The sequence below is a fragment of the Emys orbicularis genome, chromosome 3 (assembly GCF_028017835.1).
Source record: "Emys orbicularis isolate rEmyOrb1 chromosome 3, rEmyOrb1.hap1, whole genome shotgun sequence".
Taxonomy (NCBI): Eukaryota; Metazoa; Chordata; order Testudines; family Emydidae; genus Emys; species Emys orbicularis.
Genome location: NC_088685.1, coordinates 85216011 through 85471854, shown reverse-complemented (window position 1 = coordinate 85471854; position 255844 = coordinate 85216011). Strand labels below are relative to the sequence as shown.

At 42.3% G+C, this 255844-nt stretch overlaps 4 protein-coding genes across 5 annotated transcripts; 1 reads left to right on the top strand and 3 right to left on the bottom strand.

The window, feature by feature from the left end:
- Positions 1-15574: 15574 nt before the first annotated feature.
- On the bottom strand, positions 15575-147437 carry AFG1L (AFG1 like ATPase). The gene is made up of 13 exons (XM_065401410.1): positions 147353-147437; positions 132253-132476; positions 108146-108197; positions 106925-107026; positions 99581-99711; positions 87966-88065; positions 82461-82519; positions 55861-55943; positions 48539-48609; positions 48182-48282; positions 21110-21250; positions 18082-18195; positions 15575-15773 (listed from the first exon to the last, which is right to left on the bottom strand). Exons 1-13 carry the CDS (start codon positions 147435-147437, stop codon positions 15645-15647), a joined length of 1392 nt encoding a protein of 463 aa, XP_065257482.1. The 3' UTR covers positions 15575-15644.
- A 21022-nt stretch (positions 147438-168459) lies between these two features.
- SNX3 (sorting nexin 3) lies at positions 168460-196746 on the top strand. 2 transcript variants are annotated; one of them, XM_065400552.1, is made up of 5 exons: positions 168460-168795; positions 190459-190554; positions 190906-191030; positions 192999-193023; positions 196034-196116. In XM_065400552.1, exons 1-4 carry the CDS (start codon positions 168634-168636, stop codon positions 193012-193014), a joined length of 399 nt encoding a protein of 132 aa, XP_065256624.1. In that variant the 5' UTR covers positions 168460-168633; the 3' UTR covers positions 193015-193023; positions 196034-196116. The 2 variants fall into 2 exon arrangements, with proteins under 2 accessions (XP_065256624.1, XP_065256623.1); XM_065400551.1 differs by lacking the exon at positions 192999-193023 and having other exon boundaries at positions 196034-196746.
- Positions 196747-202941: 6195 nt separating this feature from the next.
- On the bottom strand, positions 202942-228221 carry NR2E1 (nuclear receptor subfamily 2 group E member 1). Its single transcript, XM_065401727.1, has 9 exons — positions 228197-228221; positions 223146-223291; positions 219051-219138; positions 216492-216727; positions 214113-214259; positions 208783-208879; positions 208247-208396; positions 207913-208018; positions 202942-203104 (listed from the first exon to the last, which is right to left on the bottom strand). Exons 1-9 carry the CDS (start codon positions 228219-228221, stop codon positions 202942-202944), a joined length of 1158 nt encoding a protein of 385 aa, XP_065257799.1.
- A 12661-nt stretch (positions 228222-240882) lies between these two features.
- On the bottom strand, positions 240883-241194 carry LOC135875531 (histone H4-like). The gene has a single exon (XM_065400401.1). The coding sequence runs from the start codon at positions 241192-241194 to the stop codon at positions 240883-240885; it is 312 nt and encodes a 103-aa protein (XP_065256473.1).
- Positions 241195-255844: the final 14650 nt, after the last annotated feature.

Sequence of the window (255844 nt, the reverse complement as noted above, 5' to 3'; positions counted from 1 at the left end):
CTTTGGTTATGGGGTTACAGCCATAATTTCAGTGTTACTTCTATGAGGCTCAGGTTGCTATCTGGCCTTGGTACTGTAGGATGTGAGCGCCTTACAGTCTATAACACACTTATCCTCAAACACCCAAGGGAGGTAGGGGAGTGCTGTTCTCCCCATTTTGTTCACGGGGAACTGAGGCATCGGGTAAATTGCCCAAGGTCACATGGGAAGGCTGAGGCACAGCAGAGAATTGAACCCAGGTCTCCCAAGTCCCAGGTTTTGCCACCTTACCACTAGCTCACCCTTCCTCTTCACTTGGACAGTTTGCAGTGTAATCTTGAGGGAATATTACAGTGCAGTTACATCCGATTGTTGGAACCACAGACGTGTTTGACCATGCCTAGTACAAAGCAGTGACAATCCTGACTGGGGTCTCTAGCTGTTACTGTAACAAAAAATTACTAACTTACAGTACAATTCTTAGTCTTCTGGTCTTGCAGTGATTACTATCAGCAGAGGGTGTGCTTGAGTGCAGATTTCAAAAGTTGCCCTATAAAGGGAACTGTACAAACAGAGTGCTGACTGAGCCCTTTACGCAGCATAAGGCAAAAAGCAGCAGCCTGTGTGTGTACTGGTTTGGTTTCATAGCAGAATGGAGGAAAACCCTTGCAACACATTCTAGTCATGCTTATCCTTCAGTCAAGTTCTGCAGCTCCAGCTGGCAACAGAGTAAGGCAGCATTAGAGTGCTGAGCGGTAGACTTTGGTGGTGCCCATTGGTGGTGAGAGTTAATAAATATAAAACATCCCAAAGTGTAAGAACAGCAGTGACCATGGAAGGCCTTGGGATAAGCAGTGTTTTGAACTCGCAGAAATGGAACTCCCCTTCCTCCCTCCCTCCCCCCCCAAGAGAAGACATCTTGAAATAAAAAAAAATGTTGCTGTAAAAATGGCTACTGAAAGATCTAAAGAAGTCTAACATAGAACATGTGCAGTATTCCTATGAAATGAAAGCTGGCTTCCACTCTAGATGCGCTTGAATAGCAGATGTCATACCAGAGTTTCTATTTGACTTATTTTCCTTTAATCTAACAGGAATAATCACTAGGAGCGACAAGGTAGGTTTTGACCCTAGATAGTAGGGAGAGGTTGAGAATGAAAGGCAATGGGGAGCAGGTGGCACCAAGGAACACTAGTACCCTTATACAGAGCAGAAGGGAATTGGAGACATTTCACTTTGATACCTAATTATATTCTGCAATAAACATAAAGGACAATCACATTTTCTAACATGACACTTGAGCTTGCTTAGAAAATATCAGTTTCTGTATTGTTGGTTCAGTGCTCGTACACAGCATCCTGTTTTATTATTGTTTTATCAATAATTCACTAGTTATGATGGATAGTTCTCAGAAAACATCTGCTCAATGTTCAGTGGCAGTCAAAAAAGCTAACAATATTAGGAAACATTGGGAAAGGGATAGCTAATAAAATAGAAAATACTTTAATGCCACTATATAAATCCATGGTATGCCCACATCTTGAATACTGCATGCAGATCTGGTCACCCTATCTCAAAAAATATATCAGAATTGGAAAAGGTGCAAAGAAGGGCAACAAAAATGGTTAGGGGTACAGAACAGCTTCCATATGAGGAAAGATTAAAAAGACTGGGATTGTTCATCTTAGAAAAGAGACACCTAAGAGGGGATATGATAGATATAAAATCATCAATGGTGTGGAGAAAGTGAATAGGGAAGTATTATTTACCCGTTCACGTGACACAAGAAGCAAAGGTAGCAGGTTTAAAATAAACAAAAGTACTTCTTCACACAAGAGACAGTCAACCTGTAGAATTCATTGTCAAGGGAGGTGGTGAAGGTCAAAAGTACAACTGGGTTCAAAAAAGAACTAGATAAGTTAATGTAGGATAGATTCATCAATGCTATTAGCCCAGATGGTCAGAGATGCAATCCCATGCACCAGGTATCCCTAAGCCTCTAACTGCCAGAAGCTGGGACTCAATGAAAGGGGATGGATCACTCAAAGTTGCCCATTTCTGTTCCTTCCCTCTGGACCATGTGGCACTGGCACTGTCAGACAAGATATTGGGCTAGATGGACCATTGGTCTGACCCAGTATTGCCATTCTTATGCTCTTATATTAAAAATCACTATTTATTTAGGAAATGTAGGTAAACCATGAATTTTTCGTATGATTGCACTTACATTTAATATTAACCACCACTAAAAGGAATGTGTCACTCTTTTGTGGACAAATATTATATACAGTCTTAAAGCTTTTCTGTTAAAGTATGAACCTCTTCAGGACATCCAGGATGTGTTTGTGTGGATTTTTTTTTCTTACACTGAAAGACAATTATCTTTACTCAGATTAACAATGTGCAACAAGTTGATTACACTTATTTGTATTCAAAACATTTGCCAAATGCAATTTTCTTTTTGCAGACCAGTGTACTTAGATATCTAGTTACCATTTATTCAATACTCCAAGGATCTATTGATGCTGTTAATTTGCGCACTGTTTTTATGCTTTGTCTTGATCTCAAACATTGCAAAAGGCAGCTTTCCTAAGATATATTAATGCAAAGAGGAGGAACACTTTTAATGCTTCATTGCCTGTGTCTGTGTACTCTTTGGATGCATGAAACCAAAACTGGCCAGGAGTCTGTGACTGAAATGTCATTTGTGTTGTGCATTCAGTGGACAATTCAATCAGCATTTTCCAACAATTTTCTTGGCAAACAGGCACAACTGGCAGCTGTCTCATTAAATGGGCTTCACACTCAGTCCAACTTTACAATGCTAGAAAATCTCTGTCTTTGCTAGGATATTCTATAGTGATCGCCACCATAGTATCCAAGCGTTTAACCTCAAGTTTCTCCCAAATACAACAACTTTGTCAGTCATTTGCAGAATGTTTAAAATCCTATCTCTACGGGGAAACACTGAACGTATTCAACACATCAGCCAGATCAAGAAGATTTGAGAGCCAGTAATGGTCAGAACATAGTTGGTGGAGAAAATGAAAGAAAGAAAACAACCAAAACCCAATCCTCCTTCTAAGTGGAGCTAGCAAATGAAAGACATTTCAATCTGTTCATAGATTCTCAACGTCATTAGAGATTATAAACAGAATTAACTTTGTGCTGACTGTGTGAAGATTTTTTTTTGGCTTTAGCAATTCTTAAGATACAGCGGAGGACACATTTAAGAGGCAGAGGTAATCCTTTGCTTTTCCCAGCTTGGTTAGCTTCAGCTTAAAACAATATATACATAGTTATTTGCTTTATTTTTAGTAGTTCCTAACGGCCCCAATTAAGACAAAGGCCCTGTTGTGCTAGGCACCCTACATACATAGACATCTAGTTTCTGAAAGGCTAAAGTAACCCATGGAGGCTTTGGGAATTCAGTGTTACAAGTAGAAGTTAAGCCTGAAGCAAGGAAGCTATAATTATTCCTGTGTTTTATAACCTTCTGCCACTTTGTTTCTGCTTCCTTGTCTCTTGCTTTTAGATACCAGAACATGGTGTCTTTTGAAACCGACCAACAAAATGGGTGGGGGCGGGGGAAGGTGGGATAGGGTTTGTACCCAGCAGAGTTGCTGTCACTAAGGAGATGGAGTACTCCACAAGCTACATGCACTGCAACTCAAGCAGGATAGAAAGGTGACCCAACTTCATGGCAAGGAACATCGTTCCTTACATTTCCTAGCCATTACTGTTACAGTGCTGCTTCCGCTACAGCTCCTGCCATCTGCAAAAGCCTTCCTGTATCTGACCATCTTATTTCAAATCACAGTCAAACCATATCTCTTCACCCTTTAAGTGTCTTAATAGCAGACAGTTGGAGAAATGATGAGACTCTGTAGTTCTGTTATGCACAGTAACCCTAATGAGTTTTTTGCACTACAGTTCACATAGAATAAACGTGTATCATATAAATCATGGAGCTCAACTGTGTGGAATAATCTTTTTGAAGTAGAACAACATGACAGAGCAATGTTATCATTATCAGTTCCCTCAACAAACAGATAACTGTTGTCATCACTCGAGATCTCCTAATTATTCTTTCCTATGCTTTTATGGATGAATTTGCTGACTGGAAGCTGAACAGAGGGCATTCCAGACAGCTGTTTGTGAACTTGTTTTGGACAGGTCGAGACCCTGATTGCATTCAGAGAATTTGGAATCTTTGTATTAGAAGTGGGAATGGAATTTTGGAATACAGGATCCTCCTTGGAAAGCACTTGGTTTTATGATGATTTAAATGAACAATTTCAGCTAGTAAGTGAAGTATCAGAGCCAAGCAAACCCTTCACCCTGACAAAAAACTGGATGGTAAAATATTAGAAACTCAGCCAAAATTTTACCAGCATGAATGCAGAGTGATAGGTCAGAAAGAAACATTTCTGTATTGTGATGGCACTCAAAGAGAATTAGATTCATTTTTAAAACAAAAGTAGTCTTACAAATATGTGGAGAATGCAGAAAGCTGGAAAGGAGAGGAAATAAATCGCTTGCATGCTCTATCTGGTGTCCCTTTCCTGTTCTCTTACACAGTGGATTGCAGCTATGAATGCTTCTTCTCAGCAGGAGGAAATGGGAATGCATCCATTGACCTAACCAAAAGGTAGGAAAAATATTCCATCTCAGAGGCATCATGAATGTTCCAGCTTTATCATGCTATTTCATTCCAACTGTTAAGGGAAGTGGTGCATTTCCAGAAGAATGAGGGTACATTCCAGAGAGAGAAAATTCTCTACACAGTTATATTCCTGAGAGTTATGCTGTAGAGCTCTGCAAACCTTTCGTAATGAAAATGAATCCCTACCGGTTCCTTATTAATATGGAATACTCTGGGGTGTCTCTCTAAGCCAGGGCAAAGGAAAGTGGCATTTGAAGGCACGCCTTTCCTGGTCCTCTGCCAGCTCGTAGTGAGGTGGACAAAGCACCTTGTCTTTGAAGACGCTTCTCCGATGGATTTGTGTTAGTGAGGCCTGGCTACATTGCTGGCTGCCTTAGAGAGCCTGGGAAAGGTCTTGCCAGCCAGCCATTAAAGACATGGGGTGAACATGGGGCTAATAGGATGGTGAGCTAACCTTACCCCAGAAAATGACAGAAGATAAGGGGAGCCTAGTATCTGTTGGCAGAGAATACTTTAACCCAAGTAGCCTTCCTCACCCCTCGGTGGGAAGAAGTCAGCAACAGGGATTTTTCTCTTCTAGCCTGGCTGAGTATAAGGCAACATGATTGCAAATTAAGTTCAGTGTTGATTAAATACTACAAAATGCACATTTGGAGGGAAAAATTTAAAACTACTCTTTCAGCTCACAGGGTTCCACATTAATAGTATCAGCTCAAAAATTGAACCTGGTCATCATCGTGGGCAGCTACAATAAAAAAGCAAAAACAATAAAACACAAACAAGATGCAAAAGGAATAAAATTAGGAACAATACAGAAAATACGACCTGGTATAATCAATGGTATGGCCTCATCTGGGATACGGTGTGGACTACTGCTCATGTTCACCCTATCTCAAAAAAGGATACTGCATAATTAGAGAGGGTTCAAAGAAGGGCAGTGAGATCAAGGGCAAGGGCAAGCTCTCATATGAAGAGAGATTGAAAAGACTGGGATTATTTATTTTAGAAAGGAGACAGTTAAGAGGAAACAAGTGTATAAAATACTGAATGGCACAGAGAAGGTAAATTGGGAACTTCTGTTCACCCTGTCTCATAACACAGGAACCAGGGGACACTGAATGAAATGGAAAGGTGGCTAATTCAAAATGATGCAAGGAAATACTTTTTCACACAATCACATAATGGAAACCATTGCTACAGGATGCCACTGAAGCAAAAAATTTAGCAAGGTTTACAAAAGGACCAGACATTTATGTGAATATTAATTTCTAGAGTTAGAATAGTTAAGGCTAATGTTAATTTTGGAGGAGATATTAAACTTCATGCTTCAGAGTTTAAGCCCATTTTAAATACCTTATTTAAACAAACCTCAGCCATACCTGACAGAGTATTAAAGGATCTTATGATGAACACATCTGGTGTGTATAAACAAGCTCTGTGACCAGTCCATATCTGGTACAGAGGAACATGACATGGTGGTAAGAATGGGATTAAGAACAGAAACAGAAGGAACGAAGCAACAGAGGTTGCAGGATCTCATCAATGTGCCACTCTTCAATGCCCCAGAGAACTTCAGCTTTGACAAATCTTCAGCATGGACTAGAAGCAAGTTTTTTGCATTGCTACCAAGCTCTGCAAGGAAACTGATATAGCATAAATTAAAGAATATACAGGTATGGGGAAGCAAGCAGAGTATATCTTTAATCCTTTGACTTTACAGAAGACAGTCACAAAGATGACTATGAAAGGGTTCTGGCTATGTTTGATGCATACTTTATACCCCAGAGAAATGTGGTTTATGAAAGACCATGTTTTCACCAGCAAATTCAAGAACGAGGGGAAAATAGAATGTTTTCTAAGAGCTCTGCATACACTGGCTGAAAACTCTGGTTTTTGAGAATGCAAAATATGAAAATATCAGAGACAGGCTGTTTATTGGGTTAACAGATAAAAATCTTTCACAACAGGTACAATTGAAGAGATTTAATCCGAGCCACAGCTATAAAAAGAGCAAAGCAGTCTGAATAAAGCAAACAGAACAAATGTCGGGAACAACTTGAAAAACTTGAAAATAGTTTAGAAACTGTAAACAGACACTTGAGTGTTAAAAGTCATTATCATAAAACCCATAGACAAGGAGAGAGAACACCCAGGCTATGAGTGACAAATTCCAGAATTCCAAATTCTACATACATAAGGTGTGGAAAAAGTCATATCCCAAGAGAGGATGCATGTCCAGCCAGAGGCATATGGTATAATAAATGCATGAAATATGGACCTTTTGCAGCTGTTTGCTGCATCAAAGTGGTCAGGGAATTGACTGATATGACAAACAATCAAAAGCCATTGTTTCTGGGATCTATCACTTGTGACGACACAGAACCTGCCTGGAGAGTGAAACTGAATATTCATAGCAGACTATTGACTTTAAAATTGACTCAGGAACTGATGTCACAGTCATTTCAGAAGGCACTTACAATCACCTTTTAACTTCTCCCAGAGCTGAAGTCACCTGACACAGCTCTGCCTAGCCCTGGAGGAATTTTGAACTGCATGGGCCAGTTCACCACAGAAACAACTTACAAACACAAAAGCTTTGCATTCAGAGTCCATGTCCAAGACCATGTCAATATCAATTGACCCACAAACTTCTCAGCTGCAGCATGGCAGCCATGATGGACCAAGTGAGAAAGGTGGAAGAACTTGGCAGAGAATTTGATGATGCTGGACTTTTGATAGGAGATCCAGTACAAATCAACTTAAGAGATAATGCTGAATAATAGTGTACAAACACTTCTACCAGAGAGACCTTGTAAGAAACTAGCTGCAGATGTATGCGAATTCAGGGGACATCATTGCATGGTCATAGTAGACTGTTGTTTTTTTTCCCAGATATATAGAAATAATGTACTTGTAAGACATAACATGTCACAGTGTTATTGAGAAACTGAAGTGCACTTTTTCTCACTTCGGTATTCTAGAACAACCAGTGATGGACAATGGACTACAGTTCACTGTAGCAAAATTTAAGTCATTTTGAACAAAATATGATTTTGACCATATTACTAGCAGCCCACATTGCCCATGAGAGAGATTGGAGAGGCTGACAGCTGTACAGACAACCCAGAAAATCCTACAGCAGGAAGATCCATTCCTTTTCTGAGTTACAGATCAACACCAACAGCAGCTACTGGCTATAGTTCAGCACAACTCCTAAATGGGAAGACAACTCAGAACTACTGTTCCAACTTTAAAAAAGATCCCTTTCCAAAGAGGCCAGACATGAAGAGAGTAGCAGGCTAAAAGAGTTTATGAACCCTTTTTTTTACAACAGACGTCATTCAGTTAGAGAACTGCTAGGTCTAGAACCTGGTGATTGTGTTCATGTCAAATTGGATGGAGAAAAAGGATGGACAACTCCTGCTGTTATAAAAAAAATAATTCAGTGCCCAGATCAGATAAGATCAAGACCAACAGTGGAGAGTTTGACAGAAAACATCAATATCTACAGTTTGTTCCTCAGAAAGAACAATCAACAGAGAAAAACTCTACAAATAGCAGATCATAGAATATCAGGGTTGGAAGGGACCTCAGGAGGTCATCTAGTCCAACCCCCTGCTCAAAGCAGGACCAATCCCCAGACAGATTTTTACCCCAGTTCCCTAAATGGCCCCCTCAAGGATTGAACTCACAACCCTGGGTTTAGCAGGCCAATGCTCAAACCAGATGCAGAACAAGAAGATGACTCAGGGATTCCAAACCAACCACAGCCAGTCATTGCAACTAATGGACAGCCAGATGACCAAGTTGTTATGCATTTGGGTTGCATAATTAGAAAACCTGTAAGATTCAAAGACACTTAACATTCTGACCTTCAAGGATAGCATGATAGATATTGTAAATGGTAGTTATGGAGAACTTAAAGGGGGAGATGTAATGGAATGTTAAACCAGTGATTCTCAAACTTTTTTACTGGTGATCCCTTTCACATAGCAAGCCTCTGAGTACGACCACCTCATCAATTAAAAATGATTTTAAATATATTTAACACCATTATAAATGCTGGAGACAAAGCGGGGTTTGAGGTGGAGGTTGACAGCTCACAACCGCCCATCTAAGAACTTTGCGACCCCTTGAGGGGTCCTGACCCCTAGTTTGAGAACCCCTGTGCTAAACTGTATTATACATGGTAGAGCATTAAAGGATCTTATGATGAACACATTTGGTGTCTAAGTAAGCTCTGTGAACAGTCCATATCTGGTACAGAGGACCATGACAAACATATACGCAGCACATCAATTAAAACACTTCTACAAATCTGGACTGTGCTATTAGTTTCAGACTTCGTTACTACAGCATAAATTGTTTTCATGTAATTGAAGGACTTAAAATTGTTTAACCCTTTATACATTAGACTGAAATTAGAATTTATAAAACTCTCAACATACAGTATAATGACAATCCAAACAAAGATAGTGCAGATACTAGCTGACAACGGGTCACATCCAGCGAAGGTAAAGAGTTAAAGTTACTCAGTCATTACAGGAAGAAGAAGAAAAACTGTAAAAATTGGTTAGAATTGATCATGAAAATAAGAAGTTTCTTTTTACAGATATATAAATTGTGCAGAGGAAAGGCACTGCTACAATGAGGGATGTGGTTGGCACAGCTCAGCAACTACCTAGAATTTAATTGATGGCATTTATTCTTTAACCCTCTTCCTTGTTTAAATTAAAAAAGACCTAAGATTTACTTTAAAAGGCTGTCTTAATTTTGCACTATTTATAGTAATTTCTTGTAATAAAAAGTGCATTAGAACATCTGTCCCCAAAACATTAATAAATGAAGTCTGATAACAGCTTTTTGAGTGTTAGTAAACTGGAAGTAATATTATCCCCATTTCATAGATGGGGAAAACTGAGGTACAGACAGGTAATTCTGTGGCAAATCCAGGAATAAAACTCCCAGAGCTCCAGCCTCTCAGTTCTATGTCTTGCTCACAAGATCATCCTGCCTTATCAGTAGATACTTGGCCACTGTTCTTATCTCTTTTGAAAAGGTAGCCGTTTTATATAGTTAGTTACTGAAAATGACATTTGCAGGTGATGAGCACACCCAGTCAATTGTTGCTTTTCACTATGGTCAAACGCATTCAAAAGGCCACTTCTGGCTTTAACAAGCGATTCTCCTTTTTATACAAAGGAATTTTTTAAAATGCCGCCTTCATTCTCTGCACAGCGCTTTAGAAGCCCATCTCATTATACCAAAAATACCTAACTGATCCCTTTATTTGTATGAAACTAGAAATGAAAACTACTATTAGTACAGAAAGAGGAAAAAAAGGCTTAAAAGTTCTGGTGCACATAAAGGATAAGAACATAAGAACGGCTATACTGGGTCAGACCAAAGGTCCATCTAGCCCAGTATCCTTTCTTCCAACAATGGCCAATGCCAGGTGCCCCAGAGGGAATGAACAGAACAGGTATCATCAAGTAATCCATCCCCTGTCGTCTATTCCCAGCTTCTGGCAAACAGAGGCGAGGGACACCATCCCTGCCCATCTTGGCTAATAGCCACTGATGGATCTACATAGTCATTAATGGACCTAAATGAAGTGATTACACATTTATAACTAAAGTTTCTATGAGTATTTGGAACCTAATTGAAGAAAGTTCTACGTTAATGTTTGGGCATTAGAAATACTCGTTTCAATTAAGTGCTTGAAACAATTAAATTATCTGACAGCTATTTCACTAGGATTATTATAGATTTATAATGGAATATAGGAAAAAACTGTACATATCAATCTCCATTGTAAAGATTTTACTTAAGCCTGTTATGTTAACAAAAACACAAGAGCTTTCAGATTATTCCTAGAAGACATCTTAAAATAACTTCATAGCAATGTTTTTACTTACTAGTCAATGTTTGCTTAATGTGCACATCTATCTCATGTCTGGACTGCATGGAAAAAAACACCATTTGTATTTCATTTAGTGACCTGAGAAATATGCAGTATATGCATGCAGTTTTAAGGCCACGGAAGAGTGTGCACAATTTAACTACAGGTATTTTGCTGCTTGTCATTACATGGCTGGCATTTTCCTATCTTTTGCAAGTAAAATATTTAAATGTAGAAATAAAAAAAGGAAATCAGCACTGATTGGCTGGACCTGTAATCTAGTCGCAGTGCACCACAGGGACTGGAGTTCAAGTGCCTTAGGAATGTCATAGGCTGGATGCACTGTGGAGATAATATGTTCTGTTATTAGAGGGTGGGGGACACGTGGAATAATTTAATCATTCTCAAGTAACGCTCTCTGGCCAATGCCAGTGTTAGAAAGTAACTCTTTGGCTTTAGAGACACCCCAGGCAGTCCTCAGCTGGAAGGAAGGTTAGTGCAGTGTGAACCCTTTGAGGGGAAGAGGAGTATTGTAAATAAATGTGTTGGGCCTCAGTTTTAAAGAGATCAGATAATTTGTGTGTGTAATCACTGCAATTACCACTGCCAGGCATCCCACAGTCTGTGGCTGTTGTCCAGATCCAGAAGTGGCAGTCCACCATGTGTTATTTGTCCACAAGTACAACACAAAGCTGTGAGCTGCTCCTCTTTGTCTCAGGGTCTCCACAAGTGACGCTGATGGGTTGGTTTTTTTGTGGTTTGCCTGTTGCTGCAGAGCGTGGGTGTGGGTTACTTGCTGGGATTATCTGGGTATATTTCTCTTAATCAATTCCCTGCTGTTGTGCAGCCTCATGGAATCATAGAATATCAAAGGTACCTCAGGAGGTCATCTAGTCCAACCCCCTGCTCAAAGCAGGACCAATCCCCAGACAGATTTTTGCCACAGATCCCTAAATGGCCCCCTCAAGAATTGAACTCACAACCCTGGGTTTAGCAGGCCAATGCTCAAACCACTTAGCTATCCCTCCCCCCCAAGCTATGGTGCACCTCCATCCCTCCTGTTCTGTGCCAGTGGCACATAATTTCTTGTGGGTTATAATACATGGGTCTAATTTTGGTTGTTGGGTTTAGTGTGTGGGTGCTGGATGGTGTTGGTGGCTTATGATATACAGGAGGTCAGACTAGATGACCCGGCAGTCCCATCTGGCCTTAGACACTACTATGACTCTAAGTACTTCTGGAACGCCCTCCACTGCTTTTCCATGACAACTGCAGATGCCTTCCAAAAGCTCCAACAGAACATTTTCTTGCTGAGCATGGAATGCAAGCTGAACACTGATCCTGACCACTATTTTGTGAAAATGTCTTGGAAGTGACACTGGCTCCAGAGGATTTATGGGAATTGGATCTCTTCTCCCATAATTCTCCAGGGCTCACCAACATATCCCAGAAGCCTTTTCAAAATTTCCCAGAGCCAACTTCTTCTAGGGGCAATGCCAGGGATTTTGGGATAGGTACCCAGAATGCAATGCATTGGGGAAAAGTGTAGAACAGCACTAGTGAGGTGCAGAGCAAAACTGTGGCAGCTAACATGAATAAAAATGACTCTGGGGGGAAACTGAACTGAGTGTGATTAAACCAGTTCGGTCTCCAATCACACCAGATCACTGAGACACAGTTTGATTTTTTAGCTCGGATACAAGCTATTTCGTAGCAGGGGAAACCAGCAGAGCAGCATTCTCTCTCCATGTGAGTCCCCCAACCCTTTTCTCTAAGATTTTGGCCCTTCTACTCCCCGCCACTCAAAGTAAGAGAGCACATGGGCTGCATCTATAACAAGTCTTAAAAATAACGCAGATGCATCACCCAAGTGCAAAAATGCATCTGAAAAACGACATGAAATGAAAAATGCTTTTGCAGTCCTGTTTAAAGCATCTCTACTGTTATTCAGATTATACTACTGCTTTTCTTTGGGAGTTCCCATTCAAATTCAAACATCTCATTTACTATGAACGGTTTTTTTCATAAATACTTTACAATTCTCTCTTATCACTCCTTTGGATGAATGAAAAATCTTGTATTTATAAAAGTATATCTGTATAGACTTTGAAAGTTATTTGAAGTACAGGTGTAGCAAACATGGGTGCCTTCCAGTGCACAGAGATGATTAGAGTGGCTAACCTTGTAGGATTAATACACCCAGCATCAGGGCGGGTGCAAGGATGTTTCGCGCCCTAGGCAAAACTTCCGCCTTGCGACCCCCCGCCCTCCCCGAGCCCTGTGGCAGCTCTCCGTCCCCCCCTCCGCCCTCCCCACAGCAGCTCGCCCCCCCTCTGCCCTGAGGCGCCCCCCCTCCCCCGCGGCAGCCCGGGAAGCCGTGCAGCAGCTCCCCGCCCCAGCTCACCTCTGCTCCACCTCCTCCGCTGAGCACGCCGCCCCGCTCCATTTCTCCCGCCTCCCAGGTTTGCGGCGCCAATCAGCTGTTTGGCACCACAAGCCTGGGAGGGAGAGAAGCAGAGCGGGGCGGCGTGCTCAGGGGAGGAGGCGGAGCAGAGGTGAGCTGGGGCGGGGAGTTCCCCTGAGTGCCGCCCCCCCACCCCACTTGCTGCAGGCGGCTCTCCCCGCGCCCCCCTGCCCCAGCTCCCTCCGCCTAAATGCCGCCGCCGCCCGGGACGGCCCAAGATCCAGCCGCCACGGTCGCCGCCGAAGGACCCGAAATGCTGCCCCCCCAAATGCTAGTGCCCTAGGCAACCGCCTAGGTCGCCTAATGGGTTGCACTGGCCCTGCCCAGCCAGGTCATGATGGAGTAATACATCAAGTATATGGCTCCACCACCTAAAAAAGTATAAGGCCATGAAGCCCAAAGGACTAGTTCACTTTAGACAGTGTCATGGTAGTGGCTGTTATAGCAGCAGTTTGATCAGGTTGCTAATCGATGGAGAGAGAAAAACAATAATACTGAGACATACGAGGTACATGGATTCTTCTCAGAAGAACCAACGGTGAGATGAAAATTCAAACAAAATGTGCAGATTTGGGGATGATCCTTTTATGCCCCGTCTGCAACCTTTTTCCCTATCCAAGGAAACTGTTTTGAAACATGCTTTTAAAGATGGTTTCTAATAGAAATAATGTACTCGTCAGAAAGGACAGTACATAGCTTTATTAAATCTAGGCTTAAAAAATATCCAAGGCAATTTTAACGAAAGGCAAGTTCATGCTACAACTAGAGGGGACATGGTTACACACCACAGTTAAGGTTTCATCTCCACTGTAAAATGTAACCATGTTGTAATTACAGCCCTGCGCAGATACACAAATGTGTATCTGCATCCGATCTGCTATCTGCAAAAATTATCTGCGGATTTGCAGGGCTTTACACTGGGGGCCGGGCTGAGGCTCCGAGGCATCCCACCCACCGGAGCCCAGTCGGGGAGAGCCGCAGGCAGCCGTAGGGAGCCTGCACAAAGTCGCAGACCCTTCCCCATCTGCCCTCGGCCGGGCAGGGAGCTTGGCAGGCAGGGCCACGGCTGGGGGCTGCTTTCAGCCTCTGCTCCGCACTGTGGGCAGATGGAGGGTCCACTGTGGCTCCCCGGCTGGGCTCCACACTGGCCTGGCCGGGGGGAGAGGGGAGACCTGTGGAGCTGCCCGGGAGCTGCTTGGGCCCCTCGCCCAGGGCAGGTATAGGATCTGCCACCGCTGCCCCCGCCCGGCGCTTATCATGGCCGGGCTGCGGCTCCGAGCCGCTCCCCTCCCCAGCCGGAGCTGGGTTGGGGAGAGCTGCGCGGGCAGCTGTGGGGAGCTGCGGCAGACCCTCAATCTGCCCTGGGCAGGGGGCCTGAGAAGCTCCCTGCCCAGTGTCCCTGCCCCCCAGGCTCCCCGCCCAGGGCAGGTGGAGGATCTGTGCTGCGGCTCCTCACAGCTGCCCACCTGGCTCTTACCGTCAGAGCCCTGCGTGGATATAAAATTTGTATCCGCATCTGCACTGCTATCTGCAGAAATGGTCCACGGATATAAAGCGGATACCCACAGATTTGCAGGGCTCTAGTAATCTTGTCTCTTGACTCAATTGTATTATAGAGTGTGATCAAGTCATGCCCAAGTCGACACTGGCCAGTACACGGGTGTTAATACAAACAGAGGAGAAAGTGTAGTGTGGCCTAGGCCTTAGAACTTTTAGGCTGGAAAGTACCAAAGGTCCATGAAGTCCCATCCCCCCCACCCCCTTCTGGCAGGAACACCCAGCTGGCAGTAGAGATGGACTCTTCAAAAAGTATTAGTTTCCACTTTTCTATTACATTTTACTCTCTCCCTTGCATAGTTTCTTTTTTTTTTTAATCACACTTCTTTACGTGGACCTCGCCCCTCTAAGGTGACAAGCACCCTCACCTCCTGCTAAGGCTCATCCTGTCCCCAGGATCAGGCCGTTGGCTTTCAGGCTGTAAGATAGAGCAGCAGCCTCATTAGAATGACAGCAGACAATATGTACCTCAGGAAACTATCCGAGAGTGATGCGTAGCCTTTCAGTGGAAGAGAGGAAATTTGAAGTTCAGCAGATGGCTACAAGTAAGAGTTAGGACACAGGAGTTCTAGAATCTTACAGACTGACTCTAGAGGAAGCAGAGTATAAAATACAAGTAAATTTGATTTGTGTGGCTTTGATCTTTCTTTTGTGCAAGCTATCATAAATATGACAAAAATACTGCATAAACAACTAAGATGTGCATCCCCGATTTACTGTGACCCCTGCCTATATGGTTGACTTGTGCTGCAGCCTAAGAGGGATCTTGACCCAGTTAACCATGTTGAATACTGAAGTCATGCTGTACTGGAGAAAAAAACTGAAATATAAAAGGCATAATAACAGATCCACAAGCTGGGGGTGTCAAAGAAACCTAAACCAAACCAAAACCAACAACTTACTAAGCTCTTAAATTTTAAACGTAAACATTGCAGATGAAAAGTTATGGTCCAGAGGATAAGTGCAATAATAATCAATTCATTTATATTAGAAATGCTTCCAATTCTATTAGAATCTTTTTTCTTTATATACTATTTTTGTGTCCTGAGAGGTTTTGTTCATCTTTGAACAAATAACTATTTCTTGCTTCTGTCCCCATCTTTCCAATACTGTTCAGTCTGCATTTCTGTAAGTCGTGAGATAGTTCGTTGAAATGCAAAGATTTCCTCCTCTCCTGTAAACATGGAAAGTCCTCCAGCTGAATCCTAGATTGATATTTAAAAAAACAACACAGAACTGTGAGGCACAGATCTATTTTGATCAGCATCCCATCCAAACTATACCTCTGAATGCTTTAGAGAGCTTAATAATACAAGACAGTGGACAGTATAGGGTACCAAAAGGAAAATAAAATGTAAAAACTCTCAAAGTAATGTTAAAGGAAATCCCACTCAATTCTCTGTAGAAATATGACAAAGCAATATATGTGGGCTAAAAGGAAAATGATGATGTTGGCACCTACTTCTACTTTTTTGTTGACTGACTCAAGACAGAGCTACATTTTCTTGATTGTTTTAACATACAATTGTTACAGTTTAATGGCTGATTACCATCACTGGTAAAATATGGTTTTATTCTTTCCTTAAAATTAAATAATAAATTATAACAAATGTTAAGTAATCCCAAACCTTAGATGAATTTAAGCAATCAGAAGACAGGCAATACTTTTGGGGGCCAGTATTGCTTGCTTTGTGTACACAGTAATTAATGCACATGACCAAAAGCTTAATTCATTTGAGTCACTCCCAAAATGCAAAAATCGCAGAAAAATGCCCTATATGGAGCGATCTAGTTAAAAATTATTTTAAAAGCTATTAGCAGTTGTAATAAAACAACTAGGTAGATTCGCTTGTAACAAACACAAACTTATTAGGAGCCACTCGGACCAGTATCCAGTGGACAGATTTGTAAGGTAACCCTGCATCTCTACAAAGAGTAGGGTGACCAGACGTCCTGATATTATCGGGACAGTCCCGATTTTAGGGGACTTGTCCCGCGTCCTGACCTTACATTGGTCGGGACGCCCTTTGTCCTGATATCAGGGACCGTCCGATCCGCTTCCTGGGGCAGCTCCCAGTGCCCGCCCACTGGCAGGAGCGCCGCGTGCTGCAGGGGCGGGGCTTGCAGGCGCCGGGAGCAGGCAGAGAGCCCTCTACCCCTCCCCCCCCCGACCCGACCCGCAACCCTAGGAGCCAGAGGGACCAGCCTGCCAGATGCTTCCCGGGACAGGAACCGCCCCAGGTGAGCACCGCCGGGACTCCCCACCTCGCCCCCTGGCAGGTCCCTCTGGCTCTTAGGGTGGGGTGGGGGGGCTCTGCGTGCTGCCGGCGCCTGCAAGCCCTGCTCCGCGGCTCCGGCAGCTCCCATTGGCACTTTCCCCAGCCAATGGGAGCCACGGAGCTCGTGCTTGTGGCGGGCGCAGCACGTGGAGAGTCTAGAGACCCCCCTCGCCGCTCTCACCCTAGAAGCCAGAGACCTCCGAGCAGGGCTGGTGAGTGCGGCCAGGGAAGGGGGCAGGGTGTGATGGAGGGAGTGTCTGGGAGGTGTGTGTGGGGCGCTGGGCAGTGGATGAGGTTTGTGTGTTTTGGGGTGCTAGACAGTGGGGGCCTGTTGGGGGGTGCTGGGCAGTTGGGGAGATCTGTGTGTGTCAGGGCACTGGGCAGTGCAGGTCTGTGTGGGGCATTGTGTAGTTGTGGTGGTGGGGCTGTGGGGAAGAGCATTGGGAGGGAGGGGAAATCTGTGTGTATTGGGAAACTAGCAAGTGGGGGGTTCTGTGTGGGGTGCTGGGCAGCTGTGGTGGGGCTGTGGGCAGGAAGGTGCTGGGCAGGGTGTGTGTGCACAGCACTGTGCATTTGTGGTGGAAGGGTTGTAGGGGGGCTCTGGGCATAGTGGATCCAGCGGGCGCTGGGCAGGGGAGTTGTGTGGCGCAGCATGGTCCCACCCTCAACAGGAAGGGGCACGCTGGTAGCACAGGGCCAGGCGGACCAGTGTGCCTCTGGCTCTGGTCGGGGCTGTGCATCTGTGTCTGTCTGTCTCTCCCCCCCCCCCACCCCCCTGCTTGCCCAATGTGTCCTGATATGTCACTCTTGTGATCTGGTCACCCTAACAAAGAGATACAACTGACAATTTATTTGTCATTTCCATTTGTTAAACATACTGAGCTAAACTGATGCCTGGAGCAACTCCACTGAACTCACTGAAATTACATCAGGGTGAAGCTTGGGTCAGTATTTTCATAAATTGTTGAGTAAATACATAGAATATTAAGATATAAAATGATTCATAGATTTATGCAAAATGGATCCATATCTATTGATCTATTCCTTGACCATACAGATACAGTAAAATATGTAATTATTAAAGTGACAACTGTGCTGCATGGATTCTACTACACAGCAGCAAGCCATCTGTTAAATGTTTACTTCATTCTTTCTCCTGCAATGGTGCCATGATATCAGACCAAAGCCAATTATGCTTTTTGTAACAAAAGGAGATGATGTTGATATCACTCACCTGGCTCAACCCCAAATCATCCATCAGTATTCTGCTTTCCTCCAGGCCACTGTCATGATGTTCTAGCGGAAACAAGCTTTGGAGAGGTGTCAATGCAGAACAAATAATACGTACCTGAAATAGGGGGAAATGTGTATTGGCACCATTGCTTGTGTTTTACACACATCTTTTATGGAAAAAGCTTAAAAGTACTTCATTTTGTTTTTCCAAGTATCTTTCTGAAGTTTCACCCACCCACTAGTACTGCAGCTATGTGAATTTATGGTGTAGTCTCTTGTGAGAGGCCAGTAAATAAATAATGATATTAACTTTAACCAGGTATTTTTCTGAATAACAACTTGCAGACTTTTTATTCATATGCCAGGGTAGTAACTGCTTTCTCCCCTCAGTGATCCATTCAGTAGGAATGGATCCACCTAACTGTGTCACCACACCCTCAGAATATTTGTCATATGACATAATCTTTACCACTGTAATTTCTAAAAAAAGCAATATGAAAATCACTAGGAAATTATGGATTTTCACTAGTTAGGGTTGCACTGAGAGGATAAATGAACTGCACAGACATTCTCATCAAATGAATGTTTAAGGAATATGAAGTCTTTCTAAAAGTTCAGTTTGGCCACTACATTTTGGACCCATAAGATTCAAGTGAGTTAAAAATTTAGCTTGAATTTTATCATTACTACTTTTTAATAATACTATTAAGGCTGGAATAACTATTTTCAGATCTGATTTGAAGAGATACTGTATACAGTGAAGCACCGGTATCCCTATGAGGTTTATGATATAAACATACTGTAATATTATTGTGGACAGCATACAGTATATTGATAGATCCCAGACAAAAGATTTCCATTGCAGATCAGTCTCCACAAATATTTAGTTTCACAATGATGGAAAAAATATAGATCAGTATGTATTAAGTTTTAGCTCTGTGACCTTTTTAGATGATTTTTCCACAGGATTAGTTATAGGGTAAATAGGGATAATGTTGTTTAATGCTCATATGTTCTTTGGAGGAGGTCATATTTCATGATCACCTGATGTGTTTCTTCAAGATGATACTAAGAGGTAACAGATTGCAAAAATAAGTACCTCTGATTTTGTTACTCCATGCCTACTGCATACATATTTTCTAAGACACTGTATTTAGTCCCAGTTCAGCATGGTATTTAAGCAGGTTCCGAACTTTAAGCACAAGAGTAGTCCAACTGACTTCAATAAGACTATTCACGTACTTAAAGTTAGGCAGGTACTTAAGTTTCTTGGTGAATCAGGGCCTTTATGATCATCTTGAAAAAGACTGATATCTCAATTGATATTTCCTGATTGCATACATATTTAAGTGTGTGCATATATAATCACACACAGGATGGAACTTAATATTTTCATTACTCTTTTAAAATGATCAGCTTAAATATGAAATGCCCTTTTTGTTGTTTTAATAGTGCTGATTTTGCTTCCCCATGATTGAAACCTTTGTAAATCCAAGTTAAGTGGTGCATTTATCATTACTATTCCATTAGCAGTTCTGCAACCTGATTTAAAATCTACAATCAATGTTTCTTCTAAAATTAATATCACATTTTAACAAATATATTAACACTTTAATATTCTCTTCATTATTAGTCCTGACTGGCTGTGCTAACATGCCAATGGTCCCTTCCAAATTAAAATCATCTAGCATGAGTTTAGCTCCAGAATACTCAGTGGCACATTCTTTAGTTACTAGAATGACAACACCCATTTAATTGTTTATTTCCTGATTCAGTAAAACATCCCTATTCAGGAAGGACAAATAAGGACATACCTAAATTTATGCACATGCTTAAGTCCCATTGAAATCAGTAGGACTTAAAACAAGTGCTTATTTGCTTTCCTGAATTGAGGACTTTATAGGAAAGCATTCTGAAATGACGTTTGTTTTAAAACATGGTCATATTTCGTTAAGCTCACAATTTTCAAATCGTTAACAATAATTTTTCACTTTTTTAAAAAACACTTGATAGACTACAAATGTCTAGAAATGGCCAGATATTACTCTTAAGTGAAGGTACCTTTAATAAGGAAAAATATGTACATTTCAGATGTGGAACGAAGCCAAAGTAAGTTATGTTTTTGAAAAATGAAAATAAAGGAAAATTAATTCCCTGAAATTCTGCTTCTTTGAAGACATCGCATAGGATTCTCAATCCTGGAATTAAGCTGGCAGTTTTGTGGCATTGTGCTAAGGAGCACAAACCCAAGAGTGAGAGTCTTATAGGAATAGGTCTTCAAAGAAGAATATTTAACATTATTAAATAGTCATAGACAATTTTCTGGACGTGGCCATTACTTTCTATTTAAGTATGAAAAATGTAAGTGTCCTCTTTCCTCTCTCAGTACCCAAGCCACTCTTACCAGGGGTAAAGGAAGAAATTAAAATATAGCAGGACCTTGCTAGTTCATGCTAATGCCTGGAAGACCCCTGGCCAATTACTGACCCTTGTGGAAAAATAAGGCTCTGATCCTGCACTGAGCTGCCTGTGAGCAGACCCCTCCACCAGCATGGAGCCCCAATGGCTTCATTGGAGTTCTGTGTGGGCTCTGGGGTCAGCCCCCACGGAGCTCTGTCCTGGATTGGTGAGCAAACAATTGTGCACTACAAGTGATAACAGAGGTGAGAGCAGTCTATTTGACTTGATTTTTTAAAATAATTGTTGCAACATGTATTGTGTATTTGAATTATTGTAAAGACACCCAGTGAGTCTTGACTGGACATGATCATAGCAAATTTTGTAGAAGTAGTCGTCTCAGTAATATATTACCTCTGTTGTTAAGTCTTTGCCAAAAAATGCAGAGAAACTGCCATTTTTGAGTGTGCAAATTATGCATGTGACTGAACTAAATGTGAGATTCTACTATAGCTGACAATGTTATCTAAAATAAGATGGTCTTACTTGTTACCTGATGGAAGACAGGATTAATTTATAAAATGGCCAAATAACATTATAATACATGCATACCTGAAACACTTAGTTCTCACCTTATGATCATAAAATGTATCAATAAGAGTAATGAAGCGGCGAGCTTGGGTCCTTTTTGCTATGGTAAGTAGTGGTATGTTACGAACAAAGACTGTGTCAAAATTCTTACATATTTCCAAATAGTCACTAGCTCCAATTGGCTGAAATAAAAAAAAAAGTGATCATTGGAATGCCCACTACAGAGAGAATGATGCATTAACCCTACATTTCAAAATACTACAATTACAGCATGGTGGATGAAAACTACTCCAAAATATTTCTTATTTTCCTCCTTTATATCGTTTGTCTCAGAGAAGCTTCGGCTTCAGTGTCTCCATTTCTGATTGCCGATTCCTGTTGTTGATGTCTCAACCTAATAGTGCTTGATTGTTTAGAATTTGGCTCATTTGAAAACTTCTCATCTGCTTCTTGACAACACATTATGACCTCTATGACAATCTTAAACACAAGAATAGCAGTAACCCAAAATCTGCAGGGGAATAGACTGAACATATTGTCTAGCTACAAAGTCAATGCAAATTATGAATAATTTGGACTGCTATTAGGAATATCCATTATTGATGCTTTTCAGTAGCAAAATCTGTAGTCAAAACACAAATCCATAGTTTAGATACTAAATTTTAATTAGAATTGTATTTGACACAACTAAGAGCAATTGTCTAACTTTCCAGATTCTGAAAGTCAGGGGAAGCAGACAAAAACCTTTAGTTATAGCAAAATTTCTCTCAAAACTATATTTAAAAGAGATGTCAAGATATTACATACAGTTCAAAACTTGATCTACCATTAATACTGAATTAAAAGCTTTAATGAAAAGTTTAGATGTTCATTTAAAGATCTGAGATAAATATCACATGCAAGAACACAAAAGTAAATTTGTTTAAAATGATTTTCTGCATTATTTATACATCAAGACCTCAGCTGTTTGCAGTGTTTTTGCAGCCACGTTGGTCCCAGGATATGAGAGACACAAGGTGAGTGAGGTAATATCTTTCATTGGACCACCTTCTGTTGGTGGAAGGGAAAAACTTTCAAGCTTCACAGAGCTCTTCCTTAGGTCTAGGGAGGAGCTCTGTGAAGGTTGAAAGATTGTCCCTTCCACCCACACAAGGTGATTCAATAAACGATAATTACCTCATCCATCTTGTCTCTCTCAAGACCTAAGTTCACAGTTCTAATTTTTTCCTGCAGTAGTCAATGATGTCCCCAATACAGTTAACCCCTATTTTACTGCAGGGAATATTTTATATTGAGCTATTCGTATGTAACTGTGCTTAGAAGAAAAAGTCTCGCACACTGATTTACAACTTATGGGCCAAATCCTATTTGTTTTACTCATAAAGAGGTAGTTCGGTGCTTTGACTGGAACATGCAGGATTTTTCTCTATTAACCCAGAAATCCCTTCATCCGTTAATGAAATGCAACTACCTCTACAATTAAATATGGTGACAGTGCATAGCAACACCTCTAAACAACATCTTAGAACAGGAAGTAAAAAAAATTTATCCAACTGAGACTATCAGGGGAAGTTTTTTGTAGGCCAAATGCAATTACCAAACTGGAATTTCACCTGGACCTCAGGGCACACACCTCTCCTCTTGCAAGAAATTGTAGGAGATCTTTAATTACTAGAAGTGACCAGGACTTGGTTTCAAGTCTCTCTCCCTACATCCAAAGCATCAGTCAAATGGAAGAAAGCCACAAGAATTACGATCTTGTAGAGAAGAGGTTGTCTACATAAGATACACAAACACGGGAAAGTGAAGTTCTGAAAGACATTCCAGAAAAATCTTCTCAAGAAATAGTGAAACTGAGGCAACCAGTTTCCAGCTCCTTCAGAGCAGAGGAGGGCATGGATGCTCCTAAAACTTCTCTAATATCTCAAGGGTTGCAATAGATCCCTTCCCCTCCCATGAATCCCTTCCCCTCCCATTCATAATCATGCAACATTCCTATGGCAACTACAGCAATTACCTACATCATGGAAAAGTAATATGAATGTATATATGTATTTTAGCTGTCTTTAGCGTGTTATATATTAGGTAATCACTCAAAAATTAAGCATAGAGGTTTTTTCACTTCATTTCACCTCCCCCTTCCATGAGTGATGTATTTCTCAGCTGGAATGTGGACAAAGAACAGCTGCATCATCTGGATCAGATAAAGCAGGAAAAGTTTAAGGAAGTTGTGGAAGAATTTGTGGATGGAAATTCTGCAGAAGATATCAAGCTGAAACAATCCAATTTAACACCAGATCAATCTGACTGAAATACCAGCAAACTGGACAGCAGTCATATTGTATACCAGAGCAGATGATGGACAGTGCGTACCATGATGCATCCAAGGATTAGTGAGTTGGCCATAACCAAATGATTCAGCTAGTGATAACTCCTATTCCAGGTCTAGGACTGAAGAGCTCCTGGAATACGCAGAGAAGACTAAATACTTCTGCATTACAGAATGCATATAAGGGACACTGGGAAGTATCCTGATGGTACTTGAGAAGAATAATAAGCACATATCTATAATTCTGAAGAAACATATAAGTGAATAACCACTCAGATCCATTCTAGCACATGACCAGACTAAGCATTCTTCTACTGCAGCTCCAAGTTCTAAGGCATTAGTAACCCATATAGGGTGGTTTTGCACTCGACTTCTCGAGTAGTGATTTGGGCTGCCCTGACTCATTCCATGGACAGTCCTTTCAAGGATGGAGGCAAATCTCCCAAACTAAAATCCTATTAATAAAAGAAAATAAAAAAGTACAAAATATTACAGAACTCCAAACCAAACACCCATCCACCAAGGTGGATTGATTTAAATCAAAGTGATTTAAATGAGCAAGCAGAAACCCTTGATTTAAATCATCTATTTTAATCTTGTTTTGCATTTGTATTTCTTATTTTCCTAAAGAAAGGTTGGGTCTCACTGTTTGGTAAAAATTGGTACATCTTTTTGTTAATGAGGAGGACACACTATATCCATACACTTTTATTTAAGAAATTATAAAGCTTAACATACAATTATTCAGATTCTGATTTTTTTAAAATTATGTTAGAAAATAGTGAATGACTTTTTTTTAATAGATGATAATTTATTACTTTTGATTTGTGTCATCTTGCATTTGGATGGAAATTGGAATTCAATTAAAAATGCACGAAGCAGCATTTAAAAATTGCTTTTTTACTTGTTAAATAAAACTACTTTAAACATGAGGGATACTTTTTTTCTTATGTAAGTTTATCAAAACATGTTTTGCATTTAAAATTAACTGATTTTAGGTTGGACATTAGGAAAAACTTCCTAACTGTCAGAGTGGTTAAGCACTGGAATAAATTGCCTAGGGAGGTTGGGGATTTTTAAGAGCAGGTTGGACAAACACCTGTCAGAGATGGTCTAGATCGGGGTGGGCAAACTTTTTGGCCCGAGAGCCACATTGGGGTTGCAAAACTGTATGGAGGGCTGGGTAGGGAAGACTGTGCCTCCCAAAACAGCCTGGCCCCCACCTTTTATCCACTCCCTCCCACTTCCTGCCCCCTGGCTGCCCCCCTCAGAATTCCCAGGCCATCCAACCTCCCCCTGCTCCTTGTCCCCTAACAGTCCCCTCCTGGGACCCCCCACCCCCTATCCAACCCCCCTGCTCCCAGTCCCCTGACTACCCCAACCCCTATCCACACCCCTGCCCCCTGACAGGTCCCCCAGGACCTCACGCCTATCCAACCCCCCCGTTCCCCGTCCCGACTGCCCCCCCCAGAACCTCCGCCCCATACAACCGCCCCCTGCTCCCTGCTCCTTATCCAACCCCGCCCCAGTCCCTGTCCCCCGGGACCCCCCGGTCCCCTTACCATGCTGCTCAGAGCAGCATGTCTGGCAGCTGCGCCGCCTGGCTGGAGCTAGACACGCTGCCACTCTGCTCGGCAGGAGCATGCCGCCACGCCGCCCAGAGCGCTGCCCGCACGGCGGCGTAGCTGCAGGGGCGGGGGGACAGCAGGGGAGGGGCTGGGGGCTAGCCTCCTTGGCTGGGAGCTCAAGGGCTGGGCAGGCCGGTCCCGTGGGCCAGATGTGGCCCGCGGGCTGTAGTTTGCCCACCTCTGGTGTAGATAATACTTAGTCCTGCCTTGAGTGCAGGGTACTGGACTAGATGACATCTCGAGGTCCCTTCCAGTTCTCTGATTCTATGATTTATTAAATAAAGGAAATGGTTAGTGAATTGAACTAATTGTTTCTGGTCATCATGTCCTTCAAGATTGTAGAACTGGTAGGTCTCATCCTCACACACCTCATTTTTATTCATATATTAGAAGAGGAAAACAAGCTTTCCTGCTTTTCAACACCCAGTTGGTTTCTTAACTTTGAATGAACTAGTAATTGAATTGAACTAGTTGAATAAACTGAAATTAAGAAAATATTCTCTCTGAACCTGCTACTGCTGTCAAAAGTTACTTTAGCACATCAACAAATTTTGCTTCCAGGTGCTTAGTGAACAACTTCCACCATGTTTGACTTTCTTTAGCAATTTGGCAGAAAATGTTCTGCTTGTATATTTTTAATGTAAATTATTTTTATCGATTATACTAAGTTTGTGCTTTAACATAGGTTGTCATAATCTCACAATTAATTTTAAATAGGTTTATTTTTTAAAATCAGATTTTTTTATTTAAATTTTTTTAAAATCATAAATTTTCATCCATCCTGCCACCATCCACTGAGATGTATATCTTCTGACAATAAAAATTAAAATTAATTATCAATGGACTCCCACCCTTGGAGACTAAAAAGCATGATAATGCAAATTAAACTTTAACAGAAGACTGAAATAGTTGTAGAACAGACAAAAATAAGGCTAATGTGTTTCAAATCTGTAAAGAGCAACAAGGTTTTTTATAAACTAGGGTTAGTTTTTAAGTATATCAAGATCTAATATATACACACACACAGAGTTTATAGAGAGCTAAAATATACCTCCTAACAATTGTAAAAGACCTTGAGGTACTTCAGCAATGCAAAAGGTGGGCAATTTAAACAAAGAAATAGCCCAAACCAAATAAAGCTAAGGCTAGATGAGCTTGGGCACTCCTCAAGCTTGGAAATAGGTTCTATACTATTGATAAGCCAAACCCATATTCTTGTTTAGAAGCCAAATCTAAGCAATAATGCTTGGTAAATATGTGCAGAGAGCACCATGGGAACTGCTATGCAAATCTCCTGAACAGAGAGACCTGGCAGCCATATCTGTTCTATCCTGACTGGAATGAGCTTTGACATCACTGCCAAGCTGCACGGCTGCCTAGCTGTAACTGAGATGTAGACAGTAATGTCACTTGGCAACAGGAAAAACTAATCACATTAGTGTCATATGAAAGACAGACCTGGGCAGGCTTTCTAAGAGCGATAGTTCTCTCCACATAAGAACTCTATGACCTTTTCTTTTCCAAATTTGTGTAGAAGGGCATGGGCCTTCCAAACAAGCAAAATGGATTTTAATCCTAGTTCCAACAGTGGCTTGTTTTGTTATCTTGGATGAATCACTTAATGACTTTGAGCCTTACTTTCCCCATCTGTAAGCCAGGCATAAGAATAATTACCCAATTTATAAATGCTTTTATGGTACTTTAAAGCTTATCTTTGCACTCCCCAATGTACTGCTGTTCTGGGTAGGCAGCTCCCTCTCTGCTGTGTTTAAACAGTTTGAATTTACATTAGGTAATATCAGAAGAGGCCAAAAATACAGCTGTGGGTTAATGTGACATAGAGCATCCTGATGACACCCCTTCCCCATTCTCATGCCCCTGCTACATGGGCAGCATAGAGGGTGCATGGCGTAAGCACCCCTACATTGGTGCCATCCCACTGAAGGATCTCTGGGCCAGTTAAACAAGCTTTATGGCCAGATTACACCTGCACTGCAGCAAAAAGCAGTTGCATTGCACTGGAGGTTCTGGCTTTTCTACTGTAGTAATATTCAGAGGCTCCAGTCAGGACTGGGGACCCATTGCGTTAGTCATTGTACAAACACAAGAAAACATGGTTCCAACCCTTCAGAGCACCTCAAAAGCTTCTTCCCCTCCCATATTGCCAGCTGGTCCTCATCCAGCTGCTGCTCTCTGGCAGGCACTGTGATAGTGTTGGACATACCTGTTGAAGAAATATAAATCTGGATGTGGCCAGCATATCATTGGCAATGGAGCCCATGCATTATCACAGACAATTACACTTCCTTCTGTCATGATTCATGATGGAAGACTAGGTCTGGCAAAAACAACTTATTTTCTTCTTTCAAAATATGACATGAACCTGTACAAGTATAAACTAGTAAATGTTACAGAAACCCAAGTATTACTTGCTACTAATGAGGCAGCGTTGCCTAATAGAAGGAGACCTGGGTTCTATTCCTGACTCTGCTACTGGCCTGCTACATGACCTGGGGCAAATCACTTCACCTCTCTGTGCCTCAGGTTCCCACCTGTTAACTTTGTAATGCACTTTGGGCCATATTTTGAAAGGTATTTAGGTGCCTAAAGATGCAGGTAGGTGGCTAGTGGGATTTCCAAAAGTGCATATTCAAATCCCACTAGTGCCTACCTGTATCTTTAGGCACCTAAACGCCTTTCAAAATTTGAGATCTATGGATGAAAAGTTTTGTAAAAGAGCTGGGTATTATTATTTTTATAAAGCAAAAATACATTCAACTTAAAAAGTCTGGTTCAACCTGAGACCCTACTGGCATTATATTGAGCCCTTCTGCAATACATCTTCTTTGAAGTTTTGCACATTCTGAAAGGCTCCTGATCACTCAACACTGATTAGGTTCTGAGTACCATTAATCTACACCTGAAAGACTCCAAGATTGGTGGCAACTGATAGAGAAATGGTGGCTTTCTAAACTTTATAATTCTGACAGGTTGTATTTTATTTTATTTCATAAGCCTTAATATAAGGGACTTTTCAAGCCATAATTAGTATTCTGAATTCACATAGCCTGTTCCATGAATAACAGAAGTTGACTGATTTATTGAGTACTGAATGGCACCTTAGTTAGTAACATCTTTGAGTATATTACTCCATCTTTTAAGTTTCAGACAGGATTACCTCATACCAATCCTTCACAAGGTAATGATGATATTCCTCATCCCCCTACCTGAGCAATTAAAAAGTTCAACACTCTTGGATGTATCTGAATAATCTGGTTATCTGAATAATTTTCCAAATGGGAACAATTAAAATCTACTTTTTGATTGGTTGTGCATTCTTTGGTATTGTCTGAATACCTTTTGTTTTTGTAAAATGCTGATCAAGACTCAAAGAACTTTAAAACGATCAGGAGTGTGCAGGAAACATTTGTCATTTTAAATTAGCAGTCAGCCATCTCATATGCTAAGCAGACCTTCTGTAATAAACTTTCACAGATAAGGGTCTTATTTGCTGTGGATCTCATTGCTCCTGTGTAAAACATGCAGGTGAGGTAGAAGCACTGTAGATTTCTGTAATTAACTCTGATGCCAGGCCTCAAGATTTTATCAACAACACACTAATGCAAAATGCATTAGCACTAACACGGGCTACCTCCTGACCAAGAGGCTAGTCCACTTCAGTTTTCCTGACTGAGCTGTTAACTTTATACTTTTTTGTTTCTCTGTCTAGTTAATGCATGTTCTGCTATCATCATGTATGTTCAAGTAGGAGGTTTATTATTTAGTGTTCTCTGTAGACTGTACTGTTCTCAGGGTTACTCTTCTATTTCCATTATATATTCCTGGTAGTGATACATGCATAGCTAGCTCTTCATTTAACAAGAGTATAAAACATCCCGCTCAGCAATGACAACACAGTATGTCCTATAGAAAACTTGTTTTTTGCAGATAAAAGATGCCTTACATAAGTTAGGATGAAATGTCCTTTTCTAAACAAAGGGAAAATATTATATTGATTGATGCGGAAATAGATTACAGGTCCAGCCTTAATGAAATACATAAGACTAGTGGTTGATAATTAAGAATACTGAGTGCTGAAAATCATGTACACAACAATACAATTTAGAATAGATACATTTACTAAAAGTCAAAAACTGTTCAAAACCTAGATGCTTGTGAATTTACATATTGAACAACATAAATATATAAAGCCCTTTCTACAGATTCCAGGGAAATCATTCTTCTGTAAGCAATTAGGCTGATGATGCACAGAATCAAGACAATACCCTTACGATTATGATTCAAGAGAGAAATAATTGAACTTGGGGCATGACCTGTGATTCAGTTACATGTCTGAGGTTGAAGATGAAGAACATAGATAGCTAAACACTCTGATACCATGGTGAGGAGTATGGTATACAAAATTTAAAACTCAAGGCATGGTTGACAGCTTAAGTGTACTGGACAGCTTTGTGAATTTTTAAAGGTAAAAGACAGCGATTACATTTTACCTATGGTTACATTCTGAAGATTTACTCTAAGACATTTTCGTACTGACCTACTGACATGGGCTATATGGGCTGACTGCTCTTTAAAAAGGTCCACAGTGGGGTTTCTTGCACCTTCCACTGAAGTCTCTGATATTGGCTACTTCCAGAGACAAGATACTGAACTAGACAGACCAATGATCTGATCTGGTATGGTGGTTTAAAGATATGGCCCAGGTTATACACATGGTTTGTAGGCAATTGGTTTGCAGTGAAAGAGGAGTTGTGCTTCCAGGAGCAGAAACCATTATAACAGCTACATGCTGTGGTAGTTTTCCAGCAAGGGAAAAGATGGGGAGTAGCTGAAACCTGTTTTGAGACTTGGGGAGCAGGTAGGGGGGGAAGAGTCTCTAGGCAGAATCTGAGCTGCTAAAGCTCTTGTGGATCTGAAACAAGAACTGATCCATTTGTTTACTTAATGTTTGACAAGTGAAGCAGCAAACTGAAAAAGGGAACCATGGTTGCAAAGTGTGAACCAGTAGATCTGGTAAATGCTGGTACAAAGTAAAAGTACAAGGGAGAAAAGGGTGAAGGTGAGCTCTCAAAAGTTTCTATTGGACCTGTTTCAGCGCAGTGTTATACACTTAAATGAGGAACAACAGGGAGTCTAAAAGACTTTCTGGTTAGGATTCAGCTGTTCTCTGAATCCAGCAAAGAAATATGTTGTACTGTACTGGTCCAGCACATGGTTGGTACTGGGAGGAAACCAACCCATTAAAACACCCCCTCCCTGTTTAATAGTAGCAAAGAGGGACTAGGCCATTGCGGAAATGTCTGGGGAAGGCATAAATAATCAACCTGCAACCAGTCCTTGGGCCCTTGTGTTGGTTAGGAAAAAGGATAGCAGCACCAGATTTTGTGTCGACTACAGAAAATGAAATGAAGTCACTTTAAAGGATTCTTATCCATTAGCACAAATAGATGATATCCTAGCAGGTTCAATTTGGTTTTCCATAATGGATCATCAAAGTGGGTATTGGCAAGTGGTATTGAATCCAAAAGCTAAGGAAAAAACTGCTTTTCATAGCAGGTCAAGGCTTATGGGAGTTTATAGTGATGGCTTTTGGCTTGTGCAGTGCATCAAGTATATTTGAGAGGCTAATGGAGAGGGTATCACATGGCATCCCCTCTCAGCCTGTCTGCTATACTTAGATGGTATCCAGGTGCGCACTAAAACATTCACAAGTGGTCTGTGATAAGCTGAAGGTGGCCAATTTGAAACTGAACCCAAAGAAATTGTGAGTTGTTTCTGGGTACAGAATGAGTGAGTAGGGAATTTCCAGTGTCAAAAGCCAGACACTCAAACAAGTGCCGAGTTTTTAGAGCTCTGCTCTTATGTTTATTTGTGGGTTTGACAATATTGCAAAACCACTGCATACGGTGGGTGAGGAAAGGAAACCATTTTAGTGGTCAGCAGAGTGTGATTTAGCATTTTTAGAGTCAAAGAAAAGGCTCCTGTGACTGCTCCTGTCTTGGCCTATTAGTCGTTCAAAACCCCTTTCGTACTGGACACACATGCTAGTGCTTACAGTTTGGGGGAAGTACTGACATAAGAACACAAGGGACTTGAGAGGAGGTGGGTTATAACAGCACAAGTCTTAATTCTCCTGAGAGAAAAGCCCCAAAAATTAACAAAACCACTTAACTTAGAAAAATCAAGGGGACTTATGCTCCTAAGTCACTTATGTGCTTTTGAAAATTCCACCAGTGAGCTTCTTAACTTAGTGCTCAGTCCCTACCCTTCCTCCCTCTCTGTCTCTCTATTTTAACACTTGCTTGTTGCATCTGCTTTCATATTAGAGTATAATCTATTCAAGCTAGGGACTGGGTCTTCCTATAAATATGCACAGCCCCTAGCACAGTGGGGCCCCAATCCTGACTGGAGCCTTTGAGCACTGCTGCGCTACAAATAATAATATAATGTAAATTACAGTTTGCAGGTTACAAGGAGGCAAAACAACTTTCAAACTAAAAACATGGTGGAAACGCTTTAAAAGATTTGGATCACTTTTTTTTTTTTTTTACTTTGCTATAGAATAGTATGTGATCTAGTGGTGAGAGGCCAGGACTGGTAGGAATCCTTGGTTCTCCGCCAGTATGAGTTATGTTGGTCAAATCACTTAATCTTTGTTCTTCAGTTTACCCATCAACAAAATGGGTATTATAAAAATACTTTACTCTGATGTTGATAGGACAAGCTAATTAACATTTGAGATTCTTGGATGGAAGGAGCTATTTAACTACTTAGGATAATAATGAAAATGCAGTATATATATAGCACATCAGAGCATAAAGTTAGATTATCAATGTAAAAATAGGGTAAGGGCATGTCTACACTGAAAATTTAAGTCGAACTATATTAGGTTGACTTACAGCCATGGCAGTAATTACTGTGATGGTTCATGTCCACACTCCCCTTCTTCGGTCGGTGTTGTGCGTCCTGACCAGGAGCACTTCCATCGAGCTAAGAGGAGCAGTGTAGGGAGCTGAGAGCCCGGGCTCTCTCAGTTCCACTCACAGCTCCCTACCAGGAGCCCGGCTGCCCCATGGGCTCCTGGCTCCCTGCTCCCCACCCCCGCTCTCTGTTCCCTGCTCCCCGCTGGGAGCCCGGCTGCCCGCTCCCCTGCTCTCAGTTCCCTGCTCCCCACTGGGGGTGGAGCAGCCCCCAGGACTCTCAAGTCCGTGCTCCCCATCAGGAGCGGGGCAGCCACTCAGAATCTTGTCTCCTCACTTCCCTCCGGGAGTGAGGCAGTCACCTGGGCTCCCAGCGGGGAGCCGGGAGCTTTGGTGTAGCCAGGCTCCCAGTGGGGAGTAGGGAGCCGGGACCCCAGTCAGCACCTGGGCTCCCGGCATGGAACGGGGAGCCGGGACCCCAGGAGCAGGCAGGCTCCAAGCGAGGAGCTTGGGCAGCAGACCAGCTGGGAGTGGGGAATCGGAAGCATGGGGGCAGGCCAGCTCAGAGTGGGGAGCCTGGGCAACTGGCAACAGCCCAGCTGAGAGCAGGGAGGATTTTCTTGTCTATTTCATGACTCTAGCAAGGAGGCTTGAAATGGACAAAAGAAACAACCAACAGCGGATGTAAGTAACGCAGTGCCCTAACTACATCGACATCACCTCCACGACAGGCATAGGGCTTGAGTTATTATGTCGGTGTAGTAGGGCACTTACATCAGCGGGAGCAAGGCTGTAATGTGTACACTGACATAAGTAGGCCTCGTCTACACTACAGAGTTTTGTTGACAAAAGTTATGTCGACGCTCAATAACAATAAAATCGGTATGGCATGTTCACACTCCCTCCCTCTGTCAGAAGAGCGCGTCCACACTTGGGGCACTAGCATCGACAGTGTGAGCAGTGCACTGTGAGTACCTATCCCACAGTCCAGCTCGACACCTTCTGCTGCTAGGTCTTGTGGGAAGGCGGAGCGGATCGCGGCGCATCTTGGGACTGGGCTCAATGTCCCATGATGCATTGCTTTCTGTCCAAGCATTCCATGGGCTTCCAGCTTTCTTTCGTGCCATATTTCAACGGCCCTTGTTTGTTATGCATCCCAGCATCTTTGTGAGAAGGGATGGATCTTGCACAGCTCTCCTATGCACTGATAACTGTCATGAAGATGTCACAGATGGCAGTGCAGTTAATCACAGGAGAGCTGCCCTATTGGTGGAGAAGCGTGTGGCAATCGCTGTGTGGAAGCTGGTGACTCCAGACTGCTACCAGTCAGTTGCAAATCAATTTGGAGTCAGGAAGTCAACCGTTGGGGCTGCGTTAATGCAAGTGTGCAGGGCAATTAATCACATCCTGCTATGAAGGACCGTGACTCTGGGAAACGTGCTTGAAATAGTGGACGGCTTTGCAGAAATGGGTTTCCCTAACTGTGGAGGGGCGATAGATGGCACACACATTCCAATTTTGACATCAGACCACCTTGTGACAGAGTACATCAATCGGAAGGTATATTTCTCCATGGTGTGGCAGGTGCTTGTGGATCACCGTGGGCGTTTCACTGACATCAACGCGGGGTGGTCCGGGAAGGTGCATGATGCATGCATCTTCAGGAACACTGGCCTGTATAGAAAGCTACAAGCGGGAACTTTCTTTCCAGACCAGAAGATTACAGTGGGGGATATTGAAATGCCCATATTGATCTTGGGAGACCCAGCGTACCCCTTACAGCCATGGCTCATGAAACCTTATATGGGAAACCTGGACAGCAGTAGGAAGCAGTTCAACAACAGGCTGAGTAGGTGCTGGATGACAGTAGAATGTGCCTTTGGCAGATTAAAGGCGCTCTGGCGATTATCCTCAATGAGGATAATATTCCCATGGTCATAGCCGCATGTTGTATGTTGCATAATCTTTGTGAAACTAAGGGGGAAAGGTTTGCTCAGGGGTGGAGTGTTGACACTTTGTAGTGTAGACAAGGTCTTAGGTCGACATAAACTGCCTTACGTCCACATAACTATAGTGTAGACCAAGGCTAAAATGTGCTTTGGATGCATTATATAAGTGAATAGTGCCAGCAGAGGGCAGCATTTGCTATGCATAGGTGAGAGCATCTTTAAAAGGTGCATCAGGCAATATTGAGAGCAGCGAGAATATGTTCTAATCCTTAAGAATAAGGAGAACTTTCCTATATCTAGAATGTATACTTCTATCTATTTAATTTATACTAGACTAAGACTGAAGAGTCACAGTTGTCGCAGTTATTAATTTTAAAACAAGGTCAAATGTAACTAAAATAGAATGGAAGAAAGAGCAGAGGAAAAGAGAGACTTGCCATACAGTCATGAAAAACTTCATGTGTCTTCAGTCTCAGGAGATATTTTATTTGCACTTTTATAATTTTCAGTTGGCAAATTTGAGAATTTTACATCTAATTAGTATCTGTTCTTTTTAAAATAAATGAGGGAGAAATGTTTATTTGACCTCTCTAGATATTTACATTATCATAGCTCTTTGACTGACCAAATGTGTAAGGAAGGAAAGATATTGTTTATTAAACATTTTGTTAATTTCAAGGCATCTGGTCTAATCCATCTGAAAGTCTTCTAAAATCTGGTAATTAATGATAATTATAGGTGCTATTTAATTGACAGGATCCTGTTCCTTAGACTCCATTTTAATTGCAACCTTTCTCTTTACATACTAGCTATGTGGTCTATAGCACTTTGCAAACATTTTGTGAATAATATAGCACTTTGTGTGGTATATAGCAGTGGTTCTCAAATTTGGGCCGCCACTTGTTCAGGGAAAGCCCCCGGCGGGCCGGGCTGGTTTGTTTACCTGCCACGTCCGCAGGTTCAGCCGATCGCGGCTCCCACTGGCCACGATTTGCCGCTCCAGGCCAATGGGGGCTGCGGGAAGCAGCGTGGGCTGAGGGACGTGCTGGCTGCAGCTTCCTGCCGCCCCCATTGGCCTGGAGCGGCGAACCGCGGCCAGTGGGAGCCATAATCGGCCGAACCTGCGGATGCGGCAGGTAAACAAACCCAGCCCAGCCCACCAGGGGCTTTCCCTGAACAAGTGGCGGCCCAAGTTTGAGAACCACTGGTATATAGTACCTGATATAACTAAACTTTGTAATACTCTTGTCATGTAGCTAAATTTATTCTTCACATAGAGGTGTAGTGGCTGAGAGAGAGAGAGAGAGAGAGAGAGATTAAGTGACCTATCCAAGGGCACAGAGCGTGGAAGGGGGTCAATGTTACCATTAGAACTCAGGATTTGCATCTCAGTCCTATGCTCACCACCTCTCTCAGGTACCTCGAACTAATTAAGTCTGTTTGTTTATCTGGAGCTTGGAACAGAAGAGGATGTCGAAGCCAAGAATAGATGTTTGATAAAAACAGACAGCTATATTCTGTAACATCAGAGGACGTTGAGAAATGTCTTGGAACAAAGAAAAACAAAATTATGGTATCCGTTCCAAATGGTAGAAGATTATGTGCAAGTCATGGCCAGTTCTGAACTACCAGCATGAATCTTTGGTGGGTCTGAAGTACAGAAAGGTTGCTACACATCATGATTTTTTTAAAGCATCCAAAATAGGTTAAACCTCTTTCATCCTGCTTTGTTATAAATTATGTTCTTAAACGCTGTCACATGAACCAATAAACCAAATAATTAATTGTATATGTTTGTCTTATCTTTCTACTTTCATGATCCTATGTTAGTTGATCATAACTGAGAATTCTACTTATTTCAGGACTTGTATCATTACAGATTGAATTGCCCCTGAGTTTACCTAAGACCCAAATTTATGACATACTGCCATGGAGAACAAGTCTGACTTTGCGCTCAGACGGTAAATAATAACTTGTTTCTACAACTTATGCAAGAGAGTTTGTCCTCTCACACATCCTCTTCAGCATAAACCCATCAAAGAGTTCTGGCATTCTGGAACATGCAAGGGCTCTAGTAGGTTTGAGAAAAATCTGTAATGTATTAAGTTCATTGCTGTGCTTTTGTGCCAAGGAGATGATCACGTATCAGACCATATCAGCTGGCATAAGCTTGTATGGGAAAACTCCACCTGATATCTTCTGAGCAGCAACCTTACAGTGCAATCAATAAGAATTTCCAATGACAACTGACACGCTCTGCTACTCTCACTTATTTTTCCTGTCCTAAATTATGTAATGTTGTTGGACATGATAAACCAAGAATAAATGAGAAAAAGACTTAATTGATTAATGTTCTGTATAATGCTTTGAGGACCTCAGGGGGAAGGTGCTATAGCTGCAAAGATGTCTACCCACACTATTTTATTTTAGGTAAGACAACATCAGAGATAGATTAGATAGAAAATTATCGGTGGCAATGGTAGCTACTTTCTGTTATAAAACCGTGTTTTCACTTGCTTATAACTATACTATAAGCAAAGTTTGGCCTGAAATTTTCCATACCGGATGGCTGTCCCAGGCTGAATTTTTTTGGAAAGTTTCAGCCTAAAACCATTCTGCTGTTTGAGAATGAAGCTAAGAAAAAGAAAAAATATTGTTCTGCCCATGTTAAATGTTTATAAGTGTTTCATTGAGATGTTCTAGTGCCGCCATGCTTTGGAACAGTGACATGACATGTGTCAAGGAACTGCCCTAATGTCAGCAATATGTCTTGCGCTGTTCCTGTGAAAATCTGACCAAATTTGATTAAATTATAAGCCTCTGAAAATAACAGTTCATACATGCTCAGCAGAGCCATATACACTGAGCATACTTCCATCCCCACACAGCTTGCGTGTGTGACTGAACTGAGCACACGCTGTCAGAGTGACTGAGCATGCTCCACCCTAGGACTGCAGGAACGGAACAAGACTTTTCTTGCATTTGCTCCTCCTGACTGCAGAGCACTGCTGTGGTGAGAGGCACCAGAACAGAGAGTAGGGAGACTCTCTCTGGCCATGTCTACACTACAGGGACTCTAGCGGCATACCTACAGTGCTACGTTATGCTGGCATAACCCCATAGTGAATATGCAGCCTACAGTGACGGAAGGTTTTTTCCCATCGCTGTAGGGACTCTGCCTCCTTGAGAGACAATAGCTGGGTTGACAGAAGCATTCTTCCATGGACCAAGCTGCACTGACACAGGGGTTAGGTTGGCATAACTACGCTCTGGGATGTGGATTTGTCACTCTCCTGAGCACCGTGGCTATGTTGACCTAAGTTTTAGGCTTGGTCTACACTACAGAGTTAGGTCGACGTAAGGAGCGCGCAGCTGGGAGCTTGGCTTTGGCAGGAAGCTGAGAGCTTGGGAGGGGGCAGCCGGGCTCCCGGCAGCAGGTAGCCAAGAGCTTGAGGGGACAGCTGGTCTTCTGGCCCTGCGGAGCTGAGAGTCCAGGGGCAGCTGGGCTCTCAGCAGGGAGCTGCATGTGGAGCTGAGAGCCCAGGCTCACAGCCCCCCCACACTGCCCCTCTTAAACTGGTCGAAGCACTCCTGGTGAGGACACACACCACAACAGAGGGAGGGTAGTGTGGACATCAGCCACCAGTGGTTGTAAGTCGACCTAACATAGGTCGACTTACGTTTCTAGGGTAGACATGCCCATAAATGTAGACCAGTCCTCAATATAGTTAGATCCATAGAATTTAAGGCCAGAAGGAACCATTAGATCATCTAGTCTGACCTCGTGCATATCAAGCCATTACATTTCACACAGTTGCCAATAACCTGTAATTGGCTAAAGCAGATCTGCCAGAAAGGCAGCCTGTCTTGATATGAAGACACCAAGAGATGGAGAATCCACCACCTTCTTTGGTAGTTTGTTCCAGCAGTTAAAAAGTTGTGTCTAATTTCTAATCTGAATTTGTCTCGCTTCAGCTTCCAGCCACTGGTTTTTGTTAGGTCTTTCTCTGCTGGATTGAAGAGCCCATTAGTATCTGGTCTTTTCTCCCTGTGAATGTACTTGTACACAGTAATCAAATCACTGCTCAATCTTCTTTTTGATAAACTAAACAGATTAAGCTTTAGATTGATTTTTAAGTCTCTCACTGTAAGGCATTTTCTCCAGTCCTCAAATCATTTGTGTGTCTCTTTTCTGCACCCTCTCCAGTTTTTCAACATCCTTTTAAAAATATGGACACCAGAACTGGATGCAGTATTCTCATGTCTGTCTCACCAGTGCCATATGCAGAGATAAAATAACTTCCCTATTCCTACGTACTACTTCCCGGTTTATACAGCCCAGGATCACATTAGTCCTTTTTGCCACAGCATGACACTGGGCTCTCTTGTTGAGTTGCTTGTCCACTATGACCCCCAGATCCTTTTCAGAGTCACTGCTTTCCAGGATACAGTCCCCCAGTCTATAGATATGTTCTGCATTCCTCGTTCTTACATGTATAACTTTGCATTTGGATGTATTTAAACAGTTTATTTGAATGTATTTGAGTACAGTCAAATGCAAAGTTGTATTTCTAAGAAAGAGGAATGCAGTGACACAGATCACTCTATGGATATGTCTACATTGCAGTAAAAGACCCGCAGCTGGCCCAGGTCAGCTGACTCAGTCTCACCAGCCTTGGACTGCAGGGCTATCAAACTGCAGTGTAGTCGTTAGAGCTTGGACTGGAGCCCAGGCTCAGGGACCATGCAAGGGAGGAGGGCCTCCAACCCCAACCCCCACCCCCATCCTGAGCTCTAGCATCGAGACTGTAATTCTATAGCTTCACAGCTCGAGCCTGGCAAGCCTGATTCAGGTGACCTGGGCCAGCCACGATTGTGCTGTGGGTCTTTCATCGCAGTTTAGATATACCCTTTCTGACTGCCCTGTCTCCACTCTGCCAATCTTTGTGTCACCTGCACATTTTATCATGATTGATTTTATATTTACTTCCAGATCATTGATGAAAACGTTGAATAGCATCAGGCCTGGTACCAATCCCTGTGGAATCTCACTGAAAACACCCACATTTGATTTTGATTCCTCATTGACAAGTACTTTTGAGATATGTCATTTAGACAGTTCTTAACCCACTTAGCATGTGCTTTACTGATATTATATAGTGCTAATTTTTTATTCAGAATGTCATGCAGTACTAAGTCAAACCGCCTTACAAAAGTCAATTACATCCACCGTTACCCTTATCAACCACATTTATAATCTCATCGAAGAATGAAATCACATTTGTTTGACAAGATCTAGTTTCCATGATCCCATGTTGACTGGAATTAATTATACTCATTCTTTATTGCACCATTTCATTCTTTAAACACCAAGTATACATATGATTAGTTGGGACTGTCCCCTGTTTGCCCATATTGAATGTATTAAGTCATAATCTTTGGTCCCTAGGCAACCACCAATATTCAGGCCAGTCATTAATTTATCTTTTTCTAAAAGATATGATCCAGGAATTATTTTGGGAAAGTTCCATGGCCTAGTGTTATACAGGAGGTCAGAGCAAAATGATCACAGTAGTCCCTTCTAGTCTTGGAATCTACGATTCCATCATACTGAGGCTCAAAATAGTTACTGTGTGATGCAGGTTGTCTTCTTTGTACAGCCCCTTCTCCAGCAGGAATGTGGCCTGATGTTCCACAAAACCAAAACTTTCAGCTTCACTCCAGTCACACAGCCAATGGTTTACCCCCCAATATTTTCTGCTTTCTGCCTTCTCTCAGCAGAAGGAAGGATGTCTGCGAAGTTCATTTGGACTTTCAGCTTGTTCAGCTCTCTTCCAAGGTCCTTGAAGGCTTCTATAATCTGTATCAGGGGGTAGCCGTGTTAGTCTGTATCTACAAAAACAACAAGGAGTCTGGTGGCACCTTAAAGACTAACAGATTTATTTGGGCATAAGCTTTCGTGGGTAAAAACCTCACTTCTTCAGATGCCCAGACTCCTTGTTGTTTCTATAATCTGTGTAGTTCCACACAGTTCAAGCTAAATATGAGTCAACGGTGTAACACGGTTGCAAAAAAAGCGAACAGCATTCTGGGATGTATCAGCAGGAGCGTTGTAAGCAAGATACAAGAAATAATTCTTCCGCTCTACTCTGCACTGCGTTGTAAGCAAGATACAAGAAATAATTCTTCCGCTCTACTCTGCACTGATTAGGCCGCAACTGGAGTATTACATCCAGTTTTGGGCACCACATTTCAGGAAATATGTGGACAAATTGGAGAAAGTCTAGAGGAGAGCAACAAAAATGATTAAAGGTCTAGAAAACTTGACCTATGAGGAAAGAGTGAAAAAACTTGGGTTTGCTTAGTCTGGAGAAGAGAAGACTGAGGAGTGACATGAGTTTTCAAGTACATAAAAGGTTGTTACAAGGAGGAGGGTGAAAAATTGTTCTCCTTAACCTCTGAGGTTAAATTGCAGCAAGGGAGCTTTAGGTTGAGCATTAGGAAAAACTTCTTAACTGCCATGGTAGTTAAGCACTGGAACAAATTGCCTAGGGAGGTTGTGAAATCTCCATTATTGGAGGTTTTTAAGAACATGTTAGACAAACACCTGCCAGGGATGGTCTAGTTATTACTTCTCCTGCCTTGAGTGTAAGGGACTGGACTAGATGACCTATTGAGGTCCGTTCCAGTCCTACACTTCTATGATTTTATGATTTCATGTCATTGGTCCCAATGTGCATCACCACCAGTGGACACTTGCCAGACAACTTCATAATCCTGTCTCATCCTTCAATTAATCTTGTATTTTTGCTCTAGGAAAACAGTGTATTGTCCTGCTGTCCTAGTGTCCCTTGCTGAATTTTCTGTTCATTCTTGTTAATATGGAGTTGCTGGTAATGATCACTTGCCTTCTTAGGATGGCTGAAGAACCTCTCTCAGTAGTTTGTTTCATACAGCACATATGTCCCCTGTAACTTTCTATTCTGTTCCTCGGTAGTTGACTCCCTGAGTATTTCACAATGATTCAATGCTTCCAGTTGGGATGATTGCCTCCTGGTTCTCTTTTCCCTCTTGGTCACAAATTGCCAGTCCGGTTTGGTTTCTGCTTTCTTCAGTTCCTTTATCACTGAGCCTTCTCCTTGTGGTGTCTATGGTAACAATTTCTAGATCTGGTTGTCTAATAAATCTTCATTTTCTCACTCCAAATACATACCTTCTCCTCCAGTATGGCTATCAATTTGCACTTCATAGACCAGAAATTTCTTCCATCTACCAGCAAAAGGAAAAGAGCACATCCAAGTCAAGTAACAACAGGTATTTCCTCACTGTCCATATCCACTACCTGGTGTAGAGCCATACCTAAACAGAAGGAACCACATTCTGTCCTGTGAACTCTCTCTGAAACTCCTCTGTTCGCCTAGCAACTGACTTTTTGTCTCGCTGCTTATCTCCATCCCCTCACTGACAGGGAGGGATTAACCACACAGACTTCCAATACTGAGTAGGATTCGAAGACCCAAGATCCCAGCCACACAGTCCTCACAGGGTCAAAACAAACATCTCTCTGGCCAATTCAGGGGCTCCAAACCCCAGCCTCACGGTCCTTACTAAGACAAACAGACCACACCCACAACTCACTACATCCATTTTCCTCCAAGCACAGGATCTACAGATCCTCCCTCAAAAACTCCCCTGTTTGCCACTCTTATTCACCTGCATGTTTTTAGTGCTCATTGTCCTGGTGCGCAGGCCGGAGGAGAAAGCAGCCTAACTTGAATGTGAAGGGTGAAGAGCAGCGTGAGGGAGGAGGTGAGAGAGATGTGATACGAGAAACAGGAGCAAGAAGTGGTGCAGAAGTGGTAATAGGGACAGCGGTGATCAGAGGAGAGGAGCCCAGGATTCCTGAGTTTCAGCATGCTCCTGCAGTCTAGCAAACAGCTGTAAAACTGAATGGCAGAATGTCTCTCTTACCCTTCTAGTGGCACAGGGAGGACAACAGCCATTAGGTCAAGTGGTAGAGGTTTGTGCTGCGGATCTAAAGGTCCCAACCCACTGGTGACCGAGGTGGGGATCAATATGGTTCCACATAATGGAACTTCTGTGTTTTTAGTTTGTTTTTTAAAAAAACCTAGGAAATTACATATGAAAATAACTTGGTCAAAAGAAGATTATTAAGGTTGCAATATCAAGCACTCAGAAATCAGGAAATGCCAAAAGTAATGGTCATCCCAGTCTTCCGCCACCTCCTCTTCCCAGTTCCTTACCCATAAGCTCCACTTCCCAGACCCCATCCCCACCTGCTCTGTTGTACCCTTCTGTTGTAATTCATAATGGCAATGGGGTGAAGTGGATTCTCCGAGCGGTTTCACTCATTGTTAAGAGGAGGATAAGTAAGAACAAAAGGCAAAATTTAAAGTTGAAATTGGAACTTTCCCTGAGCATTGTCAGTATCAGATGTTCAGGGTCTTTTTTAAACTACAACCTCATTAATTGATTTTCACATATTTATTGTAAAAATTAACTCTCAATCCTCTGAATTTTAAATGTATGACTTCCTTGTTACTGTTGTTTTAAATTACTACACAAGGACTTATGACTATAAGATCATTTTTATATGGAAAGTTTCCTAAGTTCACTTTTGCTTTTATTAAACAAATGTCTACCACTAGGCCTGCTTTTGTCCATCCACTGTAAAAAAAATCACAGAAGAAAGGCCCTAGGGAAGAGACCTGGTGGCATTTCCCCTAAATCACTCTATGGGAAGACAGAAGTTTGAACCTTGGTGAAACAAAAAAGAGGTTCCACACCAGAACTTTTAGGCCCCCCTGAGATCCACATGGATCTTAGGGAGATGGGCAGGAGGCCAGTACCTTTGGCATAAACTCAGGGTTTCCCTATCCACTACCCTATGGTTTTCTAGGCTGCATAACTCATCCTGCTCTTTCCCAACTCAGCCCCCAATAATGGAGGTCCCACAGTACACGGGGAACCACAAAAAACTCAATGGAGCCTTGGTTAACTCAAAAATCAACCATCAAACTTTCCACAGAAAACTCAAAGGCACTAGCCTTGATTGGGGATCAGTAAATAAAAAAAATCTGGAGTTTATAAACCAAATAGTTTTTGAGATATGACATTAAAAATGTTAGACCTTTTCTGAAAATTAAAACCCCTCTCTTTTTAATTCCTATGTCTGAAGCACTTTGTGCAATTAATCACATACCTCCTCAGAATATTATCCTCTCTCAGGAAACTGAACATTATTTTTATGTTTTGTTCGTCAGGAGAGTGTATGTAAAAAAAAAAAAAGTATATGGAGTTTGCTACCATGGCTCTCTAATAAATAACAGAGTTCAAAGATATTATTTTACTGAAATGTATTTCTTATTAGATGTATTTTCATGTAATCCCTACTTCATTGCTCTAGGAGTAAGAAAGCTGTTTGGTATGTTGCTCAGATTCTTATCTCAAAAGAAAATAAGTTTTTTTTTATTTCACACAAAAAGGAAAAGTTTATGTCTTTCTGGAGGTATGTAAAACACGTTGAAAATTGTCAAGAGTTGAGGTCCGGAAAACTTGCCTTACAATAAGAGACTAAAGGAGATCAATCTAACTAGCTTATTGAAGAGAAGGTCAAGAGGTGGCTTGATCAGTCTTTAGGCATCAGCACACTAGAGGACTCTTTAATCTAGCAGATGGATGTGTAACAAAAGCCAGTGGATGGAGCTGAAGTCAGCAAAGTTCAAATTAGAAACAAGGCACAACATTTTAACAGGATAAACCACCACTGGCACAGATTTCCAAAGGATGTAGTAAAATTCTCCATCACCTGGAGTTTTTAAATCAGAATTGGCTGACTTTCTAAAAAGAAAAAGTGGGTGAGGTAATATCTTTTATTGGACCAACTTCTGTTGGTGAGAGACAACCTTAAAGACTTTAAGGTGCCACCAGACTCCTTGTTGTTTTTGTAGATACAGACTAACACGGCTACCCCCTGATACTTGACAGTCACTCTACTTCAACCACAAATTGTTGGACTAGATTCAGGAGTTCTGAGTGAAATGTATGGGTTGTGTAATACAGGAGGCCAGCCTAGATGATCATAACAGACCCTTCTGGGATTGAAACCAATGGATTTAAGGTAAAGTTGCCTGGCTTTACATTTTGATTCTGGTTTTGTCACAAAGGAGTGAATCACGGTCTCTGAAACCTGCTTTTGGTTTGCTGAGACAGATCAAACCACAGCTGGCAGGTTTTGCAAATCTTATTACTATGTTTCATACAATAATTCGTGTCATAACACAAACAACCTGAATAATTAAACAGTAGTATGCTGACATGTTACTTTTCATATATTTGAGTAAGCTGTGTCATCCTGACACAGAAGAAAGATAGAGAAGTTTGGTTATATAAAAATATCAAGAGGCCAATTTGATTTTTTAAAAATATAATTACTTCATACTACAAAATTAGAGAAGAAACAGGGTTGGGTCCAGCACAGTATATTGTGACACAAGGACCCATTGGTACCAGCTGGCAAAGGGTTCAATGTTCTATAACAGCAACTCCTATCAGCTTGACAAACTGACTATACCTAACACACTGCTTCCATAGTATTTAGGTCATGTGAGGTGTGTAATAAAAAGGCCATGTGAGGTGTCTATTACAACTGTATGTCATGTAGATCCTCAATCATTGCAAGATGATTGTAAGGATATTTAAGGAGCTGTGTATATGTACTGAAAATATGTTTTAGAGTCTGTGTCCCAGGCATGGTTGACAAACAGGTTTTGCCAGACAAAGGGATGTACATTTACCTGTTGCCTAGGTTCACATGTAGATTAAGCATCGTAAACCACCACGATGGAAGTCTGTTTTGCATGTGGAGTCAACACCAGTATGTAAAAACAACTTGGAGCTAGTACACCAAGAAAGGAACCACAGGACTCATCCTGACTCTGGGGAAAAAACAATGAGTTCTGGGTAATGTAAGGAGAAGCAAGGACATTTTGTTATCCTGCACTGAGGAAGTAAATGGACAGTGTGTTTACACTCATCAAAACAGGATCTCAATAAAGATTTGGTTGAATGCACTGAAAAAGGCTTAAGGGTGCAATAAACTTATTTAGACAAAAGGTTAGACTACTAAGCTAAGTTTAGTTTTGAAGAAGTGTGTTTTACTTTTGCTTTATATGGAACCATATCTCTTTCCAATATCCTTGTTCACTATCTCTTAAATCTTAGCCTTTGATAATAACCTTGTGATTGTTTTCACTATAACTATATCTCAGTGCTGTGATGTTATAAAGGACTTGATCCGGAGTTGTACCAGTCAAATTATATGTAAACTGTTCCCTTGGGGACAAGAAACCTGGTAATTCCTGTGAGTATCGAGTGACAGGGGCTGGATACTAGAAGGAAATGCTTTCAGAGGGGGCCAGGGGCTGGGGTGCACCTGTTGCTAACCTGCAAGGCAAAGTAAGGGCTGGCAGGACTCTGAGGAGATTGTTTGGGTGGTTAATGGGCTGGTGGGGTCAGGGAGCTGACATCCAGTTAAGCACATGCAAATCTTCCTCTCACCAGAGGCAGGGAGATAACAAGGTGACTCTCAGTCCTGGGTACCCTGAGAACATGTCACATCTATCTGCAACTTCTGGAATGTAGAAATCCCAGAAGACCATGAATGCTGGCTCTGGGCAGGCCAATCTTTTTAGGCTGAAGGTCAATTTGTTGCACAAGTCTTTTTCCTTCAGCCCCCAAAATGTTTCACACTGGGAAAGACTGCACAGTGTAAGTGAGGAGTTATGTAAGTCTAGGCCAGGCGTTATTTCTCCCTTGGTTGGGAGGGCCGAAAGCATCAGGCCAGTGTGTGAAAGTCTTTTGAGTAAAGCACAAGACTTCCAGAAATTCTTCTGCACCTCCTCTATCCCAATAGCAGATGGTTACATAACACATCACCCATTTTTATTTGTAATGATGGTTCTCTAACAACTATCATCACTGCCTTGAGGGACCTCTCCTACCCATACTATTAGAAGAGTTCATGGGTTGCCACCCTCCCTGCTCCCCAGCTCCTCCTTTAGCCTTTTTTTTTTTAATGTGAGAGGGTTTGGTTTTGGATACTTGGTCCCTTTGTTTTTCCTGGTTCAGTTCCTGTATGGAGCAGTCACCCAGAAAGAGCCACAACCCCTTTAAATTTCTTTTCCCAGTCAGCCCCATTTAGGACTTAAAAATAGTTTAGAAGCAGGCTCATTAAGACTCAGGTTGTCATATGGTGATTGGGGGAAGGGAGACAGATTCCGTCTCTGAGCAAGGATGCTTGTGGGATATCCAATTCTGTATTCTGCAATTCCTTGCCCAGCCATTCAAATCTCCTCCTTCGCGCTCACTGTCTGAGTCCCAATTTCTCTCCCCAACTCCAAGTCCCTCCCTCTTCCCAGTCCCAATCTCCTTACCCAACCAGTTCCCACCTCCATCCCATTCCTCATCTGATCTGTCTTGCTCCTTTCCCAATCTCCTTGTCCAGCCAGTCCCGGTTTTCCCATCACACCCCAGCTCCTTGCCAAATCTGTCTCTCCTCCCCCACTGCCCAGTTCCTGGAACTAGTTCCTAGTTCCAGTCTCCTTGCCCAGCCAATCTCAGTCTCCTTGTTGCTCCTCCCCTAGTTCCTTGTCCAATCTTTGTGTTCTGCACCCCAGCCAACTTCTCCCAGTCTCTCCTCCTCTCATTTCCCTCACTGGCTTCTAGTCCCTGCCTCCCTTCCCCTGGGTCTGAGCCTTCTTGTTCAGCCAGTTCCAGCCTTCCCAATTCCAACTCCCAGTCACAGTTTCTCTCCTCTTCTCCAAGCCCAGACTCCTTGTCCCAATCTACTCCTTTCCCTCCCACGCTGGTCTGGCTTTTTCCTCGTGTATTCAAATCAGATGGCTTCCTCCACCCTGCTGCCTGGGTGCCAGCAGGGGAGCGATCGAGAGCCCAGGAGGGACAGGTTCCCTGCTCTCACTTCCAATGCCTGATCCCACTCAGGCCTGGAGCAGCTGGGAGCAACCCTTACAGGGAAGGTCCTTCTGAGCCCCTGTCCCTCTCTGGGCAGGAGTGTGCTCAGTTGCTCTGTGGGGATGGCTCACGTACAGTCTAGTCAGCACTATGAGGGGATGGAGCATGCTCAGTAAGGAAGTTCAGAGATTTTAGTTGTTAAGCTCTAGCAAGTCTCTACTGAGCATGTGTGAACTGTGATTTTTCAAAGGCTTATAACTTTGTCAAATTCAGGTGGATTTTCACAGGGTTGGCAAAAAGTACATCCCTGACATAAAGACAACCCTCTGCCAAATTTCAAGTTCCTGCTCCACAGCCTGGGGGCACAACAGCATTTAACAGAAAAGGTCTCCATTTTTCCCTGGCCTCGTTCTCAGAAATGACTGAACCATTTTGTCTGAAATGTTCTAGTTCAGCTTGAAGCAAACACCCAGCATGGGAAATTCCAGCCCAAATGGTTAAAGTTTGCCATAGTTATAAACACCTGAAAACAGCGTCTTATAACAACAAGTGTTTGGTATCACTAATAATAGGCAGTGCTACCACAGTTATGTAACTGGCTAATGTTATAATTTTAGAGGCCAGCTGACAAATTATCACTGCACTAGACTTTTACCTCTGGACACCTATTGTCAAACCTGTGTTAGGTCATGTCTAAACAAGGGCTTCATGGAACATATTTAACTTAGGACTACATCACATAACTAGCAGAAAACTTGACACTATTCATCATCACTGGCAATCTTTGCTCAGAAGAGGTGCAGAACTGAATAGCAGGCAATGACAGAGATGTGCAATGATAGTTGTGTGGAGAAGCTTGCACAGCACCTGTCTCATGCTTTGACGTGCCATCAAACCCTCACTTGAATGAGCATCAAGTTTACCCAAAATTTTAAAAACAACATTATAATTTTGTTTACATGTGGATGTATTTTGAGTTTTAATATTCAAGCAATAAAACTAATTATCCCAGCCACATAATTCTATTTAGATTTTTAATTATATTCTAGATTGCCTTCAAGAGATTATTATTGCACCATTATCCATAAGGAAACATTTACTGCTCTTCATAGGAGTTCACCCTTTTTTTTCTTTTGAATTCACATTTTTTTTGTAAGTTTTAAAAACCGTCTTTGGGCTACCTGGGGTTGGGAAAATACCAACTTTAAAAAAAACCCCAACAACTGTGAAAAGACTCAGTGTTAAACTGATCTAGATTTGACTGGGTACTCACTCTGTCACATAGCTCTTCAAATGTGAAGTCTGCAATGGTTCCACAAGCTTTATTCAGCTTCAGCTCTCTGCCTTGCACTTTTAGAATCCTTGGTCTAGTTACTATGGGAACATGAACAAAGACTCAATCTTGTCTGGATAATTACTATAAAATTCATCTCTTACAGATAGGAAACGCATAGCTTGATGAATAATAGCACATGATTCAACACATAAATTAGACAAAATGCTGATACAATGACTGCCACTTGAGTGTGGCATCAACCCATATACAGCAATGGAACTTATTAATTGGTCAGTGGAGATTGGGCATTGTGTTCTAAATGTATTCTCTTTCAAGAGAAATTAACTTACGTACAATCATTTTGTTTCTGAGCCAGCTCATCAAACAACTTATCCACGACAGCCTCCACATCAGCTTCACTTGTGCTACAGTGAAAAGAATAATAGAATATGAAATTAATAACACTTGAAGCCAACATCAAACAGCTGCCTGAGCCTGCTTAGCTTTTTGCCCATAAAAAACAGAGAACAGGATGTTATGCTCTAAATACAAACATTAGATTTAGAATACACTTAAAAGCAGAGAATATTAACTCTCAGGTAGATGATTCTACCTTATTTGCATACACTGAAAGACTTCTGTGTTTTGAGCTGTTTCCAGTAATGAGGCAATACAGGCAAAGCAAATCCATTAACACTATGTGTACACAATGAGAAAGAAAGGCTTCTGGCTCTATCCTGCATGCAAAATAAGAGCAAATAGACAAGGCAAGGCAAAGCAGTCAGGCATCTGAAGATGTATCCTTTGAAATCTCTGAGACATTCTGAAATTAAATATTGAAATGACTTTTTAAAAAACTGACTGTGCTGATTAAACATTTTCGAGTTAAAGTATCAGCTCTGAAATACCAATCTGATCAATCAACACATCAATAAATGTATCAGATTTCTTCCATTATTTGGGAAAGATCAGCTATAAACAGCAAAACCTCACACAAAATCTCCTTGTGGAGCACACAAATAAACTTTTTGCTTATCTGGTGGCCACCATGAGTATTAAGAAATCTGTACAATCACAGAATATTTTCTATTCTAATTAGAAGACACTATATGGTTTACAGAGTCCAAATTTATAAGTGTCATAGTTTCTGTGGCCTTTTTTCTGACTTGACTGAGCATATTATTGACACTTCTCCTTGAAAAACAGAGTATGAAAACTGATAACAGTAACAAAAAACTATTGTATATCATCAGGCAAAAACTTAAGTATACAATACTTCATCCAAATTCATACACATTGATCTGTCAGTGAATTTACAGTTGGTGTGGAAGTCCACCTTTAAGAAGTTTCATTGGTAGCATAGTTGTAGGTAGCATAGTCACTTCTTAATTGACAAATGATGATCTATCATGTCATACCATTATTCTCTCGTTTACTATGCCTTAAGCACTTTAACTACAATTAACATTGAAACTAATTAAAATCAACTGAGTTAATTTCCAAGAGGAAATTTAACTACAAATAATGTTGTAGGTTTACAACACAAAGCTGCCCAGCATTTCTGGGGTAGAGGTGGGTGGCTGGGGGGGAAACAAAACCTCACATTGTTTTCAACTGCATCATGAAGTATAAAGTCAGTCTGAAGTGCTAGGAATGTTATATTTTTCAGTGACACCTTCTGCAAGTGCCATTTCAAAGAGTAACGCTTTTAAAAACCAAATCTTCTAAATGGAAAGTTGTGTCGGCGTAACAGTATAACTTTCTTTAATTCATATTAGAATCTCTCATTAATAGTATTATTTCTGTGGGACATTATTGCAATGAAATGACTTTAGGAAGGAAGTAGTTCAATCAGAAACAAACCAGGAAATGTTTGACTTGAGTGCTACAATGAGCAGGAAGTGCATGACTACAGTTTTTTTAGGTGGATATTTCATTCCTAAAATTCCATACAATTCCTGAGAAGATTTGTTTTGGAAGCTGAGAGTGAGACTAAGCAAGTTTACTTCGATCATCACTTTCATAACTTTGATTATTATATGCAGAGTCTGTTTGAAGAGGAGTGGAAAACAGTTTTAGCCACATTTATTTACATATTTAAAATAATAGACTATATAGATTATGAAGGAAGAAGAGGATTGTATTTTATAAAATAATTCTAAGTGATAACACTATGTGCATATTATGTAGGTGTCCTAATGATTGCCTTTACTAGAAAATTGAGTAGTGTCAGAGCACACCTAGAGGAGTCATGTTTGATGTTAAACACAATTTTGCAGCCACTGTAGACAGGGACAAGCTGCGTTTAACATTGCAGTAGTTGGTCATGGGTAAACCCTGCTTGAACCAATAGAAATTTAATTGTAGTAGGCCTGTCAAGCGATTAAAAAAATTAATCACGATTAGTCGTGTGATTAAAAAAAATAATTGTGATTAATCGTGCGATTAATCGCACTGTTAAAAATAGAATACCATTTATTTAAATATTTTTGGATGTTTTCTACATTTTCAAATATATTGATTTCAATTACAACACAGAATACAAAGTGTACAGTGCTCACTTTATATTTATTTTTTATTACAAGTATTTGCACTGTAAAAAAAAGAAAGAAATAGTATTTTTCAATTCACCTAATACAAGTACTGTAGTGCAATCTCTGTATCATGAAAGTTGAACTTAAAAATGTAGAATTATGTTAAAAAAAACCCTGCATTCAAATATTAAACAATGTAAAATTTTAGATCCTGCAAGTCCACTCAGTCCTACTTCTTGTTCAGCCAATCACATAGGCAAACAAATTTGTTTACATTTGCAGGAGATAATGCTGCCCGCTTCTGGTTTACAATGTCACCTGAAAGTGAGAACAGGTGTTCTCATGGTACTGTTGTAGCCAGCGTCCCAAGATATTTACATGCCAGATGCGCTAAAGATTCATATGTCCCTTGATGCTTCAACCACCATTCCAGAGGACATGCGTCCATGCTGATGATGGGTTCTGCTCGATAACAATCCAAAGCAGTGCGGACCCACATATGTTCATTTTCATTATCTGAGTCAGATGCCACCAGCAAAAGGTTGATTTTCTTTTTTGGTGGTTCGGGTTCTGTAGTTTCCGCATTAGAGTATTGCTTTTTTAAGACTTCTGAAAGCATGCGCCACACCTCGTCCCTCTCAAATTTTGGAAGGCACTTCAGATTCTTAAACCTTGGGTAGAGTGCTGTAGCTATCTATAGAAATCTCACATTGGTACCTTCTTTGCATTCTGTCAGATCAGTGACAGTGTTCTTAAAATGAACAACATGTGCTGGGTCATCATCCAAGACTGCTATAACATGAAATATATGTCAGAAAGCGGGTAAAACAGAGTAGGGGACATACAATTCTCCCCCAAGGAGTTCAATCATAAATGTAATTAATGCATTTTTTTTAATGAGCTTCATCAGCATGGAAGCATGTCCTCTGGAATGGTGGCTGAAGCATGAAGGGGCATACAAATGTTTAGCATATCTGACATGTAAATACCTTCCAATGCCAGCTACAAAAGTGCCATGCAAATGCTTGTTCTCACTTTCTGGTGACACTGTAAATAAGAAGAGGGCAGCATTATCTCCTGTAAGTGTAAACAAACTTATTTGTCTTAGCGATTGGCTGATCAAGAAGTAGGACTGAGTGGACTTGTAGGCTCTGAAGTTTTACATTGGTTTTTTTTTTAGTGCAGTTATGTAACAAAAAGAAATCTACATTTGTAAGTTGCACTTTCATGATAAAGAGATTGCACTACAGTATTTGTATGAGGTGAGCTGAAAAATACTATTTCTTTAGTTTATAATTTTTACAGTGCAAATATTTGTAATAAAAAATAATATACACGTTGATTTCAATTACAACAAAGAATACAATATATATGAAAATGTAGAAAAATATCCAAAATATTTAATACATTTCAATTGGTATTCTATTGTTTAACAGTGCGATTAAAACTGCGATTAATCGTGATTCATTTTTTTGAGTTAATTGTGTGAGTTAACTGCGATTAATCAACAGCCCTAAATTGTAGTAAATATTTTAATACTAAATTGTTTCTATGGTTGATATAAAATTAATAAACCAATTCATCATCTATTAGATGTATGAAGCTTTCAGTGGCATGCTAGTCACTATTTAACTTTTAAAACTTTTTCAGGTAGCACTTAAAAGTCACATTTTTCTATATGAAGCCTTGAAAAGGAATTGCAGCTCTGTAAATTTTGTAAATTACAGAATGGTAAACCTGATCTTTCTTTATAGTATCCCTCTTCTTGCAAAAGAAGGTCCCTCAACTCCAAACGTCTGTAGCATTAGAAGACACAGCCACTCCCCATCAATAATTAGAAGACACAACCACTCCCCCAAAAATGTAAAAGGGAATCTTAATCTTCATTAAAAAAAAAAAAGGAAGCTTCTAGTATTCAGTAGGATGATACTACTACTGAGGGTGGTGTCTTATTCTGGTATTTCAAATGAGTGGTACTTATTTTGCAGGAAGAGCTTGGAAGTTTACTACTACGTTCCCCTCCGGTGCCCCCCAAAAATCTGACCTCCATTCAAAGCACAGAGACATTTCCATTTTTCAGGACACACACATACCCAGTTTATTTATCAAAATTAAAGTTGTGCTAATCATACTTATTAATAGACAGCAGGGTGCGAGCATGGTGGACAAGAATCAGTCAATTGAGGGGGGGCGGGTGGTGAGCAGAAGGAGGGACATGGGAGAGTTGGTAGCAAAATATTTCAGAGATCTGACAAAAAATGTCAATGCTGGCTCTACACAGACTGACGGTCCTCGTGCATGTAAAATAAATGTGTATTCCTATGGAGATGGTGGGAAAGGGAGGCAAAATGTATCCATCCCTCTGTTGGAGTTGCAAGGATTCGACTATTTTTTCTTTGCTTCACATTACACTATCTCAGTGGTTTTCAAACTTTTTTTCTGGCAACCCAGTTGAAGAAAATTGTTGATGCCTGCGACCCAATGTAGCTGGGGATGAGGGGCTTGGGGTGTAGGATGGGCTCAGTGCCGGGGCAGAGGGTTGGAGTGCAGGGGTGAGGGCTGCAGAGTGGGGCCAGGAATGAGGGGTTCAGGGTGTGAGAGGGGCTCTGAGCTGGGGCAGGGGTTTGGGGTGCGGGAGGGAGTCAGGGCTCTGGGCTGGGGGTGCAGGATCTGGGCTGGGGCAGAGGGGTTTGAGGTGCAGGAAGGGGCTCTGGGTTTGGGGGGGGCACAGGGCTGGGGCAGAGGATTGGGGCATGGGGTTAGGGCACAGGCTTATCTCGGGTGGCTCCCAGTCAGTGGCGCAGCCGGGGTGCAGAGGCAGGCTTCCTGCCTATCCTGGCACCGTGGACTGAGCTGTGCCGAAGAACCGGCCAGCAGCAGGTCCAGCTCCTAGGTGGAGGTGCGCAAGCAGCTCCATGCGGCTCTTGCCTGCAGGCACTGCCCCACCCAGCTCCTATTGGCTGTTTCCCGGCCAATGGGAGTGTGAAGCCAGTGCTCAGGGCGGGAGCAGCACGCGGAGCCCAGTAGCCCTCCCGCCTAGGAGCCGGACCTGCTGCTGGCTGCTTCCGGGGCGCAGCGCGGTGTCGGAACAGGTAGGGACTAGCCTGCCTTAGCCGGGCAGCACCGTCGACGGGACTTTTAACGGCCTGGTCGATGGTGCTGACGAGAGCCACCGCGACCCAGTGCCTTACATTCCGCGACCCAGTACTGGGTCACAACCCCCAGTTTTAAAACCACTGCACTATCTTGTGTGCTTAGGAGGCAACCAGCATCGTTTTAGTGACAGAAAGCTGGATGGGACTACCTTCAGTCTCTATCACTATCACTTCATTGGTCATAAGTTTTGCAACTAGTATCATGAAGCACTATGTATGGGGCACTAAGCTTTGGGGCAGATGTGTATGTCCCAGTTATGGTCCTTTAAACTGGGAGCTGTAATTGCAGGTCACATGCTTGCTCTTAATCATTTGGCTTACAGCAAACCACATAAACCTTTCTGCCTCTTAGGTGCGGAAGCAAACAAGACAGATCCAGGGTCAGGGCCTGGTTTTGCCTCTTGGACAAAAGACTTGAGAGGGAAATAGGTGCAGGAAGCAAGGATCAGATGGGGATGGGGTGGAGAGAGGCTGTGAAGACCTGGGGACAAGGGTTAGAACAAAACTCTGCTGGGTGATTATGACTGTTTACAGTCTGTATTTCTAAGTGAATATAGAAAAGCCCTGAGTAAAAGAACTGGAACTGGAAAAGTTGCGTGAAGCATGATTTCACTTTCTCCAGGTGGTATCTGGCCACTTCCTTCCATACTCCTTTCCACAGAGGCTAAGTATGCCAGATCCACAGTCACAGTCTTTGAATAAAAGCTGGATTTTGACTTCTGGGCTCCCATAGGGTACAGTACAGCACCGTTACGGATTCACCAAATGTTTGTTCATTAAGTATAAGGCCCAGATCCTGCAAAGATTTACACACGCTCAATGAAGTGAGTAGGACTACTCATAGGGATAAAGTTAAAAGGTGCCTAAATCTTTGAAGGATTGAGGCTTAAATAAGTAACAATTTTGATTTAATAATCCCAGTAATAAAGAAAAGCAGTCCAACTCCATATATTTAGAAAAAAGGAAAAACTTTCTAGTATTTAAATTCTCTTCCACTACAATGTTTTTTAATAAAATGCATACTCAAGAGTAATTTCACTGTTGTAATTTTACTAACTAGTTCTTTCTATGTCTAGAGAAACAACTGTAACTCTTTAATTTTATTATGTGGTACAGGGACATTTAATTTCAAGACGTCTGTCTCCCAGGCTGAAGCCCCTGAAGGTTCTCATAAACCTTTGTTACTGGAAACATACTTTGCTGCTACATTGTAATTACACCACAGGCAAGCAGATATTACAGCTATAAATCTCATTTAAAATAAATTTGTCTGTACCACTCTGGTTGCCATTGACCTAATGATAGACTTGCCTTAAAAGCAAGTTGGCAAAGACAAAAGTCTGTGATGCAAAGGTGTTCCAACATTTTAACTCAAAGAGAAGATGTTTCTATCAGGCAGATGCATCCACTTGTACTTATGGCTGTATTGTGTATCATTTAAATATTTTTATCATGTTCAAATACAGAGTAAATGCTAAAGTAAATTCATCATGGTAAATACAAACAGATCATCTGTCAAAATAAGACATTTTTTTATACCCACAAAAAGGAACACCCAACATTAAATGAATCCTTGTCAGAAGATTTCTATAAATACTTAATTACTTTAATACAATACGGATGTTCTTCTATTATAAGTGAATTGTACACTCTCCTACAAGAGGATATTCATTACTTTCTAACCATCTGTCACTTCAGTTCTCCAAACACCACACCTCCCTAAAAATCTAATTAGTTTTGATTCAGTTGCACATTGTAAATGAAGCTAGTGTGGATATTGAAAATGTAGTTTAATGAAGTTAACATTATGGCATAATGGAAGGCAGTCCGCTGTACAAAATGGATCAGAAGGCAAAGAAAGAAAAAAAAAGTCACACTCTGCTAATCGTATTATACATTTTCCCTCTCCTACTGAGTGAGAAGTTATTGGCTATTAAGGAAAAAAAAAACGGGGGAAAGGCAAAAATCCCACAATAGATCAACTTACAGGTAGTAAAGTTTCCCTGCTGCAGGAAGAACCCGTTTCCTATAATCTATTCCAGAATCAAGTTGCATTGTGCTGCAGTATTTCTACAGAAACAAAAGATAGCATGATTACTTTCCTCAGTTCTGGCATTAGAGAATGCAGGTTATAAAAATAAACCTAAAATACTAAAACCAAACAAACACAACACAGTCAATCATACTCTGGAAACAAAGAAGTACCCTACAACTACTTCTAATTTGTAGCAATCTTTATATTTTTTTAGTGCAACCAAGATTATAATTCTTGGTTGCACTAAAAAAAACTATAAAAATTATTTAACTTGACTATAAAAGAAATACAGTTTTAAAAATCATCAACTAATTTAAGTATCAGAGGGCTAGCCGTGTTAGTCTGGATCTGTAAAAGGAGCAAAGAGTCCTGTGGCACCTTATAGACTAACAGACGTATTGGAGCATGAACTTTCGTGGGTGAATACCCACTTAGTCGGATGCATCACGATGTATTCACCCACGAAAGCTCATGCTCCAATACGTCTGTTAGTCCATAAGGTGCCACAGGACTCTGCAACTAATTTAAGTTTTGTTGGGAAAAGGACTGAAGCACAGAACACAAAGATTAAAATGCTCTCCCTAGACCAATTATTTTCTTCATGCCCAACTGATGTAACTCATAACAAGGAACATATATTTTTATTTTTTAATAAACTATTATAACCTTTCCATTTCCATACTTGAACCATAATGTATTCATGATGGCTCACTGAATCTATTATCATAATAACTATTCAAGCAGAAAGCATAGAACCAACAGTACCAGGTTGCATCCTCTTTGGGTGAAATCCTGGCCCCACAGAGTTCAATAGCAACCCCCCACCCCCACCCCATTCACTTCAGTGAGGCCAGCATTTCACCCTTTGGCAGGGACCAGGTCTCTGGGGATGAGGGGATTGGGTTTTTTGAGTTTTTTTGTTAAGTGCCTAAAACACATTTGGGCACTGTACAACCAGCAACCACAACAACAGGAGCCTCAAGAGAAGAAAGGTCTTTAAGGGAAAGGTCTGGATAGATAAACCTGAATCAACAAGATAACAAACAATAAAGCAGAATTTTTTTTCAGGCAGCTGAACACTATTAAGATTACCCTGAATTCCACGAATCCATACAGAACCAAACTCCATGAAATTGTTGTGGATCTCAGCTTTCCTCTGTATTAATAGATTATCTTTAACACTCTTGTTTAAGATTTCATACTTTGTTTTTGAGAATCTTTTCATCAAAGTTTGTCTATGACTGTTCAACTAGGTCAGACCATTGATCAAAATTACTTTACTTTAAGCAGATAACTAATACAATTCACAAGTGTCAAATCTAGTCTATAATGACTAGATTGCAGAAAGAATAGGAAACCTTAGAACTACCTTCACTATTAATCTAGGAACACGGTCTCTTTTTGTGCTGCTTTCCTAGGAGTTACTGATTTTAAAAAAAAGTTCACAGGAGGGGACTGTGATGATAGGGAGTCTTGATATCACTTAAAATTTTCCTTGGACATTGCTGAAGATTCTGTAGATCTAAAAGGATCAGCTGTATATTTTGATTTAGCCTTCTTCCTCCTTTTAGAAGGCATTAGAGTAAAGGAAAAAAGTGAAAAGGCCACCTTAAAAGCACAAAATCCTAGGAAAGAGAATTATTAAAAATGCCTGGGAAGGAAAACATAAAACAACCCCACCCCCCAAAACCAAAACAACAACAAACCTAACAGATTAAATGGCCACAAAAATAAAAAACAGTAACATTGTAATTGGAAAAAATATGCTTCGGAGACAGGCAGCAGCATGAACAAGCAAGTGAGGGATGTTTGAACTTCCCCTTAGCATCATCTGTATCTACTAGTAGGCAAGGCAAAGTAGCAGAGCCTCAGAATTTAACAGCAAGGCTGGTGTATTCTGCTTTTCTTTGTCAGGAAGCCCTACTCAGCATTTCACTCACTAGAGCTTTCTAGTTCAACAGAAATGGATCAACCAAAATGTAATTTTCTTTGTCAGCCAGAGAAACAAATTTTGGCAAGAGTTATCAGTGCTCTGAGGTCATTTAGATCAGCTTTGGGTCTCTGATAATGCTTTTCACTCGTTTCTTTTCTCTGGAAATAGTGTGGGTTTCTTGGAATTTTGCAGGAGATTATGGGAGTTTGACCTCATTTCCCACAATCACTTTGGGCTTTTAGGAGGCTTTTCAAAATCCTCCACTACTTCAGGGAGTTGTGGGATAGGTACCCAGAGGGTAGCGCAACTGCAATGGTACAGAATACTTGCAGTATGGCTAAGGGGCAAAGTGCACCTGAAAACACCACAGCTAGTTTGGTCACACAGCACTGTAGGTACTTACAATGGTGTATCTCACTAGTTCAACTACCAATGGTTCTATTTGCTAGGGAAGATGCTCTGCATACTTTCACTTTGCTGGTGAGGAATGGGGACCGATTATGGAGACTACTGTTATGAGCAGGGTGAAACCTTACGGGTTGCCTTTAAACCTCCTTCAAACCGATGTGTGAATGAATTCCCCATTGAAGGCAGATAAGGGCCCACATCTAAAACAAAGCCTAACAGTCTCTGCCCAGAAACTAGCATTAGGTTTGGCTGGGTATTATGATCAGACGTGTGCTGGTGGGTGGCAGAAGTGGGGAGAGAACACCCAGAAAACTAAAAGACAGCCTGAAGGAGCAGCTGAAAACACGATGGCTGACTTTGGAAGCGGTTTTTGTGTCAGGGGTGCAGGCTGAAAAGACTGCTCTTGAGCAAAAGGAGCTGCTTCCTGCTATTAAATTCCTTCTGCATTCAGAGACACAGGACTTTGTACATTCTTTGTAAATAAAAAAAACCCTGCATTATAAAAATACCTATCACCAATTTCTATTCGCATCTGGAGCACCCACAGGGCCCCAAATTTGAATACTGCACGGGTCAAAAAGGGGCAACACTACTGAGGTTGGCAGAAGTATGTTGGCATTTGTTGCTACTATAATTCATAGCTTGTTTGGCTGATGGGGAGTTTACCATTGTGAAGAAGGCATGAGTTTGTTTTAATCATCCCAATGATTTAATCTGTATAGTGAAGGAGTTTATGGAGTTGAGAATTGTGAATATAAATATTACCTTTGTTGTGCTCTATTTGTGGTTGGTTCACTCTTTTGCTGTATGTTTGCCTCGTCTCCTTTTGTTCATAGGTTAGAAATCTTTTTTAGAAGTGAAAAAGTTGGAGAAGTGAATTGCTATATTGATATTAAATATAAAATGATTGGTATAGGATCACACAAAATCTATTCTGAAAAATTTCTGTATTAGAAACACAAACATGCAGACCAGCTGCAATATCAAACCAGGGTAACTTTAGCCAGAAGGGCAACAGAATATGTACATTTCAGGGACATGAAATATACATCTTGTGGGTTTCCATTTTCTTTGCTCTGCTGGTGTGCAGGGGTGGAGAACCACAGAATGGATTTAGGGGGATTGGAGCACAGGAGCAGTCCGATATGGAGCATTGTATTATACTGAGCAATTGGTACAAGCACAGGTCTAGGGATCAGTTATTGGAACAGACACAATGTCTACCTCTTTAGAAGCTTTTTGGTATTTATTAAATATTTCTCTTTGGAATGGCTGGTGCTCACATCTTGTTCCCCTGTCATGGCAGATATAGTTCATCATAAGTTCTTTGTTGTCCTGCTTAAATCTGCTCTGCCTTTCTAACAGTCCTGTTTTTTTCATCTTCAAAGCAGAGTAACTAGAATATTCAATCATAGTCCTGTTTCATAGTGCTCTTTGTATCCCTGGCCCAGGCATGCTTATTATTGTCCCAAAATTAATTGAATTGGACCTTAAAGTCAGTCTCGCACTGCCACTGCTTGCCAGAGTGATGCTATACTCAGCAAGGTGCTTCAACAGCGGGTCGTAGATGATCGTGTTCCCTAAAGAGTTTAGCTGCAACAAAATCTCCTTATCTTTCTCTGTGGTCCCCAGTGTCTGCATGTCTGCCACTGACTTATCCTTTTCTTTTTAAAACTGAGGTAGCTCAAAGAGGCCCCAAGGCCCATTTTGCTAGGCATTGTATACAAATAACAAAAAGATGGCCCCTGCACCAAAGAGTTTATAATCTAGCTGGCAACATGCTCATAGGAAAGCTTTCGCTGAAACAGGATTGCTGTTGTAAGATCTTTAGGGCAGAAACCATTTTTTCCTTATGTGTGTGTGTATAGTACCTACCTAGCACAGTGGGGCATCTAGGTGCTACCACCAAACAAGTTAATAATACAAATAATAAATAATAATAAAGGAGTGGATCATTGGATAGTAAATATGGAAGAAACTGATGTTGGCAAAAGTAGCACACAAATGAGCTCTGGTAGGTTCTGTATTTTTGCACAAACTTGCCCCCTGTGCAGTAGAGTGCAGAATACAGATGAGACAGAACACTTAAAGCAGTGACTGATTTACTGTGTGTTGGTAGCAGTAAGACTGTTCACACCACTGGGCTATTATACCAGTGCTTCCCATCCACACTAGCACTGTACTGGTGGAGATGGTATAGTGGGGGACCACAAGGTGGTTAGCTTACCTCAAAGCAAGACGAATTCCAATGGTGGTGGAATGCCATGCACTGATGACGGGGGGGGGGGGGGGGGAGGGGGATGGGAGGAGAGAGCTATTTCCCCCCTCTCCCTCAAGATATGGAAAGGAAACTAAAGAGATTTTCATTCCAGGTTTCTCTAATGTAGACACGACCACTGTTGGAGAAGTTTAACAAATCCCAAGTTTTGTTTCCATATTTGTAAATTAGGAATAACATTAACTTACCTACCTCACAGGAGTGTTGTGAGGTTACAGTTAATGTTTGCAAAGAGCTGTTAGGGGAAAATGCTTTAAGTGTTAAGTATTAGGAAATGTAACTGGTATGTATTATAAAAAGAATGAAAATATGCACTATAAATATTGTATAAATTCAGAATTGAGGGTTTTCAACATTTGAGATTTATAAAAGACGAAGATTGACATATATAAAAAAGGTAAACATTATGGAAGGGCTATAAGTATGTGGTTGTATGAAAATGAAAAGATGTGTACTGTTCACAAGTACAAATAGTGAACATTATAGAATATATATAAATGTATTGTGGCAGATCTAGAAAAATGTCCTTTTCTCCCCCTTATAGATGCCTGTAAAGCTTTATTTATAAATTTGGGAACTGGAAAAAATGATAGTAAAATTTTACAAACTCTACATGTTCTTTGATGCATTGTCACAGACTTCCCAGCCTTTTAAACTTAATCTTTTATTAACATTTAAAAAAAGACTAATATGAACTATAGGTTTTAATTTCTCTCTCTTTGGATAACTAACTTCTCCATCTTCGGACTGATTAAACCCTACAAATGTGATTGCATTCTCATACTCACTAATCACCACCAAGAAATCCTAATCAGCAGCAAAAGAACTTTAACTGGAGTCCTCAGATTGTTAGTCCTTAATTGTTAAAGCCACAATCCTAACTATTGGTTTACATTTTTAAAATGGAGCTTTAAACTTTCAGATTTCATGTGCTTGTGCTAGACTTCTTTTATCTTTGTCCCTAAATAAAAACTTAGGGTCAAACCTAGAGTTAGCCTACTCAGGCCTTGTGCTACTACCTAGGGTTTTCAGCAATTTCTCTGTACAATGAAGGTATATAAGGACTGTGACTTCTTACCCCATTCAATTCAAATGCATAAAATTAATCAGCCTTACAATTTATTTTGAACTGGTTTATGTATTTATGTATACAAAGGACAAATACAATTACAGTCTGAAAATGCAATTAGTAAGTTAAAAATAGAGAGTTATCATGTACTCATTACCATATAAGTGGGAGAAAAAGCTTCTGATTCTGGAAGGAAAAAATGCAAAGCCTCAAAGCTCAAGTGGGGGTAGACAGCACTAAAGAAGAGGCCATAAAATTTAGAACTGCCAATGGGGTGGATTTTACACTTTGAATAGCTCTAATGCTACTGTTAAAAGTTATTAGATGCACAGTGGCTGTATAAGTCATCACAGAAATGTAGGACTGGAAGGGACCTTGGTAAGTCATCAAGTCCAGTCCCCTGCAATGAGGAAGGACTAATTATAGTCTAGAGCTTGTCTGACAGGTGTTTGTCTAACCTGTTCTATGATGGAGATTCCACAACCTCTCTAGGCAATCTGTTCCAGTGCTTAACTACCCTTACAGTTAGGAAATTTTTCCTAATGTCTAACCTTAATGTTCCTTGCTGTAATTTAAGCCCATTACGTCTTATCCTGTCCTCAGTGGTTAAGGAGAACAATTTGTCACCCTCCTCTTTATAACAGCCTTTTATGTACTTGCAGACATTATGTACCCCTCAGTCTGCTCTTCTCCATGCAAAACAATCCAATTCCCCTCCCCCCGCCCAAATCTTTCCTCATAGGTCATATTTTCTAGACTTTTAATATTTTTTGTTGCTCTCCCCTGGACTTTCTCCAGGTTGTCCACATCTTTCCTGAAGTGGTGTGCCCAGAACTGGACATAGTACTCCAGTTAAGACCTTATAAGTGCTGAGTAGAATGGAAGAATTACTTCTCATTTCTTGCTTACAACACTCCTGCAAATACATCCCAGAATGATGTTCGCTTTTTTTGCAACAGCATTACATTTTTGACTCATATTTAGTTTCTGATCCACTATAACCCCCAAATCTTTTTCTGCAGTACTCCTTCCGATGCAGTCATTTCCCATTTTGTATTCATGCCATTGATTATTCCTTCCTAAGTGGAGTACTTTGTATTTATCCTTATTGAATTTCATCCTATTTATTTCAGACCATTTCTCCAGTTCGTCCAGAATTTTGAATTCTAATCATGTCCTCCAAAGCCCTGGCAACCCCTTCCAGCTTGGTATTGTCTGCAAACTTTATAAATGTACTCTCGACGCCATTATCCAAATCATTTATGAAGACACTGAATAGAAATGGACCCAGGACAGATTCCTCTGGGACCCCATTTGATATGCCCTTCAAGCTTGACTGTGAACCACTGATAACTACTCTCTGAATACACTTTTCCAACCAGTTGTGAACTCTCCTTATATTAGGCTCGTCAAGGCTATATTTCCCCAGTTTGATTCTGTCATGTCAGATAGTATCAAAAACCTTACTAAGTCGAGATATATCACATCTACTTCTTCCCTCCTATCCACAAGGCTTATTATCCTGTCAAAGAACGATATTAGGTTGGTTTGACATGATTTGTTCTTGACAAATCGATCTTGACTGTTACTTATCATGTTATTTTCTTTTAGGTGCTTACAAACTGATTGATTAATTGCTCCATTAGTTAAGAGGCCTGATCTATAATTCCCTGTGTTATCCTTATTCTCCCTTTCATAAATAGGTACTATACTTGCCCTTTTCCAGTCATCTGGGATTAATCCTGTCCTCCACAAGTTCTCAGCAATAATCACTAATGGCTCAAAGATCTTTTCAACCAGTTCCTTAAGTATTCTAGGATGTATTTCATCAGGCCCTGCCAATTTAAAGACATCTAACTTGTCTAAGGGTATGTCTTCACTACCCGCCGGATCGGCGGGTAGCGATCGATCCAGTGGGGATCGATTTATCGCGTCTAGTCTAGACGCAATAAATTGACCACCAAGTGCTCTCCCGTCAACTCCTGTACTCCAGCGCCGTGAGAGGCACAAGCAGAGTCGACGGGGGAGTGGCAGCAGTCGACTCACCATGGTGAAGACACCATGGTAAGTCGATCTAAGTACGTCGACTTCAGCTACATTATTCACGTAGCTGACGTTGTGTAACTTAGATCGATTCCTCCCCCCCCCGCAGTGTAGACCACGGCTTAGTAATTCTTAACTTGTTCTTTCTTTATTTTAGCTTCAGATCCTACCCCCTTTACATTTATGTTCACTATATTAATCCTCCAATCACTGCTAACATTTTTGGTGAAAACAAACAAAAAAGCCTTAACACTTTGGCCACAGCTGCGTTTTCTGTTATTGTCTTTCCCTGCCTCATTGAGTAATGGGCCTACCCTGTCCTTAGTCTTCCTCTTGCTTCTCATTTGTGAAATGTTTACTTGTTAAATAAATCTTGTAAAATAAATATTCCTTCCTTTAAACACTTGTATTATTTATTTGCTATTGCATTCATGTTTGGTACAAGACGGTTTTTAAATGTTGTCATGATACTAATATATAGTACAAGAGCCTGGTAAATAGAGAGACAAAGATTTGTAAGAAGCTCACATGAAGGTCAAATAAAGTTAATGTATTAACCTGGCAGTCTCCCAAGTACAATTCCCCTAAGTCGCAGTAACATATATGAAACCAAAACAGGTATATTATTAGTAGTAAATATTTATATTATGCTTGTACCTGAAGACCCTATTTGGGATTGGGGCTCAATTGTACTGGGCACTATACAAACAGAAGAGAAAATTCTGTCATGGATGATGTATCCTCTAAAGATACAAACAGATAAAGAGTAGAGGATGGGTACAGAATATACAAACAAATGAGTTTGAAGAACTGGCGCAGCATCGTTAGTTACATGTATTGCTACTTTTATTTATTTGGGGGTGCAGTAGGGAGTAAAGCACCAGGGAAAAGAAAGAGGAACCGAGGGGCAATTGTAGTTCATTGTCTGCCTAGCCATTGTCAGCAGGTAAGGTTTTGCAGGCTCCACAGCAGAGGATAGTCTTAAGCTTGGACTTGAAGGAGGAGGATGTAGTAGTAGTTGTATGGATTTTATTAGGGAGTTTTCCCTAGTACAAGGGTCACCATGAGAGAAAGCATGGAGGTGTTTGAGCAGCTGATTGATGGGTAGTAAAGCCAAGAGTCAAAATCATGAGAAGTTACTAAATCAGATAGCAGCTGAGATGATGTGGTCAGAGTGACAAGCCAGGAAGTTTATTTTAACAGACACATTTGACTACATTTGAGGAGAATGAGGCTGCCTTAGTCAAGATCAGAAAGGAGGAGGTGGTAGCATCACAACATGAAATGAGGACTCATGAGAACAAGACTTTAGACTGAGCAGATAGACGGGAAAGGCCAGATTGATCAGGATACGCAGGCAAATGAACGACAGACACAGGGATGGATTTAAGCAGCAGGCTGCAACTTTATTAAATTAACACTGGGGAGAGGTGCTACACGTCCTCCTCTGTTCTCATGTATCAGACATTTAACTAGTCCAGTGCATGGTTACAGGGCTCCCATCATGCAACCAATAACTTGGGATAGCCCCTGCTTGGCCTAGCCCTAAGACTCAGATCACTTCTCAATCCTCTCACCCTCCATCCACCAAGGTGGGGGTGGGGGTGGGGGGGGTGTTACTAAGGAGGGACCTCAATCCATGAAGACTTCAGGTCTTCCCTTCTCCTGTAGGTCCACCAGTGAAATCCTTAGTCTCATTTGCTTCTGGGAGTTAGTTTTTTTTAGCTTTTATCCACATTGGACGCCAACCACAAGTTGCGACAAGCTAAACAGTTTTACCATTCCTAATATTAAACATTCAAGATCTATTCCATTCAACCCAATCATGCCTCCACAACACTGTGAGATAGGCGAAAAACTCCACCAGATCTCGGACAGTCTGATCCAATGGGAAAACCTACTTCCTGATCCTAAAACAGGCCAGCCAAATCCTGAAAAACACAACTTTTACACAACAACTAAAAGGAGGATAGGGGCAACTAAATGGGATTAGAGGCTCTTCAAAAGCCCAGGCAGAGTTTAAATATGCTGGGGAGGTTGGAGGAGAGGATAAGGGCCAATCAGCACACTCAGTCCCCAAAGCCTGGCTAATGGGAGGTGCAGGACCTGAGAATAAGTGGCCAGTTCCTGCATCCCCACTCGTCTTCAGGCACTGTGCCTCAGTCCTACTGGTCTGATCAACAGACCCTCTGTTGATGGTGAGGGGGAGGGCATGGCAAGATTTAGTCATAGTAAGACCATGCAGAAAACTAGTCAAACTGGGGACTTATCCCTCCTTTATCTACTTATTGAAGGGGTCCAGATTAAATTTTGCACAAGTATTAAGAACATAAGAATGGCCATACTGGGTCAGATCAAAGGTCCATCCAGCCCAGTATCCTGGCTTCTGACAATGGCCAATGCCAGGTGCCCCAGAGGGATTGAACAGAACAGGTAATCATCAAGTGATCCATCACCTGTTGCCCATTCCCAGCTTCTGGCAAACAGAGGCTAGGGACACCATCCCTGCCCATCCTGGCTAATAGGCATTGATGGACCTATCTTCCATTAATCTATCTAGCTCCCTTTTGAACCCTCCATGAACTTATCTTGTTATTTTTTTAACCCTGTTATAGTCTTGGCCTTCACAACATCCTCTGGCAAGGAGTTCCACAGGTTGACGGTGCGTTGTGTGAAAAAATACTCCCTTTTGTTCGTTTTAAACCTATTAAATTCATTTGGTGATTCCTAGTTCTTGTGTTATGAGAAGGAGTAAATAACACTTCCTTATTTACTTTCTCCACACCAGTCATGATTTTATAGACCTCTATCATATCCCCCCTTAGTTGTCTCTTTTCCAAGCTGAAAAGTCCCAGTCTTATTAATCGCTCCTCATACGGAAGCCATTCCATACCCCTAATCATTTTTGTTGCCCTTTTCTGAAACATTTCCAATTTCAATATATCTTTTTTGAGATGAGTTACAAGCCCACCCTGGTTACAAGCCCCCACCAGCTAGCTGCAACGGGCTGCTCTTCCTGCAAGCAGTGAACAAAGCAGGCAGCTGCCAAATGATGTTAGAAGGGAGCATTGCACAACTTTAAATGAGCATGTTCCCTAATTGATCAGCAACGTAACAACAAACAACGTTAACTGGGACGACTTTAAGTGAGGAGTTACTGTATCCACTGGATCCCCCATGCCTGTTGACCCCTCAAAGAATTCTAGTAGATTGGTGAGGCAAGATTTCCCTTTACAATAACCATGTTGACTCTTCCCCAACAAATTTTGTTCATCTATGTGTCTGACAATTTTTTTCTTCATTATAGTTTCAACCAGTTTGCGTGTTACTGAAATCAGGCTTACTGGCCTGTAATTGCCGGGATCACTTCTGGAGCCCTTTTTAAAAATTGGCATCACATTAGCTATCCTCCAGTAATTTGGTACAGAAGCTGATTTAAATGATAGGTTACAAACTAGTTAGTAGTTCTGCAATTTCACATTTGAGTTCCTTCAGAACTCTTAGGTGAATATCATCTGGTCCTGGTGACTTATTACTATTTAGTTTACCAATTTGTTCCAATACTCCTCTAATGTCACCTCAATCTGGGACAGTTCCTCAGATTTGTCACCTAAAAAGAATGGCTCAGGTTCGGGAATCTCCCTCACATCCTCAGCCGTGAAGACCGATGCAAAAATTCATTTAGTTTCTCCGCAATGGCCTTATCGTCCTTGAGTGCTCCTTTAGCATCTTGATCTTCCAGTGGCCCCACTGGTTGTTTAGTAGGTTTCCTGCTTCTGATGTGCTTAAAATTTTTTTTCTATTACTTTTTGAGTCTTTGGCAAGCTGTTCTTCATATTCTTTTTTGGCCTTCCTAATTATATTTTTAAACTTCATTTGCCAGGGTTTATGCTCCGTTCTAGTTTCCTCATTAGGATTTAACTTCCACTTTTTAAAGGATGCCTTTTTGTCTCTCACTGCTTCTTTTACTTTGTTGTTTAGCCATGGTGGCACTTTTTTGGTTCTCTTACTATGTTTTTTAATTTGGGGTACACATTTAAGTTGAGCCTCTATTATGGTGTCTTTAAAAAGTTTCCAATACAGCTTGCAGGGATTTCACTTTTGGCGCTGTACCTTTTAATTTCTGTTTAACTAACTTCCTCATTTTTGTGTGGTCGCCCTTTCTGAAATTAAATGCTACAGTGTTGGGCTGCTGTGGTGTTTTCCCCGCCACAGGGATGTTAAATTTAATTATATTATGTATCAGAGGGGTAGCCGTGTTAGTCTGAATCTGTAAAAAGCAACAGAGGGTCCTGTGGCACCTTTAAGACTAACAATTATATTATGGTCACTACTACCAAGCGGTCCAGCTATATTCACCGCTTGAACGAGATTCTGTGCTCCACTAAGGACTAAATCAAGAATTGCCTCTCCTCTTGTGGGTTCTAGGACTAGCTGCTCCAAGAAGCAGTCATTTAAGGTGTCAAGAAACTTTATCTCTGCATCCTGTCCTGAGGTGACATGTACATAGTCAATATGGGGATAGTGGAAATCCCCCATTATTATTGAGTTTTTTATTTTTATAGCCTCTCTAATCTCCCTGAGTATTTCACAGTCACTATCACCATCCTGGTCAGGGGGTCGGTATTATATCCCTACTGTATATTCTTCTTCTTAAGTACATTCCATTGAACAAGCCAAAATCTAGAAGCATTTAAAAGTTACTTTTTTGAAAATTTTCTCTAGATTTTAACATTTATTCTACTTTAGAATTGTTAAAACTTAAACCACTCAACTATGCATACTTATACATCTTAATGTCTACAATATGAAGTAGGATGAACTGCAAGAGACTTCATACACAATAAAGGAATTATTTAAATGCTGGGTTTATATCAGCTATCCTATATTACCACAATGCCCAAAATATACATGTGCACCAGGTTTCAGATCAACTCTCCCCTTACTGTAATATCTAGTCTACACATGTGCAGCAGGTTTCAGGTTCACTCTCCCTTTACCATAACATATGGGCTATGTCCACAGAACTGGTTTTATATCAACTCTCTCCTTATTAAAATGCCAAGACTATACAATTGTAGCTGGCTGCACATGGAATGCGTGGACTATATATATACAGCTGGTTTCACAAACTCTCCCATTACTGATCTACACACAACTGGTTTCAGATCTTGTCTCTTTTACCAGTATAACAGCACCATACACATACTGACAGTTTTACATCAGCCACTCACACTAAAACACCTCACAATAAAGTGTTAAAATTTTTAAAAAATATTATGCACATTTCAAGCAAAATTAACAAAATCATTTTTTTCCAAAACAGAGGGAAAGCCAAACAAATAACGGCATTAACGTGTTGTTAAGGTTCCTGGACTCCATTAATACAAACACAACCATTAAAAATAAGGAACTCCTGAGTTTAGGTTCTCTTTCAAAATTTAAGAGTAACTTCAGTAAAGACTCACAATTTAAAAAACAAAGCATAGCAACTTTTAACTCTGACCATGTTCACGAAAGTGTTGTATGTTGCACTTATTATCAAAACAGATTCATATGGGCAAGTTATTGTATAGCATACATATGCCTGTAGGGTAGAAAATGAGTTTTAAAATGCAACTTTTATAACAATGCAAGATGGAAGCGGGAAGCGGGAAGCGGCGCAGGCTGTGGGACGTACTGGCCGCCGCTTCCTGCTGCCCCCATTGGCCTGGAGTGGCAAACCGCGGCCACTGGGAGCTGCGATTGGCCGAACCTGCGGACGCGGCAGGTAAACAAACCGGCCCGGCCCACCAGGGGCTTTCCCTGAACAAGCGGCGGCCCTAGTTTGAGAACCACTGTTGTAGACCAATCCTATCTCCAATTACTACAGTAATCCAATCAACATTCTCTCTCATAGCCACTTGATAACTTTTTAAGAGCAAAAATGTGTACATATATAAATTGACAGTGTATTCAGGATCTTGTGGTACACAATCTATCTGTTCTACATAATTCTTGTTAGAATCATAGAATCAGCGGGTTAGAAGGGACCGCAAAGGTCATCTAGTGTAACCCCCTGCCAAGATGCAGGATTTGTTGTGTCTAAACCATCCAAGACAGATGGCTATTTTATTTTTTAAAAACTCAAATAAAAGCACCTGTGAAATATAGATAGAGAAGAAATTACATTGCTATCTTGTATAAATTGTGGAGAATTAATTGTGTAGATGTAGATTAAATATTTTGTATAGAATATTTAGTGAACTGTAATCTGTGGTTTAATATTTTATTAAATAATGTGTGTGTATGGCAATATGAGATTGCCAGAGTTGAAGATGCCTTTTTGTTTTTATTTTTATCTTTCACATATTTCACTACATGTAGGTAAAGTGATTTTTAAATATTGAGACGATATATACATATGCATATGTGCACACAACTATTAGCTTTATAGAAAAACACACTTTGATGAACCTATGCAAAAAAATAAAACTGTAAGAGTGGTTTTAAACAAGAGATTACAGGGATAATAACACCACCTTTGTAAAGCGTTTTGAGATCTACTGATGAAAAGTCCTGTACAGGAGATAGTTATTTTTTATTATTACTATTCACCAGCAAGGATGGTAAAGTACATACGTTAAGGTTCCAATCCTGCAAAATTTATGCACATGCTTAAGTTTAAGCTTCAACTGGACTATTTACATGTATCAAGTGAAGCACATGTATATGTAAAAATAACAGGAGTACTTGTGGCACCTTAGAGACTAACAAATTTATTAGAGCATAAGCCCACGAAAGCTTATGATCTAATAAATTTGTTAGTCTCTAAGGTGCCACAAGTACTCCTGTTATTTTTGCGGATACAGACTAACATGGCTGCTACTCTGAAACCACATGTATATGTGTTTGCAGCACAAGGGCTAAAGAGTATAAGTTACCATCACTGTTCTGAACTATTGCAATATGTCCTAAATTGTGAGTATCTTAGGGATGGGGAATCATAAGAAATGGGAAATAAAAAAGAGAAATGTTTTAAATAACCTGGTACTGTTCCTACTATTGTGTAAAATAACCAGAGTTATATTCTAAATTTCAAGTCAACTAAGATGAAGCCATGGTATTTTGTTTCATGGCAATCACTTTTTCTGTACCACTACAAGCTACTATTCCACTAGGATGCAGTTGTATGGATAGAGTGCACTCTCTTTTACAGCACCATTAGAGGACAAAATTCCATATAATCAGTTGCTTCTGTCAACTAACTTTGCAGAAACCTGCTTTGACAAATAAATCTGATGGCAAGAACTGCTTCATACTACTGAAGTGAGCGAAGCTTAAGATCTTACTCCTATTCTCAGATTCATAATGCTATATAATCAGCTAGTACACATACATACACCACTAATGAATTTTAAAAAGAAATATATATGAACACCTACTGTTTATGACCAAGGGCAAGGCTGAGCCTGAGAAGTGCAACTCCAACAGAACTTTCTGAATGAAAGGATCAGCAACTACTGTTTTAGACTTCAATCTTCCCTTTTCAAGTACATCCTCTCTAACTAACTCCTTTACATTACATGACATCCAAACAAGTATCCAACAATAACAAGACTGCACAACTGATTTAGACTTCCCTGGCTATTATTCATGAGGACTGAAAATCCTTCCTCCTGTCAAATTATGCAACAACAAGAATTTTCATTAGTAATCATTCTCTTCCCCACCCACCCCCACCAAGGGATAAAGAACACTCTCCCTTATGATGGAATGCATAAACATATTGTGGGTGTCTTCCATCACTATTACAGAAAACGGAAGCTTTACTTTTCTTGGCCAAAGTCTGTTATCTTTTCTGGTTTCCTTGGTATTTTCATTAATTGACCCATATCCAGTGTCTAATTTGGGGGTTTTAAAATTCTTAACTGAGTGATATCAGGAGAAGGCTAATAGACACTTCTCCTTCTGAAGAACACCACTGTAATGGAAATCATTCCAAATGCTTCATAACTATAGTAAAACAATAATTCTTTCTTAAGTAGGCATATAGTATGTTTAATGAACAAATCTGTTTTCTGAGCCACCATATATGATTAACATTAGACTAGTTACAATGGATGGTCTTGAAATTTTCAGCTAATGCCAATCACCATCTTATTTCAGGATTTAAAGTTAGTAAAGCAGGCCTTATGATTTATAAGATCCCCCCCCTCCCAGCTGTTTGAAGTTAGGTGGGGAAAATTGGACCATAAGTTAACTCCATCCCTTGTCCTGTTAAAAGAGAGAGAGAGAGAAAAGGTATATTGGCAGTATATTGGTTTCTTTCTGGGCCAGCTTCTGAAGAAGGAGATAGAACCAGGCCATGAGTTACACAACATGTATGGGATGCAGGACCCCGAGAAGCAACGGTTGCTTGCTTTGCTTATGCTTAAGGTTAGCCCTGCTAAATGAATATATCACATTTGCAGCATTCCTAATACTCTGCTGTCTAGACTCCTAAGAACTTAAATTTACAACAACAAAAGCAGGAAAGCGGAATAGTCAGGTATTTTGTGTCATAAAAAACTTGGTCAAAGTCTTGTTCGATATGCACTCAGTTTTCGTCTTCATGTTCAGATGTTGTTGAAACAGTAGACTTAAAAGAAATAATGTCAATGAATCCTCCCAAGCACTATACATGACCTCTGGGGTAATTAGCAATCATTCAAAAGCAACAAGACTGAAATGTTCTATTCTTTATTACTGTCAGCTCTTATCTTGATCAGCATTTTAATAAAGATGGTTAGTTTCTAAGACAGTTTCATGAATCAGTCATAATTACATTCTGACATGCAGTGAATAGTAAAGCAAAACTAAATATCACTTCATCAACCTTTCTAACCTTTATGCAAGTATTAACTGTAAATAATTTTTACACAATCCTACAACAGAAAATCTGCATATTTCTTAGCTTTGTACATATTCTACCCTAAGTGAATTTCCTGTGACCTATACCTGAAAAACACAATCAGCCATAATTATTTAGTTTTGTGAGATATTCAGGTGTTGCCTTTCACAGCTCAAATCAACTTCAAGTACAAAAGACTACTTGTTCTGTATAATGGCACAATGCTTCAAAAGGGTTAAATGAAATGCTACTTTCTTCACAGGTTTTTTCCTATTATTTTTCAATAATTGTGGAATGATAAAACATTGCAGATTACTACAGTGCTAGAAGCATCATTCCTAATACAACTTTAAAAAACACTAGAAAAAATAAACTTTGTGGACAATTTTCAAAATGTTACCGTGGTCAGATTTTGCATTTTAAATAATACAAAAACAATTGGATTTTGTTGTTTTAGTTAAGACTGATCATGTATGATAAATGCAATTCTTATTTATGATATTTTTAACTTGTTATTCTAAACAGACAACAAAAATCTAGGCAGTTAAGTGTTGAGAAACAGAATTTGTAATATGGGTCTTCTTACACTTGTGATAGAAACATTTTCAGCTTTAACCCAAGTGGTTTAACAGGAAAATCATTGAGATGCAGAATTAAGTCTATGGAATTACACAGATTTACATCAGTTTAGGATCTGGCCCTATAATTTTAGCGATTAAAAATAAACACTTCTATCTACTGCAGGAGAACACAATTCATTTTAGAATCTTGCTACAACTTATTTTAAACCCTGTCTATAAATTTCTATAAATACAGTATCCAGTAAATAATTAAATTTAAAACAATGGGTAATGGGTGTAACATAAAAGATTCTAAAGTTCACTAGGATGTATAATAATTTCAGCTCTTGAAACTAAAGAAAATGTTTTTTATTTGTTGGGGGGGAGAATGGGACATGTGGCTGGGCACAAAATATCTTACTTTTTCCAGCCTTTTGAAAGAGGGGGAAGAAGGATAAAGAACAAGCAGTGTGCAACAGAAACAACACTAAATTAAACAGCTCTATTTCACCTCACTCTTTTGAAGGTCACCTTGTCTCCAAGTATACATAATAAATTTTACATGTTGCTTTAAACCTATATATATATTTTGTGTATGTGCATACATACACCACCCCAACTATTGTTATTACTAATGGTTCTTAACAGTCTTTAAATAATAAGCAGTGATTTACTGAAAGACAGAACCCTGGCAATATCTCATACTGGATTAGAAGTGTAATAATTTACAAATTAATCCCTGGTATAATTCTGTATACTTTAATGGAGTTACACCAAAGATAAAGTTGGCTCACCATGTTATGATTTTTTTTCTTTTTTTAAATTCTGATTTTATTTCTTTCCCTAGTATTAGCCTTTGCTCTTGCAAGAGCTGCTAGCACGGAGGGGGGGAAAGGAGTGTTGATTTAAGAAACTAGATTTCCCAGAATAAAAAAAATGCGATTAAGATCTAAACAAAGGCTAAAGATGGCTTACGCTTAGCTCTGATGAGGTCCACTACCTCATTACCCACAACTGAAAACTTCTGATGCATTTTGTTTCAAGAGAATCCAAAAGTCTTTGCTGTAAAGCAGACTGGGGGGTGCAGAGTCCATTCACTCTTTCTGTATCACAACCATTATGTAAGAAGTATAAAACACTGCCTTTATGCTGCCAAACCACAATGACTCTTCTTACATCAAAGCATTTTCACCACTAGGGTTTTTTCTTCTAAATTTATTCAAGCCAAGGGCAGGGAGACAACAATTCATACACACTAATTACACCTAATTATCTATTCCTTTTTTTCCCCACCAACTTCGGCCAGTGTTATTTGCTATCTGGATTTCTCACAACCTCCCCTTGCCCTGTCCATCCAGCTCAACAGTGAAGTCTTTGAAGAAAACAGTTGTGGCTTTTTACAATTTTCACACTATAAGGTTCAACTCAAATTAAATTATTCTATTATTAGTTTTGACACGTTTATGTGTTAAATATGAAGGTCTCTTGGTTAATTTGGCAAATTCCTCACATCTCTTCATGGTTAGAATCACTGGTAACACCCTCTCTTGTAGGAGCTTCTCCTCAAGCTTTCTTTTCATGATCTAAATGAAATGTTTATTGGATTAAAGTTCTTCTCTGCAGACCTCCACGGTGGCCTGTGACAAAGAGCTTAAAAGCTTTATTAATTGGCTCGGGCTTTTTTGGGGAGAGGGAGGACCTTATTTCACATTACATCACAAGCAAAGAAAACTGCCACGTGTAATTAAACTAATTTATCCTGTTACATCAAGAACTAACTATAACATATCTGTAATATACATTTTAATCAAAGAATTCATTCGCTGAAACAGAACTGAGGAAAACCATTATGGTTTAAGGGGAAAAAAGAAAAAGAACACAAGACTCAGCTACAGTAGCAATTATATTTACCCTTGGGTGATAAAACCTAGGAGTCTGTACTTGAACAAACTGCCAGGGGAGGGGTGGAATGTCAGATATGACTTGAAAAAAGACTTGTAATATTATGTAGTTAATAGTATCTACAACACAATGAATAGATCACAAGAATATTATAATCCCTAAAAAGTCTTTGAAGTACATAAATACAATTAAACAATCCTTGCCTGTAAATATTTTTATATTTATTTATATCACATCTCTCTCACACGCACACATACACTTATTGAAAGTATTTAGAACAAAACTGTAAACCTCTAATCAGGCACACAGTAATCTAGATGCAATATGTTTTACTTGTTAAACTGTTCTTTGAAAACTAATCTGTGTCATAAACAAAAACTATCCTCAAACAATGCTGATATTAAGCACAGTAATTCATAACTGCATTGTAGATGAAGAAGTTATTTTTATCCATTTGATTACTAGATATACTTCACAAAAATAAAATAAGCACTTCCACAGCTTGCAAAAAAAAGTGCCTTCTACTTAAGAGTTTGCTTGGTTACATAATAAGAAGGGAAACAAAAGGCCTAACATCTTCAGTAATGAAGAAGTCAATTGATAAGCGAAGCCATCACAATATCAAAGGATTAATCCCACCAATTCTGACTCAGGTGACAGTTCAGCGGAGGTCAGAGTGGCTGACACTGACCTCAAAAGCAGGTTTTAACTATTCAATATACTGAAAGCTCCTGGGCTATCACAGCATTAGAATGGAACAAACTGACAAATCAATTTAATCAGCTAAATGACTTTTTTTTTAAACAAATTGGCAGATCAGCCAATCAACAAATGTGTGTGTTCCTATCACAGGTGGTTGGACAAAGCACAGCACACAATAAAAGAAACGTTATATCTACCAATTCCTTTATATGAAATTTAAAACCTACAAATCTCTCTAAGAGTTCTAAATTGGTCAAGTTTTAAACATCTACATTTCTCTGATCCAAAACCAAAAAAATACAGTAAGCTGATAAATATTTTAAAATTGCTCTGAAGATGGTTTTGTAAGAACAGATGTACATTTTAATACGAAAACCCTACAGAATAACTGAAGCAATCTAAGTATCACTATATCACCACCAACCAATGATGCAAAAAGTGATACTGAACACTACCGCTCCAGTCATTATGAAAGCAGGTTATTGTGGTTAGCATTGAATTATTTAAACAAAAATAATTTTAAAAAAATGAAATATTGATTTATTTTGACCCCAAACAAGGAAATAAAAAAATGATTTAATTGAAAGAAAACTTATAGTGGTTTAATCTCTTATAAATCCCACCAATTATGGATTTCTGGTTTATATTTTGTTTATTTCAGTTTAAAAGATATGCTCAGCCAGAGTTTAAGATATTATTTTAAAACTGTACCTGTCAATGATATACCAATGCTTCAGAATTGCTTATTTTTAGTATTAATGGTAGCTTTATTGTGTGTAATAATAAACTTGACAGAGAAAATATTTTTGATATATGATGTGATTGTAATTTACATAGCATTTTATAAGAAATCTTTGGATGTTTGAGAATCACTATTTATTGATAGTATTTTTGCACATCAAAGTACGGTTCGTAGAACACCAATGGTCTGAGGAGCCCTTCCTGCTGGTCCAAAGAATTAAATGTTGAACCAAACAGTGGGGGATTAGGTTGTTGGAAAGGGCAATAGTCCATGAGAGGATCTCTCTTTTACTAAGTGGCCTGCAGAATGAAAAAAGTTGGTTTGGCAGTAGTTCACCATGTATTAAAGAATCCCTTCACCTCTCCCACTAATAAAACAAGAATTCACTTTAGATCTTATGTCATCAAGTTTTTAAAGTATTGGTTACAACTCTACATGTAAATTATCTCTGTAAAAATGTCTGGAAATTTTTCAGAATAAATCATTGGGTACTTAGGCTCCTTAACAATTTGTGGAGTACTTCCATTCTCAAAGCATTTGGCAAACTGAAGCTGAGCACTTGTTTGTGAGAACCAAGTAAGCTGTGCCTGTTGAGAAATTTTTGTGAATGCAAAAAAACTTTGTTCCATACCTGCTTACTTTAAAAGGCCCCAAAACTAACAGCACCTCAGAAAAGTATGTATGCAATTATGGAATTAAGGGATTTTCACCAAAATATTTCATATCTGTGGTATATTATATTTAAAAAATGGTATGGACTGAAGAAGCAATCTGATTGGTGGAAGATTACAAATCTATATGAATATTTAGCAACAGTTTTTTTTCTCTGAAATCCATACACCTACAAGAGGGGCAGGATCATGGAGGAGGCAACACTGGGCAAAAATGTCCCCTCCCCCACTTTATATTTGTTTCATTTTAGGACTGTAAAAATCTGTCATGAAAATAGATACTTCAATTTAAGCAACGCTGACTTCCATTTCTAAAGCTTTCATTTCTAACCACCACAGGCCAGACACATAATTCAGACAAGGAATTCTGTCCCAACAGATGATACTCCCCACTCCTTCCTTGTTTACATCACATTTTAAAGTAAGACTCTCGTTTCTTGTTGCTGAGTTTTTCTGAAGCTATCTTTCGGTTTGCTTAGAGAATTTGGTTTTACATTAAACTCTAAAAGCATCAAGATTTGGTTTGAACCTGATCTCCAGTGGTAGAAAACCAAGTCCTTTTATAATGAATACTCTACCCAGCAGAGTTTCAGCCACGGCATCCTTGCACAACGCAGCTACAGCTGACAGTTGCCATTCACTCTGTATTCTCTGAAATAGCTAAGTCTTAACCTACTGACAGCTTTAAAGAATTGAACCCGGACTTCAGAATGGATTTAGAATTGGATAGGGAGCCAAGCGCACTCCATGAAGAACTGCCACAGTGTGATCTCATTGGTCAATCCCACTTGGGAAGCAGGCTCCCATAAATTGAACTAACTGGAGCTTATATATGGTCTTTGTAATCAAGCCCAGATATTATTTATTATTTTTATTGCAGTAGCTCCCGAAGACCCTAATCAGGATTAGGGCCCTATTGTGCTAGGTGCTGTACAAACAAATGGAAAATGCAATCCGTGCCCTGATGAGTTTACAATATAAAAAGGCAAGATAGATAAGCATATAAACAAAATGCCAAAGGTATAAATCTTGTGAATTACTTAAAAAAAATTTTTTCCCCTGACCCACCTCTTCCTCCCTTGTCCCCTGACTTTGGGGCCCAACCAATCTGCATCACTAGTGTTGAATTGATATGCCTTCTTGCTCACCCCACAAAAACTGATTCAGGAATGAAAAAACATAGGCATTGCAATAATACAACTTGGAGACAATGAAAGAAAGGATGAATGTGGGTGAAGTCTGTATCTGAAAATAAAGGGTAATTTGCCGATGAGCCAAAGATGGGAAAAGAGGTTTCTGGCCACTACTACTATCAGTGTGTCTAGGAGCAGCAGTGTCTAATGCATTACAACTCCTAAATTGTGCACCACATTGACAACATGGAGGCAGATACTCTCAAAGGGTGAGAAGCTAGTTCCTTCCAATTATTCAAAGTGCTTTCTCCGTCCCACCAATCTCAGGTCCCTCTTGAACATATTGAGGTTTAAAGCAGGCAGTTTGAAATTGACACTGTTTGGAGAGAAGCAGCTCTTTTCAGAAATATGCCATGGTACTTTTCCTCCCACTAAAGAGCACTCCCTAAGACCTGGTATAGGAAATTAAAGCCTCTTCTGCTGAGTCACTCTGGATTCGGGTGCTAAAACCTACATTATGATTTAGGGTAATTACTGCTGAGTTATGGCGGAAGGTGTGTCCAATTAGCTCCAAGCAGGATATATGAGACTGGGAGACAATCTATGTGTGTAAAGGGAATTGAGAACAGAAGAGACCCCAGAGAGAAATCCTAGATGCAGTTAGGGCAGATGATTTATGTTTTATTGTTTTTTAATTGTCCATAAAGCCAAACCCTAGGGAGAGGTTGAGGATGAACTAACTCATGGTCTGTGGACTCTACTGAGGATAGGGTCAGGATGAAGACCATTCATAAGCAACCAATTTAATATTTTCTCCTCAAGTTAGATTGTCATGGAAAATTTCAAGGAAGACCTTCAGTTTAATTTGTGTGTGTGTGTGTGTGTGTTTAAAAGCTTAGATAGCATAATTGTGAACATGAACAGGAAATGGTGGTTATAATGAGACAAGGCAGGTGAATGCAATGATATAGTTCACATACAAGCGTCTTGCTTTTGGGAGGAATAAATTGTCATGGTAAATGCCTATGGCAGCCAAAAAATTAGTTCATCTTCACACCTTCTGAACTGCATTCCACCACTTAAGACAATTTTTAATGTCTTATTTTTAAATTTATTCAATTTAAAAAAACAACTGCCCTGCTCCCACAAGTGCCATATTAAAAATATGAGTTTTGAAGGTTGTTCTTTACTTTATATACATTGCCACCGTTGTTCAGTGTTTGTTATTGAGGACAGAATCACGTTGCCTGCCTCCTATGATTTGCTTTGAAAATTTTAAGGGGGATCCAAATTATTTACAAGTACAGTAACATTTACTAAACTAATGTTAAAGATGGATTTAATTACAGAAGTATTTAAAAACAAAGTAACATGAAACATACAAAGAACACAGAATAGAGAAAACACAAAGATTACCCTAATAACTAATCTCAGGAGCGAGAAGGTATCTCTTAATATTCCATATGTAAGGTCCTGCCTAAAATCTTAAAATACCTTTAACAGTCAGGGTAGCAATCTGGTTTAAAAGCATGTAGTCATTAATTTTTTTGCTAGCAAAAAGAAAGAAGATAAACCTTAAATAAGTATGCAAGATAAAGATTCCATAAACCCAGCAATTACAGCAATATATATATATATATATACACACACACACACACACACACACACGCCCAGTAAGGAATGAAGAAGGCCAAGGAGAAACGACTGATTAATGGCAAGATGAAGGGAAGGTTCCAGTGATGCAAGCTGAACACAGTGTTGCAGCTCAGGAAATTAATTAAGTTACAATTACTACTAAGAATTAGGGCCCTGCATGTTCTAGGAGCAAAGAATTTGCTGCAGAATATACCCCTGGCTGCAGAATTGCGTTAGAGAATCTCAGGCCTGGTCCACACTTAAAAATTAGATTGACCTAGATCTATCGCTCAGGGCTGTAAAAAATTTCACACCCTGAGCACTGTAGTTAGGTCAACCTAACCCCCAGTATAGGTGTGGCTAGGTCGACAGAAGAATTCTTCCATCGACCTAGCTACCACCTCTCAGAGAGGTGGATTAACTATACTGATGGAAAAACCCCTTCTGTAGATGTAAGAAGCCTCTACACCAGTGGTTCTCAAACTAGGGCCGCCGATTGTTCCGGGAAAGCCCCTGGCGGGACGGGACGGTTTGTTTACCTGCCGCGTCCGCAGGTTTGGCCGATCGTGGTTCCCGCTGACTGCGGTTCTCCGTTCCAGGCCAATGGGGGCTGCGGGAAGCGGCGCGTGCCGAGGGATGTGCTGGCCGCCCTTCCTGCAGCCCCCATTGGCCTGGAGCGGTGAACCCCGGCCAGTGGGAGCCGCGATCGGCCAAACCTGTGGACGCAGCAGGTAAGCAAACCGTCCCGTCCCGCCAGGGGCTTTCCCGGAACAAATGGCGGCCCTAGTTTGAGAACCACTGCTCTACACTATGGTGCTATAGTGGCATAAGTTGCAGCGCTGTAGCTATGCTGCTGCAGCAGCTGTAGTGTAGATGTGGCCTATGTTTTAATTTTTAATTAAGTTTATAACTTTTATGGTTATGAAGAAAACCTTTCAACATTGCCTTCCTGACAGCATGAAACAGGAATTCTGAGACATGTGAACTGCCACATTCATCTCAATGAGATGTTAATTTTGAAGCCTGATAAGTTTAAATGTCAACACTGAATGGGATTTTCAAAGGGGCCTAAAGTAATTATGGGTCCTATTACCATTAAACTTCAATGGGAATTGAGTGTCTAACTCCCTTAGGCCTCATTGAAAAATCCCAGGCACTGTTAACTATTTCACTGCTGATCACTTTAGCAGAAATATCCAATTAATATATTTATCCCACAATCCCAAACTGCTTCTCACTGATCTGTAGATACCAAAATCTCCAGCTTCCCTTCCCTCAACTTCTACAATACAGTTACCTTTTCTGAATTAAAAAATCTGTGTCATACCAAAACCTGAAAGTGTCGATACTGCATACATTCATTTTATTTATTATCAAAACAAACCAACCCCAGTGGTTACTCAACTGACTGCATTATTCATATTTACCTCAATGAAAACTTCCATTTTGAATTTCAATGAAGCTGTTGCAGAATTTCCAGTTTGTCACACCAGAGTATGCAGATGTCAGGGAGCTTCCTACAGAATTTAAATTCCCCTTGCCATGTAGTACTGGAGTCTTGGCCATCCTCACTCAGAAAACCACTTACATAGGAGAAAATGTATTTACACGTAAGATGGACTTGAATTTTGAAAAAGTGTGGGACAGTCGAATTCCAGAGAAACAATTCTTTTTCTGAGTGCGAAACAATGAGACCCAGCAATTAAAGTGGTGGTGTAGTAGAATGGTTCCCAAACTGTGCTCCATGGAACATTTGCTAGTTGCCTGCAGAGAGCTGGATGACCACATGGTGCTAATTCTTATATTGCTTGTACAGGTGTCCATGGACACCACAGTAAAGGAAAGCTTGGAAATAAGGGGTTGAATCCAGCCATATGCTAGCCACAAGCAGAATAAAAATGTCCACAAGCAGGGAGGAAAGAATGAAGCAGATTGGTAGTAGGTTTCTCTTCTCCCCTGATCAGCTGGATTAAGTCACAAGGAAAGCATGGGGGGGAGAGGGAGGAAAGGGTGAGACAAGGCAAGAAAGAAGCATGTGCATGGGAGCAGAAATGAGAGATTAAATAAAAAGCAAAAGTAGACAATGTGATAACTTGAAAAAATTACTTATTGTATAATTGAAAATATAGGAGTAACTATTCCTTTACTTTGTGTAGTTTTTCAGTTGCAAAACCTACATTGATGGAGTGATTACATTTTAAGATAACATCTTTAAAGAAAATGCCACTGGCTTGGGAAAAGTATGCTAGCATGATAAATCTAAAAAGTCAACAAATATTGCAGCAACATTTGTATAATAATTACAGAAATATTACTATCTCAACTTGCACATACACAGCTGTAATAAAATTCTGTCCAAACAAATATTTTCTCTGTGTTACTTATAGAAGTTAACATTTTGCCCTGTTACATGTTCAGCTTTTCTATTAAATACAGATATTAATATTACAGATGAAAAGTTGTTCCTCCCTCTATTACAATTTGCTTCAACCCCATAAATTAAACATTTTTTCTGAAAGTAAGATTGAAGCAATCCTGTACAAACCCTTGATTATCAATATGACAGGCAAAGAAAGAAAGCATTCAACAAGTGACTTTCCTTACCTTCAGCACAGCGATGAATGGTACAAAGTTAACTCTCTGAAGCCCATTTTTATAGAGGTCTGAAAGAGAAAACTGGTACTAGTTTTGCTACTTAGCTTTGCCCCTTAATAATAATGCCAGCTTGTCTTTTAATCTGGCAAATAAAGCTCTATGCCGTTAGAGGGATAAAGGAATGAAAGGGAATTGAAATTGATTTCTATTCTTTTGCTGCATGAAATTCATTACATTCTTAATGGGGGGGGGGAAAGGGCAGAACAGCCCAAGAGAATCTCAAAAGGGATTCAGTGAAATTAGATTTAAATCTCTAATGAGAACGAAGTGATTTTAGCAGAAGAGATACAAAACCTTTGTATTAAAATAAGCTCATAAAAGAATTGGAAACGTTATGTATCAATCAGTACAACTATAAGGCCAAAATATGCAAAGGCTTAATCTTAAGGATTTTTTTTTTTTGTAAAAAGATTTGAACTATGAAGAAATAATGTCAATTGCCAGAGTTGGTAATGTCTTTATTCTGTTGATTAAGGTTACTCCCTTGGTCTTCTAATAATTCCCATCACATATACCATTTTTTTCAAGGCAAGAAAATACAATTTGATTTGTAGGCAAACAATAAAATATTACAAATAAATACATAACCTTTGAAAAAAGGTTTAATTTATTAAAATATTTTATAATTAAATGCATATTTGACATTTATGAAATAAAATGTACATTAATAAATATAACTGGTAAAACAGAATTTTATATCTATAGTAAAAAGTTCTCTTTTCTGGAAACTATGTAACTGTAGGGACAGGATGAACAGTTCCATTACAGCTTTATCATCATACCATAGTTATGATGTGCTACTTCACTTCATTAATACAAGTCTCCATCTGACTGCAAGGTCGTAACACTTGATTACAGGGCAGGTCAACAGAAGAATGTAGACACTCTGCCCACCTAAATTCCCCTGCCTCTGACACAGACCATATCAGATTATTATTATATAAGGATTAGATTTTTATCACTAAATGTTGGTATATGTTGATTTCACCATACACACAGGCAAACCACTAAAAAATTAAATCTATAAACATTTAACTGTATAGATCGGCAAAGTAAGAAAAATGCTGCTTGAGAACGTATTAGGGTTTCATTTAAGGATATTTACATTGTATATTTTTACATGCGACGTCGACAATTTGTGTTTTAATGGTTATAAAGCCTTAACATTTATGCATTACTACTGTCATTAAATAATTATTGTCTGATCCCCTCCCCATTGTCAAACTATCCCATAATTTCCTGCAACTGTGAAAATTTAATTTAATAAAAATTGAAAAAAATGCTTAAACATAAACACCAATATTATCACTTGAAATGATTAAAAAACCAACAAAACACAAAAATTGAATTCTGCCACGCCTATATAAAACATTTTGAGTGCAGTAATGCCTGAAAGCCATAATTAGGCTAGGTCTCATTGTACTAGGTGCAGTATGAACATAATGGTGGAGGGAGGATGCACTATGCGTGACAAATCAGGAGAGTACTGACAAAGTGATTCACAGGAACCAGAATAGTAAGACAATGCTTATAGGAAATCTGGATACTAGTGAATCAGATTCTGAAACCTAATTACTCACAAAGTTGTACACAGTCGTGTACCATTTTTCACACAGTTCTCTAACATTTATGGCAAAACACAATTTTTTAAAGTAAGCAATACATTTAAATGAATGCAAGTTTACAGGTAGAAACAGTGATCATTAAAAATTATTTTTTTGCCTGGAAATATTTTTAACATGCTGTAATATAAATAATGAAGTTGGCGGAGGAGTGAAGCTGGGATTCCAGAAATCACACCTTGACATTTCACTCTCATGTTCCAGTGGGAAAGCAGTAAACGTAACATTACTAAGTGTGGCACTAGTGTCTTGGCCAGTGTTTTCTCTAACCAGACTGCTATCTTGCCTCTTTGTATCCAGAAAGAGAGGGGAAAAAATCCAGTTTGGATACTAGGGTTGCCAACTTTCTAATTGCAGAAAACCGAACACCCTTGCCGTGCCCCTTCCCTGAGGCCCCACTCCTTCTCTGAGGCCCCGCCCCCTGCTCACTCCACCCCACCCCCTGCTCACTCCACACCCGCCCCCCCATCGCGCGTCTCTCTTGCTCACTTGCTCATTTTCACCGGGCTGGGGAAGGGAGTTGGAGTGTGGGAGGGGGTGAGAGCTCAAGCTCTGGGGTGGGGCCAGGGATGAGGGGTTTAGGATGCAGGGGGGGAGCTCCGGGCTTGGGGGTGGGGCCGAGGGATTCGGAGTGTGGGAGGGGGCTCCAGGCTGGAGGAGAGGGTTGCTGTGTGGGAAGGGGTGAGCGCTCTGGCTGGGGGTCTGGGGTTGGGCCGGGGATGAGGGGTTTGGAGTGTGGGTGGGAGCTCTGGGCAGGGGCAAGGGATCAGAGTGTGGGAGGGGTTGAGGGCTCCGGCTGGAAGGTTGAGGGCTCCCAGGAAGTGGCCGGCACATCCCTCTGGCTCCTAGGCAGAAGGGCAGCCAGGGTGCTCCGCATGCTGCCCCTGCCTATAAGCGCTGCTCCCGCAGCTCCCATTGGCCATGGCTCCCAGCCAATGGGAGCTGCAAAGCCGGCACTCAGGGGTGGCACTTGTGGGTGGGGGCAGCACATAGAGCCCCCCCGACTGCCCCTCCACCTAGGAGCTGGAGGGACATGCCAGCTGCTTCCCAGGAGCTGCACGGAGCTGGGCATGGAGCCTGCCAGCCCCACTTTGACCAACCGGACTTTTAGCGGCCCGGTCAGGTGTGCTGACCGAGGCTGCCAGGTCCCTTTTCGACTGGGTGTTCTGGTTGAAAACCAGACACCTGGCACCCCTTTTGGATACCTTAATAAGAACAAATGTAGTGTATTAACCCAATGCCCTTTACTGGGGAGAATTTCATTTCAGACACTCCTCTTTAGATACTGAAATATATTCTGTGTGCACAGACGGAGGAGGGTGGAGTGGCTGCCCTAACCCATGGCACCACAATGCTATGGACGTTCCCCCTGACGTCCCCTCTGGGCCAGCCCTACGCAGCTCCTGCACTAGGGGCAGAGGTGCCATGTGGTGGGGACACAGGGTCACATGCCCCCCACCCTTCCCGATTTCTCAGACGCCTCTCGCCAGGCTGCCCAGCAGCACGGGGGGGGGGGGGGGCAGGAAACAGCAGGGTGGCTGACTGAGCTTCCCACACACACACACTACATGGAGCTGCTTCTCCTTCCCTGCTGCTGGAGTCCCAGTGTTTCTCACTGCCTCTTTGCAGACCGCCCGCTGAGGTGAGTCGGGGGCATCTTTGAGATCGGGAAGAGGAGCTGCGATGTGGTGCTCAGCGCCAGACAGCTCAGGTGGAGCCCAATCCAGTCCGAAAGCCCCAGAGGTGAGGGGAGCAGGCTAGGGGGAAGGGGACCCTGTTGCTGCTGCTTCAATGCACCCCCAGCAGCAGGGGGCATTGAAACTGCAGCAGCATCCAATGTGCCTCTCAAGGAGAAGGTGATTTGGGGGTGTCATATTTCCCCCTCCAACAAAAAGTGATTGGTAAGTCTCCAACTTCTTGTTAATTGCCCCAAGCACCATCCCACCCTGGCGCCACCCATCCTGATGGCGCATGGGGGACCGCGCATCCCGACAGTGTTGCCACTTTTGTTGGTCTTGTTTTGAACACCTGCTAAATTGATTGAGGCTAACTCAGGCAGGGAGGGATGCCTGCAAGCTCTGCAAGGGTCTGGGCAGCCACAGGGACAGACAGCAGGAGGAGGAAGAGGTAGTTGCCAGTGTATGTTGTCTACATACATATCAAGTTTCAGGGGACGGAGGCAGAGGCAATATGTGGGGCAGTCACGTGCCCCCACAGAACCTTTCAACTGTGCCCCCCCACTATCCACAGTTACATGTTGCCTCTGGCTAGGTGAATTCTCCCTCGGGCTATTGCAGTCCCTTTATGGTCCCTATAAAGCAACATACACTATCGGGGCAGGCACCAGAATCTAGCCAATTGTTCACAGACTAATATTTTGAAGTAAACAGGTAGGTCCAAGCCCAAACTCATGATCTACAAGCAGAACTTTGGGGTGTTTGAAGCTATCCTTTTTACAGATCGCTCCCAACCACACTATGCACCCATCCAATTTGCCTTTTTCTCTTTCACTTAGTTGTGTTAATTATATCTTGACTTAATTACAAAGAAGGATAAAAGTACAATAATAACTGAAGGTTGAAAGACATAACATTTCCTCCTCACTATGACTATTAAAATGGAGAAAAAAATCTGTATTTTAAAGCTTAAGTGATTCTGTTCTAAACAAAGAAAATCAGTGTAATTTGAAAGCCTTTGGTTCTTGCATGTACCTTAATATAAATAAAAAAACCCCAATATTATGCTAATTAATACCATTGCACTAATTGTCTCTTAGAAGTGTTATTTGGCTACCAAAAAATTATAAGATTAGTTTATTGAGCCCTCTTTGGCTAAAGCCTTGCATAGTTAAGGGCTCCATGAAATGTTCATATCAAGCCTTCCTTTTATTTATTAAATAGTATTGTGAAGAATTTTTAAAAAAGTTCTCTAAACCAATATATCGCAAGAGCTTGTGTGTGATGTCAAAGCAGTTGGGGACAGAGCCTCTTGATGGATCGCATCGAGCTAGCACAAGTGTAGCCACGGTAGCAGCACCGGAGGCGTGGCTGAGCCGTATCAAGTATTTACACACCAGTTTCAGGCAGGTTTGTATTTGGCACAGTTCAGCCATGCTTCCGCTGCGGGTGGCTACCCGTGCTACCACAGCTTCCTTATTTATACATGTGCTAGTACAATGAGAGCTAGTGTGAGAATGTGTTCACAAGAAGGGGAAATCACATAGGGCTTGTCTATACCACTGATTAAGTCGATGTAACTTACGTCACTTACTCAAGGGTGTGGAAAAGTCATCTCTGTGAGCGACGTAAGTTACACTGACTTAAAGCGGTGTCTACACCATGTTATGTCAGCAGGAGATGCTCTCCTGTTGACGTAGCTGCAGCGGCACTGATGTAGCACGGTAGTGAAGACAAGCCCGTAGCCTAAGAATGGGGACGGAAGAAACAGTTACTCATTCCCTCTCCCTTCTGCTGGCCAGGCTCTGCCTGTGTCCTTGAGCCCACCCAATCCTGAGACAGTTTATCAGTTTTTCTCTCCACTATAGAGATAGGAAGGGTTAGAAACATCACTTAAAGAAGCTGTAGAAGTAGAGAGAAAAATTATTTTGGGAGTGGGGGCGGGGAGAAGAAGAGAGGGTAGGACCCAGGATGGACCCTTTCTTCCATACATAAGAGAAAACTAGGAAGGATCTGCATGGCATAGAAAGAATACCACAGATTTTTAAAACTAGAGATTTTATCACCATTAAATTTGAATCAATGTAATGTGCTTTTATAAGAAATGTGTTAGTTTCACTGTACTTGTATCATACTGGTAGCATGTTTGTTTTTACCTTCAGGTGGCCTATTAGATGTTGCCACAACGACAACCCCGTTTTGGAACAGATTTTCAAAAAGCTGTTTCAGAATCATGGCATCAGCAATGTCAGTGACCTGTGAAAGACAACACAATTGTTTTTCTTGCTTTCAACTTCTGCCATAATAGATCTGCAAATGGTTTCATAGTCAGAAAAAAAAAAAAGGCTTGTTAGTAAAATCCTGGAGAAAGATTCTAATTATTGCTTGGGGGGGAGGGGGAAATAAAGGAGATAATTAATAAGCAGGGAACGCATGGCAATCTTTTAAAACTTGCCTGCTCTTTATTACAGAACCCCATCATTTCTTTACCAATTGCTAAATGATTCCATGTTAACTTCTATTATAAAACTACAGGTGGGAGACACAGAAAACAGACCTACACATTTCAAAGAGGCCTAATTAATTAGAACCAACATGAAAAACAGAAGATAAAGAAAGAAAATACACACCAGCTGTTTTACATTTCTATTACCTTTCTAGTAAAGGTTGGTAGAGGTGACTTTAAATGGTCATGGGACTTCAGAAATAAGGACAAGTAGCCAACTATACATAATCAGCTGCTGTAGAAAATAGAATGATATGACATAGATACTATTGTGTGATTGTTGTACAAAACAATTCAACAGATGGCCCATCACAAAAATAAGCAATTTCATTGTTCTTTTTAAGTGCCTTCTATTACTGTCCATGAATAATCAAAAGGCACTGCAGTCACTTCCAGCATAGTCAGCCTCTTCTAACCTTCAGACAAAACATTCACTTAAAAAACATGAAAAAAATTGGGCGCTACAATTAATACTGAAAAAAATTAACAACAAGCAACAAAGTGAAAATTCTTAGACAAACTATTTACTAAGGCTAGTTTTAACTAACTTTATGGTATCTAGAAACTGATACTATAGACTTGCAGCATACATAATATTGCGTCAGAATGGAGAAAAATATAAAACTTTTCTGAACAGAAGAAAAATTAGATATGACAGTATACTATAGGGGTTACAGAATCTCACGGGCTAATAAAAAAAATCAATGTACCCAATAACGAAACCATCTTAACTATTGTTATCTATGTTTCCCTCGCACTTTCCCTCCTATTGTTCATTACATCAACTTTGTCTTAATTTAGGCCCTGATCCCACAAGGGGGTCTCTGCCTATCTGGATTGTAGGTCTGGAGCTGCGGGCTGCAATCCTGCAATAGATAACACGCAGGTGGATTGCTATACCCACATAAAGCCATGCTTTTCACAGGCCAAACAGTCCAGCTATGTGTTATCAGTTAAAGGATTGGAGCCTTAGGCCTAGGGTATGTCTACACTTAAAATGCTCCTGTTGGCACAAGTAATCCACCTCCCTGAGAGGCGGTAGCTAGAGACATGGCTTCACGTAAAATGCAGAGCTGTACCACTGCAGCGGTGCTGGTGTAGCGCTTCAGTGAAGACGCTACCTACATTGACAGGAGGGTTTCCCCTGTTGGCATAGGTAATCCACCTCCCTGAGAGGCGGTAGCTAGGTCGACAGGAGAATTCTCCCATTGACCTAGTGCTCTCTATACCAGGGCTTAGGTCAGTATAGCCACATCTCTCAGAGGTGTTGATTTTTAAATTCCTAGTGCAGACCAGGCCTTAGTCTACATTAGAAAATGTTTGCCAGTATAGCCTCCTAGTGTAGACGTACCTTATACCGGCAAGAGTGCTTTTGCTGATATAGCTCATGCCGTTCCCCAGACAAAAGCACTTCTTTGCCAATATAACTGTGCCTACAATAGGGATTTTGCTGATATAAAACATCATACAAAAAAAATCACACCCTTAACCAACATTACTATACTGGCAAAAGTTTTATGTGTATATCTGGCCTTAAACTTTTGGGGGTTTGTGGGTTAAGTAGTTGAAGCCACTGCGGCCTCCACTTAATCCACCAATTTGTGGTGAACCAAGGCAAAAAGGGGGAAAGGAGGAAAGAATCAGGCTTTGTCTACACTAGCACTTTTGTCAGCAAAACTTTTGTTGGTCAGGGGTGTGAAAAAAAACACACCGCGACCAACATAAGTTTCACTGACAAAAGTGCCGGTGTGGACAGCGCTATGTCAGTGGGAGATGCTCTCCCACTGACATAGCTACTGCCATTCGTTGGGGGTGATTTAACTATACTGGCAAGAGAGCGCTCTCCCACCAGCATAGAGCGGCTACACAGAAGACCTTACAGCGGCGCAGCTGCAGCGGTACAGCTGTGCCACTGTAAGGTCCATAGTGTAGACATAGCTTAGACTCTGCTCCTGACAGCTAGTTTGGAGACAATGGGGGGAAAGCTTTAATAGAAGCCGTTTTCTCCTTCCCTGTGATCCATCCTTCCACAAGAACTAGGTGAATGGTTGTCGGAGGACTAATATTTAGGGTTTTTTTTATTACATTTTCTTTTCTTCCTCAACAATAAGTTCAGTAACACACTCCATGGAGTGCATGTATCATCCAGCAACCCTCTGGTATGTTCAGGACAGTTATTATACTTCTATCAAGGTTTGCATGTATTGGCTGAGGAACATACAACCTGTTGAGTGTAGCTGCTTACATGTCAGCTACTGATGTTTTCCTGAAGGCTCGTCTGAATTATTAAAACTTCAGAAACTTCTAAAGTTGTCTTCAAAACTCAAGACATGTAAAGGAAAGTGGTGCGTACATTATTTAATTTGAAAGTTAAGATCACTGTTAAATTTAGTTTCTGCACACTCAAAGGGTACGTCTTCACTTACATCCGGGTCCGGATGTAAGCAATCGATTTTCTGAGTTCGATTTATCGCGTCTGGTTAAGACGCGATAAATCGATCCCGGATCGATCCCGGAAGTGCCCCGGATCGATCCCGGAAGTGCTCGCCTTCGACGCTGGTACTCCAGCTCGGCGAGCGGAGTACGCAGCATCGACGGGGGAGCCTTCCTGCCGCGTCTGGACCGCGGTAACTTCGGACTAAGGTACTTCGAATTCAGCTACGTTATTAACGTAGCTGAATTTGCGTACCTTAGTCCGAAGTGGGGGGGTTAGTGTAGACCAGCCCAAACAGAAGCTTCTTTTCAACTGCTCGAATGCCAGTGTTATTTCTGATAAGAAATCAGAACATAATTTCAAATCTAAAAAGAATTTGGACTTTTTTATTGTGTCAGAAAAAAATCTCAGGAATTGGATTTTTAAAATGATGATATACATTATTTTACTACAAACTTTGTATTTTTTTTAACTACACACTTATGTGGCAGAATATACTTTTCCAGGAACAGAGGACATAATGGAGGATTGAAGAGAATTGTAACATTTATGTACACTCCAGTGCAAATGTTTACAATGAAGTAAAAGAAAGCAATGAATAAAGGCCTGTTACTGAGTTATTATTTGATGTTACAGCATTTGAGTGTTTTTACCTTACCAGAATAAATTAACTTTTGAAAGCTACATAATTAATAAAGCAAGAGTCATTTTGTGTACTGGGGTGCCAATTTATTTTCTTTTGATCTTGTACAGCTTTGGAAGGGAAAGATAATTTTACAGTGTAAGCAAGCAGAAAACAATAACTGAAGCGTTCTCATAGCTCAGGTTTTTTCTGTACCCAGCATTCATTACAACCAGGAACAAAAGAGAAGGCTACAAATTACCAATAAGGGGAGTCTGCTAACGGAGAGAATGGAGAAATTTCATTAGCATTTAAGAGAAAAGATTTTTATGACCTAGTGCTGCTTTCCATTATGACTCACTTAAGTAAAAAAGAAAAAAAATCGAATAGTTAATTTACATGTGTAAGTGCTTGAGACTCAGTCATCCACTGATTGGTACTGCTCCATATAATGAATGACAAACATAAGCATGTATTATCAGTAATTAGTATTAGCACAAAAATAAGAGCCTAGTTTTTTATTAGAGGCTTTTAATAGCTTTGCTGGCTTGTAAAAACTGTCTAAACTGTAGTTCTTTTTTAAACCCAAGTGATACTGAATAGTATTTAAATACTATCTCTGTGTGATCATTCTGCTTACCAAAAAGTAGGGATTTTATTTTCATTACCATTGCTACCTACCACAGGTATTACAAAATTAGAAGCCTAATTACTTTTATGTAGAGTTATTTCAGCACTCAACAAAATAAAATAAAATCCAGATTTTATAAACCACTCATTAGGATACTGAAAAGCACCAAAATTGTAATTACAAATGGCCTGACTCTCAGGATTTTATATTTAGGGCCATCTATTAAAGGAGTATACTATTTATGTGGATGCAAAAAAGATGGGTTGTTTTATTTATCATACGCACTAATGACAAAAGATTGGGAAGAAAAAATACTATTTATTAATCTGTGCACAAGCAGCTCATATTAAGACTGATCAAGCTTTCAGAAACATCTAGTTCATAAGGCATGCTCAGAGGCTTAACATAAGCATTCGTATAGTGGCAGCCATACAGAACTTGCAACATGATACCTATTACATCTCCACTTTAAGATATCTGAATTCTTTCAGTAAGAACTTTAAGAAATAATAAGTAGAATAAGTCACTAGATTCTGAAATACTTTTCACTTAGTCACTTAGTCAATACGTTATTTTAATTCTGTATTTGTCTGTGGCTGTTTCTCACCCTAACTCCTACAGGCTCTAATATGATTTACTCCAGGGTGACTATGATGTGGCTTCAGCCAGGTGTTAAATGGAACTCAGCAACTTCAGCAATGCTGTTGTCTTTAACAATTCTGCATTTGGTGGTCTCTGAAAAGTGGGCATCTTCATAGTTTTCTGCTGTCAGTGTCACAGAACCTCGTCTCCTCTATACTACAAAGAACAACATCTTCACCTTTTCTCCTATATGCAAAAGGTATCTAAAGGAAACCTTCAATATTTCAAGTAAATCTCGACAACTTCTCTGGTACTTCTGTCTATTTCCACAATGCATGATCATGGTTCTGCAGTAGGAGTAACGACTTGCTTCCACTGTCATTCTCTGTTCTCAAGTAAAAGGATTTTTCAGCTGTCATTGTGGACAGCAATTTTGTCTGTATGTCACAGTTAATATTTGTTCTGCCTCTTTTGTTTTTCTTCCAGTTGTATTTGTAAATCTAGTGTTTGCTTAAATTTAAGTAAATCAAGTCTTGTGTGAAGACTGCCAATTAGCATCTCTGCTGGGGAAACCAACTAGGGAAATGAAGGATAATGTGTCTCTTTCTTTACGAGTTTGTTCCTCCCATCTGAACAGCTCTCCCAGACATCACATCACTTTGTGACTATTTAGGTATTGGCCTTCACAACACCCTCTGGCAAGGAGTTGCAGAGGTTGACAGTGCGTTGCGTGAAAAAATACTTTCTTGTGTTTGTCTGAAACCTGCTACCTATTAATTTCATTTGGTGGCCCCTTGTTCTTGTATTAATCAACTTAAAAAAAAAATTCCAGAAGGATCTGAGCCTACCTTTGAAATGTGGAACAAAAACAGAAAACTCCTCAGTACTGGAGTAACCAAGCAGTGGGTACGCATACAGGAAAAGAGTTATTTATATCAACATATCCTATACTGAAATTAGCAAAGAGGTTCCTTTATCGAGTGTTTAAAATGTACATCTCTGGCATATCATGTTTACTCAAAAACGTCACATTGCTTAGTAGTATAAATACAACATGGTGTGTAGTTGGATTATGTATCAGTTTCTGCAGAGCTCTGTTTTGCAATACTGTTCATACTCACTGAATGAAGCAAATATAAAATTACCAGCAAACAATTAGGTTAAGAATCAGAAATAGTACTTCATTCAAAGCCAAGAGTTAAAAAACATGGAAGAGGAAAAACATGAGTAAGCTTGGTACAAGTGGTTTCTTTTACAAAAGGAACACAGGGAAAAGCAAGCAAGCATGCAGTACAAAAACTAAAGCAAACTGTGAGGAAGCGTAATGTGGTGGTGTAATCCTTATGCCTGACAAGGAGTGTAGAAATGCACTTGCAGTGTTTTCTAGGTGGAAGGAGGAGATTGGGAATAACGTATAATGAATGAGACAAATGAACTCTTCTCCCATCTGGCAACATGATTTGCAGCCTCTCTTCTGCCTGTGAAATAACTTTAAAACATAACCAGTCTTTTGCAAGAGAGGAAAAATGGCACATTTTCACTAAACTAAAATGTTACTTGTCTATTACAGAGTGTACTTGTATTTGCACAAGCTGACTAATCAGCCGTCAAGTATTTTTTGACACTTTTGCATCAATGGTGATACACACGCACACCTCCGCCTCCCCCCAAGTCTTTGTATTTACAATACCTACACACATAAAAAGATTGTGACATGAGATATCTTCCTTAAAACTTTACAAAAGCCAGGCCATTCATAGCTAAAGCTGAAACTTTTTCTTGACTTCACCTTGTTGTCCTTAAGTATTGCCCAGGTTGCCACCTCCATTCATAAATGAGCAACCAAAGTTAGAAGCAAAACAAAATCCCAAACCAAAGGCTGAATATCTCAGGCTTGCAGAAGCTATAGGATTTTATACGACTGTGTAGGCAACAAAGTCATTATTTGAGAGTCTTCTGAGAAAGTTCGATCAGATTCAGGAAACATTATTCTACCCAATTTGCATTATTATACTTGAGTATTTTTTAAAAAACACCATCATAACAAACACACAAAGGCCTGCCACCTTGTCAGTTCATAAATTTGCAAAATTGACCACACCACATCTTTAAGTGTGTGTGTATGTGTGTGTGGGGGAGGCTATTGTCCGACTTGCTGGGGAAGAGGAAATAGCTCTTTACGGCCAGGAGAAGGAACAAAGCTCAAAAGCTGCTGCAAAAGGGGGAGTGGGTCAGTGTGCTGACGTTGACTCATCCCCAGGGACCGGAAGGGCTGGGAAGTTCAAAAGGGGTAAATCTGGCGGGAGAAGACACTTTTCCCCGGACCAGGTGGGGCAGCACCCACCCTGCCTCCCCTTGAGGGGGCAAAATACCAGGTTTGGTCAGGACCTGCTGTGGGCTTCATGCTAGCTGCTTCTTTCTAGGGAAGGAATTTTTCCCTTACCACCAGATTGGAATAGGTGGAGTGGGGGTGTTTTCACCTTCCCCACAGTGGGTTTGGGAAGGGGTTTGTTATCGTGAGTAGGGAAAGGAGTTAGGCTATGATGTCACAACTCATTATGCAAGGATGGGGCAGATGTCCAGTGCAGGGCTCTACAGGGAAGGGATAGAGTGACCAAATAAATAGCTTGGTAAAGGACTTAAAAACAGAGACGACCTGTGCCTGCCCATGGGCAGCAGTGTTACTGAGCATGCTAAGTACAAGCCAAGCAGCAAATCTGGGGGTGCACATGACCTCACATGCTCCCCCATGTCCCCACTGCTTAAAAAGGAGCAGAATGGGGGGGGCTCCTATGACTGGTACAGCAGGGAGCCAACCCCCTTACTTATAATAGCCCACCTTAACCCTCGTTCAAGGGGGGGATTGTAAGGTCCCAGCAAAGGGTTGGCTGTGGGACCAGGATGGAAAAAGAGAGGGGTTGGTGGAAGCCCCTCAGGTAGATATTGAATAAACATGGAATTACCTGCACTGTACATTTTTATCTGCTGAGTAGTCCCTGATATCTAATAATAAAGTTGCGACCTGATTAACACCATATCAAGTGTCTCCTGTCCTTCTTTCAGTATAGCCAGACAAGAAGTTTTGACACAAAAGCCAAAACAAAACACAGTAGTCTCACTCAAAGACATATCATAATATCCAGTTATTTGTAAAAATTCAACTACAGTATATAACTAGCATACTAAGTAATATAATTAAAACAATATTTGACAAAATATCGAACAAAGGATATTCTGTGATACAGAATCCTTTATCACAGTTGTCTACTTACTCATTAATTTGCATAATTCAATAATGTGCATTTCATCCTCAGTCACTAGTACAAAAAACAAGTGCTACTCTAATAAGAGACCAGCACTGGCTTTTACCTATCAAAAGATATGCAAGAAATTTTCTTAAATAGAATTTTCTTTATTATTACAAACCTTCCCATGAATGACACTGCACCACAGCAATGTCCTTGTGCATTCTGCAGACATACAGTTTACTAAAGAATTCATTGTTGCTGCAGAATTATACTCTAGAACAGAAGATTTTTTTTTTAAATTAACTTTATAGCATTCATGGCTGTATAAAAGCATTCCAATGTGAACTGAGTATAAACTGATGGAAATAAACAATTGTTCTCAGCATCCACTGAAGGTAGGACAAGAAGCAATGGGATTAATCTGCAGGAAGGGAGATTTAGGTTAGATATTCAGAAACATTTTCTAACTGTAGTTATGCTCTGGAATAGGCTTCCAAGGAAGGTTGTGGAACCCGCATCACTGGAGGTTTTTTAGAACATGCTGGAGAAACACCTGTCAGGCATGATCTAGGTCTACTTGGTCCTGCCTCAGCATGGGGGGTTGGATTTGATGACCTCTTGAAGTCCCTTCCAGCCCTACATCACTACAACTGTATGATGCAGTGTTGTCTTCTCAGGTCGGCAGACTGCCTGAAACAATGGCTGAAAGGTGTAAGCTTCTCCATTCACCTCAACAGGATATTAACTTTAAAACTTAACAATGACAATTTAAGTGTCAACATGGATAACTACTTAATTGCTGATCATTTTAGCAGTAATACCCAGGAAACATCTTTATCCCAGTCTGTCTCCTACAATTTCTCAGACGCCAACAAGCCCCAATCATCTCAAGCTACCACAACCTCCAGCTTCCCTGTGGACAATTTCTATAATGCAGTTGGTATGTTTTCAACATAAATTTGTAAGGCACAATGAAAATTAAGAATTCAGGGGTAGTACAGAATAAACTGAATTAATCAAGGTAAGTTAATTTAGGTTTAATTTGATATATTGTTCCCATGTCCTTGATCTCAATGAGTCAAATTATTATTTTGTTATTTCAACTGCAGGAATGCTGGCGGGGGGGGGATACCAAACATGGACCGGTGTACCACTGTGCTAGACACTGTACAAACTCATCATAAAAAGAAAGTCTCTGCCCCAAAGTGTTCATAAGAATCTCATCAAATTCTATTTGTCCTCTACAGTGAGCTTTAATGACGTTGATTAGAGGAGATAACGGAAAGTGACTCAAAGTAGACTGAAGCAGTCAACTTCCACCTCTTTGAAAAATATTTTCTTCACAGTCTTGGAAACAATTTCTATTTCTGAACTTTTATCTTCTACAGTTCATAGATTCATAGATTCTAGGACTGGAAGGGACCTCGAGAGGTCATCGAGTCCAGTCCCCTGCCCGCATGGCAGGACCAAATACTGTCTAGACCATCCCTGATAGACATTTATCTAACCTACTCTTAAATATCTCCAGAGATGGAGATTCCACAACCTCCCTAGGCAATTTATTCCAGTGTTTAACCACCCTGACAGTTAGGAACTTTTTCCTAATGTCCAACCTAGACCTCCCTCGCTGCAGTTTAAGCCCATTGCTTCTTGTTCTATCCTTAGAGGCTAAGGTGAACAAGTTTTCTCCCTCCTCCTTATGACACCCTTTTAGATACCTGAAAACTGCTATCATGTCCCCTCTCAGTCTTCTCTTTTCCAAACTAAACAAACCCAATTCTTTCAGTCTTCCTTCATAGGTCATGTTCTCAAGACCTTTAATCATTCTTGTTGCTCTTCTCTGGACCCTTTCCAATTTCTCCACATCTTTCTTGAAATGCGGTGCCCAAAACTGGACACAATACTCCAGCTGAGGCCTAACCAGAGCAGAGTAGAGCGGAAGAATGACTTCTCGTGTCTTGCTCACAACACACCTGTTAATACATCCCAGAATCATGTTTGCTTTTTTTGCAACAGCATCACACTGTTGACTCATATTTAGCTTGTGGTCCACTATAACCCCTAGATCCCTTTCTGCCGTACTCCTTCCTAGACAGTCTCTTCCCATTCTGTATGTGTGAAACTGATTTTTTCTTCCTAAGTGGAGCACTTTGCATTTGTCTTTGTTAAACTTCATCCTGTTTAACTCAGACCATTTCTCCAATTTGTCCAGATCATTTTGAATTATGACCCTGTCCTCCAAAGCAGTTGCAATCCCTCCCAGTTTGGTATCATCCGCAAACTTAATAAGCGTACTTTCTATGCCAATATCTAAGTCGTTAATGAAGATATTGAACAGAGCCGGTCCCAAAACAGACCCCTGCGGAACCCCACTCGTTATGCCTTTCCAGCAGGATTGGGAACCATTAATAACAACTCTCTGAGTACGGTTATCCAGCCAGTTATGCACCCACCTTATAGTAGCCCCATCTAAATTGTATTTGCCTAGTTTATCGATAAGAATATCATGCGAGACCGTATCAAATGCCTTACTAAAGTCTAGGTATACCACATCCACAGCTTCTCCCTTATCCACAAGACTCGTTATCCTATCGAAGAAAGCTATCAGATTGGTTTGACATGATTTGTTCTTTACAAATCCATGCTGGCTGTTCCCTATCACCTTACCACCTTCCAAGTGTTTGCAGATGATTTCCTTAATTACTTGCTCCATTATCTTCCCTGGCACAGAAGTTAAACTAACTGGTCTGTAGTTTCCTGGGTTGTTTTTATTTCCCTTTTTATAGATGGGCACTATATTTGCCCTTTTCCAGTCTTCTGGAATCTCTCCCGTCTCCCATGATTTTCCAAAGATAATAGCTAGAGGCTCAGATACCTCCTCTATTAGCTCCTTGAGTATTCTAGGATGCATTTCATCAGGCCCTGGTGACTTGCAGGCATCTAACGTTTCTAAGTGATTTTTAACTTGTTCTTTTTTTATTTTATCTGCTAAACCTACCCCCTTCCCATTAGCATTCACTATGTTAGGCATTCCTTCAGACTTCTCGGTGAAGACCGAAACAAAGAAGTCATTAAGCATCTCTGCCATTTCCAAGTTTCCTGTTACTGTTTCTCCCTCTTCACTAAGCAGTGGGCCTACCCTGTCTTTGGTCTTCCTCTTGCTTCTAATGTATTGATAAAAAGTCTTCTTGTTTCCCTTTATTCCCGTAGCTAGTTTGAGCTCATTTTGTGCCTTTGCCTTTCTAATCTTGCCCCTGCATTCCTGTGTTGTTTGCCTATATTCATCCTTTGTAATCTGTCCTAGTTTCCATTTTTTATATGACTCCTTTTTATTTTTTAGATCATGCAAGATCTCGTGGTTAAGCCAAGGTGGTCTTTTGCCACATTTTCTATCTTTCCTAACCAGCGGAATAGCTTGCTTTTGGGCCCTTAATAGTGTCCCTTTGAAAAACTGCCAACTCTCCTCAGTTGTTTTTCCCCTCAGTCTTGATTCCCATGGGACCTTACCTATCAGCTCTCTGAGCTTACCAAAATCCGCCTTCCTGAAATCCATTGTCTCTATTTTGCTGTTCTCCCTTCTACCCTTCCTTAGAATTGCAAACTCTATGATTTCATGATCACTTTCACCATGGGCTAGTAACTTGAACGCTATACTAACAACAAAGGGCATTATATTTAAGGTAAAAGATCAAACAATACTTTAAATGTTTTATTGAAGCCAGGAAACTCTCTCTAATTAATTACTTACCTGAAATTCATCAAAACACAAGAGACAGGCCCCCTCACTTATTTCCTCGGCTATAGGGGCTATTGGATCATATGACTTGGCCATTAGTCCTGGCTTCCTTTTAGGCAAGCTCAGTTTAAGACGATGTATTCCTGAAGTGAATAAAATAGAAAAATAAACAGTGGAAGTGCTGCATTTAACTCTGTGGAACATATAAAGCAATAATACACACATATGTAGTTTAGATACAGAAATACAAAAACCACATGCATTATGATTTAAAAAGGCATGCTGGGTAATTTTTCAACCTTTTAAAGCAAATTGCTAAAGCCTCACAGATTCAGTAACCTGTATTTTCTTATTTACAAATAAAGTAAAGTATTGCCCTGTAGTCCCCCACGGATGCCTGCTGTTATATACTTTTTTTAAATGGTGTGTTTATCCTATCATTGTTTCAAAAAACTTTGATATTGTAATTGGTACTCTATCATTTTGTCTTGCTTCAAATTTATTACCTTGATTCAGTTGCATTTCTTTGAGATTGTACCTACTCTCTTCTAGTCTATACTCTAATAATCAGAACCCTTAAAACATTTAGAAGTCAACTGCAAAACACTGCACGTTCCATTTCCCTAAAGTATGTTTACAACCTGTAGTGAAGCTCGGAAACAGTAGGGGGAAAATCAACTCAGAGAAACCAATCCCTGTGGTTTAAAAAAAAGGAAAACTGACTAAGATGGCAACGATTGTACAAAACAAGTATTACAGTAAAAAAGTGTACTATAAGGTGTTAGAGATTGTGCTCTATGTATGTATTTAAGATAAAGTGAACATTTGGAAAAGAAAGGCCCTGTGATGGGAGGTTAGCTTTATTAAAAGTAGACATAAAGGAACACACAGATAACAAGAAATATTGTCACTCAGGCCCGCCGACAGGGGGGCAAATGGGGCAATTGCCCAGGGGCCCGGGTCCTTTTAAATCATGTGGGCGGGCCACACAGCTCCGAGGCACACATGACTGCTCCGGGCCCCATGCTTTGTGCGATTGGCCAGCGCGTCAGTCCTGGAAGTGACGGGCGGTCCCTGAAGTGACGTATTTGTCACTTCTGCCCCGGGCCCCGCCCCCTCCTAGGGATGGCCCTGGGGCCCGGAATTGCTGTCGATGGGCCTGTTGTCATTGCAGAATGAATTTATTAAATTTCCAGAATATGGATCTCCACTAAGTGCAAAATTGGTCATGTATCACAGAAAGTTATTGCTGTCTTGGAGTAGGTGCAGCATAGGGTCCCAAAGATGGCAGATCTTAATATTTGAGATCTGAAGATGTTAAGTTTTGAGAAACAGTTTAGGGAAATTCTAATTGGAAAAGAGGAGACTAAATAAACATAACTGGGTTAAAAAAACTTTTACTAACCTTGTGTAATTATTGTTCTTCGAGATGCGTTGCTCATGTCCATTCCATTATAGGTGTGTGTGCTCGCCACATGCACCGGTGCCAGAAGATTTTTCCTTAGTGATATCCATAGGGGACTGGCTCTGGTGCCCTCTGGAGTAGCACGCGTATGCACGGGTAAAAGGGGCGCTGCTGGCCCTCTCCCTCCCTCAGTTCATTCTTGCCAGAACTCCGACAGAGGGGAAGGAGGGTGGGTCATGGAATGGACATGAGCAACACATCTTGAAGAACAACAGTTACAAAAGGTTAGTAACCATTTTTTCTTATTCGAGTGCTTGCTCGTGTCCGTTCCATTGTAGGTGACTCCCAAGCAATACCTCTGGAGGCAGGCAGGAGTTCATGGATGTGTCAATTACAACACAGCTCTGCCAAATCTAGCGTCATCTCTGGCCTGCTGGGTAATGGCATAATGCGTGGTGAACGTGTGTACCGAAGACCACGTCACAGCCCTGCAGATGTCCTGGATAGGGACATGCACCACGAAGGCAGCCAAAGACGCCTGAGCCCTAGTAGAGTGAGCCTTCACTTCGGTGGAGGCACAGCCTGCGCCAACTCGTAACAAGTGTGGATGCAGTTTGAAATCCTCTGAGAGGACACCAGAAGGCCCTTTATCCTGTCACCAATTGCAGTAAAGAGCTGAGTCGATCTGCAAAAGGGTTTGGTGCACTCCAAGAAGAAAGCGAGGGCACGCCTGACATCTAGAGTGTGCGGGCGTCTCTCCTCGTTGGTTGCGTGTGTCTTTGGATAGAACACTGGGAGGAAGATATCCTGGTTGACATGGAAGTGCAACACCATCTTCGGCAGGAAGGCTGGATGGGGCTGCAGCTGACCCTTGTCCTTGTAGAACACCATATACGGGGGCTCCGAAGTGAGAGCTTTAAACTCGGAGACTCGCCTTGCCGAAGTAATGGCTACAAGGAATGCGACCTTCCACAACAGGTGCAAGAGACAGCAAGAGATAAGGTGGTGTTAGTACCGTTATACAAGGTACTGGTGAGACCTCATCTGGAATACTGTGTGCAGTTCTGGTCTCCCATGTTTAAGAAGGGTGAATTCAAACTGGAACAGGTATAGAGAAGGGCTACTAGGATGATCCGAGGAATGGAAAGCCTGTTTTATGAAAGGAGACTCAAAGCCTTTAGCCTAACCAAAAGAAGGCTGAGGGGAGATATGATTGCTCTCTATAAATATATCAGAGGGATAAATACCAGGGAGGGAGAGGAATTATTTAAGCTCAGTACCAATGTGGACACAAGAACAAATGGATATAAACTGACCATCAGGAAGTTTAGACTTGAAATTAGACGATGGTTTCTAACCATCAGAGGAGTGAAGTTCTGGAACAGCCTTCCAAGGGGAGCAGTGAGGGCAAAAGACATATCTGGTTTCAAGACTAAGCTTGATAAGTTTATGGAGGGGATGGTATGATGGGATAGCCTAATTTTGGCAATTAATTGATCTTTGACTATTAGCGGTAAACATGCCCAATGGCCTGTGATGGGATGTTAGATGGGGTGGGATCCGAGTTACTACAGAGAATTCTTTCCTGGGTATCTGGCTGGTGAGTCTTGCCCACATGCTCAGGGTTTAGCTGATCGCCATATTTGGGGTCAGGAAGGAATTTTCCTGCAGGGCAGATTGGCAGAGGCCCTGGGGGGGTTTTTTGCCTTCCTCTGCAGCGTGGGGCATGGGTCACTTGCTGGAGGATTCTCTGCACCTTGAAGTCTTTAAACCATGATTTGAGGACTTCAATGGCTCAGACATAGGTTAGGGCAGGGGTCGGCAACCTTTCAGAAGTGGTGTGCCGAGTCTTCATTGATTCACTCTGATTTAAGATTTCACGTGCCAGTAATACATTTTAACGTTTTTAGAAGGTCTCTTTCTATAAGTCTATAATATATAACTAAACTATTGTTGTATGTAAAGTAAATAAGGTTTTTAAAATGTTTAAGAAGCTTCATTTAAAATTAAATTAAAATGCAGAGCCCCCCCAAACCAATGGCCAGGACCCGGGCAGTGTGAGTGCCACTGAAAATCAGCTCGCGTGCCGCCTTCGGCACGTGTGCCATAGGTTGCCTACCCCTGGGTTAGGGGTTTGTTGCGGGAGTGGGTGGGTGAGATTCTGTGGCCTGCATTGTGCAGGAGGTCAGACTAGACGATCATATTGGTCCCTTCTCACCTTAAAGTCTATGATTCTATGACTCTAAGGGTACGTCTTCACTTACATCCGGGTCCGGATGTAAGCAATCGGTTTTCTGAGTTCGATTTATCGCGTCTGGTTAAGACGCGATAAATCGATCCCGGATCGATCCCGGAAGTGCCCCGGATCGATCCCGGAAGTGCTCGCCTTCGACGCTGGTACTCCAGCTCGGCGAGCGGAGTACGCAGCATCGACGGGGGAGCCTTCCTGCCGCGTCTGGACCGCGGTAACTTCGGACTAAGGTACTTCGAATTCAGCTACGTTATTAACGTAGCTGAATTTGCGTACCTTAGTCCGAAGTGGGGGGGTTAGTGTAGACCTGGCCAAAGAGGCTAGAGACTCGAAAGGAGGACGGTTAAGCCTGGAAAGGATTAGATTGAAATCCCATTGGGAAACCAGATCCCATACCGGAGGAAACAGCCTCTAGAGGCCCTTGAGGAACCTGACCATCATCTTATGTGAGAATACTGAGAATATGTGCAGATGAAAGGCTGATATGGCCGCCAAGTGCACCTTGATTGATGAAACTGCAACTGTAACCTTTTTCGTATTTGTTCCTACTTATATCTATCTCTATTCTTTTACTGTAATCACTCATTTCTAAATAAATATTATTTTGTTTTCAAAGATTTACTGCTTACCTGTCTATTCTTGATCGGAGGGCTGTATCCGTGTCCTTTCAAGGGAAAGCAAGCTTTCCCTGGCAATTCCTTTAGGGTGGGCTACAACCTTGGTTACCAGTTTAAATAGTTAATAAAAAAAGGTTTTAAATTAAAGGCATCATTTTAGAGCACATCATTGGTTTAATATAATTGAATTCAAATCTTTCAGCAACAACAACCAGGCTCCCCCTTGTCTGTTGATGTAGAACATTGAGGCCATGTTGTCTGTCAGTACCTGCACCACTTGACCAGATAGATGGGGAAGGAACACCTTGCACGCCAGGCAAACGGCCCTGAGCTCTCTGATGTTTACGTGAAGTGACAGCTCCTCCCGTGACCATAGTCCTTGAGTTTTGAGGGAACGGAGGTGCTCTCCCCAGCTGAGGTCAGACGCATCCGACACCAGGCACACTGTGGGCCGTGGAGCCGCAAACAGAACCCCTTCCATCGCTGGATTTGGATTGCACCACCATTAGAGGGAGGTGAGTACCTGAGGCGGTGTCGTGAGGAGCCTAGCCAAGCAATGTCTGGCTGGGGAATAAACCGACAACAACCACATTTGAAGAGGCCTCAGCTGCAGTCTTGCGTGCCAGACTATGTAGATGCACGCAGCCATGTGCCCTAGGAATCTGAGACAGACCTGAGATGTGGTGAGCGGATGTGCAGTGACTTGGGCAATCAGATCTGCCATTGCTCTGAACCTGGCTTGTGGTAAGAATGCTCTGGCTTGGGTAGAGTCGAGGACTGCTCCAGTGAACTCTATCTTCTGAACAGGGACCAATGTTGATTTTTGTTCATTTATCAACGCCCAGGGCATGACAAGTGGCTCATAGCACCTCGATACTGCGCTGCACCTGCCCTTCGGAGGGGCCCTTAATGAGCCAGTCATCCAGATAGGGATAGATTTGGATCCCCCCGACGCCTGAGGTAAGCTGCAACTACCACCATGCACTTTGTAAACACTCTTGACGCTGTCGTTAGGCTGAACAGGAGCACTGTGAACTGGTAATGTGTCTGACCGACAACAAACCGTAGAAATCTCTTGTGTCCAGGAAATATTGAGATGCGAAAGAAAGCATCTTTTAGGTTGAGGGTGGTATACCAGTCTCCAGGATCCAGTGAGGGGATGATGGAAGCCAGGGAGACCAGGTCTCACAAGTCCAGGATGGGGCATAGGCCCCCTGTGGCCTTTGGAATGAGAAAATACCAGGAGTAAAAATCTTTCCCTCTTCATTCTGTGGGAACTTCCTCCAGGCCCCCAGCCGCAGGAGGGCTTGCGCCTCCTGGGCGAGCAATTGCTTGTAAGAAGGGTCCCTAAAGAGGGACAGAGAAGGGAGGGTGGGAAGTGGGGGATAGAACAAAATTGGAGGGTATACCCTGCTGCCACTGTATTGAGGACCCAGCAGTCCGTAGTTATAGCAGTCCAAGCGGGGAGGAAAGGTAACAAACGGTGGGAAAATAAAGTGTGAGACAGATCCTGGTTGCAGGCTGGGAGGTCGCCCTCAAGCGTCCCCTCAAAATGATTGCCTGGTTTGGGGATGGGCACGGCTCGAGCCTGAATGAGCCCCTGCTGCAGGCGGTTGGCCTTGGCGACATCTATGTCTGATGTCTCTCTCCTTTCTGGTCCAGGGCTTGAATCCCTTGCTGATATGGCACTTTTCACAAATGTGGGACTCACCCAGACACTTCAAACAACTAAGGGCATGTCTTCACTGGCAACGTTAAAGTGCTGCCGCGGCAGCGCTTTAACGTGGCTTGTGTAGTCGCGGCACCTGCGCTGGGAGAGAGCTCTCCCAGCACTATAAAAAAACCACCTCCACGAGGGGAATAGCTCCCAGCACTTGTGCACTGACTACAGTGGCACTTTACAGCACTAAAACTTGCAGCGCTCAAGGGGGTGTTTTTTACACCCCTGAATGAGAAAGTTGCAGTGCTGTAAAGTGCCAGTGTAGACAAGCCCTAAGATGTGGATCGCTGGGCTTGAAGCCCTGGGGAGCGGGGCATGCCCTGTCCCTGGGCTAAGTCCCTGGGGGGACTATGAATAACTAAGTACACTAACACTATTAGGAATTGATAACTATCTACAAGTGTTTACACAATAAAAGTTCAAAGAACCAGTGAAAGAGAAACCATTTGCTAGAGCAAGGGGAGCGTCCCAGCACTGTCACTGGCAGTAAGAAGGAACTGAGGGAGGAAGGGGGCCAGCAGTGCCCCTTATACTGGTGCATACGCGCACCAGTCCAGAAGACTCCAGAGCTGGTCCCCTACGGATACCACTGAGGAAAAAACTTCCGTCACTGGTGCATGTGGCAAGCACACACACCTACAATGGAATGGACATAAGCAATCACTCGAAGAAGAATTAGATACGTTAGTGGCAGATAGGTCCATCAATGACTATTAGCCAAGCTGGTCAGGGACACAACCCCATGCTTTGGGTGTCCCTAAACCTCATTGAGAATAACTGATTCCTGTCCTCTCCTAACATTCCTTTTCATATGTGTAAAGTTATGTTTCCTGGTGATGGAAGATGTCCCAACTCCTAACCCTTCCTCATAGATCTTATTTTCCAAACTTAATTTTGTTTGCTGTCTTTCTTAAATTGTTGTACCCTCAACTGAACACAGTATGCCAAATAAGTATCAAATAATTTAACTGCTGATTTTACACAAACTATATTTTTGGGACACCATCACATTATTTATGTCATTCAATGTAAACTTCACTATTAGCATCTATCTTCTTCCAAATGGAGTGTAAGTTAATTGATAAATTACAGGTGTTTAGTTAAGGGGTAAATTAATCCTGAATATACATCTCATTTCACATACACCTCACACTACATTATCTTTTGAGTGGATATTCCTATAGTTATTAATAGCTATACTGGAATAACAGAAGATTCTAACAATGCTTTAATAAATGTATTTTTGATTACTTATGTAAAAGAAAGTTACATTGGCTCATATGCTTGGAAGAATAAATCAGGGTTGCTTTATAGATTATACACTCAATGCGACTCATGTAAATGTCAGAATATTTTCACTTACTTTTGTGTACATCTAGCATGAAACCATGAAAATGGACTCTCTTTTTCCTCTCTACTTCTATATAAGAATAAAACATGTCCATCACCATTGTCTTTCCTGTGCCTTCAAATAAAAAACAAATAGACCCAACAGGTAGTTAATTTAAAAACAGTATGTACTGATTACAGTAATGATTGTTCATTAGCTTTGAACTAATGAAACTACTCTCTTCTACTGAACAGTAAAAGGCTTGCTTGTTTGGGAAGAGAGATTATATTTTATGTTAAAAGAGCTAGGAGGAAAGTTGCATTTCACTTTATAAAGGACAAATTCTGAAAAAATAAAGTATGACATTTTGAGCCAACAAGTGGCCCTATTGTCTCCATCTGAAATATTCCAAATATTATCAAGACGTTTTCATGGTATATTGACATGACTAGAATAAAATCTTCATCTCTCGGCCTCCCCCTCCTCTTACTTAACCAATATTTAACAATATGGGTAATTTAGGAAATAACATGTCACAAACAGAAATACATTAATACAGATAGAAATCTGAGAGCAATTGGATCTATACTTAATACCATTTCATATTCTAAAAGAAACAAGTCTGAAAAGTTCATTAAAATAAGTAACTTGTTATACAAAATAAAATAAAAAACCTTTGACATAAAAGGATACATTAGAACTTGAGTAAGCCCTCTGTGGAAGGGCATGCCTGTCCTGTAGCATCCTCTGCTGGCTGAGTGTGGCCCTGCCTCAGTTTCCCCCCCTCTCAGCATCCCTTAAGAATTCCACACAGACCAAAAGGTATAAGACAGAATACCTATCCTGGGGTTCTACTTTATTAAGTCCAAATAAACTTGAAATAAAGTCTCTTTTTCCCAGACTCAAAATAAAGTCTCCCCAAGCTTTTTTCTCTTCCCTCAGGTTCAGGGGGTGGCAAAGCCATCCTTTCTTGGGGGTTATGTTTCTGGGCTTTCAACAGCTACCCCAGCAACTTTCTTCAGGAACCCTTCTAGCACCTTTCCCCTGCCTTTCCGGGCTGAGAGCGAACCATGGGTAGCAGTCCTTCCCTTGCTGCTGTCTTCCCCTTTGTAACGCCCAGATTCCTTCCCGTAAACCCAGCTGGGCAGCAGGCAGTCAGTCACAGGTGCACTGGACCCTGCTCCCTCTTAAATGGAAACTCTGTGAAACCCTCATTTAGACAAAACTTCCAATGAAATCTTTACTGAAACTTACCAACATCTCCATAGATGTAAAGACCTTTCGGAGGTTTGCTTTTTGCAAAGAGCTGCAAAAAAAGAGAAGGATCATTTTACTTAAACACAGTGTGTAATTAATGCAAGCCTATTGCTGAGGGAATTAAATCAGGTGGCTGGATTTAATTAATTAAGTAGGGCTACCATAAAAAATATTATAAATAAAACAGTTACAAACCTTTCCATAACTACTGTTCAAGATGTGTTGCACACGTGCATTCCACTGTAGGTATTTGTGCGCTCCAATGCATAGCTGTTGGAGAGTTTTTAACTTTAGTGGTAACTGTCATAGCAGCCAAACCACCCTCTGCTGTTTGCACACACCATGCAGGTATAAAGGGCTGAGCTGCCACTGCCCTCCCTCCCCTGCAGTTCCTTCCTACTGGAACAACTCCAATAGAGAGGGAAAGGAGGGTAGGTTGTGGAATGGACATGTGCCACAGATCTCGAAGAAGAGTTAAGCAAAAGTTAGTAACTGTTTCTTCTTCTTCAAGTGATTGCACATATCCAGTCCATTGTAGGTGACTCACAGGCAGTCCCATCTGGAGGTGGATTCGGAGTCTATTTGAACAGGGACTGGAGGACCAGTTGTCCAAATTTAGCATCACCTGTAGATTGCTTAGCGGTTTCGTATCAGGTTGGAAAAAAGGGAGCGATTATCCACAGGAGGGGGAAATGCCAATATAGCTGCTAGGTGTACCTTGATCGAGCTAATTGCCAATCCTTGATGATTCAAACACAAAAGATATTCTTGTTTTTATTCAGAATGTGCTGGACTAGGGGAGACCCCTTTTAGCCTCGCCCAGGTGGAAAACTTATTTTATTTCTCAAGGTAAGTTGACTCATTGATGGTTTTCTACTAGTCAGCACTACCTTCTGCACCTTTCCAGAGCTGGACTCCTTTGCCAATGTTAAGCATGAAGTCTCCAGGCTATCATGTGAAGGGCCTGAAAGTTGGGATGGAGGAGGCGGCCATGATTCTCCAAAAATAGGTCTGCATGAAGTGTGAGTAACAGTGGGGGACTGATTGGGAGGTCCAAGAGCTGTGAAAACCAGTAGTGACGGGGCCATGCTGGGCCAAACAGTGTAAGACGGGCCTTGTCCTGCTTGACCTGGCAGACAACTCTGGGCAAAAGAGGGAGAGGGGAGAAAAATGTACTGCAGACCTTCTGACCACAGCAGTAGAAAAGCATCTGTCAACAAACCTGGGTTGTGTCCTGCCCTCCAGAGCTAAAAAATTGACCTTGCTATATCTGGGTAAAGGGACCACTCGTGGTGATCAACCTGCTCAGTCGATCTACCATTATATTCTGAGTCCCTGGGACATGGGCTACTTTCAGAAGTATAGTTACTGATACACAAGTCCCAGAGCCAGATTGTGTCTCGTTAGAATAGTGAGGACCGGGTTCCTTCCTGCTTGTTTACGTAAAACATGGCAGTCATATTGTCAGTCAGCAACAATATGCCGCTTCCTACTTGGATGTGAGAAAGGAACGCCATGCAAGCGAAACGGATAGCCAGAAATTCCCTCATATTTGTGTGTAGACTGAGATCCTGTGGAGACCAGAGACACTGCATTGGAGGGGGTCCAAGGTGAGCCCAGCACCCCAGGTCCAAGACATCCATGACTAATGTAAGAGATTGTTGAAGTGGGGTAAAAGGAACTCACTTGCAGACATTGATCGGTTCTATTCACCAATCCAGGAAGGACAACATGTGACTTGATACATGCACTAACATATCTATGAGATGCCTTCTTGAAGAGTATACACCTTGGCCATCCAGCCCTGAAGGAGTCTGAGATGCAGTCTGGCATACTGAATCACATAAGTGCACGCTGCCATATGCCCCAGCAGCCTTAGGTAGTTTCTCACCATGGTGAGAGCATAAGCCTTTTAGTGCAGAATGAGGCTTTGCATTGTGTGAAACCTCGCCTGTGGTAGTAAGGCCCTGGCTGTTGTTGAGTCCAGGATCACTCCAATAAATTCTATTTTCAGTACTGACAACAGGACTGACTTGTCTGTGTTGATCAGCAGGCCTCGAGCATCAAAGGTGGATCAGATTATGTGAATGCTGGGCACCACCTGCGCCCTAGATCGACTTCTTATCAACCAGTTGTCCAGAGAAGGGAACATTTAGACCCTTAACCTCTGGAGAAATGGTGCTACCACCATCAGACACTTTGGAGCAGCCAAGAGACCAAAGGGGAGGACTATGAACTGATAAAGGCATCGTCTGACAAAGAATCTCAGAATTTTTCTGTGGCTCTGATGAATTGCCATGTGAAATTAGGCATCCTTTAAGTCAAAGGCAGTGTACCAGTCTCCGGGCTCCAGAGAAGAAATAACAGAAGCTAGACTGACCATCCAGAATTTCAGTTATTTTTAGGAACTTGTTTAGCTGCCTTAGATCTAAAATAGGTGAGAGACCCCCCTTTTACCTTCAGGATCAGGAAGTTTTAGGAGTAAAACACCTCTCCCCTGAATAAAGGATGAACCTCCTCTATAGCTTTTACAAGGTGAAGTGATTATATCTCTTGCAGTAATACTGTCTCTTGGGAGGGGTCCCTGAAGAGAGATGGGGAAGGGTGTTAGAGGTAGAAATAAAATGGAATGTATATCCCACTTCCACCAGGCTTAGAACTCACCGATCTGTTGGGACATGGGCCAAAGCACAACAGAAGTGGGACAGGCAGTTTGAAAAAGCTGGAAAAGAAAAAAATGGTACTCTTGTAAGTGGTGGACTGCTCTCAATCCACCCATAGAAATGAGCTCTTGGAAGATGCTGCCAGCCTCAATGAACTGGTGGCTGTGGAAGCAGAGGCAGTGGTGGGCATCATTTGTAACCTCTGCTCCTTCTCCTTGGTAGGTCTTGGGGTCAAGGGACAAATCCCTGAAAATACTGGGACTGAGGAGGATGAAACCCCTTCCACTTCTTTGCTGGGGTGTAAACTTCGCAGAGTCTCATCCATCTTTTCTGTGAAGCGCAATGGCGCTTCAAAAGGTAAGTCCTGGACTGTCTGTTGCACCTCTGGAAGGAGGCCATAAGAGTGTAACCAGGATGAGTGCTTCATCGTGATAGCAGAGGTCAGGCGGTGCACTGCAGAATTTGCTGCATTGAGACCTGCCTGCAAAGTTATTCTGGTAACCAACTTCCCCTCCTCTATGAGAGGCTGGAACTCCTGTTTCACCTCATCTGGAAGTTTGTCTTTGAACTTCAAACTGTATACCACAGGATGAAATCGTAGTGCCTCAACAAAGCTTGCTGGTTTGCAGGACGAAACGGTAATTCACCTGTGGAATAAAGCTTCCTCCCACATAAGTTCAGCTTCTTGTCCTCTTTATTTTTTGGCATTGATGCCTGGTGCCCCATCTTTCTTTTACACCGTTTGCTGCGACTACAAGGGAGCCTGGAGGAGGATGGTTATATAGGTGTGTGAACCCCTAGAAGGGGACATAATACCATCTCTCCACTCTTTTTGCAGTTGGAGGCAGGGAAGCTGAGTCTGCCAGAGCACTTAGGTAGGATCTAAGATAGCTCTACTGGATATATCTATATGAGGCTATTCTAGCCAGAGCTGCAGATGTCAGAATGTCCACCAGTTTGTGGGATTTTTCCTGGATGTCCTCTGGGTGGATATCTAGGGTCATAGCCATCCTCCTCAACAACTCCTGATGAGTCTTAAAATCATCAGGAGATGAAGAAATAGGCTCTACCACAATTGGCTCATCAGGGGATGAGGACAAGGCTGCCAATGGTACCGGAGGCTGATCCAGTTTCTGCTCCTCTTGCAGCTGTTCGTGAGAGAGATCCTGACTGCTTGGTGCGGGGCTTGGTACCAACACTATGGTGTTTGAGGTGTAAATGCTCCTGATGCCCAGAAGATGGAGTCAGCTGAGGTGCCCAGGGGGATACTCTTGATTGAGAGAGGAAGCCCCATGGTTCCAAAAGGGCCACTGGCGCAGCCTGGTCCCCAATTATGCATAGCCCAAAGGTCCCAGCTGGAACTGAGGCTGAAACCAGGGCAGGCAGGTGACATATCCCCTCGGATGGGACTGGCTAGGAGTTTGATGAAGAAGCTTCTTGTTAGTATGTTGGTGCTGTACCCATCGGTACCAATGAAGAAGTTCTGACTCTGAAGAAAGGGAAGCCAAGGAGATCATTTGTGGCTTTCCCCTAGATCAGAGGTGGGCAAATCTTTTGGCCCAAGGGCCACAACTGGGAATAGAAATTGCCTGGCGAGCCATGAATCCTCACAAAATTGGGGTTGGGGTGTGGGAGGGGGTTAGGGCTCTGGTTGGGGGTGCGGGCCCCGGGGTGGGGCCAGAAATGAGGTGTGGGAAGGGGCTCCGGGCTGGGGCGGGGGAGTGGGGTACAGGGGGGGAGAGGGGAGGGCTCCAGCTGGGGGTGCGGGCTCTGGGGTGGGTCTGGGGATGAGGGGTGTAGGAGTGTGCTCTGGGCTGGACTGAGGGGTTCAGAGGGCAGGAGGGGGATCAGGGCTGGGGCAGGGGATTGGGGTGCAGGAAGGGGTGCAGGCTCTAGCTGGGGGTACAGGCTCTGGGAGGGGGCTGGGGATGAGCAGTTTGGGGTGCAGGAGAGTGCTCCAGGCTGGGATTGAGGGGTTTGGAGGGTGGGAGGGGAGATCAGGGCTGGGGCAGGGGGTTGGGGCACCAGGGGAGGATCAAGGGTGCAGGTTCCGGGTGAAGCTTACCTCAAGCAGCTCCCGGAAGCAGCAGCATGTCCCTTCTCTGGCTCCTATGCAGAGGCGCAGCCAGGTGGCTCTGCACGCTGCCCCGTCTGCAGGCACCGCCCCTGCAGCTCCCATTGGATGTGGTTCCCAGCCAATGGGAGCTGCGGGGGCGGCGCTTGGGGTGGGGGCAGCACGCAGAGCTCCCGGCTGCACCTATGCATAGGAACTGAAGGGGGGCCATGCCGCTGCTTCCGGGAGCCGCGTGGAGCAGCCCCCAACCCTTCTCCCCAGCTGGAGCGGGGCCATGCCGCTGCTTCCGGGAGCTGCGTGGAGTGGCCCCCAACCCTACACCCCGGCTGGAGCACCGGAGTGGGGCAAGCCCCAGACCCCACTCCCCAGCGGTAGCTTGAGGGCTGGTTTAAAACGGCTGGCGGGCCGGATCCATCCCACGGGCTGTAGTTTACCCACCACGCCCTAGATGGTACCAGCCCAATTGGTACGCAGGTGCAGAGGTGAAGGCGTTCAAGGTGGTACCTTGGGCGCCAGTGCTGAATGAGTCTCTTTAACTGATGGTGACAGTGGCACTATGAGGTTTAACAACTGCTCTTTATGCCTGTGCGATGTGTGTGAAACTGCAGAGGGCGCTCAGGCTGCCCCAATGGGTACCACTAAGGGTAAAAACTCTCACATCTGCACACAGCTGTGCACAAACATCTACAGTGAAATGGACATGTGCAATCACTCGAAGAAGAACCTTGATAAATTACTGACTCAAAAGTTTGTAACCAATCTAATATTACAACAATATGTGGGTTGCGCAAAGGGGAAAAAGAGGAAAAATATATACAATTTTATTTAGAACTATTTAAAACAACCATATCTCTAGGCATGTTTACCCTATTTAACACCACACTTCCAAACTCCACAATTAAACTTTTCCCAATCCACCATCAAAACAGATTCTCTCATTATCCACTAAACCCTTTGACCACAGAGCCCAACAAGAACTTGGGGAAATAGATTTTGTTATATAAACCAGTATCACAATATTTGCAAATATATATTGTAGATTATCAGTAATGTTTAGGATGTGAAATTTCTTGGCTTTAAAAAGGAGGTAGGGTTGCGTGAAGGATAGTCTTAATCTCCATCCTCTCTACCTAGAGCTTTTGAGCCAGTTATCTCTGGTTTAAGCTTCATTCAAAACAACGGCGTTACAATAGGGATAGGTCTGTCTTTTTATGTCTAAACATGTTTCACTTCAAAACATGTATTTTACTAACTCACAGTTTATCTAGTAAGTTGCATTTATCTTGAATGAATGTTGCTGAAGTGTTTTCAGCCTGAGTGGCTGTTACTTGAGACATGCTGTGTTGTATTTGAAGGTTTATTTTCTAAGTTACACTCAATAAAGGCATTCCTATTTGGAAATATTTCCATGTGGATGATTTTGCTAAGCAGTTTGCATTTATCTTAAGATTCACAATTCACTTCAGTTTTTCAAGTAACTAAGCAGAAACTTTTACGTGTATACATAATTCCAAACAGAAATCAGTTTCTAAAGTAGAGAACTGAACAAAAGTCTGATCAGCTTATGAGGCTGGACTGATATCCACTACAATATTTCGCAAGGATACTTGTTTGGTTATTTTAAATGCTGCAATTTCACAAAGCAATAAAAGCTAAGCAAGAACAGAGGAAAATTAAAATTACAACCCTGTGGTCTCATTTGGAGTTGTGTAATTGCTAAACAACTTGAATCTGGAGCACATTTCAAAACACAGTGCTACATTAAAGAAACAGTAGCTTCTGTAGCAAAAACATTCATTAATGGGCATACAAAAACATAATACATGACCAAAAACAGCAAGATGCATGTCTCAGAATAACATGCCTTTTTAGTACCAATATCTTCAACAAATATGCAAGTCTAACTATAATGGAACCACTTATAGATTTAATTTAGAGAGCTATATTAATAAAATGCCCAAAAATTTTATTAATTTAATCTGTAGTTGCAACAAGGTTTCAGATGTTCTGAACAGTTCCACTAATAGATTAATAGATTCCAAGCCCAGAAGGGACTCCTGTAATCATCTAGTCCAGGGGTGGGCAAACTTTTTGGCCTGAGGGACACATCGGGTTTCCGAAATTGTATGGAGGGCTGGTTAGGGGAGGCTGTGCCTCCTCAAACAGTCAGGCGTGGCCCGGCCCCTGCCCCCTATCCAACTCCCGCTGCTTCTCACCCCGACGGCTGCCCGGGACTCCTGCTCCATCAAAACCCCCCTGTTCTCTGACAGCCCTCGGATCCCCCGCCCCTGACTGCTCCCCACCGCCCCATCCAACCCCCCCTCTCATTCCTGACTGCCCCATCCAACCACCCCTTCTCCCTGACCGCCCCCAGAACCTCTGCCCCCGACTGACCCCTGCCGCCCCATCCAACCCCCCCTCCTTCCTGACTGCCCCCCCCAGGACCCCTGCCCCCATTCAACCCCCCTGTTCCCCGCCCTCTGACTGTCCCGACCCCATCCACACCCCCACCCCCTGACCATCACCCTGAATTCCCCTGCCCTCTATCCAACCCCCCCTGCTCCCTGCCCCCTTACCGCGCTGCTTGGAGCACCGGTGGCTGGTGGTGCTACAGCCGTGCTGCCCAAAGCACCAGGACAGGCAGCCGTGCCGCCCGGCTGGAGCCAGCCACGCCACTGTGCAGCACAGAGCACCAGGTTGGGCAGCCGCAGCCCGACAAGAGCTCGCAGCCCTGCCACCCAGAGCACTGCGCCTGCGGTGCAGTGAGCTGAGGCTGCGGGGGAGAGGGGACAGCAGGGGAGAGGCAGGGGAGAGGCCGGGGGCTAGCTTCCCGGGCCAGGAGCTCAGGGTCTGGGCAGGAGGGTCCCCCGGGCCGGATGTGGCTTGCCCACCTTTGATCTAGTCTGACGTCCTGGATAACATAGGCCATAGAACTTCCCCAAAGTAATTCCTAGAGCATATCTTTTAGAAAAACATCCAATCTTGATTTAAAAATAACCAATGATGGAGAATTCACCAACACCCATTCGTAAGTTGTTCCGGTGGTTAATTACTCCTATTGTTAAAAAATTATGCCTTATTTAGAGTCTGAATTTATCTAGCTTCATCTTCCAGCCATTGGATCATGTTATACTTTTCTCTGATAGATTGAAGAGTCCATTATTAAATGTTTGTTAAATGTAGATAATTACAGACTGTAATTGAGGGACCCCTTAACCTTCTCTTTGTTATGTTAAATAAATAGAGTTCCTTGAGTCTATCATCATAGGACATGTTTTTCAATCCTTTAATCATTTTCCTGGGTCTTCTCTGAATTCTCTTGATTTTACCAATATCTCCTTGAACTGTGAACACCAGAACTGGACACAGTATTCCAGCAGCAGTTGCACCAGTGCCCAATACATAGCTAAAATAACCTCTCTACTCCTGTTTATAAATCCAAGGATTGCGTTAGCCTTTTTGTACACAGCATCGTATAGGAGCTCACATTCAGCTGATTATCCACCATGACCCCAAAATCTTTTTCGGAGTCACTGCTTCTCAGGATAGAGTCCCCTGTTGTGACAGTATGGTCTACATTCTTTGTTCCAGGATTTATACAATTACATTTATTCATATTAAAACACATATTGTTAGCTTGCGCCCAGTTTACCAAGCGATCCAGATTGCTCTGTATCAATGACGTGTCCTCTCCATTATTTCCCACTCCCCCTGCAAACTTTTTCAGCGATGTTTTCTTCCAGGTCATTAGTAAAAATGTTAAATAGATGTAGGGCCAACAACCAATCCCTGCCGTACCCCAATAGAAAACTCATTTGATGATGATTCCCCCTTTACAATTACATTTTGAGACCTATTATTTAGCCAGTTTTTAATCCATTTAGCATGTGCCATATGAATTTTATATCTTTATGTTTTTTTAATCAAGTACCAAGTAAAATGCCTTATGAAAGTCTAAGTATATTACATCAACTCTATTACCTTTATCAACCAAACCTGTAATAGAACTGGCTGCGACTGTTTGCTTGGGCTTTAAACATTTAGAAAGATAATTTAATTGATGACTTTTTCCTGTGTGCATTTGTGCATATTTTTTAAAAGTCTTTCTCTCAATATAGTTGCTGAATCTCAGAACTATACAGCTAAGGAACAACAACAAAAAGGATATTTGTATGAAAATATAGATCTACAAATTTCTTTTTGAAAATAAAGGGATTTCTTTAGAGTAAATTTAGGATTATTGACCACACTCCCAGTCATTCTTCATTTTTTACGAGGCAAAAGACGTAATATTTATTAGTGAATAGAAAAAGTCTGCATTTTAAAAAAAAACTGGTTCCACATCTTTTTTTTAAAAAAATCTCTCTCTCACAAACACACAAATAAAAATCAGGAAATGCAAATAGGTCAATGCAAAAGTGAGGGTGTTGTTGCACAAATGTTTCCATTCTAAATGGTCTGTCTCAGTTGCTTGGAACGTCCTTGAATTTCAACCTTTTGGGCAGTTACCTCTGTTTAATTCTCAATCCAGGAGTTATCTCTGGAAAGTCTGAGAAAAAAACTGTTTTGGGTCAAAGGAAGGAAGCATAATTGCTTGGACTCTTGGAAAGTCCAAGATTGACTTTTGGGGATGAAAGCAGAATTTGTCGTCACCAAAATTTATGACTAGTGAACGATGTATCCCTCCGTTACATCAATTCTGCTACTGAAGTGGTCTGAATGGATGTTCAGTGAGAGCTTGGATATATTTAGTCCCAAGAAAGGGCCCTACATACTTGGAGGAATTCTAGTGGTTTAGGGGATCTTTTCAAATCCAAGTGAAATGATGTTTTCTTTTATTTGATGTTTCCAGAAAAGAAGACACTGTAGTCACCTTTAGGATAGCTCATTTTAAAACCAATCGGAAATTATAAGAATGTAAGAATGGCCACACTGGATCAGACCAATGGTCCATCTAGCCCAGTATCTTTGTCTCTGAGAGCGGCCAGTGCCAGACTCTTCAGAGGGAACGAACAGAACAAGGCAATTCTGAATGATACATCCTGTCTTCCAGTCCCAGCTTCTGGCAGTTGAAAGCTTAGGGACACCCAAAGCATAGGGTTACATCTCTGATCATCTTGGCTAATAGCCATTGATATCACTTATCTAACTATTTTTGAACCCAGTTATACTTTTAAATGCTTTTAAATTCTAGCATATGGTTTACTTGGGATTCCTAAGAGTGTCGATTTTAAAAAAAATTGAGTCTTCTCCAAATTAAAAGAATAACTTGATTAACAGATTTCCAGCACTGCCAAGCCTAAACATTCAAACACCATGAATCAGGCCTCCAAAGTCATGGTATCAGGGCTGTGAACCACAGCAGCATAACATTTAAGGCACCCAAAGATGCAACACATATGTTGACCGAACATTTTATTGGCCTGAATGAACCCGAAAGCATCACAGCATCCAACTGCTGAAACAACCAGGCCAGCTCCATGCATACAGAGGGAACTACACACTCTCCACCCTGGAGCAGAAAAGAAATATTGGATCTCCTGGGCCTGTGGGGAGGAAGAGACTATACAAGCACAGCTATGGACCAGCTGTAGAAAACGTACATCTAACGGGCAGATTGCATGGCAGTTACAGGCAAAGGAATACAACGGGAATCAGTAGCAGTGCTCTGTGAAAGTGAAGGAACTTCACCAGGGACACCAGAAGGTGAGAGTGGGCAGCAAGAACTGTGGTGCCACCCTATAGACCTGCCGCTTTTACAACAAACTGCATGAACTACTTGGTGGGGACTACGACTATGGACACTTCATAGGAAGCTGAGGCAAAAATCCTTGTGGTGGACAGGGAGGAGGGAAGAGTATGTGACATGACAGAGGATTCAAACCATACCACAAGCCAGAAGCTCTTTGAAACTCCGGTGGAGTCAAGCCAGTCCCACCACACAAACACACAGGAGCCCAATGATAAAGAGGAAGGAACCTTAGGTATGTTTGTACAGGAATTATTCCTTGTATTAATTTTTCCCCTTGTTGTTGCCCAAATCCTGATCTCTCACCTTCTTCCTCCCTCCCACTGCCCTTCTTCACAATTTTAAAAAATGGCACCTGTTCCATCCTGAATTTTAGAGGACAAAGGCATTTACTTTTGACTGGTTATTGATAAAATGTTAGAAAATATAGTGTTAGAGAATACATTCTAAAAAAATAGTATGGCAGTCAGGTCATACAATCCACACTACATCAGTGTCCTGTGCTCAGGTGGAGGTAGGGAGAAGAAAACAGAGGTAGAATCCACATCTGCTTTTCAATACTTTGGCTTGCTGGGTTAGGCCAGGGGTCGGCAACGTTCGGCACGCGGCTCGCCAGGGTAAGCACCCTGGCGGGCCGGGCCAGTTTTATTTACCTGCTGACGCGGCAGGTTCGGCCGATCGCGGCCCCCACTGGCCGCGGTTCGCCATCCCGGGCCAATGGGGGTGGCGAGAAGCCGCGGCCAGCACATCGCTCGCCCGCGCCGCTTCTCGCCGCCCCCATTGGCCCGGGACGGCGAACCGCGGCCAGTGGGGGCCGCGATGGCCGAACCTGCCGCGTCAGCAGATAAATAAAACTGGCCCGGCCCACCAGGGTGCTTACCCTGGCGAGCCATGTGCCGAACGTTGCCGACCCCTGGGTTAAGCTGAGAGGCCCATGCAGAGTACTACATCTGAATAGGGATGTCCCTTTTGTCCTGTTGAGAGTTCTCAATGAAACTTTAATGGAGATACTCTGTGACCCTCTCCTGAACATTGCTAGGGATGGCAGCCTTGTTTCTTTCCCCACCATAGGAGGCTTTCCCATGGTACACCTCTACCCCGATATAACGCGACCTGATATAACACGAATTCGGATATAACGCGGTAAAGCAGCGCTCTGGGGGGGCGGGGCTGCGCGCTCCGGCGGATCAAAACAAGTTCAATATAACGCGGGTTCACCTATAACGCGGTAAGATTTTTTGGCTCCCGAGGACAGGTTATATTGAGGTAGAGGTGTACTCTGTGATGAGCTCAGCTGGCATCATTGCAATAAATTGGCTAGCAGCATATGTGCCTGGACGGCTTCAGGACGACAGTAGCAGCTGGTTCTCTGTGCCTTTATCACCCTCAGGAAAAAGTTATCAACAAAAGTGACCTCTGCCTGTGAAAATATTGCCAATATTCACTGCTTTTCTCCCATACCCACAGGCACCTAGCTTTTAAAGCTTATGTGCAACAGAAGCCCATCCTTTTCTCCCCAGAAGGCTAGCCCATGCTCACAATGGTTTAAGCTGCAGAGTGGTTCTGTACACAGCCTCCCCAAAGCAAAAGTGACCATTAGCATTTGTTAAAAATATTTATGGGAATAATGCAAGGGAGTTTTGAGACTTATCTTTCCCTTTTCTATTGTGACTGCAAATCTAACGGTGTATCTTTTTGTTGTAATCATCAGCCTCCCACATGGTGGCCTTGAGAGGTCCTGCCTCCATGCCTGCTGAACGTCTGACTCCAATCTGGAGGAGAAAGAAGAGTATTCAGGAGGATATGTTTGGCAAGCTCCTCCAATCCTCTATGGACTCGGCCCATGAAAATAGGGCTTGTAGGGCCATGATCACAGAGAAGGTATGAGAATGGAGAGATCAGTTGCTGTAGGAGATGGAAAAGGACTGAGAGGCACATCAGGAAATGCACCAGGATATAATGGATCTGCTCAGGTAACAAACACAAATGTTGTAGAGCACCGTTGACTTACATGCTCACAGAATACTGACTCCACGGACTTTTCAGTCCCTGGAGAACTCCTTGGTCAGTGGTCCCTACACTCCACAACACAACAGATGGCATCAGGGTGTGCACCCATACCCCTACCACGCCACACTGGGGGAAAACAAGGAGAACCACAGTTACACATACACAGACCTGTGGAAACCACAGGATCAGACAATACTTGTTGCATTTCATATTGGACTGGGGGTTTTAAAGTATGGTTCACCCTGTTACACTTTTGCTAGATTGTTTTTACTGAGTTTTTTCAACATTACTTTTGTTGGCTATTGGTTTGCAAACCATAGAGTTCAATTTTTTAATACTCTGCATATCTTTATTATTATAGGCAATAAACAACTCATAGTCATAAGTTTAAACAAAGCATTACAGATATTATAGCTGGAGGCAACAACCCTTCATATTAAATAATGTACACTGAATTCATAGTGACACACAATCCATGCCACCCTCTCCATTTTAAGTAGTTTACACTAAGCATTACAGATTCCAAAATGGGAGAGACAGTAACCCATTCCTGAACGCTGTTTCATAAAATGTTCATCAGACAATGTTACTGTGCCTGACTGCTACAATAGTCTTTTAAGCCTCCCTCAGTGATGCAGCTCTGTGCTGAGCTCTTCTAATAGTTCATGTGTCTGGCTGTTCAAATTCAGCAGATAGCCAATCCACCTCACTCCTCCACCACAGGATAACTTTTCTCCCTTCACTTCAGATATTGTGCAATAAGCAACATGCAGCTAAAACAATGCCTCGCTGAAATCCAATGTAGTTGGCAAACATCTCCAACGACTCCTCAGTCTACCAAAAAGAACGTTCAACTGTCATTCCACTCCTGCTGAGCCAGTCACTGAATCTTTCCTTGGTGCTGTAGAGGTGGCCAATGTATGGCTTCATGAGCCAGGGGAAGGCTGGGGCACCCACAATCACTCTTGGCATTTCAACATCCCCAATTTGAATGCACTAGTTGGGGATAAATGTCTCTGTTTGCAACTTTTTGAATAGTCTCGTGTTCTTAAAGATGCGAGCATCATGCACCTTCCCCAATATCAGTCAAGTGTCCTGCTGATCCACCTGTTCTTGCATAACCATTGAAAAGTAACCCTTTCTGTTAATATACTCAGAGGTGACATGGGCTGGTGCCAGAATAGGGATATGTGTGCTGTGTATTGCCCTACTGCAGTTTGGGAAACCCATTGCTGCAAAACCATCCAATATTTCATGCATGTTGCCAACAGTCACAATCCTGTGTAGCAGGAGACGATTAATGGGCTTGCACATTTGTGTGATGATAGCCCGCACTGTGGATTTTCCAACCCCAAAATGTTTATCCACTGACCAGTAGTAATTTGGGGTTGCAAGTTTCCAGAGTGTGATCGCCACGCACTTCTCTACTGTCAGTGAAGCTCTCATTTTGGCATCCCAGCACAAGACAGCTGGGTAGGGTGACCAGATGTCCCGATTTTATAGGGACAGTCCCGATTTTTGGGTCTTTTTCTTATATAGCCTCCTATTACCCCCCACTCCCTGTCCCGATTTTTCACACTTGCTGTCTGGTCACCCTACAGCTGGGGCAAGCTCAGCACACACCTTTTTGCACCCAAAAGTCCTGAAGCCATCACTCATCATCCCACACCTGTGATATGATGAAATCCCACTAGTCAGTGCTTGTTTCTTAGGTGGCAAAGTGGTGATCACCGTGAGGAGCTGCTCTGTAAGCAACCAGGCATTTTCCCCCCACTGTGTCCAATCAGCATGGAGTTATTGAGCCCAAACATCTCCGCAACTTCCTCATTACACTCCCAGTTGTAGCAGTATTCATTCAAGCTCTGCAAACACAGGAGAATCATGCATCTTGTACTAGCAGCTCTCATGAGAATTCCGCTGAGCTGTGCAGAGTCCATGCTTCTGCCAGAGAGATAAGAGAAACCTAAAATGGCATGCCGGACTTTTGGAGATTTAAAAAACTGTTCCAGTACTATGGGATGGAATAGGTATCACAGTTCAGAGCAACTGCATCTGTATTTCCCTAGTAGTCCAGCAAGGGCAACCATTCTCAGGCTTCTGGCTACACAGCTGTTGCCTTTCTTGGGTGGAAACCCAAGTCTCCCTCCCTCCCGACTGGGCTATTTCCAGGCTGAACAGTTCCCTGCCTTCATTGTGTTATGCCCAGCATAAGACCTAAGCATTGGCATTGGCCTAAGCAAGCCTGCTTTGCTTCTTCCCTTCAGAGTTGACACACGGTGTAACTGCCAACATTTATAAGTTACCACACACCACTGCCTATGAAAGCTTATTTTATTATTAAGGTAAAAGCACTACAGACAAAATATGAACAACAATAAAGTAACTTACATGCACGGTAATAAGCTTACTAGAGATCACCCCAACTATCTTTGGCAGCTGAGTCGTTCAAACCCCCAAAAGGGGTCTCATTTGTGGTCATTAGTTCATAACAGCCCTAGCTCAAAACTAGGACATCATGAAAATTTAGTCCCTCATTTGTACAGTTTGGAGATCTTTGAACTGGAGATTTCAAGAGCAGGTAATCAATAGATAATCAGTTTCTTTCCTCAGGGTGTAGCTTCAAAGGGAGGGATTCAATGTGGGTTATTTGCATTCCACTCACCCCAAGTAATTCCCAGGAAATCCATTTCACACACATTGTCCCAAAAAGTCCTTTGAAATTCCACACATCTCCCAGAGATTGCATTAATCCTGTCTTCCTGCTAAAGGAAATTCCATACAATCCCACAACAGTACATAAACATTGCATTTTTAAAAATAACAGGAGTACTTGTGGCACCTTAGAGACTAACAAATTTATTAGAGCATAAGCTTTCGTGGGCTACAACCCACTTCTTCGGATGCATATAGAGTGAAACATATATTGAGGAGATATATTAGCTTATGCTCTAATAAATTTGTTAGTCTCTAAGGTGCCACAAGTACTCCTGTTATTTTTGCGGATACAGACTAACACGGCTGCTACTCTGAAACCAACATTGCATTTTTAATACAATTGACCCCAAGTTATTAAATGCAATTCAATAAGGTTTAACTCAATCCCAAAAGATTTGCTCAAGATATTGCAGGATATTGTCATATCTGTCACACTAGGCATTATGTAGGTGTTAAGTGTTAGTTTTATAATTTTCTTTAAATGACACCTCAAAAGCAAAGAGGTTAAGGCATACCACAAAAGCTGACCTGCAGAAGGAATGGTCAAAAATCCAATATGCTCCCAATAACCTCCCCAAGAGATGCAGTCAGTACATTACCCTACAGTCTTAACTATTTCCTTCTTTAAACCCTGTGACATCCAGCCCTGTGATAGATTGCTAATTCCTACTCCTCTGCAATATCCATAAAATACATTATATTTACGATACCACATAATGCATAGAATCACTGGAACAGGCACATAGTGGGGGATACATATTTTTCTTTTCCTTTTTTAAGTTGCTTTGAAAAAGTTTTGAAAATTGTTTTATATTCTTTACAATATTAATTTTTCCACAGGAGAGGTAGAATTTCAAACTATGTTCCCATACCAAATTAAGTTAATTTTGTTCTCTACTACTGAGAGCCTTTTTAAAAAGTAATTTGTGCCTCTCACAGTGTGTTCTACGCTGGTTCAGACTGGATTTTTTTCTATTCCTTTTTTAATGTCTCTGATTAATCACTATTCTTTCCCAAGTGTTAATACGGTCAGAATCTTTCATTTCAGTCTGAGAACTCTCCATTCTTTCTTGAGTATTTTTAAAAGGGTCTGACAATTTTTTCTGTCTTGGATACTACAGTACTTGATAGGTGCCTTAGAAATACCTAACTGCCAATTTTAAACATATTTGCATCATAATGTATTTGCCAATATTAAATTATTAGTGTAAATATCCAAAATTTCAGATGCAATTCTCTATATTTATCAATATAGGCAGTATCAAGTTAAAACATATTAGAGAATATTCCTTATTTAAGAGCAGATCAGTCTCTTTCTCTCCCTCTTTTCAGAACTCCTTTTGGTTGCAGCTATATTTGAAGATATTTTCAAGGTCCTGAATCACATTTACTATTGTTCATACCCTATTTCAAAACATGACCTCACTTAGCGTTGAGCTTATTTCGAGTCATTAATATAGTAGCTCAACAACACTTAAAACGCCCCAGTTGGTGTTTATTCTGAAAACCTGGAGATCTGAAACATTTATACAAACTCTTGTGGCCTTGAGCCAGATATTTTCAGATCCTCTGAATTGAACATACACAAGGCCATTCCTTCATAAAATTAAAGTCATTGTTTAAAATTTGAGGCTAATAATTTTGAAAAATAGGAATTTATTCTATTTGCATCAATAGACTTAATAGTTTTTCTTTTTAACTCAAGTTCATTTTGAACTAATCCAAAACAAGCATATTAAGGACCAGCAAATTTATATCTATATTTTCATAATGGAAATGGCTTTACATATTTTCAAATTGCTCTTTTTTTAGGAATTGCTCAGAAACTGAAAGTTAATGTAAGTTTCCCAGCCAAAATGTTGTTTCAATCATAGATAATAATAAGGTTTGTACTCAACATCTTATGTTTGTCATATTTTAGTGAATAAAGCAATTTGGACCACAGGCAACCATTAAATTAAATATACAAAAAAAAACCCCAAAATGTGTTGTGCTTAGTACGATTCATATCTTCAAGAAGCTCGCAAGTTATCTGCACTGCAGAAATGGGGCCAGATTATTCCCTGATTTCTAATGGTGTTAAACCCGGAGTAAGTCCATGATTTCAAGAGTTACTCCAGATTTCCGCTGCAAGAAGTGAGGGAAGAAGTCAGACCATGAAATAAAGTGATGTTGCTCAGACTAAATGGGATTGTACTATCAACTATTTGTGCCTGTTTCTCTCCTCATCCTCTTCACCACCATTCCCCAGATACATTATCTCAAAAAATGACAGAATCAAAGACAATGATTCCAGCTGGACTGCTGCATATAATTACTTCTTTTAAAAGACCTTGTATTATATTGCTCTTAACAGAAGGCATTTCTGGATAAAAGTAGATCACTTCAGGTTTCTAAGAACATCTTTAAGAACTAAAAAGCTGAACTACATATTAGCACTCTCCAACTCCTGCTAAATAAAAATCCTTTTGTATATAAAAATACTTTAGATAATTTGCAAAAAGCATCTCTGTAATCTAAATTAAACTGAACAGATTGGTGTAATTCCATAATCAATCCTAATTTAAGTATCTCAATAAACAATAAACAAACAAAAAAACAAATCTGGATTTTAGCATAAAAATAACTGAATACCCTTGCCTAGGTTTACCTTGATCTGTTAACATGTCAACACTACAAATGATCTTTCTTCACTAGGATTTTACCTCATGTTAGTTACTGCATGTTAGCTAATGGATGGTAAGAACACACCTTTGTTCCTTGTGAAGATGAATCTTTGAAGACAAGATCATACTTGTTAATTACTGGCACAAGAGTTGGCTCCACCTAATCATAAGTTTTTTCAGAGTTATGATACACTAACAATCCCAATCAGACAAACTGTTCTAACTCAAACTATATAATAAACCCAGACCAAAAACCAAACAACAGTTCCCATCCCCGTTCAATCTTTTATTTTTTCCTGACAACACTGAGGGAACCTGCAACAGTATTTCAAATCCTGCGCTAAATACACATAGTAGAAAAAACACATTGCCCGCAAGTACCTTGTCACAAACAGAGATATTATCATAAGTATTGAAATAAATCTGTGTCACCACCTGCAACCTAGGCTTGTGCCCTTCCTGGCTGGCCAATACTAGTGGAGAATGCCTTGGCCCACTGCTAATAGTAACAATCAATGCCTCTTTCTGAGACAACACTGAAACAGGTGGTAGTCCCAGTGTCAAGAAACACTAGATGCCAGTGACCTCACCATCTACTATTCAGTGTTGAAATTCTTATTCCTGGGCAAGATTTTAATCAAGAACATGACAGTAAACTAAATGTAGCAACACCTGGCCTCCATGGGTATTCAAACCCCACTCAACCTGGCTTAAGCCCAGGTCATGTAACAGAAACAGCACCATTTGCACTGATGGATAACTGTTTCACCTCTGCCATCGCTGAAGAAAAGGTGGTACTATGTGATCTACTCTGCCATCTGACATGGATCATGAGATACTGCTGCCAAGGTACATGTGCTGGCAAGAGTCAACAGAATCATACTAAGCTCACTATACTCATTATTTTCCAGTAGATCCTAAGGAGTTAGAATAGGAGCTACTGCTCCTGATCAAGAGTTTGAGCTCTGTGGGGCTCCACACACCAAGTCTTCTCACTGCTCTTATTTAATATTTCCATTCCACGTTAGAGAAACATTTTGAGATGAAACAAGTTGCAACACGAATGATATCCCAGTGACACACAGCTCTATTTACCGTTTTTCATCCAGTGCAGACGGCATTCCCTCCCAGATATCGAAATGGATGAAGGAGACAGAAGCCTGAATTTGGAACAAGTGGCTCAACTGAAACAAGACTGAAGTGAGGCTAACTAAAAGTGTTCTAAAGAACCAGTGAACACCATGGTCTCACTCTGCATCAGGGGCATCTGATCAGATTAAGAAAATGTGTAATCATGGGGTCCTACTGGAATCAGCATTGTCACTGAGTAATAAAGTACCAGATGCTGTCACAGGCACCATTTCCAACTAAATGACAACTACAATCATTCCGCTCATACAACAGCTCTACCACAGTATTTCGTGCACCTGTCACCTCAAGGCTAGACTACTGTAGCTCAACCAGAAGCTTCATAAAATGTTCAAAAAGAAGCTATAACTGTGTAGTCTCCTAAGCAAGATGAGCCAAATACAGCATATCACTTCTGTTCTCAGCAACACACATCTGCTCCCCCATTCACTACCAGACCCACTTAAAGATTCTTGTACTGAAGCCCTTAAAAGACATCTACCTTAACAGCTGCAATCATTCAGTATAGTCTAATTAACATAATTAGGTATAAACTCCAGGAGACAGAGGTAAAGCTCTTTCAACAAGACAAGAGGTTCAAAACTCTGGAACAACTGTCCAATGGAGATCAGAGTCCTAACCTTCCTAACCTCAGGTTATACTGTAAGATTCAACTCTTTTTCCCAAAGAACCACAGCAGAAGATAGCCTGGAAGCATGCTCAAGAGGAGGGAAGATAACTGTCTGCCCTTCTGGACAGTTCTGACTTTTTTTATATATAGTTCTCTGGCCAAATGTTGAGGAACTAACTGGAAGATAAAGAGCTCTTGGAAATGAGCTGACCTCCTCTGGTTTACCAGATTTTTGCTTCTTTAAACTTCACAGATGCAACCATTCTGCAAACGGGCGTTATGTCAGCTCTAGAAATGACAAACTGTCTAATGCCACTAGAAATGGTGTGTGTTTCGAAAACACTGAGGAAAACTGACTCCAAAGATCATCCTCACAAAGGCCTGTGATTTTGTTTGCTTTAACTTAAAAACAACTTGAAAATTTAGGTGAAGGAAGGTAAATGTGTAGGCACTCCCACATGGCCAGGGTTTTTATTTTATTAAAAGATACTTGATACTTCTTCAGTTCATGCATGATCCCTTCACTGTTGTTTGTTAGTTGATTGTCTGCTTTTGAGGTTGTAAGGCTGAGCCATTTGCCTCTTCATTCTAATCAATAAAAAAAGTTAGCAAGCCAATATCAAGAAGGCCTGTTAGCAAGGGAAGAAGACAGAGAATCTGAAATTTCAGCTGTGGTCCAATAGGAAGTAGTTTTCCTCTGCTTACTGGCTACATCAGGATGCCTATGATACTCTCAGAACATGTTCAGTGTATATTGTGTTAGCTCTCCTCCCCAGATACACTCAGGAAAACATGTCCCATACATGACAACTGGACTGTAAGGACTCAGACACTGTGTGCTGGTAGCAGAGAATGCATAATCAGATATTTCATGGCTATATTCCCCCAACTAACCAGGATTAGCCTACCCAGCAGTGGAACACACTAGGGCTACAAAACTCTTGTGGGCCAGCAGCTAAAGATGTTATTTTTTACAGGATTAACTCCTTAAAACTGAAACCAATTCCATGATTATTATTAAATCAAAATCACTGTATGTAGGCTTATTGTTGTAAGTCAAAATACTACCTTAAGCCTTCCAAGGGTACATCTCATTCCAATTAGACACCTACGGCTAGCCTGTGCCAGCTGACTCAGGCTTCACCTAAGGGGCTGTTTCATTCTGGCGTGGACTGCAGCCTGATCTTTGGGACCCTCACTGGGTCCTAGAACCTGGGCTCCAGCCTGAGCCCAAACGTTTACACCACAATTAAATATGACCTTACAGCAAAGGTCAAGTGCATCAATCATCTCTGACTTTACATGCAAAAAGTGTTTAAGAAGAGAAAAGAAAAATAACATCCGACAGCGATGATAGCGGAGTGTATTCTCCAGTAGGTTCTACCATGCTATTAAGATGTCAGACTGCCAACCCAGGGAGGGAACAATTGTCCTCCTTCTTGAAGTTGGGTGCTAGCTAAATTGAGGAGGCAAACGTGCCACTGACAGCATAGCCAGCGGGTGACTGAAGAAATGGCTAAAACAACACAAATAAATGGGCCCCAGTTCCTTGCGCATCCCTCGATCTGTTCTACAGCAGCAGTGTGGAGTTTGATCGACAAGAGGCTGCTAAGAATCTCAGGGGCCAGAAAAAGGATTGCCCTCTCAGTGTGTATCTACAGCTGTAGGACACTGATGAGGGATGACTTGATCAACCATTTAATGGAGGAGAAGGCAAGGCCAGCCTGCGACATCCTTGGTCTCTACGAAACAGGATGAAGAAAGGCGATGGAAGCCAAGTAGAGAGATGGAAGCACCATCATGTTAGGAAAAGGAGAAGGTGCGAGAACCGTTGGAGGAATCGGTTTTATCGTCAACAAGGAACGGTCTTCAAAAATCATCTCCTGCAAGTTCAAGTCATCACACATCAAAGTGCTACACCTCCAACTGAACAAGAACAGCACCCTCAAGATTATCCAGATCTATGCTCCCACAAGCACAAGTGAAGATGATGACATGGAAAAATTCTATCAGGAGCTTGAGGAAACCCTCGCTCAAAAATCCACATATATGATTGCGAAGGGAGATGTCAATGCCAAGGTCAGAAGAGGGAAAGAAGGTGAAAAGTTCATTGGAAGGTATGGCATCAGCAAACAGACTTCACGGGGAGAGCAATTGGCAACTCTGATGGAGACTAAATAAATGTTCATTGGTAACATTGGTTTAAGAAGAAGGACAAGAGGAGGTGGATCACGCCCAATGCGAAGAACAAGAACGAGATTGACTATATTCTGATCGATAAGCGGCACATCATACAAAACATCTCAGTAGTGCAATCATTCAACACCAGCACTGATCATCGCTTGCTTAGAGCGAGGCTCAACTTCAACGAAAAGGTGGAGAAGAAAGCGCTACTTATGGCAAATCAGAGACAGCGACCGAAAATATTCTAGGAGGCAATCCTGAAAGCGAACATTTCCAAGGAAGACTGGAGTCTCATTGATAACTGTGATGAGGACTATAAAAACTTTGCTGATAAACTGAGGCAATGCATAAAATTAGCCAAGAAAGAAAGACCAAAAAATGTGAAGGTAAGAATCTCGGAGGAAATGAGGAACTTGCTAGAGAAACGGAGAAATATGAAGAGAAACGATAGCAACAAACTCGAGTACTCCCTCCTCTGCAAGCTGATAAGAAGAAGACTAAAGGGGGACTTTGAGAAGTACCAAAATGAAAAGCTCTTAAAGATGGCTAAAGATCGCAGAAGCTTCAAAGAATTCAAACGGGAATTGACACTGTACAGGTTGACAATAATGGCGCTGAAGAACAAGGATGGAAAAGCAGTAATTGACAGAACAGGGATGGAAGCAGTCTGCAAAGATTTCTGCACCGAACTGTTCACATCTCAAATAAATGTCCCACTACCAACACTTCAACGGACCAATGAGCACATACTCCTGGTCCTCATCAGCAAAGTTTGACATGCAGTTTATCAAATGAAGGAAGGAAAAACTCCAGGAAAAGATGGAGTGACGACTGAAATAATAAGAACTGGAGGCCAAGACCTCTGGGAAATTCTTGCTAAGAGGTTTATCTGTTACTTAGAAATGCTTAGCTGGAAAGAGCCCAACACCATTTTGCTGTATAAGAAGGGTGATCGTGAAGACCTAAAGAACTACTGTCCAATATGCCTGCTTTCACATGTTTATAAGCTGTTCACCAAACTAATAACAAACCGACTCTCACAAAGTCTGGACGAGCAGCAGTTAAGAGAGCAGGCAGGTTTTTGAAGGAATTTCAGCACTATGGACCATATCTTCACTATAAACCAGCTATTGGAGCGCTCAAGGCAATACAAATTCCCTTTATGCATTGCCTTAGTCAACTATGAAAAAGCATTCGACAGCGTAGAGATCAATGCAGTACTGAAAGTTCTTGCAGAGCAGGGCATCGACACAAACTATATCAAACTATTAAAGGAAGCAAACTCTGACTACACTATGGATATAACTCTGTTTGACACTCCCCTTCACACCCCAATCAAAAAAGGTATGAAGCAAGGAGACACAGTTTCACCGAAACTTTTCACAGCCTGCCTCAAAATGGTAATGAGGTGGATGAACTGGAAGGGTGGAATTAGCGTCAATGAAGAGCAGTTAAACCACCTCAGATTCGTGGACGATATCATGCTGATTGCTGAAAACACTATCAAACTACAGAAAATGCTGCGAGAACTTGACACAAAAAGCAGCCAAGTTGGACTAAAAATGAACTGCTCTAAAACGAAATTTATACAGCCTGCTGCCTTGCCAAAAGCCCAAATAATAGTTAAGGGAGAACAAATTGAAGAAGTCAAGCAATACATTTATCTGGGCCAAGAAATTAACATGCACCACAATCAGGAAGGTGAATTCTCACAAAGAAAGAAAGCTGGTTGGCATGCATTCAATTCTATCAAGGATGTCCTCCAAGAAAAAATCAACATGGCAACACAAGCCAACCTCTTCAACTCAACAGTACTGCCAGCAATATTGTACAGCAGCAAAACATGGGTGCTGATAAAGGTAGAGGAGCAACAACTGGCTGTCACGGAGAGGGCAATGGAAAGAAGAATTTTGGGGATTTAAATCCGCAACCGAGTTCCCAATGAAGTGATCAGACTGCAGAGTGGAGTGCAGGACATCGGTGTTGAAAGCAGGTACAGTAAAATGTGATGAGCTGGGCATATAGCTAGGCTCACTGTCAGTCGATGGACTGCAGCTAATTTATGGACAGCCTCTTATTAACTGAAAGCAAAGAACGGCGCTCCATGCAGGAACAAGAGTCTGATTGCAGAACTGGGGCCACAGTTAGTAACAAAGAAAGATTTTTTTTAAACTTGACAGTATCTCTTTAAACATACCCATGTAGACAGAACATTTATATAAAAAAATATAAGTTCTGAGGAGAAACATTTAAAGCGGTTTTCTCTTATCACCATAAGCCTCACCTTTGACAGAAGATTGTTCGGACTGATACTGTAGCCTTTAAGGCTCTCATGTAACTTCTGTAAGCATTGTACGACTCTTCGTTGTTGTTCATCATTCTGCAGCTCTTCTGCTTTGATCAGAAAGTCATAGTGTTCTAAAGGTCCATTGCAAACCAACAAGGCCCTAGAGTTAGCATCTGCTAGAGTATTAGGGGCTATGTTCTCAGCTGCCTGAATTGTGTATGCTGTAAAATAAGAAATAATTAATTGTTAATAGAAAGGTTCTGAAAGTTGTCTTATTATATTCTTAAACAATATACACATATACACAAATTATTTTGTTTAGAAATGGCTATCTGCTACTTTAAATAAGTAGTAACAGAACAGTATAGATTAGCTAAATATGCACCAATATATTATATGTGATCTCTTTGTATTTTTCTAAATAAGCTTTTTAAAATGTAGTTCAAAACTGGAAGTTGCTTAGTAAAATAAATAATTAATTGAATACACAAAATTAAAAAAACAACAACAATTAGAGCTGGTCAAAACTTGCAATTTCCATTCCGCAGGAAATTCTATCATTTAGAAATCTGGCTTTGTTCCAAATTGGAACAAAAACAAAAATTTTCAAAACTTCCCACAAAATGAATTATTTTTAAAAAATTATTCAATTAAATTGAAACATTTCATTCTGATTGACTTTTTTAATTTTATATTTAAACTAAAAATCAAAATGGTATGATCCAATAAGATAGAAATGTTGAAACCAAATGTTTTGACCTTATCAAAATACTTTTTTCAAACCAAAATTTTGTTGAACAACATATTTCTGTGGCAAGTTTTGATTTTGCTGAAACATTTTCTGACAGAAAACAGCATTGTGTCAGAAAAATTTTGACAAAACACTGACAACTAGACAGTTCTCTATATCAGGGCAATCCTCAGATCAGTCTGGATGGTCCACTAGAAATCACCATCACTGGAGGCAAACCCCAACTATTGCTAGATTGGACCTGTGAGTTTGGATCCTGTGAAGTTTCTTCAGAGCTGTCTTCCCTCTACACTATGTGGGGGGAGTTGGTGCTATGGGAGTTTTGATTCAAAGGGAAGCCAATGCCCCCATCAAACCCACAGAGCCCCAGTTCCTATTGGATACCCCAAGATTATAGAACAAGAAGCAGCATGAAACCTAAATTTATGGAAGGGAAAGTAATCTGGTGCTATACAGTTCCTGAACACAGGGCTGAAGGCATCTGTAGTAGAGCTCTCCCTTAGTAGACCACAACAGGCTCTCCTTAAAGATGGGGCATCTTTGTGCCTTGGACTTCACCTGTTCTGTCTTGCCAAACAGCAGCAGAAGCAGAAAGTGATAAACCCCCAGGCAGTCTCTTGGGATGGAAAGGAAAAGGCATCCTCATTTATAGACATGGGAGATAGAGAGCATGTGTAAGTGCCGATAGAGGGTTCTGTGGGAGAAACTGCTCACGGCTGTCCCAAAATAAACATTCAAAGCCGAGGTTTATGAAAGAGGTGCACTAATAGACTTCTCACTATTCCAGTATAAGACTCTGCATTTTGCAGGACTGATCCATATATCATTAGCACTGCCTCTCTACTGTTATCTGTTCTTGAACAGATCCAGAGAAGGGGATTCTTCATTATTATGAGCAACATATAGCAAATGTACACCAGAATATTCTTCCTACCTTATTCTTATGCTTCTTATTCTATCATTTTGTGGTAATGTCAACAATGCTTTCTTCATTTATTGTATATATCACTTCCCTTTTATTTTCCAGAATGTAGAAATTGGGTTCTGTCCATTTCTCTTCCTGTCTCACCCTCTAATGCTTGTATTATATATCACAGTTCTGTGTGTGTTTTCTCTATTTCCCTCCACACTCAAAAGTATCCTTCTTAAACTGTGAGGATTACATGTAATATTTCTGATATGGTCACAGCAGAGTGCAAAACCATATCATATTCCCCTAATTTTACATAAAATCTGTGTATTTATACAAAAACAGAATTGGCTTTTTTCACAAGAGTGCTACATTCCAAGCTTGTTTGTTTTGTTATACACTGTCACTCGCTCCTTAAATTCACTGCTTTCTAGAGAGCTGCCTCCAGTTTGTATCAGTATTTTTATTTCTGTTCCTAAAATATATGTATTCACATTTAATCTCATTTTATTGCATGCAGTCAATTTTGCTGCCCTGCTGGCTGTCTACTACTCAAATATTACTGATCAACATGCCAGAAGATATTGATAATGAAATAAAGTGAAAGAAACCTCTTACTAACAGAGAATAAAAAACAAAACCTGAAGCAAACAAGAATACATAAATTTAGGGCTTGAAAAATCCATTTACAAGTACAAAAATTTTCCTGGCAAGCGAGGAACCTAAGAGCAACTTCTGCATCTAATCTTTTGTGATGAAGTTCCTCCTCTGCCTTGGTGGGTTCTGCGCTTTCTGGCAGATTTGCTTGCCTCACCAGCTCTTTGGCTATCGTTTTAGAGGCCGTGTTCCGCAGTGGGACGGCTTCTTGGTAACGCGTAGCATAGTCCAAAACAACAGGTATATATTGGTGGCCCCGAGCCGTCTTCTCCAGGGGTCCCACTAGGTCCATGGCTATTCGCTCGAAGGGGACCTCTATGATGGGAAGGGGTACTAAAGGTGCCCTCAAGTGGGGACGGGGACTGTGCAGCTGACACTCTGGGCAGGACACACAGTACCTCCGCACTTCTTCATGTACTCCGGGCCAGAAGAATTGTCGTAGGCAAGACTTAATACAGCATTCTGGTGTTTTTGAGGTACTAGGATCCGCTGTACCTTCTGGCCCGTACTGGTGCAACCCGGTACAAGAGATCCTTCTTCATTATGAAGTAGGGTCCTGGTCCCTGGGTTTTCCCTTCCACAGGGACCCTGTCTATTTTGGTCACCTCCTTCCTAATGTACCTTGGATCTCCAGCCTGGTCCCGTCCAAGATTTTCTCTCCCGGGGCTAATCTGCCCGAGATCTAGGGGGCCAGTCTCTGTTGCCTCTCCTGGTTCAGAGGCATTAGGGTGGGAATCAGACTCGGGTGCTTCTCCCTCCTGGGTGGCCTCCTTTTCAGCTGCTCGGGTCCTCCTACCTACTAGAGCTACCCTCTGGCTTTGGGTCAGTATTCGGGTTCCCAAGGCCTTAGTTGCCCTTCTTTCCCTTTTCGTCTTTCTACCCTGCCTGGGAGTGGAGAACAAATCTGGGGATATTTCAGAGAAGATTGGGGGTTGACAGTCTACTGTGGATGTCTCACTAACTTCAGGGTTTCTCCCTTTCTCCAATCCCCCTACCGGGAGTAAGTTTCCAAACCCTGGAAAGTCCCTCCCCATGAGCAGCAGGTATGGGAGGTTAGGGACTACACCTGCTGCTACCGCAGTAGTATTCCCCTGGATTTCAATTTTTACCGGGATGGTGGGGTAATAATTAACTGTCCCATGGACGCATGTCACCCCCGTGCGCTTTGCCTGCAGCAGCTGACTACGCTTCACAAGCTTCCCTGAAATAAGCATGATAGCACTCCCCGAATCAACCAGTGCCGTGGTTTCTGCCCCATTTAGTTTTACTGGTCTGGTGTACATATGGGGGGTTAGTGCAACCCCCACCAGGTGAATTAGGGAGCATGTGTCTGCCCAGTTCCCCAGGTTATACTGCATAGGCTCCTCAGCATTGGGACACTGTGCAGCTATGTGTCCCCACTCCCCGCAGGCGTAACATCTGTATGGGGCCCTAGGCATTCCCCGGTCTCTCGGTTTGAGCAGTCTAATGACACTATCCTCTTCCCTCTCAGTGCTCCAACTCTTTGTGGCCTCCAATGGGCCTTCAAACTCTCTTTTTCCACCTAGGCCCTCCTAGGGGCCCAGTCGCCCGAGCTCTGGGGCTTGGTGCTGCTAGTTTAACCAGGGTGCCTCTTCCTTAAGTGGTCGGGTCAGTTCCTTCGCCTCTCTACCAATGCGACAACCTCGTCGTCGGTGGAGGGCTTGTTCCGGCTTACCCAGGCACGAAGGTCTGGCGGTAGTCCCCTCATGTATCGGTCGATGAACAGAACCTCTAGTATCTCTTCCGGACTCCGGGACTCAGTTCGTAACCACTTTCGTGTGAGATGGATGAGATCATATAATTGGGTCCGTGGGGTTTTGTTTTCCTGGTACCTCCACTCATGATATCGCTGGGCCCGCACTGTGGTCGTTACCCCAGATCTGGCCAGGATCTCTGCTTTCAGCTGGGGGTAGTCTGCCGCAGCCTCTTCAGACAGGTCATAGTAGGCCTTCTGGGCCTCCCCACACAGGAATGGGGCGAGGATGCCAGACCACTGTTCTTGGGGCCAAGCCTCCCGCAGGGCTGTCCTCTCAAAGACCAGGAGGTACGCCTCTACCTCATCCTCCCGCATCATTTTCTGCAGCCAATTGCTGGCCCGTATGATCTGCATCCCATCATGGACCCGATTTAGCTCTGTAAGGGTCTTTACATGGTTTACCAGTTCCCGCAACATAGCACGGTCTTGAAGAGCCTGGTCCATCAGCAGGCAATTAGTCTCTTGCTGCAGCCGCACTGCCTCCTGTTGGGTGGCTGCCTGGACACGGGTAGCCTCCTGCTGGGCAGCCGTGGCTTGTATCAGTGCCCGCACTACGTCATCCATTGTGATGGGGGAAAAAAATAAGCCCTCTCCCTTTTTTAATTTGTTAAAATATCACCCTCACTTCTTCCGCCGCGCTGTGTACACCAAATCCCACCCCTGACACCTGTTGTGATTAAGTTCCTCCTCTGCCTTGGTGGGTTCTACGCTTTCTGGCGGATTTGCTCACCTCAGAGGTTCACGGCAGTCCTCAGTTTGGTTCCTTTTGTTAGTGGCACAAACCTGCTGTTCACTTGGCTAACCATCACTGGCCAACATTGGGAAAAGGAGGAGAACAATCCCCGCAGTCTCTGCTGGCCCACCTAATGGGTTGGGGGACAGACCAGAGACCTTCCCCTCTGGTGGGACCCACAGTCCAGATCAACTCCTCTTATATCAAGCAGAGAGTTAAGGGGATGGGTGGAACCCGGGCCCGCCCCCTACTCCAGGTTCCAGCCCAGGGCCCTGTGGATTGCAGCTGTCTATACAGGGCTGGTGCAAGGAAGTTTCGCGCCCTAAGCGAAACTTCCACCTTGCGCCTCCCCCCCCCCCCCCCAAGCCCTGCGGCAGCTCCCCGCCCCCCGCTCCGCCCTGAGGCGCCCCCCCCGCGGCAGCTCCCCCCCCCGGGGAGCCGTGCAGCAGCTCCCGACCCCAGCTCACCTCTGCTCCGCCTCCTCCCCGAGCACGCCGCCCCCGCTCTAATTCTCCTCCCCTGCCAGGCTTGCGGCGCCAAACAGCTGATTGGCGCCGCAAGCCTGGGAGGTGGGAGAAGTGGAGCAGCGATGGCGTGCTCGGGGAGGGGGCGTAGTAGAGGTGAGCTGGGGTGGGGAGCCCTGCGGCATGGGGAGCCATGCAGCAGCTCCCCACCGCTCCGCCTCCTCCCCAAGCACATCGCCCCCGCTCTAATTCTCCTCCCCTCCCAGGCTTGCGGCGCCAAACAGCTGTTTGGCGCCGCAAGCCTGGGAGGCGGGAGAAGTGGAGCGGCCGCTGCGCTAGGAGAGGGAGTCTGAGCCGCACGTGTCAGCGCGCCGCCGGCAGCCCAGCCCAGGAACGCTGTAAAAAACAAAATTGGGGGCACCGCTTTTTGGCGCCCCCAAATCTTGGCGCTCTAGGCAACCGCCTAGTTTGCCTTAATGGTAGCACCGGCCCTGTGTCTATAGTGTCTCCTGTAACAGCTGCGTAACAGCTACAACTCCCTGGGCTACTTCCCCATGGCCTCCTCCCAATACCTTCTTTATCTTCACCACAGGACCTTCCTCCTGATGGCTGGTAACGCTTGTACTTTGTAGTCCTCCAGCAGTATGCCTACTCACTCTCAGCTTTTTGCGCCTCTTACTCCCAGCTCCTCACGCATGCCCCTCACTGACTGAAGTGAGGTCCTTTTTAAACCAGGTGCCCTGATTAGCCTGCCTGTCTTAATTGATTCTAGCAGCTTCTTAATTAGCTCCAGGTGTCCTAATTAGCCTGTCTGCTTTAATTTGTTCCAGCAAGTTCTTGATTGTTCTGGAACTGCCCCTGTTACCTTACCCAGGGAAAAGGGACCTGCTTAACCTGGGGCTAATATATCTGCCTTCTATCACTCTCCTGTAGCCATCTGGCCTGACCCTGTCACACTTTCTTTTTTTTTACAATATTGTTAATTGTTGCAAATATCACCATTTTTATGTAAACCAAACATAAAACAATGCAGTGATATCTTCCTACATTTGTGATCGACAATTCCAGTCCCTCAGTTTTGCCAACCTACAGTAGGGTGAAAATTAAATAGAACCTTGTCAGTTTTTCCTGCTGCTATTCAGAAACTTGCGGCAGCACCAAAATGATCAATCAGTTTTGATTGGGGCTGTAAAGCAATTTTAAAAATTAATCATGATTAATCACAGTTAAACAATAATAGAATACTATGTATTTAAATATTTTTGGGTGTTTTCTACATTTTCAAATATATTTATTTCAATTACTACAAAGTGTACAGTGCTGCTCACTTTATATTTATTTTTATTACAAATATTTCCACTGTAAAAAACAAAATAGTATTTTCAATTCACCTAATATGAGTACTCTAGTGCAATCTCTTTATCATGAAAGTTGAACATAAAAATGTAGAATTATGTACAAAAAATAACTGCATTCAAAAATAAAACAATGTAAAACTTTAGCGCCTACAAGTCCACCCAGTCCTATTTCTTGTTCAGCCAATCACTCAGAAAAACAAGTTTGTTTACATTTGCAGGAGATAATGCTGCCCACTTCTTGTTCACAATGTCATCTGAAAGTGAGAACAGGTGTTCTCATGGCACTGTTGTAGCCAGCATCGCAAGATATTTACATGCCAGTTGTGCTAAAGATTCATATGTCCCTTCATGCTTCAACTACCATTCCAGGGAACATGCATCCATGCTGATGACGGGTTCTGCTCGATAACAATCCAAAGCAGTGTGGACCGACGCATGTTCATTTTCATTATTTGAGTCAGATGGCACCAGCAGAAGGTTGATTTTCTTTTTTGGTGGTTTTGGTTCTGTAGTTTCCGTATCGGAGTGTTGTTCTTTTAAGACTTCTGAAAGCATGCTCCACATCTCATCCCTCTCAGATTTTGGAAGGCACTTCAGGTTCTTAAACCTCGGGTCGAATGCTGTAGCTATCTTTAGAAATCTCACATTGGTACCTTCTTCGTGTTTTGTCAAATCTGTTCTTAAATGAACATCTGCTGAGTCATCATCCGAGACTACTATAGCACCTAGGAACCCTAATCATGGACCAGGACCACACTAGGTAACGTGCTGTACAAACAGAACAAAAACCTGTCCCCAAACACTTACAATCTAAATGTAAGATAAGAGACAGCAGATGGATACAAACAGATGGGGATGTACAAGGAAACACTGAGACAATATTGATCAGCATGCTAGGCAGTGATCTAAGCACACCAGTGGCTTAACCATTTTCCATTTTTTGTAGGCATCCGAAGAAGTGGGTTGTAGCCCACGAAAGCTTATGCTCTAATAAATTTGTTAGTCTCTAAGGTGCCACAAGTACTCCTGTTCTTTTTTTAGAGAAAAGGAGAGTTGTGATAAATGAAGGGAGGGGGTAGCTCCCTCTTATGGACACCCAGCCAGCCAATAGCTATAAAATCCCTCTTAGTAGCTGTTCTCTAATTGCTATACATGTAAAGGGTTAAAACGTCTCACTGCTATGCATAGGTAAAAGGAAGTGACTGGACAACTGGCCAAAAGAGCCAATGGGAAGGCTAGAAGCTATTAAAATTGAAACAAGACTCCCCTTTTGTCTGTCTGTTGTTGTTCTCCCGGGGAGAGGCAGACTCGGCAGAGCTATGCTGTAAGAGCTTGGGCCAGGTATGAAAAAATCATCAGTATCATACCCAGAAACTACTCATTTAAAAACCCAGATATTTAAGTAGATCAGGAAATGTCTAAGAAGACACGATTACGTTTATCCCTTTTATTTCGTTATGGCTTGTGGATTCCTCTGTGCTAACCCCAGGTGCTTCTGTTTTGCTTATAATCTTTAAACTGGACCTCAAGAAAGCTATTCTTGGTGCTTAATCCTTGTAGCTGCACTTTTAAAATCTAGCAATAGCCTGAGTTCCCAAATGTATTTTTTTTAATTAATAAAATTTACCTTTTTTAAGAACAGAATTGGACTTTTGTGTCTTAAGAGGTTTGTGCGCATGTTGTTTAATTAGCTAGTGGCAACTGCTGATTAACTTTTTTTTTCTCTTTCCCGGGGTGTGTGTGCAAGGGCTTGAGGGTGCCCCACAGGAAGGAATTCCCAGGTGCGCCTTCCTGGGCTCTCAAAGGGGTTCTGCACTTGGGTGGTGGCAGCATCTACCAATCCAAGGTCAGAGAAAAGCTGTAACCTTGGGAGTTTAATACAAGCCTGGAGTGGCCAGAATTAACTTTTAGAATCCTTGCAGCCCCCCCCCCACCTTCTGCACTTAATGTGCCAGAGTGGGGAATTAGCCTCGACAAGAATTTTAAGGAGGAATTAGTTTTGCAGCTGTTTATGGAGAAAGCGCTCCTCCCTAGCATGAAGGGCAGGACAGGACAAAGAATGAATTTGAAAATGTAATGAGTGAACAATGGAGGCTGGCATCATGGGCTGACTGGTGGTAGGAGCTGACATCTCAATAGTGAGCGACAAAGAATGAGGGGCAATAGGTAGGCTGGGGATAGTCTGTGAAGGGCCTAAGAGAAGCCAAATAGCTTATGTTTGATGTAAGAGAGAAGGGGGAATCAGTAGAGGGATGCAAAGAGAGGGATGACATGGTCAAAGAGATGAGCTAGGAGAATGATCTTTGCAACAGCATTCTGCATTTATCCAGACCAGAGAAAAGGATGTTCCAGTAATTGAGATGAGAGCCTGGATGAGTGTTTTAGCTATGACTGTTCTTTCCCCTTCAAAAGTCCCTTTATTAATTTGTATTCATTTATAAATGTGTCTGTATGGGGATGGAATAAAGGTCTATTTATGGAAACTTAGTTCATCTTCATTAGTTCACAACATATGCTGGCTGGGTCTGATATCATTCACAGATAATAGTAATAGGTGCATTTGGAATGTTATATTACTACACTCACAGCACTCGTTACAATGTTCATACCAGGGGGCAAAAGAACAATGCCAGGTAGAGCACACAACAACAACACACATTACTATGACTCACTAATGAAATGGTCTTTCAAAGCCTCCCTGAATCAAATAGCTCCCCATTGAGCTCCTGTTATAGCCCTGGTATCCAGCTGCTCAAAGTCACCAGACAACAATTCCACCTGCGCCCTCAACCCCAGCAGAAACTTTCCCTCCTTTGCTTCACATATATTATGCAGGACACAGCGATAACCATTGGGACATTTTTTTCCACTGAGGTCCAATCTCAAGAGTAGACAGCGCCAGCGACCTTTCAAATAACCCAAGGCACATTTAACTGTCATTTTGCATCTTCTGAGTCTGTAGCTGAAGCACTCCTTGGTGCTGTCGAAGTGGCCGGTGTGTGGCTTCATGAGCCAGGGGAGTAAGGGGTAGGCTGGGTCTCCCAGAATCACTACTGGCATTTCAACATCCCCATTGGTAATCAACCAGTCTGGAAAGAAAGTCCCTGTTTGCAGCTTTCTGAACAGTCCTGTGTTCTTAAAGATGTGTGCATCATGCACCTTCCCTGACCAGCCCACACTGATGTCGGTAAAGTATCTGTGGTGATCCACCAGTGCTTGCAAAAACAAAGAATCAGCCCTTTCTGTTGATGTACCCTGTGGCAAGGTGGTCTGGTGCCAAAATGGGAAAATGCATGCCATCTATTGCCCCACTGCAGTTTGGGAACCCCATTGTTGTAAAAGCATCCACTATGTCCTGCACATTGCCCAGAGTCTCAGTCCTTCATAGCAGGAGGCAATTAATGGCCCTGCACATTTGCATCACAATAATCCCAACTCCAAGTTGATTCCTGACTGATCTGTAGCAATTGAGTATTGCAGGTTTCCATAGAGCGATCGTCATTCACTTGCTTCTCCACTATCAGTGCAGATCTCATTTTGGTGCGGCTGTGCGAGAAGGCTGGGGCAAGCTCTGCACACAGATCCAGGAATGTGGCCTTGCACATCCAAAAGTTCGGCACACACTGCTCGTCATCCCAAAGCTGCATTATGATGTGATCCAGTCAGTGCTTGTTTCTTCAGCCCAGAACCAGTGCTCCATCATCTGCAGCTGCTCCACCATCTGCAGCTGCTCCGTGAATGCTGCCAACAACTTTGAATAGAGTCTATGTCCCACAGCAATCTAGCCTCCAAGGAATTGTCATGTTCCCTGCGGCTCCTCTTGTGGCTCTGCAGGATCAGGTGCCCCATGCTCATAACGCTCATCATAATAATGAAGAGGTGTGCAGGATCCATGTTTCTGACACAGATAGCGCACAGCAAGGAGGGACATCCGGGTTTGCGGTGATATTTGAAAAAAGGTGCAAAACATTATGGGATACAGATGAAATTATGGAATGGAGAATTATGGAATGGAGAGCATTATAGGATGTTGAAATCATGTTCCCAGTCATCCCTGGATGACTCATTTGGCCCCACGAGGCACTGCAAAACCGTACCAAAACACCCTGCGCTAGATAGTGGTGAGTTCCACAGTGAAATAGCTACCCATGATGCACTGCTCGCCGCATCTATGCAAGCGCTGCTAGTGAGGACGTACACAGTCAACACAAGGAGCGTAGTGTAGACATGCAAAATCAATTTAATTATTGCAGCAGCTATATGCCGACATACTTAGGTCAACACAATTTTGTAGTTAGACATGCCCTTAGAGTTGTTATGCAGAAAGACTCTACAAGATTTAGACATAGCCTGGATGTGAGAACCTAGAAAGAAATCAAAGTCAAAGGTGACACCGAGGTTATGGGCCTCAGTGACAGGCAGGAAGGTAGTGTAGTCTGCCGCAATTGAGAAAGGAGGTAGCAGGGAGGATATCGGGTGCAGGGAAAATTTAAAAGCTTGTTTTAGTCATGCTGATCTTGAGCTGATGCTAGATACAGAGGATAGGACAAGAAACAATGGGCTTAAATGGCAGCAAGGGAGGTTTAGGTTGGACATTAGGAAAAAGTTCCTAACTGTCAGGGTGGTTAAGCACTGGAATAATTTGCCTAGGGAGGTTGTGGAACCTCCATCATTGGAGATTTTTAAGAGAAGGTTAGACCCCTTGTCAGGAATTGTCTAGATAATACTTAGTCCTGCAATGAGTGAAGGGCACTGGAAAAGAGGACCTCTCGAGGTCCCTTCCAGTCCTACGATTCTATATCCATGAGGAGATGTCAGAGAGACAGGCTGAGATTTTAGTTGAACAGATGGAGAGAGGTCCAGAGTAGAGAGGTAGGTCTGTGAGTTATCTGCATAAAGATGGTAGGTGAATTTGTGTTTGTGGCTAAGATTACCCAGAAATAAGGTGTAAAGGATGAAGAGAAATGAACCAAGAACAAAGCCCTGAGGAATCTCAGACAAAGTTGCAGTGTGGTGGTGGTGGTGCGGGGGTGGGAGAGAAGGATCCTCTGAAGGACACACTGAAGGAGTGATTTCAGAGGCAGGAGGAGAACCGGGAAAGGACAGTCACAGAAGCCAAAGGAGGACAAGAATCCAAGAAAAGCATGACTGACGGTGTTAACATGGCTGACAAATCAAGACAATTAGGATGGAGTGCTGGGTTCTGAGCTTTGGCTAGGAAGAGGTCATTAGGGACTTTGGCAAGAGCAGTTTCAGTTGAGTGAAAAGGACAGAACCAGGATTGGAGAACAGTCTCAGATAAAACTGGAGGAGAGCAACTCCAGACAATGATTGTAAACAGTGCATTCGGTGAACTCAGAGAAGAAAGGGAGAAGAGAGATGGGGCAGTAGTCAAACAGGCAAGCAGGGACAATGGTGTGGATTTTTTTTTTTTAAGATGGGAAATACTAAAGCTTGCTTGTATTGTGACAGGGAAGAGTCAGAGGAAAGTAGGAGGTTAATGAGAAGAGTAAGGAAGGGGAGGAGAGTGGATGCAAGAGAGACAGGATGGGATGCCTACAGCATGCAGAGAGGTTAGAAAACATGGGGCCTTGCTTATAATGTTTTCCACTCGTGCTAAAACTGGTAGGTATAAAAAAGCATAACCCAACATCATCTTCCTCTGTTTCATTCTGAAAGGAGATTCAGACGTGATCTCCTCTGCTGCTATGGGGAAAAGGTACAAATAAAAAGGAGGGGAAGAAAGAGAATTAAACCTCTGCTTCTGGTACATATTACCCCTGTGGCTCAACAAAAGAAGCAAAATGAAATTAACAGGAATACAGTCAGTTACACTTGACTGCTGTTTCCCCCAGGCCCTGTTGCAGAAACATTAAAAGTCAAAGCACAGATGCAGGAGAAAAGAAAAAATGCTAAAATGGGATGGATTGTAGGAACAATCAGGGGCTTGAAGAACAAATGTGGAGACTACAGATATCTGGCATACAAAGCACCACTTGGTCCATTACATATCTGCACAAAAAATGCTCATAATTATGCAAAGCTGATCAAACTGTTTGCATTAGACTTCCTTTCAGCAAGGTTAACCGTTGTATGGTCTTCCACTATGCCAGTCTTCACTTGTGCAATGTGGACAGAAATTGCTGGTGTAATAACACCAGCCGTGCAAAGAGTCTACTTTCCCACAGTGCACTGATCACTACTTAGGTGGTCTGCCTGCTCTATTTTCTTTATGGCAATACACAGAGTCATGTTTGCAGGAAGCAATGTACTGAACAAGTCATACTGCACACACTGCAGCTCATTTGCATATTATTTCACAGCAATCAACTTCTTTAAGTATCTACTATAAGAAGACTTCTCCCCATGAAGATATTCACAAATCACGATCAAATCATTTCTTAAGCTTCTCTTGGTTAAGCTAAACGGGGTTGAACTTCTTACGATTCTCACTGTAAAGCATGTTTTCCTCAAATCATTCTCATAGCTCTTTTCTGAACCCTTTCCAATTTTTCACCAGCACTGGACACAATATTCCAGGAATTCTCTCACTAATGCTGTTTGAAAAGGTAATACTACCTCTCTTCTACACAATCGTCCCCTGCTTATACATCCAAGGATCATGTTGCCCCTCTTAACCAAAGCATAATACTGTGGGAAGTCACGTTCAGTTGGTTTGCCTACCATGATTTCTAAGTCCTTTTCAGAATCAACGCCTTCCGGAATACAATCCCCTATCCCATAAATGTGATCTATCTTCTTTGTTCCTACATATATGATGTTACATTTGACTGTATATCTACACATGCTGTTCATATGAGACCAGTTTACCAAACAATCCAGATTACTGTGTAAAACTGACCTGTCCTTATTCTTATTTATTACTCCGCTATTTAGTTACTAGCTTCTGTTCTCCAAACTTAACAGAGGGTGATGAAGAGGGCAATCCTTCATCTCCTACGGCAACCCAAGCTGGTGATCAATCTGTGGCTCACTGGTCAATAGTCTCACTTTGACAACCTACCCATAGTTTATTAGAGCATAAGCTTTCGTGGGCTACAAAAAGCCCACGAAAGCTTATGCTCTAATAAATTTGTTAGTCTCTAAGGTGCCACAAGTACTCCTGTTCTTTTTGCGGATACAGACTAACACGGCTGCTACTCTGATACCCATAGTTTGTTAGACCTGAACTTGCAGTTGGCAAACTATGAGTGATCACCTGCTGAGGAGTTACAGAGCTGGAGGCTTTACTGGCATAGGGGGAGAGGGGAAGGTACAAAACAGCAGGAGGCAGAGAATGCAGCCTCACTTAATGATCCATAACTGGATCCAGACCTGAAAAGGTATAGTAGGGGGATCAAGACAAGGGAGGCCCATTGCTGAGCCATTTCTGGGGAGGGGTGCTAAAGATGACAGAGCGAGGAGCAGAGAGGAGACTCAGCCAGTGAAGTAAGGCTGTTTGCCAGCCGAGGGAGCTGTCAGGTTGACAGCTGTCAAAGACAGCTGTTAACTCTGACAGCTATTGATTGTGTCAGTGGGAGGCGACCATACTAGCACTCAGTTGATTGAGATGCAATCAGGGTTTTACCTCTACAAATTACAGGGGTAACTCAATGATTGTGGCTGCCCTGATAATCAACTGAAGCATTTGTGTTTGGACACAGGTGTATTTCAATCAATTGAGAGGGAGCAACTGGTGTTTATGCTGAAAGTATGAGTTTAGGAACAGGGACCGCATCTCCTTATACGTCTGGGGCTTGGAAAATGTCCTCACCTACATGCCAGAAAACTTCCCCTGGCAAGCAGGTGAGGGAAGGTACATGTAGCCATAATGGGACACTAAGTGAGAAATGTGGTTTGTTCTTTGTGAGCAGGGCTACAGCTGCCCACCAAGTGTCAGTTACACAGACTCATTCTTTCCACTGGTGGGGGAAGGAGACACTGCCCTTTGCTCCTGGCTCTCTCTTTCCTTCTTGCACCAAGGAGTGAGTTGAGCCTCCCCGCCACTCTGCTGCTGCCTGGGCGTAGCTCCGTGAAGCTTATGCGAATCTGAGCAACTTACCTGCTGCTCAGACAAGGGAGAAGCCCCCGACCCCGCTTCCGTCCCAGCAGCCGCGGGGTGTGCAGAGGGCAGCGCCGCTCGCTTTACTCCCAGCCGCAGGGAAGGGAGCGCCCCAAGCCCATCAGACCGCCAGAGCCAGGGGAGTGAGCAGCGGGGACACATCGCAGCGCTTCTTCTCCCTCAACCCCTGGCGGGGAAGGGCCATGTGGGGATGTCCAGTGCCTGGGGACCCCCCGCGGAGATCATCACAGCGTGGGGCACCCCCGGCCCATCAGCCTCCCCAGCGATACGGACAGAGCCGGCGCTGGCCGGGGTCCCCCAGCGGCGAGGCGGCGCCGCCTGCGCCCAGCCCGGGCTCCCCGCCCCCTCTGCGGCCGGCACTGACCTCTCCGCTGGGCCGCGGCCCGAGCCGGCAGCAGGCGGGCGGCGTGTCTGGCTCCGGTAACCAAGGGCGACACGGGCGCCGCCATCTTTCCGGCAGACTCCGTCCTCCCCCCGCCCTTCAAAATAACTTCACTCAGAGGAGGAGAAACGGACAGAGCCCTCCCCGGCCGGGCCACTGCCGCCGTGCGTGACACCGCCCCCTGCGCGCGGCAGAGCCCGAGCTTTGCCCCGCCCGCTCTCCCTCCATTAGGGGCCGAGTCGCGTCGCGCAGGGACTACACGTCCCAGCATGCAACGCGCCACCTCCGCCCGCCAAGCGACGGGGAGCGATGCGTGCTGGGAAATGTAGTTTGTTCTGGGCTGCAGGAGGAGCGGGGTGAGTGGCTAGACCAGAGGTGAATCGCGTCCCTGGGAGTTATTGGCAGCCCCCCCGCCCGTGCATTTGCTTGGTTACCCCTAGGAGGCTGGGACTGGTTCAGCTCACGTTGGCTGAGGCTAGGGTGACCAGATGTCCTGATTTTATAGGGACAGTCCTGATTTTGGGGTCTTTTTCTTATATAGGCTCCTATTACCAGGGCTACATTAACTTTTTGTGGGGCCCCCTGGGGAATGATTGTAAAAGCAGCTGGGGGCAAAAGCACATTGGGGCGGGAGCTAGGGTTGGTCCCTGGAGCAAGGGAGGGGCCAGGGGTAAACTGCAAGCACAGCAGGGCTGGGGAGGGGGTAAACAGGATCCCCCCCCACCCACCCACGTAAAGCAGGTACCTACCTGGTTCTAGCCCAGGGGTAGGCAACCTATGGCATGCGTGCTGATTTTCAGTGGCACTCACACTGCCCAGGTCCTGGCCACTGGTCCGGGGGGGCTCTGCATTTTAATTTAATTTTCAATGAAGCTTCTTAAACATTTTAAAAGCCTTATTTACTTTACATACAACAATAGTATAGTTATATATTATAGGCTTAGAGAAAGAGACCTTCTAAAAACTTTAAAATGTATTACTGGCACACGAAACCTTAAATTAGAGTGAATAAATGAAGACTCGGCACACCACTTCTGAAAGGTTGCTGACCCCTGTTCTAGCCCATTCTCTTTGTCTCTTTCTGCACTGAGCTGCCCCTCCTCCCGCAGCAGCAGGACAGATTCTCTTCCAGCCCTCTGGAGTGGGTGTTGGGAGTGGGAGGACCGGAGGCTAATGTGGTTACTCCTATAACCGGACATTTAGTTTCCAGTCAACACTACTAACCGGACACTCAGGTCCCATTTTCTACTGGACTTTCCAGTCTAAAACTGGATACCTGGCAACAGGGCTGCCAGAAAAGCGGGGGGGGGAGGGAGCAAGTGCTGGGTGGGTTAGGGAGTGAAGAGGAGCTAGTAGACAGGGCCATGTCTGCTGTACTGTCCAGGTAGGTTGGAGACTGTGGGGATCAGCTGACACACAGCCTGGGTGATGTGACAGCCAGTGGTGGATTTAGAGTTAGTGGGGCCCCCCGGCCCTGTGCTCAGCTTCATTTTTGGGGCCCCTCCTTGGGACCCAGCCAAGAAAAAGAACATTCTCTCTTATCTCCCCCCGACCCCGTTTTTCATTCTTTTTTTCTTCATCCTCCTCCTATAAGTAATAGCAAGTAAATGAAAATAAAGTGAGGTACCTTGATTGTTCCTGAGTCTAACTTATTTTTCCACAGACCACTTGAAAATTGCAGAGGGTCTCGATGGACCACTTAATGATCTTTCCAAATATTGTTTGTACCTTTAGCTAACTATTGTAAATTGCTTTGGATAAGAGCGCTTTATTAAAAAAATGCAAACAAATGTTGGGGTGTGGGGTCTGGCCAGGAGCTAGGGTGAGGGAGGGGGCTCAGGGTTGGGGCAGGAGGTTGGGGTGTGGAGCGCTTACCTGGGGCAGCTCCTGTTTGGTGTGAGGGGTGCAGATGGGGATGTGGGGGGAGGGGTGCAGGAGTCAGGGCAATTTTATATAATGCAGTGTTGTCCATCCCATAATGTTTCACTCCTCTTTTCAAAATCACCCACACAAACCTGTGCATCCCTCCTTGCTGGCCACTATCTGTGACCAGGAGCGCCGCCAACTTTTCTGCCACCCTAGGCGGCGGAAGGTCCCGCCCCGAAATGCCGCCCCCCACAGAGGTGGCTGAAGGTCCCGCCGCTGAAATACCGCCACGGTCGCCGCCCCCCAAATTGTAGCTCCCTAGGCGACCGCTTAGGTTGCCTAATGGGTTGCGCCGTCCCTGTCTGTGACAGAAGTATGGATCCTGCACAGCTCTTCTCTACTGTGATAAGCATTGCGAGCATGGGCTGGCTGATCCTGCAGTATTTGCAGAGCGACAAGAGGAGGCACGGGGAACATGATGATTCCTTGGAGGCTTGATTGCTGTGGGACATAGAAAGAAACTATCCAAGGTTGTTGGCAGTGTTCATGGAGCAGCTTCAGATGATGGAGCACCAGTTCTGGGCCTAAGAAACAAGCACTAATTGATGGGATCACATTATGATGCAAGTTTGGGATGATGAGCAGCAGGTGCAGAACTTTCAGATGTGCAAGGTCATATTCCTGGATCTGTGTGCAGAGCTCACCCCAGCCTTCCTGCACAGCCATACCAAAATGAGATCCACACTGACAGTGGAGAAGCAAGTGGCAATTGCTCTGTGGAAGCTTGCAATGCAATTTGAAGTTGGGAAATCCTCCGTGGGGGTTATTGTGATGCAAATGTGCAGGGCCATTAATCACCTTCTGTTATGGAGGACTGTGACTCTGGGCAATGTGCAGGACATAATGGATGGCTTTGCAGCAATAGGGTTCCCAAACTGCAGTGGAGCAATAGATGGCATGCAAATTCCAATTTTGACACCAGACCACCTTGCCACTGAATACATCAACAGAAAGGGCTACTTTTCTATGGTAATGGAAGCTTTGTGGGATCACGGGGAATGCTTTACTGATATCAGTGTGGGCTGGTCAGGGAAGGTGCATGATGCACACATCTTTAAGAACACAGGACTGTTCAGAAAGCTGTAAACAGGAATTTTCTTTCCCAACTGGTGGATTACCATTGGCAATGTTGAAATGCCAATGTGATGCTGGGAGACCCAGCCTACCCCTTGCTCCCATGGCTCATGAAGCCATACAGCAGCCACCTTGACAGCACCAAGGAGTGCTTCAACTACAGACTCAGCAGGTGCAGAGTAGCGGTTGAATGTGTCTTTTGTTGGTTGAAGGGTCGCTGGTGCTGTCTACTCAAGAGATTAGACCTCAGTGAAAAAAAATATTCCAATGGATATAGCTGCCTGCTGTGTCCTGCATAATATATGTGAAGCAAAGGGTGATTTTGAGCAGCTGAACACCAGGACTATCAGAAGGACTCAGTGCATAGCTATATGGCTCAGGGAGGCTTTGAAAGACCATTTTAATAGTGAGCCAGAGTAGTGTGTTGCTGTAGTTTGCTCTACCTGTCCTTGGTCTTTTGCAGCCCTGTATGAAACCTTTAGTGAATGCTGTGTGTATAATAATATAACATTGCCAATGCACATTTTAATAATGTCTATAAATGATGTCAGCCCCAGCCAGCATATGTTGTGAACTAATAAAGATGAACTATGTTTCCATAAACAGACTAATTTTCCCCTGTGGGTGCTCCAGCCCCGAACCACCCACGGAGTTGGTGCCGGTGAACAGCTCCTGCAGGCATCTGTCTGCTGCCTGGGATCATATGCTGCTAGCCTGTGTGCTGGAATGGTTTCTGCTGAAGTAATCTCTGAGCAGTGTGGAAAAGCGTCCTACCGTGGTAGAAGAAATAAGGCAGCCCTCCCCAGAAACCTACAGCAGAGGATTGCAAACTACCTGCAGAAAAGTTTCATTGAGATCTCTACGGAGGTTTCACAGGACATCCCGGTGCACATAAACCAATTGTTCCACAGGGCCCCCTCTGCCTAACTTTAGAGGTGGATGAGAAGCAGATAGCAACTCTACCTCTGTTGTTTGTTTCACTACTTCTTCTAGCAAAAGTTAAAAAAAGAGTAAATCAAGAGATGTGTCCTGCTGGTTTGGGGGTTCCCTCCCTGTAATTTTAAAGCAAACAGCATACTTACCAGAGGTTCCTTCCCCTGCATCAGGCTTGACCATGCTGGACTGTAGGGACTATCTGGACAGTGCTGGAGTCAAAAACCTGTCCTGGGTCACCGTGCAGCTGGACCCCTGATTGCCTGTTTCTCATACTCCTCCTCCTCTTCCTCCTCCTTGCTGTTCACAGAAGGGGGGGGGGGGCCTCCGACTCAGGCTCCTTCAAAGTATCGTCACAGTTCTTGGGGGTGGTGGTGGGGTCTTGTCTGAGGATGGCATGCAGCTCTTTGTAAAAGTGGCGGATCTGCAGTTCCACACCAGAATGATTGTTAGCCTCCCTTGCCTTCTGGTACACCTGCCGCAGCTCCTTTGGCTTTCATGCAGAACTGCTGCCTGGTCCCTCTTGTAGATCTTTTCCTCCATGCCCCAAGCAACCTGCTTGTAGATGTTGATGTTTATGTGGCTGGAACTGAGCTGTGTCTGCACAGCCTCCCACAGACCCAGGAGATCCAGCACCTCCTGTGTACTCCAGGCAGTAGTGTGTCTGAAGTGTATAGCCGGCATGGTCAGCTGAGTAGTTGCTAGATGAGCACTTCAAGATGGGCAACCACAACCAGAAAATGGAATTTCAAAAATTAATGGGGCTTTATAGGGGAGGGGTGGTTCCATGCCAGCTGGTAGCTAGGCAGTGGAGTTCACAATGATGACCAGAGCGGTCAGGGTGGTGTATTGTGGAACATCTCCCAGAGGCCACTAGCATTCAATGTAAGTAACGCAGTGTGTCAGCCTAACTACATTGACCTTGACTCTGTACTGCTCGGGGAGGCGGTGTTAAGTCAGTGTAATGGGGCAGCTATGTCGGCGGGAGCAAAATTTAAATGTAGATGCATACACAGCTATGTCGATGTAAGCTGCCTTGCATCGACTTAAATGTGTAGACCAATGAGACATAACCAGCATAAAAACATGAGCAACATGACACCTCACCTGCTGCTTTTCCTTACTACCATTTATACTAGCATGAAGGCCATGGTCCAAGTATCAGAGCACATGCCTACCTTTAATATAACTGTGACAGGTTGGTCTGCCCTCTTAAGGGTAGTGGTGCCTAATGGTCAGCTCACCCCATTGTGTGGCTTGACCCTTTAAGGTTTGAAATGTCCTATATATTTAAGGACCTTGGGGTTATTGATAAAATGGTCCTGGGAATAAGTGGTGCTTGGGAGAAAATCTTGACACTGTATCTTTAAAGGCCTGGGGCCAGGAGGCTGATTCCTCTCTCCCTCAATCAACTGAGCAGGGAGAAGGGAACAGCATAAATGCTGCCCCCTGCTTCATAGTAGGACAGATACCAGCAGGAGAAACCTGAGGATTAACTGAGGAAAAGGGCTAGCTGAGGAAGAAGCTGGCTAAATTATAACCCAGCTCCAGGAGGAGTACTGGGACAACTAACAAAGTAAGCCACACCTTGTAGAAAAAATTAATAAATCAAACCCCACAAAGGGGTTCAGGTTTTTGAACCAACTCGAGTCTGGTAGTTATTGAAAGAACCCAAGACAGTGGTGAGTGAGATAAAGTGGAGTACTACAAGGGGGCATGTTGGAGACACTTGCCCCTTGACAATATCCCATGGGTACAGCTCATCAAACCTGAGCTGTAGTTGATGGATCCGCATAAGGAGCCTTTGCAAATGAAGGAAAAGCATTTGCAAAAGTAGCCCCCAATGGGTAAAACTTCTTGTGGTGGTTCAATCAACTTAGACGTCACTGAGAAGATACACTTCTCCTTCCATGCCCTCTACCAATGCAAGAGCAATGTAGTATCATCCAGACAGAAAAGCTTAGCAGTCAAATAAATTCCCCTAAATATGTTATAAAGGCAAAGAGAAGGTGGGTCAAGTTCAGAGGCGAGTCTAAGTAAATCTAGAGAAAGTCTAAGTTGAGGTAACTTACATCTTTGTCACCCAAATACGGACAATATTAATAGCAGCTTAGACTTCCTTACATTTACTTACACTAATTTGCTGAGGTGTAAGTAGGTTTAAGATAGTCTTACTGCATCTATAGAAATTTCGGTCTAAGGGACTATGAATAAGTCTAACTTACACTATCATACATGTAACTTCTGAATCTGCTGCAGTGAATTTGAGAGCCAATAAGGAGGCTCCAGAGTGAAGACCTGCAAGGGGAAAGAGAAGTGTTGTCTTTCCATCTTAGATGGCCTCCTTATCATAGTATCTGAGCATGTCACAATCTTTAATGCATTTATTCTCACAACACCCTGTGAGGTAGGGAGAATGCTATTATCCCCCATTTTATAGACAGGGAACTGGGGTACAGAGACAATAAGTGATTTGCTCAAGGTCAGACAGAAAGTTTGTGGCAGAGCAGGGAATTGAACCTAGGTCTTCCCAGTGAATGCCATAACCACTGAACCATCTTTGCGCTCATTGTCAATCTCTACACCCTTCCAAGAATCTGCTTATTATATTTCTCTGGTCTGTCCTTCTCAGTCTATGTTAAATTTTCCAAGAGCTCTGAACTCTAGAGCAAGAGCCTTGTTTGGCCTCAGGAACACCATTCTTGGTGTGATTTATCTGATTCCATCCCCATGCTTCCTAGGAGATAGAATTTGTCACAAAAAAAGCAGAACAGGAGTGGGACTCCCAACTGAGGGTAGCCAACTATTTGGATTCCAACAGTCAAGAGAACTAGATAAAATGATGTGATATAAAAGGACAGTGGGAATGAAGGAAGGAATCATCAACCATAATGTGTGCTTCTAGGTGATTTGCATAGCTGGCTGCTAGCCCCTTGCTTGTCCTCCTTTGTGGGGGCATGGATCGGCGTTCATGTTACACTCCCCGTCAGTACCTGGCCCAGGCTGGGGAAGCTAATGATCCAACCTGCGGACCTAATTCAGTGATGAATCCTGGTCCCGTGCCACCTGAGGCACGATGCGCATACGCTTAGGAGAAGTGGTCAGTGGGTTCACTGCAAAACTTACTTCCCTTCTTTTCTCTGTGTTGAAGTATGGAGAGTGTCTGCAGTGCCCTCTGCAGGCTCTGCTGATTGTCCTTCCGGCATAGCAGAAGCACACCCAACAAGCAGATTTGGGCTTCAAGAGTGTTGCCCTCTGAGTACTTCGTGTGGGGAAAAAAGCTGAGATAATTTCACAGTCATCCTAGAAACATGTAGGAAATACTTTTGATTACCACAGAGACATCAGACTGTTTTTACTGATATATAGGTTTGTGACATCAATTTCCCATAAATTACTTCTGAGGTAAATTTCTGCATTTCATGGAAAAGAGAAGTCATTTTCATTGTGCACTGATCAATAATAATAAGACTGTTTACAAGCTGTACTTTAGTGCCTTCGTTTGCATTTTTGCTAGAAAGCAAAGTATGTCCTTAATGCAATTACTAATTTTTAAATAATTATTATGATATTGAAAATACTAACAATGATTAAAGCGTACTTTCTAACATACTATTTTAAAATCGTGTGGTTGCTCAAATCACATTTTCTGTGCTATATATACCTAGTTTAGTAGTGATCTAAAATGCCATTTTTATCACATCTTTAAAGAGTTGATTTCAGTGTATTTCCTTTCTACCCTGCCTTTATTGAGCAGTGACTGGCTTTGACTCATTCTAGCATGGTATATACATCAACACCTGTGCCCATTTAGCAATGAATTTCAGTACAAATCACAGTGAATTGAACAGATATCTCAAAGAAGCATTACAATTGTTGCAATATTTTTAGAAACTCAAACAAGGAAATAAACAACTTCAGTAAAAGTAATTTAAATAACAAATAACTTATCTTTATAAACTGCTTCTCTCCTTGAGAACAAAGAATAAACAAGGAGACAAGCCTTTTTTCCTTCCATTATTAACTCAGATCACAATATGAATGGGTGAAATGTCAAGAATAATTGGAGAAAATCACAGCATAATCTTCAGCAAAAACATGTGATTTATTTAAATTGTCACTGCTTTTCTTAATAGATCCTCTGTTTAACCTTGTTATCCAAGACAGCATGTAAAAAAAGGCACATTTTGATTTGTTCTGAAATTGTCAACTTAAAGGCATGTACTCTATGTACTCATTCTACTGTTGTGTTGTGAACCATAATCTAGGACACCTTCACGTTGTGAAACATCAATATATTGTATTGTGACCCTGAGGTGCTGCAATTACACCGGTGCATGCCTCCCAAAACAGTATTTTTCCATTCACGTAAGAGTATTTTGCCATTCACGGTCATGGAGATTCTCTTGGCTAAGACCATGTAATGGGTACTGTAACGAGAGACTTTGCTTTGAATGTTCTGAAATACCTTGCAGCACCTTAATAGAAGCTTGCAGAAAAATCTTGGACAGGGTTTAAAAACACCGTAAAACTCACTTCTCACCATTAATATAATTAAGGTGGTGACAATATCAGGACACTTTGACTTGCATAAAACAGCAGTTAATTTTAAGATTAAGACTTTAGATAAATAGTAATTAGTGATAGTTTAAAATTAGAAATCCAAAATGGTGGACACAATAATCCTATATGAAAGCTATAGGGTTAGGGTATGGAAAGTTCCAGCAACTCAGAGGGAGGAGCTTGGCTATCTTAAAATAGGTTAGAGGGAGGTGCTCTACCCAACATGCCATGGGGGTGGGGAGGAGCTTTACTATCTAAAAATAGGAATGATGTAATAGGAAGGATCTAGAATTATGCTAATATCTGGAAGCTGATTGGCTGAGATAAGCTGACCTTGAGCGAGCAACCAGTATATAAGGCTGATAGCCAGCAGACTTAGTTGTGGGGGCCTGTGAAGCTCAAAAGCTTCAAGAAGCAGCTGCTGCTGAGACAACTGCAAACAGCATCTTAAGAAGATTCTGGAAAGCAGCTACCAGCACCTCCTAGAAGGCAGCAGCTTTAGAATATAGTAGCTACGGAAGCCTCTAAAGCAGACAGCTTGAGGGAGATGGCGGCAGCGGCAGCAGCTTTAATTGCTACTACAGTGTCAGCTCCTTCAAGACAAGCAGCTACCTCAACTCCATGGAGACAGTACCAGCCATCATTTCTAGTGCCAACCCCCCCCAACTGACAGAACAGAAGGACCCCTGAGACGAGACAGAGGGAATTGAGAAGAAAGAGTATAAGTCTGACTTTACCATCTCCTGTTAGAGGATGTCTGGGTGTGCCTGTTAATAAAGCTGAATGCCTGTATTTAAGTGAGCTCCACTCCACCTGTCCTGCAACTGGCTGATCACTGCTCACAGGATGTCAGTGTTAAGCAAAGGACACTAACCCTTTTGTGTATGAAGGGTCTCTATATGCCTATTACAGTGTAACTGCTATATGGTCTGTGTATCCTGTATATTCTCTGTTTGTTTTTTGTTTGCACTGCTTTATTATATGATTTTTAAATGTAATTCTATTGTGTTTTACTATGTTTTATGTATTCTTTCTTGCTTTATTAGATACATTTGTAACCACTTATTTCTTCTAAATAAATATTATTTTGTTTTCTAAGAATTACTACTTGTGTGTCCATCCTTGAGCAGAAGGCTGTATCCGTATCTTTCCAAGGGTTAGCAAGATTAGCTTGCTCTGGGAAGCCCTCTGTGGGCCAGAGACAAGCCCCCTGGCAATTCCTCTAGGGTGGACCACTATTTATTACCTCTTTGGATAAAGCAAATTGCGTAGTCATAGGCAAACCATCATTGGAGTGCCTGAGATCTAAATGTTGGGGTAACAGTACAGGTATATTCTTACCTGCAGTATTTTGGTATACCTCAGCCATACTGCTTGTCCCTCTCTGTTCAATTTCAAAGAATGGGATTCTAAGTGGGAAAAATGTAGGTCATCATTAAGGGGCCACTCCTAGGTTTAAAATCATGGGACAGATCCACTCTTGCTTGCCTGTGGAGGTATAAATTATACCTCTCTGTGCCAGCCTGATCCACTGACCCCCAAAGGGGACTGGCCTGAGTGTGGTGTGGCAGCCTAATCTCCACGTGTCCTCTTCTGGGTTTCTGCAGGAGGAGAGCAGCTTATTTGCGCTTGAGGCTCCATGGCAGCCTCACCAATGGAAGCTGATCTGGCCATGTCCCCTTTCTGTCCAGTACTTATCCCATTTTGGGCTGTGCTGTATGCCTGTTGGCAATTTGGTAGAAGGGAATTTGTAGTTGCTTTTCACTACTGCAGCTTCCTCCAGAGGACATCCTGTTGCTGGGGTCCTGTGCCTATGTTTATGCCAGCAGAATCTGGGGTAAATCTGGGCTGATTTTAGCCAAATATATTCCAGAAAGAAATCCAATATTATTACTAATCTGTGTTGCTTATGATACTTAGATTAATAAGAATTTCACAAGTCTAGTTGACTTTTCACTATTTAGGCTGTTTTGTTTACATCTTCCATTTCACTTGGCTTGGACGGTAAAACTTGTCAGAGCTGTCCCTGAACAGTGAGCAGGAACTTTGTGGTATTTCCTGGGAGGAACAAGTAAACCACTGCAGCTTTAACACTTTGATGTCCTGTCCACAATGGCACTGCAAAGGTGAAGAATGTAATGGTGCTTAGCTTTAGTCAAAGCCAGTGCCTCACAGTAGTGGTATGAGTGCCTCTGGATTGTTGGAAGAAGATTTATGTGTGGACAGGAAGCACTTCATAGTCATGCTTTTATATGTAAGCAGGGTCTGAATGAACTCTACCCTGACAGTTAATTGGGGAGGAGGAGCGACTTCAGGAGCAAACTGTATTTACATGAACACACCTACTCTGCATATGTATCTAGCAGACAGGAACTGTGTAGCTCCAAGTGATCAGCTTTGGCTGGTATTGAGTTACAAATCACTTTAGTACTGAATGCAGGGGTAGTGAAATATTGTTAGCAATGTTATCTTCATTGTATGAGTAAAGGGGAACAGAACTAAGCCGGGGACTCAAATGCCAGCCCCCTGTGAAAGTAAAGGGGTGGGGACAGGTGTCCCAGCCAGGAGGTGTGGACTCTCCCTAAGGGTCCCTGGTCTATTCCTCCCCACTGCTCAAAGATAGAGCTCAATAGGCTTCATTACGAGCCTTTTGTTATTTTAAGTACTCAATAAGAGCTTAAATCATTTGTGGTGGGGCTGTGTTTCTGCCTAGCCTGCTGAGAGCTAAAAATCATTAAGACTGACCTACAGAGGTCACAGCAGAGAGACCGGTGGCAGCAGAAGGTGACTGCAGGCGGCCGGCAAAAGTGGCAAGGAGTCAGCTGGCAGGGCAGCCAGGCAGTGAGGAACAGCAGCCAGCAGGGTGGCCAGTGGTGAGGAACTGTGGCTGGAGGGGCGGCTAGCCAGAGCAAGTGCTCAGATAGTGGAGCAAGCCAGGTACCTTCTTCCGCTAGTGGGGGGTGAAATCACACACATGCACTTTTGAACCCAGAGTCCTCACTGACCAAGGACAACCACAGTGAGTGGGGTATGGTGAAGGAGCAGAGAGAGGCACAGTAAAGGAACTCTTGGTTGTAGAACTCAATAATATGAGGAAGAAGACTCTGCCCCATGCACTCAGGGGTGGGTATCCTGCTCACAGTTTTGTTTATGAAGCTTGCTTGCAGCACTTTCCCTAATTAATGTCAGGTGACTTCTCTCCTTTCATTAAAAGTTGTGTTTTTGTTTTTTGTTTTATTTTGTTTTCTACACTCAGACTCTGCTTGCGAGTGGGGTGGTGTTTAATTTTCCCAGGTTACTGGGTGGGGGCTCGAGCTGGTTCTATGTTCTATTGTTGAAAAGGAATCGCTAGATATTGAACCCGGTCCTAGTTGCTGCTGGCTCCACCTGACAGAAGGGTTACATATATAGACTAGTCAAATTAGACGCCTTAGACCTCCTTAAATCCAATTTATCAATGTGCAAGAGAGTCTAATTTGGTGTAATTTACACATCAAAGAGTCAGAAGGTGAAAGTTAAAGTAGAGCCTAGAGCACATCCTGGAGGAGATGTCTGAGAGAGAGGTGGAGATATGAGAATGGATCAAGTGAGAGAAGTAAGGGACAGAGAGGTAAATTTGGGGATTATTCCTGTGGGAATGGATGAGGTTGAGTAAATACAGTTTTTCTAATTTTATAGTCCCTGTGTCTTCGTTTATTTTTTTTTTCTTTGAAAGATGAGGACAGGATAAGGGCATTCAAACCTTATGCCTCCGAGCATTTGCTGTCTAGTGCAGGGATCGAGAACTCATTTTTCCACGACACTCTGTGCAATCGATTCAGTGTATTATGCTTTTTTTTTTTTTTTTGGTCTTCCTCTGAGTCAGCATTCTCCATGATTGTGAAGAATCCTCAGCCAAATGTGTCATCTTGGGCAGCTGTCAGAATGCTGGAGAATCCTGAGTGGCTAATAAAGAAGTTTGGTTTCCTTTCTTATTAAATGTGACTGGATTGCTGTCTCTTTCCCCCCTCCCCCCCCCCCACACACTTTTTTTTTTAAGACTACTACTGTAAAAACACATTGAGGGGATTAATAATATATTAATACATAATATTAGGGATATTATGGTATAAGTTTCCTCTTGTATGTATGCCAAGGCAACTTAGTTTCTGTGTAAAGTAAGTAATAATGTAGCAAATCAGGGTTTCATGGTTCCACTCTAAAGTCTTCTTTTCTCCCAGATAACTGGTGTACCTACAAACACAGCTGATCATACCCTAGACCTGAATTGTGGACCAGATGTGGAGACTGTGAACACAAAAAACATTTCTCTTCTCCTGGAATGACCACTACCTTATCCAAGCTGATATGAGAACCCTTCTAGTTTCCAGACAAGAAGAAGCAACCATAAATAGTTCATCCTCAGAAGCTCATGGACCTAATCAAATTCAAAAACATCCTTGTGGATAAATTCAATCCACTGAAAAATTAGAGAATAGAAATCCTAGCTAATCACTTTTACCACTCACTTACCCTAAGCACTGACACATTGGTACTGAAGCATTCACTCCCTCCCAATTGTCTCCACAGTTCTCAGAAGACCTGTGTCAGAAGAAGCAGGAAAAAAAGAAAACTTGAGTGTCAGTCCGAAGACAGAGTGTAAAGAAGAAAGCTGTTGAGTTCTTATCTGTTGTCAGAATTCAATTGTAAGAGGGGACAGTTTATTTTCCTGATTTATCATACACAAAAATATTAGATGCCACTTTTTTTTTTAATTGAATGGAGAGAGAAACCAGATCTTTAAAAAAGGGAAGAAGGAGAATCCAGGGAACTACAGACCAGTCAGCCTCACCTCAGTCCCTGGAAAAATCATGGAGTAGGTCCTCAAGGAGGAGAGGAAGGTGATCAGGAACAGTCAACATGGATTCATCAAGGACAAGTCATGCCTGACCAACCTGATTGCCTTCTATGATGAGATAACTGGCTCTGTGGATATGGGAAAAGTGGTGGACGTGATATACCTTGAATTTAGCAAAGCTTTTGATACAGTCTCCCACAGTATTCTTGTTAGCAAGTTAAAGAAGTGTTGATTGGATGGATGGATTATAAAATGGATAGAAACCTGGCTAGATCGTCAGGCTCAATGGGTAGTGATCAATGGTTCGATGTCTAGTTGGCAGCTCGTATCAAGGGGAGTGCCCCAGGGGTTGGTCCTGGGGTCAGTTTTGTTCAACATCTTCATTAATGATCTGGATGATGGGATGGATTGCACCCTCAGCAAGTTCACGGATGACACTAAGGTCGGGGGAGAGGTAGATATGCTCGAGGATAGGGATAGGGTCCAGAGTAACCTAGACAAACTGGAGGATTGGGCCAAAAGAAATCTGATGAGGTTCAACAAGGAGAATGCAGAGTCCTGCATTTAGGACAGAAGAATCCCATGCACTGCTACAGGCTGGAGACCAAGTGGCTAAACGGCAGTTCTGCAGAAAAGGACCTGGAGATTTCAGTGGACAAGAAGCTTGATATGAGTCAACAGTGTGCCCTTGTTGCCAAGAAGGCGAATGGCATTTTGGGCTGCATTAGTAGGAGCATTGCCAGCAGATCGAGGGAAGTGATTATTCCCCTCTATTCGGCACTGTTGAGGCCACATCTGGAGTATTATGTCCAGTTTTGGGCCCCCCACTACTGCTGCAGGGGGGACATGGTGGCCTGGCCAATGGAAGCTGCGGAGCTGGTGCTTGGGGCGGTGCCTGTGCCACAGGCAAGGGCAGCACCCCATGTCACCTCAGAACAGGATGCAGAGATAAAATTTCTTGACATCTTAAATGACTGCTTCTTGGAGCACCTAGTCCTGGAACCCACAAGAGGAGAGGCAATTCTTGATTTAGTCCTAAGTGGAGCACAGGATCTGGTCCAAGAGGTAGCTTTACCAAGAGGTAAATTTAGCATCCCTGTGGCGGGGAAAACACCACAGCAGCCCAACACATAGCATTTAATTTCAGAAAGGGGAACTACACAAAAATGAGGAAGCTAGTGAAACAAAAATTAAAAGGTACAGCGCCCAAAGTGAAATCCCTGCAAGCTGCATGGAAATTTTTTAAAGACACAATAATAGAGGCTCAACTTAAATATATACCCCAAATTAAATAACCTAGTAAGAGAACCAAAAAAGTGCCACCATGGCTAAACAACAAAGTAAAAGAAGCAGGGAGAGGCAAAAACTCATCCCTTAAAAAGTGGAAGTTAAATCCTACTGAGGAAACTAGAAAGCAGCATAATCTCTGGCAAATGAAGTGTAAAAATATAATTAGGAAGCAGGAGCGTAGCTAGGGGGGGAGCAGGGGGAACGGCCGCTCCCCCACTGAGCATATTCACCAAAGGTGGTGCCTTGCCGCTGCCGACTCTGGGTGCTCTGGGGCTGGAGGGAGCGCCCACAGGGAAAGCCCAGGCCAGCCCAGCTCCCCGAGCCCCCACCCAGCTCACCTCCGCTCCGCCGCCTCCTCCTCCTCCCCTGAGCGCCGTGTTCTGCTTCTCCCCTGCCCTGGCTCCCAGCGCTTGCCCCGCGAAACTGATTTGCGGCAAGCCTGGGGGGGGGGAGGGAGGGAGGGAGGGAGGGGGGGAATGCAGTGCGCTGGGGAAGAGGCGGGGCAAGGGCGGGAGGGAGGGGGGAATGCAGTGCGCTGGGGAAGAGGCGGGGCAAGGGCGGGGATTTGGGGAGGGGTCCAATAGGGGCAGGGAGGGGGCGGAGTCGGGCGGGACAGGGAGGGGGCAGAGTCAGGGCGGGGCAGGGATTTGGGGAGGAGTCCAATAGGGGCAGGGAGGGGGCGGAGTCAGGGCGGAGCAAGGGGCAGGGATTTGGGGAGAAGTTCAATAGGGGCAGGGAGGGGGCAGAGTCGGGGCAGGGCAGGGTTGTTCTTCAGAGGCGGGCCCTTGACTCGCTCCAGGTCTTCGGCGGCACGTTGGTGGCGGGCCCTGCATAGCCGCCGAAGATCTGGAGCCAGTGAAGGGCCTGCCACCAAAGACCCGGTAGGGAACCGCCCAGTGAGTACAAGCCCCCTGCCCCTCCTCAGAACCCGCAACCCATCAACCCTTGTCCCCTGACCACTCCCTCCCGAGACCCCCCCCAGGACCACACCCTCTACCCAACCCCCCCGACCGCCCCCCCTAGAACCTCCGCCCCCTCTAACCGCTCCCTGTCCCTTATCCAACCCCTCCTCCCAGGCCCGGCCCGGCCCCGCGCCGCCCCCTTACTATGCTGCTCAGGGCAGCGTGTATGGATGCCGCACGGCCCACTGGAGCTCGCAGCCCCACTCCCTTACCATGCCGTTCAAAGTGGCAGGAGCTGCAGAGCTGCCCAGGAGCGGTCCAGAGCGCTGGTGGCGCGGCACGCTGAGGCTCTGCGAGGAGGGGAAGGCGGGGAGCCTCCCCAGCCAGGAGCTTAGGCGGGCCGGATGTCACCCGTGGGCCGGTGTAACGACAGAAAAACCTCCCTCTCGCAATTGCCCACCTCTTTAACAACTGGTTCTAAACCAGCTTCTAAATTTAACAACCAGTTCAGGCGAACCGGCTCCAGCTCACCACTGGATACAGGTGCCTCCAAATAATTTTTGAGCGGTGTCATTTTCTTCTGGACAAGCTTCTGACACCCCCTCCATGCACTTGAGTATCAAGTTTTCCTTGGCATTTGGAGTGGGGGCTGAAGGAGGGGGAACGATGACCCCTCGGGTTTGTTTCAGCAACACTAATGGGTGGGGGGCAGGCAGAGTTGTAGGAGAGAGATCTTTATTGGGCACGCTGAGGCTGCAGAGTTTGTGCGAGGTGTCTGGCCCCCGCGTGCGTCCCTGAGCCCCTGGTGACACAGCTAACTAGGTCCTCCAGAACCATGGCCCTCTTTGGCCCAGGTCAGGGGAGATGCTGCTGTCTTGGGTCTGGACTAGAACAGTTCAGAAGCGTTCTGCCATTGCAGGATGTGTGTTATAGGAGCAGTCAGAGACCGTAACAAAGAGCAGGACTCCCAGTATAGTCACATGGAAAGAGACTGAGCCTGCAATCTATGTGGGCAAGACAGGCCCAGGTTGGGAGGGGAAACAGAGGCACAGAGAGGGGAAGTGACTTGCCCAAGGCCACTTAGTGGCAGAGCTCAGATCAGGGCCCAGCTCTCCTGATTCCCAAGTCCAGTGCCCCATCCACTAGACCCATGCCACCTCCCACATATGTATTGGGTTTGATCCCTTCTTGTTCCACTCATTCAGGTCACCTTTATGGAAGGGGGCCTATACGGTCTGAAAAAACCCTTCTGGTATTAGGAAGGTAGCTCCTGGAGGCTCCAGCTAGATGAGGGCCCATTGTGCTAGTAAGAGACAGTCCCCTCACTCCAAACAAACAGAGGATGGAGTATTATCCCCATTTTACAGACAGGGAACTGAGGCCCAGAGAGATTAAGTGACTCATCCAAGGTCCCCCCCCCCCGGGAGTCTGTGGCAGAGGCAGGAACTGAACCTACATCTCCCAAGACCCAGTCTGTTGCCTTATCTGGAAGCCCATCCCCTAAGCTGCAGATGCCCCCTAAAGAATGGGAAATGCTCCAGAGCTCATGAAAGCCCCATGCTTTCCAAGATGGCAGCTGAGTTTTCTCTAGCAGCAGCAGGATTGGCTGCTTTAAATGCTATTTCACAATACCCCCTGCCCCAAAGATTGTACCCTGGACCTATAGCCCCACAAGTACCAACCCCCTTGAGCCAAGGGAACTACCTCATTGGCTGTGAGTAAGTGGAACCAGCCACTAGGGGGCACCACACTCCCACGGCCTACCCAATGGTTACACCCATAGATGAGTGAATCTGATTCCCTCCCCCCCCTTCACTAAAAATACATCCAGGATCAGCCCCCTCCCCCACGCCGGCACCGAAGATGGCCTGGTCCCCACTGAATCCATCTCACATATCATGCAGTCCCCCTGCATATCTGGGTTGGTGGGGTGCTCCCCAGCACCCCTCACCACAGGTTCTTTTATGAACAATGTAGGCTCCAGCAATAAAACCCAGACACCTAATTCGACCCTCAAGCATCTCTCTTGCCTCTCTGCACTAAGCCTTCAGCCACTTGGAATTGCTCACTGCCTTCCTGAATGGGTTTGTAGTTGATATTCTGCGCATGTCATTGGTAATACCTTTGTCTGATCTTTTGAAGACATTTTGCTGCAGTAAATGGAACTTGGGAGGGGTTTTTTAAAGTTTTTTTTTTATTATTATTATTTGGACTGAATGGTGCACTGGAGAGAGGTGATGGATTGATGGCTCTGGTACCTAGAGTCACCTCTGTTCCTGTAGAACAGGAGAGCAGCAGGGCCAGCCCCCCCCTCCCCCCCATGATTCCCCAATGATAGGTTCTGTAGATAAATCTCTGATAATTTTCATAAGACTTTACATTGTGCCTCTTCATATAACCTTGTAGTGGGTCTACCCACATGTGACCTTGGTTTTCATGAAACTTTGTATCAAAGCCTCATATAGAAACCTTGTACTGATGAGCCTTGGTATATGGAAACTTTGTATCAAAGCCTCATGTAGAAACTTTGCATTGAACCTTGGTATAATGTTATAGCCCCTAAGGATAGAATAAGATAGAAGAAAAATGTCCCTTTGCTAAGAATAGACTAAGATTTCTCCTCACCCCTTAATCAATTGCCCTGTTGAATGAATGAGGTGTGAATGAGTGAGGTGTGGAAGGCAGCACCTCCAGACAGCTGCAACAGTTGGAGAGGGGATGGAAGCCAGACCCAAGGACAATAAAACTTGTCAAGTGGGCTCACGTACTTGTAAAACAATATCATTCTTGTGTTTTTATTTTAAGTACAAAATAAATATGTATAACGAATTTAAAAGAATGTAATTAGTAATTTGACTAGGGATAGGGATAGCTCAGTGGTTTGAGCATTGGCCTGCTAAACCCAGGGTTGTGAGTTCAATCCTTGAGAGGGCCATTTAGGGATATGGGGCAAAAATCTGTTGGATGATTTAATTGGGGATTGGTCCTGCTTTGAGCAGGGGGTTGGACTAGATGATCTCCTGAGGTCCCTTCCAACCCTGATAGTCTATGAAATATGTCGGGTGGTGCCTTTTTTTATGTGTTCGCTCCCCCTGATGTTAGAACCTGGCTACGCCACTGTTAGGAAGGCCAAAAAAGAATTTGAAGAACAACTAGCCAAAGACTCAAAAAGTAATAAAACATTTTTTGCTAAGTACATCTGAAGCAAGAAGTCTGCTAAACAACAAGTGGGGCCACTGGAAGATCAAGATGCTAAAGGAGCACTCAAGGAAACTAAATGAATTATTTGCATCAGTCTTCACGGCTGAGGATGTGAGGGAGATTCCCAAACCTGAGCCATTCTTTTTAGGTGACAAATCTGAGGAACTGTCCCAGATTGAGGTGTCATTAGAGGAGGTTTTGGAACAAATTGATAAACTAAACAGTAATAAGTCACCAGGACCAGATGGTATTCACCCAAGAGGTCTGAAGGAACTCAAATGTGAAATTGCAGAACTACTAACTGTAGTGTGTAACCTATCATTTAAATCAGCTTCTGTTCCAAATAACTGGAGGATAGCTAATGTGACGCCAATTTTTAAAAAGGGCTCCAGAGGTGATCCTGGCAATTACAGGCCGGTAAGCCTGACTTCAGTACTGGGCAAACTGGTTGAAACTATAGTGAAGAACAAAATTGTCAGACACACAAGTTAACATAATTTGTTGGGAAAGAGTCAACATGGTTTTTGTAAAGGGAAATCATGCCTCACCAATCTGCTCAAATTCTTTGAGGGGGTCAACAAGCACATGGACAGTGGATATAGTATACTTAGATTTTCAGTAAGCCTTTGACAAGGTTCCTCACCAAAGGTTCTTAAGCAAAGTAAGCTGTCATGGGATAAGAGGGAAGGTCCTCTCATGGATTGATAACTAGTTAAAAGATCGGAAACAAAGGGTAGGAATAAATGATCAGTTTTCAGAATGGAGAGAGGTAAATAGTGGTGTCCCCTGGGGTCTGTTCTGGGACCAGTCCTATTCAACATATTCATAAATGATCTGGAAAAAGGGGTGAACAGTGAGGTGGCAAAATTTGCAGATGATACAAAAGTACTCAAGATAGTTAAGCCCCAGGCAGACTGCGAAGAGCTACAAAAAGAGCTCTCAAAACTGGGTAACTGGCCAACAAAATGGCAGATGAAATTCAATGTTGATAAATGCAAAGTAATGCATATTGGAAAACATAATCCCAACTATACATATAAAATGATGGGGTCTAAATTAGCTGTTACCAGTCAAGAAAGAGATCTTGGAGTGACTGTGGCTGAAAACATCCACTCAGTGTGCAGTGGCAGTCAAAAAAGCAAACAGAATGTTGGGAATCATTAAGAAAGGGATAGCAAATAAGGCAGAAAATATCATATTGCCTCTATATAAATCCATGGTACACCCACATCTTGAATACTGTGTGCAGATGTGGTCATCCCATATCAAAAAAGATATATTGGAATTGGAAAAGGTTCAGAAAAGGGCAACAATTATTAGGGGTATGGAACAGCTTCTGTTTGAGGAGAGATTAATAAAACTTGGACTTTTCAGCTTGGAAAAGAGACGATTAAGGGGAGATATGATTGAGGTCTATAAAATCATGACTGGTGTAAAGAAAATAGATAAGGAAGTGTTATTTACTTCTTCTCATAACACAAGAACTAGGGGTCACCAAATTAAATTAATAGGCAACAGGTTTAAAACAAATAAAAGGAAGTATTTCTTCACACAACGCACAGTCAACCTGAGGAACTACTTGCCAGAGTCTGTTGTGAAGGCCAAGACTATAACAGGGTTCAAAAAAGAACTAGATAAATTCATGGAGGATAGGTCCATCAATGGCTATTAGCCAGAATGGGCAGGGATGGTGTCCCTAGCTTCTGTTTGCCTGACGCTGGGAATGAGCGACAGGGGATGATGATTACCTCTTTTGTTCATTCCCTCTGGGGCATGTGGCATTGGCCACTTTGGAAAACAGGATACAGGGACAGATGGACCTTTAGTCTGACCCAGTATGGCGGTTTCTATGTTGGGCCCCTGCCCCTAAGAGCTGGCGGGACGTGCTGGCTGCTTCCGGGAGCCGCATAGAGCCGGTTGCTGCAGCCAACTGGACTTCTAGTGGCCTGGTCAGCAGTGCTGACCAGAGCCATCTTGGTCCCTTTTCAACCCGGCGTTCCAGTCCAAAACTGGACGCCTGGCAACCCTACCTATAAATGAAAAAGGAGAAGTGATTGAGGAGCCTGCAACTCCCCCTTCCCCACAAATGCAGAGACTATGAACTCAGTCCTAGGGCTAGTGAAGTTCCCGTCAGTTTCCCAGTAAATATTATTGGGCCACAACTACTGATCTGGGCCTGCTCCCTCTGCCCCCGTTGCTTTTCATTTCCCTCTGCGGACGGGCCTATGAAGATAATTTTTTCAGAGTCCTGCCTGTTGCGCCCTTTCCCGGTGCAGCATGGGAGTTGTAGTTTTCTCATCCCTTTCTGTGCTAGCTCTGAGCGAGTTCGGCGGCAGCGAAAGGACTACAAGTCCCGGGATTCCCTGCGCGAGCGGTGGGCGCATCCGCTCGTGCCGGGCGGCGGCCGGGTCGCTGCGCGTAGCTGGGGAGTCAGCTGTTTGCCGGAGAATAAGAGGGCGAGGGGGGAGTGGGGTTGGCTTGCTAAATCCCGGCTGTCTGCGAGGAGGGGCGGGGACCCGGCGCGGGCGGGCAGGGAAATGGCCGAAACCATCGCGGACACCAGGCGGCTCATGAGCAAACCGCAGAACCTGAACGACGCCTACGGGCCGCCCAGCAACTTCCTCGAGATCGACGTGAGCAACCCGCAGACCGTGGGGGTCGGCCGGGGCCGCTTCACCACCTACGAGATCAGGGTCAAGGTGAGGGGAGGCTGGTCTCCAGGGGCTGCCAGCGGGAGGGGGGGGGGCTGTTGCTGCCGCCCAGTGACCCCCCAGGGTTGCGTCTCCCCTCCCCCGCCGTGTGCGTGGGGTAACGTCTTCTTTGCCCCCTCCCACTCTAGGCTGGACCTTGTCCCCATCCCCTCTGGGCTGTAACCGTGACACGGCTGGGCTGAGGTCGGACTCCACCCCCGCGCGCCGTGCTGGGGCTGCGGATCCCCCCGCGGTAGCGCCGTGTCTCATTCACCATCTTGCGGCTGGGACGGCCCGTCCTAGCGGGCGGGCCTAGGCCCCGGCTACGAGCCCTGCGTGAGCAGCTGAGGTGATGCTGCCTAGGTTGGCGCATCAGACCGCCGCTGTTACACTGGGTTCGCACCAGGTGTTAAACCTCCGCCTAGCTCGTACTGTAAACATGTCATAAGGGGAAACGTGAATCTTCCTTCCCTCCCTCTCCACCTTTTGTGGGGGTGGCACTGAGAGACCAGAGTGGGGCTTGGATCCAGTGTGAGCCACTCTGCCTTATAGAATGAGGGGAAAGCTTGATGATGGCCTTTGTATGGTTTAGCTTCTCTAACTCTCCTGCTAACTGGTGTGCACTGCAGAGGGGTCTCATTTGTGCTAGTGACAAGTTTGCAGTGGTGTTGTAGCTGTGGTGGTCCTGGGATATGTGAGAGACCAGGTGGGGGAGGTAATATCTTTTATTGGACCAATTTCTGTTGGTGAGAGAGACAAGCTTTTGAGCTTACCTAGAGCCCTTCTTCAACTCTGTGAAGCTCCAATGCTTGTATTTTTCATCCACAGAAGTTAGTCCAGTAAACAGTATTACTTCACCCACCTTGTCTCTTTAGTGAGATGTCAGGTTCACTTTAAGGAAGATATGCAAAACATAAAATTACAGTTAAAAAAACAAAACAAAACAACCAGCTTGTCGTATATGTCTGGGTGTCAACAGTTTGTCAGGCTACTGAAACTGGAGCTCAGGCCTTCAGTAATCTTCTTGGCTAACATATGCATACAGATGTTTGGTAGGTGTGTGTTTGCCAGGGATGATGGTAATGACTGAATATATTTTATTGGTGTAATGGGGCTCTTCTAATAGAAAGAAGCATGCAAACTTCTTTTAGATTATAAGCTATTCCTGAGAAGTGTATTAGAGCTGTGTGGTAATGGATCCCATACTTATGCAGAGCAAAGGAGTTAACTTTTTTTTTGGGGGGGGGGGTCTGTTGAGCTGGATACAGGCTTATTGATGGAAATAAAATACTGTAAAAACTGTAACTGGCTTTTTGCTCTTGACTAAGACAATGAAGAGACAATTTACAAATAAAAAAAATGTGCTGTCTTGTAAAGTGTTAATGTATGTGGATGCTAATTAGATTTTTGTTGTTGCTCTAGTAAATGGAGCAGTTGAATTGCACAGTAGCAACGTAATGCTAATATCAAACTGAAATATCTTACCAAACCAAATGTCTAAAAGTGTCTATGCTTGTACTATCAAAATAATGGGCTGAAGTAAACTTGTATGATGTAACGTTCCTAATCTTCTGAATTAATTCTTAACAAACCCCAGTCAGAAATATGCTAACTGAAAATGGTGCCCACCTTGACATATGAGCAAAATATTGAATCTTGAACTTAAATTGCAATTTAAGTTAATCTTTAATGATGAATGGTGTGTATAAAACCGGGTGGGGAGAAGTAGAATTTGACACTTCAGTTACATAGTGTGTATTCTGCATGTCTACTGCACTCTAAATTGGATTTTAAAGGTACTGGAGCCTAAATTCTGAAATGCCTATGAGTTTGGATGTATCTTCTATGGAATACCCTCCTCACTCCCTTTGATTCAGAACTATTATCTTAAAACATTGGTCTCACTTGACTTGGATTAACTAACATAGACACCTGTAAAATCCTGGCCCTAGTGAAGTTGATGGGAGGTGGATTTTGCCTACAATATTGATGTAGTGCAAGACTTTTTTTCTTTTTAAAGTACTAGCTGGATGCCTAAAATTATTTACAGGAAGTGGGGAAAGGGGGTGGTGGTGGAATGGGTCCCACCAGCAAGGGACAGTGTTCTCCTAAACCCAGCCTTCTGCCAGGTTTGGTGGAGAGGGAAAGGGTGAATGCTAGGATTTTTACTGGAGTGTTGTCGCGAGACTCTGTTTTGGGGCTCAGTTGCTCATAACTCTTTTAAATAGAGTAGTAAATGGGTAGTATGTGTTATGTGGGGCTCTACCCCTTCTAGATGCTGGATGGTAAAAGGATCCTTGTCTAGACCCTCCCCTCCATAGCCTCTTGTCTATTGTTGGGGAGGTAGAGGAATAAACTTGTGCTACTGTACTCCTCCCCAGTCTTTCCCCCCGCCCCCTTGGGTTGGGAGAGAAATCCTCTCTTGTGAATAACTCCAGGTTGCTGCTTGAAGCTGTTCTTGATGGCTTCACTACTACCCACAGGGTTATAATTAGTAGAAATGAAACTAACTATTTCTCTCAATTTTACTCTGCTGCTGTTTGGGTAAGCAGCAATGGTGGTACTGGAACTGCCAGGCTCTAGACACAGGAAGATAACATTGTCAACCTTGCAAGTGTTATATGCATGTAAACTTAAGTCTCTAAGGTGCCCCAAGGACTCCCAGTTGTTTTTGCTGATTAACACTGCTACCACTCTGAAACCTATCTTCACAAACAATGACTAGAAACTTTAACTTTAAATGAAAGCTTTAATTATGCAGAAGCTGATGGCTTAATTCTCCATACACATACAAGAGAGCTTGCTGCCAGTCAGCAGAGGAGACCTGATATAGTAGTTGGTTTTTTATGAATTTTTACAGCTTATCTACAGTAGGCCACTCTTAGAGTTTGGAATCCAAGGTTAAAATTACTCCTAAACTACACTTTATCTGAGAGCTTGGACGCTTTGGTTGGTAGTGTTTGATATGACTGCTTGTGTAGAATCAAGTTTTGAGTTCACAGCCTGTCCGCCTCTTGTTTTTAAAATGTTTCTCACTTAACTAGCTAAAAAGTTGGTGGCTGAATTTCAGTTGGAAGGATCAAGTTATTTCTAGCAAGCTTAAATTTCATGCATCCGAAGAAGTGGGTTGTAGCCCACGAAAGCTTATGCTCTAATAAATTTGTTAGTCTCTAAGGTGCCACAAGTACTCCTGTTATTTTTGCGGATACAGACTAACACGGCTTCTACTCTGAAACCTTAAATTTCTGATACTTAAAAGCCACTGTGTGTTAATAACCCCACTTGCCAATATTAACTTCAAGTGTTTCTTAAAGCATAGAATAAATTCCTCCAGCACCTACAAATTAAAAAAGGAACTGTTTCTGCAAACACTTCTCAGCTAACAGTTTTATTTGTAAGTTCTCATTCATGCTTTTTTGTGACTACACAGAACTCTATAGTAGTCTTACTGTCTCTCAGCTTTCCACTTTTAACATTTCAGTTGCTCTGACCATGACATTAGAGGCGAATAAGTGGTAGAATTTCATATTTGTTCTATACTTGCAGCACTTGTATCCCTCCTCTTCCCTCCCCCCCCCCCCCCCCCCCGCGAAATCCAGACAGGAAAATAATAATTGTGACTGTACTTGAAGCACACGTCTTTAATGGGTGTGCTGATACGATGTATACAGCTCGGTGAGCACTTTAGCTTTGAATTTGTAAATGCTTAACCAATGGCTCAGGATGTTTATTCATAAGCTGTGTGTGTTCAGACTCCTGTTGAACAGTACCACTTGATGTTGAGTAAAATATTTAAAAGGGCATAGGTCCCATTGTCAATTGACTTAAGCACTTAAGGTGGATAATAATCTATGCTTCAAAAAAAATGTACAGGTTTTTTTAGAAAAATAAACCTAATGGAAATTGACCACCTATGGTATGGTCTAAACTTACTGAGACAATGATTCAGCTTCCAGTACTTCAGTTTTTGGAAATGACTTAGGCAAGAAGAGTTTACACTGTAGATTTAATGCCAGGAGGATTAAATTTGTTGGTATATGTGATATGCCAACAGCTTGAACAATATTTGTGGGGCTCTGCAGTATGAAATATAGTATTGCAATGTTACTGCATTCTTTCTTAACTAAGGGCTGGTCTACACTGCGGGGGGGATCGATCCAAGATGCGCAAATTCGCGTAGCTGAAGTCGAAGTATCTTGGATCGAATTACCTGGGGTCCAGACGGCGCGGGATCGACTGCGCTACTGCCGCTCGCTCTGGTGGAGTTCCGGAGTCGACGGTGAGCGTGTTCGGGGATCGATAAGACGCGATATATCGATCCCAGATAAATCGATTGTTACCTGCCGATACGGCGGGTAGTGAAGACTTACCCTAAGCAGTGAACATGTAGTGTTGTCTAGCCTTTATACATTCTCTGCAAGACATTGTGTATCTTAGAGAAATAAAGAACTCAGCTGTGCTTCCTGTTGTAGTTTTCTTGTACAAGAAAAGTTCCATGCTAGAAGCATGTTGGCTTTAATTCTAGTTAAGTTCCTCCTTTTAGTGTGTGGTGGAGGGGAGAGGGCACAAGAGAAAGCAGAAACATTAACACAATCAGCTGTAGCAGTGTTGTGTTTTACCCTTTATAGGCTTTTCAAAAACACTGATTAGCAGAGGAGGAACAAATTTGCTTTTTTTTTTTTTTTAATTGTATGTGACTTCCTTTTATTTCCTGTCTTCTATAGCTTTTTACTTAGTTGAAAGTTTTACTACTTTACTTATAATAAAACTGCATTCACAACTCTCTCCTAGACTTGCTAGAAACATACTGTTGAAAGGCAAGTGCAGAATTGAAAATATATTAGGATACTAGCTTAAGAGAAATAATTAGAATTTCAACTTCTGAAAGGGGAAGAGATTTATGAAATAGTAACTAGTTTCAGGACAATGGGAAGCAGACAAAATATGCCCATCTGTTCATTTCTGAATGATGTGAGTATGAAGTCTTCATTAGAAAAATATATCTAAATTATTACCTGCATTAAAAATCAGGATATTGCAGTGTTGTTGTCTCCACATTCAGAATCATATAAAATCCAGGAATTCCAAACCTTTCGTTGAATTGCATTTCTTCAATGCTCCTGCTATCTGCTCCATCATTATATTGATTCTGAACACTTCGATTTGGTTTACACAAATTAATGCAGGTCTTAATGGTGTTTTGTGTTCATATAAATACTTCTACTTTGTATGTAAAATGCAGTTTTCTACTAATGTTTTGTGCCATACTGATTAGAACTTAGTAAAATTAATCATTGTTACATTTGCTAGGGCAAGTAGGCATGTGATACCAGAATATTTCATATACCTCCTTGTTTTAGATGGCTTGCCAAAAACATTCTTGTCAGCTTGAACTTCATACTGTCATATTTATCTTTCCCGAAACTCAGAGCATCAAATAGAAAATAAGGAAGCCATGTAATATCAGATGTCCTAGCTAGGATGCAGCAGTGTCATGATGCGGGGAGGGAAATGCCATGCATACATGATTTTCCTGTTTGTCCATGTCTTGTCTTTGTGTCCATGATTTTAACACACTCACCTTGCAGGGGCAGCTCCCATCCCATGGGGCTGGAGCAGGCTCACCACTCTGGGCATTGCCACCTGGCACATGGGTTCACGGCACTGTTCACACAAATTCAGCCTAGCCATCCCCCAGCCAGGCCTACTTTGAGTGGTGCTGCAACCACTTGTGCCAGGTCACAATGCCCAGAATAGTGAGCCAGGCCCAGCCTCATGGGATGGGAGACACAGGAGCTGCCCCAAGGGGTGAGTATGGGGGCAGGCTTGCTCTCCATCTCCTTTCCCTTTCTGCCCCCCTCCCCCAAGTCCCAGTGTCATTTTTATCAAAAACCCATAACTGTTACTAAATTTACTATGACTGCTCCATGATTTGCGTGTGTGTGTGTTTGTGATTTTTTTATTTATTTGTTTTTTTTGTCAGGACAAATCTGCACCCCCTACTCAGCCTTATGAAAACTTGACTTGATATTGTCAACTGCTTTATTTTAAGGAAAATAAAACTTAATTGTAAAGGAAGCAGTTTCTCTGAACTAAGTGACCATTGTAGCATCATCAGAGAGCCCTATAATTGCAAGAAGTAACTTTGTGCCTCTGCTGTCTGGCTATTTGAAAGACTTGCAATGATTACAACTCCTTGATATCAATCTTTGGGAGTTCCTCACACAATTTAGACACAAAGTGCCTGTAATGCAATCCTAACTGCACAATGGAAAATTATCCTAGCATGGGAGAATATTCAAATGGCATAACTGGTACTTCCATCTCTGTGCCCTCTCTGATGTAGAGATGAATGTCCAACATAACCTGGAATGTGTAGTTACAAGGTAGAGCAGTGGGGAGCAGCCCTGGGGCTGCTCTAAACTATGTTGTTGACAAAGATGATGGAAAAACTGGCTCCAGGATTAAGGAACTGTAAACAACTAACTCCTTCTTGGGTCTCCAGCTGTACCCAGCACTTAAGCCCTAAGTGAACAACCTACTGGAAAATATACCAAATTAGTGCCAAAGAATTCATTCCATAGCTGATACAAACATAGGCAAAATCCCAGGATAGTTATGAAATAACAAACTGATTATCACTTTACTCTAGAGTGATCAATTTATGTTCAAGTCAGTCAGTTGACTGGCTAAGATGTTTTTCTAATAATTACATGGATGTGAAGGGAATCTCTTAGAATTTTTAAAAATTCTAAGCATTTATGAATACCAAGTAACTTTTTTACACTAATATAGTTTCCCTAACTCCAGTTAGCTGAACATTTCATACACTCTGATTCCTGTTTGTAGGCTCATCTTGAATGCAGAAAAGGCATATGAAAACTTCTGGCCTGTCTGACTGGTATAAAACATTGTAGTAGTTCATAACCTGCAACCAAGTACTCTAGCTTTATATTTAACAGCAATGGACAGCTGTGTGAAATCATATTTTGTTTGATCATTATTGAGAATAAAGCATGTCTTGATTTAGACTGCTGGAGATGCAAAACTGCTGCTCCCTTGTGACATAAGGGATGATGGTGTCCTTTCAGTCTTTGGGTCTCCTGAAAGCCTTGTGTAATCGTGCATTGGTGACAATCTTGTATTTTAGAGGGAAAACAAACTTAAAATGAGGCAATAAGATCAAATGTAGAGGTTAATGGACTGAATTCTTCCCTAAGATGTTTGACTGACTTACACCAGAAAAATAGAGTAGCGTTTGGTCCTCTTTCACTGCACACAATGGTGCTGCCAAAACATACCATATACAAATAGCTGCTATAAAAGCTTGCTGTTTTAAAACTTGGGGAGCTGATGTAAGCAAAGGACAAACTTGGGGGGGAGGGATAGCTCAGTGGTTTGAGCATTGGCCTGCTAAACCCAGGGTTGTGAGTTCAATCCTTGAGGGGGCCACTTAAGGATCTGGGGCAAAAATCAGTACTTGGTCCTGCTAGTGAAGGCAGGGGGCTGGACTCGATGACCTTTCAAGGTCCCTTCCAGTTCTAGGAGATGGGATATCTCCATTAATTTATTTATTTATTTATTATTTAACTATATATTATACCTATCTAGTTCATATTTTAGATACTCAAGTCTTCTCTTCCGAAGTTAGTGTTGCTAACTCTCTTGCTTATGTGGAATAGAGGCAGCTTGTGGGGGGAGACTTCAATCCGTGGGTGTTTGATATGGAGAATGACTTCTTGGTTTGGTGTCATGTGGAACTATGCTATAGAAGCAATGTAGCTTATACACTTTTGATACTCATCCAGGGCTGGGGAAAAACTTCCAGAAGCTAAACCCACTTGCTATAGGCTTGCACAGAATGCTTATCGGTCAGAGGGAAGTGCTAGGACCTCTAAGGGGACTATCCCTTCCACCTTCTAGGTGGGCTTCCATCTCCGCTTCTGGGGAGAAGGTATCTGATAAAATGAAATCCCCTGTGAGAACAGTTTGCCTCCTCTTAGCACCAGCCACCCTAGAGTTCTACTCTACTTCACTGAGCCTCCTTTTTGACCTCTATGAATGTCCGTGCCTGGCTCTGCTATTGCTGATAACTTTATTTAGGAGCAGCAGAGTGAAACTCACAATTCTTAGCAGAATACGCTCTCAACAAAGTTCTGATCTAAAGTGTGGGTTTTTTTCCCCATACCCTGAGCAAGAAAGTTGCAGTGCTGTAAAGCGCCAGTATAGACAGTGCTGGGAGCCACACCCCTTGTGGGGGTGGGCTTTTTTAGAGCGCTGGGAGAGCTGTCTCTCAGAGCTCTGCTGCGACTACACAAGCCACGTTAAAGCGCTGCAGCAGCGCTTTACTGTTGCCAGTGTAGACTAGCCCTAGGTCAGTGTTCTGTTGGTGTGTTAAAGCGCTGAGCAGCACCATGAGCACTGAAGTAGTCTACAGTCTTAAAGACAACAGTGCATTTGTAAGGCTTACTCTGCAATCAGGTGGACTAGAAGCTTATCTTAAGGGTGTCTCAATTCTGCAGAAATTGATAGTAAGTAGCTTAACTCATCAATGGCAAGTTGAAAACTTATCCTGACAAGCAGGCGTTGGTTTTTTTCAAGCCCTAGTCCAATGTGCCATAGCTTGAAGTATGAAATTAAATAGTAATAACATTAGTGGGTGTATCCACAGAATGTATTCTTATAAAGTTGAACTCCATATTTGAACTTAAACAAAATGCTTTCAATATAGGAATGTCTTTGTAAGACTACAGCACTGTAAAAAAAAGTTCTTGTCAGACTTATCGCTTCTCTTCTCTTTATATCCCGTTAAGTGGCAACAAGGGGAAGAAGAGGATTGTGCGATGCAGGTGTATATGTAACACTAGTTCAGAATGTTCAGAGCAAGAGAAAGCGTTCCAAAGTATTAAATTGTCTTGCATGGCCTTACTGGACTTGTATCTAATTGTATTTTGGAATCCAAATGCAAGACTTTCTTTTCCGGGGAGTATATTGTGTAAGGTAACTCAAGTGTAAGGGCAGGTCTAAACATCTTGGACAGTGGGGAAAAAACTCCTGGATTTTGAGTAACAATCAATCTACTCTTGAAATTTTTCCAGGGAGACCTTTTACTGTAGCTTCTGAATTTGATTTAATAACTTGCTAGCTTTTGCCTTCCTACTTCAGAACTTTGGTAATGTCAAAATATTCACTAGATGTTTGCCATAACAATGAATGGGCTATATGTTAAAGCCCTCAATTCTTTCAGGGGTTGGCAACCTTTCAGAAGTGGTGTGCCGAGTCTTCATTCATTCACTCTAAGGTTTCGTGTGCCAGTAAAACATTTGAACATTCTTAGAAGGTCTCTTTCTATAAGTCTCTATAATATCTAAACTAAACTATTGTATGTAAAGTAAATAAGGTTTTTAAAATGTTTAAGAAGCTTAATTTAAAATTAAATAAAGCGCAGAGGCCCTGGACTAGTGGCCAGGACCCGGGCAGTGTGAGTGCTACTGAAAATCATCTCACGTGCCGCCTTCGGCACCCATGCCATAGATTGCATACCCCTGCTCCAGAAGTTGACTGGCAGAAGGTAATAGATGATCACGACTCCAGGCCTGAATGTTACTGCTTTACAGTGTGTCAGAGCTCCCCTGGGATGATGCACCTTTTATTGGGGGATGATGGGAGGCTCTTTTCGTTGCTGAAGAAAATGTCGTTTGAATTCAGACCTGTAAAAAAATAAAGTGATTCAATTGTAATTTTTCCATAAAACTCAAACTTTTTGAAAGTTAATTGCATATAAGCTTATGCCATGAAAAGTGAACGAAATCCATTTTTATGAAGACCTACCATAGCTTACTTCAAAAGACCACATCCAAAGAGGTGCTATGGCAACAAGGCAGCTCAGTGCTCCTGGCTGTTAAGAGGAGAGTGTAGGGTGGGGGACAAGTACTGCAATGTTTTTTGAGGAGTTCTACTTGCAGATAATTTTTATTTTTGACTAAAACTTAACAGTAATTTTGCATTTCCTTCAGCATCTAACTCATGCAATTGTGGGGGTGAGCTGCCAGAGCATGCAGAATGACTTACAGATGGAATGTCAACTTCAGCTTTCCTTCCTCTCTGAAGTAACCCAAACAGTATACAGATTGTCTTGATGTCTTTTGCACGAATGTTTTCAAAATGCATACTTGTAGTAGGAACAAGGGTGGCTGCTGTGGAAGGGCTTCTTCAGATCAATTGAGTACTTACTTTAAACACTTTCTAAAAAGCATCTAAAGCTTGATTACTTTTACTTCTATTTACAGGCTAAATTATTAACCCTCTAAATTCAACTCCGATCTGATTTACCATATGTATAATCTTGGTTAGTTCATTGGTGGTTTTTTTTTAAGCCTGAAGGGGATTAGACCATATTCAAGGGCAACAGTTGGCCAAATTTCAGTTCAATGATCAGCCTTTCTAAATTAGTATTCAGCTTTTCATTTGCATAACACAAGTTCTTCTCTTTTAAAAAAGTGCTTAAATCCTAGCCTGGGCATAGCTGGTTACCCAGGGTGACTTTTTACAACCAAGCTAACTGCATCTTGAAAAATCAGGCTTCTAGTATTGTCTCCTCATAACCAAGAGCCAGTTCTGAGATGTGCGGGAGACCTGGAACTCTCATTGAACTTGAAGTTGCAGGTACTTGGAACTCTGTAGGAGTTGGCCGTAAGTCACTGGTTAGTGCACATGCCACTATGTAGCCTTTTTGAGGGGAAATTGATTGTTCCAAGTACACAAACCTGTCCTTGGCCTAAACAAACATAATCAGATTCATAGCTATACTCTTCCTACCTGCTATATGCTGCTAGGGAAATGTTTCTTAGCAGAATTAATCTAATATATTAGAGAATAGTATTTTAGTAAATTCCATTTGACTGTAAGCCAGCAGAATGGAGCAGAGCAATGCAACAGGAGAGGGGAGTTATAGCTGATGCACAATGGATTGGAATGGGAGAGACCACTGAAGTGCTAACAATGGCAAATCTGACAAATTAAACCCCTTGTTGAGTGAGTGAAACTAAATGATGATAGCTGGTAGCTACTCTTGGTTATAATGAATTTATTCCCCTTGAAGTTCTGGTGTACTGGCTCAACCATATCAAACATCAGATTTTGTTTGTGGTACAAATATAATTTACTGGCTCTCCATAAAGACTTCTTGCAACAAAAATGTAAGCTTATGGTGAAACAAAATACAGCAGGTATGACTTACTGCATATTATGCCTTTTTAGGCTTGGCTTTGAGTTTTGTAGCCCTTCCATTGTGTGCAAGTGGCTTATTCATTCTGCAGTTCTCTAAAATAATATTTATTTGTATTCTAAATGCTCCAGTTGGGACTGGACCTCCAGTGTTCTGGATGCACAAAACAGTCCTTGACCTGAAGAGTTTACTCCAAATACAGGGTAGATGAAGGGCTTGGGAAGGAATGCAGTTTGGTTAATTCAGGTATCTAACTTGTTTTTGGTCCTTTGTACATTAGTGGAGGACAAAGGTGGGAGGGGATGAATCAATAGGAGTGAAGGATATAGAGGGTAGGGGGGAGCTAGAATTCAGCAGGGCTGTGAGTGGATGTTCATTCCAATTTGATTAGCAAGTAGGAAAATCCTCAGGTAATTTAGGAACATTTTTGCCTCCGTTTCAAAGGTGCCTCCACATTTTGCCCCATCATGTCTTAGCTTCCAGCTCCTACCAAGAGAGTGGGGAGTCCTTGTGCCCTGAGGTCAAACTCCGCCCTTGGAGCAACATCGGCTAGAGGAGGGAGTATGGGCTACAAGGAGCTGGTTATGAAAGATCTCCAGAGGCCAAAAATGCTTCAGATCCACATGGATGCAAGTTGAAACACTATTGGTGATAGTTTCTTTAATGGAACTTGTTCCATGAATTGAAATATAAATTCTTACCATTACTGCTCTTCTAAGGGGGGGGGGGGGGAAACAAAGCATTGGTTTGAACAGTTGTATCCTGTGTACGCTACAATAATCATCTGATGGTGTCTCTTTGTCAAAGTAGATGGACCCAACCGAAATAAACTGGACTCCTTTGGAATCATGGTTACAATCTTTAGCAGAATAACTCTTGACGCAATTCTGTTCTGAAGTAACGTGGAGTCCAAAGATGCCTTTGTTTTTCTCCCTCTGTGTTGTCTGATTATTGACACACCATTAGTTCTTGTTAGTCTTGCAGAGCCAACATTGCTCTAAAAAAGTGAGCTGGATTGTGGTTAGTCACTCCCTCCCTGACTCGAAGTCCAGATTGCAGAATATTTGTTTGTTTGAGTGACCCAGAAAGAATGCATTTGGACTCTGATTCCAAACTGAGTTTGTGGGGCTGGCATTTTGCATCTATATTGTCATCTCAGAAGCATCTGATTGAACTTCTAGTATTCCACAATGCCAACTTTAGTTTCTTTTAGAGAACTGTGATGCTTTCGGGAATCTGTCTGTAGAATTTATGAATTCTGGTTTATTTTGTGATTTTTTTTCTTATGAAAATTGCTGTATAATGGAATGTCTGTATATCTATGTGTATCCACCTTTGCTGATAAGCCTGTAACCATATCTTTCCCAGACTAGATACAGTGGAGAGGAGTTGCCCTTAAATGACTACTCTGGGTTAATAGTTGTACTAAGGAGGCTGGCTACAGCTGGGAGAAGCCATTTCCTCCAGTTTGCCTGTAAAGGGCTGGGGTTTGGAGAGTAGAAAATTACCAGAAGCATGACTAAAGTCCCACCACTAACAGCTGAGTCCTTTTGAGACTCTCAAAGCCACAAAGGATGCTTAGGGCAGAGGCAGGAATGCTTTTGTAGCTGTCGAAGCTTGGCATAGCTGCAGGATCAACCAAGGTCAAAGTATGCTGGCAGAGAAAGGGGTTTCATAACTAAGAAGAAAAGCCATGCGCTGCAGCAGGACCCTGTACAGTCCACAGAGGACCCTGACTGCAGTCCAAAGAATTTTTCAGAGTGGTGAATAAACTGAGTTATACAAAAATACCCCCTTCATATATTTCTTTCTCATGCTTAAGTAAAGAGCAAGGATGGGCTAGAATCCTGTACGAAGTCTCTGTTGTGACATCTATCGCATTCCCTGATGTTAATCATAGATCCTGAACGCCCATGTGGATAGGTTCTGGGAGATGGTGTGTTTTTAAGCTATGTAGGAGTCTGGAGGTCAGTACTGATCCTGGGGGCTGGGCAACTAAAGGTTAGACCTTGAGGTCTAAACTCTCAGGATGGGGTGCTAGATGGGGAGTCTGTCTCCTGAGAGTGTCCTTAGGGACCTTAAGCAAAGGGCAGTGTGTGACATTCCCATGGTGTTATCTGGACCAGTGATCTGCTAGGTCACTCCAATCCCTGACTCTGGGAGCCAGCCTTACCCTGCTCTGCTGTGAGAACCCCTGCTCCTGGGCTGTTCACGCACAGCCTCTAGCATTTAAGCTGCTCCCAGCACGTGAGTGAGCACTTTTGGCCAGCCGCTGCTTGGATTGTGCAACCGAATGACACTAGCCAATATCTCCAGTCCCAGACACAACCCTAGGAATCTCCATCTTGCATTGTCCAGATATGCCCGTTGGATGCTGCAAGCTTATGAGTTCATCAATTTAACAAAGAAATTGATATGTACCAGGCTTGTTCTCCCAAGGGGAGTCTCTGACATGCTTCAAACCAAACACACTGCTTCAGGTAGACTAAACAAACCAATGTATTAATTACAAAAGAGAGATTTTTTAAGGGATTATAAATCAAAGCACAAGTAGTCTGATTTGATCAAATGAAATAAAAGCAAAACTCATTCTAAGCTGATCTTAACACTTTCAGTGCCCTTACAAACTTATATGCTTCTCACCACAGGCTGGCTGGTTGCCCTTCAGCCAGGCTCTCCCCTTTGATCAGTGCTTCAGTCTCATGGTGGTGGTGTCTGTAGATGGAGGTGGAAGAGAGAGCATGGCAAAGGTCTCTCCCTTTCATAATGTTCTTTCCTCCCTCTTGGCTTCTGCCCCCCCCCCCTTCAGAGTCAAGTGAGTGTTACCTCATCGTAGCCCCAAACTGACCAAAGGAAGGGGAGTGACTCACTCAAGAGTCCAGCAGATCCTTTCTTGCTGCCTAGGCCAGTGTCCTTTGTTCCTGTGAGGCTGGGCTGGGTTTGTTCCATAGATGCCCTGATGAGGTGTGAACTGCCCCTCTGCTCCTGGAGAGTTTTGCCTGGGCTTGTTTTAAACCATGAGGACACATTTTCAGCCTCAAGCTATATACATGAAATTACAACATATAACATTACTATAACAATGCTCAGTGCATCGTGAGCCTTCCGAAGACACCTAATATGACAAATTTTGCATTGGATACCACACCTTCATATTATAAGGATGAACATGGGTGCAGGTTGTTCCCCTGAGGTACAAAGTGTCACATAGTGCATGAACCTTGTTCAGACTCTGGAGGTGTAAAACCGATGGGGTGTGGTGAGGTGGGTCACCCTCGCAGTAGCCTGGTGAATGCTCGAGGGGGCAGTCTGGTGACTATGCATTGGATAGCAGTTTGTAAGCAGTAAAGGGACCCCAATAAGTATTTAGTTGACCCTTTTGATCATAGATGGGGGGGGGGGCGGGAAATAAAATAGTTTAATAATAATAAAAAAAAAACTTAAATCCCTGAAGTACTTCAGCTTTTGTGGTCCCACTTTTTTAACATGAGCCATAGCCAGCCACACTTACTGTGCCAGCTTAGACTGATGCAAAAAAGCTGTTCCTTCTGTTTCCACCTTTTATTAGACTAAGGTTATTGCTTAATTTGATGGGTTGGCTCACCAGTCTTCATCAAATAATTTAGTGAATTTTTCTTACAGAACTAGTGCAGACCTGTGCTGAACATAGGAAACAGTTAATTGTAACAATAGCTACTGGAATCCGTGGCAGTTCTCCCTAATCTCATGGGTCATGGTGGCCTGTGGCTGTTACAATTAGTAAGTGAATGAAAGGTTAACCCTGCTGCAGCTCATATTAGCCAGAGACTCTGGTAGACTTGGTTTGGATCTCTTTCTTGCTGGCATTGTTACCTGGTGCCATAGATTATGCCTCCTTGCACTGTCTTAGCAGGATCCCTCTTCATGAGCAATCTGGATCCCAGCCCTCGCCTGCTGGAAATTACAGCTTCTGTATAACTGTAGCATGAATCTTTTGGTACAATAGGCAGCTGCCTGGCTAGATCTGATGCCTGCTCTTCTTGTTTCTTCAGCAGAGGTTGAAAGGGATGCAAAAGCTATTTCACCCCTTCCAATAAGATGCATCTTGGGACTTTGGGGTCACTCAAGAGCCCCTCTATGCAGCTCCTGTAAAGAGGCATGTATAGCCCACTTCCACTGGGAATACAAGCCAGGTTAACAGAGAGGCCATAAAGTGAGAGCTGGGTGGGTGAGAAACAGGAATGCAAAACAGTGCTTTCAGTCTGCAGACTTGTTTGAAAGGAGATCCATTCAGATGTATCAAACAGGTGTACTTCTGGGAAATGAATACTGCTGTATCAGCACTATTTAAAAAAGCTGTAACTGCTGTGATTCTACTTCCTTCAGAAGGAATGTTAAATGAAAAAAGGGGGTTAATACATTGCTAGTCCCTTTTCATAGCTTCCTTCAGGTTATGGATTGAAGTATAGTAAAAGGTGCACCTCTGAGTAGTACACTGTCTGTCCAGTCCATGTGACTTATCCTCCTCAATAACTTTCAGTTATGAAATACTTGCTGGATGTGTAACCCATTATGTTTCTCAGGGCTTTGTGAAGTAGATTGTGAAAGTGTCTACTGGTACAAACACTAAAACTGCATCAATTAGCCACAGGGTATTTCAAAACTGGAGGAATGGGTGGAAGTTGGGAGGCACAGGAAACAAACCAAGTGTTGAAATAGTTAAACTAATGAGTCAGATTTAATCACAGTTGTGTCAAAAGTTCAAAAGGGAAAATGTGGAAGGTAAAATGAGCTGAACTGGCACTTTTATCCCAACATTGTACCTGTAAGCCTGATATGTTGTTTAGAGATTAACTTTATAGACTTCCATACCCAGAAGTATGAAAAATCTTAGGGAACTCTTTTCATAGGCTTGATCTTAGCATTGAATAAAAGAGCAGCTAATCCCTTTTGTTAAGTAACTTGAGAGGAGGGAATCTAAAATGTGAAATCTCACCTGCAGAAAACACTCAATATTGTAAAGGCCTTTCTATCTTTGGACACTTACAAAGACTTAATATTTTAATGCGGAAGGTTGAACTCCGTTAAAAAGCCAATAGGTGAAATCAGAGAGAAATAATCCAGTGCTTTATTTCTGGGAATCCTCATCCTGCACTCTGGGGGACCTAATTTATTCCCTGCTGGGGATAAGAATACTGTTCTATACAGAAAGCCAGCATCTTTAAATATAAGCCTGACTTTTAGTATAATAAGAGTCTTGTTAGCTGCATTTTTGCTCTTAGTCATTAGTACAATGATCAATGTTGTGGTTACCTGGGAAAGAGAACTAAAGTGCTTTTAAACGTCCAGATTTAGTGTATGAAACATGTGCAGTGTTATGCACATAAGCATCTGAAGACGGTACAAGGCTGTAAGTAGCACAGTCAGTTCATACACTTCAGAAAAGCTTAATACTAAACAGAAATGCTTTACTACATTAGGCATAATACAAGCACTTATTGACTGGCAGTTACACCTATGTGTGCAGTGACCACTAAATAGCCTATTTCTCTTCTATATAGAAGCAGTTTCATAAGAGGTAGTGCAATTATAGGCAATTAAACTTGTCCTGAGTGGCTGAACTCTTCATTCAACCTCAAAATATCTCTTGGGTAGCCATCGAGCTTAACTGCCCACTTCCTTTCTTAAATGGAAGTTGTCGGAGTTGGGGCCCAAAATTTGACCACAGCTTACTAGTTTGTATAGTCAGTAACTGTCAACACACGTTTCAAAACCAAAATGTTTCATCAGCCCACCACTCATCTGTAATTTTAGGGTTGCTCACGACCGTGTATGACAGGCTCAGGAGTCTCAGCTCTTCCTGTGTAGTACACCTGAGGATCACACACTTAGTTGCTTGTGTAGTGTGAACTATCCATACAATTGGAGCAAATTATTAAGGTGCTGTCTGTGTAGGTAGCAGCAGGGATTGCCAGAGAGAATCTTCTACCTGCAGCATGGAATGGGTATCTCAGGTGGAATGTCCTGCCCTCTCCTCCCCTAGGGCACCATCCACCTGAGGATATCAAAGCCTGAGAGAATTCACCCTTTCACTCTCCTGGACCAAAAAGACAAAAAAGTAAGATTCATTAGCCAGTTCCTGCTGCCTTGATCCCCCTCCTGTTCCCTCTGCCCCTGAGCTTCCCACCAACCAGGCTTGCAACCTCCATGTTGCCTTTTACTCCCCTACCTCCAGACTGCCATTGAATCCTGTTTTCGATCACCACTAAACCCTGGTCCCTTGCCTTGGTTATCTCTCCCTATGATTCCTGTAACTGTTGCCTCTCCGGCCTTGCTCCATCTCCCTTTGCTGCCCCTTGCCCAGCCAAAGTGTCACTGTTAAAATTGTCTTCCCCATTTGCCCCTCTACTCATGTCGCTCACTATTTCAGATCCCTGCACAGCCCTCCCCTTGCATTCTGCATCTAGGGCAGACTTATCACCTGTAAGGCCCTACCCAGCTCTTCTTGTTCCCCCACACTTTGCTCAGCCCAAGCTTCCCTTCCCACTGTGCCTTCATATTCTTTCACCCAACACCTTTATGCTGCCTTTCATGCCCCTGCCTTCTGTGTGGAACAGTCTCTCTCTCCCTCTTACCATATGTCACATCTCAATTCCTCCTTTATATTCCTCCCTACTGCAGCTTCTGAGGTTCCAGCACACATCACATGGTGTGCTCTGTAGGTCTGACCTGCTGACTGGATCATAAGTCCCTTGGGGCAGGGACTTATGTGCCAGCGACTGCTTCCCCAGTGCAATTCTGAACTCTTGGTACAAACCTCTGCCACTCTGAAATGGAAAATGTTGTATTGCTTATGTAGGCTGAACTGTATACCCAATGAGAGAATAGCATATTAAGCTAAGTGTAGCTCAGGAGCAGGGAATGCCAGAGATTCCTCTGTCTACAGCACCAAATAGGTATTCTGGACCCCACCAGTAAAATCAGGGTATTCCAATTTGCTAGTTTTTCACCAAAATTCTGCCCACTGATGCTTAGAACATTCCCTGAAATTTTGGAATTGATTGAATGCTGTAGTGAAAAGTTATCATGTTAGGCAAAAAGACTGCCATCAGGTTGAGTGTAGGGGCCTAGCTTTGGTTGGCTAAACCCATTCATCAGTCTGAGTGACTTATCCAGCATGGTGGGCGTATGTGAAATAGCAAAAGGGAGACCAAAATCTCAAGTGTGTAGCTGTCCAGTATCTACTATTGTGTATCAAGTATCAGGGGGTAGCTGTGTTAGTCTGAATCCACAAAAACAACAAGGAGTCTGGTGGCACCTTAAAGACTAACATTTATTTGGGCATAAGCTTTTGTGGGTAAAAAACCTCACTTCAGATGCGTGGAGTGAAAGTTACAGATGCAGGCACCCTGATTGAATTGGCCCTGTCAACACTGGTTCTCCACTTGTGAAGTACTCCCTTCTCTTCATGTGTCATTATATATTTCCTGCATCTGTAACTTTCACTCCATGCATCTGAAGTGAGTTTTTTTTACCCACGAAAGCTTATGCCCAAACAAATGTTAGTCTTTAAGGTGCCACCAGACTCCTCGTTGTTACTATTGTGTATGTGACCTTAGTATCTAGGCACGGCTGTTGTCAGCAATGAGATGAGCCAGGATATTATAGACAATAAGAAGCCAATAGGATTCAGTGAAGAGGAAAGAGCTTTAATTTAACATGTCTCTAAATGTTGGCTCTGCTCTTGTTGATTGTAAGTTCTCGGCATAAAAACATACAGAATCTCAAATTATGAAAGTAGGTTAATAAATTATTCTGACTTGGTATATCTCCAGCATTGCCAGGTAATATTTCCCTTTGCCAGTTGTGAGCAAGTTTCTCAGTGCAAGTTTGTCTGATTAGTCTTGTACATAATGTGACTGTCAAACTTTTCCTCCATGTCCACTCAAGTGACCTTAATGTGGTAGTGGGAGTCATGAATTCTCTTCCTGAGGTCTAATCCTTTCTCTGACACTTACTTGCTATGAGACAGTGTCACACACCTCTGTGTCCTGTTTCCTCATCTGTAAAATGGATACCTGCCTCTGAAGGAATGTCCAGGACTAACATCTCTACAATGATCCAACTATGAAAAGTTCTAAGGGGAAGGTTATAAGTGGGGTGAAGACTTTTTGGCGGCGGCGGGGGAGAGGGGGGGGGTTACCAGAGGAAAGTGTCCAGTTGCCAACCTTAGAATCAAGCACCACCTCCTGGTTAAAAATAACTGCACACAGGAAAACCTCTTCATTATCCCTTCTGCTTAAGAGCTGTTGTGGGAATCCTGATGAACAAATACATCTTACATTTGATCTGAGTTTTGAAAGATCTGTGGGGATTCCAGTATTTCATGAGTCAGCTCTGTAGGTGTGGCATGCTCCTGAGAAGGCCTAATCAGAGAACCCGTCCTTAGAGCTCACTTAGTTTAATGACGTATGGGAGTTCTTGACCTAGGAAGTGAGCACTAATCTTGACCCTCAGTGTCATTGGAAAATATTGCTGAATGTGAACGGATGGAGACCCATTGCTAGGTTTTTCATATTTCACTGAGCTTAATGATCACAAGTTATTTATGGTCTTTTCCCTTCTCTCTCTGTCCCTAGGCAGTTTGTTGGGACCTAAGTGATATTTGCTGCCAAAAACCAGTCTTTAATACTAACTAGTAAATAATTATGTAGCCTATTACAGGAGGTGCTTGTAGTTTTGCTTGTAGTCAAGGTTGTCTAACAAGTTGTATCACAAGACCTTGTCAATTGCTTATAAGCTATACCAGGCTGAAACATCCCATGTTGTATGTCTGCCTTAGGCTGGATTTTTTTGAAAGTGTGTTTTTAGCCAAAGCCATCCAGCCTTGTCAAATAACTAGGTTGGGGGGCAGGATGGGACGGGTGGAAACACCCATGTCAACAAATCTCAGTAGTTTCATTGGGAGGCTGTAGTGCCTCCATGCTCTGGAAGGACTTCAGATTTGGCAGGGGCATCACCCTGGAGTCAGATGCCTTTTCACATCCCTGTAAAGCAGGGGTTCTCAAACTGGGGGGGTCAGGACCCCTCAGGGGGTTACAAAGTTATTACATGGGGGGTTGAGAGCTGTCAGCCACCCCCCCAAACCCTACTTTGCCTCCAGCATTTATAATGGTGTTACTTTAAAAACACATTTTTATATATTTATAAGGGGGGTCGCACTCAGAGGCTTTCTGTGTGAAAGGGGTCACCAGTACAAAAGTCTGAGAACCCCTGCTGTAAAGTCTCTAATTTACCAAAAGTATAACCCTCTAAAAAATCAGCCAATGAGTGCTTGCAGGCTTGTTAAAAGCTGGCTGCTAAATTCTCTGAAGATTCAGTCTTCACTGAACATGCTTATTTCCCTCCCTCCTCCCCCCCCCCCCCCACGCAGCTCCCACATGTGACTGGTCTGCAAATGCTTTATCCCCACAGAGCAGCTGAGCAGGACTTTCCCCGTAATTGCTGCATCTGGCTGTTGAGAGCCATTGTTGCCAGACACCAGAACAGAGAGCAGGGAGACTCTCTTCTGTTTTATTAAAGGAATGCTACTGATGTTGCCAAGTTAAGCACTTAAATTTCAGGACATGCTAGACATAAGGTTCCCTCTGCAATTTTAATTTGTATGCATTATGATAGTCTCTAATTGGTCACATTATTTTTTCCACAGGACCGTTGCCTCATTCAGTGCGCAGGATTGACTGTGCCCACTGAATGGGTAGCTATTTCATATTTTAATTGTCATTCAGTGTGTGGCCCCAGTCCTATTTACCATACACCATCCAACATGTGCAGAATAGAAAGTTATTGTCTCATGGTCCACGGTATCGATTTGAACACCCAAAAAACCAAACCCACCCATGAGGCTTTTGGTTGAAGTGACTTGCCTAGTATTGCAGAGGCACAAATAGAATACTGTTCGCCACAGTGGCATTCAACTGCCATAGCCATGAGACTCTGCTCTCTGTTCCTGCAATTCGCTGTCTCATTCACTACACACCTTCCAACTTCCTGAGGCCGGGGTCATACAAACACAACCATGATTCTTTCCCAGAGCGCAGTCTATCCTGTGCACAAAATGAGACTTGTGTCTTGAGGGGTGGCAGGTAAGGGAAAGTATGTGATCATGTAATTAAGGTTGTGAATTTGGATGCATTGATACAGTCTTTAATACTGGTATTTTCTAACTTGAAGGTTTGACTTCGCACATCAATATTCTTAACTTTTAAGTTAAATAAAAAAAAAAAAGCAATGATGAGGGAAAACATTGACTCCTTTCCTCCTTTTTAAGGAAGGGTATTGGGGATGTCATGACTCAGAACTTAACAAGAAACTTCTACCTATTTTTGTCATTTCCCCCCCCCCACTACATCACTTTGATCACTTTGAAAGTGTAGTCACTTACAGTGATCTATCTTGTATTTCAGACAAACCTTCCCATTTTCAAATTGAAAGAGTCTACAGTCAGAAGAAGATACAGTGACTTTGAATGGCTGAGAAGTGAACTCGAAAGAGAAAGCAAGGTGAGTTGAATGCTAAAAAGTAAATATACAAATCTACTTGGGAAAGCTTAATTATCACAACATATTAAGCTTTAAATTCTCTACTGGGGTGCTGAAGACCATATAAAAGCTGTAAAGAGGCTTCAGGTTTTAACTCCAAATTTAAATGTAGTAATCTTACTGTGTGACACTCAAGTATAGAATTGCTTTTTCTATATGGGCTAACTTTCTTCATTGCTTCAATGTAGCGAAACAAATTCCTTTTTCACAGCCTAAATGTAATGTTGCTTATTGAGGGTGGGTGTGGGTGTGCGTGTTTTAATCTACATGCAGGCTGCGGTTATGGTTACCTTTTTTAAAAAATTGTTTCAGGTTGTAGTACCACCCTTACCTGGAAAAGCTCTCTTCCGTCAGCTTCCTTTTAGAGGAGATGATGGAATATTTGATGATTCATTTATAGAAGAAAGGAAGCAAGGTCTTGAGCAGTTTATAAACAAGTAAGTGTGAGGTTTATTTCTTGTCTTATGAACATCTGAGTTTTATTAGCTCCTTTTCATCTTTTAGTGTTAAAAGGTGGCTACACCATGTTTTAGAACAACAAAAAAGCTCAAATCACAAGTTTGAAAATGTAAAATGTTAAAATATCCATTTTTGAATATCATATCCGATATTCAGCACTTACTCATTCAACCATTCAGGTGTGTGTTGACCAGAGTTCTATATGTTTTGCTTAGTTAATTTATGCAAATTACAGCATTCCGAGAAGTTCTACTTATATGATTCTTTTTGGAAAAAGGTACAGTCCATCAGACAAACATTTAAGCTTGCAATGGACTTTCAGACACTTTGTCTTAATCAAGTAGTGTTTTTACATCTTCAAAAGAACACATTTTACCATTTTAAAAAAAAATGCCCTATGACACGAGCTGATAATACCTCACATCTGCAATCAAACAATCTGGCATATTATATATATTACTTAAACTAAATATCAATTTGAAACTACCAGTTTGAATCAGTTGTCTAAAAGCTAAAATAACCTAAAGTCTTACGCCAGGAAGCAGAGGTGGCCCAACTTACCTTTTTTCTCTCCATATATTGACCCAAACACAGCTATTTAAAGTAAGTCTAAGCTTTCTAATACCATTTACTGTAAAACAAAGTTTCAAAGGCAGTGTGTGTAGTGTGGTTTATTTAAAAAAAAAAAAAAAAAAAAAAAATTACAAAAGCCCCACAGCACTCCCACCCATAAAATTAGTAAAGTGTACCTCATCTGTTTTCAGAACCAGTGATGACTAAAATAAAAAAAGGTAATCTAGAAGTGATCATTCTGAAAGATGAGCATTTATAAAGGACAACAAACAATTACATTGGCATTTAATGTCATTGAGACCTAAACTGCATGAAACTTTCAATGCTTGGGATTAGCACAAATGTCTGACACTTTATGGCAGATTGGTTAAATGACTTGGTTTGCTCGGAGGCAAAATGTGGTTCTCCCCCTATATCTATATATTAGAATACCACTTTAGAATTTAAACAGCTGAGGCTAGGAACTTTCAAATGTGGCCTGTCAGTGAGGATAAAAGCTGAGGTCATGCTTTTGTTAAAGGCATCAAAGTCAAAGATGTATCTGCCAAATTCAGGTGTTCATACTCTTTGAAAAGTACAGAACTGAATCTGTTTTAAATCTAGTTGAGACTGGTGCTATCAGAATTTTAAATTTGGGTTTGGACAGATCAAATAACATGTCCAAGGTGCTTCAGTATTCTCTTAAGGAAACAGTACAGCTTTTTTTAATCAGGAGACATTTGGAATGAGTACCGAAGACCCTCTTTAAAAGCAAAACTATAAATACTTGTATGTCAGACAAGATAAACACACATGCTTGCTACACTAGATCTGGACAGCGAAAGGGTGCTTTGTATGTTTTAGAAATCTGGACTTTATAACTTCATGGACATAAACATAACCCTACTAACTATGCTACTAGGATAACATGACTTAAAACTGCAACAGCTAGGTTCTTGAGGCAGGCACCCCTACAAAATTTTTTCTAAGGATAGCATTGAATAATATTAAATAACAAGTGCTACTTCCCTACCCAGGTATCTTACTACTAAAATGCATTGCATCATGTCTTGAAGCTCATTTAAACTGTCTAGCAGAGTGTACAAAGGAAATAGACTTGAGAAGGAGATCGCAAATGGCTTATCTGCAGCTTAATGCTTTTAGCCTTATTAGGTATTCATAGCACAAAGTACCTCTTACGCTTTGTTCAACAAACAAAAGTTGAATAGAATTCCATAGCAAGTCACCTGTCTGGAAGAAATGCATTTTAAGTTTGTAAGTGGTATGTTGAGTGTGCTATGTATTCAATGTGATGTTCAACATATGCCTTGGAAAAATCTAGCTTGTTTCATTCTAACCAGCTCCAAAAGAACTTACTCTTTGTTAATTTAGAGCCTCTTCCAAAAGTAACATCTCCAGGTACAAGAGACCGCTAATCCAACTGCAAGTAGAGTACAGTATTGATGCCCATAAACTTGCTGGAAAAATTAAATTCATCTTGAATAGTTAACAATATAGTTTGAAATTGTAGAACAAATTATTCAAAAGTCAGCTTCCCTTCTTTTGAGAGAAAAAAGCAGATTTTTAATGCAGGTATTGATGCCTCTTGAGTACAGCTGGAACAGCAGCCATTACTGTGTAAAACTCCTGATTGCTCTGAACTTCCTTGTTGATTCATATTTAATCTATCCTCCTTTAATGGTTTAACTTACTTTAATGAAAAGAGCTGTTTCAGTTAATAGTGTGCTGTTGCTTGACAGAGAATGACAGTGGTGAACCTTGGGAGTTGGAACCCTGATCCTCTACGTTGTAAAGCAGATCTAAATATTAGCGTTACTATAAAGTACTAAAAAACAAACCGCCACATTCCCAAATTCTCTTACAGCTAAGGTTGAGTGTTTCAGTGGAGTCTCGCTAGCACCCAGAGACCACACTATCCTTACCAGAATTCTATACTTAAGTCTAAATGAGTAGTTAAGGTGTTGGCTTAATGAAGGTGCCAGTAGATAATCATCGGGTCGTGCTGTTATCAACACTTTTGACTGCTGAATGCTTGAACACAGAGTTTTCTGGTAGCCTGTGTCTGCACATGTGCATAATTTAAAGAACCAACTAAATGACAGCAGTGTAACTTGACTTAATTACTTCCAGCCATTCAGGGTTGTGCCTGGCCCAACCTTGAGGTTGATAGTACCATCTTTGCGCAATGCAGTTCTGACACCAATTTGGGACACAACATTCTGTGCCATACTTGCATCAAGACTGACTAGTTTCACCAGTGTTCGCAGTGCAGACCTCAACATTGATGATGCAGCCTGTACTGATCTAGTATCTACACAAAAATTCAAGGGCAAGAACAAAGTGCCTGGTCCAGGTTGCTGCATCTTCTGGATGATTTGGTGTTGATGTCTGTCACACCTTTAACTCTTCCTTGTCCCACTTGGTGGAAAGACTTTCCCATCCTCCATATAAGAGCAGGGTGACTAAGACTGCTATTGCCAAAGAAAGGATTGTCAAATTCCTTGCACCATGCACCAGAAATGTAAGGCTTGATGCTAGGACTTGTCTGGTAAAGTCTGTGGCCAAACTGAAGCTGCCAAGATAACAGCTTTTGCTGGTAGATTAGCTGACCTACATAGCCAAAGGTCACTTCAAAATGTGGAAGGATTGCTCTGGTGGAGAATCTTTACAGAGAATAGAGCCAAGAGCTGTGGAAGGTCTCTTGAGGCCATTGACCTCCCATGACATGAAGTTGCTTGCATGCAGTGGGAAGTGCTGGTTATCAGAAGTATGTCTAGCTGCATGGGGTGGCAAGTGTCTGGCTTCCACTCAGATCCAGAAGAAGCTCTGACTAAACTTATTCTAGAACAACATGTTCAAAAACAAGTACAGGCCGTTTTGCAGGAAGTGAGACTAAGTCTTCCATATTCTCTCAAACGATCAAAAAAATCCATCTATAATCAAAATTAAAAGATAAGCAAAGTAAGAAATAAGCCTGACTTATTACTTTGATATAAGAATATTTACTTTATTTTTGGACATGTGATGACAATTTGTTTTAACAGTTAGATTCAAAAAGTTAAAGCTTTATAACATCTGTTATCATTAGTCTGATCCTCCCCATAATTTCCCACACAGTGAAAACTTTATCAATGATGATGCTTAAAACCCATAATTTTGTGCTACTGTGAAAATGTAAATAGATACCATTTTTAAAAAATTTAAAACATTGAAATATTAAAAAAACAAAAAAAACCTGCCAAGTCTAGTCATGTCATAGGTCATCTGTCTTGTCCTGGATCTTGGAATTTCTGTCAATTCAAAGAAAAGTTAAAGATGGTCATTCTGGGGAGAAAAGGGGAATCTGAGCCTTCTGATCCCTGCATGCACGTTGACCACAGGATGACTCTCCAATTTTCAGTACAATAGAACTACTAATCTTGGTCTGGAGTCAATGCTGCTCAGTAATGGCGGCCTAGTTGCACAGGCTGGGAATAACGTGTTCCCTGACCTGAATGATTGGGATGGAGGACACTACAATGGAAGGTATATAAGAATCCGTCTCTCTGCTGCCACTACACTACAGAGTGCTGAAATCTTAGGATGTGTCTACCCTGCAATAAAACACCCACAGCTGGCCCATGTCTGCTGACTTGGTCTTAGAGGGGTTGGGCTGTGGGGCTATAGAATTGCAATATAATCCTTCAGGTGTAGGCTAGAGTTGGGCCTACAACCCTCTCCTCTCCCAGGGGCCCAAGCTCCAGCCTGAGCCCAAATGTCTACTCTGCAATTTTATACCCCCTCAGCCCAAGCCCAAGTCAGCTGGCACAGACCAGCCATGGGTGTTTTATTGCAGTGTAGACTTACCACTGGTGTTGGTTGCTATACCAGGGACTCTAATCCTTACTGGACTAGAAGAATACCTACATGCGCTGCTAGAACTTACTCCAAATCAAAAAACCTTCCTACATCAGGGCAGGATCAAGTATGTCTGAGGACTTGCCTGTCCCAGTGAATCAGTCCTTGTTACAAACTTTGGATTTGGCCTTATGTTTATGGTACCAGGTTGACTGGTCTGTGCGGCCACTATCATGGAGATAATTAATAAAGTAACAGATTACAGCAAAGCATGTTCATGTAACTGCTTTCCCTCAATGTTTAAGACACTTGGCTCACTGGAGAACATCCTGTCATGTGCCTCCAAAACATGGTATAAACACATCTCCCAGGGGTCAGGATGGGAAATTGAGGAAACACTTGGAAGTCTCATTCTTACATAATGTGTTGCATTTTTGGTGTATGCATTTCTTATCTGGGGTTGGGGATTTAACCGTCTTCAGGTTAAGAACCTGAAGAGGGTTTTAACAAAACATATTAAGCTTTTATTTCACTATATTTTTCTGGAACTAATTTTTTCTTTTCTTCCTAGAGTTGCTGGCCACCCTCTAGCACAGAATGAACGCTGTCTTCACATGTTTTTACAAGATGAAGTAATAGACAAAAGCTACACGCCATCCAAAATAAGACATGCCTGAATGCTCTAAATATCCACCTCAAAATAAATGTTAGTGATTAATACACTTGGTTTAAGAGTTTATAGTTAAGCATGCTGCAGATACTGGCACAATAAGCCTCCACTATACTAATGTGAGTACGCTGCTCAGTCTTTGCATTAATTTTATGGCAGTAAAGAACTAACTTGCTTTAGCTAAATCACTCCATAAATCTCTTCTGATTATACTAGCATTAAAGCTATTTAGAGTCCATCCACACTACTGATGGAGTCCTTTCCACTCTTATCTGGAATGACCTAACACAGTTTACTGAGTTGGCCTTACTTGAACTAGCACTGTCCCAGTGTCACATGTTCACTTGCATTTGATTAAAATCACTTGACTTTTTCTTGTTAAAATAACTGCTATATTGTTATCTGTCTAACTTTTGTGTAGAGACCCGAGGCACTCTGTTTCAAATATCCCCATGTGTAAGATAGACACTTCTGCAATTGTCTTCAAGCTTGTAAAACACTTTATACTGAAAAATGAGGGAATTATCTTTATATTCTGTAAAAAGAGAAATCAAATTTATATACTAAAATCATTTGTCAAGTTGTTTTGAAATAAAAGTGAAAATGCACTTCCAGTGAGTCTATTGCTCTGACGCTGACATTGAGTGGGGGAGGGAGAGAGTTTTCTTCCCTCACATTCATTCATCTCCTGAGCAAGTTAGCTCAGCTCTAATACACTATAAATTTGATAGTCTCGCCACTTCTGGTGGTATCACACATACCTGTTAGCCAGTAATAGGTTACAAGTTCTTGCATTACAGTAGTGCACCCATAACAAGGTTGTGGCTCAGAATGCTTCAGCTGTATGAAAGTGAGTAAAAGGTCACATATAGAAAACAGCCAACTTGAGTTGCAGAGTTGGTCACTGGCTGTAGCTGGGCTCTCTGCATTGCACCTACTGCTTACAAGAGGATGGGAGGGAGCAAAGTTCCTACAAGGTTTTCACTATAACTGAACTTTCCTTGAAAAGGAGGATGAGTTGCGGCCAAACTGAAGATGGAAGCCAGTTCATAGTTGGATACAACTAGCATGCTTACTCATTGTACTGAAAACTGACTTGTCAAGAAAAAAATAATTCCCTTAGTAATGTAAAAGTTTGTTTCAAACAGGTTCCTATCAGAATTGTAGGATACCTGGATATCTGCAGATGCATAGAAATAGATTTAACAAGTTAATGGCATGTAAGTTGGTGTATCAGCTTGGGTTTTTAAACCCTGCAAATCTTTGACAAGCTCAAAAATACTGAAATATCTTGCCTGTTTTGGCAACTTGGACTAGAGTAGGGGCTGGTTCCTAGGAATAAATCTGAATTTTATATTCTAATACTAAGAATTGCCTATTAGCGAGTCATTTGACAGAATGGCATTGGTGGTTCTCATTCTTTTTTTAGTGTTACACAACTTCAGTTTTTATGTAAATGAATTATTAATCTTGGTTTGCTGAAGACTAAGTCCAAGAACAGCCATGAGCTTCAAGTAATTCTCTGGACAGTTGCAAGGGAATGAAAATACTGAAACAACTGTACATAGTTGACTTTTTTTAGTATAAAGATCCAATTTGCGTACATACAATCAAATTGCAACCTTGTTGAAAACACTCAATATCAATCCAAATTCTGACACCTGCAGTCAAACATACCACAATGTTCTAAGAAAACAGAATGGGTTTGTGTGGTGGCTTTAATTTAAAAAATCTGCATGGTTGCTGTTCCTTATACTCCCCCTCTGAAGCTCCTGGACATTCTTTCAGCTGCAGAATCATCTGTCTTTAGAGCATTGTACAAGTTGGGCAGTTTGAGTAGCTATTACATTACTCATTATGGAGCCCCCTATTGGGAGTGAGTTGCATTAGTCTCACATTCACCTCCCCATCCTTCCAAGATGCTGGGGGCCCTTCTACAACATTGCACAAGACTTTGTGGAGCTTCAGAGGCTGAATCCATAGAATGTTGTCACTCAAATCAATTGCCTCCTTGCTTATAAGTTATTTGTACATGTAGATCACTGGATTCTATTCTAGTAGTCTTTAATATTGGATACATATTACTAGCATGTGTCAAACCTTGTTTTCAAGTATGGTCAGTTGAGATCCCAAAGGAGTTCAGTTAAACGCCTATTCAGTGTAGTAAAATGATTACTCTTAAGCTGTCTTAAAGATGCATGTTAAGATGTCAGTATTACACTTTAACAGTTTTGGGCTGAGCAACACATACTCACCTTAGAGGGCTGTTCATGAATAATGTCTAAAAGCCCCTCATCACACTCTTGTGCCCACCTAAGGGATCTTTAGGGAGCTGCTGAAAGCTCTCTTGTTCTCCTTGTTGCACAAAGGTCTTCCTAAAGCTTTGCAGTTCTCCCAGTGATTTAGGGGGGCCAGCCTGTTCGAGCAGAGCTTCTATATTCTGTCTTTAGTTCCTTCTTTTATTGGGGCTCTGGCTGCCTTACAGGTGGAAGGAAACTGGGATGGAATTGATGCATGTGGCTTGTCTGAGTCCAGAAGAAAGGGCTGGAGGCTTGAGCTGACATAAGAGCAGAGGCAAAGTGACCCTTATTGAAAAGCTAATTGAATCTCTACCCTTTCTATCCCAGCCCCCTGGTGCTTTAACTCTCTCTGCTCTCTCATATCTGGGATCTGCCAAGGCCACTACCCTCCAATCCAAAGGGGATGGTCTCCTATTCAGAAGGACCTTATCCATCCCATGCCTACTGTCATTTAAAGCCTATCTATATATGAGGGGCCTGGCCACGCTTCATGCCCAGAAGGATGGGGTTTCCCTCTGCTATATAATCCCAAATATAGTCTGGGGAAAAGTCAGCCCTTGTCTCCCCATCTCCTGGCACATATTCTCTTCTGGGGTGGAGAAAAACCCCTTTACTCTGCCTAAGAGTATGGTAGCTGAACCCCTTTGCCTACTGCCTGAGAGGGTGCAGGGAATAATAAGGAAGGTGACTGAGGTGGAGTTTTGGCTAAACCTACTGCCTTAGAGAGGTGACTGGAGGCAGCGCCTCTGCAACAACTACCTGCCCTGCAAGTTGAGTTTAGAGGAGCGCTGCCCTAAGAGCTGAGTTAATTGGCTGTGGCCCCTGCAACCTCCCGTACCACTTCACCTTCCCATCTACTCTGCCTGAAGCTGCATCATTCTCAAGGCAGTCACTTCCTTCTGGGGCCACTGCCACTTCTCCAGCCAGTGTGTGAAGATCCCACTGCCCTCCCATGGAGTGTCTCCTGGCCAAGGGCCTCCTGGTCCCCAAGAGAAGCATCAGGGCCACAACAGAGGGGGAAGCTCTGACCGATTTGGGGATCGGAAAGAACAAAAGTCCTTGTGTGGGAGGAAAGACGCTTTGTGCCCCAGAACTCTGCAATTAACCAGGTTTTATGTACAAAAATAAGCAAGGACCAAATTCAGCTCTCCTTTACAATTGCATTGTCAATAGTATTGCACCGACTTATGTGAGAATGGAATTTGTCCCTTAAATATTTGTACACCAAACCTGGTGAGTTGCTGAGTTAGAGAGCAAATATATGGTAATGTGGCATTGAGACTGCCATTCTGTCATCTAAACACCTTTTCTGAATATTACAATGCAGATATAAACAAGTATCAGGTGTGAGACCATGGCTATCTTAAAATACACACAATACTTGGGGAGAATCTCAACTGATTTTCCTCAGATGACCATAACATTTTTACAAAGAAGGATCTCAGGAGGAGTTGTAATGAAAGCAGACTGGGTTTGTGTACGCTTCTGCTGTGCTCCTTTGGGTTTGGACTCTGGTAAGTTACTGTTTTTCCTTTCAAAGGGAAATTGTTTACCGCTTTCCTCTAAAAGCGTTAATGAACATAAGGTATAGAACTGCAGCTCCTTTTCGTGCATACTGTTTTGATGCTTCTTACAAATTAGGAGCACTATTTTCTAAATACTTAAAAGTACTTGTGCATGAGTCCCTACTCAGTTTTCTATTGCACAATTATTTAAAAAGTTCATTTAGAAGTTGCCTATTTTTTTCTCCAATACTATGAAACCGTAACTCAGTAAACCAATGTGTAGGCGCTTTATTATTTAAATAGCTCATAGAAGACTTTGAAAATTTCCTTATAGTTTTTTCAAAACTTTATTTAACATTAGTTATGGTTGGTCTGATCAATAAACTGTATCATAAATTAGGAAACTTGAAGTCAAGGATTTAAAGGTTGCAAAGTCAAGGATGCTCAAGTTAGGAAATGGCAGAATGAATGTTGCTCATGCAACCTTAATTCTCCTCCCTCCCCCCGCCACCTTTGTATTCATTATGATACTGTCTTTAATTAAATGATCCAATATTATCTTTACAAAGGAACACTGGTTCAGTCAGTGCATGGGATCAATCTGCTCTGGGGATGAATCGAGATGTTTGTATTGTGTATATAAGATTCTTGTCTAGTTTATTGTAGAAGTTGAAACATTTGTAGTGAATGAGATGGGACTGCAGGGAGAAAAAGGGTGGTCTTACATGCCACCCTAGAAACTTGGATTCTATCCTTGCCTCTGCTCCCAAGTTCCTATGTGACATTGGGTAATTCACTGGGCAACATTAATTCTGGCATTTCCAAATCTTTTTTTAATTCTTATTTCCTATTTTTATGGTTTAGTTTATTGATGAGAGAAGCCTTAATGAATGTTTAAAAAAATATTTTTGTAAATTCATAGAGTGCAATTCCAAAATGTTGGATCCTTTTATCCTACCATGAAGGCTGGCTTCTCTGTTCTCCCTAATGACTAGAAAACTAATACTATAGAGATGGAAAGCCTCAACATCCCCAAACAGAAGAGGGATTAGTTTTGTATACTTCGATTTGGCTGGCTTGGATAGGCTGCCATGCAAAAAACTTAGACTGAACATCTGGGAAACAGAAAAAATCCTAGCCCCACTGATGTCAAAGCGTGTTTTTTTTGGCCAGGATTTCACCCATTGTCTTTATTCCTTGACATTAGTTTATGTAAACCTCTATATCACACTTCTAATGTATATTCTCTTCATTCACTGATCACCATATGGCCACAGTGCCTTTCCTTCATTTCTGCCTTTTCTGTTCCCACTGCCAGTTTTTCTTGCCCTCTGGGAGTTACATTCTCTAATCTTTGGATTGTTGATATAATTGCACACCTAAAAAGAAAAGTCATTTTAATTGGAAAAAAAGTGGTGTTCCCCTCCATCCCATCAACAGTGCCTTGTTAGCTGTCTGGTTGGTTAGTTATTAACAATCACTTTAACATAGGAACATAAGAATTGTCCAGCTAGCTTAGACCCATGATCCATCGAGTCCAGTACTCTGTCTCCAGAAGAGGTCTATGGCAGTTGCTTCAGAGAAAGGTTAAAGAAACCCTGCAGTAGGCAGCTATATATTTGAAGAATGTTTCTGTTCTCTGGCAAGCAGTGTACAGTTTTACCTGGAGAAAACTAATCCAGGACCTGAGGGAGAGAAGTGAAAGAAACAAAGGAAGGATAATTTAAATTCAATATATTTTTATTCTTTGTAAATACAATGAGTACAACTTTTTAACTTCACAAATCAGTTAATCCACTTTGTACAAGAAAAGTTTTACTCATTCTATGATAGTTCAAGTGCTGATTTTTCTCAGTGCTAGTTCCTAATAACAAATCAAAATTTGAAAAGTACAGCAGCTATCTTTAAATGTTTTTTCTACATTTTTCATAAGTATCGTCTTATATCAAATAAGCAGCTTATAACGTGTGTGTGTGTGTGTGTGTGTGTGTGTGTGTGAGAGAGAGAGAGAGAGAGATCAAAGCTTTAATTAGAACCCGAAGTTTTCTAAAAAGGCATTGGAGAGTCTTGGAGACTATTAGCATTGTATCAATTGACCATCTTTATTTCTTCATAATTAAGTTCTTTCCATTGTCTTTTGTAAGTTATTTCACTTTTCTGCACATCTCATTGACAAAGAGTTTGGCCACCATTGCCTTTGGTTTCAGCACTATGCCAATGGGACAGCGATCAGCTCACTGAATCAATCATCTCCATTTTATTTGGTTTTGCTGTTTTAGTCTTTCTTACTTGACTTGTATTCATTTTTCTTTTTTTGTGTGTGTGTAAAGCTCTTCTGTCTTTGAGATGTTAACCAAACTGAAATTCTGATGATTTGCATCAAAGTTTACCAGTTCATTTTACAGGAAGGCCTGGCCTGTTGAATCCAAAATGTAACTGCCAACATAAGCTACTTTTAAAATCAGTTCTGAAGGCCACTTTATGATGTATTACAACAGAAGCAATGTTTTGGTAACCTGGTTTTAGATGTTGTCTATAATGTTATGAACATATTCGCCATATAAGCTACTTTTAAAACAGATCTGAAGGCCACCTCATGACACATTATAACAGATGCAATGTTTGGTTACCCAATGTTCCAAATGAAAGAACTAAAGTACCTTCTTTTTATCTCAGATCTGCCAGCTAAATGATAGAATTGCACAGTCTTTCTTAAATATGACTGACAAATGAATTGCCACCACCCTGTAGAAAGAGAAGCAGCCAAATTCCATCCAATTCACTTTTTCTGTAGAGCAAAACACACTCTCCATGCTCTAAATCACTCTGTTCAAGGCAGCAAAATCATATCTAATGGGACTTTTTTTTTAAATTTCTCAATCAATTTAAAAGTTAAACATTCCCAGGCTTATGCTTCCTGTAGATTTTGTTAGTTGAGGCTTATTCTCCATAGATAAAAGTTCTTATCAAACTGTCCGTCCTGATTGTTTATTTTTAAGGTGGTTTATATATCACTGGATTTGTACATATCTGAAAGCAGTCTTGTAATTGGCACATTCCCAATGGTCTTTTTGAAAAACACTTCTTCTATTGTAGATGGACTAATTGAACGTAAAGCTGGCAAAAGCAATAAGAGCTTTCCAAAACGGCAGGGTTGTGTGGGGTACCTAGAATACAAAATGACAAAGAATGTTACTGAGGTGTCATGTTTCTCCAAACAGCAAAATCACTTACCTTAATGAGCAACAAAACCAAAATTAAACAAATTGTAGGGTTTGGTTCTGGCTGGGTGAAATCCTACTTGCCTTCTCATAAAAGTAGACATGTAGACTTTAATGGGAATGCTGACTTGAGTGAGGTAAGCAGGCTTTGGGCCAATGTTTCCACATTTTGTTGTTTGGCCATTTTGTTTGATCTCTCAGATGAATAACTTATAGAAGGCCAAACTCTGCCCTGACTTACATCTCAAACAATAACCTTGAATTGGGTGTAACTCAGAGAAGAATTTGGCCCATGTTAAATAAACTGGGTTTATTAGATTGGAAATTCAATCTACCCAGTATGCTGCAGATGTTTGAGTGCAGTCACTTTTAATAATTGACATTTTGAATACAAAATTCTGAGTGAGAAGGGACATTTCATTCCCCCTGAAAATATACATCTATAAAAGGCTATTTTCCATCCTCGTTAGCCACAGAATTCTTCCCAACTTTTAAAGATAAAACAATATGGGCCTAATTCTGATCTTGCTGGTGCTGATTTTTCACCAATGTAACTCTGCTGACTTTGGAGGCGTTACAGCAGTGCAAAATCCAGAGTAAGTAAAAGGAGAATCAGGCCCACTATCAGAAACATTTGGAGCTCGATTCTCCAATCTTCTATCACTTTCATTAATGTAAATCAGGAGTCACCTCATTGAAATCAAAGGACTTGCACTAGGGTAAAACTAGAATGAGAGCAGAATCAGGCCTCTTTCTTCACATGATGTCACATAATAAAAATACAGGATGAAATCCTGACTCTGTTGAAGTCAACGGAGTTTTCTCATTGACTTCAATGGGGCTAGGCTTTCACCTACAAAATTTCCAACACTCTTATGAAAATATATCAACATACAATGGAAACTTCTAAGACATTCCAAGGCTATTGCATAGACAAAAGAAAATAAATCTCCTCATATGATGGGTCCTAGCTCCATCAAACACGGCCAACAATATGTTTTGCATGTCCACCTTTCCAGAAAAGTGGCATAGACTTTGATATGCCTAAAACTGTGGGGAAGAGAGGGAATTATGCTGTTCCTAATTGCTGCCTTTATTTAGACTGCAAGATTTATTTACAGTGTATAGTCATTCACTGCTCTTTACCCTTGTGGTGCAGAACTCAGCGTTCCACTCCTGCACAAATACCCATGGAAAAGTACTATCTATCTAGTCTGTAGTACGTATTGCTTTGGCATCTATGCTGACAGGCAGCCTCTCTATATTGTTCCACTGTTCTGTGCCTTTTTGTTTACCTCAGAAACATGGATCACTCTGGAACCATGAGACTAGATTCCCAGTTCATGCCTGTTCTCACAACCCATTTGTTGGTTCTCACAAGGCCATATTCTCCTTTCACACCAGTATAAATCACTGATGTAAATAGTTATACTGGTGTAAAACTGGTGTAAGTTAGAGGACTTCCAGAGCGTTTACCAGTGGGAAAGCTGAGTTTGGAAAGAGGACCATGCCATGTAAAGCAGCTGCTTCCTGGCTTCTTCTCCCACTGGCTGGTCATGTAACCCTATCTCCCACTGAGCTCCAGTGGCACACTATTCATGTGAAGGGGCTTCAATGGGGGTGGGGAGAGCATGCCACACAGCTGCTGCTTTTTCCTTTTTAGTATGTACTGGACAGAACTGGCTGGTATTTTTGTTTGTTCACATCTGCAGTGAAGGATTCTATCTATAGTCTAAACAAAGTACGTCAAAGATTTCTGCTAGTGAGCATCATTGTTTTTAAGAGTAGGCAATTTTTTTTAATAAGTCCTTAGATTTGCAAAATAAATGCACTTGGTGGTGGAACTTCAGTATAGGTTATAGCTAGGCTTGGCAGAATTCATTTCCCCCCCTACAATTTCAATTGATTATATTAATGTTTATTTGTAAGCATTTTTTATTTTTATATATTTAAATTTTTACTGTTGCATGAAATTATGGGGGCTGGGGTCAACATACAAAGTAAACATCCCTAAGTCAAACTTTGATAAGTTCTCAAGCAGCATTGTTCTTACTTTGCCGATCTGTAAATGTTGGTTATCAATGGAAATATTTTTTCATCGGTTTGTGTGTGTACAGTGAAATGGATATTTACCGATATTTATCGATTAAAAACCTAATCCTTTCAAGGATAGTTATAGCAGTACTTGGTGCTGATGGGGGGGGGGGCGAGATTTCCCTAGGAGTACATTGTCATCTGGATTCACACGTGTAACTCTCAGAGGATGTAATTCAGTGATCTACTGGAGATTTTATTTTATTCTATATAGGTTCTTATACCATGCTCATCACCATAGTATTTGTGTGTGTTAAGCAATATGACTAATGTCTGTCATGGTATGTGTTTGTTCTCTCATCTTCTTACTGGGGAGAAGTATGTGCAATGGAGTATTTTGTTTTGGATTTTATTTTTAAATGATACATAACATACACACCCAGACATGTTGCTATGTGTTTGTTGGAGAAGGCAAGGTCAAAGAAATGTGCCTAGCACATAGAGCGGAAGGTGATGAGATTTGTGATGGTCCTTAGTTTTTGGGAAAGTTCATACCACAGTCTTGGGTTGGCCCACGAGAGAACCCTGTCTCCCACACAGACAGGCTTCATCCTTATTGTACAGAGTTCCATTGTGCCAGAAGAGAAAAGTTGTTAGTGGAAGTTGTAGCCTATAAAATGGGTTAGGTCAAGAAATAAATAGAAATTAGGCTTTGGCTTTGGCTTTAATTAGGCTAAGTATAGAGGAGTATGGGAAATTGAGTTTGTTAGTGTCAGTAAAAGTTAGAGACAGTAAGATGGGAAAATTGAAGTTAGCAAGGACATGACCCAGGGTTATATTGTGCTATGTTTTGGTTAGAACTGGTTTTGGAATGGTTTTTAATTAGCATTTTTGAGAAATAGGAATGTTTTACTAAAATGCTATGAACACTGATAGCATGGAAAGAACATTGGTGCAAATGTTAATTTAAATAATGTGTAATGTGAAGAGCCAATGTAGAGGTGGAGGAAATGTGACTATGGTAGTGGATAGGTTTAATGTTAATTAGTATTATCATGGGTTATCTAAGGAGTAGCCTTTTAAATTGGATAGAGCTCCAGTTAACACCAAAAGGGTACTATTAGGTTATAAGATTATAAGGCTGTACTTTATCTGGTTGTCAGTGGACTGATCGGCTATTGATACACCATTCCATCTTTGAATGTGAGTACAATTGTAGTACTGTGTAAATGGTAATTGTATGCCTGTTTGCTTAACTAATCATTTTTCTCTTTAAAAAAGTTTGTTTCTATAATTCAAAGTGTCATCTACTAAATTAAATTGTCTGTAAGTGACCTTGAGGCTTGAACCTGAAAACTAAGTTTGGTTTATTATATTCTTAGCTTTAGTGATTTAACATTAATTGACAACGTTTAAAATTCAAGGTTACAAAAGTGGGAGGAGGCCCAAGTTGACAGCAGTGAGTCTAAGTGTTGCCCCTTTTCAGAATACTCGTTTAAGAAGAGGCAGTTTGGTGATATTGAGGGAAGTACATCTGATCTATGACACCAGACAGAATCCGTCTAAAAAGTTCAATTAATAGTTCAAGCTGACATTTTGGAAGGGACAGATGAGGGTAGGTGACAAAAAAAGAATGGGTAAATGGAAATGCACAGACTGGAGGTTAGACCTTTTTTTCTTTTGGGTGCACCTCCATGTCCACGATGGAACCCTGAGGATTCCCCCTTCTCCCCCACCCTTGTGCCTCTACTCAAATTCCCCCTGCTCCAGGCCTTGCATTACAGCCAATTTATTTCTAGCTAAGGACTGGACAACACGACTTTCAGAGCTCATCACCATAGCTCCTGAAATGACTGGAGGAGTCACTATTGAATGAGATGCAAAGCACACCCTTCCTCTCTGTCTCCTTTCCTCCCCACCCAATTGCCTAGTGAGTTGCTTTGGCAGTAGTCCTCCTAGCCCTTGTGATCCAAGGCTGGAGGATAGTTTTAAAAAGTATTCAAAGCATGGTGCTCTAAACTGTGGTCACATTAAGACAACTGCTCACATAGTGAGAATAACAGTGGTTTTCTACATAGTACATTTCACACATTCCCAGTTTTACCCTTGTTAGTTTCACAAGGTGGCAACTACAGCTTTTATAGTTGGTATAAAGGTTTCTGTATCTCATACGTTTTATACTGAACAAGATTGAAATGAGGTTTTCCATATAAACTATTATTCTCATCATTCTGGTTAAGATGGCACTGAGCTAGGAGTCACAAGATCTGGGTTTTTCTATTTCCAGCTCTGCCATGACTCACACTACGGTCTTGGACAAGTCACTGCCTCCGTTTCCTTATCTGAAAAATGGGAATAATACAATAAAAGATTTGAGATTCTAAAATTTAAAGCACTGTATGTGATGTTTGTTGTTGTTATTATTTAATACAGTAAAAGACATGCAAAATCTCCAGTTTTCTGAATGTATTATGTTCCTTTTCAGGTATCACATACCACGAAAAACTCCCTCTTTTTCGTTCTCCCACTTATTTGAATACATTCCATGTTCCCCATTCCGTTTGGATAACCCAAGTTCTACTATTGGCATACAGTCACTGTGAAGATGGTATGAAATCCTGGCTCCACTGAACTCAATGGACATTTTGCCATTGACTTCACTGAGGTCAGGATTTCACCCAGAGTGTTTGAAAAAAGTATTAAAAGAAAATATTGATCACCTGGTGTGGATGTAACTGTTCAGAGTGAGCTGAGCTTCATCTTGAAGAGCTGCAATGGCGGCAGCATTTCGAAAACTTCTCAGTTCAGAACCACTGTGTGTAGGTACTGGAAAGCAGATCAGTAACTAGTCAGGTGGACTCTTAAGAAGGTTAAAATATTTAAGATTTAATGTAAAAATAAAGATGCACTTTTAAACATTGATATCAGAATTCAACAGCAGAAAACCAATTAGCTGATGTTATCATATCTGTTTTAAAATGACAGTGTAGACTTTGAAGTGGCTAACCAGCAAAATGGCTAGTTATCGAAAAACAAGAGATTATTTCTGCTTACCAGCTTTAAAAGTGACAATGCATTTGAGACAGGCAAATTCAGTAGCATCTAGCCGAAGCTGTCTAAATCTAGCCACAACCTCCTGTAAAGCCTGTATTTCTGAAATAATTTTATTCAGCTTCTGAGAATCTGTATTGTCACCATTCATGCCTAGAATAGAAACATATGAAAAAAATACTCTCTATTAAGGCATTTGCATTAATGTATATCGATTTCTGACAATCCTCTGTATCAATATCTATTCAATTGTCACTCTTAGATATCCGATTCCATGTAAACTGACTATATTGTATGAAAGTTAATATAAAATCTTCTCTTGGATGATAACAAACACAGTAATTTGCATTTAAATGACAATGCAAGCAGTCATGAATACAACAAAACAACATTATTTGCATTTAAATATAGATTTATAAATGACAGGTATGCTCTATTGTTCAGCGGGAATTTGTTATTCTTTACATGTTGTTCTTTTTTCAGTAATGTATTTTTATGGTAATTTCTATAACAAAGTCATTAAATTGTGCAATTCTTACCAGATACAGCCAGTAGAGTGTTAGCATCAACTGGAATGGCCCATTGTGCTATTCCTAGAACAAACAGTTCTCTCCACGCATCTTCCAAAAGCATCAGCTGCCATACAATAGATGTACAATATAACATGGTGTATAATTTATAGATTTATAAACATTTTCAATATGTAAATTTCTGTTATTTTAAAAACTGCTTTAAATGCCCGCCTTTGTATTTTCCCCTTTGAATATTTTAGTTCTTCCTTTATCTTTTTGATGAGGTGTATATGGATAAGAATATCCTGGAAGAAATATTATTAGTATTAATTATTTGTATTACTGTAGAACCTAGAGTCCCCACTCACACTCATGGCCCATTGTGCTAGGTGCTGTGCAAACAAAGAGGGAGAGAGACAGTCCCTGCCCCAAAGAGCTTACACTCTTCATAAATATCTACTCATATTTTTCAAAAGCAGGCTTGCTCAATAAGCTCTCTCTTCTCCTCCTTTGTGTCAACAGACATGTGTATTGAGAGCAGAATGGATGCTGGATAGTTCTTTTAATGATTTCTGTACTATTAGACTTTTTTACCCTGCAAACATGTGATTTGTGAAATGAGTGGATTATTAGGTGGTGGCCTGAACTGACACCATTGGATAGAGTGTCCATTCAAAGCACTACTACACAATGACAGGCATCCTCTTCTTTACATCTAATCCACTGTTGGTTAAACAAATCTATGGTCGGTTAAAAGACAATATGTAGGTATATTAAAATCTTATGTGTTTTCCTACTTTTGCTGAAAAGAGCCCTTGAAAGCTGGACACTGAAATCTGGTTACTTTAGAGTGAGGCCCAAATCCAAACTCTAGAATGTCACTGAACTTTAGGGAAGTTCGAATCCGGGTCCAAACATCTTGGATTGTCCCTCTTCACCAAGGGACGAACCCCAACTCCACAGCCAAACACCTGTGGAGGTTGGAGCCTCTTTGATTTGGATCCAGATATTGCAGCCAGTGCTATTGTTTGCTCTCCATAAACTTTCCATCCTAATTTGTTTTTGTAGATTTTTTTTTTCCTTGCGAGGGCGGAGTAGCGGACTCTGTGCCCAATTCACTTTTTTTCATTTGCACGGAGGCAATCCCATTGATTTAAGTACAAATACACTGGTAGGCATGAGAGGAAAATTAGGCTCTTTAGGATTTACAGTGGCAAAGCCAGCAAAGAATAATTTGTATAAGTGCACATATGACATTTTGGCTTAGCCCACCTCCTTTGCATGGACATGGAGGGCCGTATATTCAGCTGAATCTCATCAGTTCCATGGCATGGTTTGAGGGGCACACCACAGAGATCACACACAGTTGGGACTTGATGCCTCTTTGTGGTCCACAACAAGGTGGAGGTGACTGTGTGAGAAGAGCAGGACTAGGCTCAGGAAGGATTGTCTGGTGGCTCTGATTATGATGATCCATTCCCCAAAACCCCTACAAAGAAGGGAGGCATCACACAAGGGCCTGTGGCTGCTACTGTCACCCTAAGACTTCAGTAGCAGTTGCAAAGAAGTTTCACTGGTGTTATGCAGTTGGCAGGAAAAGAGAAGGGATCCCATCCTCAAGCCTCAGGATAACACACGCTTAGACTTATAGTGTTGGTCAAAGATTTTGCTGAGAAAACACTACATGGATTTTGGAAATGTAGGGTATACCAGGAAGAACACATTTTGGAACTATTGAGTATAGTGATGTCACTTTATAAAATAGAAAAAATAGAATCCTTTCAATAGAATTTTTTTCTTACACATCTGAATTTTAAGAGATGCATTTCAGTTGACTGAAATCATCCAACAATTGGAAATTTCTTATCTAAGGTCTAATGTTTAATACCCAGTGTTTTAAGCCATATTGTTTTAATTAGATTCAGAGAGAGCTCTCCCAGAGTCAAAAGTCATTACAGCACTACTAGAGCGACGAGGTGGGTGAGCAGTGCTTAATTTGTACTGAAAGAGATGCTGGGGCTCAAGCAATTTTTTTACATTCATAACTGATGCAGCAAGCCTAGAGGTGCCAGGGCTATGACCTGCCAAGCCTAGAGGTGCCAGGGCTCAACCCTGGCACAAATTAAGCACTGCGGATGAGGTAATACCTTTTAGGTCCAGTAAAAGATATTACTTCACCCACTTTTGTCTCTTTAATATCCTGGGACCAACATGGCTACAACACCACTGCATTCCAGAACTATGACCATCATGACATCACAGTTACCTTTCTGTACCATCTACTTAGACTTTGCAGAGCTTTTATTCAACTCTAATAAAGAAATTGTGACTGAAATGTAAATGTGTGTCTCTGCACATAATATGGATTTTAATTAATTGCATTGGCTTTTATAGTAACAAACTGCCCAGCAATATGAAATTATCTGAAGTACCATACCCATCTCAGGTTTCTGGTGAGAGAAACAGAACTTACATTTCACTGAACACTGAAGTCTACTAACCAGCCATTCCTTGTGCCTTATAAAGAACTGATATTTCATTTAGATATGCAGGTTTCTATGTGGTATAAATAAACTGATTCGTAGGCATTAATTGGCTTTTGTAAAACTTTTTGTCACTTGTTCATGCAGAAGGCAATGAATAATGGTTCCTAGATTTATATCAACAACATGCAGTTAAAGTCAGAAGATTTTAGAAATTAAAGGAACTTTCTCCTCCAACACCACTAAGGCTCTCCTCGTTCCTATGAATATGTCTTTAAAGCCTCCAGTTGGAATAGCTTGTGCTGACCTTAGTGAGGGTTTATAAATGGCCTTCATTCCTCAAAGGAATTAGAAAATCCCAGGTTTTCTACAGTACCTACTTCTGCTTCAGAATCAGGCACTATCTATAAGGATAACCTACTATTGATTACTTGTGTTTTGTCAACAGATGGGGTTCCACATTTTTCAAGACAGAAAAGTGACACATAGTTGTAGAATTGTAATGTTTTAATTTTTCTAGAGGTGCCCAAAACAAAAGCAGACCCTAGGAAAAGATTTTAGACTCTTCAGCTAGATGTCAAAAGACATGCAGAGGAAATTCAGACATTTTTATCTGTGCCACTATCAAATTAAATTGAACACTAGTACTAGTGTAAGGATCATCTGTCTGATTATCTAACAATGGAATAAGGCTATTAAAACAAGAGTTATTTCCTTTGAGATTCTCCTGAATGTGAGAGGAAGCTGAGGAATCATGCTAGAGAGAGGTTCAAACCATAGTTCCATATCTGAACCTCTCTGAAATTTGGATCCAGGTCTAAACTTTACAACTCAGACCCATTTTTACAACCTGGAGGGAAGAATGGTGAAGTTGATGTTGTTAGAACTTTAAAACCGATTCAATTGATATTACAATTTGCTAACACTTGCCTTTCGTTTCAAATGTAAGCTACGCTGCTGGCTCATTTAAGATGACAGGATAAACTGATTTCTGTGAGGAGTTTAATGGGAAACATTCAACAATATGAAATGTGCATTAGCTATTTCTACTGTATTGATGGGCCTCTCTCTTGGAAGATGTTTCCTTCCTCCCACTCCCTTCACCCCATTCTTCCTGGAGGGCTGAACTCTTGGGGAATTTTTACATATTAGACCAAATTGAGCCCTGGCCTAGGTGGATGCAACTGCTGTTGATGTGAATAGTCCATGGCTGAATTTGGTGGTTGTGGCATTATGACAGAGATTGTTTTCTTTGAAATGGCCGTAGTTTTCAAAGCAAAAACCATTTTCCATGATGTCTGTGTAGTAAAGTACACTCTAGGTCTGATTCTGCAGCTCCTTCATAAGACTGATCCAGCTTCCCGATCCACAGGAGTAACTGATGAACTGGGCCCACTCCCATTATCTTCATGTCAGTTGTTCCCTGTTGACTGTTAAGCCTTTGGCTTATGCCAGCTCTGCCGCCTCTCAAAGATCCCACTCATCCAATGGCCCTGAATGTATATACCTAGGGTGACCAGATGTCCCGATTTTTATAGGGCAGTCCCAATATTTGGGACTTTATCTTATATAGTTGCCTATTACCCTCCACCCCCTGGCCTGATTTTTCACACTTGCTATCTGGTCACTCTATATATACCTGATTTGCTGGTGACAATACATAGAGGGAGGTGAATGAGGCCCTACATATCTAACCTCACGAAAGGGCTCTCAAAATCTGTGACTAGCTCTAGAGAAGGGACCTTTCAGTTTATCTAAGCAAATGTCTTTTTGTGCTACATGTGATAAGTATTTAGGTAGAAAACACTATTGTCATCCTAAAAATCTTTTTCTGCTCACAGTATGCATTTGTTTATGTACTTATACTAACATACCACAGACTAATACAATTAGTTGTAATACAATTAGTCTAATACAATTAGTTGTAATATTTAAGATATGACTTTTTTCTTTTCTAGTTATTGTATTGCAAAATTATACTCATTGATATCAAAATATTAGATACATTTTTGTGGTTGGGGCTTTGTGTAGTTTTTTCCTTTTATTATTGTCTGATTACTTTTCAGAACTAATGCATTATATTAAATTGATCAAGTCCTCATCAAAAATCAAGTCATTACAAAATTACTTTAGTTACTATGGTTCACTCACAAGTCACTGGAGGTAAAGGCAAGTTGTCACAGAGGAAAACAAGACAAATTAAGGATGATTTTAATTAGGAGGGGAAAAAAGAGTAGGCTGAATTCTGCTCTGAGTCAGATCAGTGTAAATGTGGAATAACTTCACTGAAGTCAGTGTGATACAGAGAACCATTTGGCCAGTGTACACTAGTAGGATTAAATGGTAAGAATATTTACTGAGAATGCACTTTCATCCAGAGAGCTCAAAGCACTTTACAAAGGAGAATAAATACCAGTATACTCAGTTTGCAATTGGAGAAGCTGAGGCACACAGAGATTAAATGACTTGCAAAAGTTCAGAAAGAACGTGAAGGGAAGAGCCAGGAATAGAACTTGGAGGCAAACTTTTAGCCCCATTTAAGTCAGTGGGAGCTTTGCCATTGACTTCAGTGGGGCCAGGATTTCATCCCCGGTCTCCTGACTTCCAGCCCTGTGCTCTGCAACATGCTGCCTCTCATAATATTTGTCTTATAGCAACATCTATTTCCTATCTGAGTTTCACTATAAAATATCCATTTCAGACTGATGAAAATTGCTGTTAAAACAATATATTATTTTAGAGATGGGCCAGATCAAAAATTATGGGGGCAATATTCCTTTGGGGGGTGAAAAATCTGATCTAGATCTGAATTTTGTGGACCATCTTTAATATTGTTGCGAGACTAAGGACAATTACTCATTGTATAAGTCTTACCTGATCTTGTAACGACAGAGTGGAAAAGGCTGGAACGCTCTTGGCCCATTTGATGCTCATAAAGAGAAGCCTGGCAGCAGATTCACAAACAGATTCAGTGGCCACTTCATAGAGGTACATAGGTGTACCATTGACTTCATGTGGATACTAATATAAAAAGTAAAACAAGGAATAATAAAAAGTGACTAAGATAGCCGTAGAGTTTAAGGTGGGAAGGAACCACCAGATCATCTTTTCTGACCTCCTGTATATCCCAGGCCACCACCCACGCACTAAACCCAGCAACTAACATGAGACCAAAATATCACAGCCTTCAGAAGACTAGACTATTATGTGCCACGGGCAGAGAATAGGAGGGACTGAGATGCAGCAGTGCCTGAAGCCCCTGCAAGGGTAGGGAAATGATTAAGTGAGATATTCCCAGATAATCCTGGCAAGTGACCCACAAGCACATGTTGCAGAGGAAGGTAACCCCTCCCCATCCCAAGATCATTGCCAGTCTAACCTTCTCAACTTATAAAAATTCCTTCCCAACCCAGCATATGGTGACCCATTAGACCCTGAGCATGTGAACAAGAACCAGCCCCCTGAGCATGTGAGCAAGAACTAGTCAGCCAAGAACCTGAGAGAGAGAATGCTCTTTGCCACTTCTGAGCCCTGATCCACCCCAGTCAATGTCCCATCTCCAGCCATAAGCAACTCTGATGCTTCAGAGGAAGGAGATAAAAACAAAAAATAAAATAAACTACAAAACTAAACCACCCAAACAAACAAACAACAGTATACATTGGGGCAAGGGCGAGGGAGAATCCTCTCTGCAGGTGGCTGGTTGAAACCCTGAAACATGAGGTTTCAGGAACATAAACAAAAAACAAAAACCAGGAGTGAGACCATTGGCTGCTAAGCCCTGCCCTCTTTATTCTTCACCTCAGATATGCCTGCACTTCACTAGTCATTCCTGTGTATAGATAACTGATGCAATCCCATCCTGCACCCACTGAAATTAATAGCAAAACTTCCGTTGGCTTCTGTGGGCCCTTTATAAAGCAGGTTATTTGCTTTGCTATCCATGGGGATGAATGGGATCATATAAGCATAAGATCACAGTATGGCAGACGTAAATTCTAACAATAGAAAAAAACCTATTAAAAATGTAGCTTGATTCCTGGACCCTGTCTCATTACTTTAGTCAGCGTTCTCTGCTCTCAGAGCAGATATATAGATAATATATAATAAAATATTGATTCAAACATATATATATGTTTGAATCAATATTTTATTTTGTCACCCTTAATTCACACCCAGATTCAGCAGTCTATCCCTATTCCTCAGAGCACTTAAGCAGGTGCTTAGCCTTAGTCACATGCTTAAGTCCCATTGAGTTCAATTGGATTTAAACATGTGCTTAAGTGGTTTGCAGAAAGCACCGAGTAAAATGCATTTTCTTTCTAAATAATTTCTGGTTTAATATTTTTGAATTTACATTGACAAAAATAGAAATATGATTTTTACAAGCAAGTTCACAGTGGGTTTCACCGAGCAATAGACCAGGTTGATTTACAACAATTTGTCTGTAATTTGTTACTCTAAATACAAATGTGCTTATGAATATTTTGGAAAGGAGAGCATGGAAATATTTGAGTTATCAATTTAAATAACTCATAGATAAGCCTCATCCACCAAGTTTATGACAGCAATTTCCTATGCTGCTTATTAATGTCAAAGTCCAGAAATAAAAAGATAAATATACTAGATATTTGGATAGGCTGCGATAATTTGCTCAGTGCATTGTGGGCTCAGTCATTACAGAGCTGGGCCTTTTATTGTCCAGAAAGTCAATGATTCTCCAATCTTGGGTTATTTTAATAATACTGTGTCCATGATTGTAACATGTAGGTTGGTGGGTAGTCTGCAGGTGGCAGTGTCTATGAACTGTTTCACTGTATGTAGGTCTTTCTAGGGAATGCATTTATACATATACTATAACATCTCACAAATGGTGTGTGCTTATGTCTAAAATGCATTGGTGTGTATTTATCTCAATATAGCGAGAATGATTTTAACTTGCAGACAATCATTCTTTTACTCGCCACCAAAACAGTTTTTTAAGTATTGAGGGGGCCAATCATAAATTTCTTATTCAAACAAAATTCTCCTTAAAATCAACAGGAGCATTTACACTTCATAGTAGCAGGTCCGGATTTGTATTCTACTATAGAAATGACTGGATCTCACACAAACACACCCTCTGGAGACACTTAACAACCCCAGCTCTAAAACAAGACTTGCCAACCCCTGATTTCAGGTCCTAATATTTTGGCCATAATCTCTGAACACTCTCGCAGTGCCCCTGATTAGAACACAGAAGGCAGCTCTGACCTTTGGAGTTGGTTGTGCCAGGCCCACCAACGTCTGCCGCTCGGGGGTAGTCGATACAGCCGCCAGCTCTAGATTGTGGGGTTCCAGCTGTGTGACAGCCGTAAAGAAGGCCGGAGCAGGTAAAGCTGCCGAGGGAAAGTGAGGTGTAGCTCCATTCTCTTCCTTGTGTCCTCTGAAATACAGCGCGACTTGCTTCCTTATTGTGGATGTCCTTGGGCCTCTTTCGTGTTGCACAGCTGGGAATAAAGAGCTCATTGAGTGAATACATTACCCAGTTGCGGCCTGATCCCAAAGCCCATTTAAATCAATGGAAAGATTCCCATTAACTGCAAAGGGCTTTGGAACAAGGCCTCACTGACTTACTGTACTTCATTGTCCTTGGTTATTTAATGGTGCATGTAGAATTAAGTGCCTGATATTGCATACCATATCATTACTTTCAGTGCCTAATATTAGGTGGTTGGCTTTAAATGCAGCATGAACCTCCAGATTTTTTCCCCAAAAACCAATGAAAATAGTTATCTGAAAGTTTGTCTGGATTTCATTTATAGGCATAGTAGCCAGCTCTTCAGCATGACAATATTATTCATTTAGTGGCAATAGGCATTTTGTAGCCCTGATTTTCTTTTCCTGCAACGTCTAGTTTAGGATTGCTGTGGGGTTCTTTGCGGGGTAGCATGGTAACTAGTTACTGGGTCATATTATGTTGAGGAGCAAATCAGTAGGACGCTAAAGTCCTGTTTTATTAGGTCACGATATTGCACAACTTTGATTGTGCTATTCCCCAGGAACTGTCTGAAATACAGGTTGAGTTTTGTAATCTGGACTCAGCAATGCATTAGCCTTGCCTAGATTTTGTTGCTGGAGTTTTATGGGATAGCTCTAGTGAATCTGCAAGGAAATATTTGCCTGTCCCCTCAGCAATAGGGTTGCCAATTTTGGTTGGATGTATTCCTGGAGGTTTCATCACATGACATAATATTTAATTAAAGATTAATATTTAATTCCTGGAGACTCCAGAGCCATCCTGGAGGGTTGACAACCCTAGTCAGCAATGACAACACAATACTTTCCAGACTAACTCTGGCAGGCATTAGAACCGGGCCAATAGAAAACAAAAACAAAAGCCCACTAAAAATTAAACAAATTTAATTCAGAATTATGATGGGAAATAGTCAAGACTCGATAAGAGTTTCAACCTAATGAGTCACTTGGAGTGTTTGCCCGATTAAACTCTGTTGCTGGTCTCCATAGGATCGGAATCGGATTCAAGTTGAGAAGATTTATGTCAATAACTGTGGCAAGTGCATCAGGAAATCTCTCTATCTCGGCATCTTCAATGTACGGCCACGTGCTAATAAAACAAGTGTGAAATCCTGACCCCATCGAGGTTAAGCGGAGCTTTGCCCAGGACTTCCCAGGAGCCAGGATTTCACTTTCCTTGTTTCGGACCGAAATGTGTTGAAAGGTTTATTGGGCACTAGAAGACAGTAGACGGTTGCACACGAGTATATTGAATGAATGCCAAGCCAGGCTGACTGCTCGTGGATTATCATTGAAAAAATGGTCATTGTTTCGGGCTACTGTTTCTTCCACAAAGACGATTTGTGGCTCATCATATTGTTTATTGTATAGGGAAATCTTACAGCTCACAGTTTGCTGACCTGTGCGAGGCCTCGCGGCTTCCAAGTGACGCACTTTAATTGATAGTTTAAGTGATTCTTAATTCTATTATTAATAGTTGCATCTCACAAAAGCTAAGGTGAAAGGCTAATTTTAACAGCATGGTTCTTAATTCTCAGGATAAAGCAAGGGATTCCTGTCTGCACTGATGGGAGTGGCAAAACTCCCATCGCCTTCAATAAGCCGAGGGTTTCACCCACTGCCTACACTTCATTCAATTGTTATAGAACGACTTTTGGGGGGGGTCTGATTGAGACGTTAAAACAAAGGACTGGATTGTGTCTAACTTGATCAACGCTTAGGGCTGTGGAATAACTGGGTCATTATTACTCGGAGCTCTATGACATTTCTGTTCTCTGCACAAAAATCCTGCAGCCCCTTACCAAACGTTGGATCTGGGCATTATGGGTCAAATCCATCCCTGGCATAGCTCCGCTAACTCGAATGGATCCACGCCAAGGGCTGGATTTGGCTGAAATACATTAATTGGTGGTTTCATTGCACTTGTTTCACTGTTTTAGTTGCTTTTGTCATCAACGCAAACAATTTGCCCGGCACTGGCTTTGGGTCTATTGTACATAGTTGAATAACAGACGTTCCGATGGGAAGGAATCGGCTCCGAATTGGGTGCATGGGCGGGGCGGGGGCAGGAGGGCTAAAAGCAGTGGCGGTGTTGTTTTGGGGCAGGCGGGAAGCGTCGGGGCTGGGCGTGAATTGCTCCTGGGCAGGAAGGGGTCATTGAGCTGAGCCAGGCACGGTGGAAGGGAAGGGAGAATTTTGCCAGGCGCTTGCATTACGATGCGTTTTTTCCATACATGCGATGCATGGTTCATACTACTCAGCCAAAAGGAGAAGGGTAAAAGGATGTGCAAATACCATCTTTGTTCATGTTGACTTCCAAGCATTTCTTCAGTCGACACGCCCTGCATTGGTTCCTGTGTGTCTTATCCACGGGGCAACCTCCCTAAAACAGAGAAACGCCTTTCGTTAAGAGATGGGCTTGCACAGGGTATGGGGTGGGGAACTGACAAGCGAACGGCGGGGCAGCTAAGAACCTGCTCAGTGATCACAGCATTAGGGAGTACTCCCCCCCCCCCTTTAGCACGTGGCTTGTGCCCTTTCTGCTTGTGGTCCGCCTAGGAAGGATTTGTGAACGGAGGGATGTATGGTGCCAACGATTTTCCACGCGGAACATCAGCCCGAAACCAGTGGGGAGTTCTGCTTTTAAACCGATGCCATCATATGGCCCTGTGTATTTACACTGCGTAACCTTCCCTGGGTCACCTGTGTGCACGGTCCTTACTCAGGCGAAACTCCCAGCGACGCCAAATAGGAGTTTGGCCTGAGCAAGCAGCTCAGACGTGGGCCCTTGGTCAGCGCAGTCTGTAGTTGGAGAGGACAGGAGTAGCTCGGAGGTAGAATCGTTTGGGTTTGCAGGATCCCTTCGCTTCAGCGGTTGGGTTGTAGCCTGTGCAGAAAGGAGTTACTTCTACAGAAACAGACAAATGAAGGGGAGACTATAGCGTGTGCCGAAGCGTCCCGGTGAGAAACGGAAGAAAGGGCTCGTTTGGCGGGTGTGAGTCCATGCTCTTGGAATCCGATCTAGTCACAAAGGGGTTCCTTCCTGGGGAGACTATATCGAGGGTTATACTGGTGTGTATGTAGGGTGTAACGAGGTGTAAGGGACCAAATCCTGTTGGCCTCATTCCTGGAAGCAGCCCAGGTGAAATCAATAAAGTAGAATCTGGTCTCAGTCACGTAGAGGGGAAAACCGGAGTCACTCAAAAGTGACTCCAAATGGAGTTACCAAGGATTTCCACCGGTGTAAGTAAGATTAGAATCTGGCCCAATGGGGCTACTGGAGTGAGTAAGGCGAACAGGATTTGGCCCCTAACAAATGAGTGGGCAGGTGGTTATGGACAAATCTGTTTCAGCACCTTAGACAGCTCCCCACCCCCAGAGGCTCCAGCTGCGCCCCGGAATAACAGAGCTCCCCAGGCCTGCAGGTGCAGCAGGAGCCCCTGTCCGAAGAGGAGTAGTATAGACTTAGTATAGACTTAGAGACATCCACAGTCCCAGAAAGTCACGTGCAGCCCTCGGCTCAGTAAGCCAGAAATATTCAGCCACAAAGTCAAACTTCAGCCGATACTGAGGTAGCGGACATGGAGACCTTAAGAAGATGGGACAATACGGGGGTGGGTGGATTTTGTAAATAAATGTAAATGCTGGTGACAGATATCAGAATTCTAAAAAAAGAAACTGAACCAGACACACTCTGTGTGTGTGTGTGTGTGTGTGTGTGTGTCTGTCTCTGTCTGTTTTTATACTCTAGCATCGGCTATATTCATTTAGCCCCGGAGCCTCAGATAACTTGATTTATGCAAGCAAAAGCTAATGGTCCTTTTTTCAGTCTGCCCCTTATCCTCTGTCACACTCCTGACACCATGTGTGATTATACCGCCATACCCCCACGCCTCCGGTGCCCCGTGAGACATGACAATGAAGGAAAAACCCTTCTCAGAAAGGTGGGGGCCTGGTATAAATTGTTGCTGTTAATTGTTCAGAAACAATTTGGCTGTAACTCTGCAGTTCTGACTTGCGGTGTGAGCTGGAAACCAGTTCGCACCTGCGGAGACCCTGTAGAATTTACATTCCTCGTCGGTCAATGGAAACTCGCCTTTCACAGAAGTCAGGTTGCAAAGCGAAACTTATTCCGGACTCTTATGGGGGTCTCCAGCTCACACTGAAGTAAGGTGCGAAATACCCACAGACTTCAGTTACTTAGGTTCGGGCCCAGATAGACGCTTTCTCTTCTCTAGCTCTTCAAAGTGCACTCAAACAAAAAAGCTTCCCACCTAAAACACCTTCCGAGACTATCCAATGAACAGAAGCAGAGGGCACCTAAAGCAATATTGATAGGAGTAAGGATGATTGGTAGCTGCTTCGGAAAAATCGATTTACTCTCCCTGCACGGTTCCATTGTGTAGAAGTAGAAAGCTGATGCTGTCGGATCAATTTACTTCATTATTCTCTTTGCCATACGCCTTTTGACTTGACAGCCTTTTCCCTTTTTACTGTTACATATTAGCCGATCTTTAAATGTGTGAGGGTGAGTGGAGGTGCCACAAGTTACACAGCACCCTTGTGCATGCGCTATATAATTGTATGTGGATTCACTGCTGTCCTTCCTCGGGCATAGTTCACTGTGAAATCAGTGGGAATTCGCCTGAGACAGGACTGCAGGAACGTGTTTGTAAACACACACAGGAGACAAGGAGCACGGTGTAAAGTGAAAATTATTTTCTGCGGTGAGTGAACAGTTCAAATACTCGGAAAGGGGAAACCTCGATTCATTATTCTAGCGCTAATCCTTCAGGTATGATAGTAAATGCCGTCATATTATTTTCCACCACTCCTTATTCTATTTACAACACAGGTAATTAACCCTCTGCTTGAATCTACTAGTTGCCTTTATTATAATATATTTGCAGCGTTGCTGTAGCCTTTTGGTCCCAGGATATTAGAGATCACAAGGTGGGTGAGGTCATATCTTTTATTGGGCCAACTTCTGTTGGTGAAAAAGACAAGCTTTTGAGCTCCACTGTTCTGAAGAAGAGCTATGCGGAGCTTGAAAGCCTGTCTCTTTCACTAACAGAAGTCGGTCCAGTAAAAGATATTACTTCGCCCGCCTTGTCTCTTTTATTATAATAGGTATTTATTAGATAGTTGGTGGGAGCTGGAATTTTTATTGTACTAAGTTTCATAGTGACCTGGAAAAGAAACTCTAGCGAGAGAAGCTTGTTCAAAAAGTTTGTACAAACGTCTTTTCTAGTGAGATGGGCGGGCGGAGGGGAGGGGGAGTTTTGTTTTCAAGAAATGTTCCCTGTAACTATGGTATTGGCTTGGCTTGAACTCATCAGCTCCTCCATTCACCCCTCTCCCTCCCCATAACTGCGCTTTTATTTTAATTAAGGGGGGCTAGCGGTAGGGGAGACAGAAATCAAAAGCTGGGGGGGGGGGGTTGATTGTTCTCCGACTTGGTTATGTTTTAATAGCAAAGTTTATGTCAGAACATTGTCTTAAAATATTTGCGAGTCTCTGCCCTCTTTTCTGCTTCAATAAGCTCGGTAGGAGTGGGTCTGACCTGCACCGCCATGTAGCGAGGACAAACAGAACCTGTAGCAAGAGAAGGCCACACCAATGTATGTCACTGTCGTTAAGGTAAATTGGTTTATTGTTTGAATCTATTTTGTCTCTGTGCTGCTGAACGGAGCATTTATATACCTGGACACTTCCACATATGCGCCCAACCAGAGAGTAATCTGAACACGTGGAGACTGGGGCATTGGCCCTGGAAAACTGCCCAACCTAATGCTAATATACATTGTGTTAATTGACACATAACAATTTACTCTAATTTTGAACCCCTCTTGCTTTGAGAGGAAAGATCTGACGTGTGGAATCAGACTCTTGGTCCATGAAATCCGTTATCCTACCTCAATCCAATACCTAATGCTTCAGAGACCGTTCGGTGGCCAGTATATCTGGCGAAACTCCTCCACAATGCAGTGGATGGGGAAGGCTTTTCTTCCTGACCACCGCAGGCGATCATTTTGTCCTGAAGCATGAGATTTGATTTTTGATTTGCTGTTTAAATCCCCCCAGGAAGTTGACTCCTATTCTATTATAATACGTGTCCGGAAGAAGCTTGCATTAAACGTACTGTTAAAATGTGAATATCCTTAAAATGTTTAGCAAACGTCCGGAGCTGCTTAAATCTATCACAGACAAATCCTAGTCCCCCACCACCCCATTTCCAGAATGTATTAAGATGGGATGGCATCCAGTTGGCAGGAAGCATATTAGATTTTGATCCATATTTCGGCATGACAGAGGGGAACTCCGGAGCGACAGTACAATAAATAACTCTTTGGAAGTGGAAGGGGAATGAGCCGGTGCTGTCACTAGTACCTGATTTCCAGATTTGCAGACGTACGTCCTGTTCCTCCTGATGCTCCGTTTGAAAAATCCTGAGCATCCATCGCAAGCGTAAACCCCATAGTGCTTGCCGGAGCTGCGGTCCCCACACACTTTACAAGGGATGTCTAATATACGACCTGAAAAAGCAGAGGCGGGGGGGGGGGGGAGAGAGAGAGAGAGAGAGAGAACTAAGCAATCTGACCTCTGAAGGGATTAGCACCAGAGCTGCGATAAAAGCAAATAATGAAGTGATTTTATAGGCAACCTTCTTTTCCTTGAGCAAGTGTCAGTTTTCTACAATGAGAATTATTCATGCACCGCTACATTTATTTGAATCTTCTATAATCGCCAAGACCCATTTTTGGAACGAAAGATTACAGCAGCAGCAATAGCAAAAACCTTCCTGCTAGGAGAGAAAAGTTTTTGCTGGATCTGTAGTGCACTTCAAACAGGGGGGAAACTACGTTCTGTGTGTAGGGAGTGAAGAGAACCAAGTCACAAAAACAGCTTCCAGTTGGGTTTGTTCCCGCCATTAACTTGGATGTGTTTCCCATTACCCTAAAATTTAAGCAAAACTTGCTGCATTAACTGTGGGAAAGTACAGTTTATGTACTGCCATATCTATCTATCACACAGTCTGAATTATGTTTACTTTTCAGCGACTTTTACCGTAATTGCAAATGCACTGAGTCATATAACATTTATAGAGATTATTAAACCCCATTTCAATGAATGCACCACAAAACCACTACCAGCTCTTTTCTTTTCTTTTTGTTAGCATCCGTTCAAACAGTCTCCTTTCCCCACAGAAGTAACTCAAGCTAAAGGTGCAGCTCTCTCACAAAACCTGGGTATGAAAAACCTGGCCGATTTGGTTTATAGCAATTTGCTTTGCTTTGAATTAGCTCATAAGAGTGTCTTAAGTGTGGTGGGGAGTTAGGGGTGGAAGAGGGATGGGGGAGGGGGTTGGGAGCTGGATTCAGAGAAGTCTCTTCTGCTCCCTAGAGAATTTAGGAGCCCGGGATGCTTTCAGACATGTTTATCCGGAGGCTCTAAAACAATGCGTCCTGGCAGACAATAGAGACATTAGATAAAGTGTTAACTTAATGATTTTCCCCATTGAAACTCGTTTGACTGCCTCCAATCAGCACAAGCTGCCAGCTTCTCCCCTAAATGAAACTCGACAGCTGCTATATACAACACGGCTAGAGGAATGGGGATTAGGTTAGGGACTGGGGAAGGGAGGGGGCTGAGGAGGGAGGGTAGAGGGGTTAAAGAATAGAAAACTTTTACGCAATTAATAACAAGTCCAGCTAGGAGAGCCACCCTCCCCCCAGTCTCTGCCCCTAAAGCTTGTAACGTAAATTGTGGCTCTGAATCTGCAGGTAGGAGGAGGGTTTGGGGACAAGGAATGATTTCTGGGATTGTGTAATTACAAGCCCTCCTTGCCACCTGCCTATTGGGTCACCAGTGACCCGTCAAAAAGAGTAGCATGGGAATTCGGATATCACACAATGCCAACAGGGGCGAGCACTCGACTCCCCCCACCCCCGTCAGCTTCAGCATCCACTGATAGACTTTTACACTTTTACACTTTTGCACGCACACACACACACACTGAAAAAAAGACAGTGAAATTATACATGCATCTGTGCCATCTCCTTGTATGTAATGTCAACGCCAAACTAAATGCAGAGTTCACAGGCACTTTGGAGTTTGATCTTAGCTATGCAAATCCCAGACTTTTCCCCCCTGGCTGGAGCTTGCAGATAAATTGTCGCTTCCCGCTCCAAATAAACCCGAACTTTGTTTTCAACCACAGCAAGGCAGTGAACCAGTGAAATTAAGGAGTGCGGTTATTCTCTTTTTTGAAAATAAATAATTCTTATCGGTAGCAGTATATGTATAACATTAGAGAGGGACTTTTATTTAGTGTGAAAGGTAGTTTTACTACGGTGCGGTTTCTATTTTGTATTTTATTTCACCAGATCTAGAGATGATCAAATAATATTTTAAATCCTCTAGAGCTAGAGCTAATAAAATAATGCTAGATTCAGCATTTGCCGCTGTAATTATAAAAAGAGGAGTGTGGTGATGCAAATTGCAGCCAGATGTATAGTAATTCATGTAAAATATAATTCTATCCGTCGATCTCCCCACCCTCCATTCAAGACCTAACTAAACTTTCTTCTTCTCCCAATCCCAACTGTGTCCGTCTCATCTGAGCACTTTTGCAATTATTCTGACTCTCCACCGACTAATCAACATCTTTAGTGAGTGTGAGCCCCTCAGACTATTGTAGACGTGGCTGTTGTTATGAGAAAATTCTTAGGCAGAACAAATATGAAAGAAAGAAAAAAAATAGCGAGCGAGAGAGAAATGTTAACCTGACACGGGGTCATGAGATAACTGATTCCCCCTGTTTAAAAGAGCTCCCATTTGACGAAGCAGAGCTTGGTCTCAGAAGTCCAACGTTAAGAAAATTGAATTTTGTTGATCTGGGAAACCGTTTTTTAACATCCCTCGACAGGGGGTCCTTTGCAGCTTTTTGTGTGTCATAATTGCTTAAAGATATATGGCAGCTTCGATTACTGTAATTACCATCAGAGGCTGTTGAAAGAAGTTAGTCTGGGTTTGAGGGACTGCGGGATGGGGTCTTGTTGCCACCCAGGCAGAGATCACGTTTGACATAACTATACACTCACTGGAGGGGAAGTGGAGCAAGATCCACACTGCAAACTCAGGCCAAGAAGAAAAGCCACGGGGGGAAAAAAAAAAAAAAAAGCACCTCGTGCCTGCAGCTCCCCAGGCTATTCTGTCACCACGGCCTGAGCCTGCCTTGGGTCTTCAGCCGCAGACCGTAGTCCTTTAGTGGCTCCAGCAGGCGCTAACACTCATCCTTTCGGGGACAGTTTGCAGATTTCCCTTTAGATCGCTCACTAACTCTCCCGATCTCTCTAAATTATAACTTCTCCCAAGAGACTCCTGGATAAAATCTTATAAATTAGACCAACTGGAAAAAAGTGCCAAGAAGCCGCGTGGACTCCTGTCAAACCATTAACCACATCAGTTACAATATTATGGTTGGTTTCCTGAAACCATGGGATGCCCTCCCCCACCCCCTTTCTTCTTTACTAACAACCACCATCGTGTGCGTATATAGAACAATCCATCCGTTCCCCCATGCAATGGTCCCGCGCTCCACGAAGCAAATCAAGGGCACAGAAATAGCCCTAGATTTAAATTAAAATGTAGTTTGCTTCCCTGCTCCCCAAAACGGAAAGAGGAAACGGAAAATCTGGCCCGATTTTGGGAAAGGAGCTGTTGGGGAGGGGTGCAGCTGGTAACAAATCTATTTCAAACGGCAATCGGTGCCGCCAGCTCTCGCGGGAGGAAAACTCAGTAAGTAACAAGCTTCATTTGAATGGGCTCCAGGGAAAATCGTAGCCAGAAGTCAAAGCGCTATTGATTTCACGGTGTCAGAAATGAGAAAAGTAATGTGAAAAGCACAGAACGCTGGGGGAGCCGGTCCAGAACTAAGGTTCTAGATGCGTTGGGTTTTCTCTCCCCAAAAATGTTTTCTATCCCTTCAAACATATTTAGGGACACTGGGCTTTTTTCCTGCATCCCTCCCCCCGTTTCATTTTATCCTTATCTTTAAACAAATATGACAGGAAACTATTTAATTTGCTGCTTTCGCTCCCTCATCCTTTGCTACACAGTTCCCCATGGATGTGGACTTCAGCGGGAGTTTTGGGTGCGCCAGAAATGCAAGATCAAGTCCTTACATCTTCATTTTTTGTTTGGCTCGGCTTTTGTTAGTGACAAATCAAGTTCCTTAGGGAGAAAAAAAGCCTTAATGCATCCGTAGGAAAATACTTAACGCAACTCTCTGTACATAGATAGAAATCAACTTCACCCGCTCGCTTTTCCAAAATAAACCCCTAAATTCAAGACAGTATTAATTGAAGCAACAACGGCAAAACTCCGAACAAGAATGGCCAGGCAACTAGCAAAAACAGCGGCTTCTCCCTGGATGGATTCAAACCTCCAAGGGACAAAGGAGGATTAGGGGGCAAAATAATAGAGGCTAGAGGCAAAGATAACCATCATGTGTGAGTTAGAAGTACATGCAGGAGTGTGAAGGTAGCAGTTATGTACATATTGTCACAAACTCACGTGTACACTCACTTTTCAGACTCCTGTTTAAATTGCACGACACCACCATGATCCTGCTCTACACAGTGCTATTAAATAGCAAGGAATATAAATGTCCAGTCAGTCACTTGTCATACATTAAATTGGATTGCGTATTTTTTTCTTTTGTTACTGACTTCATCCATATTATAAACTCCAAAAGTGCCAGTTGGGATTAGACCGATTGAGCCGCTCTTCGCAAGAGCGGTTAGTCATACTTTAAATTCCCCAGTTATGAGGTACACGGATTTAGGATTAAGGAAAATGTGACTTTTAAGTTGTTTCTGCTTTCCTCTTTGCAGGATTATTTGGTATGACTGGAAATGGTGTGCAAAGTATTGCATTTAAATCCTCTTTCAACAGAGTTGCTGATGCGATTCGGTGTAATTTAATGATCTGAGTTTTAAACCCTTTTTTAAAATAAAAATATTGTCCTGCAGAAAAAGGTTGAGTGAATCCCATGAGAGAAGCAGCACGTTTCAGCTCTTTAATGCTGTTTTAAAACCAAACACCCCCCACCCACAAAATCACGCAGACCTCCACACAAATGCTCACCTCCAGGTGGAATACAACTAACTCGCTGCACGTATAACTGCATTTCAGACATGCTCGACATCAAAAGTGGAGCAAGATTTCATTAGAGAGCTGTACGATCAAAACAAGCTGTTGGAAATGACAAACCTAGCATTTTGCAAGAACTTGTCCCAATCTCCCCAAATTCCATCTGGGGCCTGACTGTGTATTAACTGCCGCTACAGATGGAAATATAACATGCTTTTGCAAAACACCCAGGCTGGGCCAGTTCTTCTAAAGGCGGTTAGAAACCTGCACCACATATTACCCACTTGTTGATCCTGCCGGCTTGCTCATGCTTGAATCCCTTTGGAAATCGCTAACTCTGGCTAAAGTCTTGCTGCTTTGGGGAGATGTCTATTCTCCCCTTCCTTGTTTTTCTCTCTCAGTGACAGGTGTTTCCCAAGCAGTCAGAAGTCCTTGCCCGTTGGGAATCGACACATCCTCGCGTCTCTTCCTAGCTCTGGCAGCTTCTTGGGAAGGTTTCTTGAGACAGAGACAAGTTTGCTGCGGTTTGTTGTTCCTGCAAGAAAATCCTTCCCGGAACCGAAGAGAACCCAAAGGGTTTAGACGGGGGCTCGCTATTATTGTCCTAGAAGAAAAATAATACTAGCAGCAATGAAAAGAGAAGGTAGGATGTGTGAGCTGGATTCTGTGCTGAGTGCCTCAGTGCAGCTAGGAGAGATCAGAGCCTGGAAAATAATAGAAGGGTGCGGGGGGGAAAGCGTCAGAGGAGGCAGTCTCTGGCTCTCACAAAGTGAATGGTACAAAAAGGGAAAGGTTTCCAGAAGTTCATTACACTGGATGACTTTGTGCTTTGAGCTCCAGGCTGAAGCCCCTGTAATATCCCCCGAGAAGCTCTGACAGGCAGCAGTAGGGAGGGGAATAGGACGCCCCTTGCCCACTTAGCTTCTCTTTGCTCCCCCCCCCCCAACTCCTGGAGGGCTGTGACGTCAGCCCTGCGCTGGGCAGGGAGTGAGTTAAATGCTAATGATATTAATGAACCCCCAAGCGGCTTCCATAGAAAACGCAGGCGTTTGCCAAGCTGATTTTCCCTTTGGTGGGTGTGTGTGTGCGCGCATTGCGCCTCTGCCGTAATAAAAGCGGGTTTTTACAAGTGAGATTGGGCTGTTCTCAAAATCCGATTTCCCCTTATTCCCCCCGCCCAGTTGCTGGAGTGTGAGGTGTGTCTTCGGGTGAGGGGGGCTTGCGTTGATGAAAGAGGTGTGATCACTTTCTGAATATAAAGGTGTCAATTGAAGGCCCGTCCCTGGGGATAAAATTTGGCTTTAACACAAGGTAAGCGGACGATCCTTTGCCAGCTATGCACTGGGCCTTGTTTATGGGCAAGAGACAGGCCCGAGAAGGAGGAGTGAGTTGGTGGGGGGGTGGGTGGAGGCCCAGTTGTTTTTAAAACCAGAGAACCTGTCCGTCCCGCACCTACCGGGGGCGGGGGCGGGGCTGGCTGCAGGAATCCTTCTCAGGCCTCTCTTGATCTGTTACGAGATTAATACTGGTTTAAATCAAAATCGGAGGCTCTCGCAGCTGCTTGTTGCGCAAGATCTTGTTAACCTCTGCCAGGTGTGTGGTTTTGTTTGGAGGTTTAAGTAATTCCTTTTCCTAGGCTATCATCCTTCATCCCCATCGGGGCTGGGAGATTTAAAGGGCTCCTAACATTGTTTTACTTGCTTGTAGGGGGATGTTCTTAGCCCTGGGCGCCACAGATCTTGCTGTGTATCAGCAGTCAGTAAATTCAATTAAATCTGCGACAGCTCCCTAACGACAGAACGAGAGGGGTCGCTGGCTGTATCAAATTGGTCATGGCGTATTTATTCCTCAGGCTTTGGAGCAAATCCCTTGCTTGAAAGGGGAAAGTTTTGTTTGTGATCAACCCCTTAGGTGATTCAGGTTACTTAATTTCTGCCGGTTCTAGTGGCAGGAATGTAAACCCCAGGTCATTAGCCCACCGGTGGGTATCTATATTACCCCAAACACATGACAACGCCTTTCTGTACATATCCGTCTGGGGAAACCCACGAGAAACGGGTAGAAGGGAACCAGCATCAGAGAACGGCTGGCATCGTCACACATGTGCAGAAGAGTCACTAAACCTGCTGTTCCGGGGATCACAGCCCGATTTTACATGTGGGGTTGAGTGGGCAGTCTGAAAAGCACAAGCTAAAATCCCAGATTTCAGCATGATCAAACCTACTTTTGTTAAAGTGTCAATAGTTTGCATTTGACTTGGGACCACAGCTTTATTATTGTGAAACCGAGTCAGGTTAGCAAGGAGACTAAAGGAGGGGGGGGGGGAAAGACACACAAAAACCCACCAACCCTGGATAAGGAACCTAGAAAGGCACCTAGATTTAGTGTAGAAGAAAGGAGGAAGCTGAGAAATGCAAACCAAGGCAGCATGGTTTAAACCTAGCAACTATATATTGATTGTGACTTAAAAGCGCTTCTTTCTGTGTTTGAAAACTCTTGATCAAGGTCAAAGTAGATACGCCACAGCAGCAAATAGGCAGAAGGATCCGCCGGAAAAGTTGGGAGGACGGTGTGTATTTAGGCATGGGAATCCGATCAGAAATCATTTTGATTTTAGGTTTGATGTTCGGTAGGATCCAAGACCAGATTCTGAAATCGCCGAGCAGCTTTGAAATCTATGTAATGTTACTGAGCAGCACACTGTTTTCTTGTTCGGGTAACTTTCCCTGGTTTTCTTACCGTTATTGATATTTCATTTGTTGACAGCAGACTATCTTCAGAATGTGATAGCTGAATAAACTGTCCCAAAGCCTAATCGAGGTATTCTGTTTCCATGCCTTACATGGGACACACACACACCATTGTATTTTCTCTCTTCACGTCTAGCAATAATTATTCCCCAGTTTTGCATACTGAAATCATAGTCATCACTTTCTGCTCTCTATTTTTGTGCCTGATATGTCAATAACAGGGAGACGCATCCAACAGCATAAACCAAAAATGACACTGTACTATTTAGAGACACCCAAATGGGAATGTTAAGTGAATTAAATCATATGGGGAACGTATTAGGAGAGACCCAAAGCAACAAATAGATCGATCAAGTCATTTAGAGCAAGACTTTCATTCCAACCCCACATAGTTATTAATTCCATGCAGTAGGCGTTTCAACCACTTGTATTATGTCTAAATAGCCTAAACATGCAGGGCCCCAGTTCTACCCACATTTGACTCCAGTGGGGTTACCTGAGTGCAAGCCAGGGTAGAATGTAGTTCAAGGTAGACAGAGAATCTAGGAGTTACAGATTGGAACATAAAAGGTTCGAGTAGCTGCAGATGTCAGATCCAAATGAAGTCGAATAGCTCAAAACTCTTCCTCCCTCAGACATCAATAGCAGAGGGCACCTACACTATACTGGTCTATTATGAGCAGGCCATAAGCACTCCTGCCTGCCTAGTTAAGCACATTAAAGCAGGATTTTCACTTTACTGATTGTGCGTGTTCCTTAGAATGCAACCCAAGGCATTTCAGGCAGACTTACGTTGTTTGTTTAAATTGGAAACATTGACACTACGGGCAAAGGCTTTTGCCTATCCAAAACCATGCATACTCGCAGACATTTACATTTTTTGAATGGAGTTTCTTACAGTTTATGTAACACTGCTTGGCAGGTACAATAAAATCAACTTTTTCATCTTCGCCAAGTTCACAGCACCCAGCCTTTTGGGGCTGACGGTGTCTTGATCATTGTGTTGTGGTCATGAGAAGGTAGAACACAAATTGCAGGCAACAAGAACAGAAAAAGTGTTAACCCCTTTTTAAAAATATGCACAAGCCATTGTACCTTAGCTGCGAGCGGGTGAGTTAGCCCCTTCGATATACTGTAGAGTTCTATCACTTCTCAATGCTTTCAGTCGTGGTCATTGGACATTCCAATAGCTGATATCAATTAAATAATTTAACTTTTCTATTGTTTCTCTGAGGACTCTTTATTGTTTCTCTTATATATTCAGGGTAGTGCTCAGAAAGATTTAGGGTATGATTCTGCGGGCTTTGAAGGTAAAAGCCAAACTCCAATTATTTCAGCCAGAGCAGGACTGGATAGTTATTCTCATAGAAGTCCCTGGGTGAGATCTCTCTGTTTACCTCCAAAGTTACTTTGCCTTGACTGCACCAACAGGAGGTAAAGAGACTTCTCCAAGATCGCAGACAATAGTGTGAATTTTTGACTGAGGTGGGAATGGATTAAAGCACTTAAATCTTCAACCCTTAAAACACTAATATATTTCATCCTTATTCTTTAACTGGATATTTTATTTAGGGGGAAGATAAGCAAAACTGACCACAGCGAGATTACTTCACAACCCTCTAGGTAGGAATATTCAGCAAATAGCCTACATTCCTTCATTGCCTTCCTATATATGATAGTGCTGAAGTTACCTGTGGAAGATGTGTCACTACTATAGAAAACAGCTGCACTCAATAGAGCAAGTTTATGGCTATAACTGCGTATGTGAAAATGTATAAATTCAATTTCATTACATTGCTCTATTAGCAGAGAACTTGTATACTTTATTTAAGATTTTAAAAATTGTGTGTGTAATCTTTTGATCTAAAATAATGTAACCTAATGAGTAACAGCTCTTTTAAACCATAAGAAGAATGTGCCGAAATTCTCGTTATTCATACAGGCAGAATTGTGCATCCTTGGACACTTACACTAAAATTGTGAGCAATCACAGAAGAAAGACTTGCTAATTAAAGAATCTGGAAATCTTATTAAATCAAGCAATTTTCTGTAACATATGACATTCCTTTTCCCCATCTATGGTCAGAGTTATTAATACATTGAATGATATTTTAATAGCAAACCATTCTTTTGATAAGTAAGTTCTGTACATTTACAGATCACTTCCCATAATTCTTGGAGGGGGTGGGGAACTCAAGAAGAAATTTGAAGAAAAGTTGAGTATCAGATAAAATTGTCATTCTTGTGGATGCTCATGTCACTGCTTGAATCTATTCCTCTTGTGCAATTATTATATAGTATATTATTTGGCACAAAAAGCTGTTGTAGGAGGGGCCAATTTTGCAAACTTTTGGGTCAAGTCCCATTGAAATGAATAGGACTGGGAATGGGCGACAGGGGATGGATCACTTGATGATTATCTGTTCTGTTCATTCCCTCTGGGGCACCTGGCATTGGCCACTGTCAGAAGACAGGGTACTGGGCTAGGTGGACCTTTGGTCTGACCCACTATGGCCATTCTTATGTTGTGAGAAAAGATTTGCAGTAATGGGCATTATTAATGGATAATAATGAACTATATGTATATGTATCATATTGTAGTTCCTGCTTGGGGAGTATAAAGAAATAGCTATTATAGTATGAAATTGGGGTTAATAAACTTTTCATCAATTTTTTTATTGGCCTTCAGCATAACATAGTTCTTATAAAAGTGATTTCTGACTCTGCTGAGCTATAACAGGGCTCTCTGTTATTTGTCAGCAATAGTCTTTCCTCTGATGGTGTCTAAGAGCAACTCATGTTAAAACCAAATGCCCTCCTCCAGCCCCCTTGACCTTATCCTTATTAGCTATTAACTTGAAATGAGCCTTAAATATCTGGAGTGAAAAAAGTTCCATTGCTGGGGAGAGGAGTATGGAGGAAAGAGGTTCAGGTTACAACAGGTAGTTTTTTTACTTTTCCTTTCCATTGAGGAAGAGCATGATTAGGCCATGAGAATCTGCCTTCATGGGTGGCTGTGTTTGTGTGTGGTGGACTTCACTGGAAAGTTGGGCTCTCATTTCTCTTTCTGGGGCAGATAGGCAGGATCAGGCACGCATAACCTATCCCTTCTCCTTTTTATGGAGGTGATGAGGAAAAAGACTGAGCCATTTTCTGCATTGGGGGAAGCCAGAACTTCTTTAACAGTGGATTAGCCCATGGGAAGCCACACCCAATTCACTTCTTCCTTGGGGGTATCAGATGGAAACGGCTACCCCACATCTCCCATAGGACTGAGATCTGTGCATGCGGGGAAAGTGGCCTATAAAGGGGAGCTGGTACGTAGAGGGATTAGATTAAGGTCTCCTGGATTCCTACGTCCACTCTGAGGGTTGTGGCTGCTTCCACCCACCAGCCCCCCTTCCATTTACACCTCAACCTTAAGTTACTCCACCAACAATCCCCATTCATTTTACTACCTGGGAAAGGAATTTGATCATTCATTTATTTCAAAGCATTTTGTAAGAATTTCCCAAAGGCGAGTGGATGATGACAAGAAAACCCCAATATAAGTCTGGACGAAAGGAAAAATATGCAGCAACCCTCAAACAACATTCCACACAGTCACTTACCAATTGTAGTAAACGGCTCATGCAAGGGCTGGCAAAGATTTGAATGGTGACCATTGCAAAAGTGTCACCCTGGACTGAATAAGGAGTTTTGTGAGCAGACCGTTCATTTATATCTTCAGCAATCATGGCAGGCCAAAGTACAGATTCTCCAGGACACAGCAGAGTGGTGTTTGTTGTATTGGTAGAGGTTATAACTTCAGCTTCTGCAACTGGAGGCACATGCTTTCTTTGACATTTTTCTTCACTGTACTCCAGAACTTCTGTAGCTCAGTTCACTTCCTATGTTCTGTACTTGGCTGAATTTGATGTCCCTCTTAGTCTTCAATTTTTGTCCTTTAGTCATATTTTGCCTTAGTTGTGGAGTGGCAACAATGCTTTTCATTAGCCTTATTATAGTTTTAAAGCTTCTTTCTGCTCCCTTCTTTTTGAAAGCCCCTGCCCCATGATGACAGATATTCATTTTGGAGGATTATACTTTGTATGTTCAGCGTAATACACTAGCTCTATAACTCACACTGAACAATAACTATTTTAATCTTTCCAACACTCAGCATAAATTATCTCATCCAATATGGCTGCCACCTAGGGCAGTCAAGGTGTTGCCTAGCAACACGCCTATGTGACCATTCTCAGCCTTCTTGAAGTTCTCCTATGGGTGGGTTACTGAGGAAACTTTGGCTTCTCTTAGGCAATGGCCAGCTTGGAGCCCTGAAGAGCCCCAGTAAGTTGCCAGATGGTTTAAAAAAACAACAACCCAAAACACTTAGTGCCTTGTGTTGCAGAATTTCTTAAATTATTTTAAAATGCTAGTGCTGTTGTGCAGGGGAAACTTCTTCCTCTTTCCTGCTTTCTATTTTTGCTGGTTTTCTTATCAGTTTTTAGGGTACCTCAAATTTTGTGACTGAAATCTGAGCCTGGGGGACAGGCCTTTACTCTGGCACTGGACTAGGTGTATTATGGAACGTTGGTGGCAAAATGAATATCTGTCATGTGTTTGTTCTCTCCTACTCTCTCCAGGGGGAGAAAGGTGTGCAATGGACTGATCTGTTTTGGAATTTATACGCACATTGCGGTATGTTTATGTTAGAGGAGGCAAATTCAAAGAGCTGCACATTGCACTTGGAGCAGAAGGATGGACCTCAATTCCTATGGGAGTTCCTTCTACAATTTTGGGCCAGCTCAAGCCCAAATAGCTAGACAGTACAACAGACTGTGTTTTTCACAGGGGGTATGTATGCCTTGCAGTGGAAGGAGCCATGTGTCTCAAAGGGAGTGTGCATGCTAGAGTATGTCAGAGAACCAGGCATGTGAGGGATGAATATTTATGGGGTGGGATGTTTAATGTGGGAAGAATGGGAGTCTCTGCTGTGTGACAGTGCACAGGGGAGTAGCATGAAGTGGAGGTGTGTGAGTCTAAATGGGACAAAAGGCCATCAGCAGCCGCCTCACTATGGTCATGCTTTCTCCATTCTTGGTGGGCAGAGAAGCTGGCTAGCTGCTGCCTCCCACTAAATATTCTCTCAAGCAGAGCCTGGTAGTGACCATCACTTCCTGTATCCCTTGCTGACCAGTAATCATGCTTCTAGGCAAAATCAAAACAAGTTAAAGTGAACTGTTATTAATGTGAACAGGAATCGCTAGGTCAAATTCTATGACCTGTGCTATGTGGGAAATCAGATTAGATGATCATGAATTAAATAAAACTTGATTTTTCACATTTAGTTAATCACCCCTGGGGCATGTTCAGAATATCTGGCCAAAAGTCTTTTGATGCAAGCCAAGTGTTTTCTTCAGCTGAGAAAAACAAAAGTTTCTGAGTGGAAAAATGGTAAGTGGACATGCTGCTTAAGGTTGCTCTATAAATACTATCCCTGCCCACAGAATATGCAAAATTTAATCTTATTTATTATTACATTTGTATAAACTGGCACAATGTTCTTGTTGATACCGCTCTGATTCGATCTGTGGTTGATGACTTTTTTCATTATAGGGGTTCCAGTGACTATATCTCAATATCTTTGGTCATTCTTTTACTTCATTTGTTTTCAGTGAACACATTCCCTCTGGTTATCCATCAAGTAATAAGCTACAAAACACAAGGTTATACGTATCTGAGACAATGCCGGCAGGTGTCAATGATAAGGTATTAAAATTAATCATTCTTTACCGTGCATGCTCAGTTGAATCAACTGATTACTATATTAGATGATCATATATCCTATAAGTATGAACATTATATATACTATACTGGGGTAGGCAACCTATGACACGTGTGCCAAAGGCGGCACGTGAGCTGATTTTCAGTGGCATTCACACTGCCCAGGTCCTGGCCACCGGTCTGGGGGGCTCTGCATTTTAATTTAATTTTAAATGAAGCTTCTTAAACATTTTAAAAACCTTATTTACTTTACATACAACAATAGTTTAGTTCTATATTATAGACTTATAGAAAGAGACCTTCTAAAAATGTTAAAATGTATGACTGGCACGCAAAACCTTAAATTAGAGTGAATAAATGAAGACTCGGCACACCATTTCTGAAAGGTTGCTGACCCCTGTACTATACGTATATCCTATAAGTGTATGTTTATAGTGAGTGAGGATATATAATATACTGTGCATAAAGAGGGTGGGGGAGTGATATCTAGGAAAAGACTGGCCACACTAACAAAGTTTTCTAGTCATTGAACATTCTCTCATTATCTTTATTCATAGATGAAGCAGTGCAGGCAATTCAGCCCAAATTCACTTGCATCAACGAAAACCTCCATTAATCCCATATGCCTTTATACAAGGAAATGGCAGGCTTGTCTTGTATGCCCGCATTGGTACCTGACCCCATCAGGACAACGTGAAGCAAAAATCCCTAGTAAAGCTGTTCTAATTAGCATCTTGATTTACTTGTTAGAAGTAAATACAAGTATTTTAGTAATCTAATAGTTACGTTCACTTTGGAGAGAATGGGCCTAATTTTGATCTGGCACTGGTACCTAAATCAGGAATAACTCAACTGAAGTCAATGGAGTTACACTGGTGTAAAACTAGTGTGAGATCAGGATCAGGCCCAATGCACTCTGATATGGGAAACGTTCAAATACTATACTTTTAAACTGTGAAGAAAAGATAACTGACTACAAGTGGTCCATGTGGTTTGCAGCCACACTTCAGCTTTTTAAAAATCATTGTACAAATGCATTACAGCAACAACCATGGTTAAGCCCTGAGTTCTTTTTTTGGTGTGGGTGGGGGAGGGGGTTGTGTCAAATATGGCCCTGTTTAATATAGGTTAGCCTAGGATTTTTCTGTCTTGTGGACTGGTTTCACAGAGTTGGCTGCAGAAACATATTAATAACTGGATCTCTTAGGCAATCACAGAATACACGGCATAATGCCAACAGAGAAGGTCCTTCCAAAGGGCCAGATCCTTAGCTGTTGTAAATAGGTGCAGCTCCATTGATTTCAACAGAGCTGTGTCTATTTACAGTAGCTGAGGATGTGGCCCAAAGTGTCTAGTTAGGGCAGTGAATTTAGAACCAACACAAATAAATATTCCCTTAGGAGCACAGAGCCAGCATATGGCATTCTTGGCTGCTTGAACAGATTAAGTCCATTTCTGTGTCTGGATTTTAGAAAGGGTTTTACAATTGTGTGATCATTAGCAATGTTTATAGCTATGCAGGCTAAAATACAGGTGATCACTCGCTTCATAGAACACAAATCACATACTTCAGGCTGTAAAGTGATCGCCTGCAAGGCCAGGAAGAAAATAGCACCATGTACTGCATTGCAATATTGGTTGGGTGCTTTATGAGGTCACGCAGGGTTTGCCTTCTTCTGAAGTCTTGGACACTGCTTCTTTGTACTTGTGATCTGTTTCAGGGACTCTCAAACTGTGGTTCCTGGAGGACTTGCTGGTGGACTGCAGAGAGTTGTCTGATTTCACCTGCTAAATTGCTTTAAAAGAAGCTACAGATATATATTAAAGACTTTCCCAATGTTACTTTTCCATGTGCACAGTTTTTTGTAGCTATCACAGGGATATTTTGTGACTACAAACACAAACGAAGGAGCTCTAGGTGATTGGGAATGGGAGGGAAGATGGTGCATGAGACAGTCTCTTTAGCAAGATGTGGCTCACATGATAAAGGCTGAGAACCTTCAAATATTTTACATCTTTGTTGGGGGAGATCCTTCTCCTAGTGAAACACAGATCAGTGTAAACGGTGCTGGGAATCATGGGATAGTTCTTTCTCTTGTGTCATGATTCTGTGTATGGCAATATATAGTATATTTAAACATCCTCTCAGGGTTAGTGTGGATGGTGTAATGGCAATAAATATGGTTTAATGTAATATGGTGACGTACATGCAGAGAGTATTTTTATAAATATTAATACTAATATTTTTAGTGTTAACCATTTTTGATATTTATTCTGCTTTGGGGTAGTGCTAGCAGGGTGAAAGCACAGTTGCCTGGCACTATAGTATACAGCTATTACTTTTCAGTTAGTTACAAAGAGTCAAAATTGGAGATGACGTCTTTTGTTCTAACAAATACTTTTTGTTCCAACTAAGAAGATGGTTAACATAAGAACATAAGAATGGCTCTACTGGGTCAGACCAAGAGTCCATCTAGCCCAGTATCCTGTCTTCCGACAGTGGCCAGTGCCAGGTGCCCCAGAGGGAATGAACAGAACAGGTAATCATCAAGTGATCCCTCCCCTGTCGCTCATTCCCAGCTTCTGGCAAACAGAGGCTAGAGACACCATTCTTGCCTATCCTGGCTAATAGCCATTGATGGACTTATCCTCCATGAATTTATCTAGTTCTTTTTTGAACCCTGTTCCTGGTCTTGGCCTTCACGACATCCTCTGGCAAGGAGTTCCACAGGTTGACTGTGTGTTGTGTGAAGAAATACTTCCTTTTATTTGTTTTAAACCTGCTGCCTATTAATTTCATTGGATGACCCTTAGTTCTTGTGTTATGTGAAAGGATAACCAACACTTCCTTATCTACTTTCTCTACACTAGTCATGATTTTATAGACCTCAATCATATCTCCCCGTAGCCGTCTCTTTTCCAAGCTGAAAAGTCCCAATCTTATTATATGTATAGTTGGGATTATGCTTTCCAATGTGCATTACTTTGCATTTATCAACATTAAACTTCATCTGCCATTTTGTTGCCCAGTCACCCAGTTTTGAGAGATCCTTTTGTAGCTTTTTGCAGTCTGCCTGGGTTTTAATTATCTTTAGTAATTTTATATCATCTGCAAATGTTGCCACCTCACTGTTTACTCCTTTTTCCAGATCATTTATGAATCTGTTGAATAGGACTGGTCCCAGAACAGATCCCGGGGGACACCACTATTTACCTCTCTCCATTCTGAAAACTGACCATTTATACCTACTCTTTGTTTCAATCAGTTACCAATCCATGAGAGCACCTTCCCTCTTACCCCGTGGCAGCTTACTTTGCGTAAAAGCCTTTGGTGAGGTTCAGAGGGGACTGTCCTAAATTTTAAACAATGGTTTATAAAACCCTTTTAAAAATGGACAAAATACTGAACATGTACAGGGAGAATTAACTACAAAACCACTGCTTGATAATTAACCAGTTTTCTGTTGTCAGATACATTTGTTTAAATACTATTGTATTGTCATCTGCAGCAAGTAGCGGCTCAAACTGCTGAAGTCTTGTTAGACACCACCTAGAGTTTTTCCCTATATGAGGTTAAGTACCTAATCACCTGATGGATCAGTAAAGAACAAGTTCTTTCCTTTCACCTTTCACACCTTACACATGAGTGTCAAGCTACCCTGCAGTGGCGTAAGATCCTGCGTACCTATCTCAGGCACAAACTCCAAATTGGTTGCAAGTTCTGTATTCAGATGTTACCAGCTATAAACTCCTCAGGCACTATAACAATGTTAACATGGAGTCACAGACAATCCTCTTGGGTACTCTGATCCATCTCACCACCCAGGTAAACCTGCCTTTGTGATAAATTCAGATTACTCCCAGTCCCAAAAGCCTAGTCACTTAACCCAGCTCAGTTGCATGCTATATCTTACACCAAAGACAATCTGTGTAACCAATCCTACAATAAACTATCTAAAGCTTTATTAACTAGGAAAAGGAAACAAGAGAGTTATTTACAAGGTTAAAGCAGGTAAACATATACACACAAATGAGTTAGTCTTAATTTTCAAAAGGTGATAGAAGCTTCTATAATAAGCAAGCTCTATATGTCCCTTAGGGCTAACCCAGGCTAAGCTGTGGGGATCTTTTGCTTATGTTTAGTAATCCTTGCCTCTCACAGTCCAAGCGGTATAAATATATAGTTCCTCCTTGTTAGGGCTTTTTATTCCTTCCCCCCTTCTGCTACAAGTTGCAGATACTGGCATATTGCCCATATTGGGGCTGAGAGTGGAGAGAGCAATCGACAAAGTCTTTTGTCCTGTCATGTTCCACAATCGTTTGTCTGGTGTCGAAGGGCTCTTTTGCACACCTTCTGTTGGAGCCTATTGTTTCACACTAGTTCATGCTTCTCGCCTGTCTGGTGATTTACACAGTTGCAGAAGCTTATCCTGTTGACTTTAGTGACCCGTTTAGCCGCCAAAACCATAGAGAGTACAACCCTGGCGCTTCAGGGCATACACCACATCCATAGCCATTACAGTCTTTCTCTTGGCATGTTCAGCGTAAGTGACAGCATCGCAGATCACGTTCTCCAAGAACACCTTCAGCACTCCCCGGGTCTCTTCATAGATCAACCCCGAAATACGCTTCACCCCACCGTGTCGAGCCAAGTGACGAATAGCTGGCTTGGTAATACCTTGGATATTATCCCAAAGCACTTTACGATGGCGCTTGGCACCTCCCTTCTCCAAGCCTTTACCACTCTTACCGCCACCAGACATGGCGAAATCAAGTCACACACAATGATAATGCAAACGCTCACCTTACAATATGAGATACAGATGTTAAGTGAGATTAATGCATGCGGCAACATACAAGCATTCAATACAGACTAAAGACTAAGCACATTTCTATAACTCTAATACCTGTTTTGACCATACTAACACACAGGTGAGCCAGACTAATTCTAGCTCTGTATTTGTCAGTGTTCAGTGGAGACATGGGGCCCTTAGCATGAGCTGGCACCTGGTTTGCCAGCGTCACAATAAGAAATCAACTGCTGCTCTGCAGTGGAATTATTGCACACTGTAAAACCAACTGTTTGTATTTCTGGTCTGTAAGAGATCATAAGCAAAGCCATCACCTGATGAGCAAAGTACAGCTCTGCTTATGTTAACTTCATGAGCTTGGTTTCCCCTCACGGATGCAGGGGCTGTTTTCCAGTGCTCTGCCAGGGGAAGGCAGCTTTAATTTACCATTGGACTTCCATAGGAATCCCACTAGTGGAGCTTCCCCATGAGAGATGTGGAATAAGCATCTCTCCTGGGTGTCCTGACCGCATTTGGAGTTGTGCTAGCCGGTGCCACTAGCAGAGCTTGCGGATGCCTTGGACCACTGCAACCTCCTTGGACCCCATCCTTAGGTGGATTTTCCATGTCTAGAGGCCCAAAGTCCAGGTTGCTCCAAGAGACACAGCCCCATATCTCGATGATTTTAACAAAACAATATTTGAAAATGCAGGACTTGCTATTAAATTCAAAAGGGCGGCCTGATCCTCTGAGATACTCAGTGCCCTGGGAATTAAGGGCACTTCTCACATTTCAGGAAATGCTCAGCATCTCACCGGATTGAGCCCGAGTGAGGTCAGTGTGGGCAGTCTGGTTTAAAAAAATCAACCCTCCCATCCACGCCAATCAAACAACAACAATGAAACTGAAAAGAACCACCCCAAGGTAGATATGCCTAAATTGAGCGACCACATGATTGCACTGCTGTGTAACGCTTGCCCTTCCTCAGCCTGTCCCCTTCCTACCTTTTGTCATCCTCCCATTTTGTCATCTCTAGTATTTAGACTGTTCGCTTTTGGGGACAGGTGCTGTGGACCAAATTCACAAGCATAAGGAGGTCTAAGTTAGACACACACCCATGCTTACTCTGAGAGCCATATTTTCACTTAAACCTGCTCTACTGAGGTGCAAGAGGCTTTAAAGCAGTGGCTTTCCACCTTTCCAGACTACTGTGCCCCTTTCAGGAGTCTGATTTGTCTTGCGTACCCCTACGTTTCACCTCACTTAAAAACCACTTGCTTACAAAATCAGACATGAAAATACAAAAGTGTCACAGCGCACTGTTACTGAAAAATTGCTTACTTTCTCATTTTTACCATATAATATAAAATAAATCAATTGGAATATAAATATTGTATTTACATGTCAGTGTATAGTATATAGAGCAGTATAAACAAGTCATTGTCTGTATGAAATTTTAGTTTGTACTGACTTCGCTAGTGCTTTTTAATGTAGCCTGTTGTAAAACTAGGCAAATATCTAGATGAGTTGCTGTACCCCTGGGAAGACCTCTGTGTGCTCCCGCGGGTACGTGTACCCCTGGTTGAGAACGACTGCTTTGAAGGAGTGGAACTTGCCCATTGTGGAGCCAGAAGAAGGAGTTAGTTAAAGCTGTCCCAAACATCATTTAACACCTCACTTTTTATAAGCAGGCAAAAGCAGGGCTACGTGATCTTAAGTGAGTGTAAAGGGGTTGACACCATCTTACACATCACTCTGAACTTGGTCCCATATTTTTCAGTCTTCTGTGAAGTTCCTAGTAAACTTTTGAGTGCTATAAAATAGCTAACTGTAAGTCAAGCAATGCTCAAGTGTTGATGGTCTTGAATGAAGTAGATTGTCTTGCCTTATCTCTGGTAGATTTGAAGTGGTCCCATAGAAGAGCCAGACTTGTTATCTCCCAATGATGTGATTTCATTTGCTCCCTGCAAAAGTGTAGGGCCAGGATAGCTGGGTTAGATACATTTCTACTGCCCCCTCTTTGGTAGGCAGCCTGCCATGGGCCTGTCTCAGAGATCTCTGGTTTTCTTGGCTTGGTTTGTGACACAGAGCCCCCCCTCCCTCGCCTGGCCCCATGACCCAGTCCACTTTAAGGGCTGTGGATAAGGGCCCCTATTACAAAAGAACTACTTATTATTCAATGAATTGGGCATCTTTGCTGAGGATGGGCTCCTGGAATTGGGCAAATTCCATGTACATTTGCCTAATCCTGGGTTTGATACAGTTCCTTGGCATGTACAAGGCTGATCCTATGAGTCAGGCCATTGAACCCCTCCCAGCAGTTTCTGGATAAATAGAGGGCTTTAATTTCCAGCATCACAGAGCTCACATAAGCGTCACATCCACCCACGTCCTATGGGGATTGGTCCTGCTTTGAGCAGGCGAATTGGACTAGATAACCTCCTGAGGTCCCTTCCAACCCTGATATTCTATGATTCTATATGCGCAGGAAAGGGTGTTATGGGAAGGGAGGTGGAGTCATTGGTGAGATCAATCATGTGTTTCACTCTCTCTCAAACTGTTGCTCTAAACTGAGATTATTGAAACTTTTTCCTTGATGATAGCCCCGCTTCCTCTAGCGTGTGCATTTCTGTATGCTTGATAGGGTGGCACAGCTCCTAAAGGCTACCCTCCAGTGGGCCTGTTCTCCTGGGCTAGGCTGTGTGCATGAGTATACTCCTCTGCTCACCTTGTCAGGTGCAAATAGCTGTTTTGCAGCCTTAGGGGGGCAGATCCTCAGCTGGTATAAATTGACTACAAGGGAGCTATGACAATTTATACCAGCAGCTGAAGACCTGCCCCAGCACAGTGAAGCAGCCCTGCTCCTGAAAAAGACTGCAAGGCTGTTTTGCCCTGCCCCTGCCCCTTGGGCAGTCATTCACACCAGTGCACTGCATGTGGGAAGTGTTCCCATTCCGATGTAGTAGCATTTTACATCCAGTTGGCACTGGTGTAAATGAGGAGCCCAGGGGCTGGGCAATGGAGAACCGGGCCTGGCCTGTTGCTCCAGCCCTGCCACCGGTGTTTCTGGAGTCCGTAAAGCCTGCTTGGCCTAATGCAATGCTGTGGAGCAAGCATGCCAACGGCATGTAAAAGAACACCCTCCCCTAAAGCCTTTCAGAACTCAGCAGCCTTGGAAGCGTGTTAGCTTCCCTGTTATATCTGTCAGGAGATGAATAAGAGCCCCATCCAGGCCATTTACCCTTCCCATGATCTGTCCTGAGGCAAACAAGCGCCCCATCCAGGCCGCTTAGTTCTCCCCTACCTCAGAGCCAGACTGCGTCCCTAGCTCACCTCACCAGGCCAGATCCACAGACAGAGGGATGCACCTTTTTTTTTTTTTTTCTGGTGTGGCTTTTTGCTTTTAAAGGTTGCTGCTGACAAATCTATCTATTTGGGGCAAATTGTCAGTGAGAAACTTCCGCTCGAACTCTTTGGGACAAAACTGGTTCTTTGAAAGGGTAAATCCCATTGCATGAAGGGCTGAACAATGGGCAAATGTGTTGCTGCCGCTGCCGCCACTGCCGCTGCTGCTGCTGAGGCTGGGGCTGTGACAAAGAGCGGATTAATTGGTGCCGCGGCTGACTGGTTCGAGATGGCTCCACTCAGCCTGCGCCGCGGGGAGCCCCATTGACTGGGCCCCGAGTCCCACTTCTCACAAACTCCAAACAAAAGTCAATTTCTTTTTTATAAGGCGGGGGAAGAAAAAAAAATCAGTTCGTGTTTGAGCTCGGGAAGTTGACTTGTTGGATTATAGGGCGTCATGCTCTCTCTGTCTGTCTCTCCCATGCTCTAAAGTTGCTTCTCCCCTAAGACAAGAGTGAGAAAAAAAACAAATAAAAGGACAAACAAACCATCCATACTGGTGTATGTGTGCATGCCAGCAAACCAACTGGGTCCTAGGGTCCTGAGTGTGTGTACTTGTGCATGGGGGATTTAACGTGAGCTCTTGTTTAATGGTGATAAACTTTTCCATATATTATAAAGCCATTCCTGCAGTTTTCTGTAATGCTTTGTGCTCCTTGGATGCAAGGCACTGTATGATGATCATGAATAATAACATGTTCATAGAGGACATCATGGCCTACTACTACTTCTACCATTCTTCGTTTTAATTATGGAGGTTTTCCCATGTGGAAATGGACAATAAGCATTGATTACTTTGTGTCTGACTTCAGTGGTCTCTTTGGCTCACCCCAAACTCCCACTGACTTCAAGGTGAGATTAGGATGTACAAGGAATGCAGGTTAAGTCCCATGGTTGGTTGATTTAATGCATGCATGAAAACTTTGCAACTTATAAAGGAGCAGTCAGAAATAAAAAGAGAGAGAGGTGATGTATCCTTTTCAGATATCAAGCTACATACAGATCTTACTAGACATTTCAGATTCCTGCAGTCGTTCCGTGGTTAAGGTTATCTGGGCATATTTCGGGGGTAGTTAATCACTTTTATGGTTGTGATGATCTCATGACACTTGATACACAATTTCATCATATTTGGTCCTTCTTTCAGAAAAGGTGATCCTTATAATACCACACATGAAGAAGAGAGACTCTTATCAGATGGTGCTCTCCTCATTAGGGTGATATAATAGCATGATATATGCACACAAATACCAAAAAAAGTTACCTGCAGTTCATTTTCATGTATTTTTTTCTTGTAAGGGAAAATCAGAAATTAGGTTTTTTCATCCCCCTTTGACCTAGTTATCTGATTTTCCACCTATTTGTGTGCATTGCTCTGACATATAGGGGAAGGCATACTACAACACAAAATTAGAATTATTCCATTTAAGGGTCTTTAAAATAATATTCTAGACATAATTATTAGTAATCTAAATATTAACTATGAAGATAAAATATGTATTTGCTATGCTAATAAATTAATATTACACCTCTACCCCAATATAACGCTGTCCTCGGGAGCCAAAATATCTTATCGCGTTATAGGTGAAATCACGTTATATCAAACTTGCTTTGATCCGCCGGAGTGCGCAGCCCCACCCCCCTGGAGCACTGCTTTACCGCGTTATATCCGAATTCGTGTTCTATTGGGTCGCATTATATCAGGGTAGAGGTGTATTTGAAAATGTAGAAAACATCCAAAAATATTTAAATAAATGGTATTCTATTATTGTTTAACAGTGCAATTAATCTCGCGATTAATTTTTTTAATCACTTGACAGCCCTAATAAGAATTTCTGCTACAAACTGGGGGCTCATCAGCTGGAAGCAACAGAGGACAAGAGAGACCTGGGTGTGTGGGATGACCGCAGGATGACTATGAGCCACTAATGTGATTCCTCAACTTGTATCAGCACATTTTATTAGTACACTCCTATTTTTTGTGCCAAAGTCATTAATAACAATATTAAGTAAGCTTGGTACCAATACAGATCCTTGAGGGACTCCACTAATAACCTCCCTCCAGTCCAATGACTCACCTTTCAGCACAATCCATTGCCTTCTACTCTTTAGCCACTTTCTTATCCACTTCACAATTCTTGCACTGATCCCCATCTTTCCTAATTTAATTCCTATTTGGTACCATGTCAAATGCTTTACTGAAGTCCAAGTATAAAAAGAATCAGTTAGTTTCTCAAAGAAGGAAATCAGGTTAGATTCTCCCGATGAACCTTCGGTAAACCCAAGTTGCATTACATTCCCTTTACCATTTATCCCTTTCCTTCACAATTTGTTCTAAAGCTTTGCATACTTCTGAGGTCAGACTAGCAGGTCTATAACTGCCCAGATCACTTTTTTCCTTTTCCTGAATATAGGTACAACATTAACTAATGTCCAGTCATATGGTACCACCCCTATATAGATTATTAAAAATCCTTGCTAGCAGACTAGCAATCTCATGTGCCAGTTCTTTCAGTATTCTGGGATGGAAATTATCTGGTTCCCACCAATTTGAGTGCATTAAACTCTTTAAGATTTTCCTCCACCTCAAAGGTGGTCATTTCCACTTCTAGACACCCATTTCCATCAGCCATACTGCCTTCATGGCTACGTTCCATATTATCAGCCTTATTGAAAATTGAGGCCAAGTATTCATTTAGTTTTTGGGCCATACCTAGATATCTTTAATCTCTTTCCCATCAGTACTGCATGGGGGGAGGGATAGCTCAGTGGTTTGAGCATTGGCCTGCTAAACCCAGGGTTGTGAGTTTAATCCTTGAGGGGGTCACTTAGGGATCTGGGGCAAAATCAGTGCTTGGTCCTGCTAGTGAAGGCAGGGGGCTGGACTCACATGACCTTTGAGGGTCCCTTCCAGTTCTATGAGATAGGTGTGTGTGTGTGTCTCTCTCTCTCTCTCTCTCTCTCATATATATATATTTTAGCAGCCCAACCTCATCCATCCTTATTTTCTTATTATTTTATAACTAAAAAACCCCCTCTTATTAATTTTAATTTCTTTGGCAGGAGCTAATTCAGCTTGACTTTTAGCAATTCTCACTTTATTCCTACATTTTCTAACCTCTGCAATGAAGCTTTCTTTGCTGATCAGCCCCTTTTTCCATTCCCTGTAGGCTCTCTGCTTACTCCTAATAACCTTTTTGAGGTGGATATTCATCCAGATGGGTCTGGAGCCTTTCCCTACATGTCTTTTCCCCTTGCTTGGGATGCAAATTTCAGATAGTTTTTTTTTTTTGTATACTTGGTTTGAAGCAATTCCAAGCCTCCTCCACGTTTAAGTCCTTAAGCTCTTCAATCCATATCACTTCTTTGATTAATTCTCCAAAATCTGCCCTCTTTGAAATAAAAATATCATAGCTGATGATCCGGTTTGGCTTATCCTTCCATTATCCTATAGACATATAAGTGGAGATGGAGAGAGGGATGCATTTTTATGGAGGATGCAGGGACATGTTTGAAAACAAAAAGAAAAGGAACCCAAGGCAAGAGTGAAAGTAGAGAGCAGAAGATAGTACAAAGCCTAGGGGTTAGTGGGGACGAATAGGCAACAGGTGTCAAGTGTTGAGGAGAGCATGAAGTTATAGATAAATACAATGGAATCAATGGATTGGAGGGAGGGTGGAGAGAGTCCAAGTCTGCAGCAAAATTGGAGTGGTGAATGAACGGGAAGTCACAAACGGGGTGAGGGGAAGGTCAAGGGGGAGCGGAACAGGCAAGGCTGAAGGAGTGGAGAGAGAAGAAATGTGGAGACAGATGTTAGAACCTGAGGATAAATCGGCAAGTCAGCCAGTAGGAGAGCTGGTCCATTGCTAAAGCCCAAAACAGAGGAGGTGAGGGGTGCTGGGCTTGACTAGATAGTCAAGGTGCTGGCTCAAATCCCAGGAACCTCCAGGTAGAGACTGACACTAGAAGAAGAGAGAGAGGAAGCCAAGCAACAAAAATGCAGCAGAGGGGGAGGAGGAGGTGCCCGGAAGATTGTAGATGGCAGGGAGAGAAAAGACTTGGGCATGAGGTGTTAGTCCCAGTTAGGATTATACTGAGATGAAGGGGAACTAAGGAGAGACTGGATGCCTTTCAGAACAAGAGATTTGAGACCAGAATAAATCTAGTCCCAGATATGGGATTATATTTACCAAACACTGTGTGCATCATGAAACCAGTGCTGTTCTCTTGTATTGTTCCATTTCTTACCTGCATGTGCCAAGACCATTAAACCCCTGGGACAAGGACCCTGGTTATTTATTTGCTACACCTCCCTCACTCTACGGCCCCGTGTACACTTACAGGGCTGAATAGACAATAACATACATTATGCTGGATAACCTAGGTCACAACAGTTGACTCATAAGGTTCCAGAAACATGTGCCCAAAGTCTACATATCACATAAAGGCAAACATCATGCAGTTCCTCTGCTGGATCCTCAATCAAAGCCATGCTTTCCGTTACTCAGAGTTTAGTCTGCTAAAGAGTCTGTAGTATTTTGTAGGAAATTGCAAAAACTGGCCCATAGGGGTTCACAAAGCCCAGGGTTGGGGGGTCTCCCTTTGTTTGGGGGAGCAGGAAATGTAAAGGAGAATCTCAACTTTCATTCAAAAACATAAAACTAAATCCTCACCCTCCTTGCAGAGGGAACCTTGAAACTATAACCAAAGCAAACTGACCTCTCCAGTTGAAAGGTCGTCACTGACCCCAGATTATTTGCTATCCCAGCATAGCCACTCAGAGCTGGCCTTTTGGTCCAGAAAAACTTGCGCCATGAGTCTCTTGAAAGCTTTAGATCCAATATTTTGTGACTATCCAGGGTGAGAAATGAGAAATCCAGGGAAAGGGACAATCTGAACTTCCCAATATATCTATATATATATATATAGAGAGAGAGAGACCTCTCTCATAGAGCTGGAAGGTCATCAAGTCCAGCCCCCTGCCTTCATTAGCAGGACCAAGTACTGATTTTGCCTAAGCAACCCCCTTAAAGATTGAACTCACAACCCTGGGTTTAGCAGGCCAATACTCAAACCACTGAGCTATCCCTGCTCCCCCAATGGAACACATGTAACTCGCCTCTGGCCCTGAAAGGCCCTGTGGCATTGGATTTTTAATGATGACATTTGTATGGCTAAAAAGATTCTTTAGGTTAATTTTCTAGGTGTTTTGAATGGCTTAGTTTAATTTTTTTCTGCCTCTGAACCTCAAACATCAGTGCTCTTAGTAACCAAGGCTCCTGTGTTTGCTGTGGGATGGGTATAAGAAATCTTCCTCCCTTGAGTAATCTGTACTCACATGTGTAGTCCCATTGACTTCAGTGGAGCGACTCATGTGAACAAGGACAGCCTCCTTGAGTGGGGCTGCTGGTCTCCATGACTGGGAAATCTGAGGAGACTCAGAAGGATAAAGAGCATGAAGCAAAGCATACCGCAGCTCCAGCAGCAGCTCAGGCTTGTCTCTGTATGGGAAGACTGGCCAGACTGAATACACTCAATACTTAACAGTGGGTTTTCCAAGCGACTTTATGCAAAATAACTCTCCAGGTTATTTCTTCAGTGCTGTGATATCTGATGCCATTCGCCACATACTGTGCCCCTTTTACAAACTTATCGGTGTGCTGAGATGTAGGGTAGAATTGCTTGAAGATGTGAACTTCTAGCATCTGGAGTTCTCCTGCAGGAAGAGCTGGGTGCTGATGCACCCTAGTTTGCCTCTGCTTTCCTGTCAGAACCCTGTGAGTCCCCTACTTCAAGGCCTCAATGCCCGGATCACTGAAGGATAGGGCTCCCTGCAGAGCCTGGCTTTGGTGCTACTCAGTTAGCCAGAGAGGGTTGCGCTGATCCAAGTGAGGTGCTCCCTCCCAAAGGCTGAGCATGCTGCTTCCCCTACATCCCTAGCCTTGCCCACCCCGAGGCTGGGACTGGAACCTCGTCCCTAGATCCCTATCGATCCAGGTTTCTATACCTTCCCCATTTTGTCCTCCGTAACATTTCCAGCTCTGACCCTTTCACTCTGTCCATGCTGCTAAACTTTAATTCAAGCCTTTATTATCATTCCTTCCTCTTGGGCTACTGCAATCTGCTTCTCTCTGACACACTCATCTCCCACCGCCATTCACACTGCAACCATGAGACTATTTTTCTTACCTGTTGCTCTGATCATATCTCCCCCACCGCCTCTTCAGATCCCTCCACCGGCACCCCCTCTTTCGCCACATCCCAGTCAAGCTTCCTGTTCTCATCACCAAGGGCCTTTACAACGTAGTTCTGCCCTGTTGGTTGTCTCTTGTCTTTTGTGCTGTTGCTCTTCACCCTGGCCTCCAGCGCTCCATCAATGAGAGAAGCGTTATACGTCAGTATGTCAGCTTCTCCCACAACCTTCTCTGTGCTGGGATGCTCTACCTTAATAAATAGATAAGGCCACTGCCCTCTCCTCCTCAAAAGCCACCCCTGCTGTGAGACCTACGAGTAGTTTAGTTGTGCATCAGTCAGGGATAGTTGACTTTATTTATTTTTTAAAAACAGAGATCTTCTGAGCCATCAAGTTATGCAATAGCCACTTAGGGAACCAGGTGATCATATTTTCGTTATCCTTGTTCTCCCTCCCACCCCTTTCCTCCGTTTGTTTGTCCATGGCTTAGCACAAAGGAGCCCTGATCTTGATGGGGCTTGTAGGCAGTATTGCAACACAAATAATAAGCAATAATACTAAGTGGAGGTTGCAAGATCAGGCCCTTGCATTGTAACTTTTTCTTCTGTGTTAAGAATAGTTTCCTTCTTTCTTCATGTATAGCGCCGTTCTGCTCTGAAAAGTGACTGCATTTATGCTAAGGCCCAGATCCTCAAAGGTATTTAGGCGCCCACCTCCAATTGATTTCAATGGGAGGTAGGCACCTAAGTACCTTTGAGGATCCAGGGCTAAGCCCCTTTATATGGCTCTGGCAGTGTAAAGGGGCCTTAAAATGGGTGTGAATATAGTTTATGCCACTTTAAGGCCCCTTTACACTGCTAGAGCAGTATGACGGGGTCTTTGTGTAAGTGAGAATCGGGCTCATTACATTAGAACAGCGATTCTCAAACTTTAGCAACCCGAGGACCCCCATTTTGATTTACATTTTTTCATGGACCCCCAAACCCCCGCTCAGCCTCAGTCTGACAAATTTCTAAGTTTAAAGCATTTTGTTGTGTGTTATTAAAGACTAGACCTTATGTTTTACTGTAATGTTTATCTTAACTAAATATACAGAATTAATTAGCAATATCATTATTAAAACACTTTAAAGATGCACAGGCAGTTCAAAGGAAGTTTACAGTGCATCTAAGTTATTTATTTATTATTCATTATTTTGATTATAGTACCTAAATTATAGCCATCCAGACTCGGGGACCCATTGTGCTGGGTTCTGTACAGACACACAGTAAGAGACAGTCCCTGTCCCAAAGGGCTTACAGTCTAAGTTGAGAAAAGCCAAGGTTGGGAGAAGGGAAATAATATTATCTCCATTTCACAGAAGGGGAACTGAGGCACAGATAGATGAAGGGACTTGCCCAAGGACACTCGGGAAGTCTGTGTCAGAGCCAAGAACTGAACCTAGATTTCCTATGTGCCTTAACCACAAGGTCCTCCCTAAGGATCTCCTGTTTTAGGAAGAAGGCCTCTCCACAGGTGGAACCTGGCACTGGGGCCACTGAACACTTTCAGCCAAGTAAGCCACTAAGATGAAAGGGCCAGTAATAACGGATCATCTGTCTACCCCAGAAATGTCCAACCCTACCTAATTGCCTGTGATTTTTTTAGTCACAAAGTGGCAGGGTTCTGGTCTTCCTTTTTCCTCTAGTTGCACATCACTGACATTAATAGTGTCTCTGCCTACCAATGTCAGGAGGAGAAGATGTGCTTCCATTCACATTTTTTCTTGGAAGTTTAGCTGCAATCAGCTTTCTTTTTCTTACAGAGACCCCTTGTTGAAACGCCGTTGTATGTGATCCCATCAATGGGACTGTAGCGCTCTTACTCGGAGAACCAAGCTCTAACACAGCCATGCTATAATTAAAGTGCCCATTCCAGCTGACAGTGTTTCCAAGACGGCCGAATCTCTGAAGCTGAATAATATGAGGAAAAAGCAGAGCATGCAGATGCTTACCTTCTTAAACCATGCAACTTCTGGAAAAGTGTGCCATTAATTAGCGCTGTAGATGCTGCTCCAGGCACAAGTCATTTGGAGCCATGCAAGAGCAGAGCTGAACGATATCTGTGAAGACCTGTATCTTTAAAACAATTTTCTACAAATGTTGATTCTCACTGTCCAGCTCCACTCTATATGCAACTTCCTTTTTCTGAGAAAGGCAGAGAAGAAACTCTTCAACAGATCGAGAAGAGCTTTGGATCTAAAATGAATCAAACTTGTTACTTATTACTTATTGTTGGGCTAAAATACATAATATATGTGAAAGGAAATATTCACCTTGATGCACAGTATTATACATCCCCCCATTGAAGGCATTCAAATCATTACCAAAAGTATATTCTCACTCGGTTATAAGATTAAAGCAGGCCAAGTTCTGTCCTTTTGAAGATCTGTGACCAACATATGTAAATGTGAGGGCCATATACTGTCCTAGATCTGTCCATACAGTTTCTACTGAGATTAGCGGAAGCTCAATATAGGGCCTAGAAGCAGTATATGGCCTGGTTAGGCCCACAGACAGAGGACAGTTTAAAGGGCTCTGTCCTGTTCCTGTTGAAATCAATGACAAACTCCCACTGACTTAAACAATTGCAGGTTCTGGCAAGTGATGGGACAACAGGATTGATACTTTCTGTTTCCATTTGATATATATCAGTCAGTGTTGGTGTATCTGGCTGTGGATATGGTTGTGCAGAGCAGTATTTCTCTAAAACATGGTCAGTGTTTAATCCTTGCATTGATCCAGAGATGTGTCAATCTGAACAAGTTTATATCTATTATATGCATCGTTTTGACTGTCCAGTTCAGAACAGGCTCCCTAATCGTATCTTAATTTTGACTTCTATGGTTACAAAATACTTATAGTTCAGTAGCACAGCATGTCTTGCACTAATTTTTGTGAAAACAGCTTCCATTTTTTCATGTTCTCTCACACATGTGTTCTTAAGTAAAGGAAGACAATTTTAAACCACATCACTGACTTGATTATACCTGGAGTACAGCAGAACCTCAGAGTTACAAACACCAGAATTACGAACTGACCAGTCAACCACACACCTCATTTGGAAAAGGAAGCAATCAAGCAGCAGCAGAGACTTAAAAAAAAAAAAAAGCAAATACAGTCCAGTACTGTGTTAAACGTAAACTACTAAAAAATAAAGCGAAAGCAGCATTTTTCTTCTGCATAGTAAAGTTTTAAAGCTGTATTAAGTCAATGTTCAGTTGTAAACTTTTGAAAGAACAGCCATAACGTTTTGGTCAGAGTTACAAACATTTCAGAGTTACGAACAACCTTTATTCCCGAGATGTTCGTAACTCTGAGGTTCTACTGTAATAATTAATTGAACAATATTATAAACCTCTATCTGTTGCAGAAGTAAAAGTCACATAATAGAATCATAGAATTATAGGACTGGAGGGGACATCGAGAGGTCACCTAGTCCAGTCCTCTGCACTCAAGGCAGGACTAAATAATAACCAGACCATCCCTGACAGGTGTTTGTCTAACCTGCTCTTTAAAACCTCCAATGACAGAGATTCCACAACTTCCTTTGTCAATTTGTTCCAGTGCTTAACTACCCTGACAATTAGGAAGTTTTTGCTAATGTCCAACCTAAACAGCCCTGGCTGCAATTTAAGTCCATTGCTTCTTGTCCTATCCTCAGAGATTAACGAGAACAATTTTTCTCCCTCCTCCTTGTAACAACCTTTTATGTACTTGAAAACTCTTATCATGTCCCCTCTCAGTCGTCTCTTTTCCAGACTAAACAAACCCAATATTTTCAATCTTCCCCCATAGCTCATGTTTTCTAGACCTTTCATCATTTTTATTTCTCTTCTTTGCACTTTCTCCAATTTGTCCACATCTTTCCTGAAATGTGGCACCCAGAACTGGACACGATACACCAGTTGAGGCCTTATCAAAGTGGAGTAGAGCAGAAGAATTACTTCTCGTGCCTTGCTTACAACACTCCTGCTAATACATCCCAGAATGATGTTCGCTTTTTTTGCAAGTGTTACACTGTTGACTCATATTTAGCTTGTGGTCCACTATGACCCCCAGATCCCTTTCTGCCGTACTCCTTCCTAGGCAGTCATTTCCCATTTTGTATGTGTGCAACTGATTGTTCCTTCCTAAGTGGATTACTTTGCATTTGTGCTTATTTAATTTCATCCTATTAACTTCAGGCCATTTCTCCAGTTCGTCCAGATCATTTTGAATTTTAAGCCTATCCTAAAATCCTATCCTATCCTCCCAGCTCGGTATCATCCGCAAACTTTCTATGCCATTCTATTCTCTATGCCATTATCTAAATCATTGATGAAGATATTGAACAGAACTGGCCCCTGCAGGACCCCACTTGATATGGCCTTCCAGCATGACTGTGAACCACTGATAACTACTTTCTGGGAACAGTTTTCCAACCAGTTATGCACCTACTTTACAGTAGCTCCATCTAGGTTGTATTTCTCTAGTTTGGTCATGCGAGACGGTATCAAAAGCCTTACTGCTCCCCTGGAATTCAACAGCAGCAGGAGCTGGTCTGTGTTGCTCCTGGGTCCCAGATATTTCATCTGAATCTTTGATTTAGGTCAGAGAGATGGAAGAACTCACAAAGCCGAATAGCTGCTTATTGGCTACACAGCTGGAGAGTATCAAGATGTATGTTATTCTCAATTAAACTCAGAGGCAATTTATGCTCAATGAATTCACATCTGAGTCACCTGTTTCAGACAGTAGTTGAAAAAAAAAAGTATGGGCCAAATTAACCCCAGTTACACTGGGGCGTTACGTTAGGGATGACTTTGACCTGACCCTATATACCTGATTCCCTCTTACTCCTTTTCTGTGCTGGATACAGGAAAGTATATGTGTGTGGAGGTGGAAAGAGGGGAATAAGATGGGCAAAAGTTGCTTTAAGTCACCTCTGTCTCCTGAATTCTGGCCTGAATTAGGGCCTCCTTGCCCCTTCCCACTGCAACCTAGA

What these genes read in the sequence shown, in the direction of transcription:
- NR2E1 (XM_065401727.1), bottom strand. Translation starts at nt 228,221, where the DNA reads ATGAGCAAGCCGGCAGGATCAACAA. An exon ending in AGTCAACATGAACAAAGATG is followed by an intron (nt 216,728 to 219,050) that starts GTATTTGCACAT and finishes CTTTATTCCCAG; the next exon opens with CTGTGCAACACGAAAGAGGC. An exon ending in CTCTGTCGTTACAAGATCAG is followed by an intron (nt 208,880 to 214,112) that starts GTAAGACTTATA and finishes ATTGTATGGCAG; the next exon opens with CTGATGCTTTTGGAAGATGC.
- SNX3 (XM_065400551.1), top strand. Translation starts at nt 168,634, where the DNA reads ATGGCCGAAACCATCGCGGACACCAGGCGGCTCATGAGCAAACCGCAG. An exon ending in CCTACGAGATCAGGGTCAAG is followed by an intron (nt 168,796 to 190,458) that starts GTGAGGGGAGGC and finishes CTTGTATTTCAG; the next exon opens with ACAAACCTTCCCATTTTCAA. An exon ending in CTTGAGCAGTTTATAAACAA is followed by an intron (nt 191,031 to 196,033) that starts GTAAGTGTGAGG and finishes TTTTCTTCCTAG; the next exon opens with AGTTGCTGGCCACCCTCTAG.
- LOC135875531 (XM_065400401.1), bottom strand. Translation starts at nt 241,194, where the DNA reads ATGTCTGGTGGCGGTAAGAGTGGTAAAGGCTTGGAGAAGGGAGGTGCC.
- AFG1L (XM_065401410.1), bottom strand. Translation starts at nt 147,437, where the DNA reads ATGGCGGCGCCCGTGTCGCCCTTGGTTACCGGAGCCAGACACGCCGCC. An exon ending in TTACATCTATGGAGATGTTG is followed by an intron (nt 107,027 to 108,145) that starts GTAAGTTTCAGT and finishes TTTTATTTGAAG; the next exon opens with GCACAGGAAAGACAATGGTG. An exon ending in TGTGTTTTGATGAATTTCAG is followed by an intron (nt 88,066 to 99,580) that starts GTAAGTAATTAA and finishes TGTCTTTCACAG; the next exon opens with GTCACTGACATTGCTGATGC.